Source organism: Lynx canadensis, chromosome E2 (assembly GCF_007474595.2).
Source record: "Lynx canadensis isolate LIC74 chromosome E2, mLynCan4.pri.v2, whole genome shotgun sequence".
Lineage (NCBI taxonomy): Eukaryota > Metazoa > Chordata > Mammalia > Carnivora > Felidae > Lynx > Lynx canadensis.
The window spans coordinates 27,532,169-27,804,505 of record NC_044317.1 but is presented as its reverse complement, the minus strand read 5'-3'; the positions used below and the strand labels follow the sequence as shown (position 1 = coordinate 27,804,505).

Below are 272,337 nucleotides of genomic sequence, written 5' to 3'. Positions count from 1 at the left end.
CAGCGATCTGACCCCTTCGCGCGCGCGCGCTCCTCTGCCTCAGTTTCGCCTCCGCGGAAGCGGCGAGCGCCCGCCGCGCCCCTCGGGGGTGTGCCCGGGTCCCGCCGCCCCGCCGGCGGCGCCCAGGAACGGCGGTGCGCCCCCGCCCAGCCGGCGCGCGCGTGGTCTCCGCACCTCGGGTCCACGTGATTTCCCGGCAGCGGCCTCCGGCTCCCGGCACTGCCCCGCAGCTCTCCGCGCTGGCTTTCAGTTTCGTGCGCAGCGCGCTGGGGAAGGAGCGCAGCCGGTGAGTAGCGAGCGCGCCGGGGGGCCGCGGCGCAGGCCGGGTGGGCGGCGCGGGGAGGTGGCGGTGCCCCGGGGCTCTGGGCGGGAGACCCCGAAGGTCGCCGGCTGGCCGGGTGGAAGGACTGACGGACGGGTGGACAGATGGGGCGCCCGGGGCCGGGCGGCGCTCCGCCTGCCGCCCGGAGAAGTTTGGGGCATTGGGTGCGAGCCGCAGAGGAAGGCAGGTCGGGGTCCCCCCCGCCCCGCCCCCGGGCCAAGGGACGGGGGACGCGGCTGCGCTCGCCTTTCTCCGCACCCTCCCAACGCCCCTATCACCTCCTGGAACTTTAACTTTTAATTGCTTTTTAAAGAATTAAAAAAAAAAAAAGAATTAAAGATGTGGGAGATGGGTGGGGGGTGGACGAAATACATAAAGGTAATTAAGAAGTACTAAAAGTTTGCTTTGGATACACAAGATAAGTAAGTCCTAGAGACCTTCTGTACAGCATACAGCCTATAGTCCACACACACACACACACACACACACACACACACACACACACACAGGGCGAGAGGAAACTTTTGGAGGTGATGGTGGGTTTATGGCATGGATTGTGGTGATGATCTCACAGGTGTATATTTTCTTGCAACCTCATCAGGTTGTATACATTAAATACACACAGCTTTTTCTGTGTCAGTCATACTTCACTGAAGTGCTTTACAGAAAAGCGGTACAAACTTTCAGTTACAAAATAACTCACGCAGATGAAAAGTAATGTGTATTGTAATGGTGACAAAGGGCAGCTACAGGTGTAGAGAGGTCGGACACCTGAAACTAATATGACATTGTATGCCGACTGTACTTCGATAATCATTTGTTTTAAAAAGAATTACAGGGGCGCCTGGGTGGCGCAGTCGGTTAAGCGTCCGACTTCAGCCAGGTCACGATCTCGCGGTCCGTGAGTTCGAGCCCCGCGTCGGGCTCTGGGCTGATGGCTCAGAGCCTGGAGCCTGTTTCCGATTCTGTGTCTCCCTCTCTCTCTGCCCCTCCCCCGTTCATGCTCTGTCTCTCTCTGTCCCAAAAATAAAAAAATTAAAACGTTGAAAAAAAAATAAAATAAAATAAAAAAAATAAAAAGAATTACAGAAGCCACGCTGCTCGTCACGCACAATTCAGTCTTTTTTGCCGAAAAATGCTTTTTTGTTACCATGCCACACTTACAGAATAGAGGGAACAGAGTTGGGTTGAGCCAGATGAGAAGCCTCATGTAACCACCACGCCAACCTTCTGCCGCCCATTTTCGTCTCTACCACACCTCATTATTTATCTTTTTAGTTTAGAGAGAAAGAGAGAGTGGGGGAGAAGGGAGGGGAGAGAGGGAGAGAGACTCAAGCAGGCTCCCCCCGCTGAGCGTGGGGCTCTGCCTGACACTCTGAGATCATTATGACCGAAGTGGAAACCGAGAGTGGCTTGCTCAACCCGCAGAGCCACTCAGGCGCCCCTACCACACCTCATTTTGAAACAAATTTCAAACAGACATCACAGCATTTCAACTGAAATATCTCAGAATGTACTAAAAGATAAGGAATCTTAAAAAATATAATAATAACCACACCGTCTGAAGACTGTAAGCATTTTAACGGTAATTTCTTAATGTCAAATTTCCCGCCTATTTCTAATGAACAGTTTAACCCCATAGTAAGTGAAGACATAGGAGCATTTTGTTATCTGCTTTTTTGCACTTTATGTGGTTTTTAGACATTTTTCTCACTCAGGAGGTCAGGACATGGAGTTTGCTGAGGTGGCCGTTTGGGGAGGTATGGGAGGGATCCCTACCTGAAGCATGCTTTGCATCTGTTTTGTAAGTTGGGGATCCTTACATTTCCTTTTTAAAAGATTGGGGGTTTGGAGACTCAAAAAACAGTTTGAAGGGACACCTGGGTGGCTCAGTCGGCTCAGGCCCTGATCTCACGGTTTGTGAGTTGGAGCCCCATGTCAGGCTCTATGCTGACAGCTCAGAACCTGGACCCTGCTTCGGATTCTGTGTCTCCCTCTCTGTCTGTCCCCTCCCCCGCTTGCACGCATGCTCTCTCTCTCTCTCTCTCTTTCTGTCTCAAAAATAAATAAATATTAAAAAAACACACAGTTTGAAAATCAGCACTTCCTAGTCTCCCAAACCTGGGGGTGGTGGGATGTGGGATGTACCCCAGGCCTGTACCGAGAGCCTCATCCCTCCAAATTGCTTTTCCTTCTAAGAAGCAATAAGCCCAGAAAGGCACTTGGCTGGGTCCCCCACTGGAGAACACAGCAGAAGGGAAGCTGATTATTGTAGGGTGCATCCAAGCTCCTCCCCAGTATGCCTTCCTCAAACATGGCTGAACTCTAGTGCCAACTGGCCATTGATCGTGGCCACCTGCCTTGTCTCCATAGCACGGCACGCAGCTGGGTACCTGGCGGGGGAGGCGGGCAGACCAGGGCTCTCAGCACCTTGTATCTGCGGGGTGACCATGAACTAACATCTCTCAGAAGCTCAGTTTCTTATCCGTGAAATGGGGATGATAATGTGTCCTGCAGAGGGTGCTTCATGGTTAGATGAGATGAGACCTGCCCCAGGGCGTGGTCAAACCTCAAAGCACCGCACAAGCATGCGGAGAGCCGTGGGTCCTTGATGAAGGTGGATGAGCAGAGGAGAAAGTCTCTGGAAGTGTTTCACAATTAAAAAAAAAAAAAAAAAGTTGCAGAGGTGACTGGATGTGTGGCAGGCCAAGTAGTCTCTGCACATACAGCGCCCTGCTGAGGAAAATTCCACAGAACTCCTTAGTATGTTTATTCCTGTCTGTTATGGATTGAGTTGTGTCCTTCTTGAAAAAGATATGTTGAAGTCCTAACCGCGCCCCCCCCCCAGTATTTCTGAATGTAACTTTATTTAGAGATAAGGTCGTAGCAGATGCCATTGGTTAAGATGAGGTCATACCAGAGTAAGTGGGCCCTTAATTCGCTATGACTGGTGTCCCTATAAGAGAAGAGGTCAGCACACAGTGAGGTGACAGCCATGTGACAACAGACGCAGAAGTCAGAATGATGTATCTATGAGGCAAGGAGCCCCAAGGATTGCCAGCCACTTCCAGAAGCCAGAAAAGGCAAGGAAGGATCTTCCCCTGGAGGATACTTTGTTACAAGTCTAGCCAGCTAGGAAGCAAATTCACAATCCCCAAACCTCTCTTCTGCCTTCCACACAGAGTCGACTGAGGGTTAAGCAAATTGATACAAGTGCCAATACTTTGTAAAGACTTTTTTTTAAAATGTTACTTATTTTTGAGAGAGAGGGTGCAGGTGGGGAAGAGGAGGGGGTGGAGGGGGAGACAGAGGATCTGAAGCCGGCTCTGCACTGACCGCAGAGAGCCCGATGTGGGGCTCAACTTGATGAACTGCGAGATCACCCCCTGAGCCAAGGTCAGACACTCAACCAACCGAGCCACCCAGGCGCCCCATAAAAACTTGTTGTAGGTGTTCTAAGGACACAAACTACTGGTGTCCTTTGCCAGGTCTATTTTTGTGTTGCTGGTAGCCCACAGGTCTACCTTGGCTGAAATCTAGTCTGGAAGGAAAAGGCCCAGATGATTTGCGAAGAAACAAAGAATTGAAAAATTGATCACTTTGGCTGTGGGTGCAGGATTTCTAGAGAAGGGAAGATTTTTGGTCCCTCCGGTCACCCTGGAGAACATGTCTCTCCCACACACTGTACTTAAAACCATTGCAAAAGCGGTGAGGCAGACAAGCGCTTGGTTACATGTGGGACTTGTTACCTGTAAATCAGGCATCCTTGTGTAACCTGCATGCTATCTGGAGTACTTGGGTCCTTCAGAGCTGGGTGAAGTTGGCACGGACCCCCCTTCTGTTCCTTTGGGAAGCCCTAAGTGGTCTTTAGCTCTCTGTGAATCTGGAGGGTGGAGGTAGGTATGATCTTAGTTCTGGCTATCTCTGACCCTAGACTCTTCTTCCGCTCTGCGGACGTCCTTTCTCCCTAGTGGACCAAGGCATGAAACCAGTCATTTTCCTGGGATAGGGGGATGAGAGGCCTGGGGAAATGTGAGTTCACTCATTTGTGCTGCTTCCAGCCTGACTCTCTGTGATGGGACTCCTGCTCCATCCTTTGGGTCACTCCAGAGTCTTCTGGTAAATTCTCAGACTCAGGAGTCTTCCCCAGAAAGGTTTTGCACAGCCCTTCTCGCTGAGATGCTCTGATGTTTGGCAAAGGAGAACTTCAAAGAGCCTTGAGAGAACATTGGCTTGACCTCAGATTGTCTCTGTTTTCCCTTTGGTTACTTCCAGTCTTTTTTCTATGTGTGTATATTCATATTTTTAAATAGACTCATATGTAAAAATATACATATACTTTTTAAATGTTTTTATGAGAGAGATTGAGAAAAAGCATGAGTGGGGGAGAGGGACAGAGGAGAAGAGAGAAAGAGAGAGAGAGAGGGGAGAATCTTAACAGGTTCCATGCCCAGCACAGAGCCTGATGCAGGGCTCTATCTCATGACCCTGGGATCATGACCTGAGCTGAAATCAAGAGTCAAATGCTCAACCAAGTGAGCCATCCAAGTGCCCCTGGAATTATACCTTTTAAACTACAATGGAATTATATGTTACAGGAAAAGTACATCCTATCTCATTTTTTAAATTATTTCATTTTTTAGTAGCTAATACATTCATATAGTAAAATAATATAAAACCTACAAATAGGTATATAATGGAAAGTAACTCTCCCTCCCTCCTCTTTCTCCCAGCCACCTGGTTACTTTCCTGAAGGCAACCAATGTTATTAGGTTCTTATGTCTCCTTCCAAAGATACTTCAAGTGGGCCTTTACAAATATATATGTGTGTGTGTGTGTGTGTGTGTGTGTGTGTGTGTGTGTGTATGTATACACACACACATATACTGTATATATACAAATATATATATATTTTCCCCCCTTCTCACAAATAGTGGTATGCTCTAGAGAGTGTTTTTTATCTTTTTTGTTTTTGGGGGGGTTTTAAAAAATGTTTTATTTACTTTTGAGAGAGAGCACAAGCAGGGAAAGGGCAGAGAGAGAGGGGACAGAGGATCCAAAGCAAGTTCTGTGCTGACGGCAGTGACCCCAATGCAGGGCTCAAACTCAGACTGTGAGATCATGACCTGGGCCGAAGTCGGATGCTCAACCTACTGAACCCCCCAGGTGCCCCTTTATCTTTTTAAAAATGTGATGTAATTTGGAAATCTTCCCACATCACCACAAAACAAAAAAGCTGCTTTTTTCTTTTTAGCCGCTAAATAGTATTTCTCTGTTATGGTTGTTCCACAATTAATTTAACCGTTATTGGGCATCTAGGGTGTTTCCTGTCTCTTGCTGTCCCTAACAGTGCTGTAGTGAATATCTCTGTTCAGTCATCATGTGTGCGTATTCTCACATATGCAACGTTTGCAAGGCCAAAGGGAATATGCAGTTTGAGCTTTAATGAATATGGCAAATTACCCTCCTTACGTGTTGGACTAATGCTCACTCCCAGCAGCTATGTGTGAGGGGACCTGCTTCCCACACCCCGCCCCCCAAACACACGTGTTATCAAACTTTTCCATATTTGCAGACCTGCGAGATGAATAATGGTGTCTTTCCCCCCAGTTTCTCTTATCTTTTCAAATATTTAAGCGTCATTTGTAGTTCTTTTTCCATCATCTGCCTCTTTGTACCCTTTGTCCACTTTCCACTGGGTTGTTGGTCTTTTTCCTACTTAGCTGTAAATAAAACCACTGTACATATTAAGGAAATTGGCTCGTTGTCTGTAATATGAACATACTGGAACTTTAAGTGGCCACATAGTTGTCCATAGAATGGCGGAACCATATCCACTTTTTTAAGCATTGGTCTTGTTTTCTTCTACTACATGTGGACTGTTTCCTTTCTTTTATATGAAAAACAAAATGTGACATTTTAAATTTTTTTTAATGTTTTTTAATTTATTTTTGAAGGAGAGAGAGAGAGAGAGACAGAGCATGAGTGGGGGAGGAGCAGAGAGAGAGGGAGACACAGAATTCGAAGCAGGCTCGAGGCCCTGAGCTGTCAGCACAGAGCCTGACGCGGGGCTCGAACTCACGAACCATGAGATCATGATCTGAGCCGAAGTCGGACGCTCAACCGACTGAGCCACCCAGGTGCCCCCCAAAATGTGACATTTTAATTCTTTCCCAGCCCTACCCCCGCCCCCGCCCCAGATTCCTCTCAGGAAGGGAAGTATTTTGGGGAAAATACCTTGATAGGATTGGAGAGAGTGGGGCCTGGGTACAAAGTGGTCAGCAAGGACCAGGGTGTGGGGGATGGGACAGACTCTGCATGGAACATGTGAGTGGGGTGGGGGTACGAGGGGTGGGTACTGTATTTGCTCCTAAGAGAAGGGAGGAGAGGGAGAGAGGCTGGGCCACCCAGGGAGGAGACCCCCCGGAAACTTCTGGGGGGTAGGATGGCCAGAGGGCATTTTTGGTGGGGTGATGCCCCCTTCTCCACGTGAGGGGGGTACCGCCAGCACAGATGCCCGCCTGGCTCCGCCCAGTGATCAATTGCCCGTTCAGCACAAGTTTCTGTAACATGTCAGGTCCTGTGCTGGGCACTCGGTTATAGCCGACAACACGACAAAGTCTCACTGATGTGCCAACAGAAAAAAGGCAACGAACAATTGCATGGAGATGTGCGGTTGTGGAGAGGCGGTGACCGCGGTAAAGAAAGACTAGGTAGGTGAGGGGGTAGGCGGAGGGCGCAGGAAAGGTTGTGTGTGGAGACGCCAGGCATGGCCTTCTCATGAGGGGCACCTGGGACAATTGGGGGGAGTGAGGCAGGGAGCCATGAACCATTATGGTGTCTGGAGGAAGAGGGAACCAGGCAGAAGCTGTGGCAAAAAGCAAAAGGAGGAGGAGGAGGGGAGGGAGAAAGGGAGGGGAGGAGAAACAGGAGAAGTTTAAAGTCCTCTGTGCTCACAGTGCTTCTTGTGAGTGAATTTTTTGCGTGTAATTTAACAAAAGGCTGGACCTGCACTGGAGGCGACCTCATGACTACAGCCGCCCATCCCCTCCCCTGCGGGGAGACCTGGACAGACCCTAATCTTCCCAAGGCCACAGTATTCCAGGTGGCTTGGTGTCTGAGCCAGTGCATCTGTATCCGGAAAGGTGTCTGACATCCAGCGCTGTGATGACCATCCTGGCAGCTAGAGCTTTTCACGTTCTGGATTATTTCCTTAGGCTATGTTCTCAACGTGGACTTTTTTTTTTTTTTTAAGTTTACTTATTTATTTGGAGAGAGAGCAAGTGCTCTGGGAGGAGGGGCAGAGAGAGAGAGAGAGAGAGGAAGAGAGAAAATCAGAAGCAGGCTCTGAGCACTGTCAGCGTGGAGCCCGATGTGGGGTTCGACCCCATGAACTGCGAGATCATGACCTGAGCAGAAATCAAGAGTCTGCTGCTTAACTGACTGAGCCACCCAGATGCCCCTCAGGGTGGACTTCTAAAGGAATATATGGACTTTATGAAGTTAAAATACATATAACATAAAATTTGCCATCTTAACCATTTTAACCACTTGAAATATTCAGTGGTGTTATGTCCATTCACACTGTTGTGCAGCCATCACCCCCATCCACCCCCAGAACTCTTCATTTTGTAAAACCAAATCTCTATGCCCATTGCCCAGTAACTCTCCAGCAACCCCTCCCCGGTCCCCAGCATCACCGCTCTACCTTCTGTCTCTAAGGATTTGATACTCGATGTACCTCATATAAGTGCGGTCATACAGTATTTGTCTTTTTGTGACTGGCTTATTTCACCTAGCATAATATCCTCAAGGGTTAGCCATATTGTATATTGCAGGATTTCCTTCGTTTTTAAAGCTGAATAGTATTCCTCTGTATGAATATGCCACATTTTGCTTGTCCGTTCCTCCATTGATGGACACTTGGGTTGCTTCCATGTTTTAGCTGTTGCAGATAATGCTGCTATGATCATGGGTGTACAAATATCTCTTTGAGACTCTGCATTCAGTTCTTTTGGGTGTATGCTCAGAAGCAGAATTGCTGGGTCATATGGTAATTCTGTTCTTAGTTTTTTGGGGGGAATCACCATCCTGTTTTCCACAGTGGCTGTACCATTTTAGAGGCCCACCAGCAGTGCTCAGGCATTCCAATTTCTCTACGTCTTCGCCAGCACCTGTTGTTTTCAGTTTTGTGTGTGTGTGTGTGTGTGTGTGTGTGTGTGTGTGTGTGTGTGTTTATAGTAGCCATCCTAATGGGTGTGAGGTGGGATCTGTGTCTATAGTTTTGCTTTGCCTTTCCCTGATGGCACTTATTGGCCATTCATAGGCCTTTTTTGGAGAAACATCTCTTCAAGTCCTTTGCCCAATTTTGAATTGTCTTTTTGTTGTTCAATTCCAGGCATTTAGTTTTGTTATTGAATTTTAGGCATTCTGTGTATATTCTGATGATAAATCCCTTATCAAATATATGTTTTTCAAATAGTTTCTCCCGTTCTGTGGGTTGCCTTTTTACTCTGGGGCTAGTGTCTTTTGATGCATGGAAGTTTTAAAATTTTCATGAAGTCCAAAAGTACAATTTTGTAAAGTCCAAGATATATATTTGGTTACCTGTGCCTTTGGGATCATATCCAAGAAATCATTGCCAAATCCATGGTGGTTCAGCTTTAGTCCTATGTTTTCTTCTAAGAGTCTTGCTGTTTTGAGTCTTGTAGTTAGGCCCTGGACCCATTTTGAGTTAATTTTGTATGTGGCATAAAGTAAGGGTCCAATTTCATCCTTGTGCGTGCAGATGTCCAGTTTCCCCAGCACCATTTATTGAAGACTGCCCTTTCCCCATTGAATGGACCTGACACCTTTGTAAAAACTCATTAGGCCATATATGCAAAGGTTTATTTCTGGGCCTTCTATTCTATTCCATTAGTCTATACAGTTAACCCTTGAACAATGTGGGGGTTAGGGGTGCTGACCTCTGGGCAGTCAAAAATCCGTGTATCACTTTTTGACTCCCCACCTACTGATGGCAAACTGTTGAGCAGAAGCTTTACCAGTAGCATAAGCAGTCGATTAACACATATTTTGTATGTTATACGTATTCAATACTGTATTTGTATGATAAAGTAAGCTAGAGAAAACAAATGTGAGGAAAATCACGAGGAAGAGAAAATATATTTACAGTACTGTACCGTACTGTAAATTGATAAATTTTGTATTTATCAAAAAAAATTCTTGTAGAAATGGACTCATGCAATTCAAACGCATCTTATTCAAGAGTCAATTATATGTCTATTTTTATGTCAATACCACATTGTTTTGATTTAGTTTGTAGTAAGTTTTGAAATCAGAAATTATGAGACCTTCTTTTTCAGGATTTTTTTTTTATTTTGGCTATTTGGGGTCCCTTGAGATTCCATATGAGATTCCATTTTAAGATGGGTTTTTCTGTTTCTGCAAATCACATCATTGGGGTTCTGGTGGGAATTTTCTTGAATCTGTAGATTGCTTTGGATAATATTGACATTTTAATGTTATGAAGTCTTCCATTCCATGAACCTACAATGTGTTTCCATTCATTTATGCTTCTAATTTCTTTTGGTAATGTTTTGTAGTTTTCATTGTACATGGTTTTCACCTCGTATGTTAATTTTTAAGTATTTTATTATTTTTGATGCAATTGTATATGGAATCATTTTTGTAATTTCCTTTTCAGATTCTACATCGTTTGTGACTAGAAATGCAACTGACTTTTGTGTGTTGACTTTATATCCTGCGACTTTGCCAAATTCATGCATTAGTTCTAATGGTTTATCTGTGCAGTCTAGGATTTTCTACATGCAAGAATATTGTATATCATCTGCAAACAGATAATTTCACTTCTTCCTTTCTGATTTAGATGCATTTTGTTTCTTTTTCTTACTTAATTTCACTGGCTAAAAATTCCGCTACTATATTGAATAGAAGTGGGGAAAACAGACACCCTTGTCTGTTCCTTATTTTAGAGGAAAAGCTTTTAATCTTCCACCACTGAATATAATGTTTCCTGTGAGTTTTTCATTCGTGGCTTTTATTATGTGAATTTTTTCATTCATGGATTTTATTATTATTATTATTTTATTTGTATTATGGCTTTTATTATGGCTTTTATTATGCTTTTTATTATTTGTTGAGTTTTAAAATTTTTTAGTATTTATTTATTTTTGAGGCGGGGGAGAGGAGGAGAGGAGCAGAGAGAGAGGGAGACACAGAATCCGAAACAGGTTCCGGGCTCTGAGCTGTCGGCACAGAACCCGATGTGGGGCTCGAACCCACAGATTACGAGATCATGACCTGAGCCAAAGCTGGATGCTCAACCGACTGAGCCACCCAGGTGCCCCCTTAGTTTGTTGAGTTTAAAAAAAATAATGAAACCATGTTGAATTTTGTCAAATGGCGTTTTCTGCATCTCGATCGAGATGATTATGTGGGGTTTTTTTCTTCCTTTTGTTGATGTGGTGTATTCCATTGATCAATTTTCATGTGGTAAATCATCCTTGCGTTCCAGGAATGAATCCCACTTGGTCATGGTGTATAATCCTTTTAATAGGCTTTGCATTTGTCTTGATATTATTTTGAGTATTTTCACATTAACGTTTATAAGGAATATTAGTCTGTAGATTTCTTTTTTTTTTTTTAATTTTTTTTTTCAACGTTTATTTATTTTTGGGACAGAGAGAGACAGAGCATGAACGGGGGAGGGGCAGAGAGAGAGGGAGACACAGAATCGGAAACAGGCTCCAGGCTCTGAGCCATCAGCCCAGAGCCTGACGCGGGGCTCGAACTCACGGACCGCGAGATCGTGACCTGGCTGAAGTCGGACGCTTAACCGACTGCGCCACCCAGGCGCCCCTAGTCTGTAGATTTCTTATAGTGTCTGTATCCTGGCTTTGGTATCAGGGTTATGCTGACCTCATAAGTATGTTAGGAAGTGTATCCTCCTCTGCAATTTTTGGAAAAGTTTGAGAAGAATTGGTATTAGTTCTTTAAAGGTGTGATAGAATTCACCGGTGAAACCATCAGGTCCAGGGCTTTTCTTTGTTGGGAGACTTTGGATTTCTGATTTAATCTCCTTATTAGGAGATTACAGGTCTATTCAGATTTTCTATTATTCATGAGTTAGTCTTGGTAGGTTGTATGTTCCTAGAAATTTCTCCATTTTATCTAGGTTTCCCAATTTGTTGAAATATAATTGTTCATAGTACTCTCTTATAATCCTTATTATTTCTGTAGAATTGGTAGTAATACTACGACTTTCAGTTATGACTTTAGTAAATTGAATCTTCTCTCTTTTTTTCTTTATCTTTCTAAAAGTGTGTCAGTGTTGTTGATCTTTTTTAAGAGCTGACTTTGGTTTCATTGATTTTTCTCTATTGTTTTTCTGTTCTCTATTTCCTATACTTCTGCTCTAATATTTATTATTTCCCCTTTTCTGCTGGTTTTGGTTTCAGTTTGTTCTTTTTCTAGTTCCTTAAATTATAAACTTAATCTGTTGATATGAGACCTTTCTTGTATTTTAATGTAAGCATTCATTTAACACTGCCTTCACTGGATCCCACGCATTTTGGTATGTTATGTTTTTTATTTCATTTATTTCTAAGTATTTTCTAATCTCTTTTGTGATTTCCTATTTGCTCTATTGGTTAAGTGTGTGGTTTAGGGGAGTCTCAGTGGTTCAGTTGGTTGAGCATCCAAGTGTGGAGTCTGCTTGGGATTATCTCTCTCCGTCTCTCTCAACCCCCTCATCCCCTCCTCCCTCCTCCCGTTCTCGCTCTCTCTCATAGTAAATAAACTTTAAAAAAAAGTGTGTGGTTTAATTTTGACAATTTTGTGAATTTTCCAATTTTCTTTGTTATTGATTTCTCTTCATCTTATGGTCAGAGAAGAAACTTTGTGTGATATCTATCTTTTAAAATCTATGAAGACTTGGGGCACCTAGGTAGCTCAGTCTGTTTAAGTGTCTGGCCCTTGGTTTCAGCTCAGGTCCTGATCTCATGATTCATGAGATCAAGCCCCATCTTGGGCTCCACTCTGACAGCTCGGAGCCTACTGGGATTCTCTCTCTCTCATACACACACACACACACACACACACACACACACACACACACACTCCCTCTACCCCTCTCCTGCTCACACACCCACACACTCTCTCTCGAAATAAATAAACTTTAAAAATAAAATCTACTGAGACTTAATGTGTGGCCTAAAATATGGTCTATCCTGGGAAATGTTGCTTGTGCACTTGAGAAGAATGTGTATGCTGTTGTTGGGTTGAGTGTCCTATATATGTCTGTCTAGTTGGTTGATTGTATGCTTAAGTCCGCTATTTCCTTATGTCTCTTCTTCTGGTTGTTCTATCCATTATTGTGAGTTGGGCATTATCATCTCCAAATATTACCATAAAACTGTCTATTTCTCCATTTTGGTGGTCTGTCGTTAGGCATGTAATGTTTACAATTGTTACATCTCCTTGCTGTGTTGAAGCTTTTATTATTATATAATGTCCTTCTTTGTCCCTTATAACCTTTTTTGTTTTAAAGTCTGTTTTCTGTGATATTAATATCGCCATTCCTACTCTCTTTTGGTTATTCTTTGCATAGAATGTCTTTTTCCATTTTTTAACTTTCAATCTGTTTTTGTCTTTGTATCTCAAGTAAGTCTCTTGTAGACAGCATATAATTGAATCGTGTGTTTTTATCCATTCTGCCAATCTCTGTGTTTTGTTTAGAGAGTTAATCCATTTACATTTAACATGATTACTGACAAAGAGGGACTTATTTCTGTCATTGTACTATTTGTTCTTAATATGCTCTACAGCTTTTTTGTCCCTCACTTCTTGCATTGTCTTCTTTTGTGTTTAGTTAATATTTTGTAGTGAAATGTTTAAATTTTTTCTCAATTTCCTTTTGTCTATATTCTATAGCTTTATTCTTTGTGGTTGCCATGAGAATGACATTTAACATCCTGAAGTTACAACATTCTAATTTGATTTTATAGTAGCTTAACTTCAGTAGCATACAGAAACTCTACTTCTTTACAGCTCTGTCCCTACCCCTTTTGGTTGTTGATGTCACAAAATTACAACCTTATACATTGTGTACCCCAAAACATAAACTACTAACTCCTTCAAATATATTCATTTCCTAAATTATGTAGAAAACAAGATTTAGAGTTTCCAACCAAAGTTACAACGATACTAGCTTTTACACCAATAATTGTTTTCCTTTAAATATACTAGACTCTTAAATCCTGTAGAAAGCAAAAAGTACAATTACAAACCATCATTACAATACTAGATTTTATAATTGCCTATGTATTTACCTTTGTTTCTCCATACAGCTTCAGAATAATGTGTAGCATCTGCAGGACTTCCTTGAGCATTTCTCATAAGGCAGGTCTAGTGGTCATAAATGCCCTCAACTTTTGTTTATCTGGGAATGTCATGATTTCTCCCTCACTTCCAAAGGACAGTTTTGCCAGATGCAGGGTTTTTCGTTAATAGGGTTTTTTTTTTTTCTTGTATCACTTTGAATATATCTGCCCACTGTCTTCTAGCCTCCCAAGTTTCTGATGAGAAATCTACACATAATTTTATTGAGAATCCCTTGTATGTGATGGTTTTCTTCTTTCTTGCAGCTTTCAAGATTCACTTTTGGTTTTGGCTTTTGAAAATATGATTATCATGTGTCTTGGTTGGATTCCTTTGAGTTCACCTTACTTGGAGTTTGTTGCACTTCTTGAATGTTTATATTCATGCCTCTCATCCAATTAGGGAAGTGTTCCACCATTATTTCTTCAAATATTCTCTCTGCCCTCTTTTCTTCCCCCTCTTCACCTCTGGGACTCCCGCAATGTGCATGCTGGTCCGCTTAATGATGTGCAGGTCCCTTAGGCTCTGTTTGCTTTTTTTCAATCTTTTTTTCTTTTTGTTCATCAGCTTCGATAATTTCCATTGCCCTGTCTTTAAGTTTACTGATTCTTCTGCCTGTTCAGATCTGCCTTTGAATCCCTCTAGTGAATTTTCCAATTCAGTAATTGTACTTGTCAGTTTCAGAATTTCTTTTTGGTTTCTTTTTATCTCTTTATTGATTTTTTTTTCATTTTGTTCACATATCGCTTTCTTGAATTTCTGCACCTATTTCTTTAGTTCTCTGAGCATTTAAGACAGTTTTTTAAAGATTTTATTTTTAAGCAATCTCCACACCCAGTGTGAGGCTGGAACCAACAACCCAAGATCAAGAGTTGCATGTTCCACTGACTGAGCCAGCCAGGCTCCCTTTAAGACAGTTGTTTTAAAATCATTGTCTGAGATATCTGCCATGAAGTCTTTCTCAGGGAGAGTCTGTTGGTGTTTTTTTTCCCCCTTGAATGAGTCATACTTTCCCGTTTCTTCATATGGTTTGTGATTTTTTTGGTTGAACACTGGACATTTGAATATAATAATGTGGTATCTCTGGAAATCAGATTCTCTCCTTTCCCCAGAGTTTTCTGGGATTTTTGTTACTGTTTTTGGTTATCGTGTGTGTGTGTGTGTGTGTGTGTGTGTGTGTGTGTGCTGTCTTTGTGCTGACGAGCAGTCTGAGGTGTAAATCTAATGTCTTCTTGTGTTTTTGCTGAGGTTTCCTTGGGCATATGTGGTCACTTTCTAATTTTCTCCTTATGTACAGATTCTGTGTCCTAGTCTTTAATGTCTAGCTCCAGCAAGGGGAGAAGGGGAAAATAATGGTGGGATCAAAGGGGTCTAGCCCTTTAAATCTCCTGACAGTTTAACTGGAGGGAGAGGATTTTGCAACAATGAGGGGAGGTACAACAACAATGACTACCTGCCTTTTTTTTTTTTTCTGCACCTGTGATCAGAAGCAATAATCAGCAATCAGAGCACAAATCTCCAATATTTGGAGGACAAGGTCCTTTTTACTCACCCTGATTCTTCCAGGCTGTGTGCAGGCTGCTTCAGGAACATATGCACAGCTGTCTGCCATGTGACCAGGTTTGGGGTATGGAGAGCCGCTACTGTGCTTAGAGCTGGAATTGACCAAAATTAACCACAATTTACCACCGAGACCTTCCCGTGGAAGTGGGAAGTCTTCTTCAAAGGCTTCAGAGCTCCCCAACAATTCCATCAGACAGATTGTGCTCGTGCAAGTGTTGTCTAGGTGGGGAGAGAGAGTCCTGGTGCTTCCTACTCTGCCATCTTCCAGAATTCTCTCCTTGACCTTTATTTTTAAACTGTTTGTTTCTAAATTTCTCCCCTGTGCAAATGTAGAGGCTGCAGGCAGCTGGGAAATTGCATGATGCCCCAACACCCATGTCCTTGGTGGAGGGATAGAGCCTGTACCGTCACCCAATCCCCATCAGTCCTTTGCCTTGGTGATTCTTTCTGCTCCTCATGGCAAAATGGAGGCAGCATTCAAACCCTGGGAAGCTGGTCCTCTGAGGCATTTGGATCTTGTTGTAAAGAGAAATAATTTGCTACTTATGTGTCTTCGTGGTAGTCTTTTCCCTGAGTTCTTAAGGGTGTCCTGCGTATTGCTGGGCCTCAGCATCCTCCTCTTGAAATGGACAGGTCAGTGTTGCCCCAAAGAGAGACATATCCAGTAGGAGTCAACACGATTATTTTAGGAGGTGTGCGGTCAGGGCTTTCATGCAAATTGAATCATAAAGTGAGAACATTGTCATCTTTTCAGTTCTCATTAATCCTTCCTGATTAGTCAAGGAGAAAGTCTCCGTTGGTGCTGAATTAGTGCTTCTCACACTCCTGGTCTCCTTTTCAGCAACGGGAGTCCAGGCCCCAGGTCAGAGCCCTGGGCAGGTGGTAACTTCTTCTAGTTCAACAGCACCATTTTTTTTTTTCCTTGAGGGTTATCTTCTGTTCATGGTGAGCCATAGTTTAGAAATAAAGTTAAATGGGAGATGATTTTTAGAAAAGTTTTAAAGAAGTGACATTCTTCTGATTCTTGGATCAGGCAAAAATGTCCTCCACTATGGGTAAAGAGTCATAGAAATTGTATGCCTCTCCCTAATGGGTGAAATCGTGAGATATAAACTTTAAGTTTTATTTTTGCAATGTTTAGGACTTCTTAAGTAACTGGTTATTTTTTGTAAGCAGAAAAATAATAAAGATCTATGGAAATGGGAATTTCCTTTGGAAAGAAGACCATTCGTTGAAGGTAGTATGGTGCTTCAGTTAGTAAAAAGTCTCTGGATAGGTTTTATTTCACCCATTTATTTAAAAATTGTCCGTTTTTCACTGAGGTATAATTAACATAGGACATTATATTAGTTTCAGGTGGACAACTTAATGATTCAATATTGATATATATTGCAAAATGATGTCCACAATAAGTGACATCCATCCCTCCCATAGTTACAGAAAATTTTTTTTCTTGTGTTGAGGACTTTGAAGATCGGTCTCTTAATGATTTTCAAATATGCAATAGAATATTATGAACTGTAGTCATCCTGCTGTGTATTATATCCTCGTGATGTGTTTATTTTATAACCAAAAGTCGGTACCTTTTGATTTCCTTCACCCATTTTGCCCACCCCCACCAGCACTCCTTGGCAACTAATCTGTTCTCTGGATCTTTTGTTTGGTTGGTTGGTTGGTTGGCTGGCTGGCTAGGTTTTTTTTTTTTTTTTTTTTTAACTCCATGTGTGAGTGAGATCCTATGGTATTTCCCCTTCTCTGACTGACTTTGTCCCGCAGAAATCCCGAAACTAAATTCCTTTGGGATTCTCACCAAAGGATGGTTGGAGACAGAGGGGATTTCCAGACCTTGGCTTCCTTTCCAGTTTGGTGGAACTGTGCTGAGCCCGGGCCTGTGTGAGAGCAGCTGGGAGAGCCACAGAGCCTGCCAAGGAACAGGCTGGAGGTGGAAGTGTTAGTCATTGGGGGATACCCACAGGGTTTCGTCTAAATACGGCTGTCTTGGTGGCTTTCCTGTCCCCAACCTTTCAGAGGGCAAGAATCACTTGGGTCTGGTTTACTGGAGAAGCAGGGTGCCAAGTGCAAGGGAACACAGAACCAGTCTCCCCCAGCTGGGAGTGGAGAACTGGTGTCATCGTGCCTAGAATATTAGTTCCCAAGCTTGTCAGCACATGAGAATCACATGGGGAACTTCCAGAAGTACCGATGCTGATGTTCCACCCCTAGAGACGATGCTGTTATTGGCCCAGGGTGTGGCCCTTTGGAATTTTTGAAAGCACCCCCCCCCCCATTATTCTAACGTGCAAACAAGTTGGTGAACTCCTGACGTGACCTGACAGATCCCAGGAGAGCCTTCTGGAGGCCCAGGAACATGTTGGGTAAAAGCCTCATGGAGGCGTCACCAGCCACTTCATGTGGGTGCTGGGCCCAAGCTGCCAGGGCTGAGTGGGAGAGGCAAGGTCCCCTGCTGGCTCTAGGGCACCCCGATCCCAGAGGAGAGCTCAAGCCTTTTGAGCAGGAAGGTGGTAGGGGTGAAGGAGGTGACTTAAAGCCTAGTGATACGGGCTGGGACCCAGATTCCCCAGTTTGCAGTGAGGAGAAGAGAGAGGCCTCGTTGGATTTGGGACAGGTACCACCCAGGCCTGAGGCCCAGGGTGTAGGCTTGGGCTGCTCCACCCTCTCTGGATCCCTCCCCACCCCCCACCCGTGCACCCCACCCCCTAGAGGGGCTGCAAGGCCAGGAGACCTTTGTTCACCTGCCCGCTCTCTAGAAGTGGCCTGGGCAGATCCCCTCACTGCTGGGAGCCTCAGTTTCTGCATCAATAAAGGCCTGTAACTGAGTTTAAGTCCTGGAGGAGCCTGACATTGTGAGGATAATGAAGATGGTGGTTTTCAAAGGAACAGTCACCCCCACGTCCTCATCCCCCCACAGGGGTCCTGTGTCAAGGACCCCTCTTGTCTGCTCCACTGGCTTTTGTGGTTGAGGGAGGAAATGGCTGCCAACATCTTTATTTATTTTAATGTTTATTTCTGAGAGGGAGAGAGCAAGTACGCGCACGCAAGTCGGGGAGGGGCAGAGAGAGAGGGAGACACAGGATCCAAAGCAGGCTCCAGGCTCTGAGCTGTCAGCACAGAGCCCGCTGCAGGGCTCAAACTCATGAACTTCAAGATCATGACCTGAGCCTAAGTCAGATGCCCAACTGACTGAGCCACCCGGCTGCCCCTTCTGCTAACATCTTTCTGAAGGTGTCCCCCCAGGGAACCCTCCAGTGAAAAGAGGGCCATTCCTAGGGTGGGGCTGCATCGGCCTTCTAGAAAGAGCCCACTGGGTCAGTCTGGGTCACTGGGTCATGCACCCAGGCTCAGACATCCTCTGAAGCCTTAGACTGTAACCAGCCACCCTTCAGGGAAGGCAGAGGCCCAGATCTCGTTACTTCTTTCAGGGCTTGGCATTGGGCATTCTGAGAGGGCTTGAGGGCCTCTGTGGGTCAGGTCCATCCCAGGGTCCCCAGGCCTGACTGTCCACTCAGTCCTGAGAAGCCAACTTCAGCGGCATTTTTCTTTCTCACTTGCGGGATATTTCTGTTCAAGTGTCTAAGGTTTCTGTCCTGACAGAGGGTGCCTTTCATATGACCCCACCAACCATGGCCTTTCTGGGGCTGAGGTTAAACCCAAACCCTTTTTTACCTCTGTCCCTCTCTCCTCACTGGCCATCCTCAGCCTCCCCCTTCTGTCCTCTCTTCTCCCACCCGGGCCCAGGGGCAGAACCCAGGCCTGCCGGTGCTCTGTGGACGAGGCTTCTGGCCTCCCATGGGTCCTTCTCCTTGGCCTGACCCTTCCCACCAGCCCTGGGAACAGGGAAGGCAGGTGGGAGACCCTCTGGTAGAGACAAGGAGATGGGACCCGACAAGCCAGTGGACCCGTCAGCCCCCATTTCCCTTTTCTACCCAGCCTTCTGGGTGCTCCCCCGTAATCCATGCCTGGGGAGTCAGGAAGAGGGAAGAAGCCAAAGGAACATGGCTCAGAAGCTTCAGACTCAAGCTGTGTCCTCTTTGCTGTCCCTCCCTTCCTTCTTTGGACCCTTGCTACAGGCTGGGGCTATGGAGGAAACAACAACAACGCGGTTGTAATCATAGCTAACATGTCTCGAGCCTGTCTAGTGGGCCGGAAGCCATGTCAGGGAGTTTGCCTGCTTCGTCTCCCAACAACCTTGCCTGGTAGATATTAGGACGCCCATCACAGACACTGTTGGTGTTCCCTCTCACTCACCTGCTTTGCCCCTAGCCAGCCAGTGCACCCATCCCCCATCCACTGTGGTCCCAGGCCACCAACATCAGCACCCTTCTGGAAGGGTTGCCGTTGGCTAACAGGAATTACTTCATACAGAGATGCCTCCCTCCCCCACACCATGGGTATGACCCATAGCCAATGACTGACTGATATGGGGGTGTAATGACCCAGCCTCCTTGCCTCTTAACAGGACAGACTCTGTGGCATCGTTCACATTCCAGAGCTCCCCCCACCCCGTCCCACCCCACGTGTTAGGCTGAAGCAAGACTTCCCTTACCCTCTCAATACATAACTTTTGCAGGAGCCCCTCTTGTCTTGAGCTCCGCTTCTAGAAGCCTGATCTACAACATCCCCATTTTACAGATGGAGAAACTGAGGCAGCAAGAGACTTAAGTAACCTTACCAAAGTCATGTAACTGGCAACTAGTAGAGACTCAGATCCAGGGCCCTGGTGCAAGGTGTCTGCTCTTATCTGGAATCAGGCACTGCCCCTGCCCTCAAGGTATCACCAACACGCAGAGGGAAGCAGGTGGGCCAAGAGAAAATGACAGGGCACAAGATCTGCTGTGGAGGAGAAAGAAGAGAGTGCTAAGGGGTGAAGGCCAGTGGCAGGGGGCGGGGGCATGACAAGGTCTCGGAGGGCAGACGGGAAGACTTTCTGGAGAAGAGAACAGGAGGAGGAGTTGCACAGGTGAGAAGAGACAGGAAGGGGCACCGCAGGGAGAGGAAGTCATGTGATCCAAGCAGGAAGATGGGGAGGTGGGGCTGTGAGCGCTGCCCATGGGCAGGGTGGCAGGTGCGTGAGAGGGCCAGGAGGTGGCCAGCGACCAGGTGGGGAGGGACAATTTATTTATTCATACTTTGAACCTTTCCTGGTGGCCTGACGTGTACCTACTCTGGGGCAGGCATATTAACATGCTGTGACTTTATCTGAGAGGTGTTGGGAAGCTGATAGGAGGTTCAGACAGAAACGAGGCTAGACCAGAGCTGAGTGTTAGAGATAGCTCTGGCCACAGGAATGTGCACGCGTGATATGAATGCTGTTCCGTGTTATCCCACATCCCTCAGCCTCTTCCCTCTTAATGGCTGTGTGGAACTGCATTGTTGTATGGATGTGCCACAGTTTAACCAGTTTCTTTTCAATGCACAGTTAGGGTTTTTTTTTTTTTTCTAAACTTTTACGGTTATAAACAAGGGCACATTAAGTATTCCCGAACATAAGTTATTTTGCACATTACGAATATATCTGCGAGCTAAGTGCCTGAGCATGGAATTGCTAGGTATGGTTATGTGACATTTGAAGTTTCCATAGATAAAGTTGTATTCGTACATGCTCCCACTAGCAGTGCATCAAAATGCCTGTTAATTCACAACCTTGCCAGCTCTATAGTTTGACCATCTCAGAGCTAGAAAATGGTATGTCTGTTGTAGTTTTAGCATGTATCTCTTTCATTTCCTGTGAAGTCAAACATCTTCTCATAAATGCTCAAGAACTCTTTGTATTTCCTTTACGGCAAACTGTTCGTGTTCTTTGCCCACTGTTCTGTCAGCTGCATTGGACTTTTTTCTTATTGATTTGCAGTAACTCTTGATATATTAAAAACATTCAATCTTTGATAACTTGCGGATATTTTTTCCAGGTTTTCATTTCTCTTATCACTTTATTTGCCATGTTCTTTGGCAATACAAAAATTCTAATTTGTATCTGATCAATTTCATTCCATTTTTCTTTTATGGTGTCAGACCCTAGACCCTCTCTACTCCGAAATTATGTCGATAGGCTTTTCCGCATGTGTTTCTCCAGCACTTAAAAAATTTTAAGTTCTTTGTTGTCAAATCTAGCACATAGGAAAAAATGCAGGAAATTCAACAAGAGCTTCATGAGTTGTTATAAATTGAATACTTGTAGTCTCCTAGTACCTTTATGGTTTAACTTCTTACATTTAAATTTTGGCCTCATTTAGACTTTATTTTGGCATAATTCGAGGGACAGAAATCCATATTTATTGAAAAAGAATAACTTTTTAAATGTCATGGAATATTTTAAAATTTGTCATATGCCAAGCAAAAAAGGAAAATTTCAACATATTTCCCTAAAGCAGAAATTGCATAGAACTTATTCTTTGCACGGTACAGTAAAAAAAAAAATTAATGGCAAAGGTTTAAAAAATATCTCACCCCTCTATTAAATGACTCAGTTTAAAATTATAGTCTACTAGTAACGTGATATAAATTTGATATAAACTTGACATAAATTTATGGAAATTTGCCAAAAGTGTTCTCTCTTATTATTTTTTTTTAAAATTAAAAGACTAGAACTGATTTAAACAATAAACTGACTCATAAGCTTAACAAGGAACACTCTCAGTAAATCAGGGAAGATAAGTCAGGAGATTAAAAAATTATAAAAGGAAAAAAGGAAAAATTCTACAGAATTAATAAATGAACATGAAAGTGTGTTTTCTCTTTTTAAACATAAGAGATAGCAGCTGCTGGCCCATCTAATAAGGAGAAAAAGACAAAGCAAAATAAACTAAATTAAATGTGAAAGATGCAAGATTTCTAAGTATAGGAAGATATCATCTGCAACTGTGTGCTCTATTAAAGTTTGAACATTCTTTTTTTTTTTTTTTTTTTTTTTTTTTTTTTTTTTTTTTTAAATTTTTTTTTTTTCAACGTTTATTTATTTTTGGGACAGAGAGAAACAGAGCATGAACGGGGGAGGGGCAGAGAGAGAGGGAGACACAGAATCGGAAACAGGCTCCAGGCTCTGAGCCATCAGCCCAGAGCCTGACGTGGGGCTCGAACTCACGGACCGCGAGATCGTGACCTGGCTGAAGTCGGACGCTTAACCGACTGCGCCACCCAGGCGCCCCTAAAGTTTGAACATTCTTGGCAAAATGCAGTTTTCTCACAAAAACATAAAGTTCCAAAAGTTAATAAAAAATAAGTGTCAAATGAAAATTTTAAGTTGTCAAGTTTGATTTTTTTTTTTAACCTTTCAAACAATTTGAACAGCATTGAAAAGGACTCTGGCTTTCACTTGGGGTCAGGGGGGCGGCTCTGTGTGCCGGAGGCACCTGCCTTGGGTCACAGTGTGACAGTGATACCCAGGCCCTCCGTGGAGGATGTCGGGGCAGGGAGGAGAGGCACCAGGTCTGCTGGTGCAGGAATCCAGGTGAGAAATGGTGGTGCCAGGTTCCCATCTTTGGCCTGAGCTCGAAGAAACAGGAGGCCGCCCTTCACTGACCTGGGGACGGTGGTGGTGCACGCAGGCAGTGTGGGAGGGGGACAGGGAGGCCAGGATTGCCATTGGGAGCGGGGGACATTTTAAAATGCATACAGGACATCCAAGAGGCGTAGTTGTGAGAATTGAAACCGCTGAGGCCGAAAGGACCTTGCCTGGCACTGAGCCCATATTCTTTGCGCTGAATGTTCAGTTCTTTCCATCGAACGTGGCGTTTGGTCCCCATAACACACATGCAAACGTTCAACTAACATGTAGAAGAAAATATGTCCTCCATATGTATGAATTACTTTTTGATTTGAATGTTTAGCCTCTCTCTGTCATACTTAATGCACGTGTTTATCCTTTTTGCTTGCCTTCCTACCTCTATTTTAGTTTTATTATTTAACATAATGGAGGGAACTGCCATTTCTATGAGCCAACACTGATAATTTCTTGGCCCATTTATCACCATGTATTTATCTTCCTTACACATTGGGGAAATGTCTACTCTCATTTTTTTTTTTTTAATTTTTTTTAGCGTTTTCTTTATTTTTGAGACAGAGAGAGACAGAGCATGAACGGGGGAGGGTCAGAGAGAGAGGGAGACACAGAATCTGAAACAGGCCCCAGGCTCTGAGCTGTCAGCACAGAGCCCGACGCGGGGCTCGAACCCACAGACTGTGAGATCATGACCCGAGCTGAAGTCGGACGCTCAACCGACTGAGCCACCCAGGCGCCCCATGTCTACTCTCATTTTTAATGTAAATGTCTTTACGGTTTTGTTTGTTTGTTTGTTTGTTTGTTTGTAAAAATGTGCCTATTAAAAAGTTTGAGGGGCACCTGGGTGGCTCAGTCAGTTAAGTGTCTGACTTCAGCTCAGGTTCATGAGTTTGAGCCCCACATCGGGCTCTGTGCTGACAGCTCAGACCCTAGAGCCTGCTTTGGATTCTGTGTCTCCCGCTCTCTCTCTCTCTCTGCCCCTCTCTCCCCTGCTCACGCTCTGTCTCTCTCTCTCAAACATAAACATTAAAAAAAATTGTTTTTAAAGTTTGAATGTCAAAGTGGTCCGAAAGAGTACAGCGTTAAGGGTTCTCCTCTGCCTGTGTTCTCCACGTCCCCTCCCCGGACATAGTCCTGTCACCAGTTTGTTGTATAGGCCTAGAGTGGGTCTCTGTGTATGCAGATACACACACATTTGAATTTACTTATAAGGATATACTTTGGAGCTTTTTTCCCTTGGCGTAACATTTTTATGGTTCCTCCTCGTAGCATGTGTCCGTACTTTGCTCCTTTTCGTTGCCGAATCACATTGCACTGTGTAGATGTACTATATTTTGCTTCTCCGTTTGTAAGCTTTTGGACATTTGCGTGGCTTTCGCTGTTGGGCTGTTACGGATAACAAACATTTGTTCACACGTTTTTGTGCAAACGTCTGTTTTCGTGTCTGCTGGAGGGAGATCTGGGAGTGGAATTGCTGGGTTATGTGGTAACTCTCGGGGGTAACATTTTAAGGACCTGCCACACTTTTCCAAAAAGTGGATGTGCTCCATTTCACGTCCCCGCCAGCAGCATATAAACTTCCCATGTCTCCTTATCTTCACAGACGCTTGTATGGTCCTTTCGTTCGTTATGGCCATTCGGGGGGAGGGGGTGTGAGAAATTGCAGCTGGTTTCCATACAGAGCACTTTAACTTAATTACTTAATTACAAAAATAATTCCTTAAATTTAAACCACTTGTATTACCGTGTGTGTTAATACTATGTGTTTTTCCATATGTCTTCTCTTCATACCATTGATTCGCTGGTGAGTTTTGAGTGAGTGTGAAGCTAATTTGATTCCATTCCTGTGGCCAGTTTTTTTCTATTTTTAATACCGTTCCATAAAGTGTTAATGATCGGTGCTTTATAAGATGTTTTACGATGGTTGGAAGCCTCCCCATTATTGCCTGCCTCTCCCAACAAATAGTCTTTGATATAATTGCCTTCATTTTTTTCTTGTTTTATCTAATATGTTTATTACGAAATACTTATTATGAAATATTTAAGGCATATGAACACTTGTCGTGTCTGCCCTTTTTTCTCTAAATGACTGTTATTGTAATTTTATCAAGCTATCCAAAGTATCCTGCTGTAATTTAAGTGGTTCTGCCTTAACTCTACATATTTACTTAGGTTTTTTTTTTTTTTTTTTTTACTTTTACTTTCTCTGGTCACAGCCAGGTTTGTCTTAGTCATTTCAGGCTGCTATAACCGAACACCCCAGGCTGGGTGGCTTACACGACACACATTTATTTCTCATGGCTCTGGAGACTGGGAAGTCCAAGATCAAGGTGCCAGCAGATCCAGTATCTGGTGAAGCCACTCTTCCTTTGTAGATAGCCACCCTGTCCTTGTATCCTCGTGTGTCAGGGACCAGAGAGGAAGCAGGCTTTCCCCTGCCTCTTCTTGGAAGCTCTCTGAACCCATCATGAGGGCTCCGTCCTCATGACCCAAGAACCAAAGGCCCTGCCTCCAAATACAGTCACACTTGGAATTTGGGCTTTAACGTATAAATGGGGTGTGGGGGGAACACAAACCTGTCTAGTTACCTTTTTTTTTTTTCAAAGATTTTTTTAAGTTTATTTATTTTTGAGAGAGAGACAGAATGAGCAGAGGAGGGACAGAGGCGGGGGTGCGGGGATGGGGGACCCAGGCTCCAAAGCAGGCTCTGTCGACAGCAGGGAGCCCCATGCAGGGCTCAAACTCACGAACCCGTGAGCTCATGACATGAGCTGAAGTCGGAAGCTCAACTGACTCAGCCACCCAGGCGCCCCTCTGTTACTTACCTTTGTTATGTGAGAGGGCGCCATATTTATGTGGGTTTACCTAAAGCCCTGGGGCTTGGTAAGTTACAGTCCTCACTTCATAGACACACGGTCAGGGCACACACTCATCTTCTGCCTTGCTTGCTTTCTTCCATGTACTTCTCAGCCACCTTTCTTCTTGCCCATCCTCTATTGTTAGACAGCGTCTCTTAGGCATGTGCGCCAGAGTGTCATTTCATTGTGTTCCTGCTGAGGCAGCGGGCCGTGCCTCTGGGTTTTCTCATGAAGAGGAAGGTGTACTCGCAACCGCCTAAAAAAATACATCAAATGTAATGAGAAAGAAAACCACAAATCATACCCTTTTGGGAGTTTTACTGGGAAAGGAAATTGGCATCTGTCGTGAGGATTCTTCCTTTCTCGTCCAAATGAATTGGCTGTCATAAGTCTGCTGGATTTGAAGGGCACACTCTGATGCCACAAGTCACTGTGAGGTGAATGTCCAAGTTGGAGGAGGAAGAGGGGCAGCCTCTGGGCCACATGTGGTAGGAGGTGACGCCAGAGAGGGTCGGGCTATACACAATCCAGGGACAAGAGGCGCCGTGGTTGGGGAAGAACAAGATCGGTGCATGAGGGCAAGGGGACTCTTCTGGATCGAACACCTACCTCAGAGATGTCTCCAGAGGAGGGGTAAGGGCTGGTGCCTTCCAAACAGCATTCCTCTTGGGATCTGGAACATTGAGGAGAGCACCCTGTCTCCTCTCTTTAGCAGCCTGTCCTATGGAAACAATCTGAAAATCAGCTCATAGCACAAGACTTGGCCCAGGTACTCATGAGACCATCTCTGCGGACACCCTCGAGCGTCTAGGATGAACCAGGAAGCCAAGTAGGTGACCTCTACCCTTTGCCCCCTCTCTTACCCTCCCACCCACTCCCTCACTCCCCTACTACTCCCTACCAGCTGCTCCCTACCCAGATTACCCAGGTTTACCTCTCTGGGCTGCCCCTGATATAACAAGCCTACCCTTAGCCACCATTCAGCTTGAGAGTGAAAGTCATGAGACACAGAAAATCAGGAAGGGCCTTGAGACGGCATCTGATTTACCCACCTTATAGATGATGTGACTGAGGCCCAGATAGAGAATAGACTTGCTCAAGGCTATGCTATGAGTGTATCAGCTAGCATAGGCCAATAACAAACAACCACCAATGTCCTGGTGGCTTATGACAACAAAAGCTTACTTCCTGATCCTACTTCTTGTCTATCGTCAATCAACTGGGACCTCTGTTCTGCATAATCCTCTTGCTGGACCCAGGCTAAAGGAGCAGCCAAGATCTGGAATACTGCTGGTCCCTGTGGTAGAGGGAAAGAGAGAGCATGGTGAATCATGCACTGGCTCTTAAAACTTCTGCACAGACATGACATGTGTCATTCTTCAGCATATTTCATTGGCCAAAGCAAGTGTTGTGGCCATACCTGATGTCAAGAGAGCAGGGAAGTGCAATCCTTCCAATGGCCTAGAAAGAGGAGGAAGAGAATATCTGTGAACGGCCCTAATGCTGACCACAGAGAATTAGATACAGAGCCGGGTCAAGAATGCTCGTCTCCTAACTTTGGGGCTGAAGATCTTTCTACTATAATCCTCTGTCTCCAAGGCTATTTTCATAGAAATCTCAATGACCAATCATAATGTAATGTGCTCTTTCTCCCAGGGATGGTTACCTTTAAAGAGCGTGATGCTGTGTCCCGAGGGGATCGAGCACTAATGCTAGAGATAAAGGCGTTGTATCAGACCAGCTGGAGGACACATTTGAAGATGAAAGGACTTCCACAGAAATGATACCGTCCAGGCGCACCTCACTTCCGCCTGACACCTCGTTGTCCTGGCTGATTTCTTTATGGACATCGTGGACTTTGAACACTGTAGCCCGGAAAAGAAGCTGCGCCCTGGGCCATAACCACATCCTCTTACCAAGATCACACAAAGTCCGGGGACTTGTCTGGTGCCATCTAGGGCTCCAAGGCCTCAGAAATGTACTGATCTGACAGGCGATAAATCTCAATTCTGAGCCTGGCTCTGCCATGGACTTTCAGTATGACTTTGGGTACATCCTTTCCCCTCCTTGGCCTCAGTCTTCCCGTCTGTTCAGTGGGGATGGTGATCCCTGCCTGCCCCATGGATGTGAGCATGTTTCATGAATTCTGAAGCTCTGTGTCTGAGAGAGGATCTATTGCCATCAGTCCAGTTGCCAAGGTATGACCAGAGGAGACTGGGGACATGTGCCCAGAGGCCTCTGGTGGGTGGGACTCAAGGGAACAGCTGCCGTCTGAACCTCAGGACACATAGTCCTGTGCCCCAGCCTCTGGGAGTTGCTAAGGCTGCTCCTGGGTGAGCCTCCCACTCTTCTCAGAAGTGGGGTCTCCATAGATGTGGGGATTATATGAGACACATAAAGCACTTAGAACATAGTATGTGCTTTCTAAGTGTTTGCTACTGTTGTTAAGGAAATAATGCCAGAAAGTTCATCTGGAAATGTTACAGCATTTTCCACTGTATCATGGACCACCAATTAGTTAACTAATTAGTTAACAACTAATGTTGTTTCCAATTTTATGTATATAAAAAGTCTTGAGGCGAACAGCTTTGCAATTAAAAATTTTATGCACGCCTATAATGATATCCTAAGGTTAGAGTGCTAGGAACAGATTTGCCGAATCAAAGGGACTGCATATTTTTTAAGCTTTGCTATGTAAGTGCCCCTGACCTTATATTGGTATTCCTACCAGCAGGTTGAGAGTGCCAGTTTAGAAAAGGAGAAGTTGCTTAGAGAGAGAGCGATGGTTTGTGTTAGATTGGATTCAATTTCACTGAGCAGCAAAAAGCCCTAAAAAATAGTGCTTTAAATAGACATGTATTTCCTTGTCATGTAAGAGACATTCAGGACAGGTGGAAAGGCTTACCTTACACCTTCTCTGCACTGGCTTCTACCTCATGATCCAATATGGCTGCCCAAAGTTCAGCCATCATGCTGACATTCCAAGCAATAGGAAGAAACAGAGAAAGATGTACAACACTTCCATCTATATCCCATTGGCCAAAACTTAGTAAGATGGCTAATTCTAAATGCAAGGGAGGCTGGGAAATAAAGTCTATTCCAGATGACCAGGAAATATTCAGGGGTTCTGGTCCTAAGGAAGAAGGGGAGAACATATTTTGGAGGACAACTAGTTGTCTCTGCCGTGAGCTTAGCTCAGACAGAGAGCAGCACAAACAGGTCCATGGAAACAAGAAAAAATAAAGCATCCTCGGGAACCATCTGCAGGAGATAAACTGGACCATTGCAGAGCCAGGACACAGGCACAGATAATTGGGGGATGAGGAAAAGAAGCAAACCGCCGTCTGGGACCAATCCCTGGGCGCAGGCATTGAGACTCCATGAAGAAGCCACTTGTCTGCCTATTTACTGCCCCCCAGATATGGGAGGTGGTTCTTGACTACCCTCTTTGGCTTCCTTCTGGCTGAATTGTCCTCCTATTCACCTGTCTCCCAGCTCACCTGTCCTCCAACTCACCTGCCTCCCCACCCCCGCCCCCCCCACCCCCGCTCACCTGTCCTCCAACTCACCTGTCCCCCCACCGCCCGCTCACCTGTCCTCCAACTCACCTGCCCCCCCACTCACCTGTCCTCCAACTCACCTGCCTCCCCACCCCCGCTCATCTGTCCTCCAACTCACCTGCCCCCAGCTCACCTCTCCCCCAACTTACCTGCTCCACAGTTCACCTGCCTACCCTATCCCTGCAGGGCCAGCTCCTCATGGACCCCATTAGCCTCCAGCTGGGCACCAAGAACCTGTGGAGCTTGCTCGTGAGGCTGCTCAGCAAAGACCCACAATGGCTAAATGCCAAGGTGAAGTTCTTCCTCCCCAAGATGGACCTGAGCTCCAGGAACAAGGCCGAGGATGCCACGCAGGGTGTCATGCTACAGCTCAACAGACTGCACACTCAGGGTCAGGCCACTTGGCAGGCGTTCATCCACTGTGTGTGCATGGAACTTGACGTGCCGCTGGACCTGGAGGTGCCGCTGCTGAGCACTTGGGGCCATGGAGACGGTAAGGGCAGACATAAGAGGCACAAAGCAGCCAGCCAGCCCCCTGCCATGAGAGCCAGGGAGGCCAGGGGAAGGCTGGGACCCACCCAAGTTACACAAAGACGACATGGTCAAGCCAGGAACAAAATTCTATGTTTCTGAGCACTTTCCAGAGTAAATTCCCTATTTTCACCATATCAGCTGGGGACCTGGAAGATCCCTTCTTCCGCTCTGCTTCACCCCAGTTGCCTAGAAAGGCTGGATGCAAGGAGAGAAAGGACCAGTACCTACTTCCAAGCAAGAAATTCCAAATAGCCCATAATGCTCAAGACGTTTCTTTCTTCAGCACAGTCAGGAGCAGTTGCGGGGAGAGCCCTTTGACCTCTACGGGTGGGCAGGTGCATTGAACGCTGTTCAGTTCTGTGGGTGTTTCTTAGCACCTTCTACTTACACAGCGTCGTGCGGAAACAAAACATTGAGGGCCAACAATGTTCCTGGGGAGGAAGTGAGAACTCATAGAAGAACTTAGCACACGGCAGAGCGTAGGATATGCAGGGGGGTTCACAGTGCGCACGCAGGTGTATGATCACACACACCTGTGCACAAACATGCATACACGCAAGCATAAGCACATACCTATCCGTGCACAGACCTGCACATACGTACACATTTCTGCCGGCAACTACCTTCACCAGTTGTGTCCCCCACGGGTTGTGGAGCGTCCACTTTATTGCTCCCCTGCTGGGGACCTGCCCTGAGGGATGAGCCCTGAGAGCTGGTCCTAGGGCATCCCGCTGCATCCCTAGACCATGTGGCACTCTCCCCTTCTCTTTCAGCGTTCCCCAGCCAGCTGGAAACTGGTGAAGAAAGCCAATCTGAATCTCAGCTCCACCACGGTGAGAGCTGGAGTTGTGGAGCAGGAGGGGGTGGTAAGCATGCTAAGTCCCCACCTCAAACCCGGAGGAGGATGGTGGTGGCCAGCCAGCTGCTTCCCTTAAACCAGCCTCCTCCACCCTCTAACACATTTGCCTGTATCCCCACCCCTCCCCGTGGCTCCTAGTCCTGCCTCCTCCCCCTCTGCACCTGTTAAGGCTTTGGCCTGTTCTGATATAACCTGTTCCCAGGGGATCTAAGCTGGAGCCTCCCGAGAGAGTCTGAAGTTGACAGCTCCTGGGCACCTGCCAGAATCATGTCTCATTTCACTAGGGGAAGTGTGTTCTCACTTCCCTGTCCCTAAGCCTCAGGGCCTCATATTCCAAACCCACAGACTCAGGCCTCCTCCTTCTTATTTAGATACCTTGGGCATGATGCTGACCCACGGACTACTGTCCACACCCTGGAACCTCTGACTGATTTTTTGATGGAGTGCAGCAGGGATGGGGGTGGGGGGTCAGCAGTTAAATGGTGACCACCTCAGGATTTATTCACTCTATTCTCCAAACCTTTCTTTATGTTCATTTTTTTTTAAACTGTGGTAAAATGCACGTAACATAAAACTTCTATCTTAACCATTTTTAAGCACACAGTTCAGTGGTATTAAGTACACTCTCATTACTGTGGGACCATCTCCACCACCCATCTCCAGAACTCTTTCTGTCTTGGAAAACTGATACTCTATCCCCATTAAACACTAACTCCCCATTCCCCTCTTCTCCAGCCCCTGGGCCCTTTTACTCTCTGTCTTTATGATTTTCACTACTCTAAGTACCTCTTGTAAATGGAATCATTTTGTGACTGGCTCATTTCACTTAGCATAATGTTCTCAAGGTTCCTCCTACGTGTTGTGGCAGAATTTCCTTCCTTTGTAAGGCTGAATAACATTCCATTGTATGTGTGTACCACACTTGACTTACCCATCCAACCACTGATAAACACTAGGCTTGCTTCCACAGTTGGGCCATTGTGAATAATGCTGTTGTGAACATGGGTAAACAAATATTTCTTCAAAATCCTGCTTTCGGTTCTTTCTGAGTATATATTCAGAATCCAGGGTCATATGGTAACTCTATTTTGAATACTTTGAGGAACTTCCACACCGTTTCCACATTGGCAACACCATTTTGCATGCCCACCGACAGTACACAGGGGTTCCAATTTCTCCACATCCTTGCCGACCCTTGTGGTTTCCTGGTTTGTTTGTTTTTTATAGTAGCTGTTGTGATGGGTGTGAGGTGGTACCCATCTCACGGTAGTTTTGCTTTCCATTTCCCTAACGATTGGTGATGTCGGCCATTTGTGTGTCGTCTTTGTAGATCAGTCTCTTCAAGTTCTTTGTTCCGTGGTTTTAATGGCCTTGTTTGTTTTGTTGTTGTTGAGTTTAGGGGGTCTCTATATATTCTGAATGTTAATCCCTTTTCAGATACAGGTTTCACAGATACCTTTCATTCTGTAGGTTCTCTTTTTACTCTGTGGATAGTGTCTTTTGATGCACAAAATGTTTTTCACTTTCATGAAGCCTGGTTTGTCTGTTTTTTTCTTGTGTTACCTGTGCCTCGGTGCCATATCTGAGAAATCATTGCCAAATCCAATGTCGTGAAGCTTTTGTTTTATGTTTTCTTCTAAGACTTTTATTGCTTGAGATCTTATATCTCAGTCCTTGATCCGCTTTGAGTTAATTTTTGTATATGATGTTTGGTAAGGGTCCAACTTCATTGTTTTGCATGTGGATGTCAAGTTTCACCAGCACCGTTTGTTGGAAAGATTGTCCTTTCCCCATTAAATGGACGTGGCACCCTTGTCAAAAATTATGTGACCATATAAGTGAAGGTTTATTTCTGGACTGTCATGTCTGTTTTTATGCCAGTGCCACACTGTTTTTTTTTTTTTATTATTTTTATTTTTTTTTTTTAATTTTTTTTTCCAACGTTTATTTATTTTTGGGACAGAGAGAGAGACAGAGCATGAACGGGGGAGGGGCAGAGAGAGAGGGAGACACAGAATCGGAAACAGGCTCCAGGCTCTGAGCCATCAGCCCAGAGCCCGACGCGGGGCTCGAACTCCCGTACGGCGAGATCATGACCTGGCTGAAGTCGGACGCGACGCTTAACCGACTGCGCCACCCAGGCGCCCCAGTGCCACACTGTTTTGATTGCGTAGCTTGCTTGTAAGTTTTGAAATCAGGAAATGTGAGTCCTCCAACAAGGTTCTTTTTTCAGGAGTGTTTTGGCTACTTGGGGTCCCTTGAGATTCCATATGAATTTTAGGATAGGTTTTCCTATTTCTGCAGAAAAGGTTATTGGGATTTGATGGGAATTTCACTGAATCTATAGATCATTTGGGGTAAGATTGCCACCTTAATAATAGTCTTCCAATGAACCTGGGATATATTTCCATTTATTTATGCCTTCTTTAATTTCTTTCAACAATGTTTTCTACTTTTCATCGTACAGGTTTTCCACCTGTTGGTGGTTAATTTTTAACCATTTTATTCTTTTGATGCTTTTGTAATTTCCTTTTTAGGTGGTTCATTATATGTAGAAATGCAACTCATTTTTGTGTGATGACTTTGTATCTGGCTACTTTGCTGAATTCATTTTTTCTAAAAAACTTTTTTGTGGAGTTTTTAAGGCTTTCTACATATAAGATCTTCTCATCCATAAACAGATTTTACTTCTTCCTTTCCAATTTAGATGCCTTTTATTTCTGTAGAAGTATGGGCTTTGTACTTATAGCTGTGCTTGGCATTAACATCAACAGGCTTTAACAGAACAGCCACTCCATAATCCCAGCTCCCCAGCAGATCAAAACTATTTGTCCTGGTCTCTGTCCCTTCTGGCTTAAATCATTGAACTGGCATAACTATCACATGGCTATGGCCAAGCCTGATTGATATTTAGCCAGTGAGTCCCTTATTAATAGAGAACTTGGGGAGCCTGGGTGGCTCAGTCGATTATGTGTCTGACTCTTGATTTCAGCTCAGGTCATGATCTCACAGTCGTGGGATCAGGCCCCGCATCGGGCTCTGCATTGATGGCGTGGAACCTGCTTGGGATTCTGTCTTTCCATCTCTCTGCCCCTCCCCCACTTACAGGCACACGCTCTGTCTTTCTCAAAATAAATATATAAACATTTTTTTAAATAGAGGACTTATTGGAATATTGAAATACTCTCAAACAGGTTCCAGTTCCTCTTTGGGATCCCTGAGTCTCCTGTAAGCCAGCACCTATAAAAAGTCAACCAGGGAGTGCCTGGGTGGCTCAGTCATTGAGGGTCCAACTCTTCTCTTTTTTTTTTTTTTTTTTTTGAGTGTCCCACTCTTGATTTTGGCTCAGGTCATGATCTCACGGTCGTGGGATTCAGCACCTGCACACTGAGCATGGAGCCTGATTAAGATTTTTTTCCCTCTCTCTCTGTCCCTCTCCTGCACTCTTGTGCATGCATGAGCGCTCTCTCTCTCTCTCTCTCTCTCTCTCTCTCTCAAATATAAACAAACAAATAAATAAAATCTTTTGAAATAAATAAATAATAAAAAAATTTTAAGTTAACACCTGGCAACGCAAGGGACCTCTCAGGGCTGCTCTGATTGGTCACTAATGCCTGGCTGTAGGAATATATCCCACATTACTTCTTCAAATTCTTCCCTAAGTCCTCTTTCCCTTCTTCCTCCCCTCCGTTCTCACTCCCTTTCCTTCTTGTTTTCCTTCTCCCTTTCTTCCTTTCCCAACCTCTTTAGAAAGGCATTAAAGTGACTGTTGACAATCCATAACCGACAAGAATTCGTGAAACCATTAAGGGAAGCATTAAACCAAGTGTGGAAGATGTGAAATGAGGGCGATAAAACACACGGGCACAAGAGAGAGGGCACAGGCCTGGCCCATTGGAAACTCCACTTTTCTAACCAGCAGTGGCCTCGACAGACCTGGGTCTTTCCCAAGCCATGCAGTGCTTGGGGCCACGTGTTCCCAAGGCTGCTGGCTGTGGGCCCAGCTCCCTGCAGCCTGGGAGATCCCCAGCCCAGAGCCTCCAGGCCTCTAACACAGGCCTGAGACCCACTTCTGCAAACAGAAGCTGGTGTTGATGCAGCCTTTGCCCGTCGCTCAGTCCCTGGGTGTGGAGACACTTGTCTGCCTGCTACGTATTTGTGGACTGGAGCTCCCCAAAGGTGCTTGTGCCCCCTCAGCCCAGGCTCCCAAACGTCTTCCCTTACCCTTCTTTCATTCTTTCCAGGCCTCAAGCGGCCTCATCAGAGCTGTGGGTCCTCACCCCGCCCGAAGCAGTGTAGGAAGCAGCAGCTAGGTGGGTACGAAGGTGAGGAGAGACCCAGACGTAAGGATTGGATTACCTTGGGGCTAGGGCACAGATCCTGGACTCTGTGCCCTGTTGACAAGCCTCCAAGGGCCCGGTGACTCTTGTTTTCCAAGCTTCCGGTAGATATGGACTGGAGGTCTTGGGTGGGCAGAGGAGAGGCTGGGTCTGGCAAGGAGGACCTCCCCCACAGGAGGCCACAGGGCCTTCTCCAGAGATGGTGCAGCTGAAGGAGCTTGAAGCACTCCCAGTAGATTGCAGCTTCATCATCTGGGCTCTTACAGGGACACCATTTCCTCAGGATTGAGGGAGCCTCAGGGAGGTGACCAGCATGACCTCAGACCTGGACCGTCAGTGGCCAGTTTAGAGATAGGCGGGATACCAGGGAGACCCCAGCACCACCGCAAGGCCTGGGGACAGCCGAGGACCAGCTAGGCCAGAGGGAGTGGAAAAGACAGAACTGCTCTCTTTTCTCCACCAGTTGTCCAGAAGGGTCCTTATTCTCAACCAGTTGTCCCCAGTATCCCCTGACAGTGGCTCCAGTCCTTCCCCTGGGCCACCCAAGATCTCCCAGTGATCCAGCAATTAAAAAGTTAGTACCTCGCGCAGTAAGGGCCCAACTCCAATTCCGACTGGTCAGCGCTTGGGCCTACAGGTTATTAGCGCTCACCCCTGGGCATTGCAGCCCCGAAATATTAGGGAGAGGAACGGGCTACTGAGATACACAGTCTGTTCCAAGAAGATGCTGCAAAGGGAGTGCTCCACTTTTCCTCCCCATCTCATTGAAAGCTTTACATGTATACTGTTGCAGAACAAACAGAACCACGAACCATGCTTCCCCGGTCGGACTTCCCTATTTAAATGGCCCAAAGGCCATTCTACAGAACCTGTGCTTCTGTAGAACCAGTTCCTTCTAGGGATTTGGTTGGTACAACAGCCCCCGTGCGCTCTTGCCAGCCCTCCCACACCTATATATACACAGCTGAGGCCACAGGCTCCCAACTGCCGGTACTGGGGTGAGGGGATCTGGGGGTGGGGGGCTCCAGCCTTCATGCCTCTCCCTGCCCCTTGCAGAGCTGGCCAAGAGGTACCTGCAGCTGCTGAGGAGTTCTGCCCAGCAGCGCTATGGCAGCAGGACGCGCCGGCCAGGGCAACCCCTTGCCTTCCACCAGGCCTATATCCCGCCAATCCTGCAGTGGAGCCGGGCCACAGCACCCTTCAACACTCAGGAGGGGGCCATCCTGGGGGACCCCAAGGCAGAAGATGGCACTGAGGCGAGCATCCTGGACCTCTTCAACACCAAGGCCGACAAGGGTCCGAGGGTGACGGTGCTCCTGGGGAAGGCGGGCATGGGCAAGACCACACTGGCCCACCGGCTCTGCCAGAAGTGGGCTGACGGCCAGCTGGACCGCTTCCAGGCCCTGTTCCTTTTTGAATTCCGCCAGCTCAACCTGATCACAGAGTTCCTGACGCTGCCCCAGCTTCTTTTTGATCTGTACCTGAGCCCCGAGGCAGGCCCCGACTTGGTCTTCCAGTACCTGGAGGAGAATGCTAAGGGAGTCCTGCTGATCTTTGACGGACTGGACCAGGCCCTCCACCCCCATTCCAGCAAGGACACTGCAGGTCCTGAGGCCCCAAGTCCAGCCCTTGCCCTCTTCTCCGGACTCTGCAAAGGGACCCTCCTGCCTGGCTGCTGGGTATTGGCCACCTCCCGTCCAGGGAAGCTGCCCAACTGTCTGCCCACAGAGGCGGCCATGGTCCACATGTGGGGCTTTGACAGGCCGCGGGTGGAGGAGTACGTGGGCCGCTTCTTCAGTAACCAGCCGTGGCAGGAGGCAGCCCTGGCAGAGCTGAGGGAAAACAGACATCTCCAGAGCATGTGCGCGGTGCCCGCAGTATGCCAAGTCACCTGCCTCTGCCTCTACAATCTGCTCCCAAGCAGCTCTCCAGGCCAATCTGCGGCCCTTCTGCCCACCGTGACTCAGAACTATGTGCAGATGGTATCTACCCTCGGCCCCCGTGGGCACCTGCTTCCTGAGTCCCTGCTGGGCCTCAGCGAGGTGGCCCTGAGGGGTCTGGAGACCGGGAAGGTTATCTTCTCTGTAGGAGACATCCCTCCCCCCATGATGGCCTTTGGGGCTGCCCTCGGCTTGTTGACTTCCTTCTGCATCTGCACAGGCCCTGGGCACCAGGAGACAGGCTATGCCTTCACCCACCTCAGCCTGCAGGAGTTTTTTGCCGCCTTGCACCTGATGGCCAGCCCCGAGGTGGACAAAAATGCACTTGCCCACTATGTCACCCTCAGTTCTCGCTGGGTGCTGCGGACCAAAGCTAAACTGGGCCTCTTAGACCACCTCCCCACCTTCCTGGCTGGGCTGGCGTCCCGCGCCTGCTGTCCCTTCCTCAGCCACGTGGCACAGAGGGACGAGGTGTGGGTGGGTGCCAGGCAGGCTGAGGTGATGCAGGCCTTGAGGAAGTTGGCCACCCGCAGGCTCACGGGACCGAAGGTTGTGGCACTCTGTCACTGCGTGGGTGAGACCCAGGAGCCTGAGCTGGCCAGCCTCATGGCCCAAAGCCTCCCCTGTCACCTGTCCTTCCACAATTTCCCACTGACCTATGCTGACCTGGCTTCCCTGAACAACATCCTGGGGCACAGGAATGCCCCCATCCAGCTGGATTTTGAAGGCTGCCCCCTGGAGCCCCACTGCCCTGAGGCCCTGGCAGGCTGTAAGCAGGTAGAGAATCTCAGGTGAGCTGTTCTTGCTGAGGGAGGCTGGGTACGAATCTCAAACATCAGAACAGATAGTCTGAACTACCGCTTAGCCTGAGAGCCGGTGGGGAAGCTCCATGCCTCGCCAAGACCTTAGGGTCCAGTTGGCCCTCCTTTTGCTGCGGTTGCTAGGCTTTTAGTCTCCCCCTCCCTCTCAGCCATGGGCTGGAGCCTCCGCGTCCAGAGGTGGTTTGACTTCTGGCAGGCTACTTAACCTCTCGGCCTGAGTTTCTTCCTCCCTAAAATGAATTCGTGGTAATACCAACTGCGTGGGGTGGTTGGGAGAGGGGGTAAGAGAATACGGGGAAGACCCTCCTTAGCCAGTGCCTGGCTCATGGTGGAGGCTCAGTATGTGTAGTAGTAGCTGGAGAAAAGGTGAGGCTCATAACAGAGAACCCTTCCCCCCCGAATACAGTGGGTTAAATAATGTTGAATTTTGTTTCTCTGTCACGGGAGACCCAGTGGTCAGTGGTCCAGGTCGGTGAGATGGCTCAGCTCTGTGTGGTCCCGCAGGGACCCAGATCCCTCCCACTGTCTCTCCATCATCTCCTTGGGCGTCTGAATCTGCATGGTCAAAGCTGGGTCATGGGCATATCCATGTTCTGGCTTAGGGGAAGGGAAGGGGAGCATATACTCGATACACCCAGCGTATTAAAGCCCACACACGTGGACACAGAGCACATTCTTTCCACTCACATTCCAGTGGTGACAACATAGTCATATAGCCACCCTGAGCTGCAAGGGAGGCTGGAAATGCCATCTCTGACTGGGAAACCACGTTCCCAATTGGAGCTCTATCAGTGGAGAATGGGTTTCAATGGACAGTTAGCAGTGTCTGCCATAATATGTATTTGTTACTACTACGAACAGCAACTACTGCTACCACTATTAACATAACCGTATTCAGTTCCATCCGTCAGAGGAGGGGGTGGGTGATGGCCTCTAAGCCCTGTTCCGCGCTGATCCTCTGCCATCTTGCCTCTTCCTGTGGCAGCTTTAAGAGCAGGAAGTGTGGGGACGCCTTTGCAGAAGCCCTCTCCAGGAGCCTGCCGACAATGGGGAGCCTGAAGAAGCTGGGGTGAGCCAGGGCTTGGGTCCAAGAGGAATCCTCAGCCAGAGATGCCTGGAACTCTCCCCTCTCCCTTCAACCCTGCACAGGGCAGATTCCTGGCCTACCCCCTTTCCCATCTCTGTTCCTTCCCACCCTCTTTGCTTATCCTGTAGGTTAGCGGGAAGTAAGATCACTGCCCAAGGCATCGGCCGCCTGGTGCAGGCTTTGCCCCTCTGTCCACAGCTGGAAGAGGTCAGGTGAGTGATCTCCAGGAAGACCTGCTGGCTATGGGGACAAGTCACTTCCCAGGTCCCTGTGCACCCCCTGGAGCCTGTGATGAATCCTGCATATTCCATCAGGATCTGGCCAGTTGTTTTTCAATGGGACCCGGAAAGGGGAGGCATAGATCCAAGAACTGTGTGGGGCTGGATCCAAACACCAGGCTCCCAAAGACCCTAGAGCACTGCTTCCCTCATCTAATATTTTGCTCCATCTTTAAGGAGCTTGAATTTTGAGCCCTCTTTCCGTGACCCTGAGAGAAGGGATAGCAGCGTGTAGGCAGGTGTTGGGCACTGTGGATACAAGTAAGTGCATGAAACACACACATACCTTCACACTCGTGCACCTATGTATTCACGCTTGCACTCTCCTGCTCTCCTGACCTGCACATTCATAGGTGTGCACACATGCATGCACACTTAGATCCACATACACACTTAGATGCAGTTACACACTAACTAAGCACATGAGCACAAATATACTCCTGTCCTGTGTTTGTGATGAGTAGCCTGAGAGGGGTGGAGCCAGGGAACCTTCTCAGCAGTTCATTGGCAGAACCATCACTAGCTTATATGGCACCTTTATGAGACTTAGAAAAGGCATCCATTCATCCAGAGAGATGCAGCCTGGCACTAGGTTGTACTGGTTGTTGAGTGGAGTGTAGGACCTCAGCTCCTATTCCCCACAGCTGAGTGCCTTTATGTGGGATCACTAGGTGATAGGAGAAAAGATTAAGGTCACTCTCAATAATCAGGAAAAACAGCGTTAACAATTCACATTTCCAAACCTTTGCACTGACCAGAGCAATCATGCACAAAGGTACCCTCACACTTCTGTCCCTCCAGCTAGGAACTCAGGCAAGGCTGGGTTGTGGACTCCATTTGACAGATGGAGAATGTGAGCCTGGAAAGAATGTGCTCAGACTAGGGGTCAAGGCCAGAGCTGGGGATGGAGGCAGCATCTCCTTTATCCAGTCTAGACTCTGCTCATCACCTAGGAGCCGAGAGGCCCTAATAAACTCCAGCCTCAGGCACATCCCAGACATAGCCCTGAGAGCAGGGTGCTGGGTGTCCTCATTCCGCTTCATGAGGCCTTCACAGCCCCGTTATCTGGATCTCTTGGGCCTAGGCAGGAGCTCCCCTTTGGGGCTGAATAGGGACAGAAGTGAGGCTGGCAGAGGGCCTTTCCACTTAGCTGGGCTTACTGGATACTGTGGAGCAGGCCACCAACACCTTGTGGGCCTATGACTTGTGTCTCCTGCACAAGGGCAGCCATATCACCTGTCAACTGGGGCTCCCAAATCCCCCAACTCCATGGCTGAGGGGCTGGGCCTTGGTCTCCCTGCAGTTTTCAGGACAACCAGCTCAAGGACGGGGTGTTGCTGAACATTGTGGAGGTGCTTCTTTCTTTGCCGCGGCTCCAGAAGCTTGAGTAAGCAGTCTTTCCACCCCTTTGCCTGAGTCACCCTCCTCCCTGGAGAGCAAAGAAAGTCTCTTCAGGAGCCCATGGGATATAGGGTTCACTCCTGACACCCTTGCCACAATCTTGCAGCCTGAGCCGCAACAGTGTCTCCATGTCAACCTTACTCTGCTTGACAAAGGTAGCAATCACAAGCCCTGCTGTCAGGATGCTGCAGGTCAGGTGAGCAGGAATGGAATCTGGGCCTCAGGGTCTTGAGAAAAGGGGAGGGGAAGGTAGTGGGTGGGAAAAGGAGCACCTAGTCTGCAAGACCTACATGTGTGGGCACCTGAATTTGTTTTATTCATATCGGTATCTCCAGAGCCTAGTTCAGATATGGCACCTGGTACTCAGTATATAGTGGATGGATAGAAGGATGGATGGATGGATGGATGGATGGATGGATGGATGGATGGAAGGACGGATGGACGGATGGTTGAATGAGTAGAATAATGGACGGATAGATGAATGGATGGACAGATAGTTGAAGGAATGGATCAACAGATCTAGGAAGCATAGGCCTAGCCCAGGGGATAATTAGCCGCATGTTGCTCTCCATGGTGCTGAACTAGGGATACCTGTTTGGATTATGGAGTAGGTTAAGTGCCATGCAAACCTAAAATACTGTAACTCCCATAAAAACTCTTTGCATTCCTAATTTTTAAAAGTCTTCTCTGGGGGCGCCTGTGTGGCGCAGTCGGTTAAGCGTCCGACTTCAGCCAGGTCACGATCTCGCGGTCCGTGGGTTCGAGCCCCGCGTCGGACTCTGGGCTGATGGCTCAGAGCCTGGAGCCTGTTTCCGATTCTGTGTCTCCCTCTCTCTCTGCCCTTCCCCCGTTCATGCTCTGTCTCTCTCTGTCCCAAAAATAAATAAACGTTGAAAAAAAAATTTTAAAGTCTTCTCTGGAAAAAAAAAAAGTCATCTCTGTAAAAATTGCTTTCCTGACTTTTAAAAACACTCTTTAAGTACTCATCAAGCAATAGCATAGTCACAATTTTAATTTCTGATTTGGGGCACTTTTGCCAGTTGTTTCTCTGTTGATTACAAAATCAACTTTTTCTAGATGTTTGGAACAGCAAGGGGTGTGCAGGCAGGGGGTATTGTGCTGGTTTCCAGTCCACTGGTCTCATGGCTCGGTGTCTGACTCTTGCAGGGAGGCGGACCTCATCTTCCTTCTTTCCCCGCCCACGGAGACAGCTGCAGAACTTCAAGGGTAAGAACGTAGAAAGGGGGTGAGTCTGGGCTCATTCTTTTTTTTTTTTTTTATTAATTTTTCTTTCCAACGTTTATTTATTTTTGGGACAGAGAGAGACAGAGGATGAACGGGGGAGGGGCAGAGAGAGAGGGAGACACAGAATCGGAAACAGGCTCCAGGCTCTGAGCCATCAGCCCAGAGCCTGATGCGGGGCTCGAACTCACGGACGGCGAGATCGTGACCTGGCTGAAGTCGGACGCTTAACCGACTGCGCCACCCAGGCGCCCCTGGGCTCATTCTTAAGAGCAGTCTGGGCTCAAGCAGTTGCAGGGAAAGGTGGGCAAGAGAGCACATGCAGAGTTGGAATGTGGGGCTGCTTCTTGCTATGGCTGCCCTGAGAAATGACTTACTTCTCAGAGTTGGCAAAGAACTTTAACTTCCTCTAGCATATCTGGACCACATCTGGCCCCTGTGATGAGGGAGCATCCCCAGAAGTCTCAGAGCAAGGCAGGCCCTTAGGGAAGGCATGAATATACTGTTAGGTTGGCATTAGTATGTGGAGAACACTCTGGAAAACTCTTCCATCTAAAAAAAAGGGGCCTGGGTAGTTCAGTCACTTGAGTGTCTGCCTCTTGATTTCTGCTCAGGTCATGATCCCAGGGTCATGGGATCAAGCCTCATGTCGGGCTCCACACAGAGTGTGGAGCCTGCTTAAGATTCTCTCTCTCTCTCTCTCTCTCTCTCCCTCTCTCTCTCTCTCTCTCTCTCTCTCTGTCTCCCTCTGTCCCTCCCCCATGCTTTTGTGTGCTCTCTCTCTCTCAAAATAAATAAACAAGTAATAAATTAAAAAAATTTAAAAAGAGAAGACGATGATACCTACATCTCAGAGTTACTCTGAGGATTGAATGAATTAACGCATTTAATGTACTTAAAATACTACTGACATCCAGATGACACTCAGGTGCTGGCTATTCCAGCTGTGCGTGGATTCCAGCTTGGCTAGTCCTGCATGGGTGAAGAAAGGGAAATTGCCTTTCCATGAAAGAACATTACAACTAGGCTTCCTCATACCCCTCCCTGGCTGAGACACACAGACAGATGATGTTTTATGTCCTTGGGCAAGTCTTTTCTCTGAGCTTCAGTTTCCTCGCCCATACAATGATCTGGTAGGACCAATGTCTTTTTCTCCTCCAACTGTATAGCTGTGATGCCCAATATGGTAGCCACTAGCCACATGTGGCGATTCAGATGTATATTAATTAAAATGAAGTAAAGTGAACCTTTAAATTTATCAGTCACATTAGCCACATTTCAGGTACTCAATGACCGTGGGAGGCTAGTGTCTCCCGCAGCGGGTGGCACAGATATAAAACATCCTCATCATCGTGTAAAGTTCTTTTGGACAATGCCAATCTAGAGGTCTGTGAAAACGTAGCTAATAATGTTCCAGCTTCTCGGCAGCCTCCAACCCTCCCCTGGCCCAGTGAGAGAGAGCCTGGGTGTGCCCTGGCCCCCACAACCTGGACCCACACACAGTCCATGCTCCCAACCTTCTGAACTACAGGTAGCACATATACAAATGGAAAGCTTCAACATTGAAATAGCAGCTTCTTTTTACTAAGCTTCAATTTTGTGCTTATGCGGGGCACTTGACCGTGCATCATCTCATTTAATCCTTCAATCACTCTGTGTTAGATATTGTCGTCCCATTTCGGAAAAGAACAGTGGAAGCTCAGATAGGTGAAGTGACTTGCCCAAGGCCACACTGCTATATATAAGGCAGAGCCAGAATTTGAATAAAGCCTATTTGACCTCCGACCTTTTGCTCTCCTTGCTCTGCTGAATAACACCTTCAGCACCTTCAAACAACTGTCTTTGTTACTCATTCACTTTGGGTCATGCTGCAGGGTCTTCTGCCCCTAGAACCTAAAACAAGAGGTTTGGCTCATCAGGTCTTAGACTCTTAAGCCAAGGCCAGTGTTGGATTTGCTCTTTGCAGGGCATCAGACCTACAGGGAAATGCCAGCCAGAGGAAAGAGGCTCAGAGCAGAAGCCTGGCACTCAGGTACCTCTGTGGGCTCCATTGCCTTAAGGGGAGGGATATAATATGAAAGGAGGTGCCTTCCCAGGAGAGGTGTAGCAGGGGCAAGGAGGATAAAGGATAAAGGCATGGAGCAGAGAAAGCACATGAATAACCCATCCCGGCTTGAACAAGGAGCATCTGTTATAACAACAATAATTATTATAATTTAATGAGCCCTTGCTGGGCACTGTAGTATTTTATATCCATTACCTCATTGTAATTCATTTGAAAACCCTGCAAAGTATGCTTTATTCTTCCCGTTTTATAGAGGAGGAGACTGAGGTTAAGTACCTTGTCCAAGATTTCCCAGCTACCAAGAAGCAGGGCCAGGATGAGACCCCAGGTCTGTCTGCCTCCTGGCTCCCACACCTGGCAGTGGTCCTTGGAGCCGGAGGAGGCATGGTGTAGCTTCTTGCCCTGAGCCCCTCTGCCTCCACCCTGACCTCAGGCTTCAGCAGTGTCAGCTCAGGGTCCATGACGTGCAGGAACTCATAGCCCAGCTCCAGGAAGGCCCCCAACTGGACAAAGTGGAGTGAGTATCATGGGAAGTTCTGGGGCGGAGAAGGGTGGTGGGCAGGGCAGGGTCTGAAGGGCCTCTACTGTGTGTGTGAGCATGGTGTGAGGAAGGGCGTGTTGCCTCATTAAGAATTTGGGGGACGCAGATATCATAACAGCTACCACTATTTAGCATTTGCCCTGGGCCAGGCTTTTTTACAAACATCCTCGTATTTAATCTCCCCATCTCTTTGACGTAAGTGCTGTTTACTACACACATTTCATAGAAGAGGAAGTTAAGCCACACAGAGGTAAGTTCGCACAAGGTCACACAGCTAGGAAGAGTCCAGGCCAGGGTTCAAGCTCAGACAATGACTCCCACCGGCCTCGTCCCCATAACCAGTGTCATCAAGACCTGCAGGACAGAAGCCTCATCGCACCTGTCTTCTGGACCACAACTCTCAGGTGCCCTCACCCAGAGTAGAGTGAGACCACCTTCTCCTTTGGGGCTGGAGAAATTCCATTCATGTCCAGCTCCTTGAGAGTAGGGCTTGGGGATTGGTAGAGGTCCTGTCGTGTCATCCAGAGAGGACCCCTGCCAAGACCATTCCAGGAAATCAAACGGGCACGAGGGTGGAGTGATGGAATGCCATAATGTGTTTTGAGGTGAGTGGCCCCACCCCAGGGAAAGATGGACAGGTGAGGGCCTTGGTGACCAAAGCTTGAGCCTTGACTTGGTCCTACTGGGAGAACCAAGACAGGATTAGGTGTTTTTACCAAACTCGAATGCTTCCACCCACCTGGCCATCACCAAGCTTGCCCCTCCCCCGGTGCTCTCACCTGCAGTATGACCCCATCACCCACCTGGCTACACAGACCAAACACCTCTCAGCTCCCTTCCCCTCCCCCCATAACCAGTCCATGCCAAGTCCACCTACCCCTCACGTAGCTCACAAAACCACCCTCTTCTCATCCACCTCTCCAGTCTGAACCGCTCTCATTCCTCACCTGGATGACCCCATCAGCCTCCTCACTGGGTCCCCTGCTTCCACACTGGCCACCTCCACCGGGTAGAGAGTGAACTGCACTCCACTGCTGCCTGCCCCCTTCACTCCCTCCCACTGCTCAGGATAAAGCCCGGATGCTAAAATCCTGTGTGATCCGGAACGCTGCCTCCAACCCCCCAAGCCCCAGCTGACCCTGCCCTGCCACTGAAATCATCGATCCTGACACACTGTCCCCCTTTCAGGTCCTCCTGTGTGCTACGCCACAGGGCCTTTGAATGAGTTGTGCCCAGTACCGGGATCACCTTTCCCCCATCTCTCGCCCACCCCTTACCTACTGAGCTCCTGGTTTTTTCAAGCAAGTCGTTCAAACATCAGGGAAACTTCCCTGATCCCCAGAGTAGATCTGATGCCCGTATGACTAAGGAGTTTATCACAAGAAGCAGTTTTGCAGATTGAAGCGTAAAGAAAGAGCTGAGGGCGAGGCCTTGGAATCAGGCTGCCTGGGTTCAAATCCCAGGTCCCCCTTTCAGGAGGTGTTTTAACCACTCTGTACCTTGGTTTGCTGCTTAGTAAGGTGAGGATAATAATGGGGCCTGCTTCACAGGGTTGTTATGAGGATTAAATACCCAATAATCGTAGAAGCAGCTGGGGTGATGCTGCACATGTAGTGCACAGTCTTGCAGCACCCATTATTAATAAGGCTCACTTACCAGAGTGATGCTTTGGCTGAAGTCAGGGAGGGACGGCGTGCATGCAGAGGCTGGGGGGACCCCGCCTTAGCAGCACAGAGCATCAGGCCCCTCTGTCTCAGCCTCTCAGGGAACCAGCTGGACAATGAAGGCTGTCGGCTGATGGCAGAGGCTGCAGCCCAGCTGGACATCACCAGGAATCTGGAGTGAGTTGCCCGCCTCACCGTGGGGTAGCAGGGAGGGCCCCGGAGAGCCCCCGCTGGTCCCTCCCACCTGGGTCCGTGTGCCCACAGTCACCAGACGTAGGTCTGCCGCACTGGCCACGCCTACTCTCTCCCCAGTACCAGCAAAACTGGAGTGGTTTGGCCTCGACTTGCCTTTGTCTGGCATGAGCCACTGTCTTCGTTCCAGTTCTTAAAACTCCTTGCCTGTGTAGACCGTGTTCCTTGTATATCAGTGGCTTGCATTCACTTTGTCCTTACGACAGCCCTGGGGTGGGATGGGGTGGGGTGGGGTGGGGTGGGGTATTGCACCGGGTGGATGGGCGGTGGGGTACTGGAGTGGGGAGAGGTGTGTTGGGTGGGGGTATGGTGCTGAGGGAAAGGGGTGGGTTGTTGGGGCGGTGGGGTGGACAGAACGAGTAGGAGGCAGTTGGTATGCTGTGGTATTATGCGGTATGGCATAGGGTGGTGTTTGGCTGGGGTGTGTTGGGGTCTTGGCCTCAAGTGCGGGTTAAAAGTGGGTGAAAGGTTGAGGTTGCGAAACAGTGGTTTGGGGCCTCGGCTTTGGATTTCATTCCTGGCTCTGTCGCTTAGTAGCTTTAACAGAATTTAATGTCTCTGGGCCTCCGTTTCTCCACTTGTAAAATGGGATTAAAATGGTGGTTATTTTACAGACCAGGAAACAGGCCCAGAGAAGTGAAAACAGTGAGTCAGTGCTTATCGCTCAAGCTGTAGAACCTTATTCTCTGAGTGGGGCAGGGGGCTCAGGCATCTCTTGGCTCATCCACATGGGCCAGAATCCTTTGAGACACCCTGGTTAAGGACCCAGGACATCCCGAGGGTGGCAGTCAGCAAGCCTACTGTGCCAGGAGGAGGGGACCAGAGCGGTCTAGGGCTGAGGACTTCGGCTGCCTGCTGATTGCCACCTTATCCCTCCTCTCCACAGCCTCAGCGACAACGGGCTGTCTGTGGATGGGGTGTATGGTGTCCTGAGCGCAGTGAGCGTGTGCCAGACCCTCGCAGAGTTACACATCAGGTAGGAACTCCCAGTGGACCACTGTTACCCACTCCTACCTCCAGCCTAGAGCTCTGGGACTCTCCCATCATCCTCTCTCAGTCCTTAGAATTCTTTCTGGTCCCAGGCCTTTGGGACCTGTAGAATGTGCCGCCGCGCCTAAACGCTCTTTTCCCAGCGCCTCTGGGTGTTGGCTACTCACAGCTTATACCTTCTCTGGGAAACTATCCTGGGCTGATAGGAGCCAGCGATGCCTGGGAGGTAACCCTCCCAATTCCCCCAACCAGGAGTGGCCAGTGACAGAGGCAGAGATATCACTCTCCAGCCCTCTGGCCTCAGGTGGGACAAACTTTTGGTGCCATTCATGCTCCAGAGCTCCCTGTGGGATCAGGCTGAGGACTTGCTCTGTTCTGCTTCCCTTCCCTTCCCAGTTCCTCCTGAGAGCAGGCCCTTAGTACATCATGCACACAAGTGACCATCAGGTGACACTTGAGCCACTGCCCCATTCATAGGCTCAGGCTCTGCTTCTAGGGAATTTGACCCAAGACAGGGCCCAACCTTATTTCTGTAAGTCTCAGTATTCAGTCTTAGGAGCTGAGGACAGATGCTAACACAGTCAACACAGTCCCCACCCAGAAGGGCTCTTCACTGAGTAGGGTGGTCCCTCCTTTGAGGAGGAGAGAGACGCCAATTAACCCAAACGAGAGATTAAGAGACCTTGGTTCACTGTATATAATGGTCTGATAAGGGATCCTTAGCTCATTCCGAATGACGCTCTTTATTGCTAGAAATTTATAGTAAAGAAATCATGCTGCCGGTATAAACACATTTAGATGCAGGGATGTTCACCTCAGCATTGGTTATATAGGAAAAACTGAACGTACTTTAATGTGTAACAGTTGAATATTAGGTAAGTAAACTAAGTTATCTTCAGAGAGAAAAACTCAATGAGAAATAGTGGTATAGGTACAATTATAGCATGGAGAGCTGACTATGGCATATTAAATAAACAAAAATTTTGATTCATTGCTTTTACAGTAAGGCTTTTCAAACATACTCAAAAGGTAGAAGGAATGGTGCCATGAACACCCCAGCTCCCACCAATAATTATCAATATTTTGTCACCTTGGCTTCACCTGTGCCTTTAAAAACTGAGCTTTCGGGGCGCCTGGGTGGCGCAGTCGGTTAAGCGTCCGACTTCAGCCAGGTCACGATCTCGCGGTCCGTGAGTTCGAGCCCCGCGTCGGGCTCTGGGCTGATGGCTCAGAGCCTGGAGCCTGTTTCCGATTCTGTGTCTCCCTCTCTCTGCCCCTCCCCCGTTCATGCTCTGTCTCTCTCTGTCCCAAAAATAAATAAACGTTGAAAAAAAAAATTAAAAAAAAAAACACAAAAAAAACTGAGCTTTCAAAAGAGAATCTGTAAGTTAATCTCATTTTTTAAAAAAAGGCAAAAAAGAAGGAACACTAATTGCATATAAAAAAGGGGGGGCTCCTGGGTGGCTTAGTGGGTTAAACATCTGACTCTTGGTTTCAGCTCATGTCACGATCTCATGGTTTATGGGTTTGAGCCCCGCGTCAGGCTCTGCACTGACCGTGTGGAGCCTGCTTGGGATTCTCTCTCTCTCTGTCTGTCTCTCTCTCTCTGTCTCTCTCTCTTTCTCTCTTTCCCTCCCCTGCTTGCGCTCTCAAAATAAATAAACTTAAAAAAAATAATCAAACAGACAAACAAAAAAAACAAAAGACTTGGAGAACTCCCAGTATTATCAGTGGTCTCCCACCGATAATCCCAAGTATTATCAGCAGTCATTGATAGGTAGAAAAGATGGTTGGTGGTTTTCTTTATTTCTTTCCTACTTTACTAAAGTTTGTAAGTTCTCCACTCAGAAGAAGTATGACCTCTGCAATGAGAAATGTGTATTTAGCTTGTAGTTTACACAGCTGAGGTTAGGGATGCTCCTGCTGTAAGTTACAGCCTCGGGTGGACTGTCGGTGCCTGTCCCGGACCTGGCAGTGACCCCGCTGTGCTGGGGTGAGTGCCCTCGACCGAGCATGCTCTGAAAACATAGCAGAGGGAGGAGGGTTTCAACCTGAGGGCCACACCAGAGAGAAAGCAGAACTGAGGCTTTCTTTGAAGGACTTGTCAGGAAATGGGGCTTAATCAGTTTCAAAATCTCTGTTGTAGAAAGGCTTCAGGAGCCCAGAAACTCAGGAAGTGACAGCAAGTGGCTGCAGCTACAGGCGGGAGGTGACACCTTCTAGGTCCCTCCAGGCGAGGTTATAAAATGACACAAGGACCCCCTGTAAGTCTCGTCTCCTTCCTCTCTTCTCTCTGCAGCCTGCTGCACAAAACCGTGGTCCTCACGTTTGCCCCGGAGCAGGAGGAACAGGGAGGGATCCAGGAGAGGTAGGGCCCAGCATCACCCTGGCCACATCCTTAGCCAGGGCCGGATCCTCCCTGGCCTCCACAGCTGGACAACATCACTCAGCTGCCAGGGAACCTTGACAGATTCACGAAGGATTAAGAAGCCGACAGACTCAGCAAGGGAGGCAGCCCTGAGAGGGAGCGTCAAAGGACAGACTGCCTCCCCTTTGCCCCGTGACACAGAATGGTGTAATGGGGTGGGGATGGGATAGCCACACAGCAGAGCACCAGAGCCTGGGGTCCTTCAGCCTAAACCCAAGGACTGCGGATTGCTTGGTCTATAGCTCTGATTTTGGTCAGAACTTCTGGCTCCCTCTGGCATGAGGACCCCTTAGAGGAAGTTTACCGCCTACAAGGTGCCTGGATTATCCCAGCCCAACATATGGGCAGAGACTCAGCTCTTGGCCCCTCAGTGTCTCCTACAATGTCTTATGTAAGGTCTGAGCTCTAGGCTGACATCTCTGAAGGCACTAATGATGTTGTTGAGATTAATGATACTAACAGCCAAGGTTAGCTGAGCACTTACTATGATGTGCATGCGGCAAGCAGCACATTCAGGCAGTTCACGTGCGTTGTCCCAGCGAAAGGCTACGTGATTTGTCCCACATCACACAGCCTGGAAGCCAAGAAGCCCAAGTGGAACCGAGGTCTGGCTGTCCTCGGGCCTCATGTAGAGACTGAATGGCGGGAGGTGAGGCTGAGGGTGGGCTTGGAGATAGTGGCTGAGGAGTTTGCTCAGCCTGGCCTTGGTGTGTGTCCCTCCAGGGCTGCACTCCATGACGGCCTTATGCGGCAGATGCCCTGTGAGCTGCCCCCGCACTCCACAAGGATCAGGTACGGTGCTGGGCTGCAGGCCTGGCTGTGGCTCGAGGCTCATCCCTTCCTCCGCTCGAAGCCTGTCCCCAGGCCTCTGGCCTCAGGTGCTCCCTGGAAGACACGACCTGTTGTATCCAGGAGTTGTGGCCTGGCTTCCCTGCCTCCCACCTCCCCTGCCCAGTCCATCCCACCCAGGGCTCACGAGGCAGCCCCTCAGTTACCTTCCCTGCCTGGGAGCCCGCACTCCTCTTAGCTCCCCTGACCTCCAGCAGCTGATGAGTTGCGGGGACTCTGGAAGGAGAGAATGGGGACATATGGCCCCTTCCTTCCTCATCCTGGGACTTAGCTCAGCCCCTACAGGGCTCCTGTCAATATTCTTCTGGACTTCTCTCTTACTCTAGGTCCATCTGATTCTCCCTGTCTCTATTGCTTCTTGTTTCTCTTATATTTCCTGTTTCTCTGTCTTTGCTGCCTTTTCTTTCATTGTCTGTCTGTCCTCTCCTGGCACTGTGTATGTGCACCTGCATATGTGTGTGTGCATGCATATGCGTGTGTGTGCATGCATGTGCATGTGTGCATGTGTGCACGCACATGTGTGTATGTGCATGTTTGTGTGTGCATATGCATGTGTGTGCATATGTGTGTGCATGTGCATGTGTGTACGTGTGTGCGTGTGTGCGTGTACATGCATGTGTGCGTGCGTGTGCATGTGTATGCATGTGTGTGCACGTGCATGTTTGTACATGCATGTGCATGCGTGTGCATATGTGTGCATGCGTGTGCACGCGTGTGCATGTGTATGTATGCGTGTGCGTGCATATACGTGTGTGCATGCATGTGTGCGTGCACATGCATGCGTGTGTACGTGTGTGTGCGTGTGTGTGCATGCATGTGTGCGTGTGCATGTGTATGCATGTGTGTGCGAGTGCATGTGTGCACGCACATGTTTGTATGTGTATGTGCATACTTGTACATGTGTGTGCGTGTGTGCGCATGTGTGCATACATGTGCACATGTGCATACATGTGCGTGTGTGCGTGTACATGCATGTGTGTGAGTGCGTGTGCATGTGTATGCATGTGTATGTGCACATGCCTGCATGTGCATGGGTGTGTAGGTGCATGTGCACGTGTATCTCTGCATCTGTTTCCTCTGTCTCTCATCTTAGTGTCTCTCCGTCTTAGTCTGCTTGCCTCCCTGTGTCTCTTACTGTCTCTGGCTTTCTACTGCCTTATGCGGCAGATGCCGCATGTGTGGCATGTCTGATGTGTGTGGTGTGCGTTGGTCCCTCTGTCTGGATCCCAGATGCGTCCCCGTCCCTCTCCTGAAAGCCTCTCCTATGTGTGTGGGGGTGGTGGCCACTGTCACCTCTGTTCAAAGAGGCAGACACCGCAGGGCTGTGCTTCCCCCTCTGCAGGCTGACACACTGTGGCTTGCAAGCCAAGCACCTAGCACAGCTCTGCAGGGCACTGGGAGGAAGCTGTCGCCTCAGTCACCTTGAGTGAGTGCTTGCTGTTGGAAGGTGGGGGGGGGGGAGGGGCCCGGCCCCGAGGGGCCCATCAGGCAGTGGGTGTCAGCGTGCTGGGTTTTGTTTTGATTCTTTAAGATTCAGATCGGCAGTCTTTCCTTCCTGCAATCAGGAACCCCTTAGAGAATCTGGCGAGGGGTTACCCCTTCCCCCTAAAATACAGGTCCCCACATATGACCCCCTCTGAAGTCCATTCTTGACTCCCCAGCATCACAGACCTCAGGATAGGAGCCCTGGGGGAAACTGCGGCTGACCCATGTGGGACCTTCTGAGATCCGGCCTGGCAGCTCAGGGTGGTGTCCCAGTTTCAGGAGAAGCTAAGTGACTGAGTGACCGGAGTGGAGAGACAAAGCTCCTACCAGCCCCAATCCGATCCTGCATTAACCTCTTCTCCCCTCTGCCCTCCCAGCTTCTCAGGCAACGCTCTGGGGGACGAAGGCGCGGCCCAGCTGGCTCAGCTGCTCCCAGGGTTGGGCACTCTACAGTCCTTGAAGTGAGTAGCTAACTAGGCAAAGCCTCTTGAGGCTTGTCCTCATCAGAAGGAGAGAGGGAGGGAGAGAGAGAGAAGGAGAGAGAGAGAGTGAGAGAGTGTGTGTAAGGGGGGTGTGTTCTGTGTCCCATCTCATTCCCTCCTGCGTTATTGTAAAGATTAAATCAGAAAATGCAAGTCAGTAACCTAGTCCAGTCCGTGGCACATGGTAAGTGCTCAAAAAGGGTACTTACGCTGTGATTCCCATTAACGGAGACTGGCCTCTGTGACTCAGTGATCCAGCTGCTGACTTAAGGTTCTGTTTCTTGAACCTGTCTTTGTGTCTCTGCACAGCCTCTCTGGGAGGCCCAGGTCACCTGGTCAAGCATGGCTGAAGTGTCACCTAATGATTAGTTAGCCTAATGACTGGCGGCCATGCTGGCCCTGGGGTGTAGGGAGGGGCTGTTGATAGGGAACAAGCTGGTAGGCAGGGAGGATTTGTGGCAGACAGGATACCCAAGCAGGGTGCCCGGGGAAGCTGGAGAGCAGAAAGAGGGAAGATGTTCAGTATGGGAGGGATGCCCTAGAAAGAGGCCAGGAGCCCCAGGACTTTGCCTGCAACAGACTAGAGTTTCTGGATGCTAAAAGACGCCTGTGTTTTAGGCTCCCACATACCCATCTCCTCCTCCTGAGCTCTTCTGGGCTACGGTGAGAGGAGCCCCTGGGGAGAGCTCACAACTATTAGTTCTCTGTGTGACCTGAGGCAAGTTACCTCACCTCTCTGGGCCCCTGGCTCCCAGTTAACACCTAAACTATAAGAGGGGCTGGCTCTGGTTTTGTATACAACTTTAGAATGAGTGCTGTGGCCTGAGGGCCCTCCCTGCTGTCTTGCTGTGGGATCTGGGAAGAAGGGGTGGCCTCTGTTCCTGTTCTGGGCCTGCATGTGGGTGGGGAGGTAGGCCTCACCACTGCAGGCAAATTATATGTAGATGGGCGCAAATTTCCATGTGACCTCCTCCATACTGTGAAATACTCTGACCCCAGACCCATGAGAGTCCGCACTCACCTACCAGTACCCGTGCCAGAGGAGTGCGACGTTAAACGGCAGATAGAAAAACACCGTGACAGATTGACAGACCCAAAAGAAAGGAAAAGCTTTGCTCCTGCCTTTTGAACAGGAACCCTTGCATTTTCATTTGGCACTGGGCACCGCCCTTCTTTTACCAGGTGGGGAAATTGAGGCACAACTCCGGCCTGAAAGCACTCCCCAGATTTATCACAGACCCAGGGAACCAGACTTGTATTCTCAGCTTTGTCACTGACATGTCTCATAACCTTGGGCAAGACCTTGCTGCTCTCTGGGCCTCAGTTTCCCCATCTGTACAATAGGGAGTTAGAAGAGGCACCCCCCGACCATTTGGGGTTCAGTGAGCTCTGTCGTCTGGACTCAGGGACAGCTCTCCCCTGCCCTGGGTTCTCACCACAAACAGGGAGGTTTTGAGTCTTGGGTGAGCTCTGTTAACGTCACCCCTATGATTCTCCAGCCTCAGTGAGAACGGCTTGTCCCTGGATTCGGTGTTCATTTTGACCCAGTGCTTCTCAACTCTGCAGTGGCTTTTCCACTTGGAAGTCAAGTGAGTGTGCCTCTGGGCCCCCCGCTCTGCCCTCTGATGGCACAGGCCATCAGCTCCCACCGCACTTCCTTGTCTGTCACGATCACAGTACAGCTTCCTCGGGGCCCTGCATGGTCCCAGGTCCAGTGAGCATGTGCTAGATGTCTGCCGAATGAGTGAACGGCCGGATGAATGAATGTTGCCCTGGGACTCTCACATCTCTCCAAATTTGCCATGGGACACAATCCATCAGCTCTCCCTTGCTCACTCTCTGGATTATCCTGGGAGACTTTTTTTTTTTATTTTTTTTATTTATTTTTTTTTTTTAAATTTTTTTTTTCAACGTTTATTTATTTTTGGGACAGAGAGAGACAGAGCATGAACGGGGGAGGGGCAGAGAGAGAGGGAGACACAGAATCGGAAACAGGCTCCAGGCTCCGAGCCATCAGCCCAGAGCCTGACGCGGGGCTCGAACTCACGGACCGCGAGATTGTGACCTGGCTGAAGTCGGACGCCTAACCGACTGCGCCACCCAGGCGCCCCTATCCTGGGAGACTTTTACGGAAACTGGGAGCTCCCTGGTGGCCATTGAGCACTCACTCATGGGGTCTCTGGAGCTGTTGAAAATATAGGAGGGAAGTCACCCAGCCAGGCCGTGCAGAGGAGCCGTGGTTTCAGTGAGGTCTGCCCAGTCCTCCCCTTTCCCCTTCCAAGAGCGGGAGGTGTGAGCACAGACAGATCAGGTGCAAATCCAGGCTCACCACTTACATGCTGTGCAGATTTGAGCACGTCGCTGAGCCTCTCCATACCTGTTCCCTCATCTGTCAAAGAGAGGTAAGAATCCCTCCTTACCTCACAGTGGCACTGTGAGAATAAAAGGGAGTCATGTCAGTGGTGCACCTTGGATGTGCCCTAATCAGTGTAGTTATGCTTAGTATATGTATCGTTGTATTTGCTGAGAAAGTGGACCGCTCTCCAGGCGCTCCTTGACCAGGCCATCTGGTCTCAGTCAGACTGATGCCTCCTCTCTCTCTGCAGCTCTGAGAGCCAGCACGTCGTCCTGAGAGGTGACAGAAGAGGCAGGTGAGGAGGGAGAGCTCCGGGGGTAGTGTGGGCTCCCCTCTCCCCCTGGTCCCCATTTCCTCCGGGTGCCCCCCACCCCAGCCCCATGCCTTTAGCCCTAGAGTAACCCGCACAGGTGTGGCACCACTTCTGCACATGTACCCTTCTGTCAGTAGGTTTGTGGTCATCGGCCGCTGAGGTCTCTCTTGGAAGGAAGCAGTGCAGTTGGGGAGGGAGGCCACGGTGGCGGTGTTCCAGCCCAGAGCAGGCGTTGGCTCAGGGCTGCCGAGGGGGAGGGAGGGCAGCGAGGCTTCGTCCCTGGAGACATTTGGCAGATTTCTGCAGACTTCTGACCTTGTGTGAGTATGGCATTTGAGAAGCCAAGAACCGTTGGTGCTCGACAAAGTCTCCCCACCTTTGCAGTAGACAAGGAACGACAGTTGGTTCTGCGCAGATATTTCTGGCTGCCCCCTAGTGGGGCCGGGCACCCTGGGCTCTTGTGGGAGGTTGGCAAGCCCCGGGGCGGCCTGATGTGGGCCCAGCAGCTGGGCAGAAGGTGTTCCCAGCTAAGATGTCAGGGGAAAGCATTGCCACACCAGCTGGGCCATCTGAAGCTAGAGTGGCCCAAGGCCTGGGTGGTCGTACGTCCTGGGCCCAGGTCTCCGTTTCTGGGGACTCTGGGTTCTTGAAGCCTAAAGAATGGAGGCACAGGAAGGTGAAGTCCGTGAATGCCGCACTGGTGATCAGAGAGAGGAGGGGCTCCCTCCTGGCTCCCCCTGACCTAGTCAGGTGCTGCCACCTGGACCATGTGTAAGCTGCTGGCTTTTCTCAGTCTGGTCTCCCTTTCATGGGCCTCAGTTTCCCCATCTGTGCAGTGAGGGCCTTGGTTGTCCCTAGGCCCCCTGCAGCCCTGACTTCTGAGTCTTTCTTCCAATGTGCACGATTTGAACTTCCCTCTCAAAACGGTCTCCCCACCCCAAGGGATCAGTTGGCTGGTGGACCTTTGCCAGAGTTCCCAGCGGGAGCCCGGTTCTCCGCGTTTGATCAGCGCTGCATCCCCAGGAGCGTCTGGTACTGTCTTACCCACTTCTTATTTGGGGGTAACCATGATAGGGGTGAAGGGTCGGGGAGTGAGGAAAGGCTAAAGGGAGCTAGGGCTGGGGGAGAGGGAGTTTGAGGGAAGAGAAAGAGGGCCAGTGTGAAGGCTGGTGAGGGGGGCTGCTGGGCCCAGGCTTCTCCCTTGAGAAAAGACACCACATTGTTGTTTTCTCAGAAGACTTACCAGCTCTGCCTCGGGAGGCTGTGTGACCATGGCTGGGCCCCTCCTCTCTCTGGGCCTTGCTTTCCTCACCTAGGAAGAGAGCCACCTCAGCTGGGGCCCAAACAGGGTTATCCAGCGGAAGAGTGGGGAGGGGTGTCCCAGGCAGATGGGTCAACTTGGGCAAAAGCCCTGAGGAGGGAAAGCTTGGTTCTTGGGAAGCATGTCAGTGTGGCCGGGACATATACAGGGCAAGTGGAGGCGAGCGAAGGCAAGTGAGGCCATGGAAAAGGCCTTTTGCTTTTAGCATAAGAGTAATAGGGAGCCACAGGGGACTTAAGCTCCTGAGAGGCATGGTCAGATTTGCATTTAAGAGATAAGATACTGGCACTGGCAGGTGGAGAAGGATTACATGGAGGCCAGAGGGGAGTTCGAGGGTGTTAAAGTGGTCTAGGCAAGTGACAGTGGTGGCCTGGACTCAGGCAAGAGCAGTGGCAGTGGGGAGGCCTTGGAACTGGGCAAGGGCAGCTAGGCACTTGGGGTCCTTTGCTGTCACTGTCTGAGTGGTGGGGATCGGGCTATAGGGGACACTTGGAGTGCGGAGCATGCCCTGAAAGGGAAGGGTCCTGCAGCCTAGAGGTGGAGGAGGAGGGGCAGAGGGAGAAGGGGAGGGCCCTGGGGCTGCAGAAGGGCCCTGGGTCCTCTCTGACGCCCTGCCCCGCCCACTGCTCCCTTTCAGCCTCCGGCAGTGTCTGCTGGAGCCCCTGAGCCTCACCCACCTCTGTGAGACTCTGGAGAAGTGCCCGGGGCCTCTGGAAGTCAAGTAAGTAAGGAGGACGCAGCCCTAGAGGACACCATGTGGGCATCTGCCCCATGGGTGGGGGTGGGGGTATCCTGGCTAGAGGTGAGTCCTTGCTGGTCCCTTCCCACCAGACCCTGTAGTCCTGCCCGCCCCTGACCTATTGGTGGAAGGCTCCTTGTGTCCCACAGGGCACCTTGCCCCTCCTCCTGGGAGAGGCCGCTTCCCTTTCCCCATCTGCTCAACCCCGGGCTCCCGGGAGCCCCGATCTTCTCCCTCCATCCCTGGAGCCCTGACCACCCCCTGGGCTGCCTCCATGGCTAAAGCAGATCACCTCTGAAGGCCCCTCCTCCGGGCCTCCCTCTCCCGGTTAGCAGCTCACCCACCCCAGAACACTGGGGTCTGTGACCAGAGACTGGACCTTAGAATCAAAGGAGTCCCGGCCCAGCCACCTCCAGGCTGGGTGACTTTGGGCAAATGGCTCTAACTCCCTGTGCCTCAGCTTTGTCATCTGCAGAGATGCTCGGCCTTTCCTTTGGTCCTCATCGTTGTCATCTTCTGACAGTAATTACCTTAAAGTAAATCCAAGACAAGCCTGCCTCACCTAAATACGCCCCTCTCCTCATCTAGTCAGTGCTGTCCTTTGTCCCCGGGACCCTCCACTCCTCATCCGTGTGCATGTTCCGTTTTTACCTATCTGCGGTCACAGACCCACTGCATTCGACAGCTTCACTGACATGATTCTCCCACTCACTACGGTCTCTGTTCCCACTTTCCCACCCCCATCTCTGACCCTTGCAGCAGGCTCATCCATGTTCATCACCTGGTATCCGTCTTTCCATGCCTTTCTCCGTGTGCAAATGCTTATGGACACAGAACAAGGGGGTTTTGACATTGTTAACCGACACAGGATCTTACCGTGTAACGTCTCTGCGACGAGCTTCTGTCTCGTGACAGTACATCGTGGCTTTCCTGGAATATGGAGCCAGTAAACTTTTTAAAAAAAATTTTTTTTAATGTTTATTTATTTCTGAGAGAGAGATAGAGCATGAGTGGGGGAGGGGCAGAGAGAGAGGGAGACACAGAATCTGAAGCAGGCTCCAGGCTCTGAGTGGTCAGTTTGACACAGGGCTCAAACTCACGAACCGTGAGATTATGACCTGAACCGAAGTCGGTCACTCAACCGACTGAGCCGCCCAGGCGCCCCGCCAGTAAACATTTTAATAAACCATTTATTTTAGAATAGCTTAAGACTTGATTTCCAGAAGAGTTGCAAAGCTGGTCCAGAGAATTCCTCCACCCACTGCCCCTACTGTTTATATCACTTGTCATGGTACATTTGTCACAACTGAGAAATCAACTTTGCTACAGGACTATTAACTGCACCCCAGGCTTGATTGGGATGTCACCAGTTTTCTACGAAGGCCCTTTCTCTGATCCAGAATCCTGTCCAAGATCCCACAATGCAGTTAGTCAATGTCCTTAGTCTATCTGGTCTGTGACAGTTTCTTAGTCTTCATTTTTCATGACTTTGACAGCCTTGAGGAGTACTGGTGACATGGTTTGTGAAACGCCCCTCAATTTGCTTTTGTCTGATGTTTTTCTCACGGATGAACTGGGGTTATGGGTTTGGGGGGAAGAAGACCACAGAAGTGAAGCATCCTTCTCGTCGCGTCTCAGAGGTGCATGCTATGGACTTGACTTAGCACTGTTGATGTTGACCTTGACCGCCTGGCCGAGATACCATTTGTCTGATTTCCCTACTGTGAAGTTACTTTTTTATTAAACACACACACACACACACACACACACACACACACACACACACTTCTGTAATGGGGACTTTCAAACATATATAAAAATAGAATGAATAAGGGACACCTGGGTGGCTCAGTTGTTAAGTATCTGACTTCGGCTCAGGTCATGATCTCACAGTTTGACAGTTTGAGCCCTGTATCGGGTAAGTTCCCTCCCTGCTTTTGGTGAGCCCTGCTTCTCTTTGTCTCTCCAGCCACCTCCTCTGCCCCTCATGGGATTCTCTCTCTCCCTCCCTCCCTCCCTCTCTCTCTCTCTCTCTCTCTCTCCCCACCCCCCCTCTGCCCCTCACTCACTAGCGCCCTCTCTCTCTCTCAAAAAAAAAAAGTAGAGCGAATATTGTAGTGGGCCCTCAGTCCCTTCCACCTGCCTCAATAATTATCACGTCACGGCCCCAACACACATGTGCACACAGACGTTATTTTGAAGCGATTCCCAGACACCTTACGACTGCATCTGTAGTTATTTCAGTATGCGAAACTGAAAAGTGAGTACTCTTTATTTTTTTGTATAACCACAAAACCATTATCAGACCTGAAATATTAACATTACTATATGACATATTAAAATCATGGAGTAGCCCATGAATTTTTAATCATCCTGATTGTTTCTAATGCGTTTTTATGTAACATTTGTATATCTGTACCTTTTATTTTTTACACTTACGCCTTTTAATATTAACCCTCCACAGTTTGGATATGCCACAGGTGATTCAACCACCCCTCTCTAGAGTCTAGACAGACATCCAGGCTGCTGCTGGTGGTGTTTTTTATAGCACTGCGGCCAGTACTGCAAAAAGCACCCTTCCGTCATTTCACTGTTAAGCACCTGCTGTATACCAGGCACCGGACCAGGCCCTGGAGGGAGCAAAGTGTGGCTGGACATCACTGCCTGCTGAGGCTCACTCGCCATAGTGGGAGACAATGTAAACTATCTCAGGCAGTGGTCTGAGCACAGATGAGGGTCTAAGCACCCCCCCCCCCCGCCCCAAGCTGTGGCTGGAAAAATGAGATTATAGCATGAAAGCGCTTTGCCAGCTGTAGAGTGCTGGGACCACGTATGAGAATATTGTTATCAAGGTCCTTAATGCCGAACTCCAGCAATTTGGATGCCAGGGAAGGTGATGGGTTCCGGCCCCCTCCCCAGATTCTACCACCTTACGTCTACTTTGTGAACATTTCAGTATTCCACGTGAGGTGTTGCGATGGGTAACGTTTCTATTGCCTAAAAAAAAAAGTGTGTAAAGTCCACATTGGCCCAACCAGAAGCCACAACACCATGTATTTGGGGCCTGGTGAGAAACCATGTGTGGGGGGGGGGGGGGGGGGGGTTGCGGATGGACCCGCCTTTTGTGAAGACCCCCTATTCTGCCAATGCTTGGAGCCCTTGGCCCCATCCTGGGACAGAGGGTGTAGAGGTGCCTGGACCCTGGCAGAGGTTCGGCCCTGAGGCTCCAGCTCCAGAATCAGAGGCTGCCTCTCCCACGGTAGCTCCCAACCAGCAAATAATGCAGCAGCTTGGGCCAGGCCCCTGGAGGGCCCAGTGAGAGGAAAAAGCGGTCTGCAGGGCACAAAGGAACAGGGACAGAGGAGAGAAGGGACAGACATAGACCTGGGGGGGCTATGTAAATCCCAGGGTGCTTAGACACCCTGCTTGCCCGAGTCCTGTAGCCAGAGCAGACCCCGAAGGGTGGGCATCTAGCATTTCCCCTAAGCGGACCTGGTGGCGACAAATTATCCTGACAATGATCAGCTGTTCGGTCCGATTTTGACAGACAGAGACCCAGGCATCTCAGATCCTTTGCCGACGTGCTGCAGGCCTGACCTTCCACCATTACTTTACCACGGGTTAAGGGGGCATTCTCTTCTTAACACGTGTCTTCCGCCGAGCACCGATCTTCATGGCCCTCGAAATAATAATCCCTCTAGTCCACAACATGTGGGAGAAAGCGTTAGAGCTCCATGGAAATTCACGATGCACGGCAGCATATTCAAACTCTGAGACGTCCTGCAGCAAAGGAAACTATTGAATTTGGCTTAACCAGCATTTTCCAAAACTTCTGTGACTTTCCTTTTCCTCCCGCCTCAGTGATACCTCAAGGGCCCAGCGTTTGGAGGGAGCGCGTTGGGGAACCCCTCTCCAGAAGGCTCTGGCTGTGAGGGAGTGCTCCTAGCTTTCCCCACAGCTCCCCACCTCATTCAGATGCTTTGTTTCACAGGTTGTCCTGTGAGGTCCTGAGTGACCAGAGCCTGGAGACCCTGCTGAACCACTTGCCCCGGCTCCCCCAGCTAAGCCTGCTGCAGTAAGACTGGTTTCCCCGTTGCCCTGGCCTGGCCTGAGGTGCTTGGGTTTCAAAGCCATCCCCCTCCTTGCCTGCCGCTCCTTCTCTTGGGCTCTTTCATTTTATCTGCCACAACCGGGAGCTCGTCACTAATACCCTGCTAACCTTGGTGGGGCGGGGGAGTTATTTGACCACTCTGGGCCTGCCGTTCCTCATCTGGTAAATGGGACTAATATTCCCCGACCCCTCCTGCAGGGTCGGGACTCAAACAAGACGCCTTCTTCTACAGGCGCCTTGAAGAACGGAAAGTCTGTGACAAACGGGCTCTTGTATGTCTCGCCCACAAAAAGGTCACCAACTCCTAGGAAGGGACTTCACAGATGTGGGTTGTATATATGTCACCCACCCATGTTTAAAGGTCACCATCTAACTCCGTAAAAGGGTAACTTAAGCAGCATTCTCGAAAGTATTTAAAACTCCACTTTCTAATTTTGGCTCAGACTGGTTAGAATTTAAAAAGGATTTACTTTAAATACTCTTCTAGCAGGGGGGAAGGCAGCTGCAGCTGAGATGGAAAAATACAACAGGAAATTAAATCATACCATTAATAACAGCAACATAAGTACTAACGCCAAGGCTCTCTGGGATGCCTGAGACGGCTCGCTTCACATCCAGGATCTTGCTTATCCCCGAGTCCTGTAGGGACGGGAAGGAGGAGACGTGTGACATTCCAGAGGCGGCTCAACCCACGGCACCCACAATGGGAAGGGCTCCTTTGGACACAAAAAGTGGCAGGCTGACATGAACAGGTGGGAGACTCCGGACCAGAGAGAGACCTCTCCATGTCCAAGTCACACAGCATCGGCCCCAGCTCTCATCCGTCTTTGGAATGAGGTGGCCAGCCTGTCCCTCACCGGGGCTCACGCTTTGTATTACTCAATCCATAGTGGGCCAGGCACTGTTTGGAGGGCTGGAGACACAGCAAAGAGGGGGAAAGAAAGGCTAGGTCCTTGTCTTTTTGGAGCTTGCTTACCTTGTAGTAGAGGGAGCTGGACAATAAGCAAGTAAAAGCACTTAACACAAATTCAGACAATGATGAGCTATTTTTCTAGGTAACGTGGCCAAGAGTGTCTGCAACGGTGAGGGTGGTCAGGGAATACCTCTAAGAAGGGATGCTAAGGTTAGGCCTGAAGGACAAAAGGGACTGTTCGGGCTTGTGAAGAGAAGGGAACAGCATTCCAAGTAGAGGGAAGAGCACATGTGAGACCCTGAGGCAAGATTAAGCTTGGTGGGCTCAAGGATCAGCCAGAAGGGCAATGCGGCCAGCACCCTGGGGCAGGCAGGGAGAGTTGCCAGACGGGAGGTAGAGGGAGGGACCTGGACCGGTCAACACAGGGCCTGGGAACCACGGGGAGGAGCTTGGGGGTTTGTGTCCAAGGGGGCTCGAAAGGCAGAGGAATGATGTGTGTTTTCAAAAGTTCAGTCTGGCTGCTGGGTTGAGAAGGGGTTAGAGGACAAGAGTGGAAGTGAGAGCAGGGAAGAGGCTGCACAGGGTCGGAGATGGTGCGGGCTGGGGATTGGGGGCCAGGGCAGAAGTAGGCAGATCCAGGGTAGAACTTGAGAATGGAACAGACGCGACAAGCTGATAGAGAGTTTGTGGGGCAAGGGAAATGGAAGCACCAAGGATGCCTCTGAGGGCAAGATGGAGCCATCTCACTTTCTGGAAGGCAGGGGTTCACAGCCAGGGGTGATTTTGCCCATCAGGAATATATGGCAACGGAGATATTTCCGTTGGTCATGGCAGAGGGAGGCGGGCGGTGAGAGGGGGAGCTACGAATGGTGTTTAGCGAATAGAGGTCTGGGATGCTGCTAAACACCCCACGGGACAGCCCCCAACACCAACAAATTATCTAGCCCGAAATCACTGAGAAACGACTCGAAGGGCCTAGTGCCTCCCACTCCCTGTCAGCAGGACTGGCCTGTTTGGTCCATGCTTGAGGGAAGAAACAATATAATAAGAAAACAAGCCTGGGTGTCGTGCCAGGCAGTGCACAAGCTTGATAGGATGAGGCCCTCACGACACCCTAGAAGAAGGTCTATGATAGTCCTTTTTTCTAGGGAAGGAAGCTGATGCTTAGAGAGGTTAAGTGATGCGTCCAAGGACACACAGACGATAAGCAGAACTGGGGCTCAAACCCAAGTCTCCTTGACTCTAAGCTCCTATTTGTCCCTCTTGAGGCCCTGCCTTCTTCCTTATCGCCTTGCTGGCCCGCCAGCCCTCCCCATCCTTTTTTTCTCTTTCCCCTCCAGCCCATCCAGGTTCCTTGTCCGCTCTTGCTTGGCTCCTACTTGCTCACATATGGTCCCACTCCTTTCCTTCCCAGGCTGAGTGAGACAAGGCTGTCCCCAAGGAGCCCCCTCCTGCTGGCCGACCTCTTCAGCCTGTGCCCGCAGGTTCAGAAGGTGGATCTCAGGTGGGCATTGCCCTAGGACAACTGGGTCTCGTCTTGGAGGGTTGTGCCTAGGGTCTGGTAGGTGTGTGGGGGTTGGATGGAGACAGTAAAAGCCAAGTCAGAGGCTTGGCTTCTGAAGGAAGCCTGCCCCAGGAGGCCCCCTGAGGCTGTAGCCAAGGGTGGCTGACTCAGGTGCTGTCCGTTCCAGGTCCCTGTATCACACAACCCTGCACTTCAGGTCTAGCGAGGAGCAGAAAGGCGAGTTCTGTGGGTAAGTCCCTGGAATTGTGCCCTGGCAGCCGGTAGGTATTGGGGACGAGAAGACCTGCCTCCTGGATGCCCAGAACTGGATACAGATTGCCAGCTGTAGAGCATCCCCTTGAAAGGCCCCTGCAAGGAGGCTTGTTTCCTCTGACATAGAGAGGCAGAGGGCCAGAGAGGACCAAGCTTTATCAAAGGCAAATAAGGAGTACCTGTCAGACTACACCAGAGCTCAGGGGCCTGGTCCAAGGAAAAGTACTTCCTAACCTGCCCACCAGGCTTTAAATCGCAGCTCCACAGGGCCTGGTGCCATGGGCAAGCTCCTTAACCTCTGTGATGCCCAGCTTCCGCAGCTGCAAAGGAACTGCCAGGATGTTTGCAAGGATTAACTGAGACAGTGTGTAAAGCGTGAAGCGCTTACAGATGCGAGTGTCCTTCCCCTGCTGACTCCTGGACCAGTGCTCTGTGGTTGCCTGGGTAAGAGGGAGGAGGTGCTGCACCGGAGGCAGGATGACGAGGCAAGAGGACAGCCTTCAAGTGCAGAAATCATGTTTCTGGTAGCTGATGCCACTGGCTCACCGAGAGATCTTGGACCGGACCCTTCTCCTGTGGGTCCCAGCCTCCCCACTCGTGAAGTGACAATAAATAGAAGAATCAAGATACGTTGAATATCTGCAGGGTGCCATTCTATAGCCTTTTGCACATTACTGCCCTGTAAGCCTCACAGCTGTGGTCAGTTGGCAGTAGGGGGCAGTCGGGATTCGAACCCGAGAAGGTCTGCAGTGCTCCTAGCCCAGCGATGGACAGATTTTTCCTGTAAAAAGTTAAGACTGTAAAGACTTTGGGTTTCTGCAGGCCACACAATCTCTGCGACAGCTACTTGACCCTGCCTTTGTAGCTTGAAAGCAGCGGAGACCATATGTAAACCAGGGCACATGCCTGCGTGCCAGAAAACTCCTCTATCGTTTACAGACCCTGAGACTTGCATCTCGTGTATTTTGTGTCAGGAAATATTCTTCTTTTGGTTTTTTTACTCAACGATTTGCAAACGGAAACATTATTCTTAGCTTGCAAGACGCAGGTGGCCTTGGGCCGTAGTTTTCCATGTCCTGATCTAGCCCAACACGACCCTGACTTCTAGAATGCCTTGATAGCTTCTAAGTCAGCGGTTTCCAAAATGTAGAACAGAGACAGGATGGGATGGTTTTCTAGGGGGCGGGGCAGCTAGCAGAGTAGTTCATCATCACTGAGCCCCTCAATGAGGTCACTATTCCCTTTTTGACTCTCGATGTGATTAAGGCCAAGAGGAAGTCGAGCTTGGGCAGTGGCCTGACTCTAATGCTTGCTGAGCCCCCTTTTTAATAAGAAGAGAGAGAGAGAGCCCTCGTCCAGGAAATTCTGGCTCAAATTTAATGATGCTATTTTGCTCTCATTTCATGCATTCTTGTGCTTATGGTCTGTTTGTGGCACCACGTGTAATGTTTCCATTTGAGTGAATGATAACAGGGTTTCCTTTTATAATAAATGCGTCTAGTCAAAAGAATGAGCTGATTTAAAAATCGGAAGTGAATAATACTATAATAAGGAATTTAGGAACAGGGAAAAGATCATGAAGGGCAGGACCAGTGATAAAAATTTGAGATATTGATTTTAGGTACTTTCTCGTTTTAAGATGCTTCCTCCTTTTCTTTTTTTTTCTTTCTTTTTTTTTTTTTTTTTTAAGTTGCTGGCTGGTTACAGATCCTTCATTTACCTTTTTGTGTAGTCTCATTATTTATTTATTCATTTTTTAACTAAAGTATAGTTGACCTACAGTGTTGTATTAGTTTCAGGTGTACAACCTAGGGATTCAATGACTCTGTACATTAGGCAGTCCTCCCCGTGATAAGTACGGTCACCATCTGTCACCATACAACATTACTAACTATATTCCCTATGCCGTACTTTTCATCCTCTTGACTTATTTATTCTTATTTATTTCAATAACTGGGAGTTTGTACCTCTGAGTTCTCTTCACCTTAATTCCAATATCAAAGGCAAGAGCAGACGTCCCCCCCCACACACTTCTCCTCTACCCCCCACTTCTCCTCCGCCCCACCCTGCACATCTGGTCATTAACAGGACCCCAAGAGCTGTAGTTCTCCAACTTGAGGTTGAATCAGAGCCACCGGGAGATCCTTGCCTCTACAATTTCTGGTTCAGTGGGTCTGGGCTGGTTTCCTAGAATTTGCATCTGGACAAGTTCCCAAGTGTTGCGGGTGTGGTTGGTCAGGGACCAAGCTCCGACAGCCACCTCCCCAGAGGGAGCCTGTGGGCGCCAGGTGAGCTCTGCTGTGAGCCAGGCGGAAGTGGTGGATGATGGACAGTTCCAGAGAATCCAACCTTGGGTGAGGCCCCGTGGGAACTCAGAGGCCACACCCAGGATGAGTCAGGGCAGAGCAGATGTGAGCGGCTCAGTGCCCCCCTCCTCAGGCTTGCTCCCCCTCCTCCAGCAGGTTCATGGACTGTGCCCTCAGTCAGGAGCATGTGGAGCCGCTGTGTTGGTTGCTGAGCAAATGCGAGGACCTCAACCAGCTGGAGTAAGTGGGGGGTGGGGGAGGAGGGAGAGGAGCATGGGAGCACGTGCCTGGGTGGCAATAAAACTGTGTGTGTGTGTGTGTGTGTGTGTGTGTGTGTGTGTGTGTGTTCATGCACTCAACACCTCTCAGGGCCAGCTATCAGGGATGCCTGGGACACATCCTGGGTCATGTTCATAAAATTTCCCTGTACCCATTTATCTCTTCCACCGCCTACTCTTGCCATGGTGGAGCTAGTTCAGCTTGCGCCCCTTGATCTAATTTGGGGAGCTCTTCAGAACAGGGCAGTAAGAGCCCCTTGGCCTCATGATGATAAGACATTGGAGTTCTGCTGGCAGATGGGAACCAAAACGAAGGATCCTTTGGTCTGCCTGGCAAGTGGTTAAAGGTACCAGATGGCTCAGCCTGAGGAGGGTCCGGGAGCCAGCTGGGGTGAGGCCTCATGGGCCCTTATATTGTTGAGAGGTGGCACCTGTATGACCTGTCTTGGGTGCCCAAGTAGCACAACCCCCAGATGGGTAGAAAAATTAAAATCGGTAACACCTCCTGAGCACTTTCTCCACTGTGCTAAGTGCTTTACATATTCCTTTTACCCTCCCCAAACCCTAGGTGCTATTGTCCCCTATTTTATAGATGAGAGAACTGAGGTTCAGGGAGGATTTAAGGACTTGCCAAGGTCACATAGCTAGGATGATGCAGTCTTTGCTCACAACTGCTAAGCGTCCAGCTTAGGACCAGTGGGACATAAAGAGAGCTAAAAGCACGTGTGCGCGCGCGCGCACATACACACACACACACACACACACACACACACACACTTTAAATTCCTATTGTGATGTGGCCAAGAGAAATGGGGCTGGTGGAAATCACATATTAGGTAAATCAGCAGTACAGCTTTGAGTTTTCCTGTTTTTCATTGTAGAGGGAAATTTTTCCAATTGTAAAGATTACTTTATCAAGTGGCTTTATGAGACACACCGAGTTTTAATTTTTAAAGTCTCCGAAAAAGACAAGCCTCAAAAGAGTCATCATCAGGGACAAAATGAGTTCAAAGATGCAAGACAAGAATCAGATATTCCAGGCCTGCTGATCATACTGTTCCTGCAACCGTAGCTAAAACCATAGGAGGCTTCAGTGAGGGCAAATAAAGTATTCAAGTGCAATTTCTGATATTACATTCCCGAATTAAAAGAAGAACTCTCCTGGGTAAACGCGGCCTCCAAACATCTTTCTTTTTCCTGAATTTACTCTTGTGCAAAAGTTGTGTTTCTCAACTGATGTGGGCCAAGGGCACAGTAAAGGCAAGTTCGTTTTTCTCTAACTCCGGGGAGCCTGCTGGAGGCCCGGGGGCCCCAGTAGGTGAGGTGACCCCAGCCTGCGGTGCTGGTCAGGGGGCGGTAGTGGACAGTGCAGGAGCTGTTGTGTGCTGGGCGATTGTGCAGGGGGTGCCAGAGATGATGGTGCGATGGAGGTGGGCATGGTGCTGTCCCGCCACAGCGACAGCATGATGGTGACCTTGGCACGGAAGCAGTCCTGTGTGGGTTGGGTAGCAGTGATAGTAACCGTGAAGAGAAAGGCCCCGGCCGAGGGGGCGCATCTGACCACCACCAACTTCTTCCTGACTCTCGCAGCCTCTCTGCAAACCTGCTGGGTGATGACGGGCTCCAGTGCCTACTAGAATGTCTGCCTCAGTTGCCCATCTCCGCTTCTCTTGAGTAAGTGATGAGCAGCCTGGGGGACAGCCCCATACCCGCCCCTCTCTCCCTCATTGCCCACCATAGGCAGAGCCCCCACCAGGCATCCAGGAGAAGCTGTAACTAAAGCGTGGTGACCCAAGCTGACTTTGGGACAGGGAAGTGACAGTTTGTCTCTAACCAGCTGATGCAGGACACCAGCTGTCCTGGCTCTGGTCCGTCCTGTCCCTGCAGCTCCCCTTGACTAACTCTACGGGACACAGATTTGGAGATGTTCCCACAGCAGGGAGGGCCCCTAGGAAGTCACCCACACTCTCAGCCGATATCCCAGTGACTCACAGAGTGGTGGCCAGACACAGCAGATCGCTAGGCAGCTGAGCTGGGCTCTGGGTTTCCCTGAGCCCCTGGGGCTGGAGCTGCCGGCCTGGCCTCATCAGTCCTGTCTCAGACCACAAGGACCCTGTGTCAGCCCCAACTCCTGAGGACTCGGGGCCCGGTGTCTGACCCGCCAGGGATAGTGCCCCTCTGGCCTCTCTCTGGACCTCAGAGTCTGCATCTGGACATTGAGGACTCTCCTCCCAGAGATGACAGCTGGAAGAGAGGAGACAGGGGGGCTGGGCAGGGATGCCCTGAGGTGCGCCCCCATCCTGAGCCTCATTCCTCTTCCAGTCTGAGTCACAACAGCATCTCCGTGGAAGGTGCTCTGTGCCTGGTGAAGACTCTCCCCTCCTGCCCACGTGTCCGGGAGGCCTCCGTGAAGTAAGAGATTGGTGCCACTTGCTGATGGGGGGAGAAGCAAAGGTCCCACGCTTAGCAGCCCTCTGTCTGACTTGGGGCAACTTGTGCCCCTTTCAGCGTTCACTGAATGGGGGATCATAGTTTCCATCCTCTGAGGCCTGCGTGACATAGGGACCAGGGAGGTCACAGGATGGAGAAGGCCGGGCTTCAGTGTCCCTCACAGAGTGGGTTGGGGGTCTCCTCTGGTCTGCCTTCCCCCTGCGGGCCCAGCCCCCTTCCCTGGTGTACCCCCTGGTGTCTGGGTCTCGGGATGCTGGGCCTCCCCACACCCTTCTCTCTGCAGCCTGGGCTCTGAGCAAAGCTTCTGGATCCACTTCTCCCGACAGGAGGAGGCTGGGAAGACATTACGGTAATTCCTGGTCTGGGGTGAGGATACAGGGGAGGGAATGGGGAAGAAGAGGCTGACCCCGTGGCAGCCTCCGTGCCTCCTTCTCTGGGCCCTTTCCTCCATCAGACACCCAGCGTCATGCTCACGGCTTGGGTTTGCCTCCCCCAGATCTGCCCCCAGGCCCCCCACACCTCCAGTCCTTGCGGCCAGGCCTTCGCGTTGTATTTGCGCCTCTTAGCCACGTCTTAAGTCTGGAAGCTTCTGAGTATCGTGGTTAAGAGCTCAGACTCTGGAGCCACCTGAGGGTAAATCCCAGCCAGGTGACCTTGAACAAGTGACTTAACCTCTCTGTTTCAGTCCCTCATCTGTAAGATGGGAATAATAGTAAGACAGACCCTTGGGGTTATTATGAGGATTAAATGAGTTGATAAGCGTAAAGTGCTCGGGAAGGGCCTGGCGCCTGGCCCGCGAGTGCCGTATCAGTTGTTATTACCCACCAGTAGCCTTGGGCTCACTCCCTCTCGGCCTCACCACCACTCTCTTGGGTCACTTCCCCTATGTCTTTCTTCAGCTGTGATCATGGCCTCTGAACCGGTCCACGGCCTCTGGCCAGGCCTCCCCCAATCCATTCACTTCCCAGCAGCCAGAGGGATCTCCCAGCACACGTCGGACTGTGCCCTTTCCATCGTGCCAAGCCCTTTGGTGGCTCCCAGTGTTCCCAGAATAGGTTTCAAGTTGTTCAGCTTGGCCTTTTCCTCAGTCTGATCTAGCTGCCACTTCCTACTGTGTTCCTCCTCGCCCCCCAATATCACACACATATACACCACACACACACACACACACACACACACACACACACACACACACACACACAGCACACATGCACCCACACATTCAGCCCACGGGACCTTCACTCCTTGTTCAGAGCACACATGGCCCGCTGAAGCTTCCTTCCCACAGGGCACTCAGCCTGACACTCTCTTCCCTGTGGTTTCTGAGATAAAGTTCCCCCTGTCCTTTAACGTGCAGCTGATGTCAGCCTCTCGTGGAAGCCTCATTGTTGTCCCTTGGGAGTGAACTGCCCTGGGCCACCCAGGGCCAGAGTGCCAGGAGGGTGGGGCCCCGGCCAGAGTCCCAGGCCTCCTCCCTCCAAGGGAGCCCGGAGTAAAGCCATACTGGGGAGTAGGGCTGCGGCGGTAGGTAGGCTTGGGGTCCGGAGTCAGGCTGACCCGGACTGCAACCCAATTCTGCCCTCACCGCTCACCAGCTGTGCGCCCCGGGTTAGTTGGTTTCTCTGCCGGTAAACGATGTGCTTGGAATTCTGCGAGATACTGCACGTAAGGCGAGCTCACCCGGTGTACCCAGAGGCGGGCACACGGCTTGGCATATAGTCAGGGCTCAATGAGTGACACTCCTGACCCCTTCTTGGCGGGGTCGGGGTGGGGGTGGTGATCTTTCCCAGGAGACGGGAAGCTCCCAGAGCAAGAACTGCCCCTTTGGCCCGTTCTGAGGCCTGGCTTCCAGGCCTTTGCACTCAGGGTGGGGCTCCCCATAGACCCTGGGGCAGACAGGAGGAAGCAGGACAACAGCTCCCACAGGCCTCACCTGGGCTCTGCCCCTTCCCCTCTGCCCTCAGGCTGAGCCAGTGCAGTTTCAGGCCAGAGCATGTGCCCAGACTGGCCACCGGCCTGAACCAGGCCCTGAAGCCTACAGCGCTCACGTGAGTGACCCGGCACAAGGGAGGTGAAGGGACAGGGACTCCCTGTGAGAGCCACCCCAGTAATGGACCTCTGTCCCCAGGCTGACCCAGTGCTGCCTGGGCCTGAAGCAGCTGACTGTTCTCCTGAGTCTGGTGAGGTGGCCCATGGGACTGTTCAATCTCAGGTATTGTCTTCCTCTGTGGCCCTGGGAGGGGGCTGTGGCGTGAATGGGGTCAGGGTGGCTACTGGAGGATGGGCCCCCCAGGATTGTGGCCCAGCCATTTCCTGCACCCAAACCCCACCACTTGGATCCTGACAGTGGTCCCAGAAACCCCCTTAGCACACAGAGAAGCCGCTCTCCTTGAGGTGGGGCCTATGCTTCGAAACATAAGAAAAAAAGGAAACCCCCAAGGACACCCGGCTGAGGTCAAAAATAATATATAACAGGGTGCCGGCGTGGCTCGGTTAGGCATCCGATTTCGGCTCAGGTCACGATCTCGTGGTCGAGGCCCCGCGTGGGGCTCTGTGCTGACAGCTCGGAGCCTGGAGCCTGCTTCGGATTCTGAGTCTCCCTCTCTCTCTGCCCCTCCCCTGCTCGCACTCGTTCTCTCTCTCCCAAAAATAAATAAACATTAAAAATTTTTAAAATAATAATATATAACAAATACCATGTGTGCATGTTTGCTATGATCATTTTAAAACTTTCAGAAAAGCATTGAAGATACTAAAAAGTAGACTAATTTTGAAGACCCATGTTCTTATCACCTGGGTTTGACAGATGTTCAGGGTTCTCTATATTTGTTTCATATCTTAATTTTCTTTTTCTGGCTACAGTGTTTCCAAATAAGCCATAGATCCCATAAAATATTACTCCTGGGGCGCCTGGGTGGCTCAGTCGGTTAAGCGTCCAACTTCAGCTCAGGTCACGATCTCGCGGTCCGTGAGTTTGAGCCCCGCGACAGGCTCTGGGCTGATGGCTCAGAGCCTGGAGCCTGTTTCCGATTCTGTGTCTCCCTCTCTCTCTGCCCCTCCCCCGTTCATGCTCTGTCTCTCTCTGTCCCAAAAATAAATAAACGTTAAAAAAAAATTTAAAAAAAATATTACTCCTAAATATTTCACCATGGATCTTTAAATATGAGGACATTTTGTACATAATCACGGTTGAATTAGGACACCCAGGAAAGTCAGTGGCAGTTCCTAGTGTCGTGATTACCCAATCCGGTCTGAAAATTCCCATTGTCCCCAAATGGGGCAGCTGGCTCGTTGGACCCAGGATCCAGGCAAGGTCCGTGTTGGCATGGGGGGGCTCTTAGGACTCTTAATCTGTATCCGCTTCCCCACTTTCCTCTTTTATGCCGGTGACCTGTGGACAAAACCGGCCGTGTGCTATAGACTCCCTTGCCGGCTCTGTGACGTCACTGTTTGTTCCTCTAAATCCCTGACTTTCCTGGAATGGAAGTTACATCAGAAGAGGCTCCGTGAGATTCAGCTGCATTTTTGTGTCCAAAAAACTTCCTTCGTGGCCAGTGCTGTGCACCTCTCAGCACAGCCAGTGATGAGGCGTGTGAGTCTGGTTGTTCCCCGAAATAACATCCTTGTTTAATTACGGTACAATACGCATAACGTGAAATTTACCATCTTAACCATTTTTAAGGGTACAGTTCAGGAGTGTTAAGTACGTTCACGTTGTTGTTCAACCCCACCTCTTTGGTTGAAAAACTGCAATTTCATGCCCCTTGAACAAATCCCCATTTCCCCCGTCCCCAGCCCCTGGCAACTACCATTCTACCTTCTGAATCTATGGATTTGACTGCTCTCTAGGTCCCTCCTATAAGTGGAATTGTACAGTATTTATCTTTTTTGTGACTGGCTGATTTCACTCAGCACAGGATCCTCAGGGTTCATCCATGTTGTAGCACATGTCAGACTTTCCTTCCTTTTATTTTATTTAAAAAATTTTGTTAATGTTTATTTTTGAGGGAGAGAGAGAGAGAGAGAGAGAGAGACAGCATGAGTGGGGGTGGGGGCCAGAGAGAGAGGGAGACGCAGAATCCGAAGCAGGCTCCAGACCCTGAGCCGTCAGCACAGAGCCCGACGCGGGGCTCGAACTCGCGAACCGCGAGATCGTGACCTGAGCTGAAGTAGGACTCTCAACTGACAGAGCCACCCAGGCTCCCCATTAATTTCCTTCCTTTAAAAGGCTGGCTGGGGGCGCCTGGGTGGCGCAGTCGGTTAAGCATCCGACTTCAGCCAGGTCACGATCTCGCGGTCCGTGAGTTCGAGCCCCGCGTCGGGCTCTGGGCTGATGGCTCAGAGCCTGGAGCCTGTTTCCGATTCTGTGTCTCCCTCTCTCTCTGCCCCTCGCCCATTCATGCTCTGTCTCTCTCTGTCCCAAAAATAAATAAATGTTGAAAAAAAAAATTTTTTTTAAAAATAAAAGGCTGGCTGAGGGGCGCCTGGGTGGCGCAGTCGGTTAAGCGTCCGACTTCAGCCAGGTCACGATCTCGCGGTCCATGAGTTCGAGCCCCGCGTCAGGCTCTGGGCTGATGGCTCAGAGCCTGGAGCCTGTTTCCGATTCTGTGTCTCCGTCTCTCTCTGCCCCTCCCCCGTTCATGCTCTGTCTCTCTCTGTCCCCAAAAAATAAATAAACGTTCAAAAAAAAAAAAATATTAAAAGGCTGGCTGACGTTCCATTGTAGGGACGCACCACATCTTGTTTATCTATCCATTCATCCGTCCGTGGACACTTGGGCTGTTCCACCCTTTGGCCACAGTGACTGTGGCCAATACAGTGACTGTGTTAGTCACTGTGAACATGAGTGTACAAATCTCTCTTTGTATCTCTGCTTTCAATTCTTTTGGGTATATACCCAGAATTCCTGGAGCACCCAAAATAATGCTTTAAATGAAAACTTTCCGTTCCCTAAAAATAACACATACTCGTAGAGATTTGTGGAAAATCCAGATGAACATAAGAAAATAGTACTTTGAAAAAAAAATTCAACATAACTTCAAAAGCAGAAATATTTTAAACAACTTTTTTTTTCTGCTTCTAAATTAGTGCATGCACATTGTAGAAAGTCTGGAAAATATTGGAAACTAAGGAAAAAGGGGAAAAACCATTTGTGAGAATTCTACCGTCTAAACAACCAGCCTTAGCATTTAATGTATTTTTCTTGTATCTCTGTCTCTCTGTTTCTCTCCATGTTTTCTTCCCTCTCATATTTTTCCTTGTTAAATTTTTTTCTTAAATGTTTATTTATTTTGGGGTGCCTGGGTGGCTCAGTCGGTTGAGCATCCAACTTCGGGTCAGGTCATGATCTCACAGTTCGTGAGTTCGATCCCCACATCGGGCTCTGTGCTGACAGCTCAGAGCCTGGAGCCTGCTTCAGAGTCTGTGTCCCCCGCCCCCTCTCTCTCTGCCCCACCCCTGCTTGTGCTCTGTCTCTCTCTGTCTTTCAAAAAAAATGAATAAACATAAAAAAATGTTTTTAATGTTTATTTGTTTTTGAGAGAGACAGAGACAGAGACAAAGATAGAATCAGAAGCAGGCTCCAGGCTCTGAGCTGTCAGCACAGAACCCGACGTTGGTCTCGAATTCATGAACCCCGAGATCGTGACCTGAGCCGAAGTCAGATGCTTAACCAACTGAGCCACCCAGGCACCCCTTCTTTTTTTTAAATACAAATTGGGATGTTTTATATACAATTTTATTTCCTTATCTTTGCCACATAATGCTATATAGGCCTTTCCTTAAGTCTAAAGCTATTGTTTAAAAAAGAATATTTTCTGTTAGGATTGTTACAGTAACTGTCGGAACAAGGATGATGTTAATTTCCTGTTTTATGTTTGTGCGTGGTTGTGTAATTTCATAGTTTTTAAATAAGTCAAACCAAAAAGCCTCCTTGGCCCTCCTCCCACGCCCTCCCCTGCTCAGCCTGGGGGACCTTCATCTCCTTCTGCTTCTGTGACAGGGTGGAGGAACCATGGGTAGGCAAAGCCGGGGTCCTCGCCCTGCTGGAAGTTTGCACCCAGGCCTCAGGCAACATCACGGAAATCAGGTGAGTCGAGGGAGGAGGCTGCTCTGAATGTTTCATCTTTTCAAGACTGTTGGGACCATCCGTACCCTAGACATTGGTCTCTTGGCCTGTGGGCTAACAGCTCTGTCACTAGCAAATTCTCTGGATCCCCAAGATGGCAGGGGCTACACACACGTGTCGTGACTTATGCAGTAATGAGGCCACCGTGCCAGAAAGAGGAAGGCAGCCGCGGATGCAAAGAGCTGTTGGATCGCGGGGGTGCACGGCCAGGAGGCCGTGCCGCTTGCCTGGTAGCGGCCCCTGGATGACAGTAACGTGCAGTGTGGCTCTATGACCGGAGGCCACAGAGATGACACAGGGCAGCTAAGAGCAGAGGCTGTGGGGTCCCGCTGCCCCGAGTCTGGTCCCTACCGGGTCTGGGAGCTTAGAGTCAGTCGATTGGCAGCCTCAGTCCGGAGCTCAGCCTCCATGGGAGACAGCTGCAGCCCTCACACTGGCTACCCCTTCCCTCCTCAGCATTGCCAAGGCCCAGCAGCAACTCTGTCTCCAGCTGGAGTTTCCCCGCCAGGAGAACCCAGAGGCCGTGGCCCTCAGGTGGGACCTAGTACCGGGGCCCCCAGACCAGTAGCCGGCGGTGGGGTAGGGGTGGGGGCACCTGCTGCTTCTGATCAATATTTCTCATGCGTCGCTCAGAGTCCTTTGATGTCCAAAGTGTCTAGGTGGCCAGTGAAAGCCGGCCCAACCTGCCTCTCCATGCTCTCCATCCCCACCCCAGATCTTAGTCTCAGCTCTAGTCACCCCCACCATCTTTCACTTCCGCCAACACCACCTTGCTCCCTTTGACCTCAGGGCCTTTGCACAGGCTGTTCCTGGACCAGAATGCTCTCTCTCCCCCTACCCTCTTCCTTCTGATTCACCTGGCTACCCGCCCCCGCACCCCATTCTCCAGGTCTAAGCTTAAACACCACTGCTTCAGGAAGGCCCCTCTGAACCCCCAGAAAGAATCAGGTTCTCCCGTGATCCGCTCCTACAGATGCTTGGATTCACAGCACCCCGAATCCATGCAGCACATTTTGGAAACTAAAACATCACCCCTTTTAGGTGAATGCACAGCCTTGCATGTGTACATTCTGGGAAATAGATCATAGCTGGAACTCGGCCCCAGCTCACCTTCTTGGCTGGGTCCCCTTGTGCGGTGAACAACCTGCACAGCCATACCAGCTGCCCCGTCTGGACCTCTCCTTCATAGCACTTCCCATAAATGAATAGAAAGTTGTGGGACTTCATTTCATTAGCATTTATTTATCCCTAAAAGGTAAGCTCCATGTAGGCAGGGACTGAGTCCCCGGTAGTAACCCAGGTGTTCAGAAACTGCTGCCTCCCTATCTACCTCCAGGTTGGCTCATTGTGACCTTGGGACCCACCACAATCTTCTTGTCTGGCAGCTGATGGAGACATGTGCCAGGCTGCGGCAGCTCAGGTCAGAACCCTGAAACACCTCCTAGGGTCCCGAGGTCTCTGGTCACCCCCGTACCCAGTCCAGGCCACATGGGAGAGGCTGGCCAGTCTGTGATGGGGAGGAGCAGAGCCTGGGGCAGCACTGCTTTCCGTGGCCTTCTTGCTTCCCCAAGCAGGAGAGAATCGTACTTGGCCAGTTGAGGAGAGCTCCAGGGTGACTTAGGTGCCCCCACTGGGAACTCTTGGGTGGCTCTTTTCCCCCTCTTGGCCTCCCCATCTCTGTGTGACGGATGTTCCCTGAGGAGCATCCCACCTGAAATCCTCCAGAATATGCTTGCACCTTTTCAGCTTGTCCCAGGTGAACCTCTGCGACACCAGCTCCCTGCTGCTGCAGAGCCTCCTGCCGTCCCTCTCTGAGCTGAAGACATTCCGGTATGCAGACAAGATGTTCACGCGCCCCCTTGCACCCCCTTGCTCTGCCCCCGCACTTCCCGCCCTCCCTAGCCCTGGGCTCAGAGGAACTAACTCTGCGCCCCCCACCCTGGGGGCTGGGACCACTCCGTGGCTCTGGAAAGTCAAGGTGTGTGGTCATCCACATGGCCGTATGGCAGAGAATGATTTCCTTTCCGATGCTTTTTCTTTTTCTTTTTCTTTTTCTTTCCTGTTTGAAATAATCGCAAACTAATAAAAGACCGAGAAGCGGTTCCATATACCATTTTCCCAAATTCACCCCTTGTCAATATTTTTTCACCTTTGCTCTTTTTCCTTTCCTCCCTCCTTCCTCATCCCTCCTCTCTGCTCTTCTTCTCTCTCCCTCTCTCTTTTTTCTGAGCTATTTGGAAGCAGTTGCATAAACCTGCCCATTCCCCCCTTACTATTTCAGGGAATCTCCTAAGAACAAGAACATGCTCTCCCATGACCCAGTAAAAGCGTAAAATGCAGAAAATGTAACATTGGCACATGCTTGTTATCAGAACTACCGTTTTTGTGTCCATTTTGCCAAATGTCCCCCTAATGTTGTTTGTTGCATTTTTTTCCTAGTCCTGGATTTCACCGAGGATCACACACTGCACTTAGTGGTTATTTGCCAACACTAGTTGACAATCTGGAAGGGTCCTTAGGCTTTCTTTGTCGCGCATGATATTGTCATGACATTTACATGCCAGTGATTTTGTAAAACGTCCTTCCGTTTGGCTTTGATGTTTCCTCATGTTTAGATTTATGTCCTGCGTGTGGAACAGAAATATCACAGAGGTGATGTTGCGTTTTTCCCTGGAGGCACATGTTGTCTCTTTGTCCCCTGACTGGTGACGGGTAACTGGGATCACCTGGTTAAGCTGGTGTCTGCCAGGTTTCTTCCCTTGCAAGGCGACTGTTTTCCCCTTTCTAATTAACCTGTATCTTGTCGGGCGACACTTTAAGACTGTGTAAACATCCTGTCCTTCCTCACATTTCCATCTGAAATCTACAGATTTCAACCTCCATTGATAATTCTTGCCTGGGTCAAATATCAGTATGATGGTTACAAAATGGAGCTTTTCTAACTTTTCCTTCTCTTTGAATCCAACTGATTGCATCAAGGAGAAGGAGAAGGAGTCCGTTTGGTGCCAGGGCATCTTTAACACCTCTCCAGTACTTGCTACTCGCTTTTGCTGTTGAACTAAAGAGGCAGAGCTCATGGTCAAAGATAGTAGCTAGCTAGACTTCGTGGCTTACATTGTGAAGTTGCTACCTGAATATGGTTTAGGGAAATGCTCAACTAGTCCACGCTCCTGCCTCCAAGCTATACCTCAGCTTAATGATTCCGTGGCAGGGAGGTTTATGAAGGGAAGGAGGGCCCCTTCCCCCCCGCCCCACCCCTCCTCCTTGCTCTCTGCTACCGGCATTCGGGGTTCTCAAGACCCACAGCCCCTACCTGACCTGCTGCCCTTTGACCCCCACAGGCTGACCTGCAGCTGTGTGAGGTCCGAGGGCCTGGCCCACCTGACATCCGGTCTGAGCCACTGTCTCCACCTGGAGGAGCTGGAGTGAGTCGGGGAGCTGGGAGTGGGGAGGTGGGGGGAAGGGGTGACCCAGCTGAGGGTGGTGAGGACAGTTGAGGCTCTGATAAGGCGGGTGGGGGACTCCACCTATCACTTTGCTCCCCGATGAAGCCCAGAGACCCTGGGTGTGGCTTGGGGGAGCTGAGCACTGTCTCCTTGGTCCCAACTTACCACTCACTCAGGGTGACCCTGGACAAATAAATAACTGTGCCTCTCTGGGTTTGGACTGTCTCATGTAAAATGGGGGTCATCCTCTTTCTCTGCCTGGGGTGGCTGTGGGTACCAGGGTACAGTGAGGGCTCCGGGGCGGAAGGGATCACTGCACGTGTGTGTGTGTGTGTGTGTGTGTGTGTGTGTGTGTGCGTGTGTGTCCCTCGTCCCCGGCTTCCCCTTTTGCAGCCCTCATCCAAGGCATCCTTTCTCAGCTGGGTCAGCTGTGATGGCCGCGTCTGGCCCTTAGAGCCAGCAGTGCCCTGGCGGGGCCTGGACAAAGACGGTGGTCTAGGATCTGCAGACCCAGAGCTGCCCTCCAGGGGGGGCACTGAGAGACGGAGGGGGCTGATGAGACAGCTCCAGGAGCCAGGGGGCTCGTCTAACACTCACCTCGTACCCGGTCCCTTCCAGCTTGTCCAACAATCAATTTGGCGAGGAGGGCACCAGAGTGCTGATGGGGGTCCTCGAGGGCAAGTGCTGGTTGAAGAGGCTGGAGTAAGTGGTGGTGAATGGTTAAGGGGGGAAGGTGGGGAGGAGTCGGGAGCACGGCCAGGAACCTCTCCATCTCCTGCGAACACAAACTGTGAAATCCCTGGATGGATGCAGGTGAGCCGAATGCCCTCCCTTTTACCTCCTCGCCTGGCTCTGAGTGCCATCAAAGTGCTTGGTCGCTGGAAACAGATACTCGCTCAAACTGACCCACGCCACAAAGGGGATGGATCCTCACTGCCCAGACACCTCTTCCGGTTTCAGATCTGTCATTTCCTAGGGTCTCCTCCCTGACAGGCAGCTCTCCTTGAGCTCTCCAGCTGATGTCTTCCACCTGTCCATCCGTGGCCAAGTGATTAGGGGCACGGACCCTGGTTAGGAGCCACCCCACCTGGGTTCAAGTCTCGGTAGGGTGACCCGCCTGTGCCGGTTTGCCCAGAACTGAAAGTCCCGCATCCTGGAGACCCCCTCAAATCCAGGCAAGCCAGAGACCAGAGAAACCCTTGCTGTGGAGATCAAAGACCCAAAAACCAGCCAGGCTGAAATTAAGAAATGCTATAACTGAGATGCAAAACTGACTGGATACAGTCACAATGAGGATTGAAGAAGCAGAGGAGAGAGTAGGTGATACAGGAGATAAAATTATGGGGGACAATGAAGCTGAAAAAAAGAGGGAGAGGAAATTCTTAGATCACAAAGAGAGACTTAGAGACCTTAGTGACTCCATAAAATGAAACAGTATCTGGATCATAGGAATCCCAGAAGAAGAAGAGTGGGGAGAAAGGGGCAGAAGTTTTATTTGAGCAAATTATAGCTGAGAACTTCCCTAATCTGGGGACGGAAACAGGCATTCAAGTCTGGGAGGCACAGAGAATGCCCCTTAAAATCAACAAAAACAGCTCAACACCACGACGTAGCATAGGGAAATTTGCAAAGTACAAAGATAAATCTAGGAAAACCAGGACACCTCCTGCTTCCACCTCTGACTGTGTGAGCTCGGGCAAATTACTTAACTTCTCTGTGCTTTTCTCTCCATCTTGACTTTGGAGATAACAGCTGTACCTACCTCCGTGGGTTGTTATAACGATTAAATGAGATAATACATATTAAGTCCTTAGAGCCTGGCACAGAGTTCACACTCTACAAGTATTGACGACTATTATTATTATTATTATTATTATTATTATTATTATTATTCCTCTCTCCTGCCCAGAGGGGGGGCCTTAAGGAGTGTGATCCCATGGGTAACAGGTAGTTGGGGTCCAGGAATGGGAGCCCTGTAGCCTTGGCTTCTGTTCCCAGGGCTTCTACTTTCTGTGTGTGGCCTTGAACAAGTTTTCTAATGCTCTGAGCCTCAGTGTGCCTCATCTGTAAAATGGGGGTGATAAGAGTTCCACCTCTCAGGACGGCCCTGAGCTCAGTGCTTAGCCTATAGTATGTGCTCAGTAATAGTATGCTAGTATACAGTTGTTGCTATGATTCCTGGTCAACAGTCTGGGTCCAGTGTGATTTGGAACATAGAACTGTTGCCTGGATGGCCTTAATCCACGCAGAGAAACGGCCTTTGGATTTCCCAGGCAGGTTCGTTTTGTACAACGTGTTTACTCGCTGTGGATGTAAGTGGCTATCTTGGGGGTCCCTGGGCATTGCTTAGCACCAAGGCCTCAAGCCCCCAGACCGGACAGGGCCTCAGTCTGCCCCTGGGACCCAACCCCAGCCATACCAAGCCCTCCTCTGGCCTCTTCTCTTCCAGCCTCAGCCATCTCCCACTGGGCGGCTCCATCCTGGCCGTGCTCACTCAAAGACTGAGACACATGACCCTCCTGCAGAGCCTCCGGTGAGTGACCAAGTGAGCCCGAGGGAATGAGTGGGAGGGCATGCTCCCCAGTTCCACGGGGACCACCCACCCAGGGAAGCACCAGGGGGACTTCCTGAGGACCCTCTGTGGCTCCTCTGCTGGGGACATCGCTGCCCTCCCAGGTCGGTGCCCACTCCTCTTGCCTTTGGATGCCACCGGCTTCCTCCTGGCTACGGAAGTGACCTGAAGGGGTCGGGCCCAAGTCCTGGAACGACCCTTAATGTGCACAAATTCACCCAGTGTGACAAGCCCCCAAGTAATACCAAGTCTGGGGGCCACAGACCACACGCGTTGAGTAATGAGGGTCTAGACTCAGATCTGGTGACTTTGAATTCTCGCCTTGGGCCCCTGGCCACCTTGATTAACAGATATAACACTTCCTTTTCATGTGATTTTTTTCAAAATATGAAATGTGGTGGCTAAGAACAAACCCCAGCAACAGCACAAAACACTGCTTTGTTTTCACCCAAGTCCCCACCCCCGACGCTAGCGGTATGGAGTGGGTGGTAAATGCACGGTCAGAGAGTTCTGGAAGCATATCAGATGAGACTAGGTCATTCCATCCAAAATTAATTTCTAGAAAGGCACTTCACTGAAGTTGATTTTGTGAAATGAAAGAAAACAAAACAATCTTCAAAGACTCAACACGGGGCCAAGACAGTTTGCCTCAGCTGTTTTGTTTCGTTTTGTTTCTCCCCCCTCATGGAGGCAGGGCAAGGTCAGGGTGCAGAAAAGACAATAAACTGGCTTTATAGAAAAGCCCAGCATTTGCATAGATTAGAGCACCTATGCCCTAGAGAAATGATTTGCCTGAATTGCAGAGCCCTCGTGAACTTGGCATTCAGCCGGCTGGAGATCCCTGGTACAGAGGCTGAGGCAAAGCTTGACCCAACCAGAGAATGTGGCCACTGCTTCCAGGATGGGGGGGCGGGGGCTCCAGGCTTTCATTTCCACTTCGTCTGGGAGTCACTAGGAGACTTTGGCCAGTCATGGCTCCTCCCTGGTCCTCTGTTTTCTCATCCGGACTTTGGGTACAGTCATGCCCACCTCGCCTGTCCCCTTCCCCAACCCCTGAGGTTTAGTGACGGGCACATGGGTTCCTGGTTATGTAAAAGCTTTGTGTTTGTTTGGGTTTTTTTTTAATGTTTTATTTATTTCTGAGAAACACAGAGCATGAGTAGGGGAGGGGCAGAGAGAGAGGGAGACAGAATCCAAAGCAGGCTCCAGGCTCTGAACTGTCAGTGCAGAGCCTGATGTGGGGCTCGAACTCACGAACCGTGAAATCATGACCTGAGCTGAAGTCAGCTGTTTAACCGACTGAGCCATCCAGGCGCCCCTGGATGTGTAAAAGCTTTGTAAACTGTAGAGTTCTTAGCGCAGCACCTGCAAAGGCCTCTGCTCCCCACTAAGGCCTCTGCTTCTCCAGTCTGAGCAGGAATGGTGTTTGTGATGTCGGCTGCCACCCGCTTTCCGAGGCTCTCAGAGCTGCCACCAGCTTGGAGGAGCTGGAATGAGTTGCCTGTCCCTCCCCCAACCCAAGACAACTTTGGCAGGGTCAGATGATAAAAGCAAGGGGCTCCCTGAGAGCACGCTTCTCTGCTTAGTCCCATGACCTTCACCCACTTCCCCACTGCATGACCCCAGGCCAAGACCACCAGGAGACCCCGAGATAGGATGCGAGTGTGGATTGCAGCAAGAGGGATTCAGGTCAGACATCAGGGAGAACATTCTAAACCGAAGACAGGAGTTTGAAGTCCTCACCCAACACAGAGTGAGGGGACTCTCTCGGTGTGAGCTGAGGCCTCTCTCCAGACTTCAGCCTCCTCTTCTGTTCTGGGGGTGGGGGGGCATGGACAAAATGACATGGGTGGCAGGCTGCTGGTTCCAGACCATCTCCTGTTCTCTCTCCAAGCTTGAGCCACAACCAGATTGGAGACACCGGTGCCCAGCTCTTAGCTGCCGTCCTACCGTGGCTGCCGGAGCTCAGGAAGATAGAGTGAGTGGCTGGTCCTGCTGACAGGGCCCCTCAGTGGCCACACCATGGCCGGGGTGGACACTGGCCCCCGCCTCGGGCTGACATTCCTCCCCCAGACCTCAGTGTGCAAGTGGTGGGGCTGGGTGGCCTCCTGGCCCTGCCAGCTTTGGGACCTTTAGTTGGCCCAGGCCCCGTTCCTCTCTGGTCCTTTCTGCCCCCATCAGGCTGGGAAGGTGTGTGGCAGGGATGCTGGCCCTTGGGGCCCTAAGCAGGTGGGGGACCATGGGGTGTCCAAGAGCCTAACGCCTGCCCCGCCCTCAGCCTCTCAGGAAATGGCATTGGCCCAGCTGGGGGAGTGCGGTTGGCAGAATCTCTCGCCCTTTGCAGGCACTTGGAGCAGCTGATGTGAGTATGAGTGCCAGTGGCCCTCTGTGTCCCCACCGCCCTCCTGGCCTTTGTGTCCCCCACGTGGGCACAGGGCAGTGCAGGGGTCTGGAGCAGACCAGCCCCCTGCTCAGACTCATCCCTCTCCTCTTGTAGGCTTGGCTGCAATGCCCTGGGGGATGCCACAGCCCTGGGGCTGGCCCAGGGACTGCCTCGACACCTGAGAATCCTGCAGTGAGTGTCCCTCTGCCTGGGGCTGGTGCAGGGCTAGCAGGGAGGGGTTCCCTGGGAGCAGTGGGGGACCAAGGCCCCCACTGGCCCAGCTGCCCTGCCTTAGGTCAGACTGTGGTACATGTACTGGGGCTGCTTGTCCCCACCCTGCCCGCTCCTCGCCTGGCTCTGGAGTCCGGGGCAGGGCTGTCAGGAGACCTAGCCTAGTCCCGGGTTGCCACCAGCCCCTTACTGGCCCTTGGCCTAGCCACTACCCCTCCTGAGTCTCGGTTTCCTCATCTGCAAAAGAAGTGTAATAGTCTCAGCTCTGAGCCAGTCTGTGAGGGTGGGTGAGGGCGCGTCGGCAAAGGGTGACTCAGGAGAAAAACCCCAGTTCGTGCCCACGGTCTCGTTGGAGCCTCACAGCAGCCCCACGGCCGCGGTTTCTAGTTCCATTTTCCAGGCAAGGGAACTAAAGCCAAGAGAGGCGTGGAGAGCTTACCTTACTTACACAAGAAAGAGCCAGGCCTTCAACTTGGGATCTCAGACCCCAAAGCCAGGGCCCTTAATACCCGCCCAGGTCCTGTGTGGATGGGGAGGTGGTCGGGGCGTGGCAGGCACCCAGAGACCATGTAAGGTCTGATGGTGCGGCCTGAAACAACGCTGAGTGTGGGGGATCTGGGAAGGTTCCCAATTCCCACACTGGTCCCCCACGCCCCACTCACCTCCTCCCCTTTCTCCAGCCTGCCATCTAGCCGTCTGGGCCCAGAGGGGGCGCTGAGCCTGAGCCAGGCCTTGGATGGATGCCCATATGTGGAAGAGGTCAGGTGAGTAGGGACCATGGAGCCTGGGCAGAGGGACAGGCCAGGGAGATCTGGGGACTCCTCTCACAGGTGTCTCCCTGCCCTACAGCTTGGCAGAGAACAGTCTGGCCAGAGGGATCCCACAATTCTGTCAGGGGCTCCCACTGCTCAGGCGGATAGAGTAAGTAGCCTCTCCTGACTACCTGGGGGGGGGGCTGGGACGGGGTGGGGGGAGCCCTTCTCTGGCACCTGGGAAGGCCTTTGAAGTGACAGGGGCCTCAGGTGTAGGGGAGTCTGGAGCAAAAAGGGGCACCTTCCTAAGACTCCCACCCTGCCCCGCACCCTGGCCACTCCTCTCCCTCCCGTTCTGATTGCAAGGTGGGCAGAGGCGGGCTGGCTGGAGGTGCCCCCGACTCAGACACCCTCCATCCCATCCCCTTCTCTGTCCCCAGCCTGGTTTCATGTGATATTGACGACCACACCGCCAAGCCCCTCGCTGCCAGCCTGCTTCTCTGCCCGGCCCTGGAAGAAATTCTGTGAGTACTTGCAAGAAGCCTAAGCTGGGAAAAGCAGGCACCGGGGGGCTTGGCCTGCCTGCCAGTCACTGTACAGCCTAGAGCCGGCCCCTCCCTCCCTGGCCGGTCCCCGTCTATAAACGGGGAAGGCCATTCTTGCTTAAGCCTCTTCTGGAGGAAGTTTCAACATGTGGGCTGTGAGTGATGTTGGGCAAATTCATTCAGCCTCTCTTGCCCATTTCCCCACCTCTGGAATGGTGGGGGTGGGGCTGGGTGGGGCAGGGAGGGAGGCCGGCTCCTCTCTAAAGGCTCTTTGCCCCTGACCTTCCCTTTGGGAGGCGGGCTGGATAGAACACCTCACCCGGTTTACAGGGCCTTCATTTACAAACCACCGGTTCGTGGTGAAGAATGGCCCAAACCAGCATATGCCCCTGACCTGCCCGCGGGCCACGTGCACCTTGGCAATCGGAGGCGCTCCGACCTTGGGGAGCACTACACTGCCAGGACTAGCCTGGGACCCTGACCACACAATGGGAGAAAATGCCGTCTCCTGAAATACAGGACACAAGTGATTCTAAGACGATTTTAGGTTTGCATCGTAAAGGTTTTAATCCTTCTCATTACATGACACCCAAGTGTCAGATCAGTGCTAAGGCATTCTCCCTCATTTATTTATTTTTTTGCTTAATGAGTCAAGAAATATTGTATGTGACCACGGAGCAGATACTTACTTCATACCAAAGATAAATCAGAGATTAGTCAGTTAGTCTCGTTGTCATGGTCTTGAAATATTACCGTGCCGGAGAGTAAATTTCCCAGTGTTGGAATTTTCCCTGCTTCAGTTTCTCTTCATGATTCTCCCTTTTTAACCAGCAGGGGGCAGGCCACCGGCTCATCACCCTCAAAAAGAACCTAGGTTCCAGCTGGAAGTTAATACTGTTGTCTGCACTGTGTTTATCCTTATAACTACCTTCCTCTTATTTTATTTATGTATTTTTTTAATGTTTATTTCTGATAGAGAAAGAGAGAGAATGAGCAGGGAGGGGCAGAGAGAGAGGGAGTCACAGAGTCTGAACAGGCTTCAGGCTCTGAGCTGCCAGCACAGAGACCGATGTGGGGCTCGAACTCGTGAACTGTGAGATCATGACCTGAGCCAAAGTTGGACACTTCACCGACTGAGCCACCCAGACGCCCCATAACTACCTCCTATTTAGGGTTGTGAACACAGGTTTTCCACTGATGGTGGTGATAACCATTCCCTAAGATTAATTTCTTGAAGTGAAAAAAGCAGGGTGGGGGTGAGGACTGCTTTAAGAAAAATATCACACAAAAGTAGAATACAGGAGGTGCATGGATAGAGCAAAAATTATGATAGAGGCACCTGCGTGGTGGAGGTTTGGACCCTGGCGTTATTGCTGCAGACCGTGTGCTCTGAGTTGTCTACACAGCCAGCTCCTGAGCTGTCTGGGGTCTTGAGGGATGACCAGTTGGAAAACGGGGTTCAGGAGCGGAAGGGACTACCTGTGCTCCGAAGTCTTTGGGGGAGGCCACACAAGCACTCCATCTTGGCCTTTCTGGCACCTGCGTGACAGCCCCCCCCATCGTGGGCCACCAGGCCTCCCCACCTGCCGCCTTGTCTCTACCCCTCGGCCTCCCTGTTCTCCTGCCACTGACCTTAGGTCCCCTACCCTGCAGGCTGTCCTGGAATGTGCTCGGGGACGAGGCGGCTGCCGAGCTGGCCCGGGTCCTGCCGCAGATGGGCCAGCTGAAGAGAATGGAGTATGAGGGGCACCTCCTGGGAAACCAGAACTAGGGGAGGGCGCGAAGGGGAACCTGCATCCTGGGGAAAGCTGAGAGGCCACTGGGTCAGGCCCCTGCCTGCAAGGAAGCCCTCACTGAGTTGCACACTCTGCTCCAAGCCCGTGCCGACTTTCACTCTCCCTGGGTCCCCGCCTTTGGCTTTCCCGCTGCACTGTTGTCTGTTGGGTTCCGTTGGGCCTGGGGTGGGGGGGATATAGGGAAGCCCATCCCCCACACTCATGCCAGTTCCTCTCTTTCCCTTCTCTCTGCTATCTGTTGGGAAGCCTGGAGAAGAATCGGATCACAGCTTGTGGAGCCTGGCTCTTGGCTGAAGGGTTGGCGCAAGGGTCTGGCATCCAAGTCATTCGGTAACAAGGGCTCACAGGGGCAGAGATGGTGGGTGGGAGGCCACACCAACCTCTACAATGTAAGGGGACTGACTCCCTGTGGGAGGGGGCAAGACCCGGGCTGGGGATTATCAGAGGGGACTTGCATCACTCCACCAGGAATTAGACAGCAAGCAGACCTCGATCAAATCCCAGCTCTGCCATTTGCCAGTTATGCAACTTTGTGTCAGGAATTCAACCTCTCTTCTCCTCAGTTTTCCCCATCTGTAAAATGGGGTCAACGATAGTATCTACCTCAGAAAGTTTCTAGGAGGACTAGACGATTATATGAAGCACTGAGCACAATGCCTAGCACGTAGTAAGCACTTAAAATTATATAATCAGAGCCACCACGTACAGTTTTAGAGGCTGTGCACTGCACAAGGGCATTGCCACCAAGGGACATCATTTATATAGTTGACATTTTGAATTTCTAGTAAATGGTAGTGAAGTGTCTTGTGCTATGGAAATCGATATCTTATGACAGTTTCAAATGATGGAAGTAGAGTGTCTTGAAGAAGATAGTTTTTCCCTCTTCGCCCAAATGTGTCATAAGAGCATGGCCCCGGTTGGGATCGCTAGCGCCCAGAGATGGAGACCAAGTGGGAGAAGTCGGGAGGTGGGTGTGGAGGACACCCTCTCCCGAGGGTGGCCGTGCTCGTCTAATACCTGCCTCTGCCAGGTAGCCCTGGGCATGGCTCTCCCCCTCGTGGGCTTGGGTGTCCCCATCTGTAGATCAAACGGGGGATGGAGACAAGAGAATGAGTGAGCAACTCCTAGACCTGAGTGCCTGCCTCTGTGCCCCGCAGCCTCTGGAACAACCCCATTCCCCCCGACACGGTGCAGCGTCTGCAGAGGCAGGAGCCCAGGCTGGACTTCGCTTTCTTTGACAAGCAGCCGAAAGCCCCTTGGGGTACTTGATGGCCCCCTCAAGGTCCTTCGAATACAGCCGAGTGAAGCCAGCTTCCACCCACCAGGACCGAGGGCTCGGGAAAAGAGCCGCAGCTGGGTCCCCCTGTATGCTGCCCTAGGAGGGCGGGGCCTATTTGTCTTGCTACAGTCTTCAAGAAGGGCCCAAAGCCTGGTGTGGCCAATAGACTACCCTGCATCACATGTGATATTCATGAGCAGTCGGGGACATGTCGCACAATGAGAGTGTCGTGATGTGATGGGTGACACAGGTCGCCCGTGGCAGAATTCTGTGTGGCGTTGCATAGAGCTTGCGGTGTGGCCTCGGGGTCAGTGTCATGGGTCCTAGCACCACACGTGGCAGGACATATGATTTGTGGCTCATAGATGGCATGTGCTAGCTGCTCATATCGTAGGATATGTACTGGCAGGATACCCTCAGGCTGGTACAAAATCTAATTTATTACTTTTTAAAGGCAAGTATGTATTTATATATTGCATTTCCAGAGCATCTAAGCTAGGGAATGTCCTCCACCCAGAACTGGGGATGGGGAGAGGTGTCCAAGCACTGATCAGCCCAGTGGCCTGAGAACCAAGCCAGGGACTCAGCCCTGAGGCTTTTGGATGAGTCCCCTCCTGCCTCAAGCCTCAGTTTTCCCATTTGTGAATGGGATGACTCCCTCCTCTTAAACACTGGCTTCCAAGGACTTTGGGCCCAGGGCTAGGTACAGTCCGTGGGAATGGACAGGCCTACTCTGACCTATGTAAGGGAAGAAGCCAGGTCTAAGGGTGTGGGGACAGGCACTACCAAGATAATCAGGCAAGGCCACTGGGTCCAGTCACTACCTCAGCAGGATCCGGGTGAGTTCCCAGGGGCTGCACGTGCTACGAAATATTCTTGTTGCTTCCAAGGACGGCCCTGCTACACTGTAAGCCAGATTTGACCAATAAATGTGGATCGTGTTAACAGCCTCTACCCTGAGTCTGATGTATCCTGGTAACTCACCAAGGTCAGAAGTGGTTCACCCCCTGCCCCAGGGACTGGAGAGCAGGACAGACGACAGAGAGATGAACTGAGAGGAGCACTGGCCTGGGAGTCAGGAGACATGGGCTTAACTCCAGACTCTGTCTCCATATGGTCACGGGCTCGTGGGCAAGTTGCCTTCTCTCTCCTGACTCAGCTGTACTGTGCGGGTATTATAGAAGCTCGAAGTGTTAGAAACATTCTTTGTTGGACCTGCATTATATTTAAACTCTTTTTGGAATCGTCAGTATTTAAAATTGGGAACTTTTACATGAAAATCTAGATTTTCAGCTTTTGTTAGGTGTTGGTCCCACATTCTCACTCAAGAGTAATCCGGGGAGTCATATGACCATGCCCTTTGGCTATGACACACACCTCCCAGTTTGCCACAGTCCCCACCACTCCCTGATGTTTCACCCCTCCCTTTTGCTGCTTGCCTGGCAGTCCTTGTGAGAGCCTAGAATCTCCTGGCCCAGAGGGGCCCACTGGTGGGTGGAACATTAAAAACATGGCTTTGGAAGTCAGATGGGCATGGAATGGACTGTGACTTGACTCCTTGCTGCTGGTATTTGAAGACAAGAACTATTTCTGGACAAGGGTTAGTAACCACCCCCGCCCCCCAACACCCAGGACCTTTGGAGGCACCCAGGAAGCATGGTATACAAAATCCCTAATAGGCAGTGGGTAATGGTTTATTGCTATTTCCCTTCTCCTTTTAGGGTTGAATATATACGAGGTGAAGAGATGCTTGAAATGACAGGAGAATAGCACCCACTCTCCGTCACCTGCCTGTGGGTTGAACAAATTGATCGCAGGGCGCCTTCCCCCAGAGCTGCACCCCGTTGTGAAAAAGAGGGCAGGCAGGGTGCAGTTACAGCTTAGCGCCACTAGAGGGCAGGTTGGCCCACTGGTGATTCCTGAGATTACTTCCTGTTGGACCCAGAATGAAGTTAAGAGGTGATGCTAGGGGCCTGTCCCACCTGGCCTAGGATCCTGGGATACTCTGCCTACTAGTGGTTCACCTGGGTGGCTCAGTCCTGACCTTTGCCGCTCTCCATGTTGTCTCCGGTCCCCCGCCAAGCACGAGGAGAAAGTCCTCCGGCCAAGTGCCAAGCACCCACACCCCACACGAGGACACTCTTATCGGGCTAGGGTCAGGGCACACCTGGCACCGAATGGGGCCATGATCCTGGTCATGGGGGAGGGGATGGGCAGGCAGAGGCTCTAACAAGTTTCCCCAGAAAACTGGAACCCCAAATGCTATCTCTCCTCCCTGGGAAATGATGCCAAGTTGACTCTGGATCCTTCATACCAAGCGGGGGAGGGGTGCTTGTACTGTCCTCTCTCTGTGCCCAGAACTGGAGTATGAGTCCCTCAAAGCCTGAAGGTGACTTTCCCAGGAAGTCGTGGCTGAGGAAGGAACAGGGCACCAACCGGAAGCTCCAGGCCAGAGGAAATGCACACCAGGAGAGCCGGAGCTCAGGGATGCTCTTCATTTGCTGCCTATTCGTTTTACATTTTCCTTCTTCTCTCCCTTTCAGCTCCGGCCAAGTTCTAAACCCCAAGAAACTTCCAGCAGCTGCCCTGAGATAAACCGTACGTTGGGCACTGCAGAGCTGGCTGGGCCCGCTACGGGCGGCATGCAGGCACCTCGTTCCTTTTATTAATCTTCCTCTGCAGCCACCTGCTTGCTGGAGGCCTGGACTGTTTTTCTACCCAACCCCGATGAGGTCCAGTCTCCCTGCCCCCTTCCTCCGAAAAGTAAGCTGTTTAAATAGACGCATGAAACAAATACAATTCAAAGAAAAGTGAGGCTGTGGCCAAGTGAGCAGGGTAATGAACATGACGCTCGCTCCCGATTTCTGTCCGTGAATTTTCTCCCCAAGAATGTGAGCCGGCTGGTAAGTACTCTCGTCTGTCCGCAAGGCTGGGAGAAGCTCATTTTGCTACTTTGTCACTTGGCCTCTGTCCTATGGTTTTACAGATTGAACATCCACCTTTCTGATGAGCGTCACGGAATCTCCCTTCCTATCCCCACAGGCCGCAAATCCTCCCCAGTTGCCCCTTCCATCCTGGCCCCAAACACACATGTCTGAAATCCACTGTCCGGGCCACTGCTTCTTGAACTATAAAACCACAGTTACAGAAACTGTAATGTGCGTCGAATCATCTGGGGATCTTGTTAACAAGCAGATTCTGGTTCAGCAGGTGTTGGGCAGGGCCTAGGATGCTGCATTTCTAAGAGCCCCCACGTGATGTCTATACTGCTGGACCACACTCAGCTTTGCAAGGCTATCTGCCAGTGAGTGGGTCTCGACCCTGTCTGTGCATTAGAATCACTTGGAGAACTTTTTCTAAATGCCTTTTTAAAAATGTATTTATTTGTTTTGAGAGAAAGAAAGCATAAGCAGGGGAGGGACAGAGAGAGAGAGAGAGAGAATCCCCAGCAAGCTCCCCACTGTCAGCGTGGAGCCCGATACAGGGCTCGAACCCATGAACTACAAGATCATGGCCTCAGCCAAAACCAAGAGTCAGAGCCTCAACCGATTGGGCCCCCAGTCTCCCCTAAAATGCCTTTTTAAAAAAACAGAGTATAGTATTTAGGGGCAGCTGGGTGACTCTGTCAGTTGAACATCCAATTCTTGGTTTCAGCTCAGACCATGATCTCACAGTTCATGGGTTCGAGCCCCCGATCCGGCTCTGTGCTCTCAGCGTGGAGCCTGCTTGGGATTCTCTCCCTTTCTCTCTACCTCTCTCTCTCTCTCTCAAAATAAATAAATACACCTTAAAACACACACACACACACACACACACACACACACACACACACACTATTTAGAAAGCTCCCCAGGCAATGCTAACGTGCAGCTGTGGGTGTGGAAGGCAAGACAAGACTTTATACCTGGATCCCTTCTTTTGTCCCAAGGGCCCTCTCTTTCCAGATGAGGACACTGAGACCCAGAGATTTTTCCTGACTTGTCCAAAGGCACATAGCTAGTAAGTGGTAGCACCGGGAATCAAACCTACGTTTCATGACTTTTTCCCCCTTTCCTGTTTCAGTGAGATACAACGGTCCCACAGCACTGTATGAGTGCGAACATGTAGGCTAAGGACTTGCATACATTGTGAAACGATCAACACAGTAAGTTTATTTAACATCCAGGATCTCATATAGTTACCAAAGAAAACTGAGAAAGAAAAAAATGGCTTTTTCCCTTGAGATGAAAGCTCCTAGGATCCACTCCCTTAACCACTTCCAAATTTTGTGACTCAGTTCCACAGGTGCAGCCCCAGTTTCCCCATCTGTACGGTGAAAGGATGAGCAAACTGAGACAAGGCACGAAGACCTACTTTCACAAGTGCTGCAAAGGTGACCTGATGGTTAACTCTCCCTCGGGGAGGGTTTTGAACCCTCTGTCACCTGCCTTGCCTGGTTATTGTCCTGTAGGATTTCCACCATCCACGACGTCCTCTAGACCCAAAGCCGTAATCTCAGCAACAAGCTACCCTGTTTTACAAAGGAGAAAATGGAAGCCCAGAGAGGACCGAGACTTGCCAAGGTCACACGGGGAGTATTCAGTGGGGCTTCAATTCCAGTCGTGGAACAAGCAGGAAGTTGAGGTGGTCCTGGCTGGGGATTTAACTGGTCTGCAGGTCTGTGTGTTCCTCAGAGAGCACCCTCCGCCACGACCCCCACCCCAGTCTGGAGGGCTGTGCAGTCTACCTTGTGCTCCCAACCCCCTCCCACGGCCAAGGCCAGGCCAGAGGGTGGTGACCCCAGCCAGAGCTGGACACGCCCAGAGCTGGACACACCCTCTGGACACATCCAGAGCTTCCTGGGAAAGACCTGACAGTGGCTGCTTTGGTAAAGCTCCTCCCAGGGCTGGTCTCAGGAAGTTCTGGGGACAGCTGGTCCTCCGGTCCGCCCTCCCGCCGCAGCCACCCTGATGAAGCACCCCACCCCTACCCCATGTGTCTCCCAGCTTCCAGAGCCGGCGTCCTCCCTGACCCCGGGCCTTGGAAACCATGCCTTGTTGTTCATCCCACACAAACTCCAGCCCTGCCCTGGCTGCCCAGAAAGTGACCTTTCCCCTAAGGAGGAGGCCACCGAAAAAAGGAGCTTTCACTTGAGAACAATCCAACTGGGGTCCCCAGCTTGAGTTCCTAGGACAGAAGCATCGGTTTCCCCAGCTGCTCCTGTGGTTCCCCGCCCCCACACAAATATTTCAGTGTAAGGTTGGGTCCGATGGAGGTGTCTGGGGCTGACTGAAAGGGCAGGGGAGCCCGGGCATCCTGACCGGAGAAGGGGGCATCCCTGCGTTACAGTGACCACAGCCCTGGGACCTAAAAATAGCCAGAACGATGCACCAGCCCTGGTGTCTAAGCGTGCTTGGTACTGTGCTAGCCACATAAGGGTCTCACTGAATTCCCACAAGCATCCCCAGAAGCAGATACAAGTCTATCCTTACATTTTACAGAGGAGGAAACTGAGGCCCAGAGAACTGAGTGATCGCACCAGGCACTAACTAGAGCGGCTGGGATTCAAACCCACAGCCATGACTCTGCCTGAAGCCTGGCACTGGAGTCAGCCATGAGATTCTTGAGGGGCTGTCTCCGTCATGAATATATCTCCATATCAATTCCCTGTGGCAGACGGTATTTTCCAAAGATGGCCACCACAATGCCTCCCATCCCACATGCTCTCCCTACAGTGTGACAGTGACAGTCCTCTCACTGAGAGGCGGGTCTATGGAGGGAGCTGGTAACTACGGCAGAAGTGACATGATGTGACTTGCAAGGCTAGGTTCTATAAAAGATAACAAGGCATCCACCTGGTTCCCCTGGGATGCTCACTCTTGGAACCCAGCTGCCATATTATGTGGAAGTTCAGGCCGCACGGAAGGGTCGTGGGTAGGTGTTCCGGCTGACGGTTCCAGCTGAGGTCCCAGCTGACAGCCGGCATCAATTGCCAGACATATGCCTTCTAGATAACTCCAGCCCCTGTCATGGTCTGACTGCAACTGTTTGAGAAATCCTAAGCAAGAACCACTCCCGCTGAGCCCAGTGACCCCCAGAGCCATGAGAGACCATAAAGTTTGGGGTGATTTGGATGCAGCATAAATAACTGGGACCCCTTCCATCCTCTACCCCCTCACACATCCCTGAGGCCAGCCAGGGCCCGGTACACAGGCAGTACCTTCACGTGTCTGTAATTCACAAGCACACTGAAGTGTACAGGCAGCCCTGGTTATTCCGATCTGTTTGTCCCGACAGCCTGGACTGTGGAAATAAACACCCAGACGGCAGGTGTTTTACATACTAGGCCAATTTGGGGAAATTGAGGCCTCCTGCTTGCGCAGTGAGGTCTCTACCAGGGCAAGGAAAGACGTCCTCCAACATTTTGCTCTAACGGCCTTACGTTGTGTGTGGATCAAGGACAGAGGGTAAGACACTTGGCCTTAATCAGTTGACCTCTGGCCTCTCCTCTTTTTAAAAAATGCTTATTTATTTTTGGCGGGGGCAGAGAGAGAGGGAGACAGAGGATCCGAAGCAGGCTCTGCACTAACAGCGGCAAGCCCGGTGCGGGGCCCGAACTCACGAACCCCATGGGATCATGGCCTGAGCCGAAGTCGGACGCTTAACCGACTAAGCCACCCAGGCGCCCTGACCTCTGGCTTCTCCTAATCCCTGACTTTCTTTTAGACAGCTTTGTTGAGATATAACACTCACCCCTTTAAGGGTATACAAGTGAATGGTTTGAGTATACCTACAGTTGTTCAACCATCACTATAATTTCAGAGCATTTTTAATCACCGCCCCGACCCCCCCAAGAAATCCTATAGTAATAGCAATTACTCCCCAGTCTCCTCCCAGGCCTAGACAGCCACTAGGCTGCCTTCTGTCTCTGTGGATTTGTCTAGTGTGGACATTTCACATAAATGGAATCATACGCTATGTGATCTTTAATGACTGGCTGCTTTCATTTACCATAATGTTTTCAAAGTCCGTTCATATTTACCTTTCTATGGCTGAATAATATTCCATTGTGTGGAGAGGCCACATTTTGTTTATCCATTCATCTGTTAATGGGCATTTGAGTCATCTCCACTTTTTGGCTATTCTGAACCATGCTGCAATGAACCTTTGTGTATGAGTTTTTGCGTGGACATATGCTTTCATTTCCTTCGGGTAAATTCCTAGGAGTGGAATTGCTCTGATCCCTGGCCTTTGTCTTCTGTCCATTAGGCCAGGGATCCAGTATCTTCTTCACCCTGGGTAGGCCCACATACCTCATCCTTCAGGGCTTCTAGAGGAAGCCTGATTTCCACGCTGAGTTGGGTCTTCTATGCCACCCCACCTCCAACCTTTGCACTTTTCACACAATAATACGATTGCAACTTCAGGGGAGGGGACTCTGCTTGGGTTCACCATTGTCTGTCCCAGTGCCTGTCTCTTCTGTGGCTCTGGGGCAAGGAGAGGAAAGGGAATCTGGGGGCCAGATCAATCAGGAAAGGCTTCCTGGGGGAGGTGGGGCTGGAGCTTGGTCTAAGAATGCCTATAGATTGGTTTGCCCCACAGCTGGGCTGAGGGCTTTGAGGACTTTGGTGGAGGAAAGATGAGGAGAGCTGGGAGAAAAGAAGGATGGATGGGGGTGGGGGTGGGGGGACAGGCAGGCAGGCAGAGAACAAAGCTCAGAGCCCTGGGGTTTTTCGGTGGATGCCCCTCTAAGGCTGCAAAGTGCCTGTGACTCAGACTGGAGGGAGGTTCACAGGCTGCAGCTCGAGTCTCCTAGTTAACCCTCTCCTACCTGGAATGGAAAACCCACAACCCAAGCGCAATGCGTTAACTCACAGTCGCCCAGTCCTTGAGCTGTAGGGCCAAGGGCTTTGGACGTGGCCGTGAGATCTCCCACAATCTGGTTAAATGAGGCTCAGCTGTCTGAGACACTGAATGGGAGGGGGGGGGGTACACATAAATACCGCTGAGTGACCTGCAGCAGGAGCTCCCGGCGACAGATGCATTTCTCAAGAATCGGTGCTTCTTCTAGGGAAAAGATGGCCTTCGCAGAAAGGGGGGAGTCGGTGCCAGGGCCTCAAGCCCCCCCTTAATTATGCTCCCGCTAACTAGCCCCAGGCACTGTTCAAACTCTTTATCTTATCCTTTCTGTCTGAGAAATATGTGTCATCTTCCCAGTGCCTGGCGACAAGAAAATGCCGAGCTCTTTTACTGGGGGGCGGGGGAGACGACACTGCGGTCCTAGTGCTGCTCAGTACGGCCCAGAACCTAGCCCTGTGGTGTGTCCCCCGAGGGCGCAGCGCGGGGCCCTCGGGGTCGAGGCCGCAGGCGGCGAGCTGGGGCCCCGAAGGCCCGTGCTGAGCTCACCCCTCGGTTCCCGCGTCCGCGGCCCTGAGCGCACGGTGCTCGGAACTCGGAGGTGTCCGCGACTCCGGCAGCACCGGCCCGGGAGGGTGAGAACCAGAGGCGTTCCTATCCGCGGAGTCCCAGCCTGGAACGTTCGGACCCTCGGATTCCGGCCTCGAGCGTTCGGACCCTCGGGTTCCGGCCCCCGCGGCGCTGAGAGCCCGGAGCGCCAGGGCGCGCCAGCCGCGGGATCCGAGCCGCGGACGGCGGGCGGGACAGCTCCCCCGCTCCGCCCGTGGGGAGCGCTCGCCCCTCCAGGAAGCGCCCGCCTCGCCTCCCCACCCCCGCCCCCTCTCGGCCGGAGGGAGGAGCCCGAGCCGCCGCCGCCGCCGCCGCCGCCCGCCCGCCCGGGAGGAGCACTGGACCCCAGGCGGCTGGGAGCGCACGCGAGCTGGCCAGGGCCGCGCGGGCAGCGCCCTGAGCCCGTCCCGCGCCCGCGGGCCCCGCCAAGCAGAGGAGCGCCCCGGGATGCCCCGGCGGCCCGGAGCGCGGGCAGCGGCAGCGGCGACCACGCCGTGAGGGCGGCGGCGCCCGCGGGACCCGTGGTGAGTGGGGCCCGGGCGGGCCAGGGGCGGGCGGGGCGCCCTGGCGCGAACGCTAAGTTCGGCCTTTCGGCTCGGCTTCTGGAGCCGATGGCGGGTTGGAAGGAGGCTGGGTTCCGCCTCGGGGGCCGTGACACCCGAAGCCCCCGCCACCCGCGCGCACCCGGGCTCTGGCCTTTGGGTGACTCAGCTGCGACCCGGCCACGCGGGGGCGCTCCGGCTGCGCCCGGACCACCGTGGGGGAAAGAGGAAAGGGTGCTGGAGGAGGGTGGTGCCCCTCGGTGTCCGAGCCCAGCTGTGTAGGGACTCTCCTACCTCCTCCCTGGAGCCTGGGAGCGTCCGGAAAGGTAGAGTCCCCGCTGCCGAAGTCCCAGCTGCCGAAGACTTGAGGTCGGGCTGGTCCCTGGCCACCCCCCCCACCCCCCCCCCGCCGTAACCTGCTCTCAACCTCCATATCCCACCCACCCCCCCGCCCCCGCCCCAGCCCCAGCCCCAGCGTACTGCCGGAGAGCCAGCTCCCAGCCCAGGAAGAGGCTACGAAGGGAGGGCGTGGAGCTGGGCAGCTTCCCAGAAGTCGAAGTGTGTTTGCAAACTAGTTTTTTCGCAAAAGCTGTCTGGCACCTGTGTGGTTAAGGGGGGGTGGGTGGGGGGACATGGGAGAGAGAGCAAGACTCCTTCCTTTCCGTTTCTCGCAGCCCTGTTTTTCTGAGAATAGAGGTGTCTTACTCCCCTCTTCCCATCCCATCCCATCCCAGCCCCGACCTCTGCCCCCCTCCTTGGACAAGGCCTTTGGGAAGGGGCTCCTTCAAAGGGGACTGTGATTTGCCCAAGAGCACAAGTGGAACTGGAACCCAGGGCTTTGGTAGCCAGTTGAGGGTTCATCCTGGTGTCTGTGATTCTCCCAGCCCTGTTGCGTACTTCGGGAAGTGACACCCTCAAGGGATCTGGGAGAATGTGAGCTGCCCTTTGTTTTGTGTGCCCTTAGTTTTTGCTTGCCTAGGAGTGTGGGCTGTCATCCATGGATGGAGGGCTTTTTCTGTACCTTGGGGCACCCACAGCTTCAGTAATTGGAGCGGACGTGGGAACCCCTTTGTACCCTTCAGCAGTTGCAACCTGTCTGTGGCCAGCTTTGGGAGACCTGGGGCTGAATGCCCACCCGGTGGCGGGCTGGGGGCCCTTCCTCTTCTCTGACCTGGTGCTTATCTGTAAAATGGGCTAATTGTCAAGGACCTGTGTGCCTGGAGGCTGGGTGCAAACATGAAGACATAAAGGAGTGGTTTTATTGCAATCCCTCTGGCACAGGGCCCAGTGAGCACTGCTTTGGCCCCAGGCACGCGGTCACTCAGGCAGGTTTCTCCATGGAAAGAACCAGGGGCTGGGAATGTGGACACTTGGGTTCTCCTTGCCCTCTGCCACTTCCTGTCTGTGTGCCTTGTCACTCACTGGGCTTGGGGCTTTTTCCATCTGTAAAATTAAGCAAACTATGACACATTCCCGTTTCTAGGGCTGCTGGGAGGCTGGAACCGGGGGACAGGGGTTCTGCAAAGTGGGGTGCACTTCATGAATGGCAAGTGTGGTGTTTCAAGGGACCCCTCCCCTCCCAGGGGCCATGAAAATTAAAAACTCAGGTACATAAGAGGGCCGGGAATAGAGCCTCTGTTTCTATACCTGTAAAATAGTGAGAACAATACGCTGTATAGCTTTGTGATCTTTTAGGGTGGTTGTGTATTTATTTAAAGGTAGTTGTGAGGATTAAATTAGGTGACAAAGGGTTCACATGCCAGCATTTTGACTGGCCTGGTGGTAAGCACTCGGTGACTGGTAACTGTGAGTATCGTTATTCCTGGGAATATCCATAATCCCTGTGAGGGCAGCTGCATTTAGGATTCCTTCTGGGATTTTCTCAGGCCAGCCTGCTCCTCCTTCTCCCACCTCCTCCCTGGAGAGAGGAGCCTCAGAAGCCAGATGTCAGACTTCTGGACTGTTCAAGGTGCCGAGTCCTGAGTGGGAAGGTTCTACCAAAGAGAACATCATGAGGGATGCTGGATGCAAAAGTGTTCCCCCTCTGTGCACCTTGGGCTGGCCCACAGGGCTCTGAGGAGTGACAGAAAAGCTCCTGTCAGAGCAGGGAGCATTGGGGGCAGGAAACGTCCCCTACTGAGAAACCCCCAGCCCAGGGCCAGGGCCCCATCTGCCTGCTGGAAGTCTCCTTCCCTCTGTCCCCCTCTAACCCTTACAGGAGCTGCTGAATCGGGGCCAATCATTTCAAGAACCCAGCCCCCTCTGCCTTGGAGAATTGGCTCAGAAAGGGAACAGGATTCCCTCCCCTCCTGCCCAGCCCCCTGCAGGACACAGGATGGGCTCCTTGGGAGCCAGGAGGCTGGGTCACCCTAGGATCTTGGCAGCCAACAACAGGAGAAGGGGACAGTCATGTCCCACCCCCACTGTCCAGAGGGAGAATATGGGGTCCTAAGGGGGGGGTCATGGCTTCCTGAGGTCCTGCACTGCCTCAGAACTGCGTGGGGGTCCAAGGCGCCTTCTCGTCGTCAGCCCAGTGCCCTCTCCCCTCATTGAGCCACCCGGCCTCTGCTCCCATGGCGGAGTCAAGTGGACTGTGCTCTTCAGTGTCCTGGAGTGTTTCTCTCCTAGCTCTGTCCTCACCTTCTTCCTCCGGGGTCTGAGATGAGGCTAATTAGCTGCTACTTGCTCACTCACTATGTATCACCTTGCTTAATTTTTCTCGGGCATTAGCCACCTTCTACACTCATCTTATTTATTCATTTGTGTATCACCTTATTATCTGCCCCCCTTCCCAAAGAGTGTCAGCGCCACGAACGGGCGAGGATAGTGTCCATCTTGTCCAGGGCCCTTTCCCTGCACTTAGAGAAGATAAATGACTGGGGCTGCCCCGCACTGTAGCCTCCTGTTAAAGGAGTCTGTGATGTTGGCTGATGGAGCCCCGAGGAGTCATAAGCTTGCCCTCTCGGGTCTCTGGAGGGAGCCCTGCTCTCCCTGCTAAGTGCTGGGAGACCGGCACAGGGCAGCGGCCTTGCTGATGGAGGAGGGAAATGTACGAGTCTGGAGAAGGTGGGATTTGCCTGGCACTGAAGGACCCGGGGCTGGAGGAGACTGAGGTGGCAGCTGCTGCCATGGGCTGCCCACTCAGGGGGCTGAGGTGTACTGGGGAGAGTCCCCATTCCCCGTGTGACCTGGGCCATGTCTCTTAACCCCTCTGACCTCCGCTTCTTTGTCTAGGAAATGGGGACTCTTAGACCACAAGCTGCCCCCACTGCTCTCTTCATGGGGTTCTTTAGGCAGCTTTGAAAGGGCTTGTAAACCGAAGAGGGCGGTGTATGGATGTCATTCCTCTTCCACCTGTGGCTTTAGGTCCCACCTTCCATTCATTATGTGGCCACCTGTCGTCACTCAACAAATGTTTACTGAGCAGCTCCTCTGGGCCTGGGGCTGTGCTGAAGCTGGGAGCACGGCTATGGAGCTCAGAGTGGAATGGGCGGGGGGGACAGAGAGAGGCCAGCAAATGACAAGGAGACAGAAAGACTTCAGATAGTGGAAAATGCCCCAAGGAGAATAAAGCAAGGTGGAGTGAATGATGGGGGAGTGCAGTGTGTGAGGCTCAGGGAGGCCTCTAGAGCAGGAGGTGGTGACATTCGAGCTGGCATGCTAATCCAGGGCCTTAGTCTCTGGTTCATGGCTGTATCCCAGCCGTGCCTGGTGCCCAGCAGGTGCTCAGTGGATATTTTTGAATGAAAGAGGGAGGCGTGCCCCAGAGGAAACAGCACATGCAAAAGCCTTGCGTTGGGAACATGCTTCGTGTGTTCCAAGAGCCCATTCTCCTTATGACCCAGCTCTCTTTCTCCTTTCGGTGGCTCTTGTCGGGAGCTGGGGGCATCTGGTTTGCCGACTGTATCCCTGCTCTCCCCTCCCCATGATGCAGGAGAGAGCATGCTCAGCTCCCAGCAGAAGACGCCATTCAACCTCTCCCTCCTTTGGGCCCCAGCAATCTTTCCAAGTCACCCCGCGGCCCCTCAGAAAGGGGTGCGCTTTGCAGCGTGCACATAGGGAGCCCAGCTGCCTGGTGTCACGCTCTGATTTGCCATGGACCAGCTGGATGACCTTGGGCAGTGTATTCGTTTTCTAGCGCTGCTATAACAAAGAACCCAAACCCGGACGGCTCAAAATCACAGAAATATATTCTGTTTCGGAGGCCAGAAGTCCAAATTCAAGGTGTGGGTAGGGCCATGTTCCTCTAAAGGCTCTAGGGGAGGTGTGTTTCCTTGCCTCTTCAGGCTTCTGGGGACATCACACCGATCTCTGTCTCCTTCCCTCAGTGTCTTCATACGGTCCCTCTCATAAGGACACCAGTCGTATTGGATTAACAGCCCATCCTACCCCTGTATGACCTCATCTTAACTAGTCACATCTGCAGCTCCTGTATTTCCAGATAAGATCACATTCTGAGGAATTAGGAGGGTAGGATTTCAACTTAGCTTTGGGGGGAACATAATTCAACCTCTAACCTCTACATAACCTCTTTGTGCCTCAGTTCTCCGATCAGTAAAATGGGATGCTAGTAAGAGGGCACATGTCCTGGGATTGCAGGGAGGCCTAAACAGAATGCTGTCAACCTCGGGGCAGGGCCAGGCACGCCCAGTGCATGCTACTGTTTACTTCTCCTCAGGGAGGACTTCCTGGGAGCTGGGACCCAGAGCTGAAGAACAGATGGCAATGTCCTTGACCAGGAGGACTTGCTGAGAAGGGCCTGGGCCTGAAGTAGCACCTGCTGTCTGGCTCACAGACACCCCTCCGCGCTGTCTGGCTGAGGAGGGGCAGGGGGCACCCCTTCAGTGTGGCAGGGTGTGGGCTGGGCAGCATAAAAGCTACTGAAACTGTAAGACACCATTAACAAAGAGTAGGGAGAGCCCCACATGCGGAGGGGTGAGCAGAGGTCTAACCCCCATGCGGGAACCCACGAGGGGATTCGGTACTGGGTGAGCCCCGATGACTTTCAGGGCCCATCAGTCCAGAGATTTTGGGTGGGAGCTTGGGGCTGAGGCTCAGAGCAGCCCAGGAAAGACTGAGGGGTATTTAGAGACTCCTCAAGGCTGGAAGGAGCCCAGGCTCTTCACAGGCAGGGAAACTGAGGCACAGAGAGGGGAAGGAACTTGGAAGAATTCCAAAAACACACTTTTTGGGCACCCCTGTCTCTACTCTCCCCGTGGTAGTTCCCAGGTAGGCATGGGCACCACAGGGCAAGGCCCAGGGCGGCTTCCGTCCCTCAGGCTGCCGCACAGCCCCCTACAAATGAAGCCAGGTTGGAATGACTTTGGCTGGTGTTCACTGTCACCATGCCCTCCACCCTCCATTAGCTTGGTCCACCCTCCGAGCTTGGCCAGACCCACTCCCGAGTTCCCGAAGTACTTTCTGTATCCCAGAGTATATCTACACCCGTCCTCTGTCGCGCTTCCTGGGAGGTGGGAGGGCAGGCCATCACCTGCTCCACTTTGCTGATGAAGGAGCTGAGGCCTAGGAGGGAGGAGGTGGCAGAAGCAGGCGTTGACTCCTGACTCCCAGAGGGGTGGGGGGTGGGCTGGAGGCCACCGTGCAGCCTGCTGCAGCAGCCCCTCGAGGGATAGGCTGGAGAGACACGGGGCCAAGCCCTTTGGACCAAGATTGAGCTGAACCAGGGGCCTAAGGGAGGCCCCCTTCCCCAGGGGCCAGAGCTTAGTGATTAGGTGGGGGCTGCAGAGAATAGCCTCCCCTGGGTGTGGTCTGATGGAAGCTGGGGACCCCAGGGGTGTCAGACCCCTGCTGCAGCTTCCACGCTGTGCTGTCTGCATCTATATTTATCCCCATAATGGCCCGGCTGCCTGTCGGGAGTGCGGTGTCTTCTGAGTATAGCAGCCGGGAGCCTAGCTAAGGTAGAGAGGCGATTTGTGGATTTGTGTCCAGATGCCCCCTTCACCTCGCACCTGGGAGCCAGCCCCGCCCACTCTGGGGGCTGTCCCTGGCAGGGGTTTGTAGGAAGGGCCCAGGGGTATGAGCAGCTTGGGGCTGGACCGCCCCCCCCCCCCCGCCCCCAACTCCGAGAACTGGGGCTGTGGGATGTTGGGGTTGGTGTATGCCTGGGAAGGTGGGACCAGATAAACCAAAAGCCTTTCGGCTCAGGGATTCAGGGGACTGGTGATTCTGAAATCCCAGACTTCACCAGCCCTGGAATTCTGAGAATCTGTAGTCCCCCTTCACCTTTTCACTCTTCCTCACTTTCAACAAAGGACGGTGACATCTCCTAAGCCAGTACTTACAAAATGGTGACGATGTCAGTGCCCCCCCCCCCACAGACCAGGGGCTCAGGAGGGGCTTTGTAGAGGAGTCCTTGAGTCTTATCACATTATAAAACATACAAAATAGAGCAGACATCCCACACGTACAACTCCGTGACTGTCCACACACCAGAACATTTGTCAGCAGCAGCCGGACAAGGAAGAGAAATGTGACCATCACCGAAGCCCCCTGGTGCCCCCTTCGGGTCACAAGCACCCCTCCCTCCTGACTTCCAGCAGCACAGATCCGTTTGGCCTGCATTTAACTTCGTATAAATGAAATCAGGACCATGCGCTCCTTTATGTCTGCTCTTCTCCATTCAGCGTGTTCGTGAGACCCGTCCGGATCATTGGCACCCTCGTTCTGCCCTCGTGCCCCCAGCAGTATAGTCTACTGCGTGGGTGTTCACATTTCTTTATCCCTTCTCCTGATGAGGGGTGTTCAGGGTGCATCCAGTCTGGAGCTACCGTAAATAGTGCTGCCGTGAAAGTCGGTGCGGGGCGGAGGGGGGGGGGGGGTCCTTTGGTGAACACAGGCGCATGTTTCTGTGGGGCATTGCTGGCTCATCACAGGGGCTCCGTCGCGTAGCTTACGTAGACCCTGCCAAACGTCCCTCCAAGGCGGTCGTCCCGGGCACACACCCTTTGGCAGCACGAGAGTTCCAGGTGCTCCACGCCCTTGTCACCACTTGCTATTGCCAGCCTTTTTCCTTTTGGCCATCCTGGGAGGGGCGGTGGGGAGGTGGGAGGGGGCTCAGCAGTATCACTTGCGTTTGGTTTTGCTGAGCCGAGCTGGAAGAATGAAAAAGCAAAGTAAACAAGGGGGAAGGGCGCTCCAGGCAGGTGGAACAGCATATGCAGTATGGTGGAGAAGCATTGCTGCACCTCTGTGTGGTGGACACCACAGCTGGAGCCGGAAGTGGGAGGGGCTCTGTCGGGGGTGGGGGGGGAGGGGCGTGGATGTCGTCCAGAGAACGGCCCAGAGCCACGGAGAGGTCTTCCTCATTGTGAGCCAGCACTTACAGTGTGTTAGGCATTTTTTACTTTCTGTTTGATGGATAAGAAAACTAAGATTCAGAAGGACCGAGCTTATCCAGAGTCATCTTAGCAGAGGCTCTGGATTGCAGATCCTTCCAAGCCTCATTTTGCTCATCTGGAGAATGGGGGTGATCCTAACCTCTTGCTTAAGGATGCTGTGAAGCCGCAGAAGTTTAAGCCCATCAGGTATTGGGCACAGGGTCTGGGGCGGACATTATTATTACTCTCATTTTATTATTATCTCTCCATCAGCACAGCCACACTCACCTCCTCTCTTCCCTTCCAGCTGACAGGGTGGGAGTAGGCCCACCCATCTCCTACGTCTAGGAAGGGCTGGCCCAGAACTCCAGCCCCAGCACCCTGTTTTTCTTCCCCATGGCAGGTCTCCCAGAGGCTGAAGTTTGTAGTGATGGTTAATTTTATGTGTCAACTTGACTAGGCTCTGGTGACCAGTTGTTTGGTTAAACACCAGTCTGATGTTGCTGTCTAGGTATTGTTTTAGATCTGATTAACATTTAAATCAGTAGACTTTTATTAAAGCAGATTACCCTCCATTATGTGGGTGGGTCTCGTCCAATCAATTGAAGGCCTTTTATAAAAGTAAAGACCAAGTTTCTCCAAGAAGAAGGAATTTAGCCCCAAGACTCCAACATTAGAGGGGCGCACAGCTGGCACCTGGCTGAATTGGTAGAGCATGCAACTCTTTTTTTTTTTTTTAATTGTTTTAATGTTTATTTTTGAGAGAGAGAGATAGAGTGTGAGCGGGAGAGAGCAGAGAGAGAGGGAGACATGGAATCCGAAGCAAGTTCCAGGCTCTGAGCTGTCAGCACAGAGCCCGACGTGGGGCTTGAACCCACGAACTGTGAGATCATGACCTGAGCCGAAGTCGGATGCTTAACCGACTGAGCCACCCAGGCGCCCCAGCATGCAACTCTTGATCTTGGGGTTCTGAGTTTGAGCCACATGTTGGGGGTAAGTCATTTTTTAAAAAAATACTGAAACATAGAAATCTTGCCTAGTTTCTAGTCTGCCTGTCCTGTCCTGTCCTATGGATTTTGAACTCAAGACTGCCACATCACCTCTGACCTGAATTCCCAGCTTTCCGTCTTGTCCTACAGATTTAGAATTTGCCAGCCCCCACAGTTGCATGAGCCAATTCTTTAAAAGAAATCCCTTTCTATATATATAGATATCCCATTTGTTCTGTTTTCTTTGGGGAAGCCTAATACAGCTACCATCTGTCTTTCTGGATCTTCTCATCTAGGAAATGGGGCGAAGGAGCAACTTAGATCTAGACATACTTGAGACATGATCTGACCCCAGAAGTTCAGCCAGTGCAGCCATTGGGGCCAGTGGGGACCAGGCATCTGGTTAGCCAAGGGTTCCAGCTCACGGTGTCACCCTCTAGACCAAACATTGCAAACTCAGAGATCTGTAGAGACCTGGCCTGCAGGCTCCGTGTGTGAGGCTGACAGTCCTTGTATGAGGACCAGATACAACGTCTGCCTTATTCTGCCGAGTGTGGGCTAAGCAGAGCCACCCCTGACACATGGTCAGCCATTGGGTGGCCATATTGCAACCTCTGATCTAGGAGCTCAGGCTCAGATGGGTGGCCTCAGCATCACCTGGGAGCTTGTTAGAAATGCAGATATTATGGAGCGCCTGAGTGGCTTAGTCAGTTAAGCGTCTGACTTCACGGTTCATGAGTTCGAGCCCCGTGTTGGTCTCTGTGCCGACAGCTCAGAGCCCGGAGCCTGCTTTGAATTCTTTCTCTCTGCCCCTCCTGACTCACCCTCTGTCTCTCTGTCTCTGCCTCTGTCTCTCTCTCTCTCTCTAAGATGAATAAACATTAAAAAAATAATAATAATAATAATAAAAAAAGAAATGCAGACATGGAGGTCTCTCCCCAGACCTGCTGAATCAGAATCTGCATTTTAGCAAGATGCCCACCTGGCCACCCCCCTGGTGTCTGTGTGTACTTTATTAGCCCACCACAGAATCACCAGGAGTGCTGTTAAAACACAGGTTGCTAAGTGCCACTCTAGGGATTCTGACTGAGCAGGTCTGGTGGGGCCCAGGATGCTGCATTTTTTTATGTGTGTGTGTGTGTGTGTGTGTGTATCAATTTTTTAATGTTTTATTTATTTTTGAGAGAGAGATAGACAGAGTAGAAGCAGGGGAAGGGCAGAGAGAGAGGGAGACACAGAATCCGAAGCAGGCTCCAGGCTCTGAGCTGTCAGCACAGAGCCTGATGTGGGGCTCGAACTCACAAACCCTGAGATCATGACCTGAGCCAAAGTCAAACACTCAACCAATTGAGCCACTCAGGCACCCCCAGGATGCTGCATTTCTACCAAGCTCCCAGGAGATGCTGAAGTGGCCCATCTGGGAAAATACGTGGAGCCATGAGAGCCTAGGGCCATCGCCCCTGGAGCCTTTGTGGTCAGTGATTAAACCCCACTGAGTGGGATTTGCTGCATGGATAAGGACCCAGAGGCCCTGAAGGATGCACCTTATGGGGTCTGAATCCGTTATCCACTCCCTGGCCCCCCATCCACCACCTTGCTCTCCACTGGTATCCCCGCACTGTGTCTTCCAGTTAAGGGGAACCTAAGGCCGTATTTCTCAACCAGTTTTAACTCTTTGTCCCCTTTACATAATCTGCAAACTTCACGTATCTCCTGGGGTTTTGATCTGCCCTGCTTCCCCCAGCCATCAAGAATTGCTGATAATAGCACAAGCTGCAAACTGTCATTCTAAGTGCTTTACTGCACTTATTCCTTGCAATACCCCCCGGGAGCACTCTCACCGTCTGCCATTTTGTAGAGGGGGAAACTGAGACCAGCGACGTTACGTAACTTGCTCAAGGTCACACAGCAGATAAATGGCAGAGCCAGGGATTGAAAGTCAGGCATTTTGAGTCCAGTGTCTGTGCTCTTAACTGTTGGGGGTACTGATCAGAGGACTGAGCCCCTGTCCTTGTTACTACCACTAACAAGACTTTGTAGAGCATTTTTGTTCCACAGTTGGCACCAAAAACAGAATTTCTTTTCCATCTTCTAAATATCAAGTTGAAGACGCTTTTTCATGCAGCACGTGATCCCCCCACCAGAAGTCCTGATAGGCCGTCCCATTGTTACACTTGCCCCGTCGTCCCCACCACTTGAGACTCTGGGGTGGGGGCTGCTGCCTCCCTGAGCACCTCGGTCAGCCCTTCCCTTCCCTTCTATCCCCTCTTTTCCCCAGCTGGCTCTCCAGGTCTCCAGCTCAGCTGTCTGCCTCCCCCACCCCCATTGCCCATCTCCCTGTGCCTGCCTCTCGGTGTCTCCTTGTCCCTGCCCATCTCTGAGTCGGGAACCCTTCTGGCCTCACCATCTCCTCCCTGCAGTGAGTGAGGCGCACAGCCCAGCCCCTGCGTCCTGAACCACTGGAGCCAATAGTGGGTGAAAGGATAGAGTCAGGCAATGTGGCCTTCGGCCTCAGCATCATCCTTCCCTATTTTAGAAAAACCACTGCCCCTTCTTGGGCCTCAGTTTCCACTCTTGCGAAGTGGGATATGAGGCCCTCTCCTGCTGGCCTCTTGGAGTAGTCTTGAGGCTCCAGGGTTTGAGTAATGGCTTTGTGATATTTGTGATGTATGTCAGGGAGACGTGGTTGTGATTTCTCTGGGGCTGGAGATTAAAGAGCCTGTATGGTGGGCTCTCTCCCTCCCTCATTCATTGGCAAGCATTTATTCAGCACTCGGTATGTGCAGAGGCCGCCCTAGGTGCTAGAGAAGCAGGAATGATCCCTCCCTCGTGGAGGTTATGTTCTAGGGGGCCAGACAGACAATACACAGGCAAATAGACAAGTAAAGTGACTGCACATTACAATGATCTGTGAAGGGAACAGTGTGGTTGTGATTGTGTTGAGACAGAAATTGCATTAGCTCAAGTGACCAGGGAAGGCCTCTGACAACTAAGACCCATCCTGTGAAGAAAAGCACATCTGGCAGAGGGAATAGCAAATGCAAAGGCCCTGAGGTAGAAGAGAGGTTGACCTGTTTGCAGAGCAGGAGGAAGCCCGTGTAGCTGGGACAGACAGGGGGAGGGGGAGGGTGGCATGAGATGGGGTCAGGTCAAGCAGGGCCCTATAAGCCTGGAGAGAATTTGGGTTTGGTGTGGCCTGGAAGGCGAAGCCACTGGAAGATTTTTAGGTAGAACTGTGGTAGCCTCTGATTTGCATGTGTAAAAGACTCACTCTGGCTCCTCGTTGCTCCGGGAGATCTGTCATGGACCAGTGCATGGCTGGGCGTGAGATGATGGCCGTCTGGCTGGGCCAAGGCAGCGGAAGGGGGGGAGGGGGTGATAAGGACATTGCTCGCTGCATCTTGAGGTGGAATCTACACAGCAGGGGGATATGGGGAAGGAAAGAGAGAGGTCAAGGATGATGGGTTCCTAGGTTTCTGGCTAAGACCATAATGTTCTAGATCTATGGTTCAGCGCCAGCGTCTCCAAATCCCATCCTGTCCTCCCCGAAGGGCAAGATGTATTAGCTGGGGCCACTAGAGCCTGTGGGGGCCGAGGCCTCTGTGTCTTGTTCATTCGTTACTCTTCACCGCAGGGCACTCAAGGAACGTTTGTGAAATGACTGAATGGGAATCCCCAAGCCCTGCCTTCTCTTTGCCTCAGCCGACCCATCCGTAAAAGCAACTACTAGTTTTGTATTATCCCCGGCTTCCAGCTCCTTCCCTGGGGATCCGGTCGCCCTAGAAGGCCCGCGCCCATCTGGGCCAAGAATCGGGACCATCTGCGAGCAGGCCCTGCCTGGCTCCCCATGCCCCCTGTGCAGCCCGTAACCTCAAATGACCTGTGGGGCGGGTGCTGCATCAGGGAGGTTTCCATTTCGCCCAGATGCGCATGGCAGGCCCAGCCCTCCCTTAATGACACCTTGCCCGCCTGCCCTCTTGCTGGAGTAGGAGGGGAGGGGGCCTGGCCCAGCATAAGCTGTGATTTCTTTTTCCGTTGCGTCAGGCCTCAGGGTCCGGCCCGCCTGCCCGCTGCCGGGCTGGCACAGAGGGGCCCACTCTGACCCTCGCCTGCCCCAACTCCGGACATCATGTGCTCCCCATTTCGGGGATCCAGAAGCTTCCAGCCAGAGGGTGAGTTGGGGACGGGGGAACCTAGCCCTGGCTGGGGGAGACGTGCCCCTGCCCTGCTCACCCCTTGCTCGCTCTAGCCAGGGCCTGCCAGCTAGACCAGGTGGAGTCACGGTGGAGTCCGAGGAGCTCGGCCCAGCCTGACTCTCCCCTGTGACCTGGCCCTCCCTGCCATGCCCTCCGCCAGGCCGGAGCCGGTGTGGGGCAGGAGGACAGCACGGGGACACTGGAGTGACGACAGTGGCTCCGACTGGGGAGGGCAGGGGAGAAGCGGCCCCACGGTGTTCATAGGCCTACGTGCCTTTGCCTGCGTTGGTCTGGGGCGTGTGTACATGTGCGTGTGTGTGACCACACACGTGTGTCCATGCACAGGAAGTGTGTCAGCCTTGGCGTGCGTCCTGACACCCCTCAGGAGGAAAATAGATGCCTCTGACTTGGCAGCAGGGGACAGGTGGCCCTTGTGGGGCCGTCTAGCGTGTCACGAAGGGGGCCCGTGAGGTGCAGAGGAGGCGGGTAAACTGGAACCCACCCCCTCAGCGATGACCCCAGAAGTGCGGACAGTGCGACTCCAGAGGAACTGGGGTTCCCTCTGCCTGGCCGACTCCCCTCTGTCCCCACCCAGGTCCTAGTTCCTTACCACGCTCAGCAGCACCCCTACCCCGGCCAGAAGCACGCAGATTGGCCTGGGGAGGCCAGAGAGACCCAGCTTATGCCCTGCCTCTGCGGTTACCTGGCTGTGAGACCTCGGGCAGATGACCTCTGTTCTCTGGGCCTCGGCTTCCTCATCTGTAAAATGGGGGTGACTCTTGTGACCCACCCCACCTCAGGGCAGCTGTGAGCACAAACAGGTATTCTCCCAGCCGCAGGGCAAGGTGTCCCTCTTGGACGTCCCTATCCCCTCTGCCCTCCTGACTGGGTCGAGGATTTGCTCACCCCGCCCCCATGTGGAAAGCCACCCAGCTGCACTCGGGGAGAGTGAATGCAGTCCTCCGGCCCCTCCAGTGGAAACTAATTTTTACACGACAGGAATAAATCCTGCAGGCAAATTGCAGTGCTGCCCTGACGCTCCGGGCTCGCGTGATTATGATGAGGTTGTCGGGACAGACAGTGGGAGGGAGAGGGCTGAGGACTGGCTTTGCCACTGTCCGGGTCCTCCCAGGCGTGCCCGGGGCTCGCTGTGTCTGCAGAGGGAGAGGGGCCTCTGGTGCCAGCCCCACACTGGCCTGGGCCTCGCGCAGACTGGGTCATCTGTCTGCCCAGCCAGAGGCTGGCGCTCAGGGGTCATGGCTATGGCCTCAGGGCTATGGCTGGGGTCAGAGGGAGATGGGTGGGCGTGCTTTGGTCCCTCCTCCCTGGATGACAGCAGCCTCCTCGCCAGCCCCCCTGCTGCCTCTCCTAGCCTAAGATCCCCTCCTCCCCACAGGGGCTGGAGCCAGCTTTTCCAAACACACATCAGGTCATGTCACCTCTCTGCTTAAAACCCTCTGAGACTTCCATCACTCAGAACAAAGTCCCAGTACCCCCAGGACCTGGCTGCTGTCCCCGAGCCGTCAGCCAGGCTGTGAGGGCTGAGACTGGGCGGCCTTTTTACTGCGGGATCCCAGTCCTGGCTTTGTTCTTGGGACCTAGTAGATGCTCAGTAAACACTCTAGAGTGGATGAACGAGCCTCGGGGTCCTTGTCTGGAAAACAGGGTGATATTAGTCCCTGACCCACAAGACTGAATGAGAATTAGAGACATGGTGCAGATCACGTGCCCAGCTCGTGGTCAACACTGTGAGTAAGTAAGTCCGGTTCGCGTCCCCCCCGAGGGAACACCCTTCTCTTACCTCTCCCCCCTGGGGGAGTACAGGGCTGTTTACTCACTCAGCAGGGAGGGGCTGAAATATTAGTCAAGGCCTCATCCACATGGGGTCAGGGCTTGTGTTAACTACACACGAGCCAGTGGAAGAGACCTGACCACAGGAGTTCGGCAAGGCTGTATCTTGATGTCTCGTGGGTAGAAGTGGAAACTGAGGCACAGAGAGCCAGATGGCTTGTCCGCAGGGCCTTGTTATGGGCGGAACCCAGAGCTCCCCTCCACCCCCGAGATGGGTTTGTCTTCACTTGCTCCAAATGAACACTTTGCGCTTGCTGGAAAACAGAACTGCTTAACGTAAGCAAATGCCAGTAATTAGCTGTGACAGTGGAAGGGTACATAAGGCCCTGGGCATGGAATCTGGGGAAGTCACGTACGAGCGGAAGAGTTCTATGTTGGGAATAATGACCAACTCAGGCAGAATCTGAGCCATGTGGAGGGTTTGTCCGTTCACTGATTTAGACACTCGTTCCTCTTTTTTATTCAACAAGCATACACTAAGTGCCTCCTTGTGCCTCAGTCCCTGTACATCGGCCCAGGATACAAGATGAACAAGACTGCAATGAACAAAGTCGAGTTTTGGATAAGTTATCAGAAGTGAGCTTCCTAGTGGCCAAAGCAATGAGGGAAACCTGAGCAATGATAAGCCCCATGGTAGCCACACGATTCCAAACTGTTAATTGCTCAGGAGAAGCCTAGGTTTTCCTGGCAAAATGAATATTTTAGGTGCCCACGTCCACTGTGATCTGTCGCTGATTTGGCAGGGGCACCTTGGACCTGTGTATGTAACAGTTAACCGGCACAGATAATACCTTCAAACTAAACATGCCTGCTAAGGACCTGTTTTTCTTCATTCTCCTTCGGTCAAGCTTTTGCTTGTGTTATCCCATGCACACACCTTTCCTTCCGTCTCTACCTGCATCTGGAAGGGTCAGGTTGGTGACACCGCCTCGGGGTAGGGTGGGAGAGCGGATGTCTGTGCCCTCTCTGACCCCCACCTCTCTCCCTGCCCAGACTGCCAGGAGCTGCTGCCAGCACCGACAGCCCCTATGGCCTACATCCCTGGTGGGGGCGCCCCGGCAGCGGGGGTGGCCCCCATGGGCTCCCAGTATTGTGTGTGCAAGGTGGAACTGTCAGTGAGTGGCCAGAACCTGCTGGACCGGGATGTCACCTCCAAGTCTGACCCCTTCTGTGTCCTCTTTACAGAGAACGATGGCAGGTGGATTGAGGTGAGGCCCCTCCATGTGTGCCCTGGCTGGGTGGAGGGTGGCTAGGTTGCCGGGGAGGGGTTCCCACTGGATCCTGGGACCTCCAGTTAGACAGACCCTTGGAGGTCATTGGAGGGATTGTTGCTTTTAAAATTGGATTTTAGGGGCACCCGGGTAGCTCAGTCAAGTGTCCGACTCTTGCTTTTGGCTCAGGTCATGATCTCACAGTTCATGAGACTGAGTCTTGCATTAGGCTCTGTGCTGACAGTGCAGAGCCTGCTTGGGATTCTGTCTTTCTCCCTCCCTCTCTGTCCCTCTCCTGCTTGCATTCTCTCTTTCTCTCTCTCTCAAAATAAATAAACATTTTTAAAAAATTGTACTTATATTATTATTTCAAATAATTGCATTTGTAAGTTATTATAATTCATAGATTTAGATTTATAATTATATTGTTTCATATCATAATATTTTATTAAGTTTATCTATGTATTTTGAGAGAGAGAGAGAGAGCATGCATGCAAGCAGAGGAGGGGCAGAGAGGGAGAGAGAAAATCCCAAGCTGACTCCATACTGTCTGCACAGAGCCCTATGTGGGGCTCAAACTCATGAGCCAGGAGATCATGACTTGAGCTAAAGTCTGACAATCAACCCACTGAGTCACCCAGGTGTACCCCCCCATATCATAATATTTTAAATTACTGTAATATATAGTTAAAATATATTTTAGGGTTTTACAAAATGCTTCCATTTTTAAAACAACCTTCCACATTTATTTTTTGTTAAGTTTATTTATTTTGAGATAGAGAGTACACTTGTACGAGTGGGGTGGGGGGCAGAGAGAGAGAGAGGGAGAGAGAGATCCCAAGCAGGCTCCACACTGTCAGTGCAGAGCCCGACATGGGGCTCAAACTCAAGAACTATGCGATCATGACCTGAGCTGACATCAAGAGTCAGACACTTAACTGACTGAGCCACCCAGGCGCCCCCCCCACCCCCGCCATGTTTATTCCTAAATGAGCATATAGTCAGTGAAAAGCAAACAGAGAAATGGGGAACTCAGTCTTTGGTCCCAGAGCTGGGCCAAGACCTAGGTCTGTCACTCCCTGCTGTGTGGCCTTGGGCAAGTGGTTGTCCCTCTCTGAGCCTGTCTCCTCATCTGTGAAATGAGGATATTTTCCCTCCCGCCTACCTTGCAGAGACCCAGACCTGGGGCTGTGGATGGCGCTGAGGACTTCTGAACTGGAAAACTTTGGCCTGTGGGCTGATGAGAGATGCAGCCTGAGGAAGGATATTGAGAAATGCAAACTGTTAGCACTTTCAAGTTTTAAAAGAGGCTTTGTTTTTATTTCAAAACGGGTCTCTGTTCATTGTAGTAAATTTAGAAAATACATACAGCCCTAAAGAAAGTAATCAGCAAAGGTGGGAAACCTGTGTGTCAGAGAGAGAGAGAGAGAGAGAGAGAGAGAGAGACCCACTGTTAACCGTTTGGTGTCCGGCCTTTGAGATAGTTTTATGCATGTAAAATTTCCAAAATACGTATCTATTTTTAATAATTATCCAGCTGAGCCACAGCGGGCAGCCCAATGAACGTACTGTGGTTTACAAAGAGTTTCCACAGATGTTGGCTCCTTCTCACGATGCCAAGGAACTGGTGCTGAGATTGTTGACCCATTTCACAGAGGGAAAACGGGCCCAGAATGGGTAGGGGCCCCTCTGTGTCACCCAGTGCATTGGTGATACAGCCAGAAGCGGGAGGTGGAACATGAGGTCAGCCGAGGACTAAAGCCAGCATGTCTGGAGCACCCTGGTTCCCTCTGCCGGGTCTCTGGGACCTCCGCCTACCCCTCAGGGAATGGTGTAATCCCCACTGCACCACACCCCCACTCGTGGCATCCACCCCCCACCCCTGACAATCTGTCTCTCACCCAGGCTGGCCACCCTGGCTAAAAATAGCCCAGGGCCAAGACTTCTTCCATCCCTGCTTCTCCAGCCCTCGGAAATGGACTGGGTGGGAGGAAAAATCAACATAGCCCAGGCCCCAAAATAGACTATCGCCCAGAGTCCGTGGTTTGGGGCCTCAGTGTAGAGGCCAGGAGGCAGTGTTCTTGTCCCAGCCCCACCGCTGACCCACAGTACAAGGCCCTGTCTTTACCCAGGCCTTGGTTTCCACAGTGGGGGGGGAGGGGGGGGTTTGGTCTGTACAGTTCCCAGTTTGGACATTCCAGGAATCTGTACAACGTACCAACATCTGCCCCCACCTGCCCCTAAGTACCCCTCCCTCTTTCTGTTCCCTCCCTCAGCCTCCATGTGAAATGTGGTTTGAAAAAAGGGTTCTTCCAAGATAAAAAGGCTGAAAAGCACTGATAGTCAAATCCCTTCGTTGCACAGAACTGGAAACAGAGGCTCTGATGGCGAAAGGGACTTACTGTCTGCCACTTACCTAGGCAGAGACATGGCTCAAGCTCTTCCCCTGGCACCTGGTGTGGAGCCAGAGTCGAAGAGTTAAGACTGTCCGTGCTAGAGCCAGACCTGGGTTCAAATGTTGACACTGCCCGTCTGGCTGTTCAATCTTGGGTAAGTCCCTTAACCTCTCTGTGCATCAGTGTCCTCATCTGTGAGCCGGGAGTAATAACTACCTCAGCCACCCAGGTAACTGGCCACGAGGGCCTGCCAGAGTAGGTGTTCAGCAAGTTTGAATGACTTCGGGCAGCCCGGGAAGGGTTGAACCAGCTGCCTGACTCAGGCTCCTGCTTCCCCGCCCCTTTGCTAGTACGACAGGACAGAAACTGCCGTCAACAACCTCAATCCCGCGTTCTCCAAGAAGTTCGTCCTCGACTACCACTTTGAGGAGGTGCAGAAGCTCAAGTTCGCCCTGTTTGACCAGGACAAGTCCAGCACACAACTCGATGAGCATGATTTCCTGGGCCAGTTCTCCTGCAGCCTGGGCACGGTGAGCCGGGCCCCTCCCGGTGGACGAGGGCAAGGGAGTCCTCACCTTGGGCATCACCCTGCTCCCAAGGACAGGGCGGTCCCTTGGAGAGGGCCTCTGCTGCCACCTGCTTTCCCTGGCCCCATTTTCCTGGCTGGCTTTCGAGGTAGCATCACAAATGCGGATAGGCTTGGGGGGCAGCAGGCACGAAAGGGGGTAAGCAGCCTGGTGGTTTGGGGCCAGGCTGAAGAGTTTTCAGTGGAAAACACTGAGCACGGTGCCTGCGAGCTGTTGCCACACAGGAATGGGGACCCCATGTGGCCAGAACTGCTGATTGTCAGAAGTGATCAGATGCAGTCTTGACTTCCTGGCTTAGGAGCACCTGACCAGCAACCACGGCACCCATGGGCATCCTTCTCCGTGGCTGGCTTACCGTGTAACCTCGGGCAACTTCCTTTCTCTCTCTGGGCCACACTTTCCCATCCAATTCAGTCCTTGGTGAGGTTATCGAGGCTGGAGACTGCAGGGTTAGGAGTTCCAGCCCTTTTTGCTGTGTGCCCTTGGGCAAGCCCCCACCCCCTTCTGGGCCTCAGTCTCCCCCCATTTCACTTGGGGCCTGCTGACGACTGCTTAGTCTATGGTGATGATGGAGCAACAGTGCGCATTAAAAATGGCCTGGGCCTTCCAGGAGATGGGATGGAAAAAACGCAAGGGCCCACAGTTGTGTGAGAAGCAGGGTGTGTCCCTGGGATTCTGCCTGGAGTCCTCGCCCTCAAAGGGTAACTGAGGAGAGAGCTGGAGGGTGAGCTGGTGGCACCTGCCACCAGCAGGACCGCCCGTAGCCTGGAGAGGGGGCAGGGCAGGCAGCAGGTTGCCAGGGCCCCGTGAGAGGTGTGGCCACGGCATGAAGGCCTCTGGACTAGAGCTGAAGCCGTGGGAGCACCAGGTCTGCCAAACCACCGCTCGGCCTTGCTCTCCTCCTGGTCGTCTGGTGCCTTTTGGCGCGCCCCGTGGCTGTACCCACAGCCCAGGGTTGCGCGCGGGGTGATGAAGGCCACCGTGCTCCGAGCAGGTAGGGAAGGGCGAGGGCAAGAGTGGACTGGGGAGGAAAACCAGCACGTGCGCACGGCAGCACAAAGAAACACTGGCATCCCCCCCCCCCCCCCCCAAGAAACCGAGGACCAGGGTGGCCCAGGAAGAGTGTGGGGATGGGGTACAGAGATGGCGGAGGGGCAACTTTACAACGTGTTCTGCTCTTCCTCTCTCTATTGTGTTGATCGCCGACCGAGCGCTGTGTGCATGTCCTCTCTCTTCGGAGCGTGAAAATACATAGGATTTGCTCTTCTCCATCAGGATCACACCCGAGGAGGGTGGGGTCTGTAGGTGGCTTTGGGGGAGGCAGTGAGGGGGCTTGACTCCCTGCAGGGGCCTCCAGAGTGTGAGCCTGGGAAGAGCCTTTGCCTGGGGGCAACCGGGTCAGTGGGAGTGGACTGCAGGGATTGCGCCCCAGCTGTGGGACATCCAGCGAGTGTCTTAACCCCTCTGGGCGTCTGTCTCCTCAGCTGCGCCCTGGAGTCAGCCATGGTTGCTGGTTGCATGGGGAGGTGTAGCCAGCGACCCGCCAGCGCCAGCGCGGAGCCGAAGCCGCGTGCATGCGCGTGCTGTGAGTGGTGACTGCTGAGCATTTTTCCTCCCCACCAACCCTCAGGAGCGCCACTCTCCTCTCTCCTTCCCCACCCCAGATCGTCTCCAGCAAGAAGATCACTCGGCCTCTGCTGCTGATGAATGACAAGCCTGCAGGGAAGGGCCTGATTACGGTACCAGCCCCCTCCCTGCTCTCCGCACCCCTCCGCCTTTGCTCGCTGCCCTCCCCCATCAATGGGCTGCTTCCCTGCCAGATAATCACCAGCTTTGTTTGGAGTAAAAAGGCCCAACTTACAACTTAGCAACAGGTCTCTTAGCAACGGGCTCCTGGCTCCACATATGATGCGTTGGGGGCTGTCAAGCTGGGAGTAGGGGGCTTGCTAGAGGCCCCTGTGGCCTCCTACTCCCAGGGCAGGGGCGCTCCTACTCATTCCTGGAGTCCACCCTAGCCCTCCCAGCTGGCCCTCCCCTCCTGGCCTGCCCTAGGGGGTCTTTGAGGAGCGCCTGACCCGTGGAGCTCTGTTTGCGGCTGCAATGCGCAACGGTTCCAGCCGCGCGATGCGCAATAGTTCCAGCCATGGGATGTGCAATGATTCTAGTGATGCGCAATGAGTCCAGCCTTACGCAGGCCCTCGGCTCGGAACAGTCCTGGGTCCTCAAGGTCTCCTAGAAGGCTGGGAAACCTGTTTTACAGATGAGGGACCTGGAGCCCAGAGAGGAAGTGCCCTGGGGAGGTGAGGCTCAGTGAGATTCTCTCCCTTCAGAGACCGCGTGAGGCCAGAGGAACTGGCCAGCTAGAGGGAGGAGGGCCAAGCCTATATGTGCTCATATACAGTCACCCCCCCTGCTCTGGAGCCTCCCTGGCTCCCCACTGCCCGTGGCGCTTTGCATTCAAGGCTGTGAGGGACCCCACCTTGCTTTCCTGCCTCAGCCGTGTTTTACGCCTTCGTGTGCATACTCTGGCTTCAAGGCAAACTGAATTCTTAGTATACCACACATATCACAGACCATTATCCACGGTTCCTGCCGCCTTGAATGTCTCCTCCCAACCTCTTGGGGTTCAGAACCTCCTCATCTAAATACCTTCACCAGCCAGCTCCCCTCTACCTGGAAACCAGCCCGGCTGGTGTAACTGTTACCCCTAGCACTTCCACCGTGCCACTCCAAACCTCAGTTCCTAACTCTGTGAAATGGGGGCAGTAATAGGACCTATCTTGCAAGGTGGTTGAGCAAGTCTCTGCTGGAGGAGAGGAAAGGGAGCCTGGCATCCAGCCTGGCTTCCGTGTAGTTCTGGAAGGTCAAGTATCTTGTAGGTAAGGCTGTCCTACAGGTGTGGGGGGAGAGGAAGCCCTAGCCAAGAGAGGACCCAGCTCACCTGTGTTGCTGTTGGCCCAAGGGCGTTCCCTGCTACCCTGTGAGGAAGCGGAGACAGAGAGAGGCCTAGAGAGGGCAAAGGTAGCCCCAAGGTGACTCAGCTGGTCCATCACTGGCTGGGTTGGGGCCATAGGGTCATGGCCAATGGCGAAGGCATGGAAGACAGATGACAGCATGAGCTTCAAGACAACAGAGGGAGCTCAGGTGACTCCTGGACCTCAGTTTCCCTAGCTGCACGGTTAGGTTGCTGGAATCCCCCAATGCCGTGGCATTTTGAGGTCTGCAGTGGGGCATGAGGGGGCCTGTCAAGCTGCTCCCTGGCCCAGAACCTCTCCCCAAGGCTCAAGACCTCCCCTCATGTCTGGTAACAGCTTCACATGGCCTCCTCTCTTGAGCCACACGGAGTCACTTCTGGTTCCTCATATTCAGATGGGTTACCCCATTTTCCAGAAGATGGCAATGGAGGTTTTGGAAAACCTCCATTGAAAAGACAAGGGGCATGACCAGGGTGGCCCGGTACTCCCCCTCCTCTTTTTTCCCCTTCGCAGCCCTGGAGAACTGACTCCTGAGCACCCGTGCTCACTCTGCCTGGCGGGACGCCAGGGGGAGCCAGAGGGGCAGGTCCCACCCCTCACATTCCTGTGGCTTTACAGATTGCTGCCCAGGAGCTGTCAGACAACCAGGTCATCACGCTGAGTCTGGCGGGCAGGAAGCTGGACAAAAAGGTAAGGCAGGCAAGGAGGGGTTTCTCCATCAGGGAGCAGTATCCCTCCCCCAGCCCAGGGGTGTGCGGCCTAATCCTGGTGCTTCTGGCTATTACCTTTATCACCCCGCATCCAGGAACAAGTCCGTAGCTTAGGACCAAGTTAGAACCTCTTTACCACTGAGGTAGTGAGTTTCCCGTTATTTAGAGGTATTCAAGACGTAACTGGAAACCCACTGCTTAGAACTCCCTGTCTCAGTATAAATTGCTAGGATCCTTATAGTAACATACAGGGCCCCGCCCCTGTCCACAGCCCCCCACCCCCACCCCCAACCTCACCCTTTCTACTCTCCCCACCTTCATTCTGCCTCAGCCAAATCAGCCTCATCATTGTTCCAGGATTACATCAGGCACTCTCCTCAGGCCTCAAAGGCCTCAGGACCTTTGCCCTTGGTATTCCCTCTGCCTGGGAAGTTCTTTTCCCTGAATGTTCCCTGACACATTTTTTTTTTTTTTTAACTTAAATAAATGGATTTCCAGAGGACATCATCTCCCTTCTGTGATGGGCTGGGATAGTTTCAGTTTTTCAGATGCCCACTAAAATAAATTAAAATCACATCCTCCCATTGGCATCGCCCTGCACTGGAAACAATCGCCCTTTGGAAGTCCCGGCCGGTCTACGTTGTAGCTCCTGCGGACTCCAGGTCTCAGGGTCTCTGAACACAGGCTCTGGTAACACCAGGATGGTGGGGGAGCTGGTTGGCCCCAGGCGACTGGCTCTGCCCACCGCTCCCGCACCTGAGCCTGGGTTGGGAGCAGCGGCTGGGCCACCCCACCTCTCATCTGAATCCGCCAGAGTCGTGCCTCCCTCACCCACATCCTCCTGCCTCCTCCAGGACCTCTTTGGAAAGTCAGACCCATTTCTTGAGTTTTATAAACCGGGAGATGATGGCAAGTGGATGCTGGTTCACAGGACTGAGGTGGGTGCATGGGATTCTGGGGGTCTCTAAGCCAGTGGGTCTCTAGTCTGGCCACCCCCAGTGTCTCAGGATGGGGCTGTGTGTGATGCAGGGAGCAGGAAAGGCCACAACGGTGCCCAAAGGATTTGTTCCCTCCCCGCCACAGAGATCCTCACTTCCATCCCCAGAAGCATGGTCGTGGGTCTCCCCACCCCCATCCCCATCGGGTCCCACCCCAGAGCACTGCTGCCCTGGGCCTGAGTTCACCCTTGGCCCTCACGTCCTGCAGGTGATCAAGTACACGCTGGACCCTGTGTGGAAACCATTCACTGTGCCATTGGTGTCCCTGTGTGATGGGGACATGGAGAAGCCCATCCAGGTGAGGGGACGCTGGGAGCCCTGCACCCCACCCTGCCAGCTCCAGCCTCCCAGTCTATCTGAGGCTTTCTGGGGATGCCTTGGCAAAGCTCTTTTCTTTTCTTTTCTTTTCTTTTCTTTTCTTTTCTTTTCTTTTCTTTTCTTTTCTTTTCTTTTCTTTTCTTCTTTTCTTTTCTTTCTTTTCTTTTCTTTTCTTTTTTCTTTTCTTTCTTTCTTCCTTCCTTTCTCCCTCCCTTCCTTCCTTTCTTTCTTTCTTTCTTTCTTTCTTTCTTTCTTTCTTTCTTAACTTAGGATTTTTTTAAGTTTATTTATTTATTTTTGAGAGAGAGAGAGCACAAGCGGGGGAAGGTCAGAGAGAGAGGGGGAGAGAAAGAATCCCAAGTAGGCTGTGCACTGTCAGTGTGGGCTCAATCCCACAAGATCATGACCTGAGCTGAAATCAAGAGATGGATGTTTAACTGACTGAGCCCCCCAGGGGCCCCCAAAGCTCTTTCTTATCAAGGTAGAAAGGAGAACCTATATAGGGGGAGAGACAGGGGACCTGGGCTCTCGTCTCGGGTCTGCCTGACCTTCTGAGCCATCTGGGCAAGGCTCCCATCTCTGTGAGCCCTTCTCTAAAACAGGAACAGAATGTCTGTCTGGTTCTTCCCAGACGGCTGCGTTGCTACCAGCTGGGATAACAACTGTGGAAACACCTTGGAGGTGACCAAGTGTTGTCCCTGTGGTGTTTTGAGGTGGACAACTGATGAGGACAATGAATACTGGTCTCTAAAAACCCTCAGGGACCATGTCTGAGAGATGGGGGAGAGGAAGCCAGCAAGGCGAGGGCGGGGATTCTGAAACACAGTACTAGGAAACCTAGTTCTGGCTCGACTACTGCCACTGAGAGACTTGGGGCAAGTGCTTCTCTCTTGAAGCCTCAGTTTACCCGTCGGTGGCATGGGTATGATAATTCCTGCCTTCCTCCTAGGACTGGTGGCTAGATTAGAGAGCATGGAAAACTGGGATTTTTTTTGTACCTGTGTCAGGGAAAGTAAGAGTCTAGGGAGGGCCTCAGGCCATGGCCTGCGAAGACAGGTAGATCACAGCCCCAGACAGATGAGGAGCGGAGAGAGACAGGTGTATGAGGAGTTAAGCTTCCTGCTCCAGAGTGTACAGCCTCCATTGCTGGGGTGCCCCTTTTGCCAGCAATCATGGAAGGCTTCCTGTAGGAGACAGTCCAGGAGCTAACAGTGTCATCCCAGGCCAGCGAGGCAGATGCTGGAGGGTTTGGGGAAGCATAAGAAAAAGGAAGACATGGGGTTTGCTAAGGCAGCTGAGAGGGCTGGAGAGCACGTCCTTGGGGGCTGCTCTGAGGTGACCTCGCTGGACCCATCCCAGGTCATGTGCTACGACTATGACAACGACGGAGGCCATGACTTCATCGGCGAGTTCCAGACCTCAGTGTCGCAGATGTGTGAGGCTCGTGATGGTGTCCCGGTGAGATGGGCCCGTGTGTGTGTGACCCTGAAACCTCAGCGGGGGCCGGGTGAGGGGCACAGGTTTGGGCAGACTAGGGCTCAGATCCCACCTCTCTGGCTGTAGGACCTTAAATCAAGAAGGACTTCTTAAGCAAAATATCCAGTTCCTCTGAGCCTCAGTTTCCCCATCTGTCTAATGGGGCAGAGGAAGAGAGTGGGAATTCAATGAGATGATACAGGTAAAGTGCCCAGCATGTGGGGAGCACTCAAGAGTTATCCATTTAACTCCCCCCAAGAAGGTGGGCCCTGGGGGGTTGTTCTGGGCATACACATAGTTCTGGACATGACATAGATGAGTCATCTGGGGTAGGGAGCAATGCAGATCCTCCTACCTTGGGCAGGCACAGCTTGGTGTGAGCCTGAAGTGTCAGGAACCTTTTCTGGGAGTGGGCATCCAGGAAGGCTTCCTGGAAGAGGCACTGTGGAGGGGATCCTGCGGCCCATGGGAGGGTCAGTCGCCATGGAAGAGCTGAGCTGAGCTTTTCTTTCTCTTCCCATGTTGCCCAGCTGGAGTTCGAGTGCATCAACCCCAAGAAGCAAAGGAAGAAAAAGAACTATAAGAACTCGGGCATCATTATCTTGCGTTCCTGCAAGGTGAGCCAACAGGGGTGGGCACGGGGCAGGGGCCTGGTTTGGGGTCACACAGGGAGGTATCACCGCAGAAGGGATAGACAGAGCATTGGGGATGGAGCCAGAAAGGCCTGGGTTCAAATCCTGGTTCTGCCACATCCTGGCTCTGCGATCTTCTGAGCTTAATCTCTCTGGGCCTCAGTCTCGTCATCTGTAGAATGGGGATGTTAACTAGGTAAAGCATGTGAAGGGTGGTCTCAGCTCACATTCCTGTGATATAAGGAGGTCCGAGAGGGCATGAGATGACCTTCCAGGGCCTCTGCTAGTTGGAAGGTCACTGGGAAGTTGCTTCCCATGCTGGTGGCTTTCCCACCGTGTGTTCGGCATCCCAGGGGCAGAGGGACGTCAGGTGGGGGTCTGCTAACATCATCGAGGGCTCTGGCAACTGTGACTCCCGTGGTAGAGCTGGATCCTCTGAGGCCCAGAAGGGGAGTGAGGTTCACACCAGCAGTGGTCAGGGCTGTCCCTGGATGTCTGGTAGCCAAGCGTCTGCTGGAATGAGGCCGGATGTTAAGGAAGACAGCCTGGGCTGGGGCAGCGAGAGCCCTGGTCGGTGGGCCTGAAGGTCCCGAGTGAGTCCTGGCACCCTCTCCATGCCAGCTGGCTGACCCCAGACCCCAGGCTTCTATGTCCCGGTCTGGAGTCCACGCTGTCACAGGCTGGGGTTTCCATGACTGTTCAGTGAGGTCACAACGCGGAAGTGCTCTGTGAAAGCTGATCCGTCAGGTTACAGCATCGTGATTTTGGGTCCTTGTGCCTGACGCTTCTGTCCCTCAGATTCCCCTTCATGATTTTTGGCACCTGCCTTACTTACTCCTTTTTGTAATCAGCCCTTCTTCTCCCATTCTTCGATTTTTTGTTTCTTTGGCTGGTTTTTGTTTTTTTTTACTTAAATACATTTATTTTGAAAGGAACCCCCCTCTGACTCCACCAAAATTAGAAGGCCAGCATCCTTTGCCAAAAGGAGCAAAGACCATCAAAACCAACACAGTGTTTTAGCAGCTTTATTAATTTATACCAGAAGGCCTTGAGCTGGAGGCCTGGTCTCTCTCCGTTCGGAGCGGAGCTTGGTCAGGGCTAAAGAGGGCTTAAGGACTGAACAGCAACAAATTGAGACTTTCTCCGCCGTGTAATTGGTAGGTATAACTGACACTGGGCCCTTGGGCCCTGCCTGGAATCATTGTGCGCGCGCGCGCGTGTATGTGTGTGTGTGTGTGTGTGTGTGTGTCTCAGTCTCACCCACTGGAACTGTTGCTCTGAGTGTTGTTATAGAGACTGGAGTTTGGTTATAATGAGACCGGGTCTTCTCTTGGCCTCCTTGACTCTACTAAGGTTTCAGGGCACAGAGCAATCAGCTCTCCAAAGGTCATTCTTGGGTATTGTGACTAGGTAGAGGGCCAGGCCTCAGGTGCAGAGCAGGGGCCCAGTGACTCCCCTGATCCCTTCCAGATAAACCGGGACTACTCCTTCCTTGACTACATCCTGGGAGGCTGCCAGCTCATGTTCACGGTAAGTCTCTCCCCCCAATCCCACCCCACCCAACCCCAGTGAGGATCCTCCCTAAGGGCTTGGGTCACCACTGTAGCAGGAGGGACATGGGGTAAACTTCAGGAATGACTTCTCCAGGGCAAAGGGTGTGTCTGGCCCAGAGGAGAGGGCATAGGTGATTGGGCCTGAGTCAGGGTGTAGCTAGAGATCGGGGCATGGTTGCCCAGCCCTCCGAGGATTGCTGGTTACACCTCTTCAGCAGGAAAAGAAGCTCTTCAATGGTCAGAAGGCCTTCCTGTCTCCTCTGCTGCCCCTCCTGTTTGCTCATTCAGTTCCATGCACACAGGACCCCACTGTTCCTCCAAGATGCCACGCTCCTTTCTGTCCTAGGGCTTTGCATATGCTGTTTCCTTTTTCTGAAACGCTCCTCCGGAACCTTCTCATGGCTGCTGCCCTACCACCCTTCAGGCCATGGCATAGAGGTCACCTCCTCAGGGAAGCCTCCCCTGATGCTTCCTGCTTCCTTCTTGTCTCTTCTCCTATTTTGATTTTCAGGACACTTGCCACTCTGAAATTATATAAGTATTTTTTCTCTTGTCCCTGTTTGTCCCACTCTGCAGACTGTGAGTACCTTTAGTGCAGGGATTTTGTTTTGTTTCTGTACGAACCTCAGCAAATCACTCAGTGCCTGGCACACAGTAGGTATTTAGTAAATGAACTGTGCCTCTGCCTGTGGCCTGGAGTGTAGGCCCCACAGACTTGTCCTGTCCATCTGGTCTTATGCTCCTCACCCAAAGGGGACCTTGGGGCCCAGGGGTCCTGCTGGGGTCCCATGTTCTTGCCCACCTCCCTGCCTTGCCTCACTGTTCTCCACCACCACCTCTAGATTCCATGGGGCAGGAGGTCATCTGCATGAGTATATGGGGTCATGGGATTGGCCTTGTTGATCTCTGACCCCACTGGTCACCATTACCCTCTCATTCCAATAGGCTGGGCTCTCCTGTTCCTCCTGTGTGTGTGTGTGTGTGTGTGTGTGTGTGTGTGTGTCTGTTCATTCAACAAATTGTTACTGAGCACCTCCTCTATGCCAAACCCATCCCATGATGACCAAGTTCTAAGGTGGCCATCTTTCTCCCTGGAACCCTCTCCTAATCCCCCCTTGCCAGGCAGGCTTGCCCACTCATCTGGTAGCCCTCCGGGGGCTGGGCTGGAGTTCTCTGCAGGCTGAGAGAGCAGATATCAGCCCCAGCTCCTGTGGAGCATCTTCCCTGGTGCTCTGTGCCTAGTCCCGGACCTGGCTTCAGGGGCACGTATCTTGCCTACAGTGAGCACCGACTCTGGGCAGATGGGCACTGCCGTACCGGGCAGCCCTAGGTCCCGGGGCCTCTTGGTGGAGGTGGCTTGGGGAGGGGAGAGGGTGTCTGGGAAGGCTTCCACGGGGCAGCAGATCCAAACGGGGCCTGAATGATGGAGGAGAATTAGGGAGAAAAGATGGCCTGGCTCTTTAGGTAGAGGGAACCTCATGAATAAAGGCCTGGAAATGGAAACAGATGAGTGTGTGGGTAGTGACAGTGAGGGGGAGAAAGGAATTTGGGACTATGAGTTGGCTTTGTGTCACATCTGGGCAATAGACTTTATGCTTGAGCAATAGGGAGCCAAATGGCACTAGAACCAAATGGCACTGGAACCAAAGGAGTGACAGTCAGTTTCCAGGTGTCAGACCATCTTACGGAAGGGTGGGTTGGCACAGGGAGATGAGTGGGCTTCCCATGTCCCATCAGGCTCATTGTTCCCTGGGGATGCGATAGGGAGCTAGGGTCTGTGACCACCCTGAGTGGCCTTTTTTTTTTTTTTTTTTTTTTACCCCCACGCTACAGGTTGGGATAGACTTCACAGCCTCCAATGGGAATCCCCTGGACCCTTCCTCTTTGCACTATATCAACCCCATGGGCACCAACGAATATCTGTCAGCCATCTGGGCTGTCGGGCAGATCATTCAGGACTATGACAGGTAAACTTGGGGAGGGACCATGAAGGTCAGCTCCAGCTTCATCCAACCAGGAAGCTCAGCTTATCAAACTGGAAGGGACCCAAAGATCATCAAACCTAGGAATGGCCAACACATGACGTGCCTTATTGCCCCTTCCCACACCTGTGGCAGACTTCGCTAGTCAATTGCTGACCTCTTACCTACGGAGCCCAGATCCACGCTGGAATCCTTCTCCATATGGTACCGCAAGTAGCCAGTAAGAAAAGGAATCAAGATGGAAAATGAAACGTGTTTGCTATTGTTGCAACTTTCCCTTTTAGAGCTGGGGAAATGTAGGCTTGAGAAGGGGGGTAGAGAATGTATCCGAAGTCACACAGAGCAGGGGGACTGGCACCCAGACATTCTGATTCCTGGGCCTGGCACCTAATGGCCTAATAGTCTCACTCCTGCTGGGAACTTGGAAGGAGCAGCCACCACGTGTGGGCCCTCTTCCCGTGGCCATGCTTCCTGGAGATCTTTGGGTTAAGGAGGGGGGGCAGTGGAAAGTCAGTGAAGGAAAGCTGTGTAGGGGGTGTGGCCTTGGAGGATCAGAAGCCACTTGAAGGTTATGGCATCACTGCCACAGGTGGTGCTTGTTAGGACCTCGAGGCCAGAGGGCAGAATGACTAGGAAGCCAAAACATGGGGAACAGGGAAGGAAGGTGCAGGTGCCGGAGATTTGGCAGGAACAACAGCAGGCTCAGGAATCCTGTGTGCACTTGGCCTCCTTGAGAGAGACAGCCTTACTACCAGTGTCTGATTCCCAGGTCCGGGGTTGGAGGGGGGTGGGGCGGGGCTGTGATCCCCGGCCACATTAAGAGAGGTATAGCCCACAGGGCAAGGGAGGTGAAAGTCCCCATCTGCATGGTTGGGCAGAGGAGCCTGCTGTTGCTGCTCTGGAGTCCCTTGTATCCAGCTGCCCACTCAGTCCCTTCACTGAGCCTCCTCATGGGCATTCGGACTTAGCAAAGAAGGACCTAGTAAGCTCTGGGCATTTGCCCCGGCCCCTACCCCTCTCACCCTCTTCCCCATCTCCGTGAGAGGCACCACCACTCACCCAGAACCCTTCACTTTTTCCTTCCCTTATCTCCCCCAGTGTTCTTTCAGCAAATCCTTTCCAAACCTAGTTGAATCTAGCCCCTTCTCCCACCCCTACTGCTACCAGCCTGTTCAAGCCAGCATCCCTTCCCGTTCAGACCACTTCAGTAGGCTCCTCACTGGTCTCCCTGCTTCTGTCCTAGTACCTGGCGGTTTGTCCTTCACACAACAGCCAGGGGATTCCTCAATATGTAAGTTGAGCGAATGAACAGGTGAGACATGATCCCTGCCCTCAGGGAGTTCCCACGCACGGAGGAAGACAGAGAACGAATCACTGGAGTTCCGAGAGAGCGGTTTACATGTGAGGCAGGACCTATGGGAGCACCAAAGAGAGGCATTCTCAGGCCTCAGGGAAACCCACAGAGAGAAGGGGCCATTTGAATTGGGCCTTAGTGGATGAGTAGGAGTTTGCCACAGGGAACAGGCTGGGGGCAAAAGGAGATATAACATGATTGAAATTGGAGTGTGAGGTGCCCTGTGTGTTTGGGACACAGCTAGTGGCCAGTGGCCAGGGCTGGGCCAGTGGGGTATGAGGGAGGGCAGCTGGAAGGAGATGAGAGTAGGTCCTGGGGCTGGATGATGAAGGGCCTTGACACTAAGCCAGGGTTCTCATTTAGGAGAATTTTTCTCAGACAGAAATGGGAGGTTGAGAGACAGGCAGTATATTTCTGTAACGACTGTGGTTTAGCGGATGTCTGAGGTCCCAGTTTGAGAAGGACCTAAAAGCTGCATCCAGGCCCACCGGTTAGAAGTGCTGTGATTGATTAGCCATGTCTGCCACAGGTGTGGATAGGGTCAAGCCTCACATTCACCAGGTACTTAGAGGTGGGTGTGAGCTCAGTAGATCATTCACACAGAGCTCGTTCTAGAGGTGGTGAGCTTTTTCCTTCTGTCCTTGGAGGTGTGCAAGGCAGAGTGGGCCCAGCCCTGGGCGAGGGCTGGGAGGGGTGGGTGGGGGCAGTGAGGCCTCTGACCTGATGTCTTACAGTAGTTTTCTTCTCCTGTCTCTGATTAGTGATAAGATGTTTCCGGCTCTGGGCTTCGGGGCCCAGTTACCCCCAGACTGGAAGGTGAGTGGAGCTGGACTGTTTCCTTTTGGTCGAGATGGGACTTGTGTGTCTGGCCTTTCTGGAATCTGGAAGTTGCTGGAGGCCCACCCAGCTGCCCTGTGTTCTCTGCATTTACCCCAAACTCACACTCTTTCCTCAGCCTGAACCTCACGTAGGCGCTGGAGGCTATAATGAGCAGGACAGTTATGGTCTCTGACCCCTGGTATTCAGGTCAGGTTAAGAAGACAAGTAGGAGGCCAGATCTGGCAAACAAAAATCCAGGATACCCAGTAAGTTTGAGTTTTAGATAAACACATTTTTAAAGTATAAGTATGTCCTAAATATTGCCTGGGCCATACTTATCCTGAAACGTTATCCATTGTTTATCTGGAATTCAAATTGAACAGGGTATCCTATATACTTCTGGAAGCCCCCAGGACTGGAAGGTCATCAGTGCTGAGATGGGGCAGCATGGGCCCGGGAGGAGCCTAGAGGAGGGCCCCAGCCTGGCCTGGGGGTAGCAGGGAAGGCTTCCTGGAGAGGCATGGTCTAAGTCAAGAAGGAGTTTGCAGAGTGATTGGGGTTGGTGATGGGGCAGAGAGAGTGTTCAGAGCAGAGAGAACCAGCTTTGCAAAGTCTGGGAGGCGGGCGGGACAGGGCGAGTTGGAGGAACTGAAAGAAGGTGGCCATGATGGCCTCTCTGTGGAGGGTGGAGAGAGACATGGCTAGCAGGGTGGGGGGCCGGCCACTCAGGGCCTCAAATACTAATTAAACAGCAATGGGCAGCCACTGGAGGGTCCATGTAGAGCGTTACAATCCAGTTGGCATTTTGAAGACTTTTTAAAATGTCTTTTATTTATTTTGAGAGAGAGAAAGCGTGCATGCAGGCTCGAGCAAGTGGGGGAGGGGCAAAGAGAGAGAGAGAGAGAGAGAGAGAGAGAGAGAGAGAATCCCAAACAGGCCGTGTGCTGTCAGCACCCAGTGTGGGGCTCCATCCCACGAACGGTGAGATCACGACCTGAGCCAGAATCAAGAGTTAGACACCCAGGTACCCCTTTTTAAAGATTTTTTTTAAACGTTTTTTATTTATTTTGAGAGAGAGAGAGAGAGCAGTTGGCATTTTGAAGGCCCGCTCTGGCTGCTGAGTGGGGACTGGCTAGGGTAAGAGTGGGCCAGATGGAGGGATGAAGAGAAGGAGTGCTGTCCATTCTCCAGGTGAAAGAACAGAGGCTCAGGTGATTTGCCCAAGGCCGTGTTCCCAACAGGGAGCCTGGATTCCAGCTGGGCAAATGGAGGCTTCCATTTGTTCTCAGGATCTGCTGCCTCTCCATAAGTGAGAAGCCTGGGGCTGTTGCGGGCACAGAGGGCTCCTAACCTGCACGTGCGTCTCAGCTAGTGCCCCCTCTTGTTGCCCTGCTGTGACCCACGCTGCTTCCGGTGAGCACTGCCCTCCCACCCTCTCTAGGGAGGACCATCTTCACCTAGGATTTTAGGGAGCGGCTCTGTGGCCTCCTGGCCACCGTTCGGTGTGGGGGTGCAGGGGGCAGGATCCTGCAGAACCAAAGCTGGGCCTCTGGGCAGACAGTGATGCCACTGGGGGCAGGGCAGGCTGGTGCGGCCAGGCCCAGCAAGAGCCCGTTGCTAGGACACCAGCCAGCTTTGAAAGAACTCTGGCTGAATGAGACGTTTTCTCGCTCAAAAGCCTCCTTGGAAATGTCACAGGGCAGCTCTGGAGAGGCTCGGGCTTGGCCAGGCTGGAGGGCCTGGCGGCGCCAGGAGGGATGTGGGAGCCAGGATGGGCAAGGGCACATGCCAGGCCTGGCCCTCCCAGCCCCTTGCCTCCCTCTCATTCTAGCTGGCCTTGCTCCAGCCTCTTGAACCTTCTTTCATTGCTCCCCACCTCAGGGCCGTTGCGCCTGGCCTTCCCCTGGCCTGTTGCTCCTGGTCACCTCTTTCCCACTCTTAGAGGCCAAGAGATCTTTCCCTCTGGGAGGTCTTCCCCGAGGAAGCTCATGCGGGGCCCTCCTCTCCTCCAGTGAGAGGCAGTGTCCTCACAGAACTTTATGGTCGCCTCTGTATGTGTGGGTTGGCCTGTTTGTTGCCTCCCTCCAGGGTTTCACGGTCCGGGAGGGCCCCTGCTTTCCTCCTTTCTGTGTCCCAGCTCCCGGCACACATGAGGAGTGCAGAACTTGTTTGTTGACAGTGAATCGGCGGCCTAGCAGCCTGAGCAGACAGAAGTGTTGGTTCTCTGAGGGTGAGAAGCTCGAAGGAACGTGCACTTGGGACCTTCGAACCTCCCTGGGGCTGGGCCAGCTGCACCCCAAGCAGACCCCTACCCTGGATGGTGGCGGAGGGACTCAGGAAGCATTTTCCTGAGGAGATGACATGAAGGCTTGGACGTTCAAAATGAGCCAGAGTCGGTCAGATGAAGAGAGGGATGAGGCGGGAAGGAGGGCACGCAAAGATCTGCGGTGGGGAAGTGCACAGTCCATGACTCTCCCCACTGTAAGGATGGGGTAACTGAGGCTCAGAGAGGACAGTCCCTCTGGGGTCCCTTCAGCTCCCTCCCCCATGCCCTGCCCCCGCCAGGGCCACAGGGAGCAGCGTCTTAAGTAACTCACTGACTTCGGGCCAGGCTTGGTGAACAGAACCACTGATTGTCACAAGGCAGCAGGGAGTCCCAGGACAAAGACCTGTGGCCAACAGGCCCCCAGGGGCCCCTAATCTGGCTTATGGCCTCCAGGAAACTTGTCCTGTTTACAGGCATTTCTTAGGCAAACCAGGGCAGCAAGCATAGGAGGGGGCTGGGCTGCTGAGCGCTTGTCTCCCAGATCTGGTCCCAGCTCTGCTGTGGCTCATTCGTGTCACCTGGGCATGCCCTGACCCATTCTGAACCTCAGTCTTTTGACCTGTAAAATGGAGCTGCTGGTCTAGGTGACCTGAGGGACCTCTGGGCTGGATGAGTGACCTCCACAGCCCCATCCACTTGGACCACCAAGCCCTCCTGCAAAGAAAGGGGGGAAGCAGTGAAGAATCAAGAGTCTGGGTGGCCGAGAAAGCAGAATATTACTCCATTCCTATCAGGAGGGGGCTTTCCCCCTTGGTCTCTAAAATCTCCTAAAATCTGATTTTGTAGGAAGTCATTGGCCCACGGAGGCCTGTTTCCTTGGCAACCATTCTCCTCTCTCAACCCCTCGGTACAAGCCCCCCTCTTAATCTCTGTAGAGGCTCATGAAGTTGCCATGGCAATGAGGACCTCCAGCCCCCACAGCTGGAGCCTAGATTGGGGTCAGGATGAAGAGGGCCCCAGGGTAGGGAGAGGACCCAAGACGGTCATTAGGGGACTGGCTCCGTGCCAGCCTTTAGGGCTGAGGGAGCAAAGAACAGAAAAGCTGTTGCCCAGAACAGGGAAGTGTCTTCTCAGGCCACCCAGTCACCCATAGGGCCCACCTGGGGTGAACTCCTCGTGCTGAGTCTCACCCCTTCTTGGCCCAGGAGGGCTCACAAGGCCAGGACTCCAACTCCCACTCGACGCATGAGAGGCTCAGTTCTTAGGCCTGTTCTGCTGTGTGGCCTTGGCACCTGGCTTCCCCTTTCTGGGCCTCTGTTTACTTGTGAAATGGGTACATTGGACTTGGTGGGGGCCTTCTAACATGCGCGTTGTATAGAGCTAATTATCTTGGAGCTAATGAGAGGTCTGGGAGTGTTTGTGCCCAGACTAAAGCTCTCACCTGGCAGATATTTCCCTGGACCTCTTCATCTTCCTAATTTAAAACTGGTGGAAGAGTGTTAAAAGGCGGAGGAGGGTCGGTAAAGTATCCTCCGGACTGAGAAGTCACTTTAAGAGGGAAAAACGAAGCAAGCCACTCCCTACCGTTTCCACAACTTAATTCAGGATAACTTACTGATGGGCCAGCAGAACCTTCAGCCGCAGCTTTTACAGAGCAAGGGGCATGGTGGTGAGGCCACAGGGTAGTTATCTAAAGTGGGGCCCTCTGTGTGCGCGCCTTCTCTACTGGTTAGCTAACGTAGGGCCTTCGTGCGCCACTTTATAAAGATCAGAAGAAGCCCTCCTGCATTCCCATGTGGGCGTACATTAACCTCCTTGGGGCCTAGAACACGTAGCCCCGAGGGAGGTCATTGTGCAGACACAAACAAGATGGAGTCCTTGTCTGCACGCCTACCGAGAGGAACGCCTTCTGAGGTTAGTGGGTTCAGGAGGCAGCCTAACCTTGGTTCTAGTCCCAACCTTGTCCTTCGGTAAATGCGAGAGCCTGGGAACTTTCTAGAACATTCTGTGTCTGTTTCATCTTCTGAAAATGGGGTAATTGCAGGCCTTTCCCCATTGGGTCATTGCCAGGAGTGAGGGGATGCCTGCAAAACTCTGAACGTGGGTTGTGGCATGCGGTAGGGAAGGGGGCCGCATGGGGATTTTGTGAGAGGGCAGCAGGACAGAGAGTGGGGAGGGCCCCATCAGAGGCCCGGGTTCTGCAGCCCCCACAGCCCCGAATGGGGTCTAGTTATTGTTCCTCTGTGTTCCTGGATCGGGAGTGTGCAGAATAACCCACAGGGCTGGGGGCTGGGTCTGGAGGCAGAGAAATGGGACCGGGCCCCAGGGGAACTGTGATAGCTGTCCCTGCCCCCCATTCCTCTGGTCCCATTATGCTTCCTCATCCCCAGTCCAGCTCTGAGCAGGCTGTCCGCTAATCCCGTTTGGCTCCCTGGCATAACACAGGCTCCTTTGTTAGCACTCGTGCTGTTAAGTCGGGGGAAAGCCCTCAGGGCCCTACAAAGTGGACCGTCAGTGATGGCGTGTGACAGAGGCTCAGTTCAAAGGCTCCTGGAGCCCACCTGGATGCCTTCAGAAGCCTCTCTGTCCCACTCAGGAACTATCTTGGTGGGGCGAGGAGACACAGGCAGGAGCCTGACCCCCCCCCCCCCCTCCCCCCCCCCCCCCCCCCCCCCCCCCCCCCCCCGGCAAACAGAGATGGGGGTGATGTGGTGCCCATTTCAAAGTGAAGGTAGTCAGACCTCTCTGTGTGGCTCAGCCCCAGCACCGGAAGGTGGAAGCAGATGTAGGGGGGTGTCAATAGCCTTGACCTGGGGTGGGGATGGGGCTTGAAGAGCCAGGTACCCACAGAGGGAGACTTGGCCCAGCAGTGGGTGGGGCTTGGAGCCAGGAGGCTGCCGGCTCAACATTTTCTCTGCACTTCAGGTCTCCCATGAGTTTGCCATCAACTTCAACCCTACCAACCCCTTCTGCTCGGGTGAGTGCTAAGCCCACCTGCGTCTGCGCTGGGCAAAGGGAGGGGCAGAGTATAGGTTTTGTCTTTTTCTCCCTTCCCCTCCCCCTCATGCTTGCTCATAATGACAGATGGGGAAGAGCTGGAGGTTGGAGTCAGGTGGTCCTGGATTCAAGGCCAGCTGCTGCCCTTTCCTGGCTGTGTGACCTTGGAGAGATCACTGCACCTCTCTGGGCCTCTGCCTCCTCACCTGCCCCAGGGAGTATGATACCTGCTTAGCTCACCTCACTGGGTGGTCAGGTGAGAATTAAGGGATGCGTTGACAGGAAGCCCTGTGTAGAACAGGACGAGGTGAGGGCGGCAAATTATATACCTGCCTCTCGCCTCCCACCCGCCCTTGCTGGGAGGACCCAGCCCTAACCCCACCCTGCTCCCCCTGCCTTCCACAAAGAGCCTTGGCACCCAAGGACTGAGGGTTGCCAGAGGGGAGGGGGAGAGAAAGGGGCAGGCAGTGAGTGTGGTGCCTGTGTTCACCCCTGCCCCCTTGACCTAAGAGAATTTCTGAGCCTCCAGAATCATTTGAGAAACTACTGGAGGAGGAAGGGGGCCCCAGGTGGGTATGGAAGAGGGTGGTCCCTGCCATCACGAGACCTTCCAGCCTAGGATCTGGCTTGGGTATAGCACCTGCCTTCCCTGGGGGTTCCCAAAGCTGGGCCCAGTTTGTACTTGGGAGGGAAAGGTGTCAAGTCACCAACTTGCAAACGATGCTGTGACTCAGAAGCCATGGGCATCTATCTGTTGGCTAAAAATGTAGCCCTCTGCTGTTCCTGGGCTCTGCCTCGTTTAGAGCAGGTCTCTAGAGACTTTGTCCAAAATTGGGTTGGTCAACCTCCTCCCCAGACAAAGGCCTCCTGGACAGGACCACCGGGCAGTGGGATATTCTTAGGGGCTGTGCAAGCATCTCAGTTCCCCACGGCAACCCTCAGCCAAAGCCATAGCATGTCCAGAATGGACCTCAAGACTTGGGCTGCCAAGTTCCTTCTCTGGGAAGAGCCTGCTGGGTCCCCTCTTGTCAACTGCCCAAGAGTGAAGGTTATCAGTCCCATTGACAGACAAGGACATGAGCTCAGAAAGATTAAACAACTTGCCTCAGCTAAGAAGGGGCCAAGGCAGGATTTGAACTTAGGTCCGCCTGACTCCATATTCAGGACTCTTTGCTTTATACTTGGCCCTGCCCTCTGGGAGCTTCCAGTCTCATGGGACCTACACTGGCCACCATAGGGGCATTTAGGGTGAGCATGAAATAGAGGTAGGGTCTGCAAATGGGATGAGGGTAGGTGAAGGGCCGGGGGGCAACCTTGCTGATACAGTCTTCTCCTCGAGGCAGGTGTCGATGGCATCGCCCAGGCATACTCGGCCTGCCTGCCCCACATCCGCTTCTACGGCCCCACCAACTTCTCACCCATCGTCAACCACGTGGCTCGGTTTGCAGCCCAGGCCACACAGCAGCAGACAGCCACGGTGAGTAGGCAGCCACCGGCGTGGATGTGTGGGAGAGGGCGGGCACTGGCTGGGCCCTCCCTGCCTGACATGAGGGAGGGCCAGACCGGGGCCTGTCTTTCCAGCTCCACCTGCCCCCACAGGGCTGGGGAGCTGGATATTCTGCCTTCTGTGCCTCAGTTTACCTGCAGGTCTGGCAAGGGGGTTGGACCAAGCTCAACTCGATTGGTGCTGGCTTTCTGGAGCACAGACTTGAAAAAGACACAGTGATTCTGTTTATGCTTAGTGGTGAATAAGGTTGTGATCATTGGGAGGTGCCTCCCCAGGACAGGGGGTATTTGGTATTCCTGGGATACATGGACACCAAGGGATGGTGGTCCTTGTGGGCCCTAAAGCTACCCTCTGGGCCACTGTCTGGCCCAGCGGTGAGGCGAGGGCCTGGCCGGACACTGCCAGTGGCATCTGGAGTACATGGCAGATGGCCATCATGGGCATCTGCATCCCTGGTCCTCTCCCTGCTCCCTAGCCTCAGGCCGAATGCCCGTGTTGGGGTCACCAAGGGTCACCTTGTCCACTCTTCCCTCCCCCACCGGGATTTGCGCTGACTTGACTGTTGGGAAGTCTCCCCCCCCCCCCCCCCCCCGCCCCAAGGGCAGTGTCTTGTGTAGTACTTCCCAGGCCCTGTCCCCAGGCCCACCGGTCAGGCTCAAGCCACGGCTGGAAACCCAGCTTCTAGCCCTGGGGTGGAGCCTGGGCTGCCACCCAGGAGACTTCGGTCTGACTCCTGCCTGGCCACCCCCCCCTCCGGGGGACCTTCATGAGCCTCTGCCCTTCTCTGGCCTTCCCCCTTGGAAAGAAAGAGTAGCTGCACCCATGCCTAGATTCTCTCTCGACTTCTCCTTCCCATGGCCAAGGCCACCGTCTTCCCTCATCTGACACCACAGCCACACCCTCACCCCTCTGGCCCCTACAATCTGTTCTCCGGCCTGGAATCCTTTTAACAGCAAATGTCAGATCTGGCCCCTCCAGGCCCCTCCCTTCCACAGAGACCTCCTCTCCCACTCTTCCCCCACACTTTCCTCCCTTTATGATTCTATCACCAACCTCATTCCTGTTGCTCACACACACGAGCTTGTTCCCCTCACAGAGCCTTTGCCCCGGTGACACTCTGCCCGGCTGGTTCCACCATTCCTCAGGGTCCCCTCAGATGCCCCCACTGTGGCGGGCCTTGACCACCCCTCTGAGGTTGCTCTCCCACCTTCTCTGTTTATTCTCGTTTGGACTCTGAGGATGGCAGCAGCATCTGTTTAGCTCGTCTCCATTTCCTCGTCCGTTGTGCGTCTCTCCCCATGACTCACAGCCCCACGGCCCCGGGCTGCTGCTGTTGTGTCCGCTGTCACCTCCTGCCGGCCTGTGGCAGGTGCTCAAGCATCATGGCGGGGGGTTGGATGAATTTGTCCTAGGCCCTGCCTCGGACTGGGCGCTATGCAGGACTCGAGAGGCAGGAGGAGGGAACCCAGCAGGGCCTCTCCTAAAGGGAAAGGGAGGGTGAGGCCCTACCTGGTCGCTAGGGAGGTGGAGGTTGGCTTCGGGAGTGGTGGTAAAGATGGAGGAGGTGGAGGTTATGAGAGCGAGAAAGAGGACACCAGGCCTGGCCCGGAGAGGGCAGGACGGCAAGACACGGTCTAGTTGTTCAGAAGGCCACAGGGGGCTCTGGGATCAGGCTGCCAGGGTTTGAAGAATCCTGCTCACACTCCTTCCTCATTGTGACTTGGGCAAATCACATAACCTCTCTTAGCCCGTTTCCTTGTTTGTACGATGGGGGTACTAACAGGACCTACTTTGAGGAGGTGGTGTTCGGATTAGCAACATCATGCGATGCCTGCACCCAGGAGGAGAAAGGCCAGGCAGACAGGACGCCAGAGGCCGGGACAACATGAAGGAGGTCGGCATGCGGGTCAGGGGAGAAGGAAGGCGGTCCTGGCATCTTCCTCAGGGGGCATGGTCTGCTCCAGCGCCAGTCCTGCCCGGCCGCTGGCGGCTGAGGCCCTGAGGCCAGTCGCTTCCTGCTCTGAGCCTCTCTCCGTTAGGAGGTGGGAGAAATAAAGCCCCCCTGGGTGCCCTGAGGATCTGGGGCAACCTGAGTGAGACAGCAACCAGGGAAAGGCCTGGGAGGGACTACTTTTGCATTCCTGGGGTGCAGGGCTGGAATGGGTTGGAGGGCAGACGAGAGGCAGCCCTTGGGCTTGCACCGTCTGGAGGCCTGCCGTCTGTGAACCAGGCTGTTGTCCCCCCCAGTCTGTTGTCCACCTGAGCCAGCTTTCAAAGGGATGGAAAAACGGGCCTGCACTCTTGTTTAAAAGGAAGAAACGTGGATGGTAGCAGGAGCGAAGCCAGTGCTCTTGCCAGGCTCACCCTGCAGCCAGGGTAGGACCGGGTGGGACGTGTGGTCCTAGGGGAAAAGGTGCCTGTGTCTGCTAGGTCCCGGGTGTGCCAGGGGCTTGGGCCTTGGGCAAGGCCAGGAAGGGGACCTTTGTGTCCTGGGGAATAACTGCTGACGGCTCCCCAGAGGGGAGACTTGGTCTTTTCTCTGTGCAGCCCCTGATCTTCTCAACACCCCAGGCACTTTTGTCACGTCCCTGGCCTCCCACCCTGGGGAGGCAGCCTCCTCTTGGCACCCTCACCCCTCATGGAAGCACTACCCCGCACCCCGGGGTGACTTGGGCCACCTCTAAGCAGGAGTGGGACAGAGGGCCTCTCTCAGCCCCTCCCACCCTGACGTCCACATAGACAGGCTTCTCCACCTCTGGCCTTGCTGTCCCACATCTCACTGTGCTCCAAAGGTGGTGCCGCCTGATGGTTCAGCCTCCGGCTCCAGAGGCCCGGCGACCTCGTTCAGACCCCAGCTGCTCCACTTGCCTGGCTGTGTGACCCAAGGCAGGTTGCCGAAGCTCTCTGAACCTGTTTCCTCACCCGTACCATGGAGGTGATGCAACAGTGGCTGCCTCATGGAAACACTGTGAGAATTCAACCAGTTTGGCATGTAAATTGCTCAGCACAGTGCCTGGCACACAGTAAGCACTCAAGAAATGTGGGCGGCTGAATCTTCTGGGGTCACCTCTTGATGGCACTGAGCACAATTAGACCTAAGGCAAACGGAAATAATTTGCGGATTAACTGACACGTTTGCACAGCCGCTTTAGGGGCAATACGTGGTGTGGCTTCACCTTCCCTGTCCCTAGATGTATGCACACCCACGTATAGGAACTCGAGAGCAGGTGGTGGGAGGCAGCTCTCTGTGCAGGCCTGTCCTGTCCCGTTCACACACACACAGCCTGCCTTCCTGGATCGTGTTTTTTGTGTGGCACTGGGGAGACTGTGATGCACAGCCTCTGCCCTTCCAGAGCTTGCAGTCTAGTGGGGAGCCTGGCCTGGAAACCAGCTGCGGGTGCAAGGTGAGCAAACCCATGGTGACGGAGGTACAGGATCATAAAGGTGCGCCTAACCTAAGGGGGCTCAGGGAAGGCTTCTTGGAAAAGTGATGTCCAGGCTTGGAGGATGCTTAAGGGTTAGCCATGAGTGGAGTGCCCCAGACAGAGGGAACAGCATAGGCAAAGGCCAGGAGGTGCCGTGTTTGGACATAACTGAAGGGAAGGAGTGTTGACGTAAGAGGGGTGAATGGGGATGGATGAGGGCCAGCTACCACAGGGCCTTGGAAGCCAGTGAGGAATCTGGATTTTCTCTTGAGGGCTGTAGGGAGCCACTGAAGGGTATTAAGAGGTTCAGCTGGGGCCAGGTGGGTCCCTATCGTGGGACCTTCATCCTTCCCTCTGCCCATAAACCCTGGGTCTTGCCCATTCCTGGTTGGCTACCTAGGTATCTACTGTCCCAGTGGCGGGGGGAGCTGGGACACAGTCATCCTAGGAATTTCCCCCCACCACCAGAATCTTCTGTAGCCAACTTCCAGAAATAAGCCAGGGAGCAGCTTCCCCAGACTGCCTGGAACTGTCATGGTCGATTTTTTACAAATCAGATCACATGTTAAATGCATTAGGGGAAGTGACTGTTTACAGTTCCAGAAGCCTGAAGAACCTCTGGGTAAAGGCAAACGATACTCCATCCCTGAGTCGTAGTGGGGGTTTTAATTTTGGTTGGAACACTGACTGGCTGTGTTTCTGGAGCATGGAGTCCTCAGAGTGTGGGGGGAGAGAGAAGCATCCAGAGGAGACCTCCCCAAGGGGTAATGCTGGCAGGGGAAGCAGAGCTCAGGGCCCGGAAGGGCCTTCTATCTGCTTGGGATGGAGGTGTGGACGCTCAGATGGATCTTGGAGCTGTGGCTGGAAGGGTATGCCAGGCAGGAGGAGAGGCACCAGGAAGGGCATGGAGGTAGGAAAGCTCGGGGTTGGGGAGACCCGGGCTCTCTGTGGGGACAGCAGAGCCCCCTTCCTCCCTCCTCCTGGTTCTGCCCTTCATTCTCCTCTCCCACAGCCCCCTCCCACTTCTGTCTTGGAGGTGGGGCTGTGGACCCCTGGGGTTGTAGTGGCTTAAGAGGCTCCTGGACAACCTTGACTCTGTCCAGGGTAGGTGAGGAGCCCAGGACTTGTTAGCTGCACGTTCATTGCCAAGGCCTGCCCAGCAGGGCAGAAGCTGCGGTCGAGCACGTGGTCGTGAGCATGATGGCGGGCTGGCGCATTAGCAAGGGCTAATGTCCAGTGCCATGCTCCTGGGCTCTTCCCTGGGCTGCTGTCTTGGACACTAAGGCTGTCTGACCCCACGGTGTGGGGTGAGGGGGTGCAGAAACCGCCTCCCTGCCAGGGCCCACTACTGGAGAGGCTCGGCCACAAAATGCGGGTGGTAGAGGAGGACACTGTGGAAAGAGCCCCAGCTGTAGAGTCAGCCAGGCTGGTGTCTGAGCCCACACTGTGCTCATTCCCAGCTGTGAGGCCTTTAGCAAGTCACTGAACCGCTCTCAGCCCCTCTCCCCATCCCTAAAATGGGAAGCACAGGGTGAGGAGGGCCAGCACTGTTGCAGTGTTAGCAGGGACTTCTTCACCCTGGCAGTTGGTACTCGAGGTCCTGCAGGAACCCAGGCCCCATTTGTGCCCACTTCCCTGGGAAGAAGTCTCTAAGGCCCGAGGGAGGAGGCCTGGGGGCCACAGGCTCCAATCTCCTAGCGTAGAGGTGCGGCCGATTGAGAGGGGAAAGCCAGGAGGGTCGTTGGAAGGAGGGTGGGAGGCCAGTCCTGCCCCCCAGTGGTGAACCTGTTGACAGAGGCGAGGCATCCTCCCTCCCACCAGGTTAGGTGCCTGGGAAATAATGCTCTGGACTATCCTGCAGGATGGAAGGGGGGCCAGAGGGCCACTTAAGGAAGGGGTGCTTCCTTAAGGAAGGGGTGGGCTGTGGGGGGGAACAAGGGTGTAGATGGGGTTATAAGGCCCCCAACCAGGGAGGGGGGCAGGGGAGGGGAGGGGGAAGGGCAGCAGCTGCCCTCCACTGCAGGGATCTAGGCTGCCATCTCCATAGCAACAGGTATCCCCAGCCAAGGGCTTGGTCTCTTAAAGGCACAGTGCAGGCTGTGCTGCACGGCAGCCACAGGAAGCAGGGGGGTTAGGATGGTGTGTCTATACCTCCACACGGCTCACTTGCTCCCGCTACGACTGTGTGAGGTACAAGGGGGAGAGCAGGGCATCCAAGGGGGCCTCTGTATGTTCCCCAGGGAGCAAATGGCTTTGCTGGGTGAGAAGGTGGCCAGGCGCTGATCTGAGATCTGGCTTGGGTCTGCCCTCAATCACCTGGACAAGGCTGGGCCCCCTACTTCCTCTCCTGAGAATCCGGAGGATCAGGCTAGGAGGCAAAAGCTTCCGAATATTAGGGCCACATAGGGCTTTTCTGCTTATGTTACAGAGGAGGAAAACCACATTCCTCAAAAAGGGGCCAGAGGGTGCTAAGGTCAGGGCCAAGTTGAAACTGAGGTCTCAGCCTGCTTAGAATGCTGGGTCCCTGCCCAGACCAGCCAGTGAGCCTTCCTAAATCTCATTCGCCTACCCACCCCCGCCCTTGGCAGTTCAAGCTATGGCCAACATCACCCATGCTAATTAGTGTTTTTAAGTAGTTTTATAAAGAGACTTTGTAGCCCAACTAAGCGAAAAGTTAAACTTGCCATATGTAGAGAGTCACAGTATAAAAATAAACACAACAAACCAGACCTGATAGTGAAGTCTAGCTAGAAACTCTGGTCCCCCGAAGGGCTGTGCTTCCCACCTCTTTGTTGGTAAGGAAGGTTTGCAAATGGTAGGCGTTAAAGGCACACTAGAATCAAACAAGACTCCCTCCTGGGTACAGTTTGTGGAATTTAAAGACCTGCGTGGAATTAATACCATGGCTTGATGCTGTCTGCCGTGTGACCCCAAGTCACTTACTACCAGCAGAGTCCCACAGGGCCAGAAGCACCCGCCTGCATGACCAGTGCGCCGTCTCAGAGGCCAGCCGTGCGGATCGGGCACAAGCGGGCTGTGGGGGTTTCTGTGCAGGTGGAACAGAGCCAGGGAGGCTGGTCCCCGAGTCCGTCGGCCAGCATGGGTCTCCCTTCTCAGCCGTGGTCCTGACTGCCAAGAACGCAGCTGTTGACGATGGAGCGCTGCTTTCCTCCCAGGGGTCCGAAGGTTTGGGGGAGGCTGGGGAGCGGGGGGCAGAGGCCTCAGCGCACCTGCTGTCTCCTTCCCGCAGCAATACTTCATCCTCCTCATCATCACGGACGGCGTCATCAGTGACATGGAGGAGACGCGCCATGCCGTGGTGCAGGCTTCCAAGCTGCCCATGTCCATCATCATCGTGGGCGTGGGCAATGCCGACTTCGCTGCCATGGAGTTCCTAGACGGGGACAGCCGCACACTGCGCTCCCACACGGGGGAGGAGGCCGCCCGCGATATCGTGCAGTTCGTGCCCTTCCGAGAGTTCCGCAACGTGAGTGTGGGCCTGGGCTGGGGAGGGGGCACTTACGGGACCCCAGCAACCAGTTAGTGAGGATGAAAGTCTGGGGAGTGTCTGCCTAACCTGAGGCTCCTCCACCCTCCGCTCCATTGACTGCACCCCGCCCGAGGGCCTGCCCCGAGAGGAGGCCCCGCGACCACATGAGCACTTGCTTCCCTGAGCTCGAGGAACACACGGGGTATTGCCTGATCTAGACTGGGGCTCCAGGGCAGGGTTTCATGGAAGCCCTGCCCTCTAACCTGGGTCCTGAACCAGAAGTTGGGAGTTATCCCTGTGGGTCAAAGCCAGGCAGGGGTGTGGGGTGGGGGGGAGGTGGTGGTGTGAGAGCAAAGGCCCAGAGGTGAGAGAGGCTTTCCTGGTAACCTTACCTCAGCCAGCATCCTTCACAGACAGGAAACGAGGCCCATCTTAGGATGGCCTTCACAGGGGGACTGGTAGCCCCGCCTTGTTCCTGGAGGTGGCTCTGAGCCTATTTGCAGGTGACCCCAGGTCTGCCCACAAGGTCGCTGCTCTGGCAATTGGGCCCACCAGGATCCCAGAGGGAGCAGTCTCTCAGATGCCACCCCTGTACTGCCAGCCTGGGGCCCAACTCTTATTTGACCAGAAGCTCACTGTGTGGCCTTGGGCAAGTCCCTGATGTCTCTGGGCCTAGGTTCCCTTGGCCATAAGGCCTCTCGGGGTTCTGTGGCTCGGATCCTACAAACTAGTCCCAGCATGAACCGATTGCATATTTTATACCCAGTGGTGCTCACAACTCTGCCCAGTGTCCTCTGGGTTTGCCTGAGATGGCCCAGCTCCTTCCTCTAGAGCATTAGCTTCCTGAGGCTCGATGCTGGGCCTTGGCTCCCCATTCAGGCTGAGGACACTGACTCCCTATGCCTGGCCTGCAGCTGGGCGTTCAGCGGTGAGCCAGACAGTCCCAGCCCGTTTATGGTGGCCAAGGAGGTGCTCAGGAAGTATCTGCCAGGGGAGTAGGCTATGCAGCTCGCCTCCACCATCTCTTTCCCCAGAAGCTTCCCACACACAAATTCATCCTAAAACGTTACTCCCAGGCATCTCAAGGGCTCAAGGTAAGAATCAGACTTCATATAAAGGAAAGCGCTGCTAGCAGTGGGGTTTCAGGCCTGGGCCGGGACAAGGGATGCGCGTTATAGACCACTCTGGCCCTCCAGACCGCTCTTGTCCTCCAGGGACACCCTCTCCCTCCAGCAGCTGTCTGGGCCTGGTGCCCCTCACGACTTTCCTCCAGTAACCCTGTCTCTCCTCTCCACCTTACCACCCCCCCCCCCGCCCCACCCCACCCCACCCCGCAGGCGGCAAAAGAGACGTTGGCCAAAGCTGTGCTGGCGGAACTACCCCAACAAGTTGTGCAGTATTTCAAGCATAAAAACCTGCCCCCCACCAACTCGGAGCCTGCCTGAGTGCCAGCCCATGCCCAGCCCCAGCATGCCGGCTGGGCCTCCCGCCCTCTCCAGGAACGTGCACGCTCACCCTGCTTCCTTGTGGGTGGCTTTTTTAACCGATCCATTTTTTTTTTTTTTTTTTTACAACCGGACCTCCACCCCCAACTTCCCCCAGCCCAGCTGGGCTTCCTTTGTTGGAATCGACTGATGATGCTTCCGGGCCAAACTGGCTTCCTCCCTACCCTTAAGTATTGAATGTACTTTGTATAATTTTAGTGGAATTACTGTTATTAAAGAGAAAATTTTTACAATCATAACTGGCTTTTTCCAAGTAACTAGCTGCAGACTCTGAAAGGAATGTGTCCCCAGTGCATACTTTGTGTCATTGCCTGCACCTAATTCCTGCTCTGTTTTTTTATACTGTGACTGTGTTCTATTTGTAATACTCAGGGTAATAAAGGAGTTTCAGATGTTCCTGTGTCCTCTCCTTCCTCAGCTGGGACCTGATGGGCTCACTGATCTGGGAAAGGAAACACGAAAAACCTCTTTCTCCCAACAAGCCTGGCAAGATGGTGCAATCATTTCTACTTAAGGTGGGGTGGGGGGGGGGGCAGGGCACACATTCCACACAAACAGTAATCCCTCTGTTAAAGTGGCACAGAACTTGGCACATTAGATAGCTGTGGATGGATACAATGGCCGGCCCCACCAGTAACTGAAGCCCATACAGAGCCTACACCAGTCTCTGGGTACTTAGGCCCAGCCACTACCACTGACCCCTCCCCCTCCTTCCTCCTCTGTCTACACTCTGTCCTGAGTTGCACCACACGGGCACACAGGATAGCAGTCACTGACGTCCATTAGCTCCTCTTCCTGGTCTCCAGGCATCGGGGGAGGGGCTGTGGTCTGCCCTGTGTGAAAGCCTCTGCCCTCAGGACGCTAAACAGGGCTGCTTGTGTCCCTGCTGACAGCAGCCACTGGTTTCTAGGGCATGCCACACCCTGGTGCAGGCCCAAGTTCATGAAGCTAGCCAGGGGTCCTCCTCTTTTTCTCTGGTCTACCTCCGGCCTTGGAGTTTCCATGAGCCAGTGCCACAGGCTTCTGTGTAACCAGTAACAACCAACATTTATACTAAGCGCTGTTTCCGGATCCATGTTAAGAGCTTTACAGGCATAATCTTGATGAATCTTCCAATCACCCCTGCCTAGGACCATTTCAGAGATGAGGAAATGAGCAGAGAAGCTAATCAAATCTATTAAAGGCAGAGCCAGAACTTCCATCTGGATCTGGCCAATTCCAAAGCCTCTACTGACTCCACTGCAACTTCCTTTGACTCTGTAAGGGAGTCTGGTCCGGTTGCTAATGAACCTGTCCTTCCTCTGCACTGAAACCGGAGGTCTGTTACCTCGACCTCCTCTCCCAGGTCATTCTCCCTGGGCCCCGCTAGACCTGAGAGCACACACCAGGCAGGTTCCTACCTCTGGGTACCTGGTAGGCTCGGGAACCGAGGTCTGTCTGGCGAGGGCGAGTGAAGGAGATCTTCGTTCTAAGCTTCCAATACTCCTGCTGGTTCTGTGGCCACCAAAAGTCGAAATATCCTTTAGGGACACGTTCACTTCTGAGAGGGCTGCAGGATCGCATGGAGCTCTGCTCCCCAAAGAACCTTTGGGAAATCACAGCACAATGGCCCAGGGGCCAGCTGGCAACACGGATGGAATCCCAGGGCTAGTGTATTGGCCTCCTTTGGGTCATGCCTAACTCCTGCTGATGCCAGCTGTAAGACTGCGTGCTAAACAGCACAAGTCTGCTGGTTTGCCCACCTGCTCAGAAGCTGACATGAGTCTAGCTGGATGTCACATCCAGGGAAGTTTGTACCTACCCAGCCTGGAAGAATCTGTCAAGTCCTGCAGTCAAATGCTCTACCCCTGAGATATACCCCCTAATCTGTCAACTTATCATTGACAGAGGTCTCTAAAGGGGGGCAGCCTTCTTCCTCCCAGCCCCACATCCCCTCCTTGGCCCTTACAGGACACGTATGTTGCAAGGGGTGGGGGGCACTTCTCATGCAGACCCTTCCCTTCTACCTCCCCATGGGAAGAATTTACCAGATTGGTGAGAGAATCCCTGCCTTATGTTGGGGTCCATCTCAAAAGCTCGAACTCTTATGGACCATCTACCTCAGGTATGGTGGCCACAGCCTTCACTCACCTCCAGGCTTCACATGGGAGCAGACCCTGACATCTCTGCTTTCTTTCCCCTTCTCTGCCCAGGTTGAGTAAATCAGTCAAGCAAGCCCTCTACTCCCAGATGGCTCAAGTTCACAGGGGAAAGGAATGCGCCCGAACTCCTGATCAGGCCAAATCACCACTTACAAAAAAACAAAAACAAAAAACAACAAGCCAAAATAAATAAGTCCTGAGGGTGTAACGTAAAGCATGGTGGCTATAATTGATAATACTGTATTATATCTGAAAGTTGCCAAGTGCCTAGACCTTAAAGGCTCTCATCACAAGGAAAAATAAAAAACAAGACCATTTAGCAATATACACAAGTACTGAATAAACTGCACACCCGAAACTAATGTCAATTATATCTCAAAAACGAATTGAGCTTCGGTGATGCTGGTACTTGATTCTTGGTACATGGATAGCAAGCTAAAAAGTGAACTTCAAAATCTAAAAGACCCCTCCACCCTTGAATCACTGCTGCTGAGGCCTGGGCACTAGCATTTGTTTAAAATTTTCACTGACACCACAGAAAGTCAGACTTCAGAGTTAAAGGCTCAAATTCAAATTCTGGTTCTGTCACCTAACTGTGCAGTCACAGGCAAGTCATAGAACCACTACGAATTTCGATTTTCTCTATAAAATGTAGAGAAGGGCTGCTTCGTGGGACTTCTAGGATGAAAGATATTACAGTCCACAAAAATGGGCCACAAATGTCCCAAACAGTGCCTGGCACACACATAGCAGCCTCTCGGTATACAATGAATGAATGAAACAAATCCACACAAGGCATAATGACATGCCTGTTACTAAAACAGTAAGGGTGGAATCCAGCCAACAGCTCAGAGTAGTGGCTGTCTCTGGGTTTTGCTGTCCTTCTCCTCCGTGAAATGCTAATGCTGGGCCACATTCTGCCTGTCACTGCTGGGACACTCCCCTTCTCCCTAAACCATAGCTCCAGCAGGTAAGGGAGCAAAATGCCAGCTCTTGCCAGCGTCACGAAGGCACGAATGCGCAACTGGCTTCTTGTGTTCACCCTGTGACTACAACGAAGTTGCCAAGATTCTAGCCTCCCACCAAGTAGAACTTACATTCCATACTGTTACGTGTAAGTAGGCTGGGCACGCCAGGAAATCAAGACAACGCTCAAGTCCAAATAATGGTGCACTGCCACTAAGCTCTCCTTTTTGTTTTTCTGGAAGGGGCTTAAGACAACAGCTGAGCCATATACCCACGAATAGGACACCCGAGCCAAGGAACCGGGTGTGCCTAAGCAATTAACATTTAGCTGAGAGGGAAGCATACAGCAGAAGCTGGTGGTTGGAGCTTTGACGACCAGATCTGACCCTTCATCATGTCAGTGTTTTAGCTGCAACCAAGTACTGCCAGTAGGATGGGGAAAACCTGCCATAAATCAGCACTAACGGAAGCTCTGGACGCCCACCGCGAAACAGGGGAGGCCAGCAGTAACAGGGCTATTGAAGATGGCTACCATTTACTGAGCGCTGTGTGCCAGATCCCACACTAAGTACCTAATCCAGATTATCTTTCACCGTCACTAGAAAGCTGGTCTCATTATTCCTATTTTCCGAGGAGGAAACTGAGGCCCAGAGAGATTATGGACCTTGTCCCAGTGACCCAGCTAGAAAACGTCTGGCTCCGAGCACAAAACCACTAGGGTACATCCAGGGAAGAGGGAAGTAGGCGTCGTTCCCAGGGAGAAGCAGAAGCAGTGGGGGAAGTCTTAGGCAAAAGCAGCTTGTCCTGGGTAGGAAAGAGGTAGCCAGAAGGGAAGAACCTAAGATGGAAACTGGAAAGAACAAGGACACAAAGAGCGGGCACTGGTCATCCCTAGTTAGGGGCCCAACTTCCAATGTCCGGTCTAAGATACGTCTGAAGAAAGCTAGAGATCCCCACCCCCATCCCAGTCTAAATTTGAGAAGCCAGGTTTTTTCTCCTCTGGGGTCTTGAGATCAGGGAAGTCCTATGTAAACAGATCACCAGCCACCTCTCAGGTCCACTCACATCAGCTCCCTAGTTTTTTTATAGATGGAAAAATGAATGCTTTGAATTTCATGCTTTCTCCCCACTCAAATGACAGGGCCAGAAGTTAGCAGAACTGGTTGAGAGGGCACGGTGTGACACAGACTAGATCATCCAGAGAGAATTGGCAATAGAGATCCTCAGAGACAGGCTTTCTCCCTTGCAGGATTCAAGAGTTGTAAGACTACTACCACTCAGGACAATGTAAGCACCCCCTGCCCCCCAGTACACACACTTTGCCTTTATCCCTTGTCACCTAGTTATAAAACCCCAATTATCTATTAAGGCCTGAGTGCTGCACTGTGTAGATTAAAGCAGCCCGTTTTTTCCATCCTTCTTTGGGTTTGAACCACACTGTCTACACTGGATGCTTTCCAAGGCTGCTTCCTCTACTGGGGAGACCAGATCCTGCTCTGCTAGTCATAGTTTCTACGGGGCATGTGTCTCTGTTCCAGGACTCTATACCAACAGGTACAATGAACACAGTGAGGTGCCACCGGTGACTCTCAGTCTTTCCTGTGACATCAAGAGCAGAGATCTCCATCTGAAGAGCCTCAACTTTCTAAACACAATCTAGCTGTGCTGGTAAATGCGGAGGGGGCTGGGAGTGCAAGATTCGGTACAGGAAAAGCAAGATCTTGTTCTCTGACATGTATCAGCTTTCAAGTTAACATACAGTTTTAATCCCTGTAACCTTTTGTCAACTTCCAACAACAACAGAGGCCACAAGGTATAGTAATGGCTTCCTAAAAGTCAAACCACACAAAGACCGTGATTTTGAATCCTTGGTCTGCCTCCTGAAATGAGGTGAGGTTGCTCTGGGTACGTGCTGTAATAATGACAGCGCGATCGCAGGAACAATGAAGCAGAGAAGCAGAAGGTGCCTACACAGTTTTACCTAAATGTCTTGTTTGTTAGGATGAAGCTGATGCGCCTGTACCGACGGGAACAATTAGCACTGAGTGGTTCTGAAAAGGGGGAAGAATTCACAAGGCATCACTTATGGGTGAAGGGAAGTCACCATCTGCTAACAGGCCCAGAGTGTCACTGCAATGGAAGGGGAAAAGGAGTGGGTTGGAGGAGATCCAGGGGCCTCTCTGCCCACATGAAGACTGAGTAGCTTCTCTGCCTGCCAGCATCACAGTGTCAACACATTGTCTGTGTGTCTCTCTCCGTCTCACACCCAGAGAAGTAGAAACAATCGACGTAGGAACCCAGGGGAAGAGAGAACCGTACAGATTCATTCTCCTGAAGTGGGGAGCCGTTTTTTTGTTGTTTTTTTTTTTTAAAGCCCATGCCTCCCTCGGTCCATAAGGCCTTCATACCTCATCTGCCTCCATCCTGGAGGGAAAGTGCCTGCTTCCCTTTAGGAGACCGAGGTGGGACAGTACCTCTAAGTCTTCGCTGCTCACAGCCTTAAAGCTGCCCTGTGTGCAAAGGGGAAAGAGCAGAGGGGAGGAAAGGACAGGGCAGCACCTTTAGGCCAGTAATAGCTTCCGTGGTTAGAAGCCACAACTATAAATGTACCAAATGGAGAGGGGCCTCGACAGTACCCAGCAGGGGCAGAAGATGCAGGTGTGTCCCACTGGTGTGCACTCAGGATCCTACAAGCTGCCAGAAATAAGTCCTTGCATCTACACACCTAAACAGCACTTCTGCTTCCTGGCCACGATGAGATAAGGCCTGTTTGTTTCTCCAAGCTTTAGAGTCTTAAACACCACTGGATGGAGGGAGGAAGGGGAAGGAGAAGGAAAAGGAAGGAAGAATAAGGAGAAATTTCACAATAAGTGATGAGTGTTAAGTGACACTCCCTGCAGACGCAGTTCAGAATCTTTACTTAGTCACACAACATCGAGAATTGGTTAGTTCCAAGGGAGGTCGCCATTCCGTCACCCGGCTCATTTCTCCCACCCACCCCCGTCCCCCATGTGTTCCACAATGCAGTACAACCAAACGGGATGGTCATCTAGAGCCGAATGTTTAAATAATACCTGTCCAATAACTGCCCTTGCTTCTTTGTGCTGTTGGGAAAGGAAAAAAAGAAAGCAACATGATCCAAACACTCTGCACACCAGTGGGTGCCTATCTTCCCAGGGCATATTCAGTGGAATTTCTGCTGAGCCCTCCTCCCCTCCCCCCAGCACATCAGCAAGGAAAGACGCAGCAGGACAGGTCTGGACATCTGCACTGGAGTGAAAAGAGAAACCAAACACAAGTCGGGCCACAAGTGGACTCTGGCACATTTTTAGATGAGGTTAAAAATGTCACGGTGTGCACAGGAAGCAGGCAAAGGAGTTCTGAGGGAGGTAATGCCCGTAGGCAGAACAAACCGTCCGGTCTACTCTTGGGCAGGAGCTTGGGAGGGACACGGGAGCTAGGGGGCCTCGAGGAAGGTGTTGGTTCGGAAGATGGAGGAGACGATCTTGCCAGTGGCGTTGATGGTGCCTTCACTGTCTGAGCTGGACTCGGAGTCGCTGCTGCCCGAATAGGCACCCAAGCCTGGGAGGATGCCAATACAGACCGCGGCAGAGGGGCAGTGGATGGAAGGAGTGCTCAGGGACGTGCTTCCAAGAGACATGCAGGACGGGGCTTCTGCAAAACAGGAGGAAGCACTGTGACTTCACCATTTTGCCCCAAATTCACAGGGTACTTTCCATGTGCGGGGCACAGCGCCTCGGGCTCTACCCTGAAGCCCCAAACCGCCCTGTGCAGTCATCACTACTGTCCCCTGCATCGGACAGCTGTGTTCCTCTTTTACAACTGAGAAAACTAAAGCCACACTCAGAGAACATTGTAAAGCCATGCAGAATGTGACCACGTAGCTAAGGATCTTTTTGCTCCGGGAAACCCAGAGTCACTGCAGCACCCCAGTGATGGAAAGCCTCAATCCAGGGGAATACGGCACTTAGAAGTAAAAAGAGAAGTTAAGGACTCTACTCCACCACTCCTGTTGCCTCTAAATGTTTCCGGACTCAATGAATCACTACAACAACCTGCTATGTAGGTATCCCCATGTTACTGATGAAGGAGGTCAAATGACCAGGCCAAGGTTAAAGGCCACTTAGAGTAGAAAACGTTAAACTAAATCTGAATCAAAAAATAATGTACTAGAATGATACCAGAGCTCACTGTAGACTAAGTGCTGGACTTTAAACCTCAGTGTCTCAGGCTGACAAGCATATACCTCCCTGGCTTTTGCCTTTACAAGCCCCTGACACTTTAGGTAATGTGAAAAGGATACATGGTTCCAAGTATATGAAATCAGGAGGAAGTCAAAACTACCACTGAGAAGCAAGAAGAGACCTCCAGCGGCCAGTACACAGGGTTGAGAAGCTCAGTGGATTTGCTGGTCTTACAGGAAGTTCTAATAGGGGAAAAAGAAGCTGCTGAAGAAAGGCAGTGTTGAAACACAGAGATGTAAGAACGTGACCTGAGAGCCGACACTGATCGTAAAGACGGTGATTACAAGACTACATGAAAGCAGAGGCAGATTTTTGCAACAAATATCACAAAAGTCAATTTCTTCGTGAGATCAGGTTCTTCCGACACCAACCAACCAACCAACAACCGAACAGAAAACTGGACACAAGGTACAAAGAGTTCACAGAAAAAGCAAAACAGACATTTAAACTTGGGAGAGGAAACAATCTATAAGGAGGGAAGGTATAGGGAACAGGCATCTTTATATGCTGCTGAGAGGATGTGGGGCAGTTTGGCAACGTCCTTCAATCTTAAATGATGTTCATATGAGAACATTCCCTGCGGCACTGTTGACAGTAGCAACTGAAAGGTTCATTAATAAGGGACCAGTGTAATGGGCTATTATTCAGCCATGAAGAAGAGTAAAGCCTCTACGTACTGGTACCAAACCACTATGCTTTGTGAAAGAGGCAAGGGTATGTGTAAGCTATAATCTGTAGGGAGGGGAACATGCCCATAGACATGCATGACGATGTCTAAAACAATACATATAAAACTGGTAACAGTGGTTGTCCTGGGGAGATCAGCAGAGCGGTTGGGGAACAGGGAGACTTAACTTTTTTTATTCCAAACTTTTTTAATTTTATTTTTATTTAAAAAAATTTTTTTTTTTTTTAACGTTTATTTCTTTTTGAGACAGGGAGAGAGACAGAGCATGAACGGGGGAGGAGCATAAAGAGAGGGAGACACAGAATCGGAAGTAGGCTGCAGGCTCTGAGCCATCAGCCCAGAGCCCGACGCGGGGCTCGAACTCACGGACCGCGAGATTGTGACCTGAGCTGAAGTCGGCCGCTTAACCGACTGAGCCACCCAGGCGCCCCACCAAACTTTTTTAATTTTAGAATGAATAAATAAACTTTATTCTTTTGCCCCTTTTGAATTTTCTATGCATATACTGCCAATGCAGACAATTTTTTAGAAAAGCAAATGCAAAAGTTCAAAGAGCATCATAGTCTACTTAAATTGGGGAGGAATAGCCCCATGTATCTCTGTAACCTCATGGGCACCCCACTCTTACAGCCAGGAAGGCTGCAGAAGAATGGACAGTCTAACAACAAAATGGGTTGCTTGTCTGTATGTTCTCATTGTAAGCCACTTGAGGGCAAGGGCTCCTTCTTCACCACTCTGTCCCCATAGCATGGGGTCTAGCACAGAGCAGGCCAGCATTTGCCATGTGTTAAAGATATTTTACACATTTCATTGCAGATAGCTAAACTGGGGGGGAGGGGTGAAAATTTGGGACCCAACATCAAATTGTACATTATTCGTTACTTGAACATTCCCTGTATTATTTTCATATATACAGTGATACTTTCAGTATTCTGTTAGAAATACTTGGTTAAGGGATGCCTGGGTGGCTCAGTTGGGCTCAGGTCATGATCTCACGGTTCATGAGTTCGAGCTCCATCAGGCTCTCTGCTGTCAGTGCAGAGCCTGTTTTGGATCCTGTGTCTCCCTCTCTGTCTGCCCTTCCCCTGCCCACACACACTCTCTCTCAAAATAAATATATATTTAAAAAAATGAAATATTTGCTTTAAAAAAAACCTGATTCATAAATCAGTTACTCAGAAAAGTAATTTATGTGAAGCTGTTCAATGAGATGTCATTTTATTAAGAATTTCAAGGGTGAATTGAATTTTAGGGTCTATCTTAGATAGAAAAGGAGGATCAAGTTCAGAGTACCTGTGCAAGACTAGAGCTGGCCTAACGGAAGGACGGAAGCCAGCCACGAAATGAAACCAAGAAATCTGGACCACAATGGCATCAGCAGAGTTTAAGCCAAAAGACCAAATCTCCCGATTATCTAGGTTTCAAGAAAGAAAAGAGACTGCAACTCTGACAAATTTCATTCCAAAAATAGTTCAACTGTCCAAAGAGAACAAAATGGTGCCCTCTGATCTCACCCATTTGGTGAAGTTTCCTGCCAGCTTCTGCATTTGCAGGACCACGTTGTTATACCAAATTAACACCGAAAATTACTAATAGGGAATGTTCTTGGGATTCAAACAGATGCGTGAGTTGAGAGTCAATGGGGCCAACTTGTGCGTTCACTGGCTCTGCTCAGAGCCTAAGTCCAGAGCCCCCAATGGGGGAAACCTGAATCTCCATTAGGGTCACAGAGTTCTTTTCTGGGGGGAACAAAGGCACAAAGCTTTCTACTGCGAAGGACAAGACTTTCAAGCAAGCTTTTAGGGGATATTCTTCCAATGGGGCCTTACTAGCAAAAGAGGGTATCTCTTGCCCAGCTGTAAGAATGCTGCTGTGAGAGTGGAAGGGAAGACAAAGAGATTAAAAGGTGGCTCTGAAACATGGTGTCTGCCTTAGATGGTTTTTTTTTAAACAAGTATTATTATTTTATTTTACTTTGAGAGAGACAGAGTGCAAGCAGGGGGGGAGCAGAGAGAGAGGGAAAATCGAAGCACTGCACTGATAGTGCGGAGCCCAACGCAGGGCTCGAACTCACAAACTGTGAGATCATAACCTGAGTCGAAATCAATAGTCAGATGCTCAACCAACTGAGCCGTTCAGGTGCCCCCTAAGATGGTTTCAAAAGGCCACACAAGTGGGGCACCTGGTGGCTCAGTCAGTTAAGCGTCCCACTTCAGCTCAGGTCATGATCTCATGGTTCATACATTCGAGCCCCGCATCAGGCTCTGTGCCGACAGCTTGGAGCCTGGAGCCTGCTTCAGATTCTGTGTCTCCCTCTCTCTCTGCCCCTCCCTCACTCACACACTCTGTCTTAAAAATAAATAAACGTTAAAAAACACAAAAACAAAAACTGCCACACAAGTTTTCCTTTCCACTGACTAGTGCAAATACTTCCTACAAGGGAATAAGCACCAGACACAGACAGGGCTAGCTGAAGTACATTTAAGATTTCTATGAAGTTTTATGTACTTGTGTGTATATGCATGTGTATACGCCCACAGTATACACTTAATCCTATTTACACATCCAGATTAGCAAGTTTCCTATATATTAAAAAGACATCTGTGAAATGGAAGTCCTATATTGCTGATGGGAATGTAAACTGGGATAACTTCTTTGCATGGCAATTTTACAATATTTATCAGAATTACAAATGTATATCTTCTCTGTCCCAATAATTCTATTTAACCTAACATATCATGGGTGTGAAAAATAACGCATGTACAAAGTTTTTAATAAAACATCATGACAGAGAAAGCATGGAAGCAATCTAAATGTCCATCATAAAAAATAGAAAAAACATACTATGTTGCAACCATATAACAGGATACTACATAGTCTTAAAAAGGAATGAAGCTCTTTATGTACAGTCATGCAATGATTCTCAAGGTACTACAGGTGAATTAAACAATGAACAGAGTATGTTAATTAAAATAATGACGATGACAGGAAGTACAAGACAACATATGAGGTATTCTTGCCAAAACACTTGAATTGATCAAGCTCTAGATCTAGTTACCATTTTCACAGGAAACACAGGAATAAAGGAACACCATGGAGATATAATCAACAAGATCTAGAGCATGGGAAACTCCACAGGACAAAGAGACCCAGTTTCTTCACAAAAACAAAGGAAGCAAAAAATAAACATAAAAAGGAAGAAGAACCTATAGGCCAAATGAGACTTAAAAGGCACACTAGTCTATTGTTAAGATGCTATCTGATGGCAATATTCCCAGACTGATCTACAGATTCAGGTGATCCCTATTAAAATTCCAACTGCCTTTGTTATTGAAATTGACAAGTTGATCCCAAAATTCATATGGAAATGCAAGGGACCTCAAATAGCCAAATGATCTTGAAAGAGAACAAACTTGGAGGACTCACACTTCCTAATTTCAGAACTTGCTACAAAGCTATAGTGATCAAGACTGTGTGGTAACGGCATAAGGATAGACATACAGATCAATGGAAGAGAAGAGAGAGCCCAGAAATAAACCCATACATGTTGGTCAACTGATTTTCAACGAAAGTGCCATGACAGTTCAGTCTGGAAAAAATAAGTCTCTTCAGCAAAGGGTGCTGGGCCTACTGGATACACACAATGAAAATGAATCCCTACTTCAAACCATATACAAAAATTAACTCAAAATGGATCAAAGACCAAAATGGAAGAGCTAAAGCCATAAAACTTAGAAGAAAACACAGGTGTAAGTTTTCATGGCTGTGGATTAGGCAATGGTTTCTTAGATACCACACCTAAAGCACAAGCAACCAAAGAAAAAATAGATAAGTCAGATGTCATCAAAACTAAAAATGTTTGTGCTCCAAAGGACTCTATCAAGAAAATGAAAATATAACTCACAGTAAGGGAGACAATATCTGTAAATCATCTATCTGACAAGTGTCTAGTAACCAGAATATATAAAAAACTCTTTAAACTCGACAGTAAAAAGACAAGTAACCTAATTTAAAAATAGGCTCAGGATTTGAGTAAATATTTCTCCAAAGAAGATATACAAATGACCAATAAGTACATGATGCCAACAGCACTAGTCATTAGAGAAATGAAGTATCACTTCCCACCCACAAAGATAAACAAAATAAAAAAGACAATAACAAGTGTTGACGAGGATATAAAGAAACTGGAGCCTTCACATACTGCTGGTAGAATGTAAAAATGGTGCAGTTGTTTCGGAAAACAATTTGGCAGTTCCTCAAAAAGTTAACCATATAAACACAGAGTTACCATATGACCTAGAAATTCCATTCCCAGGTATACACCCAAGAGAAGTGAAAATAGCTGGTCACACAAAAACTTGTACACAAATGTTCTTAGCAGCATCATTCAGAGTAGCCCAAAAGTGTGAACAATCCAAATGCCCATCAACTGATGACTGGACAGAAAGCAGCATGCCATACAACAGAATATTATTCAGCGTAAAAAGTCCCAATACGTGCTACCACATGGATGACCTTTGTAAACACGTGAAAAGACACTGGACACAGAAGGCCGCAGATGGAATGATTTCATTTATAGGAAATGTCCAGGAAAGGCAAGTCCACAGAGAGAAAAGTAGATGAGTGGTTGCCAGTGGCTAGAGAGAGGGAAGAACGGGGATAACTGTTAATGGGCATGGGGACTCTTTTTGGGGTGATGAAACATTTTGGAATTAAACAGTGGTGATGAATACACATTTCTGTGAACATATTAAAACAAAATCACTGAATTGTGCTTCTTTCAAAGAATGAATTTTATGGCACTGAGTTGTATCTCAATATTTTTTTTAAAAGCCATATAGGCCAGATACAATGTATGACTGATCCTTGCTTGGATCCTGATTTTTAACGTTTATTTATTTTTGAGACAGAGAGAGAGACAGAGCATGAACGGGGGAGGGGTAGAGAGAGAGGGAGACACAGAATCGGAAGCAGGCTCCAGGCTCTGGGCCATCAGCCCAGGGCCCGACGCGGGGCTCGAACTCACGGACCGCGAGATCGTGACCTGAGCCGAAGTCGGACGCTCAACCGACTGAGCCACCCAGGCGCCCCTGGATCCTGATTTTTAAAAAACCAATTGTCAATGGAGCCCCTGGGTGGCTCAGTTGGTTGAGCATCTGACTTCGGCTCAGGTCATGATCTCGCAGTTCGTGAGTTCAAGCCCCTGCTCTCTCTCTGGCTCAAAAATAAACATTAAAAAAAATAATTGAAAAACCAATTGTCAAGAAAAAAATTGTGAGAAAATTGGGGAAAATGAATACTAATATGCTATCTGATATTATTTAGAGATCACTGGAGGGTGGGTGATGGGCATTGAGGAGGGCACCTGTTGGGATGAGCACTGGGTGTTGTATGGAAACCAATTTGACAATAAATTTCATATTAAAAAAAAAAAAAAGATCACTGTGATGTCAAAAACAAAACAAAACAAAGAACCCTTATTTTGTAGTGATATGTACAGAAGAATTATGGATAAAACAATATAATGTCTGACATTTGCCTCAAAACACTATAGTTAAGGAGGTATAAATAAGACTGGATATGTGTTAAAAAAACTGATGAAGCTACATGATGGGGTTCCTTATTATCTCAATGTTTGAATATGTTTTAAGTTATCTCAATAAACATTTTTTTAATTTTAAAAGCATATATTTGTAATTGCTTATACAGACACAGAATAGCTCCGGATATACACATAAGAAATGTATAATACTGTTTCTCTCTGGGAAGCAGAATTGGATGGAAGAGGATATATACGTAGAAAGAAGACTCTTCACTCAATGTCCTTCTTAAAAGTAATTCTAGAGCAAAAAGTTATCAGCAACAGCGCACCATTACTGGTGCTCAGCAGATATACATTTTTAAATAGCCATTATATTTTGAGGGAGAAATCAATGTAAGCCCTGTTTTATAGATGACCCACTGAGTTTAGCGCAGAATCTCAGTCCCCCAGGGAGTCAGGGGTAGAACTAAAAACGCTCTTGGATTTCTTATCCCCGATCCAGCCCTCAGGAACACTCACCTTCACTTACAACTCTGTGCCACTTAATACAGTGCCAGATTTGATTGCATAAAAGTAACCACCAAAGAAAGTATGCTTCTGGAGACTGTATTAAGCTTCCAGGCTCAATCCGATCCAACCATCAGCAAGAGCCAGGCATTCTACCTCTCACTGGTAGCCAGCCAGGTGAAATCAAGAAACTTGACATTTGGGGGACACAGAGAAAAACCCTTTGTGAGCAGACAGGGCTTTGGCTTTGTAAGCACTTCTGGGAAAGCACAATTGTCATTTATCAGTTCCACTGGTTTCTAACATATTGCTTGGCAGGGCAGTTGACATATACTCTTGGGTATAAATCCTGCCTGGTAGAAAACAGTTTGGTAAACTAAATTTAGATCAGCTTGCTCAGAGACCCATGCATTCCTTCACAGCTGTGCTGCGGTCCAGCCCTGTACTATGGTTCATGTGTATTACAAGTAAACAGTGAAATGAAAGCTGCCACCCTACCTTGACTCTTGTCATCTGGGTCAGTGTCCGACTTCAGTCTTTTCACGCTGTTCCCGCTCTCTGAGCTGTAACAAAAAACATGGTAATTTGAGCTATGTCCAATTGTGGGGATTAAAACTTTGGGACCCAGGAATTCCAATAACCATTATATGGGCCTTAGGTAGCCTCAAAGAACTGGGATGATCTGAAATGAAAAGTCTTCACTTCAGGTTCCTAATCTCCTTCCAGTTACATTACTGTTATAAGGACAACATAAACCCCTGGCCAATTCAAGGGGTGAAGCATTAGACCTTCAGGCATCACCTAAACTTCAGATTCTTTGTTGTCCTTATCATTCATCTTGGTTAGAACCACAGATGGATTTGAAGAATATCTGGACAATTTCATACGTGATGAAAATTTATTTAAGTTCTTAAAGATTAAAGGAAATCTCTTTAGTGACATGTTAGTGATTCTGAAAGTCACTCAAAAGACCTTCACTGAAAGACGGTCTAGAGAACGTACTTCCCTTGCTGTGTAGCTTAGTGCAATACCCCAAGCTCCACCATTACTGCTAATATTTAGGGCAGTCAAAAAAAAAAAAAAAAAAAAAAAAAAGAATGCACTTCAACAAGGAAAGAAATGATCCCAGAAAGAAGGCTTTAATCACAGAAGGAAGGGATAGTGAACAAAGGAACTGGCAAACACAATCTAATTTGTGGTGTTCAACACGACCATACTCAAGTCCTGGACAGTAGTAGCATGTAAGGAAGAGGTGATTAGAGTGCAAAGTTCTAAGGTCAATGTATAATTTTGTAGGAAAGGAAGACAGTTATTTAACTTTAGGTTGTGCTAAGTACTCCTAGTAAGTTGCAAGGTTAGCCACCAAAAGAACAGAAACACCGCATGAATCCAAACCAGTAGAAAGAAAACGAATAAACAAAAGTTTTTAAAATCATAATTAATTTTTTAAAAATACAAGGAAAAATATCTTTTAAGTAAAAAGACAAGCAACATTAAGACAGCAGAAACTGTGTCAAAAATCCCAACAAATCCAAGCCTACCTGTAAAAACAGATGAACATACTCCATTTAAAATCAGATATTTATGAGACAATCCAAAAGATTTAACAAAAGTAAACAAAAACAAACAAGACCCAGAAAGATTGAAAGCAAAGAGTAGCAAGAGTCACTAAGGCCAAACCCAAAGAAGGCTGAGCTACCCGGCACAGTATTAGGAAAACAGACTTTAAGACCAAAAACATTACAAGAGGTAAAGTTTATAATGAAACAAAGTTTAATTCATTATGAACAAATAACAATTCTGCACCTGTATGCTTCTAATTAAAGAGTTTAAAATAGATATTCAACAGAACTCTGAAGAAAAATCAAGAAATCATCATTATAGTGGGAGATTTCAAAATACTGAAGTACTGACAGAGCAAGCAGACAAATATGTAAAGACACAGAAGATATAAACAATACAATTAACCTGCTTATTTGGTGGTACCTACATAGAACCCAGAAATTTGCAAAAAATAAACAAACAAACAGATTCTCCTCAAGCTCACTCAGAACATTTGTAAAAATTAACCTTAGGAGTAGGTCACAAAGCAAGTCTAAAGGAATTTCAAAAGAATTAGCACACATAAACCACGATGCAATTAAGAGAGATATCAGCAACAAAAGATAAATATTGTATGTCATAGATTCTAAGATACCACTGATAAGGTGTTAAAATGTGGGGGTAGGGGGAGAGCTTCACCTTAGTCCTGTGAAATACAGTTGAGTTACCTGAATATGTCTGGAAACTTTAAAAAATGTTTCTAATTCAGAAGTTAAAGAAGAAATCATAATGGATATTTAAAAATAGTTGGAAATACAAAATCGTATACAGTGAAAGCTGAGGAAGAATTACACTTTCAGGTGCCTATAACTAAAAAGAAAAGCTGAAAATTAATTAGCTAGGTATCTGACACTCATTTATGACAGAAATTATAAAAGAATAAACTTGAAGTAAAGAATACCCCAGAGAAAGAAGGTAGGAGAAATTAAGAAACCAGCCAAAATAAGAATAAAAATACAAGCCATCAATACATGGGATGAAAAAGGACACAATTACAGATACCACAGCAATCAGAAAAACAAAAAAACACTGGGGCACTTGCGTGACTCAGTCCGTTGAGCATCTGACTCTTGATTTTGGCTCAGGTCATGATCTCACAGTTGTGAGATCGAGTCCCGCACTGGGCTCTGTGTCGAGCGTGGCACCGGCTTGGCCTTCTGCTTCTCCCTCTCCCCCTCTCCCCTACTTGTGTGCGGTCTCAAAAAAAATAAATAAATAACCCCGAATTGGGCCCTGTGCTGACAGAGTGTGGAGCCTGCTTAGGATTCTCTCTCTGCCCCTCCCCTGCTCGTGTGCTCTCTTTCTCAAAATAAACAAACATTTTAAAATATAAATGAAAAAAATAAATGAATAGGGGCACCTCAGTGGCTCAACTGGTTAAGCATCAGACTTTGGCTTAGGACATGATCTCATAGTTGGAGGGTTTGAGCCCCTTATCGGGCTCTCTGCTCTCAGCATAGGAGACCGCTTTGGATCCTCTGTCCCCGCCCCTCCCCACTTGTGAGCTCACACGCACATGCTCTCTCTCTCTCAAAAACATTTAAAAAATAAAAATAAATAAAAATTTAAAGTTACTAAGAGTTATTAAAGAGTTATTGTTAAGGTTAATAAGAGCTGAGTGACCAGATATAAATACTCCAAAATTGGCTGCACTTTTACAAACCAGCAACAAAAAAATTATAAAACGCCTAAGAATAATCTAATAAAATATATGCACAACCGTTAGCTTTTGAAAGATAACTTTAAGACTTTATTGAAGAACATTAAAGGAAACAAATAAATGTATATATACCATGTGTAGAAAGACTCATATCCATAAAAATCTGTTTCCTCCATAAATTTATCAAACCATTTAATAGATTCCAATAAACTTGAAGAACTTAATCGAAAATTTAAATCTAGGTGTGCCTAGATCTAGGTGTGGCTCAGTCGGTTAAACAGCTGACTCTTCGGCTCAGGTGATGACCTCATGGGTTCAAGAGTTTGAGCCCTGCATCAAGCACCATTATACGACAGTGAAAATGAATGAATTACTCTGAGCTGACAGCACGGAGCCTGGCTTGAGATTCTGTCTCCCTTTCACTCTGCCCCTTCCCCGCTTGCTCACACACTCTCTCTTTCTCTCAAAATAAATAAAAATAAACTTAGACTAAAAAAATAAAATTTAAATCTAACTAAAATTTATATGGAAGAACAAAGTGGCCAACAATAGACAAAATACCCCTGAGAAAAGTATAAGGGGGCTAGCCTTACCAGATATCAAAATTATTTATAAAGCTACAATAAGTACACAGAGTGGTAGTGGTCCTATAGATCCGAGGAACAGAAAAAAGAAAAAAAAAAAGAAAAAAAAAAAAAAAGAGAGAGAGAGAGAAAACTCCCAAACAAAGCCATATATGTTTGGAAACTTGTTATAAGACAGAGTAACACTGAAGATCAATGGGGAAAGGCAGTAGTGTTTGTTGCTAGAAAATTAGCTACTCACTTGAAGAATAAAATTGAAAAGGGATCCCTAGCTCATACCTTCAAAAAAAAAAAAAACCAAACAAACTGATTTCAGGGGCACCTGGGTGGCTCAGTCAGTTAAGCATCCAACTCTTGGTTTCGGTTCAGGTCCTGATCTCATGTTTGGGGAGTTTGAGTTCCTTGCTGGGCTCTGTGCTGCCGGTGTGGAACCTGCTTGGGATTCATTTTCTCTCTCTCTCTGCCCCTCCTTTGCTTGCTTTCTCTCTCTCTCTGTGTAAAATAAATAAACTTAAAAAAAAAAAACTATCTTCAAAAGGTATAAACTTCCAGTTAAAAGTCATGGTGTTGTAATGTGTAGCAGGGTGACTATAGTTGATAACACTGCACTGTGTACATTTACAAGTTGCTAAGAGTAGGTCTTAGAAGTTTTCATCACAAGTAAAATAAAATGTGTAAACATGTATGGTGATGGATATTAATTAGTCTTACTGTGATAATTTCACAATATATACATATATCAAATCATAATGCTGCATACCTGAAATTAATATAATATTATGTGTCTGACTGCCTTAGAATTTAAAAACCAACCACCTTAAAATTAATTAATGAAAGTAAAAAGAAAAGCTGTAAACTGGGGGTTAGGGGGGTAGGGAAATGTCAGGACTATATTTAAAAACAAACAAAACACACCTGCAAATCATTAAGATAAATACAAATAACCCAGTAGAAAAATGGCAAAATATTTGAACGTACCTACCACAGAAGAGGACACCTGAATGGCAAATCAACATATGAAATACGTCAACTATATGTGAACTGGAAATGCAAATTAAGACAGCAAGGAAACACTATTTCACAAAATCACTACATCACTGATCTGTGCTGTCCGGTAGGGCAGCAGTTAGCCACTTGTGGCTATTTAACACTTGAAATGTGACTAGTGTGACTAAGGAACTGGACTGAAAATTTTAGGTTTTTTTTTTTTTTAATGTTTATTTTTGAGAGAGACAGAACATGAGCAAGGAAGGGGCAGAGAGAGGGGGAGACACAGAATCCGAAGCAGGCTCCAGGCTCTGAGCTGTCAGCACAGAGCCCGATGCGGGGCTCGAACCCGTGAACTGTGAGATCATGACCTGAACTGAAGTCAGACCCTCAATCAACTGAGCCACCCAGGCACCCTGAAAATTTTAGTTTCAATTAATTCAGATTTTGATAGTCACAGGTGGCCAAGTGGCTACCACACTGACCGGCACAGCTCTGGAGAAACATATGCACATACATAATAGAGCACATCCTGGACCTATCAGCACCATTTATTATAGTTCAAGCATGCATCCACAAGAGAATGGACACATTTTAGTATCTCATAAAGCACTATGATATGACAGTGAAAATGAATAAATTACAGCTATATATACATGAACACACACAAAACTGTTTCAATCACAGAAACAATTGGAGTGAAAAACCAAATTTACAGAAGATCACATACAGAATGAAACTGTTTTTATAAAGTTCAAATACAAGCAAGCTATTACACTGTTTATGAATACATATATAGGTAGTCAAAACAAAAACAAACACAAACAACCCCCTCCCCCACACACGCAGAAACTACTAAAAGTAAAGAAAGGCAAAAACATGATAAACCAGACTTGGGAACGTGGTGTGAGAGCAGCAAGGCAGAAAAGCAATGGAGAGGGAGCACAGAGGTGGACTCAATTTTGTTGATTATGTTCCAGGCACACACCAGGCACCAGACTTTCACAAGCATCAGAATCACCTGCGGAACTTTGAAAATCAGACTCCCAGACCTCACTTCAAACTTAATGAACCAGAATTAATGAAAGGCCTAGAAGCCACATTAACAAACTCCCAGGTGATTCTAATAAACCCAGGGCTGGGTAGATTAGGAACTCCTGCCCCAGGAGACTAATTTATCATCTTGCCACAAAAAAACAATAATAATCGATGATCTAATAAAAGGTGATCTAAGGACTAAGGAAAAGAGATGGTTGTAACACCCATTCTGCCAGCAGCAAGACGCTGCTGAGAGGTATCTAACTGCCCACCTAGAGAGCCCTTTCTTGGTGAAGTCCAGTAAAACGGACCCAGGGCCAAATCCTGAAAGACACTGGGCAAGGCACGAAAGCTTATGTGAAAACTGGAAAGGAATAATTCATGGCTCAGGTAATTGGCCCTTTTCAGGTTACTGCTACTCCTCCCCTCCACCACTAAACCATGACGACATTTTTAGACGTAAGCCATGTCCTAGGAACATCTGCAGCGGATAGATGGTGCACCAAACCACAAGAGTGCATCAATGCGCTCCCTTAAAAACATGTGGCTGGTTGCCTTACTGATTTTCCTAACAGACTGCATTTGAACTTCACATTATTTCGCCCATGGTATGGCTGGTCAAACTGAAATGACCGGATTTAATCACTGGTGCCATTTCAAGATTTAGAAAGGGAGGAGCAAACGTAAGACAGAACTTATCAAAACCTCCAGGCAGTGCTGCCACCCCACATCAGAACCCCAGCCAGGTCTATAATGCGGTCACAGCTTCCAGGGTCTCAAAGGCCACGGTGCCTTTGCAGCAGCTACTCCCGCTGCCCGAAATTTCTCTTCTCCCTTGTCCGCCAAAGCCCTACTTGTTCTATATAATCAACATCTCCCTCTAATGCTTTTCCTACCTTCCCCAACCTGAGCTCACATGCCCTCTCCAGTGAGTTATGTGTTTCCTCCTCCCTGCTCTCATTACACCCTACCCAAATCTTTTCACAGAACTCGCTCCCTCATTTGCCTAGAAATAGAGGCCCAAATATTGAACTCTATACCTCTGTTACTCTGTAACCTTGGACAAATGTTCTCAACCCATCAAACTTGTACTTCATAGACTTGTGTAAAGAGATCATTCCTGGAAAGCACTTAACACAATGCCTGGCACATGACAGGTGCCCAATGAAGAGTTGGGCTAGCGTTGGGCTAGTTGGGCTAGCTAGCGTTCTGTTGAATGAACAGTCCGAGAGACAAGGGTCAAAGGCTACAGAAGACACCAAATCTGGAGGAGGAGAGAGAGGTAAGGCTACTAAAGAAACATCACCAAGACTTCCGCTTAAGTATTTGCTCAGGCTACCATTACCAGTGGCATTTCAGAGTACACAGAGGGACATTTCAGTTGTGTGAGTGCTGGCTGACCTCTTATGTTTCACAGCTCCTGCCAACAGCTTCGCCTGGGAGAACTTGTTCTTGGTTTCTATGGATTTCACAGCCACTTTCTTCTCCACCTCCTTCTTGTTTTCTGGAGAAAGTCCAACTTTGTTGAGATTACTGTGTTGTAGGTTAAGGGTCAAACTAAGCAAAAATAAGAGTAATGGCAGGACAGTGGTAAATCAAGAGAAGCCAGACTCGCATAATCCACTAGGACTTCAGCTCTGCCATGTAATGTTTGGCCTACTTATATTCAAAATAATGTCCTCTCCTCTTTATTCTGCCAGGAATATCCAGCTGATTTAAAGAGAGATGAAGGTGACCACAGAGGGAGAAGACCCAATTTAATATACAGAAGCAAACTTTTTCCCTCTGACTCTCAGTGAAAATCTGAGTTACAGTCTGAAAACCTCCCTAAAGATATGGCCAACATCATGCTTGCTGGCAAAAACAAAAATCTTAATATAAATGCAACAGAAAAAAAACGTGGCTTCCCCCCCAAATTTTTAAATATTTGCTTTCTTCCCCCAAGGGTAAAATCAAATCTTGCAGAATGTCCTACCACCAATGGCATTCAATCTTGGACACCACAGAGACTAACTCCTACTCTGCTGGTGCAAGACAACATCAGAATCACCTTAAGCCTCGTTAAAATACAAGAGTCCCTCCCCTGTCCCAAACCTACTGAATAAGGACCTCCAGAGGCCCAGGAAACTGTCTTAAATACTCTCTTCAAGGTGATTTTACCCAGTGCACATGCAACACAAGAACCAAAATGTCTTTAAAAGCACAACCAGTTCACTTGTAACATCACTTCTTGCAGGCTTGACCTCAATCTCTGGCTGTCAAGCTTTGGCACTTTCTTTTGTTCTCTCCGCCAGCCCCTCCCAGTCCTTCCCTTTCACACTCTCACAAACCATTAGCAATAGATTTGGACTTGGTGCAATTCTTTATTTAAGAGCCAGCGATGCCTTAACGGAACAATAGTGACACCTAGCGACCAAAACATCTAAGAAGCAGGTAATATCAGCCCAAAGCAGAGGGGGTATAATGTATATGGCCTTTGAATCCTGGAGAAAACTGGGTATCAGAAATAAGGAAATTCTAATTCTGATCACTCTTCAGGCACTCACTTTCTTACAAGCACCAGTTACCTTAAATATTTGCAGTGTTCAATGGAGATTACACAAAACACTCTTACTATTCTGAGTTTCATCAATTTAAGGGTTTCAAAGTCAACATGGAAACTGATTGTATGTTAATATTATGTGTTTGGCCTTTTAGAATAAAAAAGAATCAGATTTCATCTTTCTAGTACCAAATGCCAAAAACCACCAGCATGATGATTTTTACCTGCAACTCCTTCATTAAGGGATAAATTCTTTTGAGAGACAGAGAGAGAAAGAGAGAGAGAGAGAGAGACAGTGTGTGAGTGGGACAGGCAAAGAGGGAGAGACAGAATTTGAAGCAGGCTCCAGGCTCTAAGCTGTCAGCACAGAGTCCGACGTGGGGCTCGAACGCACGGACCGTGAGATCGTGACCTGGCTGAAGTCGGATGCTCCACTGACTGAGCCACCCAGGCACCAAGGGATAAACTCTTAAGAGAAAACTCTTAATATTGAAAAATAAAAATGGGAAAACTTAACAAAACACACATATTTATAATACTAGGACACAGACAAAAAAACTTCACTTTTTATTCCTTTAAAGTGAAGAAAAACTGGGGCGCCTGGGTAGCTCAGTCGGTTTGAGTGTCCAACTCTTGATTTCGGTTCAGGTCATGATCTCACTCATGATCAAGGGACTGAGCCCCACATGGGCCTCCAAGCTGAGCGTGGAACCTGCTTGGGATTCTCTCTCTCCCCCTCAGTCCCTCTCCCCAGCTCATGCTCTTTGTCTCTAAAATAAAAAAATTTTAAAAATCAATAGGTGAAAAAAAACGCTGCAACCTTTTTTTGGGGGGGTGGGGTAGAGAATAATATTACTTTTGATCCAGAGCCAAAGCATAAGCCATTTTTCCCCTTAAGTTCCTCTCTCCCTAAAACGCTCTATAGACACAAGCACACCTCAAAAATCTCAAGGAATTCATTAGATGAGGCATTTTTTTTAATTACATGCTTTTTAACACATATAATATCGCTAAATACTGGTTTAATCTGAAGAAAACAAAAGTTCTATTGTTTATGGCACAAACCACAGTTTATCGTCTTTACAAGTATCACATTATAAAATGTCTCCTATTATAACAATCAAGCAAAGTCAAGAATCTGCTCCTGACTCAGAGCTTCAATAAACAAATGTCTAATCCTTCAGTTCCCATCTCAACAGGTCTCTGGCTGCATGTATGCCAGGGATCCGTGCATTACAGATCAGTGGGTTGGAAGGCTTGCTTTTCTACGGTTTTTCTAGACAGTTGGAACTTACCAGGTGTCCAACAAAAGCCACTACCCGTGGGGCCTCTCCAGTGTTGTCCTGTAATGTTAGCAGGGCAAGAAAGTTTCTTTTTGCCTTACTGCTGCCCTGTTCATTCTTCCCTTTGAACTGAAAACTGGAAGGCTTTGCACACTCATGCCAAACCAACACCACGCTCCAGAATGTTGCCTTGGGAGATGTTCTATGTCTTATTTGCTAGCCTGCCAAATTAAGCACATAAAACAAGACATAATTCTAATGATCACTGTAACTGATGTATTTCCTTAGAGGAAAAAAGGCTGGTGCGTGACACAATGCAGTATGTACCACATCTGCCCATCTCTACAAACATGCACAGTATTCTTCTGGAGTCGCCAGGGAAGGCAGTGGAGGAGGGGAGCGCCAGAAGGGCCAGCTTCAATCCTACAGTTGGGATTGAGGTGTGACTCTCCATCATCTCCGATCTTTTTTTTTTTTTTTTTTCAACGTTTATTTATTTTTGGGACAGAAAGAGACAGAGCATGAACGGGGGAGGGGCAGAGAGAGAGGGAGACACAGAATCGGAAACAGGCTCCAGGCTCTGAGCCATCAGCCCAGAGCCCGACGCGGGGCTCGAACTCACGGACCGCGAGATCGTGACCTGGCTGAAGTCGGACGCCTAACCGACTGCGCCACCCAGGCGCCCCTCATCTCCGATCTTAAATGTTACACCAGAATCCCACTAGGAAAACTGGGACTGGAAGCCAGGGCTCTCACCACCAGTTCACAGTGGGTTTCACGGCACCAAGCTGCCACCTTATCTCAATTGTTGTCAGTCACCTTGATTTCAGCCAAATCCCTGGGAACCAGTCCACATTTGCTCCTACACAGCTCTTTAACGGAACCTACTGCACATTCCCTGCAAAAAAAAACAACTAGCACATACACACAGCCGTATCACTAACTTTAGAGGTAAAGCCTGCTCAATCACACCAGTGGGGTTATTCAATGTATAAGCTTGAAATATTCAAATAAGTCTTCTCATAGAAAAAAAGCTAGGGTGGCTCTCCTGTGAGTCATTCATTAATTTGTTCACACATACACTGAGAACCTACATGCCAGGAACCAGGGAAATCAGTGGTGACCAAATCTTTATTCTTATGGATCTTTATATTCCAGCAGTAAGAGAGGCACAGAAACTAAGAAGCAAATTAAATTAAGATTTTCTTAATTTTCTTACGAGAATTACTGTTAAAAAGTGACATCATACACACTGATGTGCTTTGGTGAAATTTTAGAGGGGGTGTGGAGGGAAGAGGGTCTCTATGAGGGAGACGAGAGCTGAGACCCAAGTGCCATGAAATGCCAGCCCTGTAAAATCTGAAGACAGAACATTCCAGGCTGAAAAACAACAAACACAAAGGCCTTGAAATGGAATCACAAAGCTCAGCCTGAGAGGAACATAAAGGAGGCCAGCAGGCTGGAGTGTAGTGAACACGAGGAAGCAGTTCAAGATGCAACAGGAAGATGCGTTGGCCTAAATCATGCAGGGCCTGGTAAGAACGCAGACTTTTAAGCCTAAAGGCCACAGGAAGCCACTAGTGTTTCAAATAGGACCGTGACAGGATTTCATGTATGTTTTTAAATGTTCTTTTTGACCAAAGTGAGAATGGATTGTTGCAGATGAGAGCAGAAGCAGAGACTAATTTGGTGGTCACAGTGGTCCTGAGAAGCACAGAGAGTCGAACTTCACAGAGGTGGAGTCCATTTTGGAAACAGTTTTTGGGCCAGGCCCGTGTGGGCACGGAAGCACCGTTACGGAGATCTGAAAGAGCAGAAAAAGAAGAGATCGGGGGGCGAGGGCAGTGTGAGGAGTGGAGAGTAGGGGTGGTGAGGCACAGAACTGAGAATTCTGACTCAGCCAAGTTACACGTGGGATGCCTATTGACACATGCAGGGATGACAAAAAGGCAACACTGAGCCAAAGCGAGGTCATCTTTGTTGTCTTCTCGGTTTTCCCCTCTGTGGAAACAGAACAGGCTACACCTCTAGGGAAGATCTTAAGGAGGACACAGGAGAGTCGCTAAACATTTCCTTCTGAAACTCAGAAGCCAATTTCTCCCCTGGATGAGTTTACTGCAGCGCCCATCTGTTTCAGAGTCTAATCCCACAAGGCAAAAATACCCTGGTACTGACTATTAGGATTTAGGCCTTTAGTTAATCCTAAAGGATCTGGACTTTTGATTGCAACAGACTCTTGCATGCGACCTAACTCCATAAATCACTGCCAGTTATTCAGTCACAGGAATGTCAGTGTTGAAAGGGAACTCAGAGGTCACGAGGTAAAAAACCTTATTCTCATTCTATTTGTGAAGAAACTTAAGTCCACAGACGTTGACGAGGAAACGGACACCATACAGATTTGTCTCAAGGTACAAAGGATATTCTGTATTCCTTCAGTTCTTTCAGTTCTTCTTCTCTTCGTTGCTTTTCTAGTAGTTCCTGCTGCCGGGAAACCTCGTCGAGGAAGTTAGTCTCATCTTCGTCTAAGCCTCTTACCATGTTTTCTGAGGAAATAATTGAACAAGGAACACTTAGCAGGCTAAAGGGAAAACAGAGTCAAATAAGATTTTTCCTTCTCCTTATTTTTAATAAGCAGCAGATCCTTTAGAGGATTAGAAGAAAGAATTTGTAAACACCTCGGCTTCTGGAGAGGGAACACAGCATAAAATCAAGGCATTTCTTCCATTACTAGACATTAGCACAGAATTAAAATGGGTATCTTGAGCTCAAAACAAAAATGTTCAATGTGGTCTGGAAGGCAGCAAGCTATCTCTTTTCCACCAAATGAACATCTAGAGACTAGATAATCAAGACAGTTCCGTGGCTAGTTAGACAAAGTGTTGCATGAGGCAAAAGTGCACCAAAAAGGCTGTGCGGAGTGTGCTGGACTGTTTCTGAAGCTTACTGAATTTGAACTGCTCCTCATACTCCTGCTGCTTCCTGTCTTTCTGTTCCTGTAGCCTTTCATACAGAGACCGAGGGTCATAAACCTCCTCTGGACATTCTGAAAGAAAGGGGGAGGGAAAGAAAGAGAGGGGGGAGAAAAGGTACATACTTTAGAATTGTTCACATTATTTTGGAATCACAAAGGATTTCAAAGATAAAGTCAAGTCTCTGCATGATCTGAGGGCAAGGATAACACAAAAATAGCACAAAGTCCACAGCTTCCCTCTGGACCTGAGAGAGGGGCCGGCAGTTCTCAAAGGCAACCACCAACGGCAAGAGGATCCACGGCCGAGACAGTTAACTGGAAGAGGGGCCAGCCCAACCCCCACAGAGCGGCAGCATTCTCAGTCGTTCAGATCCTGCATCCCCCTGTAAAGATGGAACAGACTTGCAGAATCTTCTACAAGGCAGGATGGTGGCATGGACAATGCATACTGTACTTCTGCTCCGCCACGGGGGCCTTGCATTGGCTCCTGCCCCACTCTGAGTCTCAATCCCCCTACTCTAAAGTGAGGACATTAGTGCCTCCTCTGAGGGCTGCTGTGAAGATTAGAGATCATTATGCTGAATACCGAACTGTAAGCCCACGTACCTTCTGGATCTTCCGGTTTTCGAACTTTCTCCCATTCTTCTTGCCTCCTTTTGCGCCGTTCATCTAGTTCTGCCTCGGACACAAACCTCTTTTTGATAACAAGATTACCATCATCCCCTCCATCCATAATGGAACAACTGGTCTACAAAAAACATATGAAACATTTCAAGTGAGAACCGCAATTTAAATTCTATGGTGAAACAAGGAGATTTAGCTCTGTCTCACCTAGCAACAGATTATAGATCACTGATGGAAGCACATGATTACATTTTTCCTACTGTATCAGGCAGTTTTATTCACATTTATGTTATCTACGAAGTCAGCGAGAGGACCTGGACTAATTCTTATTACCTGCTGTAATTACACGGAAGTCTTACACTGCAGATATTTCTTGGTCCCTCTAATCTAAACCAATTGGCTTCCTGGGCACCCTAACTTTTTCCCCAGTTTTCAACCTCTTTTATTTCGGTGACATCTGACATTGTTCCTTCTTGAAATACCTGTTTCAGGGACATTCCACTACCTCCATTTGCGTTATTGTTTCCAAGTAGGTTCAGAATGGAGAAACTCAGGTATTCAAGGAGCCCTGGAAACAAAGTCTAGTTTGTACAACAGGGAAGGGATGTGCCTAGAGGCACACAAGCCCCAAATGGAGAAAGCGAGACGAGAACCCAGATCTCCTAACTTCAGGTTTAATGTGCTGTGCGCCACACTGAGTGGGGTTCAGGTCTTTCCTGACCTTCCTTCCTGTAAGCTACAGATATATGCCCCTAAAGAGTCTATCTTCAATCCTTCCCTTTTCTCACTCCCACAATGACCTCGCCCACTTTATAAATATCTTGATGTACAAGATTCCCAAATCCCAAATCCATATACCTCTTCCTGAGCCTCTCTTCGGAAGGAAGGGACAAAGAAATATAGAGGAGTGTGCATTACTCCTTTTAAGCCTTTCTGCTTTTCTTTGCTAGTTTCTTTCTTTCTTTCTGAAGAACCGTGGAATTAACTCTCTACTCAGACATGTTGTATTATTCACAGAATTACACCCTAACAAGGAAGCAGATATTCTGCACTACTAAGACATCAACTCAATGTCCATTCCAAGATGATCCCGAATAACAAATATAAGTCTCTACTGATAGCACAAACATAAAGAAGCTGCCATTTATTGAACTCTTACATGCACCAAATACATTTTTATGTATATTATCTCATTTATGCTTCCATTGACCCTATGAGAAATACTCTCTCCTCACAGATGAAGAAATGGAAGCCCAGGGAAGTTAGGTCACTCGTCCAAGGCGATAAAAGGTGGTGAATGGTAGAGCTGGTTTGACATCAAAAATTCATACTCTTACCCACTTCACCATCCCCTTCCCCAGAAACCTGGGATCCTGGTTAAAAAGAAGGACATGTCAATTTCAGCGTTCTTCCTGTACCAAATTCCAGGCTGAAACTGTTCATGTAAATATTTTAATAAAGACGAAAATGGAAGGTAAGAAAACAAATCCAAACATTCTTAACAAGAGACCAGTTTCAGCCTAAATCCTACTGTAGCTGAATTTTAGTTCAATATAACAACCATGAGAGAGAATTTTGAAATTTACTAGAAAGAAAACCAAATCAATTGGCAGAAGCTACTGTTCCCACCTAAAACCCACAACCTGCACACTTGTGATTTACCCTCAATGTCTCCAGCCAAAGGACTGTTACAGAAACAGAATTATTCAGTCTCTGTTGACCATGCCAAAAATTCCTCAAGTTCTGCAGAATAACCTCTTAGGAAACATGAGCTGACATATTCTTAAATGTCTTAAATTAGGACTCTAATGAATGGGAGAGATACACTGGATTCTCGATGTCCCCCCTTTCTTATTTCCTGGTAAATAATTCAGAGTGGCTCGGGTCCTTATGTCACACCTAACAGGATTCTCCATCCAACATACAAATCCACCATACATACCCAGGAGATTTTCATCCAACCCACACTCTAAAACTTCAACAGGGACCAATGCACTCATTCCCAGGCAGCTGACTCCCTCTCTGAGTAGATTTGACTGGTAGGATAGTTCTTCCTTAAACCAAACTGCAATCTGTCTCCCTATAAATTCCACACTCAGGTTTAATCCACTGGGACTACAGAAAAGGAGCCAAATCCTTTTTACAACATGACAACGCTTCCACTGTTTGAGGACAACTCCCACGGTCCTCCTAATCTGTCACTTTTCTGGACCAAACATCCCTAGTTCTTTTAATCTTATGAAGCAGAGAAAAATAATAGTTTCTCAAAGCAGTAAACTTATCAGATTGCATAGGATTTCAACCTGGGAAATAAATGTTAGGATGTGGCAATGCCCTGGCATTCCTACTGAATGCATCTCTCCACTCTCATTGTACGTTTAAAAAAAGGAAAGAAAGTAACATATTAATACTGAAAAAAAGTGTTCCAATAGGCAAAAACAAAACAAAACAAAACCTAGACTCGCAAATGGTTCCATCTAAATGAGAATTCAGTCTCTAAGATTTATTCTTATAAATCAAAATTAAGAAAGTAAAATCATTAATTTTCACAGCTTGTTGCATTTTTGGAAAAGGAGAACCTGTCTTCACTTTAACCAAGATCCCTGAACTCAAGGGACAAAGCCTTCAAGATACATGTGTTAAAAGATTTGAATTTGAAACAGAAACTAGAGAATCTTCCAACACTTCACTCTGGGGAAAAGACAAACCTATGGGATTCCAAGAAATCCTTATTCTCTTTCTCATCAATCTTTTTTCATTTAAGTGTTAGAATTCAACTTCTACCCAAAGGGTTGAGTCTGTGCCATTCACCATCTTTCACACCACAAGGACAAAACCAGGAATTGGAGATGGTTACCAAAACTCAAAGAAGATGAAGCAGCACGTTGAAAATGAAGCAGCACGTTGAAAAAGGGAAATTTAAAGACAATGGCTTCAGAATTTGACAGAGAAACTACCGCTCTCAATGGGATGGTTTCCTGAAAACAGAGTCAAAACGAATGAACACTTAAAAAAGCCTGCTCTTTAAAGCTAATATTATAGTCCTGATATTCCCTTGTCTCAAAATAAATTTGAAAAAGCTAGATGGCCACACCTAATTATAATGAATTTCTGAGCATTAAAGGGATACAACTAAAGCACAGATTGCTCTATCCTTTCTAGCCTTTCTACATCTTCCGCGTGTCCTCATTCCCTGGCACTTCAACCATCATTCCCTCCTTGCCTTCAACCTTGCCAGTGGCCCTCCTGGCTACTGGTCACCTTCCTATGTTAGGAGAGGTCAAAGATAGGGACAGAAAATGCTCATGAACAAGTGGCCATACTCCTGAGTATTCAGATAATGGTCAGGATATTCTCCAGAATATCCTGAAATACTCAGATTTTTTCAGGATTCAAAACTTCACTGTCAATACATACCGCCAAGAAGCAAGCTTAACTTCACACACCTTTCACCACAACTTGATCGAAGTTCCCCACTAGAAAACAAGTACCTTCTGTACCAGTCTCCTTACACAAGGCAGCGCAGGTAACGATAAAGACTTTACAGTCTGTCTGAAATCAAGAGACCTCAGTTCTGCCAGTTACAAGCTGTATGCCCTGGGCAAGTCACTTAAGTGCTCAGAGTCTTGGTTTCCCCATCCACAGGTTGCACTTACCAGTGGGGATTAAAATAGTCCTGCACAACAGAGAGTTTCTGTGAGGATAAACAAGGTAATTCGTGCAAAGCACTTAGCACACTGTTTGACACATGCCTAAAAAATGCTTTGAAAGGTCTGCCATTACTATAAAGCACTACGCTCAGCTCTGGACTGATTATAGGGGAGAAATACTGTCTGTACTCAAGGAGTGGGGGAGAAACAGATCAGTCATGTGAACAAAGGGATTACATCAAACAGAGAAATTAGGAAAAACTTACATGTATATATAATTTGGTAATTCTGTATTTTCCCTTTAGTTGGGTTCTCCATTTTACTGTTTTATTAGGTTAATTTAAATAAACTTGACATTGTGCTTCCACTAGTCCAGCACTATGCCAGATTCTATGAGGTGCATAGAAGAAATAAACTTTAAAAGAGTTAGTACCCTTAAGCTAGTTAATACCAGATAATAGTGTATATAACGAATTACTACAACGAATAGTACAAGTAAGGGGCAACAATAAAGGGCATAAATACGGATCAATCTAGTTTCCCTGGCTGAAAACCTGGACATAAACCTTTTCCCTCACTGCCTTACATCTCACCAGTCACCAAGTCTGGTGTTGCTACCTCATAATGACCTCTTTTTTATCCATCTTTCCTTTTTTTCAAGAGGAGAGTCCTTTCTTTTTTTTTAGTTTACTTATTTATTTTGAGAGAGAAAGAGAGAGCTGGGGAGGGGCAGAGGGAGGGAGAATGAATCTCAAGCAGGCTCCGCACCCCCAGCACAGAGCCCGACACTGGGCTTGAACCCATGAACCGTAAGACCATGACCTGAGCCGCAATCAGGAGTCAGAAACTCAACTGACTGAGCCACCCCGGCCTCCTGAGTCCTTTCCTTTCTAATGTCTTCTTTTCAGGGCCTCATCCCGGCAAGGGCTACTGCAATAGCCTTCCACTAGTCTCCCTGTTTCTACATTCACCCCTACTCGAGCCGTTTCTAACTCTAACACGACCCCAGCACTTACCCACTGTGTTTTACCGTTTGTGACTGTTCCAACGGCTCTTTGTATTCGTAGTGCTTCTTAGCACAGTGTCTGGCATATATTAGGCAGATAATAATAAATACTTATTGAATAAACCAACCATGAAGAGGATTTCAAGAATTTATGCAGGGAAGAATGATCTCACATGAATATTCTAAGGTAATGTCCACACAAGTTACAGAAAATAGTAGATGTTACGTAAGCATTTGCTCAAGCTCCTATGTCTCACAGCGAATTCTATTCAAACACAAAATTTGGGTGGCCAGAAACACACGACCAAAAATTAAATCGCTTTCGTATATTACATAATTGATATCTTCTTCAAGAATAACTCACTACTTTCCTTTAATTTCAACTGACTGAAAAATGCTGTTACACTGAAGAATAAGTATTTCCCACACAAAGCATTTTTCTTTGAAGAGTTCAATTTTCATTGGTTGTTTATTCTGCAAAAGAAGGTGATGAGAACCTGGAGCTCATTCACCTCCTTCTGGAAGTAGGCAAGAACTGGAAAATAAACTTTATTTCTAAATCCTACTGCCCTGCTAAATTTCCACGAGTCTCTTATTTTTCCCCTTTGCTAGAATAATTAAAAACAAAACACAAACAAAGCCCAGGGGCCTGGGACCGAACTATAAAGATTCATGTAGGAATGAAGAGTATTTACAACAGGAATATTCGTTTTCTTCAGTGTTTAATTTTAGAAAGAATAAATGCTGTCAACTTTCCTTTACTCACATTGCTTTTTTCCCCCGTAAGATGATTCAAGTTTAATTATCAAACTAAACACTGCATTACCTTAAAAAGGATTAAGTTCTTCAAATAGGGAATTCATGGAAAACCAAAACCATACCAAAATCACTTTGTGCAACCTTAAAAGTTACAAACTGACACTTATAAATAAATAGTTTTCAAATTTGCTTGACAGCCAAAAAAACACAAAGTTCTTATACATCAGGCCAAAGTAACTGTTAAACATAGCACTTCTGTGTTTGTACTGGAGACTGTGGTATTTAATTTCCAGGTTGGAGGGACAAAATGGGCCCGGTGACACCGCATGCTATACAAGATATAAAACTTCCACTGCTGCTGCCCCCAAAGTAATTCCTACTGCTGACTTGAAAAATTATTCCATTTAGCTAGTGCCATGATACAAGTTAATGAGATCTGGTTTCCTATGGAATTGAATTTTGTGATGGCAGACTACTTAAGTGTTTACATCACTGGCCACTACACCTTTCTAATTCTAACATTAGACTGTAGTGTAAAAATACACCAGGGGGAATCAGATTTCTTTGTTATGGTGTTCTGAGGCTTCTCTTTGGGAAGCAAAAACAATAGGCCAATCCACTTTCCTTTCGCCAGTAAATATACTTAAGTCCTGCTCTTCCAACATTTTTACCCTGATGTTCAAGTCACATGGGATTTCAAAATGCAGGACAGCAATTAAAAGGAATTTGCCATCTGGCAAACTCAACTGTATTCCAAATAGATAGCTTTCTGGCCAGAAGTCACTTCTACCAAGCCACAGTAATTCAGATCAAGATGACTTTCCCTATACATTATAAAACTTCAGAGCACGACAACTTCTAACAGAGAACAAGATGAGCGTTTGTTACCAAAGTAATCCTCAATCTAACATTAAGCCTTATTTAATGCACTCCAGTAGCAAAGGAGACTAAAGGAATCTAAAAATCAGGGTACAGCATACGCAATTTTATTCATATTTAAAATGTTTATTATAAAGAGCAATTTGTCACAATCTTCTGGTTGTCCAGGCATCTAAAAAAACACATGCAATAAAAAAAATTTTTTTAAAGCAAACGTATATATACATTTATCTTTTCATAGCACAAGAACAGTCTCATCATATGTGCTTTTACCTTGAATTCATCTATATGCACTGAAAAGAAAAAGAGATCTTAAAATATTGATTCCCTTGGCTGATCATCAGTTCCTTAGTTCATGTGTGCCTCTCAGAGTATAATCACTTTCCTCACTATGTATGATTCTAATATTAGCTGTATTTTTTACACATTGTGACTCCTAAATGCCAACCAACTAGTTCATCTGGGGTTCAAAGGAAGATAAACTTTGCATTACACGAACCATACAAGACCAACTAACCCATTCAGTGGTATTGTTGAAGTAAATCTTTACAGGGGACCTACTGCGTGCAAGGCACAGAGTGCTCGGTGCTGAAATGGCACTCTACAATTTAGCAAATGAAGAAGTTGCATTCAGTAAAAGAGATAAGGCTGGCATAAGCAATTTTAGGAGAAGAATGAGGTTAAATGCTACAAGAGAATAAATAGAAGCTAAGCACTATGGAGTTCAGAAAAGGAAGACTAAAAAAAAGTATCAGGGAAGCTTCATGTTGACAGCAGCTGTGACACTACATAGGGAAAAGTGGTGGAAGTTTAAGGTATACGGAGAAAGATCTTTAAGATTGCCTGAAATCACAAATTTCACATTCCAAAATCAACATGAAAGGGGGCTTTCATTTCCAGAAATAGTGGGCTAGGTAATAAAGACCAATCCTCTACCTCTATGACTAAACAAACAAAAAACTGGAAGAAATTTTTTAAATGATTCTTAAACAGAAAACCTAACAAGGCAGTAAAAAAAACAAAAAACAAAAAAAGGCCCAAAGCCAAGAAAGGTGAAAGAAAATCAGAAATTAAACCCAACATTCAAACTGGTTTTCATCCTGAGGATTTCTCTGTCCTTGACCTTGAAAACTGCTGTTTTGATGCACTTACGAAGCAACAGAAACAAAAGTCAAAGCCAGGAGTCCACAAAAGGTGCAGAGTCTGATAACCAACTTCTTCTTCATCTTAACCTAGTGTCCCAAAGAACTATACCATTAAGATAAAGGTGGGGGCGCCTGGGTGGCTCAGTCTGTTAAGTGTACGAGTCCTGATTTCGGCTCAGGTCATGATCTTAGGTTAGTGAGTTTGAGACCCGCGTCAGTGCAGAGCCCTCTTGGGCTTCTGTCTGTCTCTGTCTCTCAAAAATAAATAAATTTTTTTAAAAAGGTAAAGGTGAGCTGGGAGGAAAAACAGCAGCAATAATGAGCAAAAGAAACAGACTCAAAGGGAATTGACAGTGGAATTAACACATATAGATTATAAAACAATGCTTACTGCATTGAAAGAAACAAAAACCAAGCCTCTAAATTAACAGCAGACTGTGAAACAATGGCATAGCACATTTGAAAAAGGATAAAATAGAACCTCAGGAACTAAAAAACACAATAACTGAATTTAAGATGTCAATGGAAGGGTGTAATAACAGATTAGAAATAACTTGAGAATTAATGAAGAAAACATTATCCAGGATGTAGTATGGAAAAATAAAGGAGTAAGACGCATAGACAATAAAGTGAAAGGATCTGTGTTAAATCAGCAAAGGAGATAAACAATGGGGCATAGCAATATCAAATGGCCAAGAATTTTACAGAATGAAAAGAAGTCTGACAAACACCAAATCCAACAAAAACACATCCATAGTTGGATATATCGCCAGGAAAATGCAGAAAACAAAAAACAGAAAACAACTTTTAAAATACATCCTACAATAAAGAAACAGATCACATTTAAGAATGAAAACAAAGCATTTTCAAAAGGTGATCAACAGTGAATATACCGAACTTGTTTAATGCAGCTGCCCAAAAGGCACGATTACAGTATGAGTGCATGAATGGCGGAACCACGCACTTTAATTGCTTCACTTACCAGCTACGTGGATTTCAATTTCTGAGGCAGCAGCTTAACTCTAACCAAATATCAAGATTCTTAGAAGGTACAAGGGAAGACTGCTAACCAGGTAAATGGTCTTGACATAATTCTAACTGATTGTAAGGGATTAAGACACCAACACTTCAGCTGAGAAAAATATGTGGCCAGCCTCTGCTTTCAGACCCCTATAAATTGTTAACAGCTCCTCTCATGCTCCATTTGAAAGACTGTAAAAGCTTTTATCTCCGCTCAATTCCTGGTTATCAAAAGGGAGAATAAACACTGATTCTTTTCAAGGATTTCAGAAGTCGTGCCCTCCAAACTATTTCATGAGGTCCCTGTTTGATATCAAGTCAAACAGCCGAACAATCAACAAATCTTACCTCACAGCTGGTATACACAAGAGGGCATTGGGAATTCTGACCACCAGGCCCGCACTTGGCTTCCTTGGGTCCCAACTGCAGACCTACTCAGTCAGACTATCTGGGGGGTAGGGTCCGAGAATCTGCATTTAAACAGGCCACAGAAGATCTCGTTTTCTACTAGATTAAAAACCACTGCTATCAACAAGTAGGTCGCCACCTTTACACCTGTGCGCATTGACAACTCACGTGAGCAAACTCTCAATCAAGATCCTTCAACCCAACCCTCAGTTAGTTTCCTTTTTTTTTTTTTTTTTTTTTTTTTTTTTTTGCGAAACGAGCACGGTGGATTGCTATCTATCAGAAGAAAACGCATTGAGCACAGCAAAAGGTGCATGGTACATAATAAATGTGTTTCCCATCCTACACTTGCACTCTGTGATTCAACCATGTCCAACCAGGCACTCCCACATCTCCTGAGTAACCTGGAGCCTTTCCAAGACCCCTGGGAGAGAGCCCGCTCCTCACTTGGAACCTGGGTGGCCCCACTTAGCAGAAACGGTGGAAGAGATCCGGCAAGAGGTGCGAAGTCCCAAGACCGCTAGAAAGGGCAGGGATCCTTCCCCCCAGACGACTTGGAGGCCTTCCCGCGGGGTTCCCTCGGCTCCCCTCAGGCTGGCCCCCAGCAAGCCCCTGGCCCCGGTGACTCAGAATACTGGGCAAGTGCGCAGACTGAGAACGGGCTTGGCCCTAAACCTCACACCAGACGTAGCCCCCCCCCCCCCCCAACACACACCCATCTCCTCAGCGAAGAAGCTGGAGCCCAGGTCTCTCTGCCAGGGCCCAGGCCGCACTCACCTACCAGCGTGCAGGAGGCTAGACCCCCTCACCTCGGCGGCGCCCACCCCAAACCGCCACCACTAAGGCCACGCGCTCTTTAGGGGGAAAAAAAAAAAGGGAAAGAGAGAAAGAAAAAAAGAAAAGAAGGAAAATAGCCTTTGCTTTTGTATTCCTTTTGACCCTTCAGGGCTTCCTCTTCCTCACCGCCACAACAAAGTTCCGCCCCGCTTCCGGTAGCGTAACCCAATCCGCACCTTTCTTCCTCCCCAGGAGACAGATGGAAATCCGGTACCAGGAAAGCTAGCCAGAGAGACTTGATTGGGCCATTCTCACCTCAGCAAGGGGATTGGCCAGCTCGTGCTTGGGGGGCGGGTCGGGCCGGGCGATCACGTGATACCACCCCTGAAATATGATTGGCTGTAAGGGAGAGGGCTTGCCACAGAGGAAGGGGCGTTTCCTAGGGGACTGAGGGAGGGCAGGGGCGGTACGAAGCGGGGGTGGGCCCAGCGCGTAATGGCAGCGCCGTGGCCTCGCGTCCATCTTTACCGCTCTCTCGGACCTGTCACAAAGGAGTCGCGCCGCCACCGCCGCCCCCTCCCTCGGGTGGGCCCTGGAGCTGGAGAAGTCAGTGCCGCAGCCCGGCCGCGCTGCTCTGGGAAACCACTGGGGACGCGGAGCTGGGGGGAGCCCGAGGGCTGGGGACGTCCGTGAGGGAGGGGAACAGCCGCCCGAGTCTGCGGTGGGGAGACCGGACTGGGGCTGAGGGAGACTCCGGGAAGGGGCCCGGGAGGGAGTGGCGTTGGGCAGAGCCCAGGAAACAGCCCGGAGGTTATCCACTGAGGCCCGCGCTGAAGGCGCCTGAAGAGGTACCTGGAAGAGGGTGTTCCCCCTTTAGCGGATTCGTGACCGGAGGAGGTTGTTGGGGGTCGCCCTTCCGAGGAGGCCGTGGCTAAAAGGGCCCAGGTGAGAGGCAGGTAGCTCTTGGGAGGCTCCTGATGTTTAGGGGTGCTCCTCTAGGGTGTCCTGGACGGAAGGGGTAACGGGAGGAGGCTTTGGGAGGGTTTTCTTTTGTGGAGTTTAAGGTTTAGGTGGCACGGGTGGAAGTCGGACCTTCCCCTGGGAGACATAGAAATGCCTTCGGGTCGAGAGACACCTCAGGGAGAGGGGCTAGGAGTTGGGAGCCAGAGCTAGAGGATTCTTTTACTCCGGAGGCCCGATGTGGAAAATGGGTAAGGGCCCTAGAGAGAGGTTATTGCTGAGCGGCTCTGGAAAGAAGAGACCACCATCGGTAGGAAAGCCCGGCGGAGAATAGTGAGAGGGAAGCAGTAATGGCAAGGGTTTTCCTCTCTGGAGACCGAACCTGTGTCTCAAACACAGGATTCAGCTGCTTCTGGGCAAAGTGCAGGTGGGGTGGAGGGAAGTCCATCCTAACAGCACTGCTTGCGTGACTCTAGCTGTGGCTTTTGTTCCTAGCTGGTGCCTCAGTTTCCCTGTCTTCGGGGAGGGAGAGCGAGGCAGATATGGTTCACTGAAACTGTGCAGTTCCATGCCGTAGAGCTGTCTGAATGAGGCTGGCTGCTCCACCTTGGAGTGTTGTACTTTGAACTTCAGAAGGTTGGAAGTGTCTACGAGTGACTGAGTAGGGTCCTGCAGACGTCCAGGCCCCTCACCTACCGTGTACCGTCCTTATTAACCTCCTCGGGTCCCTTCTGTAAAATAGGGCAGTACGTGTAGATACTTTACAAACTACAAGCTGTGTGCGAGTCAAGTACTGCGATTCTACCACCAAAGGGGTTGGAAAAGAAAAGTGAAGGCACTTTCTAAACTGTAAAGCAGTATGTAGATGTAAGGGATTAGTATTAACACAATTGTTGATCACCTCTTGTACTGGGAGCCATATTGTATGAAAACCTCAAGGTTCAGAGCTTTCTAGGTCATATTATGATCTAAACCCATGGTTTCAGCCCCTGCTTAGATGGGAGTGGAGGGATTTCCGGTTTTTTGCTCCCAGAGTTTTAATTTACTCTGAACTGCTGATGGTGCTGGCAGGAGGTAGCACTAGAATATAATCTTTTCCTTCAGAAAGTTTTTCTCTGACAGCTGAAATTTGATCTCAATATTATAAACCTCCTCCCCTTTTTCCATCTATATATTTATGGCCTTTGGATGTCTACATGTAGTGAATATCATGCTTCCTCTCTTGTGATTTTGTAAATGAGACCTCCTTTTTTCCCCCACGAATATTACGCCTTTCTGCACTCTGCGGTGGCCTCAAACTAGATTATGAGGCACATAAGCAATTGCTTTTAAATTTCTCTTCCACAATGGTTCTTTTTATTTTTCCCCATATATAGAAGTTACATTTCCTCGAATGACATCTTGCTTTGTAGCTCCCCCTATGAAGCTATAAAATACTTGAGTCCATGTATGACATTTTCCTAATATTTGGTTAATGGCGTTTGTTAGCTGGTTTTCCAGATGTTGGATAATTTGTGATTTTTGAAGTTTTTGTTGTTGTTGTTGTTGTTTTTTAGCTAAAAGCTGGCTTGAAATTCATGTTTTTCTAATTTTATATTCCATGGGTCTTTAAAAAAAAAAAAGCACTGTGGTGATTTTATGAGCTTTCTGATTTCCCAGGATACATGTTGTCCTGACCTACTGCTTAATGTCTGTGGCCTGCTTTTGCTGTTTTCACAAACCCTTCATTATTTTTGTATTCCATGATTATTTTTAAGTTATTGATTATAGGAAATGTTCCAGCATGCTCTATGTGGACTTTTTCAGTTTGTCAACAAATGACTTTTCACCTTAGTAAATTGGCCAAGAAACAAGGGGAAATAAAAACTTAGCATTATGTATAAAAGTTTGTTATTCAATACAGCTCTGAAGTGTGTTTTGGCAAGAGAATAACAAAAAAATTGTTGTGTGTTCCTGAAGTGCATTTACTCATTTTGTTTCTACACTCATCTTAATTCAGCCTATCAGGAATTACAAAAATAAATAATTTTTTTAATGAAGTGAGAAGTCATTTTGCATCCTTTAAAATACAACTCTCCTTGATACTCTAATATCTACATAGTTTGAGAAATTATTAGGAATTCTTAAGGATGGTAATCAGTATTACGACTTCAAATTGGAAGTTTTCTGTTTCGTGATCGGATGCTTGTAAAGTAGGTGCGATAGTCACAGGGCTTAAAAAGTAAATGGAAAATCATTAGGCACCACAGATGGGAATCACAATGGAACCAACAGTCTATATCCAGAGTTATTTGGGAGCAGTAAACTATCAGTGTAGCTTCTCTTCAAATATTTGGCATCTTCGCGTTTACCATTGAGTTTGGATAGTTTTTCCTTGTGTACAATTTTGAAAATTGAAAAACAGAATAGGAAGTGGTGAATGATAAAACTTGGGCCAAAACCATTAGAAGGAGACTTACAATTTTAGTAGTGCAAAAGAATGAATATTTTCACTTTGGTTTATCTATTCGGTGGTCAGCTTTTGAAATAGCTTTTGCAATATGATTGGGAAAAAAGGTAAAATTGTTAAATTTTACTCTCCGTGTCCATTTCAAAAGAGAATGCTTGCTGGTTAAAGATGTAAGAGCATATTTAACTATAGAAAACTGTATATAACTGTGTGATATATACAAGGCTAAATGAAGCAAACATTTTATAGTGGTTGGCTGTAAGAGAATATTTTCCTTTCTCCCTTTCTGAGCTTTTGAAAATGAAGAATGTGTTTGAAAAATTAAAGAATTGATGCACTCCAGAAGTTTGTTAATGAATGAACCGTGCATGTAACTTTCTTGTTGTTTGAAATTATTCCAGGCATAATATCATGGGTCCTATGCACATCAAATAGAACGTTTGAAATACTTGACTTGGCAAGTTGATTATTACCTCGGTTTAACGTTGCAATGTAATTTTTTTCTTACCCCTTCTACCTCCGGAAGAGTTAAGTTTCTGCTCCTGGGCTCCCCTAATGCAGTGACTCTCCAAGTACGGCTCCTACCCCACCGTTCTTTGTGAGAAGTGCAACTCCTTTTTTCAGTTCTTATTGCTTCATAGTTGTTCATACTTTCATATACCTAAGGGCTGCTTATTAATAACTTATGAAGTGAATTGTTAAGAATTACTAAAATGTGTATTCATAAGCCAAAACTAGTATAGCATTAGAGTTTACTGTTGTCTCTGAGTCTGTCCTGGGAAACTTGGCAACAGTGCAAAGCTTCTTACATGTCATATGCAGAATGGGGTTCCTGCCATATTCAGGAAGGGTGCTTATTTAGGATGTATCCTCAGTATGGTCTCAAATGGATCTTGGGTTTCCATTGTGCTTCCTCTTTTCTACCCCCCTCCCCCACCTGCCATTTAAATTACTATTAGCTTCATCTTTATCTATTTAACTTATGGGCTTTTGGTTAACTTTTCACTGTGTGGTCAGGCATAGTTGTACCAAAAATGCTTTGGCTTATAATTTAAAACATGAATGTGTTGCAGCGCAGATAAATCTTCATTCCCCTTTTGCTAATTCTGGTATATATAGTCACCTAAAAACTTGGTTGTAAGAGATACTTGAAGGTCACTAAGTTCCTTTTCCACTGGAAAAACGGTCGAGGGAGAGGCCTCCTCCTAGTAGACCTAATGCTTTATCCGTAAGCTTCTATGGCATGTGCTGTGTTATGGGTCCGGCACTAGGTGTGTTGTCTGTTGCTGTCCTTTGTCCCTCTGCCAAAAACATGAGGACCTTTCTTTGGCTTTGCTTGGTGCATATAAGCATTGGATTTATATTTATTGAGTGATGTTGTCTCAGTTTTTCAAAGTGATAACTCCTTTGGAAATATTTCATTTTTACAGATTTTAGAATAAATTCACTTAAATTACTTATTGACTGCCTATTAGTTTCTAATAGGTATCCAATTGAGTATGCAATTGACTATTTAAGTAGATCTCTTTAAGGAAAGTGTTGCCATACATGCTATTGACACATTTTGTTTTCTTAATAGCAGAGAGTTCTGTAACAGTAAAGTCCTTTTCCTTCAGATTTGTGGATGATATATGTGTTTGAGTAACAGATCTATATGACTTCCTGTTATTTGGTCTCCCAGGGGGGATAAATCCCCAATAGTGTGGCGTATTACGTGTGGTTTTCCCCTCTGTACTGTAGCCATCATTAGCGCTTACCTCAGTTCTTCCTTAGCATTTCCGTTTTGGATTCAAGGCAAAATTTTCAATTCTTGAGACCAGGCAAGTATTATTTACTTGTCCTTTTTTACTATTATTTGCTTCTGGAAATTCCTTACTCTATCCCAGCCCTACATTTTATTTCTTGTTACAATTTTTGAATATTAAAAGGATTTGACTCTTCTCCTTTGTACTGTTTCAGGTCAGGGCTATCTTCTATAATTTATTCTGCTAAAAAATCTCACCTGACCACAGCCACCACTGCTACTGAGTTAAAAAGTTCCCAACGTTTTAGAAGCTTTTTCCAGCTACTCCTTCTCTACCAATTCAACCAGAAAAATTAACTACTTTTCCTCCCAAAGTTGTACTTTCTCTAACTAACCTCTGTGCATAGCAGAAGTATGAAAATTACCCAGTGCTTTTCTCGGACAATGTGAAGTTTAGTTATGATCTCTGGGATAATAGTACCCTATCTGGCTTAAACTTCAAGTGGCCAGCACTAATGCAGATAGTTTTGGACACCTGGTTGACATGTAAAACTATCTTACCAGAGCTGCTTTTCCTTTTGGGGGAAAAGTGAAGTCCCAACCAAATATTTCACAATCTTCCCCCCTCACCCCCACCCCCACCACAGAATATCAGATGCTTTTGAGTCTAGAGAAAAACACTCTTGTTAAAATGTCTTTAGGTGGTTTCTGTTTCAACTTGTAAGTATACTCTTGACATATAATACACTTTTCTTATCTACTTATTGTACAACTAAATAACCTTGTTGACCTCCAACTTTTCCCCATTTAGACACAGTCTTCAAAAAAAAAAAAGTTATGGTCTTTGGGCTGTTCTGTAGAATATTTTAAAAACAAAAATATTTGAGTAAGGTTGTCTACCTTTGAGTTACACAGGTGTATGCATTTGACAAAACTTGGCACGTATATTCTTAAGACTTGTATCTTTCATTATGTGTAGGTTTAACCTCTGAAAACATATTGAAGGCCAGTTAGTGATATACATGCTGAATTATTTAGGGAGCCAGTATACTAATACCTGTGATTTACTTTGAAATGCATCAAAAACAGATGGATTGAGGATAGGTGTGTGATAAAGCAAGTATAGTAAAATGTTATTGTTAGAATGTAGATGGTGGGTATGTAGGTGTTCACTGTAAAATTCAACTTTTCTGTATGTTTGAAGCTGTCCATAATAAAATGTCGAGGGCGCATTAAACATGACACTGGATGCTATCCCTGGTCCTATGCATATTCACTATCTTAGGATAAAATCCAAAACTTGATCTAATGAAAGAAAACCATTCAAATTTTCAATGTATTACATGTTGTTACTCTTCATGCTATAGGATTTAGTCTTTGAGAATTGGGGAGTGGCTTGGAAAAAATTACTGCATCCTGGAACACTGTTTTGGAATGATGAGGTGAAGATGACAGCAATGGTAATTTCATGCCCAAAGTGTGTTTTTTCTTCCTATAGCCATTCATTTAACCAGCTTCTCCCTTCTTGGCAGCATAATCCTGAAGTCTTATTTTCAGAGAAAAGAAAGTATTCTTAATGTCACTGAGCTTTATTATGATTGAATGCAAGCAAATATTTGAAGAGATGAATCATTGATTCCTGGACCATCGTCAGACAGAGTTAGATCAGTTGGCCACATGTCTCTGTGGTGGATAGTTTATGATGGTGGAGGTCTGTGTTTTGAGTACCAGACCTCACTGCCTTAACACTGAACTTTCTGAGAGCCCAAGTTTGATTTCTTTTTCCCTTTCAGAGCAGCGCTAAAGTAAATAAAATGTAAAAATCTAATAAATCATAAATGACATAGAAATGGAAAGAATAGTTATTACTTTATTTTGTAAAAGGAAATGTTTTATAATTATGCACTTGCAGCAAAATGGCTATGAACAGTATGATTTAAAACGCATTATCATTTAGATGGTAAAAAGTGTCTCTACTAAGCAATGGCATCCAGTGGCATCATTATAATTTAATCAGTTGGTGGTTGCCACGTCAGTTGATGACTGCTACAGCCACAGATCTAGTCCTTGTGTATATTTAAATTATGTGACTAGCTTTTTTTGTTCTCAAAATCGAGCCAACCATCTAATGCTAAGTAGTCATCAAAGTTATGTGGAAGTATATAGGTATTTGAGATGTTTTGCCTTTACATAATCTCTATTCTTATTCATTATCCATTTCATTCAGTCTGTCAACCATTGAATGACATTACCCATCAGCAGGGTACCATCTCGATTCATGATGCTTCATAGGGTGGGTCTGTTGGGAAAAATAGGGAGCTATTTTATTCATTATGTCAATATGTACTGTATATAATCATTAATGGATGTAACTGTACTCTAATGGCTTTTTTGGCTGCCTTCTCCAGAAGGCTAAGTTCAAAGATAGTATCAGTTCATTTTTCTGGAAAGGGAGATTAACTTTTTTGACCTCAGAAGAATCACTCTGTAGTGTTTCAATTTGTTCCTTCATCCAGTTAGTAGGTCCTACCTATTGTGACACATTTCTGTGTTAGGTTCTATAGCACAGTGATTTCCAAACCTGACCACCATCAGAATCAACTGGAGAATTTGAAGAAAATAGTTGCTTGGGTCACATCCTAGAAATTCTGATGCTGGTGATTTGGAGTGGAACCAGGAATTTGCATTTTAAGAAGTACTTAAGCAATTCTAATGGACATTGCCTTTGGGATGATTAAGCTACAATCCCTTCTAAGGTTCTTTGTCTAAAAGTATGGATAAGTAAAAATTATTTTAGTACAGGGTAGATGATAACTATAAAAGATAACTTCTTTGGTTATCTTAGTGCTGTTTGTTTCTTTGTTTAAAGTTTATCTCGAAAGAGAGGGGAGGGCAGAGAAAGAGGATCCCAAGCAGGCTCTGCACTGTCAGCGCAGAACCCCACGCCAGGCTTGAACCCACAAACTGTGATCATCACCTGAGCTGAAATCAAAAATTGGATACTCAGCTGACTGAACCACCCAAGTGCCCCACAGTTATCTTAGTGCTCTTTTTTTTAATTTTTTAATGTTTATTTACTTTTGACGGAGAGAAAGACAGAGGGAGAGCAGGGGAGGGGCAGAAAGAGAGGGAGACACAGAACCTGAAGCAGACTCCAGGCTCAGAACTGTCAGCACAGAGCCCGACGCAGGGCTCAAACCCACGAACCGTGAGATCGTGACCTGAGCCGAAGTTGGACACTCAACCGACTGAGCCACCCAGGCGCCCTTCTTAGTGCTCTTAAATCAGGTCTTACTCCAGAGTCCCCACATCCCAGATTATTTAGTCACTCATTTTATAATAACATCTTGCATTTTTGGATCCAGTGTAAGTGTAAGGCTCTGTGCGACATGTTTTACATGCACTATTCCATTTAATCCTCACAGTAGTACTGTGTAAGAACTATTATTATCTCCATGTTTTAAAGTGTGTCAATAGTCAGGGTACTTAGAATGCATAGCTGTAAATATTGCAGAGCTGGGACCTGCGCCCAGTCTTTCTGACTGCAAAGCCCCGTACCCTGTACTGGAGGTGACCTCTGGCATCCTATATAAGATCTGTAGGCTGAGTGTTACTGTCTTAAAACAATGGTCCTTCGGAAGAGGACCACATAATGATTTTAGGAATGAGATAAAACAAAGCTGTGTAAAGTGTAATTGTTTAACTTCATTACCTCGTCTTTTGCCTAAAGTATTCACAATTTGTTCTGTGAGAGAAGTATAACAAGTGGCAATGATTTCCTGATAAAACCTATATGTTCTTTAGTACTGAATAAATCTAAAAGATCATACCCTTTGTTCACTTATGTCCCCTGCCTTTAGATGTGACCCTTAAAGATTCTCTGTATGTTCATTTCAGAAGTTTTTTAAAGATACCAGCTCTTTTTTTTTTCTTGTCTGTTTATGATTTCCCCCACCTAATTAGCCTCTTCTTTACACCTGGTCTTTAATTAACGAGAAAGTCTTTAATTTTAAAATATTTGAAAACTTTATTTTTTTACTCCCATTTCCTCCTATGACAGATTTTGTAGTTGGCATCATTTTGGGGTCATTTGGGGAAAATGACTCCTTTGGAAGAACTTGACCTGAACTACACTTGAGTTCAGTATGAAAATAAGCAAAAGCTCACTGAATTCTTGTCATCTTCCTCCAAATTTAGTCAGATTTTTATAAATACCTATAGGTACTGGATATCTTCCCTTTACTTTAGAACAGTACTAAAAGGAAATCTGCATAGATTAATTATTCTATATCCAGTTTAGCAAAACATTTTTGGATAGAATGAAGTTTAAGACTTTGAGATTCAACAAGCTTTTTTTTTTTTTTAACCCACTGTATTTCTCAGAAGCATTCCCATCATTTCTTGTTAATCTAAATAGCTTTACAAGTGATGGCATTAAACTGTAATTGTAGGATTCTCTGTTCTCTCCCAACACTTTTTCTGAGACTTAATCTCAACTGACATTCTCAAATCATTACCAGTTTTTTAAAATGCCTGATTGGTCTTCCTTCCGCAGTTATGCATTCCCCAATTTAATGTGTCTGAGTGGACTGAATCTTATTTACATGACACGCCTATCCCAACTTCCATATTGATCATCTGGAAAGGCTCAGGAGCTTTAGAGAAGCCAGTAGAATTCCCTCTGCTCCAGTAACCCCAACACCACGGAGCAGTTCAGGGTAAGAGAGCACTTGGCCAGGAAATGAAGCATTACCAAATAGAGTTCCCTTGTATTGAATCCTGGACCACTCCCACTACCGTCCCCGAAGTATTAGTTGGTTTAGACACAGATTTTTATGGCCTAGTGGGTAAGAAACTATGACAATCCAGAGTATGGATTTTGATACAGACTTAACTGGGATGAGGAGTAGTTTTAGATATACTGGTATAGAAAGATGTGCTGTTGGTGTGCCTGGGTGGCTCAGTTGGTTAAGCATCCAACTCCTGATCTCAGCTCAGGTCATCTCCCCCATTCATGAGATCGAGCCCTGCATCAGGCTCTGTGCTGACAGCATGGAGCCTCCTTGGGATTCTCTCTCCTTCTCTCTGCCCCTCCCCCACTCATGCTCTCTTTCTCAAATAAACAAAAAAATGTATTGTTAAGAAGAAAAAAAGCAAACCTCAGATGTTTATGGCATCATCCTATTTAAGTTAAAAAATTGGCGGGGGGGGGGGGGGGGCACCCGGGTGGCTCAGTTGGTTAAGCATTTGACTTCAGCTCACATCTTGATCTCATGTTCTCGAGTTCGAGCCCTGCTTTGGGTGAGGTAAAGCCCCACATCGAGTGAGCACGAGCCCCACTTCAGGTGAACCCCACTTCTCTTTCCCTTTCTCCTCTGCCCCTCATGGGATATTTTTTTCTCTCCCTGCCCCCCATCCCAGCCCTTTGCTCACTTGTGGCCTCTCTCTTAAAAAATAGTTGTTGTTTTTAAGTATATTAGTGTGCAAACAGACACATGAAGCTTTCAGCAGGGGTTACCCCTGGGAAAGGAATGGACTATGCAGAAGAGAGGCTTTCACTTTTCAGTCTTAAAATGAAAGTGCATCCATCTTTTGTTTTAAAAAGTTAACAGATGGGGTGCCTGGATGGCTCAGTTGGTGAAGTGTCCGACTTCAGCTCAGGTCATGATCTCATGGTTCATGGGCTCGAGCCCCATATCGGGCTCTGTGCTGACAGCTCAGAGCCTGGAGCCTGCTTCAGATTCTGTCTCCGTCTCTCTGCCTCTCCCCCACTCCTGCTTGCTCGTGCTCGTGCTCTCTCTCTTTCTCTCTCTCAAAAATAAGTAAACATTAAAAAGTTAACAGATAAAAAACTTTTAATATAATTCTTTGATATTTCATGGGAGTGCTCTAGTGGCATATCAACTGGGCAGACCTGTCAGAAAACGTTGGGTTCTTTACCCGCTTCGTCTGAATTGTTCCAACAGTGTCTTCTCTGAAATTTCTGTGAGAAGGGCTGGAGCACTGCTTCTTAAATATGTTACTTTTTGGTCTTAGCAGCATAGTTTATAAGATCAATAGAAATTTATAGCAGGGACCCTTTTAAAGCCTTATTTCTGATTTCTGTCTCTTGTCCTTTTAAGCATTGAGAGCTCTTAATTATCTACTCTCTGAGGGGAATTGTATGTATACCATGGTCCCTGCAGTAATGGGAATGGTATTCAACTCTTTGTTGATTCTCTTTTAAGAAGCTGTTTCCAGCAGAGTCCTTGTCTCATGCTCCTACCTATACTTCAGTCACATCCTTTTAAGTATAACATCCAAATTTTAAAGACAGCCTGACTGGGGAGAACCAAAATACCTATGGTATTACTTGGCTCAGCCATTGCTATCTTGCTAGTCTGGAGAGAGATACTGTCTGTTAACTCTCTTCTTTCTTCCCATCCCTCCCTCCTCTTCCTTCTGTTGTCCCTCCCTCTATGGGTTATATTAGATTATTATATGTATGAGTAAAGGCTTTCTATCTCCATCTATCTTCTATCTCCATCTCCTTTCCTTTAGTTTTCCCCCATGAAGAGTAATTAAACTAGGCAAATATTTAAAAGAATTTGCTGCAAATCTGTCCCAATAATGGAGTTAATTTTTCTCTTGCTTTTCTCTTGCTCCATTGAATTACACATTTTATTTATAGCTATTCCTGAGCCAGTGCTCAATATACACAGATTTAATTGTAAATAACCAAATGTTGAGAGTACACACTAGTCTCTATTCCTTATATGTCCATTTTGTCCTTATGGGTCTTGTCTCTGGGTCTTGGCATGATTTTTTACTTTCTATTGCCAACCCCCTCCCACTTCTGTTTTCTTCTTCCAAATCCTTTCTAGACCTAACCAGATTTTCTTAGTTTAATGAGGAGGTGGTTCTATCATTAGGTCTTTGTTGATGACCAGACTGTATGGGATGAGAATTGCCATCCATGAATTCCTGGAGGGCAGGGACTGTGCCTTGTTCATTTTTATTTTCCCAGTGCCAGCATGGTGTAGGCATAGGGTGCCTAGTCAGTATTTTTAGACAAAGATCATGGGTGTGCTCTTTCGTAACTTAGTAGCAGCAGACATATTGTACAAAAAACTCATCGTTGTGAAAATGTAACTTTGTAATGTATATTTGCCTCTCTCCAAACAGTCTTGCTGACATAACAGAAAAACTTTGTAACTGCTTGTATGATTTCTGTAAATTCTCAAGAGTGCCTCCAAATGGGAAAGTGTACAGTTTGGTGATTGCATTCAAGAGAAACGCTCTACTCTTTATTCTCCTTGATATCAAGTGGGTGCTAGCATATTTGTATCATAACTTTTTTTTTAACAATAAGCATCTGTAATTAGATAGTTTATTTGAAATATTAACTTTTCTCATACATTTAAATTTAAAAAGGAAACAGTTCTTTTTTTTTTTTTTTAATCCATTAAAGGAGTCTTTGCAACAACGGCACACATTCTTCTAATGTATTTCTGCATAGGTAGAACCATGCATATGGATTTTGGGGGGGAAAATCAGTGGTAATTTGTGTGGTTTACAAGGATATGGTTTAGCAATCAACTTTATGTTGTAATGCTAAAAAGAAGTTCTTGATTGTAATTCCCTTATGTAAAGGTACCTCTTTGTGTCGGAAACCTATAAAAATAACCAGAGATGATTTCCCACTATAATCCTATGCCTATAAAATCAAACTTAGAAACTGTGAGTAATTAAATGACCAAGAATCTTTGATGCATTTTTCCTTTCTTCTCTTTTAGAACTGCCACTGGATGACCCAGATTCCCTGTAATTGATAATGTTGGAGATCGGTTCTGCAACTTTCTTCCATATTCGTTTGTTAAAAACAAATAGAATGCAAGTTCCTCCGCTCCAGATTATGAAAACAGTACTTGGAAAACTGAAAACTATCTAAATGATTGTCTTTGGTTGGGCCGTGTTCTTAGTGAGCAGAAGCCTTGGCCAGGGTCTGCTGTTGACTCTTGAGGAGCACATAGCCCACTTCCTGGGGACTAGAGGTGCCACTGCTACCATGGGTAATTCCTGTATCTGCCGAGATGACAGTGGAGCGGAAGATAATGTTGACACCCAGCAGCAACAAGCCGAGAACAGTGCAGTACCCACTGCTGACATGAGGAGCCAACCCCGGGACCCTGTTCGGCCACCAAGGAGGGGCCGAGGACCACATGAGCCAAGGAGAAAGAAACAAAATGTAGATGGACTAGTGCTGGACACACTAGCAGTCATACGGACTCTTGTAGACAAGTAAGTATCTGACTCCTCGCCACCTCCTATGAGATGACAGCGTTCTATAGGAACCATAACCTTTGACTCCTTCACTTCATTAGGATCTCTTCACCAAGCCTTGAGCTCATAAGGCAAGGGAGAATATTTTATTTCTCCTCTGATGGCAGAGTAAATTATAAGCTTTGATATTTTTACTTGCTAACATCTACTCCTGTTTGGAAGTATCTAAACATTTCAATAGCAGAAAACACAAAGCTATGATCTTTATTAGGGAATGTAGTAAATAAGGAGCGAGTTTGTGTTGCAAGCTACAATAGGAAATGGTTTCACAAAGACTGATTCTTATCTTGCTTGCCTATCTACGCCACAGACCAGAGATTCAAGATGAGTTATTTTTCCGAGAGCATGGCTGTGTGCACTTTCTGTTGGCGATGTAGGGACATAGATCAAGGAAAGCGTTCGTCCTCCTCTCTTTTTGTATCCCTTATTTGGCCATCTTAGATCCATTTGGGAAGCTTGTAAATTGAAACTGCAGGGCACACCTGTACGTGTTTTGTTTCTCCCCTGCTTTGTCTAACTATATGTATGAAATCCCAGATTGAATAACAGTGAAATGAAAGAACATTGTTCAAGTTGAAAAAATATTTTAACTTAACTGCAGTTCAGTAGTTAGGAGCAAAAGTTTTAGAACCATGATCAACCAAGTTTCAAATTTCGGCCCAGCCCCTTGACTAGCTACATAATAGTGGGTGAATTAATTCTCTAAGCCTCACGTTCCTCATCTATAAGAGGGAAATTATGTCTTTCTTACAGAGATTATCATAATATATGTAAAGCTTCTAGAATAGTGCCTTACACATAACAATCACTCAGTAGATGATAGTATTTTTTTTAATGCTTATTTATTTTGAGAGAGAGAGAGGGAGCACAAGTAGGGGGGAAGAGCAGAGAGAGAGAGAGAGAGAGAGAGAGAGAGAGAGAGAGAGAGAATCCCAAGCAGGCTCCACACTGTGAGCACAGAGCCTGACACAGGGCTCGATCCCATGAACTTCGAGATCATGAGCTGAGCTGAAATCAAGAGGAGCCAGACATTCAACCGAGCCACCCAGGTGCCCCAACTTTTTTTTAAAGTTATATCTGGGTTCTTTTTGCCTCAGGCTCTGCTAGTAAATTTAAGTATCTAAATATTGGATAATCACTTTTATAAAACCTAGTTTTAATTCCTCAAAATTATAGCGTTAAGCAAGGTATACCTGTGCATATTATTCTGAGGGGAATTTTTTCCCTCATAGAAATAAATTTATTTTGTACATCTTAATATCTGCTGTAGAACAGGCCGGGGAAAGGAGGTTCTTACAAATCTTCTCCATAACCAATTCAGAAAGGTCTTCCTAACATTAATACCAGCCTTTGAAGCAGTTCTGATATCTGACTCAATTTTGTTTATACTGTGGATAGACTCTTTTTATTTCTTTTTTTAAATTATTTATATTGTAGTTAATATACAGTACAACATTGGTTTCAGAGGTAGAATTCAGTGATTCATCATTTACATTCAACACCCCGTGCTCATCACAAGTGCCCTTCTTAATACTCACCACCCATCTAGCCCGTCTCCCACCCACCTCCCTTCATCAACCCTCAGTGTGTTCTCTGTCAGTTAAGAGTCTCTTGTAGTTTGTTTCCCTCTCTTCTCTTTCCCTGCCCTTCCTATATATCCATCTGTTTTATTTCTTATATTACACATATGAGTGAAATCATGTATTTTTCTTTCTCTGATTGACTTTCTTCACTTAGCATAATATATTCTAGCTCCATCCACGTCATTGCAAGTGGCAAGATTATTATTTTTTTTTTGATGGCTGAGCAATATTCCATTGTATATATACATCTTTATTCATTCAACAGTCAAGGGACATTTGGGCTGTCTCCATAATTTGGCTATTGTTGATAATGCTGCTAGAAGCATTGGGTTGCACGTACCCCCTTGGAATCTGTATTTTTGTATCCTTTAGGTAAATACCTAATAGTGCAATTGCTGGGTCATAGTTCTGTTTTTAGTTTTTTGAGGAATCTCCACACTTCTTTCCAGAGCGGCTGCATCAGTTTGCATTCCCACCAGCAGTGCAAGAGGGTTTCCCTTTCTCTGCATCCTCACCAACACCTCTTGTTTTGTTGTTAATTTTATGAATTTTAATGCTCATATGTTTGTAGAAAATATTTATTGAATATAAATCTATGCCATTTACATCCCTCAAACTCAGTCAAGAAGCTAGAAACTGTTATTTAAAGTTTTTTCATGGTGCCTGTTTTTTTTTGTTTGTTTTGTGTTGTTTTTGAGAGACAGCACATGCAAGCGCGTGAGCAGGGCAGGAGCACAGGGAGAGAGAATCTTAAGTAGACCTGCACCTGGGGGGTGGGGGTGGGGTGCACACACACAAGGCTCCATCTCACAACCCTGTGAGGTCAAGACCTGAGCTGAAATCAAGAGTCAACGCTTAACTGATTGAGCCACCCAGGTGCCTCTCTGCATGGTGACATTTAAAACATACTATAAAATTATAATGAAAAGTTTCCCTTCCCAAATAAGGAAACCACAAGCAGTGTTATTTAAGCCCATTCGAGAAGTACAGAATAGGCTTTGCCGTATTTTTTAAGAAAGTGATTAAGACAGTATGGAAGCAGAGTAGGAGATTTATCTCCAGTCTTTTAGAAAATATTACACATTATAAGTGAACTTGTTGATGAAGCAACTAATTCACTAACCTGAGGCAAACAGCGTACATTTGAGTAATAGGGTCATCTTTACCGTAAACCTGCTTATACCAAATTATAGCTAGAACGCTTCTGAGAATGAGCAAATAAGGCAGATGTAGAGCAAGTGTGACGGGACCTGTTCAAGAAGCTAATGGCCAAACAGCGTTCAGACAGTTACAAACATAGTCACTGTAGCTTGTTTTTCAGAAACTACTAAAGGAGAAGAATTTCATACCTATAAAGTTTATAAGGCTGTTAAAACTAACCGTGGAAGATAGGACTGATGGACTTGGTAAGAATATACCTAAAAGGATGTATGCAGATGTCACAATTCTAGAATAATTGGTATTGATTGTTCCCCTCATTCTGCTTGTTACTTAGGAAAGGATGATGTTGATCTGAGAGAGGGGAGCAGTTTCTAAAGCTGTAGTGAGAGGCTTATATAGGAAACACACTTTAAATATACTTAAAGTCGTTTTGAAGTTCTCTTATTTGCATTTTTTTTTTTTTTGGTAGTGACTTTATCCTCAAATTGTCAGTGGTATTAATATTATTCTCATATAGTTTGGGACTTTAAGTTACAGACTCCTCCTGATGGAAGTTTTTTCCTCACTGTGTGTGTGTGTGTGTGTGTGTGTGTGTGTGTGTGTGTCTGTTCTGTCTTCCTCTCTGTCACTCTGTCTCTCTTCCTGTCATTTTTGCTGTTATCTCCATCTACCTTCAGTCTACGACTTAACCTAAAACTGGCAGGTCTGCGTTCCCATAGCCTGAGTCCTGCTACATGGCTTTCTTTGCCTTTTCTGTCACTGGAGACTTGCAGCTTGATATCAGTTGTAGGTCAGATTGTCATTCCTAACTTTCTTCCAACTTCTTTCACTGAGAGGGGAACCCCATCTGAGCTTCACTTCCTGAGTCTGTTCCATCCCTTGCACAGGTGTGGTTTTGGTCCCCATTACCTACCCTGCAGGCATAGAGCTCCTGGTCACCTCTGTCTAGTTCCAGACAGTGAGCCCCATTGTCCTGCAGCTTTAGCTCCTGCGTCCCACCAGGAATTTCTGCTGCATTTCTGTTCCACAGAGAAGTTTATCTTGTTTTTTGAATGTAAGGATGTGTGTGTGTGTCCTTAAAGTGCATCTGTGTAGAATCGAGGTGTTGTAGTCCTCATTGGTCACTGACTCTACCACATTTTTATTATTCTTTCCTTTTTCCCTAATCCTGTTGTCTCCTTTGCCTGACCCACTAACCAAATATCAATGGGTAACCATTCTCGTGAATTTAAGGTTATTTTCTTCCAATCTGCCTGCCATATGTATGTTTGTGTCTCTATAGGAAGTTTATAATAGTATTTTGTGTGTGATTTTAAAAACTTACATAAGTGATACATAAATCTTTGTTTTTAACTTCTGTCAACATTATTTGAGACCTATGTTGCTGTGTATCAAGCTACAACTGCTTCTGAGTCCTGCAGATTATTCCTTTGTATGTTTGAAAGTCTTCTATTTTGTTATCCTGTTATCTGGTGATGGTCACTTACATTGATTCCAAATTTTGTTCCTACAAATAACATTATGACAAATATCTCCTACACATCTATTACCTGTGTTAATAGTTTCTCTGGCATTGTTGGGACATTTAATTTCATTATTGCCAGATTGCTCTCCGGAAATATGTGTAATTGGTCAGTTACATCATTTAAGACAAATCTTTTGAATGATTATTTGTTATTTCTTCTGAGAGAGATTGAGAAAGAGAGTGTGTGTGTGCGCATTCAGGGGAGAGGGAGAGAGAGAATCCCAAGCTCCATGCTGTCAGCTCAGAGCCCCATGCAGGGCTAGATCTCACAAACCATGAGATCATTACCTGAGCTGAAATCAAGAGTCTGATGCTTAAGGAACTGAGCCACCCAGGTGCCGCTAAGGCAAATCTTCTAAATGATAATTTTCCCTTGTTATGGAAAGGTACAGGGTATGTCAGATAACCAGTACCTAATGAGTACCTGAAATTAACTTAATAATTTCCATATCATAAGAGTATTCTGAGGATTAAATGATTGAAAACAATAGTTTTTACAGGTTTCTTCATAGTAAAGCAGAGAGCCATGATATGTAAATAAACCTGAATTAGATCTAAGTAATTAGATTTATCATTGTTTGATGGAAAATATTTCGTTCATTAGTGAAGTTCCCCTAAAGCACTTCCTTAAGATTCCTGGGATCACAGATTGAAAACCCACTAAATTACAGTTTATAATGCCATTTTAGAGCATCATCTACAATATTAAATATCTCCTTGATTAAGTTTGGTTTCTTTTTCTTCTGCCATTTTATGAAACTTAAGCAAATAGTGTTATCTCCCAGAAGAACACTTAAAAATGAAGACGTTTATGTAGGCGCTTTCTTCTATAAATCCTCAGTTGAGATTGTAATCTCCCTTCCTGGTGTTTCTTTGAGGTAAGTTGGAGGAAGATGATTTGGGCCTCCCTAGCTCATCTTGGTTGGCATTGGGCCTCTAGAGAAAGCTGAGTAGTTCTGTGGTCTCCAGTTCTAGTCCCATGCTTTTGCTCCAGGCCATGTGGTGGTCCGTGCCTATGCCCTCCCGCCCCTTTTATTTATGGGCCATCACAGATGATGGTCTTGGTCTTGAAAATGAACACATGTGGTGTATATTTGTACTCACAGCGTGTATCTCCAGTTGTCTCTTCCATCTCTTTCTCCACAACCTTCCATGTTCATTTCTTCTTTCTCTTTCTATACCACACTGTCAGTTTGAATTTTTATTTGGAATTGTCATTTCTTATTTCTTCAAGTTTGATGTGTTGACTATTTGTTTTTCAGTGATCAGGAACCTCCCTATTCAATGATTACATTGCACGAAATGGCAGAAACAGGTATTTTTCAAATTTTTAAAAAAATATTTTCTAATGAATTCATAATTATGGAAAATATGACCACTTTATTTTAAATAAAAGATTCCAAAAGTACTTAATACACATGACCATTAAAAGCCTTACGTGTGCAGAAGTTTTCCTATCCAAAGGTAAAAATTAATAATCACTATATATTGCATCCTGAATATGTAGCTGCACCTCTCAGCAACGGTTTTATTTCACCTAAATTATTAAAAGAGAACTTGGGGGAGCATTGACAGATCTTTGACCAAAACTCTTCCAGAATGGGAAGGGTAGTTTTTTGGCCCTTAATTTCCTAAGTATCATTCTGAAAGTAGAGCCAACTGCTTCAGATATTTAATCTTCTCAGTACGCTCCTATGTTATAAACAAGATGCTGAAAACTATTTTAATTATAATTTGAGAACCCAGGACCATAGCTTCAATTCTCTCCAAATAAAGATGCCCCCAAATCACCAGGCTCCTGCAAATTAAGAATCTTTGGTTCTACCGTGATGACTACAATTAATGACTGTCTATGCCAAATGTTAACTGCTTAAAAGCTACAAGATGAAAGCCAAAAGTGTTTCTATTTTAATATAAAGTCACCTTGTGTTATAAGTGATATATTTTCACATTTTAGAAATAGTGGCTCTACCATATAATCTTATTGATTTGCTCTAGATGAAGGATGGTTGGATGTTGTCCAGTCTTTAATTAGAGTTATTCCATTGGAAGATCCACTGGGACCAGCTGTTATAACATTGTTACTAGATGAATGTCCATTGCCCACTAAAGTAAGTTAATACTTCTGTTTAATGAAACTGTCACCTATGCTTAAACACAGGATAAATGCCTACAAAGAACCTTTGATATAATGCATTTCCTCTTTATACATTTGTGGTCTGTTTCATTCAATATTGACTGAATATTGACTGAGGGGCATTATGTAAACTTTTTTATTTCTAATGAATTGCTACATCCTCTTTCTATCACTAACTTACTATAAAGCTTTGGTTTAAAATTTTAAAGTGTTAAAAATTAAAACATTTATATTTGAAACAGCAATCTTCTTGAAGTTGGAAGACGATGTTCAATTGCTGAGCTGATTTTCTTACCTGTCTCTAAACAAATTTCCTCATAACAAAAGGTTTTCTTTAATGTTTCCTATTAAGAGAAAAAGCTATTATACTAAAATCCCTTGTGAGTCTTACTCTAACATATTAAAGATTGGTATGACCTTGATTTTCCCTTAAATAGAACAAAAGTATCAAACTTTCATTGCCTTCGTCCATATCTTCTATGGAATGGGTTTTTGTTGTTTTTTTTTAAATTTTGGGTGCTGGCATCTGTCATTTGGTTGAGCCTCAGACATTTGGGCACAACATGGAAAAACTTATGAACAGAAGAGAAAAGCCTTTGGCCCAGTCACTGATGAAATGACCTTTACCTAGGCTTATGAGAGGTTTCTGTTATAATTTGCCTCAAAAACTCTGGTGAGCTTTGTTCTTGATTGATTTAAAAAAAAAAAAAAATGTAAGTAACCTTTTACTTAAACATCACTAAGACCCTATTATTATCAATCATATTGGCATTTGGGTGGATTTAGTCTGTTTAATGATTCAGGAGTAAACAGCATATTTTTTTAATACAACTGGTACATTTTTTTTTTAATGTTTATTTATTTTTGAGACAGAGAGAGACAGAGCATGAGCAGGGGAGGGGCAGAGAGAGAGGGAGGCACAGAAGCTGAAGCAGGCTCCAGGCTCTGAGCTGTCAGCACAGAGCCCAACGCGGGGCTCGAACTCACGAACTGTGAGATCATGACCTGAGCCGAAGCCAGATGCTTAACCGACTGAGCCACCCAGGCGCCCCTACATTTTGAATGAAGTAGAATCTAGCAATTCATGTAAGAAAACTTCCAGGTTGATCAAATAACATTGATATCATTGAGTGCATTGTATCATTTTGTAGGTGCATTCTGAGTTAATTTCATAACTGGCTATAGCTTTTGTCTCAAATGATTCCCCTGGAGGAAAAAACCTAAGTGATGATATATTTACCAAATTCCCTTGTACATTTTTGTTTTAGGATGCACTCCAGAAATTGACTGAAATTCTCAATTTAAATGGAGAAGTAGCTTGCCAGGACTCAGGTCATCCTGCTAAACACAGGAACACATCTGCAGTCCTAGGTTGCTTGGCTGAGAAACTAGCAGGTAACTCTGGAAACCTCTACCAAGAAAGATCTTCAGTTTTTTTGACATGATGGAGAAGATTGCAGGTCTTTAATCAAACCTGTATCAGAAAGGAGTGTCTCAAAAGAAATAAAATAAAAATTTAATTTAATTTAATTTAATTAATACTGAGGGACAAGAGCTAACTGGAAAAAAAGTACTCAAAGTCCAAAGAGATGAATGCAATCTAATTTAGCTTTGAGGATTTTCAGAGACATTTATTTATTTTTAAATGTTTATTTTTGAGAGAGAGAGAGCACAAGTGGGGTAGGGGCAGAGAGAGAGGGGGGCACAGAATCTGAAGCAGGCTCCAGGCTCCGAGCTGTCAGCACAGAGCCCGACATGGGGCTCAAACCCATGTACTGGGAGATCATGACCTGAGCCGAAGTCGGATGCTTAACTGACTGAGTCACCCAGGCGCCCCCAGAGAGACATTTAAAAGAAAAAGTTGTACTCATTTGCTTTAAAATTAAGAATAAAAGGTTACATTCAGTATAATAAATAAAGATTATGGAGGTATATATTTATGCATATAATAGATAATATACATTTATGCACTTTATAGAGTTTAGCTAGATAATAGAGACCTACAAGGTAGGAGAAGAAAAGGAACTGTCATTGTAGCAGTTCCTGAGAAGAGAAGCAGATATTTAACTTGTTTATGAACATTACCCACTTTAGGAAAGTTAGCATCAAAGTGCAGGTGAAGAGCTCAGCTAGTTAGAATCCTGTATGGTGGAAGAAACAATGGATTCCAAATCAGGACCCGTGGGTACTGCCTCCGATTCTGCCATGTGCACCCCAAATGCACCAGAATGAGTGACTTCACTGTGGGCTCCATTGCTCAGCTGTGAAATAGAAACAGTACTATTCCCTGCCTCAGAGCAGGAGGCTTGAATAAGACACTGTGCATGAGAGTACCTTGTTAAAGAGTTCTAAAAAACAATTTTACTGTTATTAGTTACTGATGAAAAAGAATATGGCCCATTTCATTGTATCTTGTGTTTGTTATGTTTGTCCAGGTCCTGCAAGTATAGGCTTACTTAGCCCAGGAATACTGGAATATTTGCTACAGTGTCTGGTAAGTGAGGCATCAAAGCCAGTTATTCTTAGTCATCTACAACTGTGCATTTTTCTAAAATTGCCAGCTTAACCACTGGCACAGAGAATGGAATCAGTTATAAATTTTATTTGCAGGTGTTTCCTGAGTGTTTATCTATTCCCTCCTATGTTCAAAAAAAAGAAAAAAAAATGAGGGCGGGATAGGAATTTATTGCAAGCAAAAGCAGCTGAGTTGGTCTGGTTTTAAATTTAGTCCTAAGATAGCTGCTATGATTGGCTTTTGTGTGTGTGTCCTTAGGGTCGGCCAAATGGTAGTAGGGACCTCTGCAGCGGAAACAAAATTACATGGCATTCCAAGCCAGGAAACTGTCAGGTCAGATTGCCAGTGCATATAAATCTCCACTTCTTCCCTCCCCCTCTGGCTACTGCTCTTATAACTGTTGTCGTGGAGTACTTGATCTATTGTCTGTGAAGCTTGCGGTTTGCTGAGGTTGTGCTGTCAGATCTCTTACACTGCTGGACTGCAGACTTGACTGGTCTGTATTTGTTAAAGTTATTTTTGCAGGCCTCCTGAGCATTGGCCTTCTTCAAAATCTGAAAGACCTTATTTTTCAATACTTATATGGTATGTACCTAAGACACACCCCACTATGCTAAGCAAGCCCTGTGGGGATACAAAAGTAGTATAACCAGTCGTTTGCCCTTAAGAAGTTTCCTGGTTAACGGGGGGAACAGAACTACTCCGACAAGACAGCCTCCGTTGTATGACAGGGCATGATCAAGGGCAAAATCCCCTCTCTCAGACTAAGTGCCGTAAGAGTACTGAGAAGGTGATGGGGAGGTGGAAGATGGTGGTGGTAAGGGCCAGGAGAGCCATGGGAGACAGTCTTCCAGATGAAGGTGGCATCTCAGCTAGGTCACATCATAGGTTAGGATTTGACTGTGCACACTGGAAGGAAAAATGGGTTTTGGCTAAGGGCCCATCACCAGCAGAAGCTCAGAGATAGAAATGACCATGCTCCTGGCATATTACAAAGAATTGTCTGTTCAGGAGACAGTGTTTAGAGACAGGAGGACAGGCCTGAACATCCTGATGGGGAGGGCTCTGGGCCTGAAAAACCAGGCTGAGGAATTGAGAGTGGATATGGCAGGAAGCAGGGTACCGAACAGGCTTTGCTGCAGGGCATGCTGGTGGTTGCATGAGAGTTGCAGAACCTTTGAGCCCCAGGGAAGTGAGTGGGAATCACCTGATGTTCTAGAGCTCCTTTGCAAGCTGCTAACGTAGCTGCGGTAAAGGATGGCTCTGAGAAGGTGTGATGTTAAGCAGGTAGGTTTTTCTTTAAATGATGAACACATGTGATGTGAAGTTAAATGTAATTTAAAGAGCGCTGTCCCACCTACCGTTAGCATTTGTGGATTTCCTTGCAGAGAACAGACTGAAAACTAAGCCATAAGGTATTCATTCCATCATTTATAATTTTGGAACCTGGTAGTAATGTGTGGTTCCTTTAAGGCTTCTGAATAAAAGTCATTCTTAGCTACAATTCTAGGTTTCTGTTTGGCTTGCTTAAATCAATGTAAGAATCCGCATGGTTTTCTTTCACAAAGCCCTAATATAAATGTTACTAAGTGGAATAACACAGTGCATTTAACAAAATACTTCTGAAATTTGCATATCTGTAAATGAACCTGGTGGCTTCAAGAAAATAATATACATTTTATGAGACTCTGTCTTGGTTCCTTATTACTAGCAGTATTAGCAAACAGAGGATTAAGGACTCAAATGAGTAAAACTCTTCTGATTGCTCCAAAAAAATCAAGCACATATTGGGTAAGAAGAAGAAATTGGTAACTCGCCGCCTCTGCAGGGAAATGATGTTTTTGCTTTATGTTTCTCTATCTTTTGTTGTCTTTCAGAAGCTACAGTCCCACCCCACAGTCATGCTCTTTGCACTTATTGCGCTGGAAAAGTTTGCACAGACAAGTAGGTATAGTGACTTCTTGCACTAATGATCTTCTGAATTGGCTGTTAAAAATCTTATTTTTATTACTTACTGGATGAGCTTATGCTTTGAGCCCCATCAAACAGGTATACGTTCCGTATTTGGGTAGACACTTCAAGGCCAGTGAGATATAACAGGGACAAAAGCCAAGAGTTTCTCACCTAAGAATCAAAGCTTAATGACCATGGTTACTGACTTTTTGTAGCTAAAAAGTTAATGATGAGGGGTGCCTGGGTGAATCAGTCAGTTAAGTATCCAACTTCTGCTCAGGTCATGATCTCACAATTCATGAGATTGAGCCCTGCATCAGACTCTGCTCTGACAGCACTGAGCCTGCTTGGGATTCTCTCTCCCTCTCTCTCTGCCCCTCCCCCACTTGCACTTTCTCTCTTTCTCTCTCTGACACAAAATAAATAAACCTAAAAAAGAAAAAAAACATTAGTGATGAGATTGCTACTTCCCAGAAAGTAGTCAAGGCTCCTGGGCTATGTCCTTATTCTAGTTTCCAAGTTTTCTAATTGCCTGTCCTCACTCCTTCCCACCCCTTACCTGCCCAGCAAATCATCCTACCTTTTCATGGTTAATTCAAGGTTTATGTCTTCCCAAACAGGTGAAAATAAATTAACTATCTCTGAATCCAGTATTAGTGACCGGCTTGTCACATTGGAGTCCTGGGCTGATGATCCTGATTATCTGAAACGTCAAGTCGGGTTCTGTGCCCAATGGAGCTTAGACAATCTCTGTAAGTAGCAATTGTCCTTCCAAAAAGGAAAAAGCCTGTTTCCCCTTCCAAACCCATTTCTTACACAGGACCACTATTCTGTAATTCACTATTTTGTAATAGTGAATGTGACACTTACCTTATAAGGTCCTATACTGTAGCTTGGCTGTATTCTAGCAGAAAAACATTCTAGGGACCCTCTAGATAAGAATTATATGGAATGCTTCTAATTCCAGCACTCTTTCTGTTCACAAACTTTTACTGATACCCTACTTCCTGCTGCATCAGGGCCATTAATCAAATGGCAGTGTCTAGGGGTGCCTGGGTGACTCAGTCAGTTAAGCGTCTAACTCTTGATTTCAGCTCAGGTCATGATCTCATGGTTCATGAGTTTGAGCCCAGCATCGGACTCTGCTCTCATAGCATGGAGCCTGCTTGGGATTCTCTGTCTCCCTCTTCCTCTCCACTCCTCCCCCACGTGCATGCACCTGCTCAGACTCTGTTTCTCTTTCTCTCTCTCTCTCTCTCTCTCTCTTTCTCTTTCTCTCTCCCTCTTTCTCAAAAGTAAACATTAAAAAAAATAGCAGTGGGGCACCTGGGTGGCTCAGTCAGTTAAGCATCCAACTTCGGCATAGGTCATGATCTTGCGGTTCATGAATTCAAGCCTCACGTTGGGCTCTGTGCTAACAGCTTGGAGCCTAGAACCTGCTTCAGATTCTATGTCTCCCTCTCTCTCTGCCCCTCCCCTGTTCTCTCTGTCTCTGTCTCTCTCTCAAAAATAAATTTTAAAAAATAGCAGTGTCTAATCAACTCTTCTGACACAAACTATCTCCTCACTGTCCTATAAGCGGGCCCCAGTCATTCCTGCCTCTGGGCCTTTCCCTCACTTGGAGTTCTCTGTCTTTACTGTCCTCCTTATCCTAACTTGACTCTTCAAAACTCAAGACTCGTCTTAACTATATGAGGAGGGTTGCTCCCAGCTTTTCTTGTTCCCTTTCAACAGCTGCTAGAACTAAAACTACCCCTACTACTAATCCTCACTCCCCCTCCAGAGTTAGCACTGTGCAGAAGCACGGCTGGACGTGTGCACCCCCTGCTCCTGCCACAGCACTGTGGGGAGTTGCTTTGTGCACGGCCTGTGTGGTGCCAGTGAAAGAATCGTTCTTAGAAAGTATAGTTTGGCTTTGGTTGCATGCAAAATAACAAATCCAGAGAGCAGAAGCATGAACCTCACAGTGCTGTCCTAGCCTGTCCTAACTTTTGCTTAATTGATCCTCATGTGGTCGTGCAGCAACAGAGCCAAGGTCTTTAAGTCTCCCTACCAATTCTGCCATTTCTGAGCACCTCCCCTTAACTAGAATGGCAGCCAGTGATGACACTAGCTTTTTCCCCACAACAGCCTGCCTTAGAAACATGACCACTTTTTCTTTTGCAGTTTTAAAAGACAGTAGGCAGCTGACCTATGAGAAAGTGGACTTGAATAGCATTAGGGCCATGCTGAATAGCAACGATGTCAGCGAGTACCTGAAGATCTCGCCTCATGGCTTGGAGGTAAAGCTTTCATGGATGGAACATTCAGGGGGAAGAAATCTTGGTCTCATTTTCACACCCTGGTTCTGAACAAAAAAGCAATTTTTTGCAGAATAGATGGAAGTTCATTTCATACTCCAGGAGTGTTTAGAGGTAGAACTGGCAGACAGAAGTTGTTTGGGATATTACTTAGTCTTTTATATCCCACACGTGCTATACTCATAGTAAGTAAGCACTATAATATTTTTTGACAATTTGATTTTTTTTTTTGTAGTTTCAAGTTTTCTTTAAATTCCAGTTAACATACAGTGTAAATATTAGTTTCGGGTGTATAATTTAGTGATGCATCACTTACATACAACGCCCAGTGCTCATCACAACCAGTGCCCTCCTTAATGTCCATCACCCATTTAACCCATCCCTCCACCCACCTCCCCTCCAGCAATTGTTTGTTCTCTATAGAAAATTTGATGTAAATATGTCTGTTTTCAATCTCTGCCATTTTATTCAGCTAAAGGTACAAAGACTAGTGTTTCCTAAAGAAGCCCTTCCTTTTTAAATCCCTGCATAACCAGTTGTATTCTGTCTAAAGTTCCCCCTCTTCCCTGTGTGTTGGAAATGTTGCCGATTTTGTGGTGCACGTTGGTGAATGCTGCTTCTGTACAAGAAGGCACCTTAAGGCACTAGACATGTCAAGATTAAAGAACCGTTTGAAGAGTGGCTGCAGACAGCTCTTTGATCTTGCGTATTGCCAAACGCCTCCGTAGTTTTCTGCTTTAGATTATCTTGGGGTATCCCGTCTTATACCCTTCAATGTCCTTCTCTGTCTCCATCGTGACAAGTGCAGGTTAAGGCCATGTTAATGCATCTGTAAAAGATTCCACTGTGAAGGTAAATACCTGTAAGTACTTCAAAAAGAAGCCAGTAGCCCTCGTTAATTCTTCCTGTGGCCATCTTTGAGGCCTTTCAACCCTGTTAGAACTCCTTGGGGATAAAACCATAAAATAGAGTGTGCTTCATTCTGTTTTGCACTTTTTGTACCTGGGGATGTACAGAGAAGGAAATGACCATCCACCAGAAGCTTTGATAAGGAAAAAGACTCCACCTCTGTGTGGTCACTTGTCTTTGGTAGTCTCCAGGCATTGATGGTAGACTATGACCCGCTTTGGTTTTGCCAGGCTCGCTGTGATGCTTCCTCTTTTGAAAGCGTGCGTTGCACCTTCTGCGTGGATGCTGGGGTGTGGTACTACGAAGTCACTGTGGTCACTTCTGGCGTCATGCAGATCGGCTGGGCCACGCGAGACAGCAAATTTCTCAATCACGTGAGTACCCTAGAGAACTGTGTGAACAGGGCCAACCGCAGGCTTTTGGTGAGCGGGTGGAGGACACGGCTTTTTCAGGTAGGCTTGCAGTGTCATTGTGCCTCGGGGTGCACCACGTGCTGCCAGATCCCTCGCAGAGGGGGTGCCGAATGGATTCAGAAAAAGCGAAACACAAGTGAAACCGCCCGTCAGCTTTTTTCCCCCTCGAGTTTCAAGTTCACATTCGTTTTTACCTACAGGTTGGATGTGTCCTTTGTCTCTGTAGGGTGTCTCCGCCCCCAGCCACATTGCTGGCTTGGTTTTTGTATTGGGACCCAGCATGACTTTTACCTTGCATTTAAGCTTTAAGAACCTTGTAGGAATTCTCTTCCTTTCATAAAATACTAAATATTGGCTTGACTTCTTTAACTTGACTTTTATCTTGTGATTGGTAGGCACATTTGTTTTCAATATTTAGTATTTATCTTTTGTTGTAGAAAGCTGGCAGGTAAGAGGGAAGATGAAATCCACTAGAAGAAGCAGGATTCAGCTACCGCTGCTCGAGTGTGAGGGCAGGGCTTCCTCTCTTTCCTATAGATATTAATTTCTTGCCAGTTTATGCCCTTCTGATGCCCAGCCTGATCGACTTTCTTGTGTTTCTCCAATTTTAAGCTGTTTGGAATCAATCCAGTTTTGATCTGGAATCTTTTGTGTGGATGTATGATTTTTACCCTTTGAACTGGGAAAACACTTTGGATTATTTTGCTAATTTAAACAGTAGTCTCCCATCTGTAAGGTGCTAGGTTGGGTGTTAGAAGTGAACCAACAAAACCAAACTCTGCTTGCCTGCTATAGGTATAGTTTCGGGAGGACCGTTTCAGCAAGGCTGTGTAGCATCTTAGAATTGTGCATGGCCTTTTACTAAACTCCTTGCTGGAGAGACAACTGGAGGAAGAGAGTCAGTGGAGAGGTCAGATTCTTGTCCAGGATAGAAAACTAGACCCCAGTCTGCTGTTGCTTTTGTCGGGACCTTTCTCTGATGAAGGGCCTCCTCAGTGACAGCACCTTAATTAAGACCTGGATGCGTGAGACTTTATTGTGGCACCATGTGGTCAGAAGTACACGGGTCTGGAGAACAGTGCTGGTTAGTCTCTTAGTTCCCACCTTGGGCACTGATTTAAAGCAGGTAGCATCAATTATCCTGACAATCTGACCCAAAGGAGGTCCCGAAGACAATTTTTTAGACCTTAGGGGGCAAAAAGGTTTGTTTCCAGAGCGTTGTCATTTTGGAGCCATTCCTCTGACTCCCACAGCAGTCTGTACTGCCACCACGTCCATTTCACATATGACAATTGGAGACTGGGAGGACCTAAAGAATATTGGACTAGAATTCAGGCTCCTTCCTGTTCTATAAGAGTCATCTTCTTTGCATTTGAAAATGGAAAGAATCTCAGAGAATTAGCTAGGTTCCTCATTTGGGTGTAAAAAAAGTTGTTCCAGAACTAGAAGAAAGATGGAAATCTCTAGGGAGGAAGCTCTAGGACAACATTTGTTTCTCGTCATTTGGCAGCAGCACCACCACCGCCCACCCCCCACCCCCCGCCGCCCATGAGTCTATGTGTAGTATATCTAATTCTCGATATTGTAAATTGTTTTTAATATTAAAATTTTTTAATTATTTACCAGTGAGGCTGCCACTAATTTCTGCCATATCATTGCAGAAACTTTGGCTCCTCAAATTAAGATCCTTAAAATGCTGTTTTCCTATCCTCTAAATTGCTTGACAGACTTTTAATTTCTTCCTTTAAAAATCAAAACCAGGGGTGCCGGGGTGGCTCAGTCTGTTAAGCATCCACCTCTTTGGTTTTGGCTCAGGTTATGATCTTATGGTTCATGAATTCGAGTCCTATGTCGAGTTCTGTGCTGACAGTGCAGAACCTGCTTGGGATTCTCTGTCTCTCCCCATCTCTTTGCCCCTCCCCAGTGTGTGTGCTCTCTCTCCTCTCAAAATAAATAAATTAAAAAAAATGTTTTTTAATCAAAAAATATTTTTTTCCTGATCTAAGTACTTGTTGATTCTCTGTTAGAAGTCAATGAAGTCTGATACCTCTTTTCCCAAACGTAGGATTTTAATCATGTTGCCATACTTACAACTTTGTTTCAAACGGACGTTCTGGTAATTCTGATTTTTTTTTTTTTTTTTTTTTGCCTGTACAGACGGGGTGTGGTTTCATGAAATAAGTCATCCCTAGGATACACCCAGTCTCTAACGACTTGAAGTCAATCCACAGTGCCTCTTCTTTTAACTCTTACTGCTTGGGCTTCAGTTTTGAAAGGATGATAAAAGTGTTGGGCTCTCATTAAAATGAGAAGCTTAAGGACAGTTCTTGTGTTCTTGTTCAGGTCACCTACAGAATAGTTGGTCTTGTGTATTTTTATGGAGGTTTGGGTGAAACAAGTTTTTAAGGGTGCATTTGAGTTATCTGAAATAACTTTTGCCTTTTCATGAGCATCTACCATACTTTTGCGTACTATCTCTAATCTTTTTGAGAGTTTGGGAAGGTATTATTCTCATTTAAAGATGAGAGTGAGGTTCAGACAAATGAATTTAGAAACTTACCCGAAGTCACCTGGCCTCCAAGTGCTAGAATCACTCCAAGAAGAATCGAGACCCTGGTCAAGATAACCCATGCTCCTTCCCCTGGGGTAGCCTCGTCCCTTGGAGAAAACGAGTCTGCTTTCTGAAACAGAAAAGGGGAATAACTCAGAAGCCTATTGGGAACTCCCAGCCTGTTGAGGAGTTTGGGAACTAGACAGGCACCAAGGCAACATCAGAGAGCCAAGAGACAGGAAGTACAACAGCCAGTGTTTTAGGCGCTAAGGTGCCAACATTTCTGCCACAAACCAGTCCTAACCATTCCTCCGTGTGGGTCACTCCTACCACACTAGGTGTCTGCTGGACGGATCCAGCTGGCCAAGCCTAGGTTACATCCTACCCCTCCAACTCCTGAGCAGGAGGCAGGACATTGTATCTTCATTAAATTCCCTAAAACAGGAAGGGGTTGGGATGCTGGACAGCAGAAAAAAAAGGGGAAAGAATTCAAAATATTTCCTGAATGGCAAGCTATGGATTAAACTTTTTGTTTTCAGTAATGTTTCCGTTACTAAAATATACATGACCATAAACATATCAAAATTATTACTCCAAGTACTAAGCTAGCTACCCTGTTCTCCCATTTATCTGTCTCAGCTGGAAACCACAGTCCTGCTGGGAATGTTTTCAGGTTGACAGAGGGTGTAGGGCATCTAGCTCGCTCTCAGAGATGTCAACTCAAAGGGATTTTTCCAAGTGATCTCTGCTTGGTAGAAGTACCTACTTCTTAGCCTGTAGACGTTGAGCTCTGGTTGAAATTATTACAGTTCCACCTTTGTCCCACAGTGCCACTCTCCAGTGAAATTCATCCTGGCATGGAAGACATTGCATGGTAAAAGTCTGATCTTAACCAACTCTTGTGGCTAGAAATCTTCTAGGAATGTCTTCACGTTGTTCCACAGAGGACTTGGTAGTACATTAGAAAGTGAATTGCTTGCCTTTTGCCTATGACCAACACGCATAAAATAAAAAACCATTTTTCCTTGTTCAGGCTTGGAAAGGAGGGATAGCGAGGTATTCTTTCTAGTCAACTGATGAATTTCTTCTCTGCCTAAAGACAGGTAGATGAAAGTTCATTTGACTCTTGAATAATCTGAATAGTGCATTCAGAACAGCTGGTTCAGAAGCCTCACTTTGGAGAACACTCATGAGAATTCAGTATATTGTAGTCCCAAGTAGTCAAGGAATATGTTCGAGCCTTTTCTCCGGTCGATCTCCTCACTGCATTGTTTATTCCAGAGAACAAGCAGAACATCACCAAGGACCTGAAATCTTACTTGGATTTGGCCCACTAAGAATCTTTCACCATGAACCTTTAAAGATAGCAGTTGTCTGATCTGCATGCTTCTTCTGTTTGTTCTATTTTTTCATAAGCACTTAAAATAATTTAAGATCCCATCCACCCTTGTAACAATAAAATAATTGTGAAATAATTAAAAGGCAATAAGAAATAAAAGAAGCTGCCGAGGACTTGTATGATGCTCGAGTTGAGCCCACCTCCGAATAGCTATTAGCTGACTGTCCACTATAACCTTTTTGTTGTGTCCAGTTTTGAAATCTCCGTGTATGTGGTTGTTTTGAAGTCTACTACATGCAAGAAAGTTGTTTTCCCAGCCACAGTGAAGTAGAAAGCACACCATTCTTAGGATCAGAAGAGTCCAAGGTGGCTTTCTTAGTAATGATTTGTCTTTGGGTGATGTGGTTGACCTCTCTGAGCCTTTATCTCCTCTTAAAGTGGAGCAGGATGCCATCAGCCTTATGGTGGCTCATGAGAATTAAAAGAACTAACAAATTTGTTGGTGAGGTCATTATCCAGTCATGGAGAGCCAGGCTTCCGGGTCAGCATTTTGGTATCTTCTAAGAACCATAGGCTCCCTTCATCCGGAAAGCTCAGAATTCCAGCCACCAGGTCTATGGTTACAAAAGACACACCGTCTTTTCTCAGAACACAGCAGGCAGAGCCTTGCTAATCTTCTGGACCCTATCTCCCTCCAGGAAGGCTATGGCATTGGGGACGACGAATACTCCTGTGCCTACGACGGCTGCCGGCAGCTGATTTGGTACAATGCCAGGAGTAAGCCTCATCTACACCCGTGCTGGAAAGAAGGTACCCGTTCCTCTCTGTCATGAATTTATCAACTGGGTCCAGACATCTGGTTATGATGAAGGCATCTATTATGTTGGGACTTAAAATGTTTTAATGGAAGAAGATGTGATATGAAAAGGGATATGAGCCTTTGTATTCCCCCTCATGGATGTAAACAGCGTTCTGATAAGTTCACCTCTGGTAGAGCCCTTCCTTTTGCAAAAGCATTTCAGACTATAGAATTCTTTTTTTCAACGTTTTTTTTTTTTATTTATTTTTTTTGGGACAGAGAGAGACAGAGCATGAACGGGGGAGGGGCAGAGAGAGAGGGAGACACAGAATCGGAAACAGGCTCCAGGCTCCGAGCCATCAGCCCAGAGCCTGACGCGGGGCTCGAACTCACGGACCGCGAGATCGTGACCTGGCTGAAGTCGGACGCTTAACCGACTGCGCCACCCAGGCGCCCCCAGACTATAGAATTCTTAATTGAGTGGGGAAAATGATAAGATTAATATGAATTCTAGTTTTCTCTCTGGGTATATGCTTTTTTTTTTTTCTTTGTTGAGATTTTATTTTTAAGTAATCTCTATACACAACTGGGGCTTGAACTCACAACCCCAACATCAGGAGTCACTCGCTCCACCAACTGAGCCAGCCAGCCGCCCCTCTAGATACATGCTTTGAATCAAAGCCTTCAGGGAGATATTGAGGACACTGATATTGTAATGCCAGTAAAATGAGGATATTTTTAGAGGCCAGGTGGCTATGGAATAGGCACTATTCAGTTGCCGCATTCTGGGCCCCACTAGAGCAGCTTTTAAGGATGAGTTGAGGGCACCTGGGTGGCTCAGTCGGTTAAGTGTCTGACTTTTGATTTCGGCTCAGGTCATGATCTCACGGTTCGTGAGGTCGAGCCCCGTGCTGGGATCCATGCTAACAGCATGGAGCCTGCTTAGGATTCTGTCTCTCTGTCTCTCCCTCTCGGTCTCTGCCCCTCCCCTGCTCATGCTGTCTCTCAAAATAAATAAATAAAAACCTAAGGGAAAAAAAAAAAAAAAAAAAAAGAGGCACTGTCTGCAAAGACTGTCTCATTTTTGTTTTCTAATAATTTTAAAAAAGATTACTGAAGTAATACGTTTAGCATAAAAATTTGGGAAATAGGGGAAAGGAGTAAAATGAAAATCCCTTATAATTCCTCCATCCAGAGATTTTTTTTTTTAAACACTTAAAATTTGGTGTATGTATTTTTTGTTATTGTCTCACTCCTATGCCTTGAACAGCTTTCCAGGTTATTAAATAACATGATTTTTTTGTGTGTGAAATTTATTCATTTTGAGAGAGAGAGAGAGTATGTGTGCCAGGGGGCAGACAGAGAGAGAGAGAATCCGCGCTCTTTTTTGCCACCCAAGTGCCCCAGCAGCATTTTCTTCTTAATCGTAGTCTAAAATATTAGACCAGTTGCAGAAGAAGCAAGACTGGTGAATGTGTTGATACATAGCTACAGATGCAGACTTGACTTGATACAATGACTAAAACCCTTGAGAGACTGAGCAGAATCCTGGTAGTAGTATACACCCTAACCCTTAGCATGTTTCACTTTCTCCTGTAGGAGACACAGTAGGATTTCTGTTAGACTTGAATGAAAAGCAAATGATCTTCTTTTTAAATGGCAACCAGCTGCCTCCTGAGAAGCAAGTCTTTTCATCTACTGTGTAAGTAGCTTTCCTCAGTCAAAAATTTGAGTAGATGCATGGAATTCACTTTTCTCCAGAAAAAGACTTTGTCCATTTATGTAGTCAGTTGTGATGAGAAATCATTGTATTTAGAGTAATTAAGGACCCATTTGATCATATCTATAACCGTCCTGAAGCTTAATATAAGAAGATGAGGTTAGGACATTGTCAGGGTCACAGTCCTGTCTAGGTTAGTAAACAGAATCCATTACCCTTCCTTTCTACTAGGGGATAATGTCTAAAAACCACTTCCATGTATGAGCTTTACTTTGTTTTCATGAATTCTGTTGACCTCTGTACTCCTTTTTACTTGTAGATCTGGATTTTTTGCTGCAGCTAGTTTCATGTCATATCAACAATGTGAGTTCAATTTTGGAGCGAAACCATTCAAATATCCACCATCTATGAAATTTAGCACTTTTAATGACTACGCCTTCCTCACAGCTGAAGAGAAAATCATTTTGCCAAGGTAAGGAATCTGTTTAGACTACCTGTAGACTTTCACGTGCATCTCGTAAGAAGCTGAAACAGTTCCTGAAAGACTTTTTACAAATAATTTTGAAGACCTGAATAAAATGGATGACCTCCTAGGAAATATAAATTACTCAAACAAATCCCGGAAGAGATATAAACTAACCAGTTATTATTACAAAATTAATTGAAATGAAGTAAGAGATATGTCCCCCAAAACACACCAGACCTGGGTGATTTCACAGGAGATTTCCACCACATTTTTTATTAATGTTTTTATTTATTTTTGGAGATGGAGACAGAGTACGAGTGGGGGAGGGGCAGAGAGAAAAGGAGACACAGAATCCGAAGCAGGCTCCAGGTTCTGAGCTGTCGGCACAGAACCCGGCACAAGGCTCAAACTCATGAACTTCGAGATCGTGACCTGAGCGGAAGTCGGACACTTAACTGACTGAGCCACTCAGGCACCCTTCACCACATTTTTAAATAAAAGATAACTATTTAAATATCACTATTTAAAATGTTTCAGAACCAGAAAGAAAGAGCACTTCCAAATAATTTTTATGAGCTAAATAATATCGGTATAAAAACCAGGCAATATAACACATGCACAAACACACAAAAAAACTGCAAACTAACTTTACCTGAATGTCAATGAAAAATCTTAAATATTAGGAAATCAAGTACATTTTTTAGCAGATATGCTTTTAACTTTGGAGTTTGTTGAAACTCTCTCTCTCTCTCTCTCTCTTTTTTTTTAAACATTTCTTTATTTTTGAGAGACAGAGAGCATGAAGCAGGGGACGGGCAGAAAGAGAGGGAGACACAGAATCTGAAGCAGGCTCCAGGCTCTGAGCTGTCAGTACAGAGCCCGATGCAGGGCTCGAACCCATGAGGCATGAGATTATGACCTGAGCCAAAGTTGGACGCTCAACCGACTGAGCCAACCAGGCGCTCCAGAAACATACTGTTGCACTGCCAGCACTGTTCTACAGCCATTAGGACAGTGAATGCCATCTTGCATAAAATTCCACAGCCCTTCTTTGCCGAAAAGTGTGATAGACATTAGTTATCTCCTTGGAAGAGTATCTGCTTTTCTTTCTTATGAGATGAACATGGTCTGTTCCTTAAGCTGAGAAAGACTCAAGCTGCTTCCTGGTAATGATCTGAACTTGAAGCTTGTTTCACAATACGAACCAAAGCTTATCATTTTTTAACAGAGCAGTTTTCTAGATCCCTGTGGGGAAGGGGATTCTTGCCACATGTATTATATCAATGACAGAGATCACACTGGCCATGGTGCGGTCAGTGTTGGGCTGTCATGCCCCGGAAGGTATATGTAACATAATGTTATAATCCTAGCTCCTGTTTTGGCTCAAAAAGCAGGTCTATAAACAGCCCTTCTGGGCCATGCTTCACCTTGGACGTAGTGTCTCAAGCCTGAAGAGCGGCTCAACAATTTGCAGACGAACGAGAAAAGGTCACAGAGTGACCCAGCAGCATTGCCTGCTATGGCAGAACCTCCGTAACATCACAAGAACAGAAGGGCCCCTTACATACCAGCTCAGGGACCTGAGGTTCATTCCTAGAACTTCCCTTCAACTTGTGTTGGTACCTGACAGAGATTATGAACTTTAAATTCCTCTTGAATTTAGTGAAAGTCTGAAGTAATACCTCTCTTGTCTGTCATACCTCATTCCTTTTTAATTTAGCCTGTCTCACTGGAAGCGGCCCATCACTAAGCCTGCCTTGTGACGTATACCCTGCAAAGTGAGGGCAGGCTCCAGGAGTTCCCCTGGAGGCTGGCCTTAGTTAAAACGGCAACAGCATTTAGAGGACCGCCCCCTGCAGAATTAAGCTTTGTGAAAGTCAGATGGCAATAGGTGCCAGCTGTTCAAAAGTCTCCTTTTACGGGCAGCTTCCAAGTACTCAGTACCCTGTCAGGTCAGCACCCAGATGCAGCCTGCCTTGAGTAAGAGCAGAGTTCCAGGTTAGGGCATCTTACGTTGCACTGTCTCTGACAGTGACACCAACACGGGAGTTGCTGGAGGCTCATTGAGTGGCGTCCTCCATGGCACAGAAACCTGCCACTGTCTTTTCACCTCTTTAACATCTCAGTTGCACCTCATTGTGGCATTAGGTGTGAATGTGCCTGAGACCATTTCCTATGCTGTTAATATTTTCAGCCTGTGTTCCAAAAGCTTATATTCGGCTTGTGTTTGTTTATTCACTGGAATATATTCCTTTCTGGCTTCATGGTAGGAGATCATGGCCCTGTTGCTATCTGGGATTTTGTAAATTGCTCTATATACTCTCTGTATGTACTCTCTGTCTCTAATTCTCATTCATTTATTCACTCTTTTTTTTTTTTTTTTTTTGCTCCTTCTTAACCTTTTTATTATTTGGAAACTTCAAATACACACAAAAGAAAAACAGACTATATGGCGAACCTAGTCACATACAGGGTTGGAGGGGAACTACTGTCTTCCTTTGTCTGAGCTCCGTTGTCATTCCAGGTTCCCTGGCCATAATCCTAGAGGTTCTTTGACACCTTACTTTCCACCATTCCTACATCCTACTCAGAAAATACTGTGGGCTGTGCCTTCGGAATATATCCCACATGCAACTACAGCTTGTCACCCTCACTCCTGCTACCATCGTCCAAGCTGCCTTTTTTTTTTTTTTTTTCCCTTTAGCTAGTCTCCCTGTTCCTACCTAGAGCCCCTTCAGTCTATTCAACACAGCCTCCAGAATGATTTTGTTACAACTTAAATCAGATCATGCCCTTCTCTGCTCACAAGACTCTAGTATGCTCCTGAAACATACCAGATCTATTATAGCCTCAGGGCCTTTGCACTTGCTGTTCTTGCTGCTAGAATGGGCCAGTGTGTGTTTTCCAACACCACCAAGCAATTAACTCAATTCCGACACTGCCTGACTGGAGACAGTCAGTGTCAGGTCCCACAAGTTAAGGTCTCATTCCTACAAGGCTGCCCTCTACCCCGACTTTAAATGCCAGTCGCAAGTTCAGGTTTCTATATTTGCTTCTGGCTGACTAGCTGGCTGTAAATTGAAGGTTCCCATGATCCCCCTCATCAGGTTTGAATCACCTGCTAGAGTGGCTCACAGAACTTAGGAAAGTAGTTTCTTTGCTAGACTGACTACCAGTTTATTATAAAAGGATTTAATCCAGGGATAGGTGGAAGCAGTGCAGAGGACAGGCATGTGGGAAGCAGCCTCCATGACCTGTGAGTGTACCGTCTCCCCAAACCTCCACATGTTCACCAACCTTGAAGATTTTCAGACGGTCCCCTTAGGGGTTTCTCTGGTGGCTTCATTACAGAGGCATAGTTGATGAGAACATTGGTCATTAGTGAGTACATTCAATCTCCAGCCCCTCTGCCCCCCTGGGAGGTGAGGGGAGGAATGAAAGTTCCAGCTCACTGATTACAGTGTTGGTTCCCCTGGCAGCCAGCCCCAAACTTAGGTTACCTAGGGGCTTTTCAAAGCTGCCTAATTAACATAGCAAAAGACATCTATTGCTCTCATCTCTTAGAGAATTCCCAGGGTTTTAGGACCTCTGTGCCAGGAACCCAGACGAAGACCAAATATTTATTTATTATAAATCGTAATATCACAAATGGTGTCTCTCCAGATATCCACAAGACTCAATCCCTCGCTCCCTTCATATCTTAAGTGTCACCTTAGTGAGATCTTCCTTGGCTGTCATATTTAAAATTGTACCTCCCTGCTCCTCGTATACACACTGCCTTTACTCTTCTCCCTGCTTTATTTTTCTTCATACTGCTCATCAGCGCTTAAAATTCTATATATTTTACTTTTTTACCTGGTTTCTTTCTGTCTCCCTTCACTGGAGTGTAAGCTCTCTGAAGGCAGGCATATATGTTTTTAGTCCTCTCTTCACTGCTGAGTCTCCAGGCTCAGGCTAGTGTCTGTCACATGGTAAGGCCTGAAGTGAATAGAATGAATGTTTCATGTTTCTCTTGCCCCCTGGCTGTCAGGGCTGCACTTTTAGCAAAGCAGTTCTGCCTGTCCACTTTTCCGTTTCAAACTGAGTGGAAGTGTCATGCAAGGATTCTAACCTGAGGTGTGTGGACTTCCAGAAGAGTCTGTGCTGGCCTATCATAAGCACCTGAGACTGTATAGAAACTTGTGTGTGTGCATTTTTCTTGGGAAAGACTCCGCTGCTTTTCATCAGACTCTCAGAGCTGTGTGACTCAAAGGTGAAAATTTGCTGGTAAAACAAAGAGTACTAGTCTGAGAACCAAAAGGTCGGCATTTGATTCCTGAATCTGTTTCCCATGTGTTGACCTTATGCAGATCACTTCCATGAACTGGTTCTTTGCCTATAACATGGGATTGATCACATCTGTGTCATTCTCTACTGTAGAAAATCACTGTCAGGTTGAAATGAGATGCGTGTGTGCAAACCTTCCTGAACAAAGCTTAAGGAGCGCGTAGCATACTTCACACGGACAGAGCATTTTCACAGCATTTCATATGCATCACTGCTCGTAGGCCCATTGATTTGTTGACCAAATAAGTTGTAAACTACACTTTCTTCTCAGGCACCGGCGTCTTGCTCTGTTGAAGCAAGTCAGCATCCGGGAAAACTGCTGCTCCCTGTGTTGTGACGAAGTAGCAGACACACAGTTGAAGCCATGTGGACACAGGTAAGAGGGTTTGCTCATTTCTTCTTTTTTGTGTTACATTAGGCAATCATCCTATTCTTGAATTATTTTATGGTTATCAGAGAGGAAGAAACTTTCCTCTGTCCAGGGTTCTTCTAACCGGACTAAGAATTAAATATATACGATACAGATTAACAGGAGAGAATCAAATGTAGTTACGTGCACATGGGGAATCCACACAGACATGAAATTCCAAAGACAGGCAAAATGAGGTATGCGTGTCGTCCTCAGTTAAGGAAGGGGGTAGGGGTCTGGGGGTAAAAAGGGAAGGACAGCCCTTAGCAGGAAGCAGAGGGGATGTTTGGAAAACAAAGGGTGCCCCGTTGTGCAGATATGTTTCTTAGGTAAAGAGGAATCTCTTATTAATAACTCTCTTCCTGGTAACAGGTCCTCTATTTAAATTCTTTTTAGGCAGTTGCAGGGAGGTCAAAGTTTCTTCCTGAGTCTTTTGGACCTTGATTGTTTTCAGCTCAGAATAATCTGTGTGTCTTTGCAGCCCGTCTTGGGCTGTCTACCCTGGTACCCCACACAATGTTACCAGTTCCATAGCTGTTCTTTAAAGTTTATTATATACAAAGTGGGCTGAGAAATTCGAGTTTGCCAGACAGTTCATGGCTGTCTTCCAGAAAGTACCTGAAATAGAAGAAGCTGTTTGATGGAAGGCCTCTGTTTTTATCTTGTTTACTCAGTACTATATTTTAATACAGTTTTACAAAATGTAAAAGGCCTAATACTACTTATGATCCTCTTGGGAAATCCCTTTTAGTTTTATTTTTAGGGCCTCCTCATTTACTAGCTACTTAACCCTCTAACCATTGAGAAGGCAGCACCTCCCTCCCATGCAGCCAAGTTGAACTAGAAGGCAGCCTGGATCCTGTAGAACAGTGTCTAAAGATCAGCAAGAGCAGCAAGTAAGACGCCCCCAAGAAGGCCTCCCAACCGAGTTTGGAAGCAGAGAGAGATGGGGCACCTGGGTGGCTCAGTCGGTTAGGCCCTGCATTGGGCTCCACGCTGGGCACAGAGTCTACTTAAATAAATTTTAGAAAGGAAACAGAAAGAGGAGCTGGGCGGTGGGCTGGCCCTGACCTGGCCCAGGCATGTATGCTGACTGGGTGAGCAGTGCCCGGGCCAGTCTTCCAGGCCAGCTCCCTGTAACTCAGCACATCCTCTCTCCTGCCCTGCTCTTATTTTTGACAGAGCTTTAGCCACCAGAGCTCCTGAGGGTCCAGAGTCTGAGTGATGGACCCCAATTGTCACCTCCAGGTGTGGCTTAGTCTAGGCCCTTCACTCTACCTTGCCAACTTTTGCAGTGGGTTGTTATCTAATTTGGCTGATAAGGGAGGTGCATGCTGTGTATCTTATGTCACTGCTCACTGTACCAGTTTCTCTTCGAAAAGAAAGGCACGGTGACTCCAGCGGTAGCTATTTCCTTGGTATCGACTCTGCAGCCTAGAAGTCTCAGTTTGAGCACCTTTGAAGGTTTTAGTTATTAGGGCCTCACAGGCAGATGCAAAGTTTAAAGGATGGATATCTCGATACCCCTTTTGATCTTTGTTTGTGGGAGGATATTAAGATCCCAAAGAGCAGTATCTGATCTTAACTCATCCTCAGGCTCTCTGACCTTCTCAGTGGGTTTGCTCACAATGAGCACTTGTAAATGAGGGCTGAAATCTAAAAACTTAGAACCAGGTATCTTAGCCTCCGTAATAGATATATACAAAACAGGATTGGAAGAGGAAATGTAAAGAGTTATAAGAAAAGTTAGCTCAACTTTCAGCAGCAACAACAATTTTAAAGGGTTAAGAAAGGAAATCTGGATAAACTGAATGTCGTGAGCTGACCCCGGGAAGAAATGGACAACCTAGGCATTTCTATTACCGTAGAAGAAAATTGAAATGATTATCAAAGGTATATTTGCCCTCCATTCCCTCCGCCCCAAGCAGTAAGCCCAGATGGTTTCACTGATAATTCTTTCAAACTTTGAGGGGCTGGGTAGATTCTATTTTAAACCTCTCCAGGCCAGGAGCACCCGGCTGGCTCACTCAGTGGAGCATGCAACTCTTGATCTCGGGATTGTGAGTTCGTGCCCCACTTTGGGTATAGAGATTACTTAAACAAGTAGATAAAAAAAATAAACAAGGGCTGTCTAAGAATACGTACCAAGAAATATGTGGTGCCTATGAGAAGAAAACTTTTAAACTACTAAAGAATGCAAGATAAGATTTGAATAAATGGGTCTGTTCTTGGATAGGAAGTCCTGTTGGTGTTTTAAAGGTGACACTTTTCTCTAAACCGTAAGTTTAATCTGGGTTAACTTTTTTTTTTCTTCTGAAAATAGAAATGCTAGTTTAAAAGCTTGCTTGTGTGCTGGGACACCTGGGTGGCTCTGTCGGTTAAGCATCCGACTCTTGATTTCAGCTCAGGTCATGATCTCACGATTCGTGCGTTGGAGCCCCGTGTCAGACTCCACACTGTCAGCGTGGAGCCTGCTTGGGATTCTCTCTCTCCCTCTCTGCCCCTTCCCTGCTTGGCAGCTCATTCTCTTAAAATAAATTAAAAACTTTAATTAAAAAAATAAGTAAAAACTTACATGCTATAAATAAGACAAGAAAATTCTCAAAGAGAAGAGTTACAGAGGGGACCAAACTACCTACCACATCTTAAGATATATTAAAATAAATGCTAATAGTTCGCTCCCCATATATAAAAAGAATGGCAGAACTGTGGAGAACAGAATAGAAACCCAGAAATAGAATTAACCACAAGTGAAAATTTCACATATAAAAGCCTCGTGTCAAATCTGCAGTGCAAGATGGACTGTTTGATATTGGGATAAGTGGCTAGCTGTCTGGGAAACAAAGCGTGTTGTGTTTCGACCTACCATACACGTCTGTAAGTTTTTTTCGTGTACATACAGACTTTGTGGAAGAATATACTTGAACTTTTTACTTACTCCTCACAAGAGGATGAGGGAGGATCAGAAATGAGAGACTTGTTTGTTCATATATTTGCTTCGTTTTTTAACCATGTGTAATGATTACCCTTTCAATTAGCCAGCTTGTTAATATTTTAGACTGAGTTGGCACATTGTCAGTTTGACCTCCTGAAGCATTAACCTAACTGGCACTTGTATCTTTCTCCTTAGTGACCTGTGCATGGATTGTGCCTTGCAACTGGAGACCTGCCCATTGTGTCGCAAAGAAATAGTGTCTAGAGTCAGACAGATTTCTCATATTTCATGACACATGTGAAGAGGCATCATGGACTTATTTCTACTCAATTCCAGCCAATGTTGAAGAGAAAAAACAAAGAAAAAAAAAAAAAAACATCTCTAATCAGTTGTGCGCACATTGAAACTTATAGCCATGGCCAGATTTTATGCTAAAAATGGTAGTTTGTCAAAGACAAAATTCTCTTAGAATCTAACCCAACTTGCCAGCCCTGAGAAATTCCTTTTAAGGCCAAGGAAAGCTGAGTGCTAACAGCTAGGCCTGTGGTACTTCCATGGAACACGCTAGGAGACAGTGCCCTCCCAAGTGCTGAAACCACACCGGAATTCTCCCATGTTGGGTTCATGTGAATGTCTAACAGGATGTTTTCTCTCCTATTCTGAAGTTTTTATTTGGGGCAGAAGTCATTATGGAGAAGTAAATGACAGCAGTTCTGGGTTAAGCATAACTTCCAACCGGTCAGAGAGGCCCTGGTGTGTTAAGCGTGGATATTGCCCTGCAAAACTTGAATCTATAAACCAGAACCACCCAGGTCAATACTACAAGCAACATGGAGGGCCCGAAAGAAGGTGCACAGACTGTGGAGAAAACCCAATTTTTGATATTTCCGTGATTCCAAAGAACATTGTAGTTTTTTTTTAACTGCAGAAAACTGGTGTATTTTCACATTCATGGTGTTTCTATCCAGTTTCAGTATCCGCATTTTGTGAGGAAAAAAATGTTTTAACAATGCGGGAGGAATTCTTAAATTAATTGCAATGTTAGACTGGAGAAAATTTGGTATTTAGGGTATTTTTAAGGTACCATCAAATCAGGTTTTTTGTTTTTTGTTAAAATTTTTTTTTAATCAGTATTGTTTCTGGAAGTAATATACTTTGAAACTCTTGAACTAACAGTCTCAAAAACTCTTAGAGGACAGTCTGAGAGCACGTATTCCTGTTGTTTTAAATAAATACCTGTTTTTGAATAGTATATTCAATCATGGATTGCTGACTATGTCTTCATCAAAAGTGTTAATCCCTCTCAGGGTCTCTGGTGAAGACCTTCAAGAGTTTGGTTTTTTCTCCCAGAAAATTGGAAGGTAGAATTGTAAATTCATAGAACTTATTTTATAATGGTGTACCTCAGCAGCTGCCTTTCAATTTATGCCAAGTCCTTACTGAGTTTATACTTGAATAGTAAATACGTCTTCTGAGTTTTACAGTGTCTTAAACTCAATGCACATCTTTCTTTCCTCCTTTCCTACCCTTTCTTGTTTGTAATTCATTAAACTGTCCTATTATAGAGATGATTTCCTTCCTGGCCGTACTTGTTGGGGTGCTGGATTTTTTCCATGTCTTTAGTCTTCCATAAATTCAAATATATATATAAATATATATATATATATATATATGTTCTCTTCTTTAGCTTGTGGTGAATACAGTAATTTGCATTGAAGAAATAAAACATTTGTTGCCTTTTTTGAGTAAGATTTCACAACTTTCATTGGTGCCTGCTGCCAAGGTCCCAAGACCTCACCCTCTCCGATTTCAGGGCTACTTTCCAGGGCAGGAGAGAATCAAGTATTAGATTTTAAGAAGCAAAGGTAATCACTTACTCATCCCACAGATCTTTATTGAGCACATAATATGCTCTGGGTACTGTGCCTAAGTGGTATACAAAACAGATCTATTCATGGAGCTGCTGGTAGTTAATGCCTTACAAGATTAGGGTGCTATGAGAGAATGAGGGGGATTTAATTTAGATGGGTGGGAGGGGCAGAAGAAACCTCCCTGAGGAAGTAATATTAGTAAAAACTCCCTTTTTTTTTTATTTTTTTTTTTAATGGTTATTTATTTTTGACAGAGACAGAATGCGAGTGGGTTAGGGCAGAGAGGGAGGGAGACACAGAAGCAGAAGCAGGCTCCAGGTTCTGAGCTGTCAGTACAGAGCTTGACGTGGGGCTCGAATTCACGAGCTGTGAGATCATGACCTGAGCTGAAGTCGGACGCTCAACCGACTGAGCCACCCAGGCGCCCCAAAACTCCCAAGGAAAAAGTAGGACATGGCCAGGCAGAGACTGAGTGAGGACAAGCTTCCAGGACTATGTAGCTATGGGAGCACAGCATTACAGGTGAAGGCCTAACTAAGGAGAAAAGGAGCTCAGCCTCAGGATCTGATGGACGACCCCCGTAGCTAACAAGGGGGTAGAATAGTATGCTCCCATGTTGGAGAGGTGAGGAGATTGCTCATGAAGCCATGTTAAACATTTAGTATTTTCTCCCAAGTGCAATAGAAAGCGAAAGAGTTTCAGCTTTGTTAAAGTGCTTTGTTAAATCGTTTTAAAAGAGAGCTCTGGCATCTATGTGGAGAATGGAAAAGAGAGGTGTGGGGTGGGGGTACAAGACAGGACAAGCAAAATACGCAACTAGTAAGACCAGCAGAGAGACTTTGAAGTCCAGCAGAGAGGTGAAGGTGGTCTATAAATTTAGTGGAGATAAAGTAGACAGAATTAATAGGTAATCTGTCACAAATCAGAGGAATGCAGGAGCCCGTTAGCTTTCTAGAAATCTACCCTTGGATTTTGTTCCTAAGATGGTCTATTCCAATTCTTCACTGCTAGACCATATGACAAAAGGACTTCAATATTGATAAAGGTATTCAGGATGGAAGCAAAGTTATAATCTTGGAGCTGCTTCAAAGGGAAAGACCACATAGAAAAAAAACCAGGGAACAGCAAGCAATGTGGAAGAGAATAAACAGCTTTATATTCTGCACTGCATGTAAACATTTTAAGAGAAATTGAAAGGTAGGCTGGGGCAGGGAGGGGGATTAAGTAATGGCATTTCTCCAATGATTCATTGGGGTAATGCTACTAGGGTTCCAGCCAAAAAAAAAAGGTTTTAGTGAATTGCCGTCTTTTTGGAATGAGATTGATAAAGCAAAGTAAATTTGGTGCCATTTGCACACCAGGAAACAGGATTCAATCACAGAAATCAATTTCATTTGCAGAAAATGACTTTTGCATGAATTTCAAACATCTTGAATATGTATCTATGAAACAAACTATCCAACTAAGATCAGCTCTTTCCAAGATTGTCCATTATTCACTTAAAACCATTTTTAATGTCAGGGCGCCTGGGTGGCTTAGTCCGACTCTTGATTTCAGTTCAGATCATGATCTTGCAGTGGTGAGATCAAGTCCTGTGTTGGGCTCCATGCTGAGCACGGAGCCTGCTTAAGATTCTCTCTCTCTCTCTCTCTCTCTCTCCCCCCCCCCGCCCCTCTCCCCTGCTCATGCTCGCTCTCTAAAATAAAACAACTTTTTAAATGTATTTATTTGAGAGAGAGAGAGAAAGAAGGAACAAGGGGGGAGGGGCAGAGAGAGAGAGACCAAGAATATCAGGCGGGAATGTTTATTTTTGAGAAAGAGAGTGAGCAGGGGAGAGGCAGAGAGAGAGAATCTGAAGCAGGCTCCAGGCTCTGAGCTGTCAGCACAGAGCCCAACGCAGGGCTCAAACTCACAAACTACAAGATGATGCCCTGAGCTGAAGTCAGACACTTAACCGACTGAGCACCCCAGACCCAAGCGCCCCTAAAATAAAATAATTTTTAATGCTAACCCACAAAGGATTTAAGAAATGATTATTAATGAAAAATATTTAATATATTTAAATTTTCATTTTTTTTCTTTAAAGGCCACTTCTGTTTTCAGCAGAAAAACTTCACATTCTGATTTCCAGGAGTATTTGACAACTCAGGAATTGGAGCTATTTATAGCATGATGGTTAAAACATGCCCTTGGGTGTGAGCTTGGACCCACTTCCAGCTCGTTTAGCCTTTCTTTCTTTTTTTTAATTTACATCCAAGTTAGTTAGCATATAGTGCAACGATGATTTCAGGGATAGATTCCTTAATGCCCCTTACCCATTTAGCCCATCCCCCGTCCCACAAACCCTCCACTAACCCTCTGTTCTCCATATTTAAGACTGTCTTATGTTTTGTCCCCCTCCCTGTTTTTATATTATTTTTGTTTCCCTTCACTTAATGTTCATCTGTTCTGTGTCTTGAAGTCCTCATATGAGTGAAGTCATGTGATACTTGTCTTTCTCTAATTTCGCTTACCCTTTCTTAATCTCTAAAATGAAGATTATAATACCTCACAGGAATTGTGGGGTGTTGTTATTGTTGTTGTTTTCTCCTAGAGTTTCAAGTATTTCAAAAAGAGACAATGTATTTATAAATTTTTAGCACGGGGTGCCTGCGTGGTTCAGTTGGTTGAGCCTCCAACTCTTATTTCAGCTCTGATCACGATCTCAAGATTCATGGGATTGAGCCCTGAGTCGGGCTCTACACTGAGAAGCAGAGCCTGCTTGGGATTCTCAATCTCTCTCTTTCTCTCTCTCCCCCTCTTCGCTCACGTGCATGCTCTCTCTCTCAAAATAAATATTTAAAAAAATGTTTAGCACAGTAACTAGCACATGCCTGAGTATATGGGTACCTATTATTATCTTTATGCCCATTTGTTCTTAAGGCCAGACATGATGAAGTGGATTAAAAATAGCCACAAATTCTTTGATAGCCCTCTCATCTACAAATGAGGTTTATGCCCCTCCCCTAAAACCTGGGTGGATTCTGCGTCTGTTTGACCAATAGAACTCATTGGAAGTGATACTGTGCCAGTTCCCAGTCCTTAAGTGACTGGTAGCTTCCACTTCCTGTCTCTTGATATATTTGCCCTTAGCCCCAGCAACCATGGTGTGAGAAAACCCACGCATCTCTGGGAAGACCTACATGGAAAGAAACTGAGGACCCCCTCCCCTCCAACCACCAGCCACCTGGCCAACATCCACAGCTGAGCCCCCAGACAAGAGTCAACAGTTATTTGCCAGCCATGTGAGTGAGCATGTCAGAAGAGGCTCCTCTAGCCCCATTCCAGCTGCCCCAACTGATGACAAGTAGAACAGAGACTAGCTGTCACTAACAAATCTTGCCCAAACTGAAGATTAGTGGGCACAATAATTGTTTTCAGCTACTCAATTTTTGGATGGTTTGTAACAGCAGTAGATAATAACCAGCAACAGATGAAATCACAAAGTTTTCTCCTCTACTCTGATTCCATATATGATTTAGAAGTAGGAAAAGGGTGGGAAGTTCATTTAGTCCAGAAGAAATAAGTAGTTTATAGAGAAAATAGGTCATGAGGAAATTTGCTGAGTTTGCTTTGAGCTGCAAAATGGGTACTTGACTTAAATATAACTCAGTCCAGGTAATCAGCAAACCTTTACAGATACCTGTCCTCTACTTGGTGCTGAATATATATATATATATATATATATATATATATAGTATAGATATAGATATACAGATAGTATATATCTCTGAGAACTGATCTCACCCTGGATACAACTATGTCTTGGTAACCATTTTTAGTTGCAGACCCCACCGATATCTATTTTATGTCCATTCAAAATGTCCATTCAGGCTGGCCATCTGACCCTGAGATCAAACCGAAGTCAGACCTTAAACCACTCTAGACAGGTAACACACATTTGGCCCAAAGGTATAATGCAACCGAACAGCCATGCCTAACGATCCAATAAAGAGAAATCAGCTCTAGGGAATCCTTTTGCAAAATCTGGCAGTTTGGGAGGGGAGTTTTTCTGAAAGTTATCCGATTTCTGGTTGCGTTGTCCAAAGTGAGTGTCAACTTTTATCTTGCCCAACTAGCCAAGAAACTAATAAGTGCCAGATAACGTTTATGATGTGTGTGTGTGTGACAGAGAGGGAAAGAGAGGGAGAGAGAGAGAGAATACTGTATGATGTAAGTTATGTCTACTTCTTGCAGTGGGGCTTTCCTCCCATGAAAAGGAGTAACTATCTTGAGAGCCCCAACAGGCATCTGGCAATCAGGCAGGCCAGAGGTCTGCATTATCCGATTCAAAAGCTGAGGGACTGGTTCTCAAGAAGTCTGCAGTTCATAGTGCTCTTACAACCCTCTTTAAACTATTTAATCTTCTTAAATCCTGTAATTTACCGACAAGTTGCAAGTGAGAAAACTGAGGCTCTTAACTTCGATTCCTTCCTCCTTAAAATGGGGGCGATGTGAGACTTAACCCCACACAGGGAGAGCACCCAGTAACCCCTAGGCTTGCCTCTTGAAGCCCAAGGAGCTTCCCTTCGCGTCTCTCTATCCCTTTCTTGGCTTCCTCTCCCTATCTTTGCCCCGCCCCCGGCGTCGAGCAGCGCGCGCCTGTGATTGGCTCTTGGGAGCCACGGGGCAGCGGATGGGGTTGTGGTGGCCATGGTGACGGGAGGCGGGGCGCGGCGGTTGTGGGTAACTGACGCCTGTACTTCACGGTGGCTGCGGCGCGCGTGGAGAGGCCTGGCCCCGCGTGGGGCCGAGCCGGCGCGAGGCTGCCGCCGGTGAGCCTGAAGCACAGGCCACGCACGCAGGGCCCAATCTTTTGGGCCGTGAGCGGCCGCGGCGTTGGCGGCGAGACCTCCCAGATGCCGGTTGGGGCTCTTAGGAGCGGAGCGCAGGCTGGGCCCGGGCCGCGGGCGGGATAAGAGTCCGACGGGCCTGCTCGCCCCGCGCGTGGATGCGGCGGCGGCGGCGATGGACGCCGTAGAGGAAGAGAGCTTCGCCCTGTCCTTGTGAGTGACGCCGTCGGGCCGGGGAGGCCTCGGCTTCCGCCCTGGGGAACGGGTGTCCTCGAGGGGTGGAGTGGGGGTGAGGGACCGCCAAGGCTCCTCCCTAGTTCCCGCTGTTGATTGTGCGGCTGCTGTGACCTCCGGGTTCAAGCCCTGAGGACGGGAGTGCGGGGCGAGTGTCTCGCGGTGATCAACGCCTCCATCACAATTCCCCCGGCTTTGACCCTGGTTTGAGCTGCCAGGGTCCGACCACGGGTCAGAGGACCCTTCACCACCTCCACCTCCAGGGACTTCCGATCCAATTGTCCCCTGGCCAGTATCTCGCTCGCGCCAGTTTCACGCTCACAAGCTGATAGGTGGGGGGTGATAGCGAAGATGCGGTGAGTAAACCCGAAGGAAATACATAAATACGAGGAGCCTTAAGATGTGTCATGTGAGCCTTTGCTCCCTTTATATGTCCCTTTTGTAGTTCCTTGTGTCATAACAGGTTTTCTGAAAATGGAGCCCTTGAACCCTAATGTCACAAAAATACGTTTTCTTGTTGAAGTTGGGTGATGGGAAGTTCATTTTTCTGCCCTCTTTTGCACCTGTGTGAAAGTGTCTCTAATACGGTTGTTTAAAGCGAATTATTTGAAACAGCACCTAATCCAGGTATATTTTTCAGCTCTTCCGCCTCCGATGCAGAATTTGATGCTGTGGTTGGATATTTAGAGGACATTATCATGGGTAAGCTTCCTTACCACAGTCTCACCTGTGCTCTCTCTAGTTCTTAGACCTTTGCAGCTTGGAGGGTTAATTTTGAGAGAAAACAGCAAGCTGCATATAATTTTTAATGTAGCACAGACTCAAGTGAGATTAAGTGGTTTTAGAGGCAAACGTTCTCCTTGTTTTAACAAGTAATAATCATAATTATTATAGCTGTCTTGTAAGGCAGCTATCCAGGTAGTGGGGCCCTAGACGTTACAGACCTCTTGGCAAAACTTCAGGAGCGACTTATTTCAAAGAATAAGAGGAATTCCATTTTTTTTGGTTTTGAGTTTTAACATTTTTGTGCCATAAACCACAGCATAGTGCCATAATCATAGCGCGCGTGTCCGTGAAGAAAATAAAATGCCATACTTCCGCTGGTTCTGTATTTTCCTGGGTTCTGAGTTCCTATTCGTGCATTCATTTTTTGGTGTGCACAGACCTGCTAAGTAACGAGCGGTAACAGGCACTCGAGGTTTAAGACAAATGTATGGGAAGGGGAGACTCTGAGAAAATTTTTGTCTGAGTTTTCTGAGAATTAGGCGAAAAAGAAACGTTTACTGTGGTGGTGCTAGTGATGTTTCTTAGTCTAGTTTAGTCTGAAAATCACTGACCCACACGTTTGTAATCTTCAGGTCCCAAGAAAGTTCATGCCCTCAATGCCTAAATACAGGTGTTTCACCATTAAGCCCTTGTCCTGTGTGGAGGTGAAGATTTCTGGGGAATACTGAGGAATACCTTGAATTCTTTTGTCCTTTGCTTACCCTGTGTGCCATGGGAAAATGAGCCTTTTTTGACCTCGGTGTTTACCCTAAAGTCTAGGTCATTTGTGAAGCTTTCCTTTTATTTTTAGAAGTAATTATTGTATGCACTTGTTAAAATTCCCTGTTCTCTCACGTTCAGGTGTTTGCTATAAGCCAGTCTTTCTACCAACCCTCATCTGAATTCCACCTGGCAATCCTATGCGATAGGTACTAGGATCATTCTCATTTTCTAGTTGACAAAACCGGGGCTTAGAGAAACTGAGAAATGTGCCCAAGGTCACACAATTGACGTGGCTGAGCTAGGATCAGAGCCCGTGTGCTTGATCACTACGCTGTTCCCACCACAGCTGCTGAAATCATATTCAAATAAGAGATCCATTTCATTCCGTTGTGGGAAAGGAATGTGATGGAGTTCCCAGGCCACCCCGTATGGGTGTGTTTAAAATGGACTCAAGGATGGTGGTAATGGTTGTACAACAATGGGAATGTACATAATGCCACCAAACCACACTTAGGGGCGCCTGGGTGGTCTGACTCTTGATTTCAGCTCAGGACATGGTCTCACAGTCGGGGGCTCCCCACTGGGCATGAAGCCTGCTTGGGGTTCTCTCTCTCCCTCTGCACCCCCCTCCCCCACCTCCGTGCCCTCTCAAAAAAAAAGTGAATTCATGGGAATGCAAATTGGTACAGCCACTCTGGAAAACAGTATGGAGGTTCCTCAAAAAACTAAAAATAGAACTACCCTACGACCCAGCAATTGCACTACTAGGTATTTATCCAGGGGATACAGGTGTGCTGTTTCAAAGGGACACATGCACCCCAATGTTTATAGCAGCACTATCGACAATAGCCAAAGTATGGAAAGAGCCCAAATGTCCATAGACAGATTGAATGGATAAAGATGTGGTATATAGAGACAATGGAGTATTACTCGGCAATCAAAAAGAATGAAATCTTGCCATTTGCAACTATATTGATGGCCCAGAGGGTATTATGCTAAAAGCAAAGTTAGAGAAAGACAAATATCATGTGACTTCACTCATATGTGGGATTTAAGATACAAAACAGATGAACATAAGAGACGGGAAGCAAAAATAATATAAAAACAGGGAGGGGGACAAAACCTAAGAGACTCTTAAATACAGAGAACAAACTGAGGGTTGCTGGAGGGGTTGTGGGTGGGGGGATGGGCTAAATGGGTAAGGGGCTTAGGAAGACACTTGTTGGGATGAGAATGGGGTGTTATACACAGGGGATGAATCACTGGAATCTACTTCTGAAACCATTATGGCACTATATGCTAACTTTTGGATGTAAATAAGATAAATAGTAAAATAAAATACTTAATGTGTTTCAAACTATCAGGAACCACAGAGGTATGAGAGTAAGGATGTAGCTAGACTCTTAATAGAAGGCTTCACCTCCCCTGCCTTTCCTCGAAGACTCATTGATGTGGAATACTAAATACAGGACTTAGAAAAATGTGATATTATGTGACTTGGTTTTTTAGCATACTGCATTTGATATGTTTCTTAAACTTTATGTGACATGTTAGAAGGGCTTGCAACAAAAAAATAATGAATTTAATGTTAGGTATATTTTACCACTATTTTTAAAATATTAATATTTATTAATAAAAAGACTGGGTTTTAAAAATATTAATATTTTTAAATTATTAAAATATTTTTAAATTTAAATATTTTAAATTACTATTTTTAAAATATTAATATTTATTAATAAAAAGGCTGGGCTACTTGAACATCGGCGTCCTATTGAACACTTCCCTAAAACACTGTTAGCTTTCCCTCTCCTAGAGACTGACCATTAGGAAGCAGTTCTGCTGACATAGAATTTGGCCTATTTATAAATCAATGGTTTTTAATCTCCGTTGAAAAGAATAAAATTTTCCTGTTGTTCAGATGACGAGTTCCAGTTATTACAGAGGAATTTCATGGACAAGTACTACCAGGAGTTTGAAGACACAGAAGAGAATAAACTCACCTACACACCTATTTTTAATGAATATGTAAGTGGTTTTCTGTTTCTTTCCCCAGAGATTAGAATTTCTTTAAAATGTGAATTCAGAATCCAAATATGTTGACATTTCGGGCACCTAGGTGGCTCCGTCAGTTAAGTGTCCAACTTCACTCGGGTCATGATCTCACGGCTTGTGGGTTTGAGCCCCACGTGGGGCTTTTTACTGACAGCTCAGAGCCTAGCACCTGCTTCGGATTCTGTGTCTCCCCCTCTCTCTGCCCCTCACTCACTTGTGTTCTTTCTATAAAAAAAAATAAGAAACGTTTAAAAATTTTTTTAAGATGTTGACATTTGGAGGACTTTAGAAGCTGCCAGGAATTGTAGTTAGAATCTCCCATTGCTGGGGCGCCTGGGTGGCTCAGTCGGTTAAGCGTCCGACTTCGGCTCAGGTCATGATCTCACGGTCCGTGGGTTTGAGCCCCGCGTCAGGCTCTGTGCTGACTGCTCAGAGCCTGGAGCCTGTTTCAGATTCTGTGTCTCCCTCTTTTTCTGACCCTCCCCTGTTCATGCTCTCTCTCTCTCTCTCTCTCTCTCTCGGTCTCAAAAATAAATAAATATTTTTAAAAAAAATTTTTTTTTAAATAAAAAAAAAAAAAGAATCCCCCATTGCTTTCTTCTGCAGTTCTTGAGGGTGTTTGATGATTTTTGTCCAGCTCCTATTTTTATTTCTTTCTTTTGAGGGAAGGAGAGAGAGTGAGCATGGAAGGGATAGAGAGAGTCCCAAGCAGGCTCCACACTGTCGACTGTGAGATCATGACCTGAGCCAAAATCAAGAATGGATTCTTAACTGACTGAACCACCCAGGGGCTCCTCCAGCTTCTGTTTTAGAAAATGCTTGGCTTGATCAAAATCCCGTTTTCAGTTACAATATATGGGTTCGCTAAACCTTGCATTCATATACTCTGTGTGTGTGTGTGTGTGTGTATATATGTGTGTATATATATATAGTATACCATATGTATATGATATTCATATACAATATATTGACCTTTTGACTTGCACACAATACAGTTAAACAACATGGGGACTAGGGGTGCCCACACCTGCACAATTGAAAATCCACGTATAAGGGTGCCTGGGTGGCTCAGTCAGTTAAGCATCTGACTTCAGCTTAGGTCATGATCTCACAGTTAACAGGTTTGAGCCCTGCATCGGTCTGTGTGCTGACAGCTCAGAGCCTGGAGCCTGCTTTGGATTCTGTCTCCCTTTCTCTCTGCCCCTACCCCGCTCACACTGTCTCTCTTAGTCTCTCAAAAATGAATAAACGTTACAAACAAAAAATATTAAAAAAAAAACAAAACAAACCTGTGTATAACCTTTGACTCCTGAAAAACATAACTACTAATAGCCTATTGTTGACTGGAAGCCTTACTGATAATGGAGATAGTTGATAAACACGTATTTTATATACTCTGTACTACTGTATCCTTACAATAAAGGAAGCTAAGGAAAATGTTACTAAAATCATAAAGAGAACATACATTTATGGTATTGTGCTGTACTTATCAATACAATAAGTGGAACCGTGGAGTTCAAACACTTACTGTTCAAGTGACATCTGCGTTTTTTTTTTTCTTTTTCTACTGTGTAATCTAATCAGGTGCACATGACCGTTAGGTAGAAGCGAAAACCAAGGCTAGATCCCCAGGAGTTTCAACTCTGGACCCTTGGGCCTTCCCATTGTGCTGAGGCCTCCGGTAGCCTCCTAGAACAGTCTCATCTGAGAAGAGGTTTGAGCCTCGAGAACTTTCTTAACCTTAGAAGCATGGCATACCTGATGGTTTCCCCAAGTCAAGCCTCAGCTTACAATGAGGAACCTGTGATTACCTCCAACAGTATGCTTCTTTATATATTCCTTTTTAAATGTTTTTTTAAATGTTTATTTTTGAGAGAGGGAGGACCCAGAACCCCAAGCAGGCTCTGAGCTGTCAGAACAGAGCCCGACACGGGGTCCAAAGACACAAACTGCGAGATCGTGACCTGAGCCGAAGTCAGACGCGTAACCAACCAGGGGCACCTGTACGCTCTTTTTGCACAGATTCCATCTACCCAAGAAGAAAGGCCCCGCTTCGTTCCTTACTTCCTGCCATGGGGGGTGGGAGCCCTGCTGTTCATGGTCTCTACCTACATTAGCGCATTCATCTTGTCACAGGGTAATTACCTGCAGATGCCTCTCTCCCGTGGTGTGCCAGGGCACATGCTCACTGAGGACAGGAGCTCACTGAGGACAGGGGATACTAAAGATACTTCTCTTTAGTATCTTTAGTATCCCCTGTGCTCAACATGGAGCTTGGCACATAAAATAGGCCCTCAGGAAATGTTTGCGAACGTTGGAGGCTAGGCTTTCTGAAAAGCCGCCTTGTTTTCCTAAAACCAAGATCCTGTCCACTCTTACAGATTTCTTTGGTAGAAAAGTATATTGAAGAACAGCTCCTGGAACGGATTCCTGGATTTAACATGGCAGCTTTCACGACAACTTTGCAGTGAGTTGAACTTGACTCTGCATTTTTGCCTGTTTTCCCTTTCTCCTTTACTCTGAAAAAAGACCTTTTTTTTTCATTGCTTGATCATGAAGGTTTACAGCCCTTGGCGGTTAGGTCCTGGGTGGGAAGGCCCTTAAAATCTGCAAATGGAATCTTGAAGGGACAGAATCTGTTTCAGTCTTCCATGAAACAGCCATCCTTTTCTTTTGCAGGCATCATAAAGATGAAGTGGCTGGTGACATATTTGACATGCTGCTCACGTTCACAGATTTTCTGGCTTTTAAGGAAATGTTTCTGGACTACAGAGCAGTAAGTCCCTCTTGCTTGTGTCATTAGCTACATGGAACCATTGAGATAGTTCCAGATAGTTCCTAGTAGACCAGCTGCCATGTTTCTCCCCATGACTGGCCAATATCAGTCTGGCAGCTAGCAAGGTGTCCAGAGTGAGCAGCTGCCTTCTGGGCAGGACCCAGGTTCCTCTTAAAGTAATCCCTAAATAATCAGAGGGACAAAACCAAAAAGCAGGTCTAACTGCTTTGCCTTTCTTATAAGGCAGACTCTTAATAGGAAAAAGAGGTATTTTTCAGTGAAGAGAGGTATACTTTTTATGAGTGACTGGGCCAGTGCTGAACAAGAATGCAAAATAACCCCCTTCCACCCTCCCTCCCCCTGTGCCATAGGCAGGGTTTGGAGCTAGGAAAGGACTCGTGTTTTTTCCCTCTTCCTTGCCACTTGGGATTCTTTTTCTCATGCAGGAAAAAGAAGGCCGGGGACTGGATTTAAGCAGTGGTTTAGTGGTGACTTCATTGTGTAAATCATCCCCTGTGCCAGCTTCCCAGAATGATCTGCGACACTAGGCCCTGCCACCAGGCAGAGATATCTTCCTGGACGTCGCCAGCCCCATAGACTGGAAGAGGCTTTGGCTATGTGACAGAAAACATCTTGGAAAGACGGGCTCTGTTCCACAACTCGTTGCTGACGTTAAGTATTGATGGGTCAGAAGACAGTCCATCTGACCCTCCTAGGCCCCTGAAGCACCTTGTGTTCAGTAATCCTAGCACTCCTCCCCAAGTAGACCCCTCTCTCAGGCCTGAGTCAGGCTCCTCTGGAGCAAGCCTGAGGCCAGCATCCCCCCGGGGACCCCATCCCCAGCATAAACGTTGGTAGGTCAGCATCATTTGGAAGAACCCACCAGCTCCACCCCTCTTTGGCCCCGCCTGTCCATCAGGCTTTTTGTGTGCTAACAGCTTCCTGTATGCATCAGTTTCAGTCCTGCAGCCTCAGAGGGGTTTCTACCCATGTGGGAACATTTCTCTAGGCTGTTCCTTGAGACAGCTGCCCTCTGCAGCAGCTCCCATCCCAGCTGGTCCTGGCTGTAGGAATAACCGAGAGATGCCCCTTACCTGAAGCTACCTGTGAAAATCACTTCCTTGTCTTACAGTCGGCAGTCCCTGCATCACTCTGTCTTCTGCTGGTCCTGATGTAGTCTGTTTCTAGAATTCTTTTAAGCATTTATAGATAACTATTTTTATAGATGAATACTCAGGCTAACCTAGTGGCTATAATCTTGGAGCTTCCATGATTACCCACTTAAAGATCAAAGTATTATATACTGTGTGCTTTTTAGCTATTAGTGCTATGAAAGCAAAGATGCTTTCTATGTTGGTGTACCTAGTTTACTGGGCACCAGTGAGTGTGTGCTTATGCTGGAAGTAGGCTAAAAGGTCTCCCTTTCTTACAGCATGTTAAGTGTTCGTACAGGTTTGCTAAAACTTTACCCTTCTGTGTAAATCAGTTTGTTAGGTTTTCTGTTGGAGTAGGGCCTCTGCAGTTCCTTCCTGTCCAGATCTCCCTACCAAGGCGGTGTTCCGCTGGGTTGGCTCAGCATGAGTAGGAGAGCGCAAACAGCTTCACTAGTCATATGTATGCCTTGATTTAGCAGTGTTTCATAGAAATCACCAGAAAACATGGATGTCACATCTCTAGAAAGACAAGACATAGTATTTCAATTCTCAATGTGTACCTTCCATATATTTTTTTTTTCTTTTTTTTAAGTAAAAAGACTATACTTATAAACTTCGGTTGGCTGTTCTGGTCTTAAAGTGTGAGCTGTAGACTCTTTCTGTACTGATGCGTGGCACTTATTAAATACTTTTGTACCATGAATATACTCGGAGGTGCATTGCAAGAGCCGTCATTCTCCACGAGTCCCTCCCCTTTCTTGGCTATCACCCCTGCCCTCGGGGTCACTGCTGCTTTGGTCCTTCAAAGCCAGAGGCCCTCGCAGAGCCAGCTTTTTCCATTGCTGCCCCTCCTGGCCTTGCTTTCCCTTCTTGCCCTTTTTCTATAAAGGGCTACTCACTGTAGGCTGGGCATGTCCGAAGTACTTGATGAAGACCTGGTTGAGAAAACCCATGTATGTGGACTTAACGAAAAATGAACAACAGCAGAGGTAAACGGTTCTTTTCCACTCAGAAAAAAAAAAAAAAAAAAAAGCAAGCCTGTTGCTTACTATTAGCAGATAGGCTTTCTGATTTTATAAAACCAGAAACCTGTCTCTGTCCACACAGGGACTTCCGTCATCGTGTGCCACCTTTGGTGGGGCTCAGGGCTGGCTGGGATGAGAAAGCCCGCCATCCTGCCCAGTCTCCGTGACAGCTGCCCTGTCATATTGCTCAGACCTCCTCGCCCATGGGAAGCGCAGACCCTTCAACTGCAGGGTCTGAGGATCGGGGAGGCATCGGCCTCACCGAAAGGTAGTTGTTTGAGGAAGCATGTTAATATCCGCAGTGCAGTGGGCTGTGTGTTAGCAGGTTAGAAACTGGTAAGACCTTGCCTAGGACTTTGTTTCCTCTTAAGCCAAAAGAAGATGAGTTGATCTTAACACTAAACTCCCTCCTTATGGCTTAATCATGGAATGACTCCCATTTATCATATTCTGAGCCACTTGAGAGTAAAAAGCGATCCTGTTAGTATCCACACCAGGACAACAGGCAGGCCGTGGGCCTGTCCCAAGCTAACCAGGACATGGGTGTCTGACTTAACCCCGTCCCTCTGTTCTGGAGCAGGTCCCCCACAACTGTTGGACTCAACAGTAGCCCCCACCTGCAGGGGATCTGCCCCGAGACACCCCCTCCCCGTGGATGCCTGAGATCCCAGATAATACCGAACCCTCTTCACACTGTTTCTCCCTGTACGTCCACACCTGTGACAGAGTTCAATTTAGAAAGGCATAGTAAGAGGTTAACACCAAGAAAATTAGAACAGTTACAACAATATACTGTAATAAGAGTTACATTACGGTGGGCTCTCTCAAAATATCCTACTTCCTGTACTCTTGTGATGATGGGAGATGAGGTCTGGCCCCCAGGCTGAGATGAAGTGAGGTGACTGGTGCAGCTTGACCCTGCTGGTAGCCTCAGGAGGAGGACTGCCTGCTCCCAGGCTACTAGCTGACCGCGAGTAACTGAAAACGCAGAAAGTGAGAACGTGGATAAGGGGAGCCTACGGACTACTGGAGTTACATCCTAATTATCCCTGGGTTTTTGCAAAAGGACCAAGGGGTGCCCAGAAATGCCCTCCCCTCAGCCTACTTACTATCCAAAGCATGTGTGGCAGAGAAACATAAGCTCGGTCAGGAGGACTTCCTCTCTGTGGTCTGCCGCCGGCCCCCCAGATCCAGCCTGTTATTCGCGTTGATGACTTGATCTCTGAACTGCACACTTTCAAGGCAGGGGACAGGATGGCAGTCTCGCCTTCAGCAAGGTGACCTTGATGTGCCTAAAGCTGGGATAACTGACTGGCTTAGTGTTAAAAGGACACCATTCTGAGAATGGGGGGTGGGGGGGGGGGGGGGGGTCTATTAAATCTGTCAGGACAGCTGGCATGAAGGGGAACTGTCCCTGGCAAAGAAAGCAAGCAGGAGGGTACTCAGGTGGCCTCAGGTCAGAGTAGCAGCTGGGGGTGCTAAGTCCAGAACCGGATTTTGAACCTCCCAGTACAACATTTAGCTGCGGCTTCCTGGGCTGTATAAGCGTCTAGAACCATGATTACCCAACATCTTTTCCAAATAGGTTCTTCCAGCTTTATTTTTGTAAAAAACAACAAAAAAAACCCAAAGAGAACCAAGTCACCAAGCACGGGACAACTTACCAGCAAGGTCTTGAGTCCCTCCCTCCTCCATGTCCCATGTGCCTAATCAACAGCGTCCGGGAAGCAGGTGGCACGGTTAGCTTTTCCCAGAGGGGATATTACAAACAAGGGCTTGGGTACCGGACGGAAACCTGGCCAGGTTTTTAATCGCTGAGAAGTTGCTTAAGACCGATTGCTTTAAATAACTGGTATGTTTGAAATGCAGGAAAAGGACGACCATGCTGTCAGAAATCCTAACCCTCTTTCCACAGATGACTCCCTAGAAGCCACCTGTTGGCTTGAGGGAGGGAGGGTCAGGTCAGAATTGCGGCTGAAGGAATGAGGCCGGTTTCTGAGAGCTCGCTCTGCAGTCCCAGGGCAAAGACTAAGGTAAATACTCGCGGCTTGTTAGGCTTATTCTATGGTGGGCCAGCGGCTGCAGGTCTGGAGTCCTCGTTAGTGTATTTAGTGTTGGTGAGAAGACTGGGCTCCAGCCTTGGACACTGGAGTCTCTAAAGACAAAGCGGAGAGCCCCGCGTCCCCCGTCACCTTCCACTAAATACGGGGGATGGGCAGGTGGTGTCAGCCATGGGCCTCTCTCCAGCCCAGGCGCTTGCCGACTTGGGCCAAACCAGAGGAAGGATCCCGATTCCGTAGGAGCGCTGGGTGAGCCCGGGTCTGAGGAGCAGAGCGGAGCAGGCGTAGTCCCTTCCAGGCCGACTCCACAAAGGGCTCGGGCCTCGGGCTTGCAGGCCGCCCCGCGCTGTGACCCAGCTGTGACCCAGCTGCAGCCTTCAGCCCCAAGGTGGGCCATGGCACAGGTGGCCTAGGCATAGCCGCCAGCCATCTGACTGGTGGCTGCGTTGCTGCCCACGCCCCGCCAGGCCTGGAAGCTGAAGAAAGCGCTCACTCCGTAGGCAATCATCACTAAACATGCAAAGAACTGAAAGGAAGAAGACACCAAAGCTGAGTTGGTGTGCGCTGTGGCACTGGGGGGTAGGGTGACAGGGATCCGAGTGCCAGACAGACCGCCTCAGACCCACAGACAGCAAAACCTTGAGCAACGCCCCTCCATTAACCAGAACAAGTTGCTCTAGCACCCGCACCAACTCCAACTTAGCCATACTTTCCTATAGCAAGTGTCTGGGGGTGCCGATGGGTGCCAGGTTCTGGGGCTGCCGACATTACATTCTCGCGGGGGAATCTATTAAGAACCACGCAGGCAAGGTATGTCAGACTGTGATGAGGGCGACTGGATGATGTGCTAAGAGTGACCGAGGGGTAGGAGCTAGTTCACACACACATCAGGGATTTCGTTTTAAAAAGACAACACTGTGATTCCAGGGAATCTTCTGGAATCGGTTCATAGGTGCCCTACGCTAGCACCGGTGGCCATTTTCAGAAGCTCCGTGTCTCTACCACGGATTTCAAAACCATCTTCTTCCTGGTCTAGCTCCTGCCCTACCCTGGACTTCCTCTAGGTGTGCCCACCTCTCTGAGCCTCAGTTTCCTTGTCTGTCCACAGGGACTACCAGTCCCTGTCCTCCTCACTGTGGGAGTCAAAGGGTCCTGTGAGGAGAGGTCTGTGTGGGGCCCCTTGGAGTCAGGCAGGACAGGTGTGGCGGGGGTCACTGGTATTTCACTGGCTACCTCACGGGGAGCCCGAGTTTGGCCTTTCTGAGAGACCCTGTAAATCCCCCCAAATGGTTTAAGCCAAAAGGTTTTGCAAATGCCCCTTTCAAGAAGGGCCGACAGTTTTTAACAGGTCCTCCCAGGGGGCATATGACTGTCAATCAGTATGGAACACCCGGGTTAACAACAAAGTTCAACGGTTAACCCAGAACTTCATTTACTACCACAAAGTACTTCCCAAGCATTCTGGTTCCTCAAGGTTTTACTGTTAATTATGGAAGACTGAAAGCTCAGCTTCCCTGAACCCCTGAGATGATAACTCTAGCGGTGGCGGATGCTGGCCTCAGTCCAGAGAGTGGTGGGAGTCCTGGGGCATAGACTTGGTCTGGCCCGTCTCCCCTGTAACTAACTGCCAAGGGCGCCCCGGGGAACCATACTCACAGAGGCAGCCGCACGCTGGTTATACGGCCGGGTGCCCTTCAGGGACGTCAGCTCGACGGCGGCAGAGCAGGTGATGAAGGCCGTGATGTAGAGAACGGTGGCGCCCACGTTAAATATCATTAACTGGGGGGCGGGGGGAGGGGAGAACAGGCTTAAGACAGCAGACTCTTCCAGGAAGCGTGGAACCTCTTGGTTCCCAACGGCACCTGCCTTTAGTAGCCAGGACCGGGGCTGGGGCTCAAGGAAGGGGAGGGAGACCTGGGTCTTTGCCACTAGAAGGGAAGTCCACATGGGGTCAGGCCGGTGGCCATCTGAGCTGGGAACGTAAACACACCTAAGGCTCAGCGGGGAGGGGACACGATGGGGGAGGCCCGAAGTGATCTGGTCAGGAGCAGCGGCGGTCCCAAGAGGCAAAACCCATTGCCAATGGCAGGAGATTGAACCAAGGCCTGCTAAAGAACTCCAGGGCCACGCTCTTCCATGTTGGCTCAGCACAAGCTCGGCCCTCCCTCTTGGCACCGCAGGCCTTGGTCCTGAGGCTGGGCCTGGGAGCACCTCACATCCCTCTCTACCCCGGTGGGAGGAATCTATGTCTGCCTTTTGGCAACATCTTCGGCTCAAGGCCCCCCATGTCAAATGCCAGGGTCAGGACCCCGCAGGGTTCTGGACCAGACTGACAGGGAGGACCCTCAGCTGACATTCAGGCTGAGTCCCATTTCCCCAGTGCTTGGCCCCTGGAGCCAGTAAACAGTCTTAGCAGACACTGCAAACTGGGGGCCCTCAGGCATGTCTGGTTCAACCTAGAGATTTTTTTTTTTTTAAACTACCAACATTCTAAGAGCACCTGGGTGGCTCAGACGGTTAAGTGTCTGACTTGATTTCGCTCAGATCATGATCTCACACATGGGGCTCTGTGTTGACAGATCAGAGCCTACTTGGTATATTCTCTCTCTCTCTCTCTCTCTCTCTCTCTCTCTCTCTCTCTCTCTCCTCCCCCCACCCCCTCGCTTGCTGGCTCATTTGCTCGCTCACTCTCAAAATAATAAACATTTAGAAAAAATAAAGGTTATTTTCAATAAATAAAAATCACCAACATTCTAAAATTAGATTTCATATGAAAACCTGAAGATTTCATATAAAACTTTCAATCCTAAAATATCAAGAGTTGGCACCAGGGGGCCTGCACTCCCGCTAACAGTAGGAACTAGGAGAGGTGGCTCCCTATGGACAGGTGGATGCGGGGTCTCCGGAACCCCTCCTGATCTACTTCACTCACTCATCTTGCCCGGGCCCTGTAGGGTGCTGGTGGCCCCCGTCCCAGACAATGACCCTCTGGCGATCCCAATCCAATCTTCTCTGGATGCAGTCAAGCCTTCCCTGCCCTATCTGCTAATGGGCCCAGGAAAAGAGCCTCCTTCCATCAACAGCTGGGGCTAGAGCCCCAATCAGGGACACTGAGGCCTCGCCATCTCGGGAGATCTCTTTCTTCAAGGCTCCTGGGACACAGAGCAAGGGCTGGATCCCAGCCAGGAAGTCCGGCCACCCCTCCTCATCCCAGGATCTTCCCTCCAAGCCCAGCGCCCACCACGAACACTGCCTGGCTCCTGCCAGTGATGTCAAGATCTAACAAACCCGGTCTGTCTTGAGGATGACTCACGTTTCCTCGGTTTAAAAAGTCATTGAATTCCAAACAATGCCGCCTAGTCCCAGCCTCGCTTGTCTTACAATCATGTGCCTCTCTTGCCTCGCTGCAGAGCTGAAAGCCTCAGACCCCAGCTGCAGGGGTTTTCCGGGTCAGAGAAAAAAGCCCAGCAGCTCTCTGTGTGTCTGGCCGGGGTCCTTCCTATGGACGCTCTCAGCTCTGTGTCCCGAGGAGACTGGCCCGGACGAACCTGGGACACCACCCTCTCCCAGGCTGTGAGGGCCTCGTCCGGGGTAATTCCGGACAGCTCAGCCCAGCCTCCAGACACAGGGCTGCCAGAGTCCGACAGACCCTTGGCAACACGGGAATCCCCACTGCCCCCCAAAAAGGAAAAATACTTTCAAGATCCCAAATGGCCTCTGGGCTCTCCATTCAAGAGCTCCTCACTTCTACTCCCTCCCACGGAGAAAGCCAAACCTGTGTCCTCCCTGGTTTGTGGCCATCAATCTTCCCTCCCCTACTCGGCCCTGCAGGCTGGCTGAGGGCCAGCCCCCACGAGCCACTCCTCACGGAGGGAGAGGGGTCAGCCTGGAAGCACCCCCGCCCCCCCCTCCCCCGGCTCCCACCCGGACTCACCACCAGCGGCCAGGGCACCATGTACAACTTCATGTGCAGCTGAAACAGGTAGAGGATGAAGAAGACAATTGTCACCAGCCAGAGGAAGACAGCAACGAACATGACCCAGCCGTAGGCTGGGTACAGGTGGTACGGGGTATCGGCAATCAGGGCCCACACCAGCAGCCCCAGCACCTGGAGGGACGAGACAGGGCCAGAGTCCCCCAGAACCCCCACCGCTCTGGCTGGAGGCCACAGGGCTCCCTCTGCAGGACACATTTCTCATTTAGTCGAGAAAAATATTTATCTGGCTCCTACTGTATACCACCATGTACCAAATCCTCAGGTGAAATGTTACATACCGTGGGACACCTTCCCTGCTCCTCCAGTCTGGGTTCTAGAACGTTCTTTTGTGCTCTCATGGCCCCCCTAGGCACCTACCACCCAGGACTGGGATACTGTTTCCTTCCCAGCCTTTGAGTTCCCTGGGGGCAGGCCAATGACTGTCTCACCCATAGCTGTACCCTGGCAGCCGGTACCTGGGCTCAGTAAGAGCTGCTGAAAGGTGAAGTCGCCATCCTTGAGGGATGGACACAGTCCAACTTCCAGAGGTGGGAAAACCCACAGCCTGTGCTGTCCTCCCACCCAGGGCCTCAGGGTGACTTCCATGTGACACCCTACCAAGCCCTTCCCACCTTCTCTGACTCTCCTAACTGCCTCTCTATACAGGTGCTACCATCCCGTTTCTCAGGGAGAAACTGAGTCTCACACCATTCCCACATGGCAGGGTGGGCTCCAATATCCCTGCAGTGTGTGAAGCAGCTAACGGCATGGACCTTGCAGCCCACTACCTGGTTTTAAACCCTGCTCCCTTCCCAGCTGTGTGACCTTGGGCAAGTTCACGACCTCTCTGTGCTTTGGTCACCTGATCTGTAAAATGAGTATAGTGACCATACCTACCTCACAGGGCTACATCAAGGACCCGTAAGTTCACGTATATAAATGGGTACAACAGACGTTTGCTTTTATTATTCCCCGCTGGATACACTGCCCTCCGGGCCACGGGGAATCCTGCGCAGACAGGCTGATACCGGCTTGGGGAACTTGGCAGCGTGGGAATGAGCAACGGGCTTGCTCTGAGGCATGGCCCACAAAGCTCAGGAGAGCCCACAAGCAACACCTCACATGTAGCCATCCCCGCCTCCTCCATACCTCTCCTACCCTCTTCCTTGCTGCCCAGGACCCCTAGGCTGAGGCGTCCTCCCTTGTCCCCAAGGGCATTCTTTGGAATCCCTGGAGCTAGGCATGACTCAGGTCTGGCTGCTGAGGCAGGGAGGGTCTACCATGGGGCTTTGGAGAAAGGCTCCTTTGCTGATGAAGATGCACAGAGAGGGCTGCCCTCTTCTTCCTCGGGCGGCATCCAGGCACGTGGCAGCAGGCCTCGCAGTGACCTTGCCACAGCCTGAGAATGAGCAGACCGTCGGCTGGATCCCAGAGAAGCGCCTCAGAAGCAAGATCCACCTCTAGCCGCTGGTCTCAGAGACAAAAGTGCCCCCCTCCCGCCCCCCAGGCCAAAAGCTCCTCTGCCGGCCAGTGCTGGGCACCTGCTAGGCACCCCCACCGAAGCACCCCTGCCAAGGACCAAAAGGGAGGTTTCAGTACCCATCCCCCTACACTTGGGGGGCAGGGCAGGAACGGCCTTAGGTGAGTGGGCCCGGAGTCCGGCAACCCCTAGAGCGACCCGCGACCTTCCCTTCGCGTCCTCCTGCCGCTCCGGCACAAGAGGCTGGGGGAGGGTGTGGTTGATTGGCGTCCCTCCCACAGCACCGCTGGAAAGTGGGAGGTGGAGCCCCAGGCCTGGGAGCCAACAGCTGGGGGTCAATCCTGCCCGTGCTGTGGGACACCGGGCGAGCACCTTTCCCCCTCTGTGCGGCTCCCGGGGCAACTCCGGTCCGTCCACCAGAATGCAGGCCCCGTGAGGAATCCAGGTTTGGTCACTGCTGCATCTCCGGTGCTCAACAGTGCTTGGCATATACCTGCTCAATACCTATGTGCTCGGAGCTAACAGGCCTCAGTTTCCTTATCCATGAAGTAGGAGTCAGACACCTGCCCTGCACAGGTGCTGTGTACTAAAAGAGGAAGCAGGTGTGAGTCAGTGGATGTGCTGCGGGCCTTGCCCCCCCTCCACCCGGGGAGAGATCTCAGCCCAGGGCGGGAGGCGGGAAAGGCATCCACTCCTCCTCTCCAGAGCCCTGCGCCCGTTCCCCGTCACCCAGTGGGGTGGGTCCGCAGGGACACCACTCATACTGCACCACGCCAGCCTCAGCTGCCCCATCGGAGATGGGCAGGCCCGCTTTGCAGGTGAGGAAGGTGGGACAGGTGGCAGGGCTTTGCCCACAGGCACACAAACTGGGCACAGAGCCGTTCCCAGTGAGGCCCGTGAGCCAGGTTGTCTCAGCCCATTGCCCCACCTTCTACCACCCATCCTCAGCATACCCTGCTCAAAACAGACACGTCAGGGGGGCAGAGACCCCCACCCCCTTCCCAGAGCTGGGTGAGCTCCCTGCTCCGAAGGAGAACCAACCCTCCTAAAGCAGCAGGACCCTCCCAGGTGAGAACTCGGCACATCAGGGACAAAGAATGATCTTAAAGTAGGGTCCTTACAGGCCTGCATGCCATTGTGCTGCAGGTTCCAACTACCTAAAAGGAAGTTGAAAACGCAGTGCAATGAAAATCAAGAAAAGAGCAATTCGGGGGCGCTCGGGTGGCTCAGTCGGTTAAGCGTCCAACCTCGGCTCAGGTCACGATCTCACGGTCTGTGAGTTCAAGCGATGCACTGGTCTCTCTGTCACCGCAGAGCCTGCTTTGGATCCTGTCTCCCTCTCTCTCTCCCTCTCAAAAGTAAGGAAATACTAAAAAGGAAGGAAGGAAGGAAGGAAGGAAGGAAGGAAGGAAGGAAGGAAGGAAGGAAGGAAGGAAGGAAGGACGGACCAATTCGGTCTACCCTAATGTACACCTGTGAATTATCAGTATTATTACTCCTAGATTTGGTCGCAATAACCACTTAATGCTCTCCAGCTCGGTGCCGCACAGGCCTCTGGAAAGCACCTCCCCTCTTATTTCACCGTTTCCCTGTAACCCCCTCACCAGTTGGTACTATTTATTTTCCCCATTTTCCAAACAGAAGCTCAGAGGGAAATGAGCCTGTGGTCACCCATGATCACCCGTGGGTAAAGGGCAGGGCAGAAGTTGCACCCAGATCTGTCCTTCTCTGGAACCCAGGCTGCTGATGGTTACTTAGTGTTGTGTGAAAAATGAGGACACTTGAGCTGTCTCCTGGCTCTGCCCTGCCCTCCAGCCCTGGTTTCCAGACCAGCAAGCGCAGCCTCGGAGAGATGAGCTGCTAGATAAGCAGCAGGAATTTCTGGTGTCCCTCCTGGCTGCGCCCCACTGGCCCCGTGCCCTGGGAGCCGCCTCAGACAAGGTTTCTGCCTCAGACAAGGAAAAGTCCACTTCTCCATCTGAACCAGACAGACTGGTTTTTCCCGTCCGCTCTCCCCCAAGAATCCCAATGGGGCACCCCAGGCCAGGGCCTCAGGGAGACCCCACTCAGGACAGGGCAGCCCCACATCTGCCAACCCCTCTGCCAGCCTGAGCAGCCCTCCTGCTGTGGACCCACACTTTAGCAGGAAGAAGGGGTCGGAGGGCTTGTCCTATGGTCCACTCTAGGAGAGTAAACACCACTTTTCAGAAGGAGGGGGACAGCGGTAGGTAGCTGAGGGCAGAGAGCAGGAAGCCGCCTGTCTCCAGGGCCTTACCCGGGCCCCTCTGTCCACGACAGTCACCTTGCAGCTCTGGTGCCCTGAGCACGTGCGTCTCGCCGAGATCATTCATTCAACCAATATCGAAGTGGCCTTTACCTCCGGGTCCCTGTCTCTTGCCTACACATTCATCATCTGCCCCCGTGTTTCTCTGTGAGAAACAGACACACAAACACAGAACCAAACCGTATCCCCTCGCTCCTTTAATGCATCCCTTGCAACATCTCTTCAGGCAAGCACTATAGATAAAGAGAACTGTCTGGAAATCTTGAAGGTGCAGGGCTTTTTTTTTTTTTTATCCCCCTGAGAAAAAATCTAAAGACTTCAGATCCAAGATTTTTCTCTTTAAATGAGGACTGTCAAAAAGGACACATTCACGCATTCCCCAGGACCTTTGCGCCTACAAAATAATTTCTAAACAATTGAAGAACAGCGATATTTTTGTTAAAATCACCTGCAAAGAGGAGAGATTCATCACAAATGCCAGACAGAAAGGCATTCCTTGATTAGGATGGGCCCTGATCCAGTGACTGGTGTCCTTATAAAACGAAGGAAAACGGACAGAGATACACAGAAGTAGAAAGCCATGTGAAGATGGAGACAGAGACCAGAGTGATATGTCCCCAAGCCAAGGAACATGACTGCTGGCAACCACCAGAAACTAGGAGACAGGCAGGGAACAGGTTCTCCTTCAGAGCCTCCAGAAGGAACCCACTATGCCCACACACTGATTTTGGACATCTAGCCTCCAGAACTGCGAGACAATAAATTTGTTTGAAGCCACCCAGTTTATTGGTATTTTCTTATGACAGCCCTAGGAAACCAGTATGTCTTTCTGAGCAACTTTTGACTGCAGATGAACGTCATGATCTGATCTGTGTGACACTGGCATCAGTTTTGACGGAAGGCTGGCCTATTAATTCACTGGGTTCGAGCTCTGGCCCTGCCAACTTCCTAGCTGCGTGACCTAGGGCAAGTTGCTGAACCTCTCTGTGCCGCAGTGTCCTCACCTTCAAAAGGTGCCTACCTCATAGGGTAGTTCTGAGATTAAATAAATATCTGTAAGGTACTCAGATCAGTACCCAACATGGGCTTACCACTCAATACAGGTTCTACTGTAATTATCAGTCTGAGAGGTTGGAATATGGGTTTTCCAATCCATTCTCTGCCTGGGTTCCTGAGGTAGTAACAATGTGTGCAGTTCCTTGGGGGTGGGGGGGGGGGGTGGGGAGGCCTCCCTCAGATAAAGAATGTATCTAACCTTAAGCACCAGGCACCGTGTATTAAGTGATAAGCTTGTGCCCCACCCGTCTTTCAGGTAAGGCAGCTGGGCTTATCTGGAGAGGAGGCCCCAGAACGTCAGGCGGCCCAGCTCAGCTCTAGAACACCTCCTGGAAGTATACTCTCTGTTCCTCACAGGTTGAAGGGCCCTGGGCAGAACCCTTCAGCCCTTAGACCTCGGTCTTCCCCTTAGTACAACAGGAACAGGGAAGGTCTGCTTATGTTCCCCAAGGCTCCCTTCAGTCTGGGCCTGGCACTCCTCAATGCACACCCCCTCCCCCCCAGGGGGACCCAAAGCCCTCCCCCCCCCCCCCCCCCGTACGGGAGGGATTCCAGCAGCCCAGCACTAAGCTAAGTCCTCTCCCACCCAGGGACAGTCACCCCGACTCTCCTAACCCTCTCCACTTCCTGGGCCAGGTCAGACCCTTGTGGATTTGCTGTGTAGCCTTGGGAGAGTCACCTAACCTTTCTGGTCTATTTCCTCATTTGACATGTGAGACAGCTGGGCAGGCATACCTATCCTGATCACCTCACAGGCGTGTCATTGCAGGTAAAGGAAAAAGTTAACAGCTGTAGGAGGCTGGAGTGACTTCGGGGGCTGTCAGACTGTCCCATCCCCCAGAGTGAGGGAGCCACAAGGAGGAACAGCACCTCAGAGCCTGGAGTCTGACACTGGGGGCTCAAACTCAGCCAAGGCAGGCAGGTCACAGAAATGGCCAAGGTGGGTCAGGTGGGGACTGCGGAGCTGAGAGCAGCCTGCTGGCACCTGGGGGAATGCAGCCCAGGGTTCCAGGACTTCCAATTTTCCAAGAGACACTAAACATCTGAATTTCTATGTGAAATTTTCAGCTTAAACGTTGACAATGAACCCAAAGGTTTTGGAGACGATATGAGGATGGGGCCCGCCCAAGAGCCCCCAGGACTCCCTTCTCCCCACTGCACCATCCAGGAAACTGAGGTCCAGGGGCGACATGAGCCCTTCCGGGGTTCCCCCTCACAGGGACACATCTGGGCAGCTGAGGACACTCAGAACTTGGCCTGGCCAGGCCCAGTCTCCACCCCCGCCCTGGCCCTTCTCCCTACAGTGAAAGGGACTTTATGGGGACAAAAAGCCACCCATTGTGTCACAGGAGACAAAGGCGCAGGGGACAGAGGCTCCGGGTGCCTGAACTGGCCACAACAACCCCACGCAACACCCCCTCCCGGTGCAGAGGAGGCGGGCTTGGGGGTTAGGCTCCGTGGAATTCCCGCTCTGTATACTCTGAGCGCTTGCTGTATACACTGTATACCTGAGCACTCAGGGGGCCCTGGGGCCACCTCCCGGCTCCACCAGGCCTGGCACCGTGTTTACCTCCTCTCAGCCTCCCTTTCACTGGAAAGCGTGCACGGGAGAGCCATTCGGTCATTGAACAAAGTCTCCTGAAGGCCGGCTGTGCGCCAGGCTCCCTTACGGACCCTGGGAAAGAAACACAGAGCCTGCCACCAGAATCTGCGCACACAGCACGTGGCTCCCACCCCGGGCTGTGGCAGGGAGCACGGGGACGGGAATACTGGCCCAGGGCCTGGCTCACCCAGAGGCAAGGCTTTCCAAATGCGGCTTTTGTCACATTACTTGTTATTCTTCAGTCTTGAGTCTCGGAACTGAAAATTTTAAATCCCAGAGGTGGAAGAGATTTCTGCACACCCACCCCAGCGGCCCAGCTGCCCCTAGAGCCCCCTACCTCCAGTGCCTGTCAAGGAGCCCACTCTGCTTGCACTCAGCGTGTCAAGGAGCCCGCTGCTACCCTGTTACTTTGTGGTCTCCCTCAGAGTTTTAGAAAAATCTTCCCAATGGACTGCCTCCTGCTTATCCCCGGGCCAGTTCCCATTCTCCACTCCGGGGCCAGACAGCCCATTTCACAGATGAAGAAACCAAGCCCTTAGAAGATCTGGACCTGGCCCAAGGTCTTACACAGTAAGGGGTGGGGCCTGGACAGTTCTGTGGCCCAGTAGCTGGAGACGCCCAGAGGAGGACGGTCTCCATATTACGGGGCGGGGGGGGGGGGGGGGGGAGTCCAGGGCAGAGAAGGGGCAGGGCAGACCTTGAACCCTGGGGCAGAATGGATGACAGAAGCTTATGTACTTAGCACCCTGGGGGGCCTGGCACCACAAACAGGTCCCAGTCCCGCCAGTGACCCTCCAGAGAGAGCTGGCTGTCGGGAGCATATGGAACTCCATTAAACCCATGCAGCCTGGCCCCACCTGATGGGGAACAGGGTGGTACAGAGAGACTGAACTGAAGGTCATCCATACTCCCTGACCCTCCTTCCTCAGACACTGGCTCTGGTCCTGACTCTAGAACTGTTGTGGGTGACAACCCACAAGCCCTGCCCCATCTTAACTTCAAGGAGGGACAGGTGACCCCATCTGGCCAGCCTCATATAGGGTGGCAGATCATCTGATGTGTGACTCCCTCACCCCCAAAATGAAAGCTAGAATGACCTAGAACAGGCCCAGGTCTATCGCCTAGCAGCTTGAATGCTGAGCCCTACATGACCTTCGGCCCTTGCCTTCGTGCCCTAATCTCCCTATGAGACCCTGGGGTGCCACCCTGGCCTCTCCCCCTTGGGTAAACAGGACAGGCCAACCCAGACCAACAGCAAAGGGCTTGTTAGTATCGAGGGCTGGGCTCACTGGGCTACCAAGAAAAATAGTTCCACCCCTCCCTGCCCACCATACAGGTTCCTGGTGGCCATGGGGACCAGGGCGGCACCCCGGTGGCTCCCCTAGACCTTCCATGAACAGGAGATCAGGGCCCGGTCCTCACTGAATCCCGCCACACAAACAACTCACCAGCTCTCAAGGGCTGACCAACACCTGACCCTGCCACACAGAAACAGCAACCATCCACCAGAGTAGACGGCTTTGCAGGCTCCTTCCATTTATACCTGGTTAAGGAGACCACCCCAGGTCACCCAGCCAGTAACCCGGAATTCAGGGCAACTGCTTGCTGCTGTGTGTTCATGGGAAAGTGTCTTCCCCAATCTGGGCCTGAGGGGCCCTTCAAGTGCCACCTTTGTAGTTTTTGCCATACCCACAAACTACCTGTACTACTTTTGTACTCTGTATCTTCACTGAAAGGTTTTTAATACGTTATTTCATTTATTTTTTAAATACATAATCTGATTTTTTAAATCCTAATCTGTAGGACACGGGAGGCAGTAAAAGGGTGTTTTTGACCTGTCTCCCTCCTCCCCTGAGACTCCATTTCTTCCCCAGCGGCAACAGAGAGTGGTTTCTTATGCATCTCTCCAGAGATCATGTGCACGAGCACGCACACACTCTTTGGACAGGTGCCTGGCTACAGTCTCCCTATTTCTCCCATACAAACGACAGTATTTTCTTAAAATGTTTTTATCTTTGAGAGAGACAGAGACAGAGCACAAGTGGGGGAGGAATAAAGAGAGATGGGGAGACGCAGAATCCAGAGCAGGCTCCAGGCTCTGAGTTGTCAGCACAGAGCCCGACGCGGGGCTCGAACTCACGGACTGTGAGATCATGACCTGAGCCGAAGTTGAATGCTTAACCGACTGAGCCACCCACGCGCCCCAAATGGTAGTATTCTACACACAAAGTTTTGCACCTTGCTTTTTTCACTTAACCGTACAGCCTGGAGACTGTTGGCCATCACATACAGAGCTGCCTTATTGTTTTCTCCAAGGGGTAAGACATTATATTTTTACTAGCTGCATGGTACGCCATTGTACAAACGTATAACAATTTACTGTAATAGCGTCCAATGCATTTGAATTAAAAATAAACAAACTGGAGGGTTGGCGCCTGGGTGGCTCAGTCGGTTGAGCGACTGACTCTTGGCTTCGGCTCAGTTCGTGAGATCAAGCCCCACAGTGGGCTCTGTGTTGACAATGCAGAGCCTGCTTGGGATTCTCTCTCTGCCCCTCCCCTGCTGGCTCACTCTCTCTCTCTCTCAAAAACAAACATTTATTATTTTTTTTAAATGCTTATTTGAGACAGAGAGAGACAGAGCATGAACAGGGGAGGGTCAGAGAGAGAGGGAGACACAGAATCCAAAGCAGGCTCCAGGCTCCGAGCTGTCAGCACAGAGCCCGACGCGGGGCTTGAACTCACGGACCACGAGGTCATGACCTGAGCCGAAGTCGGCTGCTCAACCGACTGAGCCACCCAGGCGCCCCACAAAATAAACAAACATTTATAAAAATATATATATAGAAGTCTGTGTGGCATTAAAAAAAAAAAAAACACAAAAAAACACACCATGACCAAAATCAAAAACAAAACTAGGAAAAAGATGTTTGCAAGTCATCTGAAGCTCCTAGCAATTGAAAGACAGACTTACAACTTTATAGAACAGAGGAAGAATACAGACAGACAACAATATATAAACAACTCTTAAACATGCTTTTAGGGGCGCCTGGGTGTCTCGGTCAGTTGAGCGTCCAACGTCAGCTCAGGTCATGATCTCACAGTTCGTGAGTTCGAGCCCCGCGTCAGGCTCGGAGCCTGGAGCCTGCTTCCGATTCTGTGTCTCCCTCTCTCTCTCTCCGCCCCTCCCCTGCTCACACTGTCTCTGTCTCTCTCTCACAAATAAACATTAAAAAAAAATTTAAAAAGCAAACCATGTTTTTTAAAGGTCAACCTCACTCATAAGAGAAATGCAAACGCTACTTACTGCCCGTGCTACCCTGACCTCTCAGATGGGAGCAGGTGCTAATTCACCAGGCTGGTGACCCCTAAGGAGGGCGTGTGGCACTCTCTCTCAAAATCACACACACATACCCTGAGCCAGCAGTCCTACTTCTGGAAATGTACTGTACAGACGCGCTCAGGGGCTCGCGTGAGATCGTTCCTTGCGACAGCGTGTGCAGCAGCAAGAGTGGAAACGCCACGTGTCTGTCCACAAAGGAACGGGGCCGCTCAAGTCACACAATGGAACGCTGCAAAGCCCGAAGACCAATGTGACCGTGCTCCACACGCGGAGACAAAAAGACTGCCAAGACACATTTTTGAGTGGAAAAGGCGAAGTGCGGAAGGATGTGGAGAGACCGTATCCCTTGGGTAATGTGGGGACAGGTGTGCCACATGTGCGTTTCTCTCCTTAAAGAAAAAGTCTGAGAAACAAAGGCAGCTGGGAAACAAGAGTGGGGGGGTGGACAGGGCAACTCGAAACCAGGAAGGGACAGAGATTTGTCACTGCGCTCTGGCCCAGGCTATTTTACTCTGAACCGCAGTAAATATATTACCTATTAAAGAAATGAAGAGCATAAAGGATCCGAAAAAGAAACACAGTGCGGTGTGTGCTGACATAGAACATCCCCAAGGGGGTTGCCAGGCGGGGTGGGCACACACACCCAGTGTTCCCATCTGTGGTTTTTAAGCGAGGACACGGTTATGTGTAGAAGGCTTCGACTCAGCGGGGACTACGCCTTCGCACAGGAGGCTGCCTCGGGGGACGCGTCCGGGATGAGAGAGACGAGGCTTTCATTAATCACCCTTTGCATTGTTTGAATGTTTTGCCATGTGCCTGTATAATTTCCTCAATACAACAGTTTTGAAAGAAATACTACTTTTTAGAGAAAGTGTGAGCAGGGGAGAAGGGCAGAAGGTGAGAGAGAATCTTAAGCAGGTTCCACGCTCAGTGCAGAGCCGGACGTGGGGCTTGATCCCAAGACCCTGGCATCACGAATGAGCTGAAATCAACAGTCCGACGCTTAACCGACTGGGCCACCCCTTAAACGGGCCCCTCAACAGAGAAACAGTGACACTAGGGCAGACCCTGAAACAGTTAACAGGGAGGGACACAGCCCGGTATGACAGAAAGGATCTCAGGTGCCTGGAGTGTAAGAAAAGCAAAGTGCTGAACAAAGGATACAGAATAAAAGCATCCATGTTTTTTTACAACGTACAGGAAAAAGAACCAGAAACACCCAACAGTGGTCCCCTTGAGGAGAGGGGCAGGTGATCCAAGAATAACTTTGGCCTTCTGTGTTATAAGTTTTGACATTTTAAGGAGAGTGTGCTCACATATTTATTGTGAATACTCGACTCCCTCCTGGCAGGACCCAATGGGCGTGTGGGTGGAGCTAACAATACAAAGCGCGGGTTTCCTCTGGACACAGGAGGCAGAAGATGAGCTCCCAGGGCCTGGAACGCTGCACCAAGGAGGCTAAACCCCCAAGTCTCAGTGCTCAGGAAAGAGGAAAGCCCTGGGAGGCCCCGGCACTGCAATTCCAATGTGGCTGACCTCTGCACGCACTTCTGAGACCCCAACCACCTCACCGGGGCAGCCTCCTCCCCTCCTCCTGGAGGAGAGAGGTAACTTGCCGGTAACTTGCCCTGCCCCCCACCTGGAGAGGAACGAAGTGCCTGCGGGGGGGGGGGGGGGGGGGGGACAGAGCCAAGATCACCTTAAGGAAGAACTTTCTAACACTCCCAAATACACAAGGATGGAGCAGGCAGCCTTGAGAGGAACTGAGCTCCCCGTCCCTGGAAGCATGCAAGCTCGAGGGACCTCTGGAAGCAAGCATAAGAACCCTAGGATTCTATGGCTCTGTGAATCCTAACTGCCCTTCATTCCAAAACACGCTGCACCAAGCCCTTTACAGCATCATCTTTCATATTCCTCGCTATCTCACCATCACTCTTTTACCAACAAGGACACGAAGGCTCACTCCCCCCAGTACTCTGCAAGACCCATGGATCACAGTGACCTAGTGACAGGTGAAGCTTCTGAGAGCTGTTCATTCACCTGCAAAAAGGAAGGACAGAAGGTACCAAATACTGACAGCCCTATTGCCACTGTCTATTTATCATTGTCTATTATCATTTATCATTGTCATTGCCTCTATTTATCTGGGCTTCTGCGCCTGAGGCCTCAGGGATGCCTTCTGACTGCTGGACTTTTACACAACCTGTTCTGAGGTTCATCTGTTCGGAACCTCCTTCTTACTACTCCCTTCCTTGTAACTAAACCCTTCAGGGCCCACTTCTGTCAGGAAGCCTTCCCTAGTGGCCCTGGCCCCTGACAAGTCTCCCTTCCTGAAGTTCCTTTCCTTCTGCTCCAAAGCACCCTAGAAACCTCCACCCCCCACCAAAATACAAAAACTACAACAACAAAAAAAAAACAAACAAACAAAAAAAAACCACGAAAAAACCAAACACAAAACAGGAGGCTAGAGCCAAGCTTTGGATTCCCAGATCTGAGTGCAAATTCTGACTGTGACAGTCTAGCAGGTGTGACCTTATACAAGTTCCTCACCAGTAAACCCAGGTAGGATCATCTTTTCCCCCAGGGCCATAAGTATCAGTTGACCACACCTTGCACAACTTTCCTGCCACATCCTAGCCACACAAAGATTTGCAGCATCAAAGCCTCTAGTTCTTTCTGGAAGTCTTTAAGACCAAGATTTATCTCTAGATCAAACTTGTCTGCTTGCTTTTTAGATGCTACCTTCATAAATGCATCATATTTCCCCCTTTGCTAGGAAACTCAACAAAGAATCAACAGCCTTCAGGGCATGACCTTGTGGTTCCTGAGTTTGAGCCCTGTGTAGGATTCAGCGGCTTCCCACTCTCTCCTCTCTCTGCTCCTCCCCCACTTGCCCGTTCTCTCTCTCTCAAAATAAACTTAAAATTTTTTTAAAGAATCAACAACCTTAAACTTGCTATAGATTCCTAGTACAGTGATCTCTTTTTAGCTCTCTTTAAATCAACCCTTCCCCCTCCAACACAAACACACACACACACACACACACCAACTTTAAGAAATATATTACTTTAGAGGTGCCTGGGTGGCTCAGTTGGTTGGGCGAGCTACTCCTGATTTTGGCTCAGGTCATGACCTCATGGTTCGTGAATTCAAGCCCTGTATCGGGCTTCTCACTGACAGTGTAGAGTCTGCTTGGGATTCTCTCATTCTCTCCCTCTCTCTAAATAAACAAACAAGCTTTTAAAAAAGCAATATATTACTTTAACTTTTCTGCTGTACATGGCTTAATATCACATTCCATTTAAATTCTTTCTGGACCCAGATGTGGGGGTGATAAATCAGTGAACACTGAGGTTCTTCAGGACACATTTAATACCAAAAAGCACATCTCCTTCCCAGGGAGCTGGGGCCTTTCTGCCCACCCCTCCTCCCACCATTTCTAGAAAACGTCACCAAATCCTTTGGGAAATAAAGGAGAATTAGCTTTCATCTCCCATTTACTGTCTCCTCCATGCAGCCTTCCCTGATCCGTGCACAAAACGCTCATCCTCTGGGCACCTCCCTCACAGACTAAGAGCTCCTGGAGAGCAGGCAGGTGTCAGGGATGACCTCCATCACTCCCTCAAAAGCACCACACCTGTGACCTGTGGGAGCACAGCTGACCGTGGTAGTTAAGAACATGAGCCAGAAAAGTCTAACCACCCAGGGCTTAGATCCCAGCTCTCTCACTCCGTGAGATCTTGGACAAATAACTAACCTCTGAGCCTCAGCTTACTCACCTGTAAAATGGGGAGAATAAGAGGACAGAATGCCCTTGCCAAAGAACCTGGAGCATGGTTCGCACCTGACTGGTGGGAGCTTTCATGGCTTCCCAGCAGATGGCGGTGCCTGTTGGGTGGAACCAGGAAGCCGTCCATTGAAACTGTCTTTTGTGGCCAAAGAAACAGCTCAGGAAACAGCTTCTCCCACAAGTAGATTGGTTAAGGCACTAAAGGGTGCAGGTCTTCAGAACTCTGATGAGAGACCCTCATCCCCCCACCTCCAGGGGCAAAGGCACTTCAGGGAGGGCAAAGGAAGGCCACCCCACTCACACCCAGTCCCTAGGAGTCCGGAGACCTAAGTGCCAAGCTTCCCCACAGGCCTCATGGCAAGTCCTACACTCTACGTAGACCTCAGTGTTGATATCTGTGCAAGGGGCCCAGATGCTCGGGGCGGGGCTGCTGGGCCCACAGGGACCCCCAAATCAGAAACAGCCTCCTGCAGAGGAATCGACCAGGGATCTGGCAGGGACAGCAGGGCCCTCTTATTTGCTCAACCCCAGCTCTCAGTGTTCAAATGCAAATGATGCCAGACTACCAGGATCACGGCCTAGGGTTCCAGCCCACCATCCTCTGCAGAGCCCAGTAGAGATCTCCCCGTTGTTGCAAACCCCGCTGAGGCTGCCAGCTGAACCGGGTTCCCATCTCCCGCGGTGGTACTCGAGGCCCTCAGCTTCCGACCTCCTCAGAAAAAGGGCTTCAACTCCAGCTTCACCAACCGGATTCCTACTCCCCCCAACTTCCTCTCCACTCACCCATCCCCAAGCCCTGCTCACACGGCACCCCACACTCTGAACCCCCTTTCCTTCGCTCTGCCACAGAGTTCAGTGAAGTCCCACTCAAAAGCTCCCTCTCCGAATTCATCCCCCCTCTCCTCTGCCCCCAGGGCCGGACGGAGGCTCCCACCCAGGAGGAGCACGTCTCCTGAGAGGTGCTTTCTACCAGCAGACTTCAATCAGCCCCCAACCCCACGTCCTACCCACCTTCCAGAATCTCCCAAACAACTGAGAGAAGATTGCAAATGTAGATTTCTGGGCTGCACTTCCTGAGATTCAAATTCCAATTCCACATTTCTTCCGGGGTGGGGATCCAGAATCTACATTTCAAACAAACCCCTCCAAGAGTCTGAGACTGGGATGGAGGAGGGGGCCCCAGGGAGAGATTTGTGAAGTTCTAAAACAGAGCTAGCACTGACCCAGGTGCAGATGGAGGCGGGCAGACACCTGGGGGGGGGGGGGGAGCGGAAATCTCCGACCACCTAGACTTCCAGCCTGGCAGTCAAGCTAGGACCCAGCAGGAGGGGACGGCGGGAGATGCCCTAAAAGAAAATGGATCCTGGCCCACCTCCAGTTCCACCCTAGTCCTCTGAAAACGGACCTCGGTTGGTGGGGAAGCTTCCTACAGGGGCAGCCACCCGGCTTCCTGACTGCCACCTGAGGGTACTATGGGCCTGAACTGATGTGTGGAGGAGTGGGGCGTCCCCACCGGTCTGCCTCTCCCGGGGTGTGCACAGGGTCGGGGAGGCATCCGAGCCTAGCCTCTAGCTTCCCACAAATCCTTCCCGCCTGCATCGGGCGGGGTATCTCGGCCCCACGGGACCGGCCAAACCGGCTGGAACCTGGTGGGGCACCCAGTGGAAGCCAGAAAAGCCCGGCTCTCGAGCGGGAGCCCCCAGGGCCGTGTCTAAATGTACGCGCCGGAACGGATGTGCCCTCTCGATTAGACAAGGAGTGTTCTGGGGAGTGACTACGCGGAGCCACTCGGAGGGGACTTTGCCTCACTCCAGCCGGGTGCCCTGGAGGGCTGGGGGCACGTCCTGGCAAAGGCAGAGACTGAGAATGAGACAGTTGTGCGCAGCGATTGTGCGTCTGTGAGCGCTCCTTTGGTTGGCCTCCAGTGACCACCTCAGGGCTCGACGGGCGTGCGAGAGCGGGCCCCCTGAACGCGGGTGCTTGCAGGGTCTGCAACGGGGAGGTCTCGAGGCGAGAGGCCTCCAGGGTGGCCTCGGGGGCGTGCGTCCCGGAGGCGCCCCGGGATAGGCACCGCGCGTCGCGGCCCACGGGAGCCGAAGGTGACGGTGTACTAGGAGCAAACCAGGCAGCCCCCGGAGCCCCGACTCCTCCCGTCCCGGCCGCCCCCGACCCCGCGGGCCCGCGCGCGCTCACCAGCTGCAGCAGCATGAGCGCACCGAGGCTGGAGCGCACGAAGCCCAGGTCCGGGCGCAGCGCGGAGACCGAGGTGCCGGCGCCCTGCGCGGGGCTGCTGGTCCGCGTGCTCACTTTCGACGGGAACTCGGCCATGGCGGCTCCGCTAGCCTCCTGACGTCCCTCCGGCCGCCGCCGCCGCCCCTCCCGCCGCGAGTGCCCGCAGCCGCGCCGCTCTCCCCGGGGGCTCCGGCTCCGGCGCTCCGCGCAGTGCAGGGGCGGGGAGCCGCGAGCCCTCAGGTGCTGCCGAGCTGCGGCCCCGCCCCCGCCGCGGGACCCGCCCCTTTAACGCTTCGCTCCCCGCTGGCCGCCCCCACCCACCCCGAGCTGTTCGAGGCCGCGTCCCACTTTCCAGACGGGGACACCGAGACCGCGGCCGATGAGATGGGTCTCTGCCACAACCAGCCTGGACGGCGGCTCCGTTCTCTAGCGAGGAAAGCCGCCTGCCGGGACTCGCCCTCACCCTCGCCGCAGCCTTGACCGCTGCTCCGCGCCCTCCTAGCCCGTCACTTCCAAGCCCAGGGTAAACTCGGCTGGCAGAGCGCAGTGCTACAGGCCCTCTCCTGGATGCCTCTAGGGCGCTGGGTGCCCTTCTCTCTGAGCTCTCTCCTTAAGGCGAGGTCCGCCCCTCTGTGCAGCGCCGCCTAAGGAGTCCGGGAGACCTAGCACCCAGGAGGTGAGGGGCTGAGGAAACTGTGGCTGCACCTGACTCCACTGATGTGGTTTTCACTTCCGAACGCGCTAAGCAGTAACTTAGAAGATCGTTGAGCCTCGGTTTCCTCGTCTGTAACAGAGGGACTGTTGTGTAAAATAAATGAAGCCCCTGACATACCGTGATGGGGGGAAGCCACTCACAAGGTGGGAGACGATGTTGGAGTTAGGGTTTCATTGTTCCACCTGCACCCCGAAACACACGCGCGCGCATGCGCATACATACACACACCCTTCAGGCCTTGGAAGCTTGTACAGATTATTTACCAACCAGTGTTTGCAGAACCCCTACGATATGTCAGGCCCTATCCCAGGCCCTGGGGATACAGCAGGTACAAGCCAGGCGAGGCTTCTCAGATCCCACTTTCTACTGGGGATGACAAGTAATGAACTGGGAAGAAAAAATGACTTCAGTGACAAATGCTGTGAGTAAAATAAAATAGGAGGATGTGACAGAGATGGTCAGGAGACAATTTTTAGATAAACTAGGCACAGAAGACCTCTCAGAGAAGTGACATTTATGCAGAGAACTGAATCATCAGTACGGTCTGCCTTAGGGAAGATCTGGGAGAACAACTTCGTTAGTGCAAAGGCCCTGGGGCTGGAGGAAGCTAGTTAGTTTGAAGAACAGAAAGATCCTTGGTGGGGCTGTGTGCAAAGTGAGCAAGGGGAAGATTTGACAGGTGGGCAGAGACCAGGTCCCATAGGGCTATTTAGACGATCAGAATAGCTTCCTGTGGCTGCCACCTGAACATGGTGGCTTAAAAAACAAACACAGGGGCGCCTGGGTGGCGCAGTCGGTTAAACGTCCGACTTCAGCCAGGTCACGATCTCGCGGTCCGGGAGTTCGAGCCCCGCGTCAGGCTCTGGGCTGATGACTCAGAGCCTGGAGCCTGTTTCTGATTCTGTGTCTCCCTCTCTCTCTGCCCCTCCCCCGTTCATGCTCTCTCTCTCTCTGTCCCAAAAATAAATAAACGTTGAAAAAAAAAAAAAAAACAAAACACAAAAACAAAACAAAAACAAAACAAAACAGAAATGTACTCCCTTACAGTTCTAGAGGCCAGAAATCCGAAATCAGTTTCAGTGAGTCAAAATCAAGGTATCAGTAGGACAGCTGTTCCTCTGAAGGCTCTAGAAGACTATCTTCCTTGTTCTTCTAGCTCTGGGTGGTGGCCTTGACCTTGACCTGTGACCTCATCTCCCCAATCTCTGCCCACCCAGGTAATCCAGATTACCTTCCATATCAAGAATCGAATCTGCAAAGACTCTTTTTCTTTAGACAGTAAATTTACAGATTCCAGGGATAGGATCTGCTATCTTTGGGTGGCCATTTATTCAGCCTACGCAATAATGGAGGGGAGAGGTTAACATTTTATTCTGAGGACTTGTGGGTTTCAGACAGGAGGGTGACAAGATCTGATGGCTAATATCTGATGGAAAATATCACTGGTGGATGATGACGGAACCACTGGGTGTCCAACCCCTTCTGCCACAATGCACCTGAGCCCCTTCTGCCCACCCCCCACACACTCAGGAGATGAGGAGAGCTTCTTGGTAGCTGCAGACTCAGAGACCAGCCTCTCTGCACACTGTAGGAGCCCAAGTGCAGAACACAGCTCTTGGGTAAACCCTTAATTTTACTATGACACGGGAAACAGTAAGATGATTGTTTCTGAGGCAGATCCTAGAACAGTAGAGTGTTTGGGTTTTGATTTGGGTTTAGATTTTGCTTTTTTGGTTAATCCCACTTTCATTCCTTCCAAATGGCAACAAGCAAGACTCAATCACTGCATTGTTTTTTACTTTGACATTTTCTTCCAAACCAACTTCACTCGCCGCCCTCCCACCCCTCCGTCAGAAAAAGTGGGAAGGAAACTGCCACCCACCCAGAGTCTCCACTGGCGCCTTAGAAGGTCTGGGAAGGGGTGGGGGAATGAGAGCCAGGGTTGAGGCCCAGAATGCCTGTCCTTTCCAAGGGTAGTCTCCGTCCCTGGGGTCCGAGCAGGCCATCTCCACACAGATCACCAGCAGCGCATGCCTTGTCTGAGTCCTCAGTTTTATAAAGACTCTCTACTCTGGCCAAGCACCTACTATGTGCTGGGCCTCCCTCCCTTGGGGTGGGATGAGGGCATGCTGGAGAGGCAGTGGAGATTCAGGCCCTGGGCAGATGTTTAAGGTGTACCTTGCATGGGCTGGGCACTGAGGACAGAGCTGTGAGCCATCCAACCAGAAACCCTGCCCTCAGGAAGTCTGATGGGGGAGACAGACAATCTAGATATACAAACCCACAGATAAATTGATAGTTACCAATTGTGATAACATTACTACAGGAAAAGAGCAGGACCCCATGGGAGAGAATAATTGAGGGTTGGAGAGTGTCAGGGAAAGTATAAACATTTAAGCAGAGACCTGAAGGATGAATAGGAATCAGGCAGAAAAAGAACATTCCAGGCAGAGAAAACCACCATATGTGCAAAGGCCCTGGGGCAGGAAAGACTTTGGGGTCTTTGAGGCGGGACAAAAGATTATGAGCTGAAGGGATTGGGGAGAGATGATGTTTAAGAGGCAGCCAGAGACCAGACCACCTGGTTATTAAACCCTCGGTAATAGAGTGGGTTTTATTATTTCAAAAAATAACGCCCTTTGGAGGGTAGTTATATCTTTCAATTTGCAATTTTTAAAAATCCGCAGAAAGGTTCCCCTGGCGCTCATCCAGCAGCTTCCAGAAGCCAACTCTGGGAAGTTGCTGATTATAATCAGCAACTATTAATTGAACACTTTTCCATCCAACTCTATGCTTCATGCAGTAGGGTTGGTTCGATGTCTTTATTTTTGATCACACAACTAATTCATCCATTGATCTTGTTGCACGGCACACACACGTCTCCAAAGCTGCACCTTCACCTCCAGTTAATCACTGAGAAGACTTTGAGTATCTGGCTTATCTTTTGTCTTCTCTCGCTACCACATCGATGTGGGGGGAAAAGGCAAAACGGAAATGTAGATAAAATTAAATTTCCTTCTGGGGTGTCTGGGTGGCTCAGTCGTGAGTGTCTGACTTCAGCTCAGGTCATGCTCTCACAGTGTGTGAGTTCAAGCCCTTGGAGCCTGGAACCTGCTTCGGATTCTGTGTCTCCCTCTCTCTGCCCCTCCCTTGCTCACGCTCTCTTTCTTTCTCTCTCAAAAATAAATAAACATTAAAAAAAATTGAAATTAAATTTCCTTATAACCCGCAGCCCACTATAACATTCCTCCAGGAACTCCTGCCAACCTTGGCTGGACTAGAGCCAGGCCTCCAGGATCCTGTAGCAAATGAGAACGCTTTTGGAAACTTCCCCAGGTCTTTACCTTCGCCACCCCCGCCCCCCAATATAATCAATACCCCCGCAATCACCACCCCCGCATATAATCAATAGCTCTTCAGGATCCCAGGGCAGCACCTCTTTCTGCCCCTGAGTCCTATCCCTGTGCTGTAATAAAACCACCTTTTTCCACGGAAGACGTCTCAAGAATTCTTTCTTGGCGGTTGGCTCCGAACCCCAACATTTTCCACATTAACATAACGTGTAGAAATGTAAAGACTTGCTTTGAGTGTCATTTAAAAAAATTAAAAAAAAAATTTTTTTTAAACATTTATTCATCCTTCAGAGACAGAGAGAGGCAGAGCATGAGCAGGGGAGGGGGAGAGAGAGAGAGACACAGAATCCGAAGGAGGCTCCAGGCTCTGAGCTGTTTGTCAGCACAGAGCCCGATGTGGGGCTTGAACTCCCGAACGGCGAGACCATGACCTGAGCCGAAGTTGGACGCTCAACCGACCGAGCCACCCAGGCGCCCCTCAAAAATCTTTTTACCAAAAAATAAGTTTCTACTATATATATTGAAACTTGACTTGCACTTAACATCTTGGAAATTTCAATTTCACACGAAGACTGACCTTTTTACATGTCATGTAATAGTGATAAAGTGGCTACTAATTCCCTGTCCCTTCCCCCCAACTGATAGGTGATTTCCAATAGCTCCTCATTACAAGAAATATTATATAAGCCTCCTTATTTACACGTCTTTCCTCACAGGTGAGATTTTCTATGGATCCAGTCTTCAAAGCAAAACCACGAGATTGAGGGTATTTACATTTTTTGATAGATACCGCCAAATTTTTGTAGATTCTACAAAGGACCATATTTGTTGATGCCCCTGTTAAGAGTGAGCTTAACTATTTGCCCAACCCCCAATATGTGTGATGAGCATTAAAAAAAAAAAAAAGTCTCTTGTTTCCATTGGCATTTTCTAATACTTGGCTAGTGGGGCTGGGTTCCTACTTAAGCCTACTGGCCATTCATATTTCTTTTTCCTTGAATTTAAGGTTTGAACCATATGCCCTTGTGTGGTAAGGAATTTAAAATTTCCCGGAGGTACCTGGGTGGCTCAGATGATTAAGTTTTCCATTCTTGATTTCTGCTCAGGTCAGGATCTCAGGGTTCTGAGATCGAGTCCCGCATCGGGCTCTGCACTGAGCAGGGAGTGTGCTTTGGATTCTCTCTCCCTTCCCCTTTGCCCATCCCCCCTCAAAAAAAAAATAAAAATAAAAAATAAATAAATAAAATAAATTTGCCCAAAGAGAGGTCTGGTCTTTGCTCTTGGCTTCTGGGAGGTAATCTCTAAACCTCTGGAATGTCATGCCTGATAGAAATGTCCTTCTTTGTTTAGGGTGGGGTCTGGCCACACCAGATATTCTAACAGTGTGGTTTAGGGTCAGGGAACTGGATATCAGCTCATTTAGCTCTACCTGGAAGAGCTGGAAACTGAGATCAGCTATGCGGGAAGTCAGTCAACTGTGGCTCCATGATGAAGGGCCTGCAAAGATTTGGGACACCGAGGTGGTGAGTGTACCTGATTGGTAATAGTTACACATCAGTGCTGAGAAAACAGCGCATGGAATCCATGATTCCCTGGGGAGAGAACAATGGAAAGGCCATGTTTAGAACTTAAAAAGCACCCTTTAAAAAATTATACAAGTCATGGGTTTCAGTATATTCACTGTAATGAACCATTACTGCTCTTTAATTCCAGAGCAATTCCATCAGCCCCGTGTGCCCTCCCCTTGGCTGATTTTAATCTGTATCCTTTAGCGGCAACAAACCGTAACTGAGCCTAGCAGTTTTCATTGCTTTCATTGCCTTCTAACTAATGAATTATTGAACCTGAGGGAGGTTTAGGGAACCCCCTGAGCTCTGCCGTTGTGTCCGAAGTGACCGTGGATTACTGTGCTCCCCTCTGACACCGCAGCCCTGTTTGTGCTTTCAAATGCTCTGAGCTCTTTTTATATTCTGAATGCTCATTGTTTGTCACTTTTATGTGTTGCTATTGTTTTCTCCCACTTCGATTCTCCCACTCCGTAGCATTTTGGCAAATGTGTATAGTCATGGAATCACCACAAAGATTAGAGTATAGATCACCCCAGAAACTGCCTTTATGACCTCCACCCTGGCCCCAAACAACCACTGATGTGTTTTCTGTCACTGTTTTTTTGAGCCTTCTAGAATGTCATATAAATGAAGTCTTACATTATACAGTTGTGGCAGGTTGAATAATGCCTCCCCTGCCAAGGTGTTCAATTTTGATCCCCAGAACCTGTGAATGTTACCCTGTATAGCAAAAAGGGACTCTGCAGGTGTGATTAAGGATTTTGAGATGAGATTATCCCAGATTATCTGGGTGGGTGATAAATGTAACCACTGTATACTGATAAGGAGGAGGTAGCGTCACCTGCCTAGCTCAGTCTGTGGAGCAGGTGACTCTTAATCTCCAGGTCATGAGTTCGACGCCCCATGTTGGGCATAGATTACTTAAAAAGGTGGGGTGGGGGTGGTGAGTGGGCACCTGGGTGGCTCAGTCAGTTAAGGGTCCAATTTTGGCTCAGGTCATGATCTCACAGTTCGTGAGTTCGAGCCCTGCATTGGGTTCTCTACTGTCAGCACAGAGCCTGCTTCAGATCCTCTGTCTCCCTCTCTCTCTCTCCCCTTTCCCCCACCCTCAAAGATAAATAAACTTAAGAAGAAGAAAACAGCGGTGGCAGAGAGGGACATTTGATAACAACAGAAGAGAAAGCAATGCGAGCAAAGAAAGAGAGACCACTGTGGTGCAGCCAGGAGCTGCCAAGAAAGGCAGGCAGGTGGCAAGAGGCAAAGAATGGATCCCTGCAGCCTCCAGAAGAAACCAGTCCTGCTGACGCTTTGATCTAGCCTCTTAGGATTCGTTTTGGACTCTAGAACTGTAATAGAATACCTTTGTGTGTGTGTGTGTGTGTGTGTGTGTGTGTGTGTTTAATTTGTGGGTTTTTAAATGTCTTTTAATGTTTGTTCTGAAAGAGAGAGAGAGAGATAGCAAGTTGGGGAGGGGCAGAGAGAGAGGGAGAGAGAAATCTGAAGCAGGCTCTGCACTGACCATGTGCAGAGCCCGACAAGGGGCTCAAACTCAAACTATGAGATCATGAACTGAGACAAAACCGAGAGTTGGATGCTTAGACTGAGCCACGCAGGCGCCCCTTAATTTCTGCGTGTGTGTGTGTGTGTGTGTGTGTGTGTGTGTGTGTGTTTAAGCCATTAAGTTTGTGATAATTTGTTACAGCAGCCAGAGGAAGCTGATACAGCAGTCCTTGGTGAAAAGCTCTGTCCGGTTAACATAAAGCTTTTGAAATTCATCTGTGCTGCTGAGCATAGGTTAAGTAGATTGTTTCTTTTCAATGCTGAATGTATTCACTTGTATTGATATACCACAACATCTTTATCCATTCACTAGTTGTTGGACATTTGGGGTTTTTTCCAGCTTGGGCAGCTATGAGTAAAACTGCTGTGAACATGTGCATGCGTGCAAGCTGTGTGTGTTTGTTTGTTATTTGTTTGGTTTTAAGATTTTATTTTTAAGTAATCTCTACACCCAACATGGGGCTTGAACTCACAACTCCAAGATCAAGAGCCCCACGTTCCACTGACTGAACCAGCCACAGGCCCCCGGGGTTTCTTTGTGCGAACAAATGTTTTCATTCCTCTTGGGTAAATACCTAGGACTAGAATTGTTGGAGCATATGTTATGTGTATTATTAACTTTACAAGACATTTGCGAAACTGTTTTCCAAAGTGGCTGGTCATCATTGGTTTTACAGATGAGTACACCAGCTGGAAAAAGGGCAGAAACTGGCCCGGGGTCACCGGTTGAATTAGAGACATCAGCAGAACTAGAATCAATGTCTAAGGCTTCTCATCACCAGCAGGGATCCTGAGGGGCAATGGTCCAGGGCAGTCATCAAACATCTATGATGCTTCATTACATGCACTTTGTTTTTAACTTTGCTATCAATCTGATTACGCCGAGGAGAAAACCTCCTTTGGTGCTGATAGGTCTTCAACACCTCATTCTGTTCATTCTTTTCAGTGAATAAATATTCTGGCTAGAATTTAATGACAGTGGTTTGGTTCCCATTGTGCTTATTTTCACTGTAACCTTCCATTTCTGGGTAATGAGGTGGGTTTTCTATTCTAGCCGTATTACAAGTTTCTTCCCATAACACATTTATTAGTTTTAAAATGAGGCCATTCCAAGAAAATATTTAGTTTTTAAAAAGTGCACAAAAACCCTTGCATAGATGGTCAAATGGTTTTGCCAAGGGTGTCGAGACCATTCACTGGGAAAAGGGCAGTCTTTCAACAAATGTTGCTGGGAAAAGTATACACACACAAAACAATGAGGTTAGACCCTTACCTTACACCATCTATGAAAATTAACTCCAGTGAATCAAAGACCTAAAAATTAACTCTAAAACTATAGAAGAAAACATAGGGGGGGAAATCTTCATGACATTGGATTTGGCAATGATTTCTAGGGAACCATGCCAAAAAGCACAGGCAACAAAAGTAAAAACAAATACACCGGACTATATCAAAATTAAATTTTCTGTGCATCAAAGGACACAATATGTGAAAAGGTGACCAACGTATAGATTGGGAGAAAATATTTGCCAACCATATATCTGACTCAAGGGGTTGATTAACTCAGTATACAAAGAACCCCCTACAACTCAATCTCAACAATGAACTAAAAAAAACAAAAAACAAAAACTGGACAAAGGACTTGAACGGACATTTCTCCAAAGAAGCTATACGCATGGCCAACAAGCGTATGAAAAGATGCCCCGGGGCGCCTGGGTGGCTCAGTCGGTTAATTCTGCTCAGGTCATGATCTCACGGTTCATGGGTTCAAGCCCCAAGTCGAGCTCTGTGCTGACAGCTCAGAGCCTAGAGCCTGCTTTGGATTCTGTGACTCCGTCTCTCTCTGCCCCTCCCCCACTCATGCTCTGTCTGTCTGTCTGTCTCTCTCTCTCTCTCAAAAATAAATAAGCATTTAAAAAATAAAAAAGAAAGATGCTCAACACCACTAATCATTAAGGAAATGCAAATCAAAACCACAATGAGATATCACCTCACATTCATTAGGATGCCTGCTATTAAAAACAAACAAGCAATCAAGAGAGAAAACAAGGGTTGGCCAGGACGTGGGGAATTAGAACCACCGTGCCCTGGTGGTAGGAATGCAAAAATGATGAAGCCGTTGTGGGAAACAGTAGGACGGTTTCTCAAAAAATTAAAAACAGAACCACTGGGAGGCACCTGGGTGGCTCAGTCAGTTAAGTGCCCTCTTGATTTCCGCTCAGGTCCTGCGCTCACGGTTCGTGAGTTTGAGCCCTGCGTCAGGCTCTTTGCTGACAGCAAGGAACCTGGTCGGGATTCTCTCCGTCCCCTCTCTCTCTGCCCCTCTTCCATGTGCACCCTCTCTATCTCTCTCTCAAAATTAAATTAGCGTCAAAAAAACAAAACCCAGAATGACCATATGATTCAGCAATTCCACTTGCGGGTATACGTCCAAACGAACTGAAAGCAGGGTCTGGACGAGATATTCGTACACCCACGCTCACAGCAGCATGAGTTACAACCACCAAAGGAAGAAGCCTCCCAAGTGTCCGCCGATGGATGGATGCACAAACAAATGCCGTATGTCCATACAGCGGAATGTTATTCAGCCTGAAAACGAGTAACATTCTGACCCATGTTACAGCATGAACTTCGAAGACATTATCCTAAGTGACACAAGCCAGTCACAGGGACATCTACTGTTTGATTCCACTTCTATGCGGAGTCACAGTCGCAGGAACAGAAAGTGGGACAGCGGTGGCAAAGAGGTGCAGAAAGCGAGGATTGGGAGTTAATGTTTAATGGGGACAGAGTCTCACTTGGGGCAGACAAAAAAGTTCCGGAAATGGAATGGGGTGAGAGTTGCAATAGAATGTGAATGCCACAGAACCATATACTTCAAATAGTAAGAATGGTAAATCTTATGTTTATTTGTGTCTTTGAAAATATTATTACTATTTTTAACATTTATGTATTTATTTGGAGAGGGGGGAAACATGAGCAGGGGAGGGGCAGAGAGAGAGGGAGAGAGAGAATCCCAAGCAGGCTCCACAAGGTCAGCACAGAGCCCAACGTGGGGCTTGATCTCATGAACTGTGAGATCAGGACCTGAGCTGAAGTCAAGTCTGATGCTTATCTGACTGAGCCACCCAGGCGCCCCTATATGTATCTTACTACAATTAAAATGTTTTTGTTGGGGTGCCTGGGTGTTTCAGTCAGTTAAGTGTCCAACTTCATCTCAGGTAACGGTCTCATGGTCCGTGAGTTCGAGCCCCGTGTTGGGCTCTGTCCTGACGGTGCAGAGCCTGTTTGGGATCCTCTGTCTCCCTCTCTCTCTCAAAAATAAATAAACATTAAAAAAAAAAAAAAGGTTTTGTTAACATGCACAAATGGTATGCAGATAAGGAAAAAGCGGGTAATAAATGCCTAAAGTTTGGGAAGTGCAGTGATCCAGTCAAACTCCCTCCCGTCGCCACTGGGACATCTGTCCATTTCAGGGAGGGACAGGAGTTACCTCAAGTTGCAAAGTAAGCCGATGTGACCAGGGGCCAGATGGTTCCTCCTGTCACTCTCCAATCTCCTAACCTCTTTGGGTACAGCCAAGGGGCAGGCTGGAAGTGAGGTGAGCCGGAAAATCAGAGCCAACAGCGTTGCTGGGCTCTACAAATTCGAAGCGAAGACCCATTTCCAAGAAATGCCACCAGGCTTGAACTTTCTGGTACAGAGAGAAGATGTGGGGCCTTCAGGGTGGAGGTGCCATTTGAACAGAGCCTTGAAAAGAGCAATTTGAGAAGGAGGCATTCCAGGAGGAAGATACAAGAGCAAAGAGCAGACATCAGGACGCTGAGTGGTTTGGGCTGACGCCCTTTGTGTGCGTGTCTCTGTTGAAGGACACAGTCAAGGCACGGACGCAGTGGGTGGGGTGCTGGCATGGCCCTGCCAACCTCTGGGCCAGTTACTGATTGGCTCAGACGGAGGCAAAGGTCAGACTGGAGGTTTGGTTATTTTCCCTGCCCGGGCCCTTCTGCCTACTGGGATTGGAACAGGGGTTGTTTGGGATGGGAGGTCCAGAGCTCCAGAGAGAGGGTGTTGGATTAACTATTTGTTCAAGGATGCATGGCTTCTATTCCTGGGTGATGGGGGCAGGCCAGGGCGCTGGCAGAGTGACCCCATTCTGTCCAGGCGCCAGCTGCCCGAGGAGGTCTGGGGTGGCATTTCCAGGACTTCCTGCCTGGGCACACCCCTATCCTGTTGTCTCATTCATTATTCAGTCTGCACTGATTTATCTCCCTCTCCACGTTTTTGTGTCCTAGGCCCCAGGGTTTCAGTGGCAAAGACTCTTGCAATCCCTGCCCTTTTGAAGAGCTCAGTTTTAGAAACAGGAGAAGGCACACATACCGAGACAGGCCATTCCAATTCCATTGTTGGGAGGGGTTTGCCTAAGAGCTTGCGGGAACACAAAGGAAGCCCAAAATCCTCGGTAAGAGAAAGGAGCATCAGGGAAGGCTTCCTGGAGGAGGTGACATAGGACAAGCAACCGAGGGGAGGAAAACCTCTGCTAATCTCCTTCAGCCTCCCTTTGGATGGTGGAAGATTCAGCTCCAGCCAT

The 272,337-nt window shown here is 48.5% G+C and overlaps 6 protein-coding genes across 26 annotated transcripts; 4 read left to right on the top strand and 2 right to left on the bottom strand.

The window, feature by feature from the left end:
• Positions 1-219: 219 nt before the first annotated feature.
• On the top strand, positions 220-89,128 carry NLRC5 (NLR family CARD domain containing 5). 13 transcript variants are annotated; one of them, XM_036064234.1, is made up of 50 exons: positions 220-286; positions 26,373-26,489; positions 27,317-27,858; positions 29,407-29,713; positions 30,528-30,587; positions 34,858-34,926; positions 36,010-37,684; positions 38,700-38,783; positions 38,930-39,013; positions 40,383-40,466; positions 40,587-40,676; positions 41,648-41,707; positions 43,689-43,754; positions 44,221-44,304; positions 46,086-46,169; positions 47,131-47,220; positions 49,534-49,602; positions 50,386-50,454; positions 51,854-51,937; positions 52,374-52,457; positions 53,978-54,067; positions 55,085-55,129; positions 56,090-56,179; positions 57,106-57,189; positions 61,199-61,282; positions 63,646-63,735; positions 63,923-63,985; positions 66,471-66,554; positions 68,183-68,266; positions 68,915-69,004; positions 69,327-69,392; positions 71,008-71,091; positions 71,172-71,255; positions 75,045-75,131; positions 75,627-75,704; positions 76,507-76,590; positions 76,917-77,000; positions 78,512-78,595; positions 79,235-79,318; positions 81,066-81,149; positions 82,597-82,680; positions 83,083-83,166; positions 83,467-83,550; positions 83,686-83,763; positions 84,483-84,566; positions 84,652-84,723; positions 84,995-85,078; positions 86,753-86,836; positions 87,142-87,225; positions 88,053-89,128. In XM_036064234.1, the coding sequence occupies exons 4-50, from the start codon at positions 29,419-29,421 to the stop codon at positions 88,162-88,164; spliced, it is 5,604 nt and encodes a 1,867-aa protein (XP_035920127.1). In that variant the 5' UTR covers positions 220-286; positions 26,373-26,489; positions 27,317-27,858; positions 29,407-29,418; the 3' UTR covers positions 88,165-89,128. The 13 variants fall into 13 exon arrangements, with proteins under 13 accessions (XP_035920127.1, XP_030152974.1, XP_035920126.1 ...); XM_030297114.1 differs by lacking the exon at positions 82,597-82,680 and having other exon boundaries at positions 221-286; positions 26,376-26,489; positions 30,528-30,620; positions 34,858-34,938; positions 66,468-66,554; XM_036064233.1 differs by lacking the exon at positions 82,597-82,680 and having other exon boundaries at positions 221-286.
• A 7,807-nt stretch (positions 89,129-96,935) lies between these two features.
• Positions 96,936-144,131, top strand: CPNE2 (copine 2). Of its 2 annotated transcripts, none has more exons than XR_003965387.1 (16): positions 96,936-97,143; positions 112,528-112,742; positions 115,492-115,671; positions 117,393-117,467; positions 119,322-119,393; positions 120,268-120,351; positions 120,620-120,709; positions 122,089-122,187; positions 122,736-122,822; positions 124,308-124,367; positions 126,224-126,357; positions 128,488-128,542; positions 133,737-133,788; positions 135,152-135,285; positions 138,108-138,338; positions 141,991-142,080. XR_003965387.1 is itself a non-coding variant. In XM_030299729.1 (16 exons), exons 2-16 carry the CDS (start codon positions 112,563-112,565, stop codon positions 143,673-143,675), a joined length of 1,647 nt encoding a protein of 548 aa, XP_030155589.1. In that variant the 5' UTR covers positions 96,940-97,143; positions 112,528-112,562; the 3' UTR covers positions 143,676-144,131. The 2 variants fall into 2 exon arrangements, 1 of the variants encoding a protein (XP_030155589.1); XM_030299729.1 differs by lacking the exon at positions 138,108-138,338 and adding an exon at positions 143,568-144,131 and having other exon boundaries at positions 96,940-97,143; positions 141,991-142,227.
• Positions 144,132-149,716: 5,585 nt separating this feature from the next.
• On the bottom strand, positions 149,717-180,984 carry PSME3IP1 (proteasome activator subunit 3 interacting protein 1). Of its 5 annotated transcripts, none has more exons than XM_030299731.1 (7): positions 180,783-180,984; positions 171,121-171,262; positions 170,488-170,586; positions 169,965-170,086; positions 165,117-165,250; positions 158,343-158,407; positions 149,717-150,517 (listed from the first exon to the last, which is right to left on the bottom strand). In XM_030299731.1, exons 2-7 carry the CDS (start codon positions 171,245-171,247, stop codon positions 150,300-150,302), a joined length of 765 nt encoding a protein of 254 aa, XP_030155591.1. In that variant the 5' UTR covers positions 171,248-171,262; positions 180,783-180,984; the 3' UTR covers positions 149,717-150,299. The 5 variants fall into 5 exon arrangements, with proteins under 5 accessions (XP_030155591.1, XP_030155594.1, XP_030155593.1 ...); XM_030299734.1 differs by lacking the exon at positions 180,783-180,984 and adding an exon at positions 179,946-180,572; XM_030299733.1 differs by lacking the exon at positions 180,783-180,984 and adding an exon at positions 179,560-179,934.
• A 273-nt stretch (positions 180,985-181,257) lies between these two features.
• On the top strand, positions 181,258-225,047 carry RSPRY1 (ring finger and SPRY domain containing 1). 3 transcript variants are annotated; one of them, XM_030298216.1, is made up of 16 exons: positions 181,258-181,727; positions 193,100-193,240; positions 193,711-194,215; positions 199,789-199,841; positions 200,525-200,637; positions 201,932-202,058; positions 203,099-203,157; positions 205,056-205,122; positions 205,752-205,883; positions 207,298-207,413; positions 208,571-208,714; positions 213,342-213,453; positions 215,042-215,144; positions 215,482-215,634; positions 220,226-220,330; positions 223,494-225,047. In XM_030298216.1, exons 3-16 carry the CDS (start codon positions 193,866-193,868, stop codon positions 223,588-223,590), a joined length of 1,731 nt encoding a protein of 576 aa, XP_030154076.1. In that variant the 5' UTR covers positions 181,258-181,727; positions 193,100-193,240; positions 193,711-193,865; the 3' UTR covers positions 223,591-225,047. The 3 variants fall into 3 exon arrangements, with proteins under 3 accessions (XP_030154076.1, XP_030154075.1, XP_030154074.1); XM_030298215.1 differs by lacking the exon at positions 193,100-193,240 and having other exon boundaries at positions 181,258-181,388; XM_030298214.1 differs by lacking the exon at positions 193,100-193,240.
• Positions 225,048-229,897: 4,850 nt separating this feature from the next.
• LOC115502630 (ADP ribosylation factor like GTPase 2 binding protein) lies at positions 229,898-238,412 on the top strand. 2 transcript variants are annotated; one of them, XM_030298202.1, is made up of 6 exons: positions 229,898-230,214; positions 230,876-230,937; positions 233,642-233,748; positions 236,157-236,242; positions 236,455-236,551; positions 237,074-238,412. In XM_030298202.1, exons 1-6 carry the CDS (start codon positions 230,177-230,179, stop codon positions 237,146-237,148), a joined length of 465 nt encoding a protein of 154 aa, XP_030154062.1. In that variant the 5' UTR covers positions 229,898-230,176; the 3' UTR covers positions 237,149-238,412. The 2 variants fall into 2 exon arrangements, with proteins under 2 accessions (XP_030154062.1, XP_030154061.1); XM_030298201.1 differs by having other exon boundaries at positions 229,901-230,214; positions 236,998-238,412.
• Positions 238,413-241,199: 2,787 nt separating this feature from the next.
• LOC115502629 (plasmolipin) lies at positions 241,200-260,704 on the bottom strand. The gene is made up of 4 exons (XM_030298199.1): positions 260,515-260,704; positions 244,725-244,898; positions 242,447-242,569; positions 241,200-241,316 (listed from the first exon to the last, which is right to left on the bottom strand). Exons 1-4 carry the CDS (start codon positions 260,647-260,649, stop codon positions 241,200-241,202), a joined length of 549 nt encoding a protein of 182 aa, XP_030154059.1. The 5' UTR covers positions 260,650-260,704.
• Between the last annotated feature and the right edge of the window lie 11,633 nt (positions 260,705-272,337).

Coding starts and splice junctions, on each gene's coding strand:
- LOC115502629 (XM_030298199.1), bottom strand. CDS start 260,649: ATGGCCGAGTTCCCGTCGAAAGTGAGCACGCGGACCAGCAGCCCCGCG. Junction 244,899..260,514: donor CGCTCATGCTGCTGCAGCTG/GTGAGCGCGCGC, acceptor TCGTCCCTCCAG/GTGCTGGGGCTGCTGGTGTG. Junction 242,570..244,724: donor TGGTGCCCTGGCCGCTGGTG/GTGAGTCCGGGT, acceptor CCCGCCCCCCAG/TTAATGATATTTAACGTGGG.
- NLRC5 (XM_036064234.1), top strand. CDS start 29,419: ATGGACCCCATTAGCCTCCAGCTGGGCACCAAGAACCTGTGGAGCTTG. Junction 29,714..30,527: donor CACTTGGGGCCATGGAGACG/GTAAGGGCAGAC, acceptor CTTCTCTTTCAG/CGTTCCCCAGCCAGCTGGAA. Junction 38,784..38,929: donor GGGAGCCTGAAGAAGCTGGG/GTGAGCCAGGGC, acceptor CTTATCCTGTAG/GTTAGCGGGAAGTAAGATCA.
- PSME3IP1 (XM_030299730.1), bottom strand. Junction 170,587..171,120: donor AAAACCGGAAGATCCAGAAG/GTACGTGGGCTT, acceptor CCTTTCTTTCAG/AATGTCCAGAGGAGGTTTAT. Junction 158,408..165,116: donor GGAGCTGTGAAACATAAGAG/GTCAGCCAGCAC, acceptor TTTTTGTTACAG/CTCAGAGAGCGGGAACAGCG.
- RSPRY1 (XM_030298215.1), top strand. CDS start 193,866: ATGATTGTCTTTGGTTGGGCCGTGTTCTTAGTGAGCAGAAGCCTTGGC. Junction 207,414..208,570: donor TCTCGCCTCATGGCTTGGAG/GTAAAGCTTTCA, acceptor TGGTTTTGCCAG/GCTCGCTGTGATGCTTCCTC. Junction 208,715..213,341: donor ACAGCAAATTTCTCAATCAC/GTGAGTACCCTA, acceptor ATCTCCCTCCAG/GAAGGCTATGGCATTGGGGA.
- CPNE2 (XM_030299729.1), top strand. CDS start 112,563: ATGGCCTACATCCCTGGTGGGGGCGCCCCGGCAGCGGGGGTGGCCCCC. Junction 112,743..115,491: donor ACGATGGCAGGTGGATTGAG/GTGAGGCCCCTC, acceptor CCCCTTTGCTAG/TACGACAGGACAGAAACTGC. Junction 124,368..126,223: donor GCTGCCAGCTCATGTTCACG/GTAAGTCTCTCC, acceptor CCCACGCTACAG/GTTGGGATAGACTTCACAGC.
- LOC115502630 (XM_030298201.1), top strand. CDS start 230,177: ATGGACGCCGTAGAGGAAGAGAGCTTCGCCCTGTCCTT. Junction 230,215..230,875: donor GAGAGCTTCGCCCTGTCCTT/GTGAGTGACGCC, acceptor TATATTTTTCAG/CTCTTCCGCCTCCGATGCAG. Junction 236,243..236,454: donor GCTTTCACGACAACTTTGCA/GTGAGTTGAACT, acceptor TTTCTTTTGCAG/GCATCATAAAGATGAAGTGG.